The sequence below is a fragment of the Rhinatrema bivittatum genome, chromosome 11 (genome assembly GCF_901001135.1).
Source record: "Rhinatrema bivittatum chromosome 11, aRhiBiv1.1, whole genome shotgun sequence".
Taxonomy (NCBI): domain Eukaryota; kingdom Metazoa; phylum Chordata; class Amphibia; order Gymnophiona; family Rhinatrematidae; genus Rhinatrema; species Rhinatrema bivittatum.
In genome coordinates, this window is record NC_042625.1 from 76264710 (window position 1) to 76515956 (window position 251247).

Here is a 251247-nt window from a genome sequence, read left to right on the forward strand (position 1 = left end):
TTCAGGGACAGGGCTCCCATCGCCCGACGGCTGCTGGCCTCGACTCCTCTCACTGGGCCAGGCCATGCTGCAATTGTACAGCTTTCCATCTCATTTTCAGCTGCTAACACTTCCCTCCGCCGGGCAGAGCAGAAGAGGACAGTTGCCTGAAGGGAGCAGTGAATCACAGAATACAATGTGTTAGGAGAGTGATAAGGTGAGGACAGAGAAGCAAAAACTTAGGTCTGGCAGCCACTTAAAAACGGCAAGGCTCGGCTAAGTCCTTTGATGGGAGTTGTGAAGTGTCTGATCATTTTCACTGCAACCGTCGTCTGTGTCTGGATGGTCCGGAATTTCCCTTTCAGTCTCCTGAAGATAAGGTCGGTGATGGGGTGGTCTAGTCTGGTCCAGCCCAGGCTGAAAAATGCCTCCCCCGCGGTCTTGCATTGCTCTTTACAAGGTGCAGGTCGATAAAGGAAATCCAGCATCACCCCCGGGCCAGCCATCTGGGTGCTGATGATGGGGGAGGTAAACCAATGGCGGCGCAGCTACAGCATCAGGTCCCATCTCTATCTACCCCCTTAAAAGACACGAGGGTGTGTAGGCCAGTGCCAATCGAAGTGCCACTGGCCCATGAGCCCTTCCACATTTAAGGGGGCAGCCCCAGCAGTTAGCTGAAGGTGGGGAGACTAACTGGGGAGGAGGGGCTTCTCCCCTTGGCCACGATTTTGCCCCAGTCTACTCCTGCTGCTGTATGATCTTCTGTCTGTACAGTTTAAGTTTGGTTTGTAATGACTGTAGGCCTGTTTTCCCTAATGTAGCATCCCTCAGCCCATGTGCTACAGTGAACAATATACCTTTAGCCAGTGTTTCCTGCCCCTAACCACGCTGGTTTTTCAGGATAACCATAATGAATGCATGAAAGAAATGTGCCCATCTCATGCATATTCATTGTATCAAGCTAAAAACCCAACTGTTAAGGTTTGCCTCTAGCAGTCTGGGAAACACTGATATATAAATACGAGGGGCTACGCCCCTGCTCACCAACCCTACCTGTAGACTCTCTGCTGTAGACCCCACCGTCATGTCGAGGTGGGTAGGACAAGCCACTTTAATGAAAGGAAGGGTGGAGTTATAGAATTCTCCACCCCCCCCCCCCCCCAAACAAGAGGAAGCGCTAATTGCATGGCAACAGCAAAAGGCAGGATTTAGGGCTCCATCAGCCGAATGTGTACAGTATCAGTGTCTTGCATGTGTTCTGTTGGGGGCAGAGGAATGGGGGTTAGTGAGCGATTGAGGGAGGCTGGGTGCAGTGTCCTAGAGGGACTGGGTGTGTGGGGGTGGGAGGCTGGGTGCAGTGTCCAACCAGTGACTGGGTGTGTGGGGTAGGAGCTGTGCACTTTCCCCCCTCCTCCTCCTCTGTGGGCAGGGGTGCCTATGGGTTATGAGGCTGAAGTAGGGGGATGTGCATTGGGGGAGGGAGTGGTGTGGAGGGAGTTGAGTGGTGAAAAATACTCCCTTCCTCCATGATGTATGTATATATACACACGTGTGTGGGGGTGTGTATAAACATATAGAGGTTAAAGATGAAGGGTATGTGTGTGTGTGTGGAGGAGTTGGGGGCATGTCTGGGATCAGGAGGGGGGAAATGGTTGGGATTTTCATTCTTCTCCCCCCCTCACTCATCTATTACCCTCCTCCCCCACCTCAGCCTCTGAAGTGGGCTCCCATGGAGCCCCGCAGCAGTCATTCCCCTGCCCTTGCTCTTACACTGGCAGGACCCAGGAAACTTCTAGCAGCCCTTCTGGTGCCTGTGCTGCTGGGGCCTGGGAAGTCCCATCAGCCATTTTGGTGCTGGTGCTGCACGCAGTGGCCCCCATGATGCAGAGATCAGAGAGCCGTGCACCAGCTCAGAGTGAAGTCATCACATCACATCTGTGCAGAGATGATGCAATGCTTAGCCAGCACCCCTCATCTTTTTATAATAGAGATACTATATTAGAAGGGGAGCATGACAAGGATCCTCTTTCACCCACGGAAAGCTATTCAACATAAAGGGTGGGGGTCCTGTGAAAGATGCTAGGATAGTTTGCAGCCTGCTGGCGTACAGCAGTTTATGCCACTCACTGCTGCATGTCTAACTAGATTTTGGCTTAGGTTTGATAGCTGCTGGAAAGCTGGAATATTTAGTTTAGATAGCACATGGTCTCACAAAGGAAACCCTAAGCAGCTCAGCCAAATTAGAGATACAAAAATATCACATTCAAATCTCACATCATTTAAAAGTAAATTAACGCATCAAGTTACAAAATATTATCATCTTCACAGAGATACAGTAAATCATAATAAAACATTAAAGCAGCACCTACCCTTGAAAAACTTAAGCAAAAATGCATACGTTTTCCATTGCATTTGGCAGCAGAAATGATGCATGTTTTGCACATTTCAGTGTCCAAAGCTTTGTTCTCCGACTCCATCTGCTGGTAGGGATACACAACGCACTGGTCTGGAATGATCTGTTATGATTGTGCTCAGTTCTTCCAGCGTCAGGGTGTACAATGCAAGCAGGCGTACCACGACTCTGCTTTCCCTCTCCGTGCCCTACGTGGTTTAAGGGAAGATGCTATGCTGTCTTGCAGGAGATAATTTTAAGGCTCAAAACCTTTTTTGAAGGATTTAGATAGGCTGATAAGGAGCTGGTCCTTGGATGTTGGGGCAATGCATAAGTCACAATAGTGGGAGCCTGTCTGTATAAAACGGCCTTTTTTGTAGGCGGGAGGGTGGAAGCTGGAACAGTGAAGTTAACTGCAGCAGGCCGTTCCAGAGATCTAACTAGCTTGCCTAAAATTTTCCTTATACAAACCCATCGTGTGATCAGTGTCCATAGTGGGGACAACCTTGGGCACTCATACCATATGTGGAAATAGGTGCCTATGTGACTGCAATTTCACCAACAACGGTCCAAGCAAGGAGAAATGTTATGTAGGTTAACCGTGTCAAATGCCATGAGTGCAAAAGCTTGTAACACAGATTTTGCAAATTAGCAGAGAGCGAGCATTTTGCCACCCTATTGAAGACTATATCCCACTTCTCGTCACTTGGAGGTTCTCCCAAATCCCGATTCCACTCGCAGAGACAGCGGTGGGTCCCTTGAGGAGGGGCATTAAGAAGGCCATATATTTTTAAGATTATCCCCCACCACTTCTCCACCTGATCACAATAATTTTCAAAAAGAGACCTAGCCAAGGATATGGAATTAGACCGTAGGAGCATTTTTAGGACGTGGTTAGCTTGTGCAGATAAGGTATAGGTCCTGGGGACTACTTATCGCTCTATAGTATCTTTAAAGCTAAGGATATTCTCGCCTCCCACGAGGTTGCGCATACAAGTAACACCCGGTTTTTTCCACTGCACAAACATGTGTGAAGACATCCCTACAGAAAAGGTACAGTTATGGAATAAATATGAGGAGTGGAAATAGACAAAGTTACATTCTAGCTTAGATTTCCATTGAGCGTAGGGTATTTTAACATGCACTAGGCATATAGTGAAGAGAGCACCAGGTTGATTTGTTTTGCCATGGTAAAGCCTGAATAGGCAGAGGGCCTACTAGAGTTTGCTCCCATAAGACCCATTGCTCTGGTTTTGTTAATGGATTGATAGCGACTCGAGGCTTGAGTTGTGCAGCTGCAAAATACCCCTCCTCCTCCTCCTCTAGTGTTAGGGTGGAAGAACACTGCTCCAGCTACTCACGGTGGTCGTTTTCTCTAAAAACCAAAAATCCTAGCCTGCCCTTGATGCAATACCTAAATGGGAAGTGATGAAAAGAAATAAAGGGGGCGAGACAAGACATTCATTTTTACAATAGCGATAGAGGCGTCCCTGTTCCATCCATCGAGATCACGCCCAATGTTTTTCCATAGAGGGTCATACTTTAATTGAAACAAATCCAATATGAGCCCCCCCACCTACTTAAGAGCTTGTTTAGCCCATCTGAAAGAGTGCCAGCCTTGCATCTGGGATATTTCGGTTGCCAGCACCTTTTTAGTTTTCTTAGAAGCCGCTCATGAAGGATTTTGTCAAATGCCTTCTGAAAATCCAAATCCATTACATCTACCAATTCACCTTTGTTCACATTAATTGCCTCCTTTAAAAAAATTTAAAAAAGGCAGGAGATTTGTGAGGCAAGACTTCCCTTGCCTAAATCCATGCTGGCTGTGGCCCATTAAACCCTCTCTATCTTGTGATTTTATTCTATTATAATAGTTTCCACAATTTTTCCGGGTCCTGAGTCAAGGTTAACTGGTCTACATTTTCCTGCGCAGCTCTGGAACCCTTTTTAATTATCAGGGTTAGATTGGCTCCCTCCCTTCCAGGCTTCAGGTACAATGACTGAGTTTAAGGATAGGTTACAAAGTAACTTGTCATACATCTGAAATGTAATTTTTTGAGTTCTTGCAGAACCCTGGTGTGGATACCATCCCATCCAAGGGATTTGCCACTCTTCAGTTTGTCAAGCTGGCCTACCACATTGTCCAGGTGCACCGTGATTTGGTTCAGTTCATCTGCATAGTCACCCTTGAAAACTGTGTCCGAAACCCCCATCCTTTGCTGGTAAAAGACTGAAGCAAAGCATTAAGGCCATCCTGGAAAGACCAAATTATCTTCACTAAGGGCCCCTTTGCTACTGCTCCATCATCTAACGGTCCAACTGACTCCCACCCAGGCTTCCTGCTTCAGATATCTCACACATGACAAAGGGCAAGCCACCACCAGGCTCGGGGAATATTATGTAAGACTGGACCAGACTACCGCTGTAGTGACCTTAGAAGCAGGAGCCTAAAAGAAAGTAAGAACCACCCTGATCCATAAGACATTTACAGTGAAAATGATCACACTTCACACCTTACATAAAAAGGACTTATTACCAGAAATGATCCTACTGCTTCTGTCCCCTGCTTGTTTCTCAAACCAGTCCTATGACCCCCCCCCCCCCCAAATTGCTTCCCCAGCCATTTGAGTTTCAGGATATCCCTACTGAATATGCATGAGATGTATTACCTCGCTGTATGCAAATATTTTCATGCATATTCAGTAGGGATATCCTGAAAACCCGAGTGGCCAGAGGGACCCATAGGACCGGTTTGAGCACTCTTGCTCTAACACATCAAAGCCCTCCCCCCACGCACAGTTCCCATATAATCTGATCAATGCTCCACCTGCGTGTTCAGGCCACAACGGCAGGTGCTCTGGCCGCTGGAGGTGATAGCACTTGAAACCAGGCAAAAGACACTTACTGAAAGTTCACTTTGGAGGAAAAACAGCAATTTGCCTAGGTCGCAGCCCCTAGCTGAGTTTCCTCACAAAAAAACTCCCCCCCCCCCCCCCCCCCCCCCAAAAGTTAAGGCCCAGCATCACTAAAGCTCAAAGGGAATGTCCTGGCCAGCCCTCAGCTCCTACACCACTTACACAGTGTTACCGAGCTGAGAACAGGGCCTGGGGAAGAGCAGGGACCAGAATCCCACCCCCTCCCTTTCTCTGCTCTTCACAGGAAAAAGAAAAGCACAGCAGGCTGCTATCACCTCTGCTCCTGCTATCACACCACTGTGTCTCTCATTAAAAGAAATCTCTGCCGCTTCTCTCCCCGCCCAGGCTTCCAGTTCCTTCCGTGCTAAGGTGCCAGGAAGTTGAGGCTATGTAGGTTACCCCATTCCCCCGCACAGTCACAGCCTCCGGCCCAGTGACATTGGTCAGGCAGAGGGGGCCCAGCAGTGGTGTTATGCAGTGCCTACGCCACCCTGCCCCGACCGGGCTGCCTTCTAGAATCAAAGCTAGGTCTCCACGCCGCCAGGCTGGGGTGCCTGCTCCCTGTGCAGGAACTGTTTAAAATTAAAAAAAACAAAAAACCTTAAACTTGACACACAGGCAACTTGTCAAGGACCTGAGCCGTCACAGGCAGGTTGTACAGAAATAAAATTTATTCCGAGGGACCGGGGACTGCAGAACGTACAGCAATGCGAGGCAGAGGAGAGGGGGGATCTCTTCCAGAGCGATCGAATGGGAAGCTACAACCTAGAAAGAGAGCAAAGAAGAGTCAGAGGCAACTCCAACAAGCAGATGGCCAATCGGATCACTTGACGAATTGACTTGCTCTGCTCCAACTTAGAACTTAGAAAATAGCACGGCACCAGCTCTAGTGCGTTGGTATGACGGGCCGGAAACCAGGCTCATTTTACAATGAGGGGACAAGCAAGGGGAAGGTAGACCTAACCCCACCATCCTGTTATAACAAGTCTCAGCCACACAGATCCTGAACATATATATTTTTTTAATATCACGACGTTACATGTAGTGCTGACACAAACCTTAACTTCGTCAATGGTAAGCTCATCCTGGCCCTTACACATTCACCATTTAAAAAACTTACTCCAGTGTTTAAAAACTTTTCCACTTGGTATGGCACATGGGCATGCTGCCTGGTTGCTGGATAGCCATCAACAGGTTGCCCGGATATGCACTAGACTGGGCCCTGTGCCACTAAATATCCACAAAGAATGGGGGTGGAAATGTTTTGATTGCCCTGTGACTAAACTTATGTCAGGTGCCGGGCTACAGAGAGTGAGGGGGGGGCATAGCCATGGCCACAGCCCAAGAGAGCACGGATTCCAGGGAAGGGAGAGAGCGGGCAAAAACCTGAAGGGAAAAAGGGAAGAAGCTAGAGGAAGAGAAAATGACAGGCGGAAGGGAAGCAAAGAGGAATCAGATAAAAGCCCTCTCCCCCAAAAGAAAAGAGCCCGAGTTTGGCTGGCACCTACGTTTTCTAAACATTTTACCAGCCCGCCCTAATCGACTTGAGAAGCAGCAGTTGAAGGCCAGCACGAGCCCTTCATATCCTTAGTTGCGAAGTAGTGAGGGGGAAGGCCAGAGAACAAAAAAACAGGGATCTCTGGCACTGTAACATGCAATAAATAGGTGAGGCCCTTCCGCTCTCCCCAGTCGCTATATTCTCTGTTTCAGGATTTCCATGTTGCTGCTGTGTGCAGGACCCTGGTCACAGGTTCAATTCCCGGGCCCACCAGCTTGTGGAAACGTCACAGAGATGCAACCGACTGCCCTCCCCCCTCCCGAGAGGGAGTCCCTGCCATTAATAGTGACACCAACTAGCGAGAACTAGAGTGCACAGGTATGGGGTTCTGGAGGGAACTGTGATCTGTGGCTCCTGGCCAAAGCCTGTCAAGGCAATGATTGGGCTATTAAAACTAGAGCAATGACCCTGGCTAATCGTGCATGAGAAAGCTCATGGTGCTGCGTGAACAACCGAGGCCAGCTCTAATGGAGGTGGAAGTCTGCAAGAGCAGGGTGGAAACCTCCAGACTAAAATTAAATCAGCCTTGAAAAATAAGTTCTATTGCACTGAAATCACTATAATTAGGAATACCACACCAGAACGTGCCAGAGCAGGACTGCCCCCTCTGGTATGCCATACTATTGTCAGAGGAATACCAACCCAGAAAAGGTGAAGCTAGTACTGCAGGTAAGAGGTGGAAAGATTTTTTGAAACTCAAGATACTAGCCAACTTTTTAACAACCTGGGACAGAGAGGAAAATTGGTTCTTACCTGCTAATTTTCATTCCTGAAGTACCACAATCAGTCCAGACAAGTGGGTTTATGCATCCCTACCAGCAGATGGAGGCTGAGGTACTGCTACATATCTGAGAGTGCCACCCCAGTCCCTCGACCTGTACCCATGCCAAGAAGTCTACCTTAAACCCCAATAAACCTGGGGAGAACAGATAAAGGTTGGAACCCCCCTGAAAAAAAACAAAAAACTAGGCCGTCTAAATCTGACCGAACGCACATCTGAAACTATGTACACTTCTCATTATTCTGAATATATCCCATAACAGCTCAGCAACATCCAGAAGTGAAGTCTTTTGAAAAATGGGAATGGGTCTCTGAACTGATCTGTGGTACTTCAGGAATGAAAAGTAGAAGGTAAGAACCAATTTTCCTTTCCTGATGTGCCCTGGGATCAGTCCAGACAAGTGGGATGTACCCAAGCCCCTCTATTCTGGGCGGAAACTCAACACACAATAAAGCTCTGGAATTTGTTGCCAGAGGATGTGGTTAGTGTAGTTAGTGTAGCTGGGTTCAAAAAAGGTTTGGATAAGTTCTTGGAGGAGAAGTCCATTAACGGCTATTAATCAATTATACTTAGGGAATAGCCACTGCTATTAATTGCATCAGTGGCATGGGATCTTCTTAGTGTTTGGGTAATTGCCAGGTTCTTGTGGCCTGGTTTGGCCTCTGTTGGAAACAGGATGCTGGGCTTGAAGGACCCTTGGTCTGACCCAGCATGGCAATTTTTCTTATGTTCTTAAGAACTAAGTTCAGATTCCAAGCTGGACAAATCTTCCGAACAGGAGCATGCAAACATTTTGCCCCTTCGAGGAAAAGAACCACATCTGGGGGAGACGCCAACAGCCTTCCCTAAATCCTACCTCAAAGGGAACCTAAGGCTGCTATCTGAACCAGAAGGGAATTATAGGCCAAACCACTTTGCAAAAAAACACACAACACACAAAAAACCCAACCTAGAATCTGTGGAATGTCCACTTTCAAAGGCTGCACCTTGTTCTGTAAACACCAGGATTCAAAGACTCTCCACACTCTGACAGAAGCCAAAACCGTGGAAGACTGCCTTGCTTGAAGTAAAGTTGCATTCACAGGTTCCGAATAAAGTTTCAAGCAGAGCGGTTGCCTATCAGAAGCCAAGCCGCTAGACAGAAGTGATCCTCCGGTCACAAAATACGGGTCCCTGGCAACACAGCCCTGACAGATGGGCCCAACTGAATGGAACTATCCACAAACCACAGCTGGTGCGGCCATTCTGGAGCCACCCAAATCACCCTGCTCAGATGAAGCTCGATGTGCTGCCACACTCGACCTATGATAGGCCGCAGTGGAAACATACAGCACAGCTGTGTCGGCCACGAGAGCGTTGACGCCCTCTAATCAGATCTCCCTTCTGCAACTGGAAAACCAATCTGTCTTCACATTTCCTGAAATCGCCATGAGGCCCACCACTGGCCTGAGTCAAGGAGAAGGCCTCTGCCAACTCCCAGCCCCCTGGGACACAGACGAGGAAGTCCGCCTGCACGTCGTGCACTCCGACTACATGGGAAGCCGCTACTCTTGCCAGATGTTTCTCCACCCCAACAAAAAGCTCTTGCACCTCCAGAGCTACTAGACTCCTCTTCGTTCTGCCCTGGTGGTTGATATATGCCACTGACGTAGCACTGTCCTCACACCGTCTTGTCTTGAATGAGGGGGAGAAACTCCAGTAAGGCTCTGCACACTGCCCTGGTTTCCAGCTGTTTGATGGACCAGGTCGCCCCCTCTGAAGACCATTGCCCCGGGCCAATTTTTCTTGACACATCACCCTTCTGCACACTGTGCCATAAAGACTCCAAGGCGAAACCTTTACCAGTCTTTCCGAGCCTGGACATCTTTTAGAGCTGCCGCTCCGGCTACCGGAATGGATGTTTTCATAGCAACCGCCGCGACACGGCTGCATCCACCTTGGGAACTCTCCAGGACTCCAAGATCTGCTCCAGCCAGGGGTATAGCTTGGCCATAGCTCCCACTACTTCCAGGCCCGCCTTAGGAGATTCCCCCTCCAGATCTACCAGCTTCTTCACCGTCATCTGGAATGAGAAGGCCTTGGGGGGGGGGGGGGGGGGGGGGGTGTCTCCTTAATCTCCCCAGGACCGGGTCACCCCTTCATTATCCAAGTCCTCTCAGGTTTGTTCCGGCAAGGGATACAGCTCAGCCATGGTACTGGCTACCTTCAGGCCCGCTTTGGGAGGCTCCAACTCCCGATCCACTAACTTCTTCACCTTCTTGGGTAAAGGAAAAACCGCCCCTGCTGCTGAACACATCCCCGCCAGCGGCGCATCCCCGATGCTAAGCGAGCCCCCGGCCTGGCGATCAGGAGGTTTTTGCTGTCACTCACCTGGCCTCGTCTCCCAGCAGCGTGGCAGATCAGTACCCGAGCAGCTCCCTTCACAGCATCTTCAGCTTTTTTTTTTTTTTTTTTTAAAGGCACAGAAACCGAATAAAGGAAATAACCAAACAAGGAAAGCACAAAGAAAAGGGCTACTTTCCTGCTTCTATGCAGAGGGAACAGACTCTGGAGGTGAGGACTCACGAAGGAACCTAACACCCTGGGAAGCCTTTCAGGAATCTTCTGTCTTCCTTTTTTTTTTTTTAAAATATCAAACTCCAGACTGCAGATTTGTACCTCTCCCATCTGCTGGAGACGAAATACTGAGGGACTGTTCCTTCTCCCAAAACTATTTGACTGAGATTAGAAAGAAACATATTTTCAAGGTCCTGAACCTATAGGAGGAAGTATCATTAATGAAGTTTAGAAAGCGTTTAAAGGCACAATGGTTTTCTCAGGCTTTCACTGTTGCATAGCTATCGGAAGATCAAACTAAACAGCTGAAGATGTCTGGGGTTTAGTTTAATGTAATTGAGTAATCTGGATTGGCTGGTTTAATTTCTGGTTTTTTTTTATCATTTTAAGAATTTATTGATTATATTTTGTTTGTATGGTCTGTTGGGTTTATTATGAATGTGTTTATGTTAAACTGCATAGAAATTTTGATATGTGGTATAGAAATGTTTTTAAATAAAGAAAATGTAGCAGTGTCTCAAAGTTTTTATTCTCAGCCTCCATCTGCTGGTAGGGATGCATAAACCCGCTTGTCTGGACTCATCCGGGGTACAAACAGGAAAGAACATTCAAATCGATCCATACAGCCAGGACCAGAGAGTCAGGTGAGCTGGAATGACCCCGCAGGACCAGAAAGACAGTAAGAGGGAGCAGACTCACGTCACTTCCCGGAACGCTCTCTTCTCCGTATATTTCAGCTTGTGTCGCCGCTTGAACCTGAGTGGGTGGGGAGAGGAAAAGCAACCTCCGTTAATACCCTGTGTAGAGCCCGCTGTGCACGCACGAAAACCCTGCCCTCCCTCCTGCGTGACATAAGCCAGAGCAGGAACAGCCATGGGCAGTCTTCCAAGGAGGAAGCAGCTGCTGCACAGAAGGCATCAATGCAAGTCCTAGAGACCCCACAGTGCCACGGGTGGGGAGGGGCTGGCAGCCGAAAGGAGAGTTTAAACAATGCTCGGTGACATCACAAAGACGCTGTCTTCTACAAGGGCCAAACACCACAATGGACAAACTAATTAGGAACAATGCAAAATCCCGACTTGTGTCACACAGGAGTGGGCGTGACCAGCGGGAACCGGAAACCAAGGCTTGGCTTCCAATTTCTGCTGGTCACGCTGATACTTTCCCCCATAGGTTTACGGCAGCCCAGCAAGGGCCTGATCCAACTTTACACTGCTCACCAGTCAGCTTGGCTGGGCCCTGAGCCTACCCGTGTGCGGCCTATGCCTGGAACACAATAGGGAACAGGGAGGATAACTTCCTTCCCCACCGGGGTACTCTAGCCTGTAGTGAAATAATCAGTGGGATTTATTAGAAGCAAGCTGCTTAGCACAGACCACTGGCACTCACTTTGCTCTCTCTCTGGGCTCGATCAGGTTTCTCTTCTGAAAACTTTTGAAGCGATCCTTCAGGATGCTGCCTTCTGGCTGGAGGACAGAACAGGGGGAAGAAAGGCAAATTAGGAAGCACAATCCTTGCTCCATGCCCCGTAGAAAACTTTCAGCCTCCTGACCCCAAGTAAAGGATGCTGCAGTTCCATACGCCCGCACAGCGAGGGATGCAATGGCTGCCTTGGTTGGGGACTGGTGACCTCACACAAAGGCACTCCCAATTAGAACAAGATCTATCGGCACTGTGGCCTTACGACTGGGGCAGCCATGCTACAAAACCAGCAAAACCCCACAGAACAGGTGAAACCTTAAAGGAGAAGTCCAGAGTGCCTCGGACTGCCCCTAGCGCTGGCGTGACTGCTACACCTAGCACCGACCGCGCGCTTCCCCATAGTGCAGAAGGCACAAGTGAAGCAGTACGAAACAGCTTGCAGAACTCAGCGGGAGACGCGGTACTTTAATCGCATCACAGAGCGTGCACCCGCGCCTCCGGGGCTGCGTCTGACCTGCTCTGGATACACCCCTCGCTCGCCAGCAACTGCAAGCCGGGCAATTCCTAAAGTTCCTCTTCTCTCGTGATGCGTTTTACAGAGCCTTTCAAAGGAGTTTATAAGAAGTGGAAGCTGTAACTGGCCGACTGCAGTCTGTAGCACAAATCCAAGAGGGGGGGGGGAGGCGGCCAGGGAATTTAAAACCAGAGACTACCTTCCTGAGAAACTACAAACAAACGTGCACCGCTCCCCCCTCCTGAGCACGGCTGTCCTCAGTTCCCCGGCACGAGCCTGCTCGGCCCGGCCCGGGAAACCCCCCAGGGATCTGCACATTCCCAGCATCTGTGGCGGGGGAATGCTCGGAGCGCAAGGATGGATCTCCTCATTGGACAAAGCCGAGTAAAGCCCACAGAGGGCAGTGGGCCTCATTTTAAAGACAGCGCTCCCGGTAACCACCCCCCCACCCTTCTCTCCACCCCCTAGCACTTTACCTTTAAAGTCCTCAGGGATCCTGCCAGCTCCTCGCTCAGCTGCACCTCTGTATCAGGGGCTTCATATCTGAGAGACGGGGGGCAGAGACTGTGGTTACAGACCGAGCAAGGCACAGGTTGGAGCAAGGCAGGCGCTAGCACAGGCTAAGAAAAATTCTTACTTTAGTTTCCCCAGTCGCTTGGTCCTGGCTGCCTGGGCTTGGCGATTCTCCGCTCGTTTCTCTTTGCGCCGGAAGAGCTCCTCCTCCCGACGTCTCACCTCCGTCCTGATGGTGCGCAGCTGGTACAGCTCCTGCCGTTTTTGTTTCAGTGTCTTCTCTGCCAGCCGCTTCACCGTCTAAACGAGAAACTGAAAATGTTTACTGTGGACTTTGCCACTGCAAGACATCAGAGATGGGCAGCCACCTCTGGGGTGGATGGCAAGGCACATTCAAGCTCATGTCTCCAGAAGAGAGGGACAAAACAGCAGCAAATGCAGCCGTGCGGCAACAGAGAACATTAGCACCCGAGCGGGACACCATCATCAAATCAGTCCCTTAGTGGAGCCCACAGAGTGGAGGAGGGAGGATTTCGACCCATGAGCAGAGGAGATCCTGCAGGCGCAAGGCACGAGGTTACAGCAACGTTTGCAGAACCGCAGGGCCATCTGCGCTCACTCAGGCCCTTTAGGACTGTTAAGGCAAGGGTAACAAGCTGCAGAGACCTGATGGAAGGTGCCCAGTGCCTCGCTCCATCTCTGGGCAACACCTCACGCAGTCTTCCCAGGCCCCCAGCTTGTTCATCAGCACAAGGCAGATGGCTCCTCGCTGGGGCTGGCTCTGCGCTCAGCTGGAAAAGCAATTCAGCTCTGGCACCCCCCCCCCCCCCCCGGGGACCATCGGCCTGCTACAAGGTATTCTCCACAAGCCCTTCACAGTGGGCAACCCTTCAAGGGTATACTCCTCGGCATCGCAGGACTCCGGTGCTGGAGAGACTCCCCGTCCGTTAGTAAATACGTACAAAAGCATCCACAAATAGCTCAAAGGAAGGACGCAAGGAAAACGCAGATACCACTGACCAGAGCCCTGGCTTCCTTCTCTCTCTTCCTCTGCCGTTCAGTCTTTTTCTCGCCGTCTGCAACCTGGGGAGCTGCTGTTCCTCCGGCCATCTCTTCCTCCTCCTCCTTCCCTTCTGTCACACCCTCTTCCTCCTCGGACTCCTCCAGAAGCCCCTGGCAGAGCTCCTGAAAGGCGCTCTCCTGCAAAATACAAAAAAAATCAGAACCACAGGGAATGTTAGGCTGGGTGACTCCTGCAGCCTGGAACTGGAAAGACATTTACCGGCGAAAGGAGGGGTGAAGCAGTTCCAGGACAGCACTGGGCCAGGGGAAGGGAGACGACTCAATTACATTACTCTTGATTGCCCTGCTTAAAATGGTTTTGTTACTGCACAGAGAGAAAAAAAACATAACAGCAAAAAAACCGACCCATCCAGTCTGCCCATCCATACCACTTAGGCAGCTTTACCATCCCTACCACTCCTTCAGAGATCCTCTGTGTTTATCCCACATTTTCTTGAAATCAGATAATGTCATCGTCTCTTACCACCTCTATGGGGATGGCATTCCACGCATCTAGCACCCTCTCTGTAAAGAAATCTTTCCTTAGATTACTCCTGAATCATCCTCACCCCATGACCCCTCAATTCCAGAGCCTTCTTTCCTTTGAGAGAGCCTACCCTCCCCTCCTGTGCATGGAAACACTGGAGATATTTACTGCAAATGTCTACCACATCTCCCCTAACCCACCTTTCTCCTAGGGTAGACATGTTTAGATCTTTAATTCTGTCCCCATGTGCTTTAGAATGAAGACCACTGACCACTTTAGCAGCCGCCCGCTGGTCCGACTCCATCCTGTTTACGTCCTTTTGAAGGTTTGGTCTCCAGAACATTGCACAGGATTCCAAGAGAGGCCTCACCGGTGACTTATACAGAGGCAATATCCACCTCCCCTTTTTCTGCCGACTATTCCTCTCCCTATGCAGCCAAATATCTTTCTGGCTTTTGCTATCATCTTACCAACCTCATTGGCCACCTTAAGAGCATCAGATATGAAAGGATTGGGTTCTGGGGGTGATCATATTTAGAATGTCACCTCCAAAACCCTTAGGTTTTTGCATTCTAAACACATAATCTGCTTTCACTACCCTTTGTTGCCTCCCACTCAACCAGTTTCTAACCCAGTCAGCCACTCTAGGTTCCATACCAAGGTGTTCAATTTATTTATAAATCATCTGTGAGGAACCATATCAAAGGCCTTCCTGAAATCAGAGTACACTGTATCTAGTGCTCTCCCTGATCCAACTCTCTGGTCACCCAATCAGAGAAATTGATCAGATTCGTCCAACAAGATCTACCTGGAGTAAAACCCTGCTGCCTCGGATCTTGCGATCCATTGGATTCCAGAAACTGCACCGTCCTCTGTTTTAGCAGCGATTTCATTAATTTACTCACAACTATGGTCAGACTAACCAACCTGTAGTTCCCAGCCTCCTTTCTTCCACTTTTATGAATAGGAACCACATCCACCTGTTTACAGTCCTCCAGAACTACTCTGGACTCGCCCTTCCACAGTGAACATTGAACAGAAATATTTGTTAAGCAACTCTGCTTTCTCCTCATCAGCCTCTACAAAATACAAAAAAATTCAAAACTGTGTTTTTTGCCCAGGATCTGGTTAACACTGGCAGGACCCCATCCGGGCTCACCTTTGTGGGGGCCTTCTCCACTGTGGGGAAGCTCAATTGCCTCTCTAGCCTCTCCTCCTCCTTCAGCCTCCTCAGCTCGGCCTCATGAGCTTGCAGCAACAGCGCCTGCAGGAAGAGTTTCAAGCAGCGTTAGCCGTTCGCACGTAGAGGCTGCCAGCGTGCACTGTCCAGGTACGTACAGGGAACTGTGTGTTCCCCTCGGCGTGAGCAGAGCAGATGGAAGCGGGCAAGCATGTCAGCTGGGTTTACTTTTGCCCCGGCATTCTCCCTCCTGATAAAACAGGGAGCAAGCCTGCAATCTCTGCTCCGGGGAAGGCAATTTTCAGAAGCCCTTTTCCTGGGTGAATTAGCCCAGCTAAAAAAAAAAAAAAAAATGCATGAAGATCATAGCTCTGGGGCGGGGAGGGGGAGGAAACGAGTATAAAATTAGGTTTTCCAATCTAAATGCAATGTTTTGAACAGAAACTATCTTGAGGAAAAAGCAGGTATAAATCCCGGCGGGCACTTTCTCCCTGAGAAATTTTCAACAGGGAAAGCACTGCACGAACTCTCCCTTTGAATACGTGTGCAACGCCCATAGGCAGAAGCACCTGCGAACATCGCATCTACCTTTTGAAAACTGCTCCGGTAAATGTGCAAGTCACAGCCCAGGACGGAGTCGTCACATCCTCCGTAACAGAATGGGCCTTGTAGGAATCCCACACGCAAGCTCCGGAAAATGTTATCCGCCCCCTGCTTTTCAAATTCCCTAAGGAGCCGGCCCACGCGCTCTCTCTGCATTGCCGAGCCGCTGTCCACGTTTAGTTCCAATGATCCGAGGGGGGGGGCCTCCCCTTCGGCGCCAGCTGCTGTCGCATACGCACCTGATGAGACTGGAAGGCGGGGTTGTAGGATCCGCCGGGAGCAATCACCTCCACTGCCGGCAGCGGGGAGGGTTTTAGGTTCAGACGATCGGGGCGCTGCAAGGAAAAAGGACAGTGAGGAGGGGGGAAAGATGGTGGTGCTGCCCCTGCGGAGGGGACAAAGCAGCCATGAGCGTGTGACAAGCGACGCACAACGCACTGACAGCGCCACTGGTTCTCCAAGCTCCCTTTAACCTAATGGCAACTCACTCCCTAGAAGACCACCTGGGGGGTTACATTTTTACTGCCACAAGGCTAGCGACAGCAAGGCAATGGAAATCTCCACTCAGTCCGGGGCTCGCTGAAATGCAACACAATTTAGGGAAAATTTATTTATTGGCAGAGATCACAGCACAAACTGAAAACCATTGGGCGTTTCCGAAAGGTATGGCAGCCGTATACTGTTTGGTGGGCAAATTTGGTTTGACTGTCTTAGTTATTGCGCACACTTGCCTAGGCAGCAACCAAGCCATACTGGTAATTTTATTTTATTTATTTCATCTCATACGTGTTATATATGCTCTCCATTAATATTACTCAACCTTAGCAGGGTAACATAGGGACTAGGGTGGGGGCTTCATGGGGGCACACAATTAAATGACACAACTTGAGGATTTGCAATGGTTTATTAGTCCCTGTTTTCACCCCTCTGCTATGAGATTACATCAATTTCACTTCTGTAGAAAGGGATATTTTCTTTGTACTTCTATTTCATTATACCATTGTCTATTGTGTATATTATTCTGTTTGTAATTGTTGTCTCAATAAGACTTTAAATTACAAAAAACAAAACAAAACAAAACACCTGGGATGGCCCTTTTCTAACCCTGTAACAGGCACACAGGCGTGCGGTAGTGACCAAACTCCCCAAAACAAGCAGAATGGCTGAAACGAAAAGCATTTTTTTGGTTCACCGCCAGTTTCTGGATAATTCTCAGAGCCCTATAAAGAAGGTGAATTGCACCTGCTTTTATAGTTAAACACCCGCAGCACCTTGTACGTTTCTGGGGACAACCTGGAGAGCAGCAACAGCTTGCCATGGTTTGGGTAGCAGTTATTGCTGCTTGTGTGCTACAGCTCTCACTGGCCCGCTACTAAACTCAGTCTCTGAAACAGTGAAGGAGAAACCATGTCAGTAAAGTGCAGGAGAGCCAGTTCATCCTCACTCACCTTCAGAGCCCGCTTCCCCGTCTGCTCCAGGTACCAGTCGTCCTTTCCCACGAGTGAGCTATCCAGGGGACCTGCTCATGAGCGAGAGGAAATAGTCAAACTGCAGAGCCAGCTCAGAGCACACAGCGCAATAGGGTCTAAGCACTGTTCCCGCACAGTAAAACACACTGGTTTGTAGCACACAAATTTGAACTCTGTTTTATAAAAAAACTTGCACTAGAGCAAATTTTTGCACACATAGCTTTTCAAAGATTAGAAGTAGCATTGGTGCCAAGTGATTACCCGCCGAGAGAGGAAAACGGTTTTCCACTCAGTAGAAGCATCAAGGACCGTCACAGACTCTGAGGCTTCTCTAGTGTCTGACAGAGCAGCTGAACCGATTACGAGAGATGCCAAGATGGGCATTCATGCCGCACCTCAGGGCACTACAATGGATCCTTCAGCTCCTCAACAGTATCTTAGATTAATGCAGGTTTGGTATCCCCCAAGGGAGAGTGGCACCGGCCAACAGCGCCACCTGCTGCCCGGAGAACAGCAGAAACATGAAACAGGACAGAAGACGAGAGGGACCTTCCTCGCGCCTTACTTGCATCTCCCCAAATGTCATAGAAGTCCCTGTCAGGCTGGTTGTGGGTTAGGGCTTTGCTCTTTGCAACAGGTCTAAGTAGCTTGGCTTGGAGAAGTCGCTGCCTCCGAGGCAGGATGCCCTGTTTCTCCAGTTTTTCTTGTAGCGACCTCCTCTGCTTTAGCTTCTTGGCATTTGGGATCTGGTGAGCTAATATGCTGCAGACAACAAGGGTGACCCATTATCAAACCGAACAAGCAGTAAAAACGACATAAGTTAGAACAGACAATTTTCAGTTAAACACCCAAGGCTGGAGCTGAACAGTCAATCCTAATCTTTCAATTGTCGAGAATTGGGATTTAGATGAACATTTCTAACGCAACTAAGCCTCAGAAAGATAGCTGCAGACACTACCGGGGTAATGGTCTCGCCACTGCATGAATTTCAGCCTTCAATAACATTTCAATGAGCCAGTAGGGCAGACAGGAACCCCCTGGCACAGACTGAAGACGTACAGGGTGCCTCTCCCTATTGTACCACTTTCAGCTCCTCCTATTTTGAGTAAATATCCAGCAATGACCATTAAAACCATCAGCATGAGCTACAGTCATCTAAATAAAGGATTGTCGTCTTTTCAACAAGTGCCTTGCTCTAATTTTCCTCAGGGATTCCCCTTGGATCCATGGACTATGCAAGATGTACTGCTGACATTTGATATACATTCAAGTCAGATTGAGACTTGTTATTCATTCACGGACTGGAGATATTTGTTTTGCTGAAAGTTTTCTATTTTTAGTAAACTTTATGAAAAGTATTCCCTTGATGCAAGCGCTAGGCCAAAAAACATGGCCATGTCGGGTATTTATTAGGGGTATGCATTCGGTTCAGCAGTTTATGCGCAAACATTTTTAGACGCATAATATTCAAGTCTATGGGGCCAACGTAATAGGCTGAGCTCAACCTGCCGCAGGTTTCTGAATGGGTAATTTCATGCTGACCTTACGAGCGTACGTAATAACGTGTTTAGCATGGGAAAACCATGTACACAAACCCACACTAAAAACCATGGCAGGTTTTGCACAAGTGCATGCAAATGGCATGTAAAGGAGGCAATTATCCATTCACAGGCTATGGAGGGAAACATGCTGGCAGGGAGAACGGTTAGTGCGGGTCGTTTAAATCTGCCCTGACCCAGGTGCAGAGGGAAAGCAGCTGTCAGACAGACCATTTTTCTCATTGCTGGTATTGGTGCGGGTGCGTCTCCGTGCGTCTCTAGAGAAATCATGAATTATGGTCACTTTTTTCTGATGCTACAGTACATTTTTGCAGGTCAGGCAAACCGTGGCAGAAGCCCTACAATGTGGCACAAGGACAGAGAGAGAGCAGGCTGAGATAAGGCAGTTTTGACAAGGGACCACCTTTGTTCCCACTCCCAGAGCACTGGCTGTTTTGAAAGGGAAAGGCTTTTGCCCCAATAATCAATTGCCGGTCTCCATACACTGACAGGATTTTCCACACAGGGCCTTGAGTGCATGGTATTTGTTTCTGTGCGTATCTCATTAGCATACTCCTGTTATTACAACCTGTGCACCCTGAAAGATAGCACCGATTTTCAGCACAGGTCTTATTTCATTGGCCCCAATGTGTGCAAAATCGCATTTATGTGCACATACTACTGAAATGAAAAACAAAATTTAAAAAATGCACCAAAAAAAAGAAAGTCGAAACGAATAGGCAAACCAAACCAAACACTGTGTGCACATCCTTGGTTACTGGTTTTAATGTCTCACTGTGTTGCATATTTCTAATAAAATTATTAATCCTATGTCCTTGTCCAAGTGTTTTTTAGCTAATCATATGTCCATTATAAAATCGCTGGTGTGTTGGACTAGGGCTCTCACACCTGCCTTGACACTTACTTCTTAGGAGGAAGGATTTTGGAATCTGGTTGCAGTATCAGGTCTATCCTTAGCGGTTTATTCTTGCCCTTGTTTAGCTTCAGGTCTGAAGGACAAAATTCAAACATATTGAAATAAGCTAGCATTTAAGGAAAAATGTCTAATAAAGACCCCCTAAGACCCATCTAAGTCTACACTGTTTTATGCCTGGTGCAATGCCACAGACCCCAGCTGATCTGTGGCTTAAACAGTCACTTTTTTCACAATTCAAGATCTTGTGTTTTCTTGAATTCTTTTACAATTATTGGTGTCATCTCCCTGAGACTCCGTTCCATGCATCCACCACCTCGTCCATGAAGAAATATTTCCTGATTTTGTTTCCTTTGGAGTCTACCATATCCCACCTCTTCTCTACGATTTCATGCTTACAGGGTGCTGCAGACCCCATCCTGGTTTGGTAACCTCTCCACTCTGTCTCCATCCTTTTGGCGTTACAGCGTCCAGAACTGGACACAGTACTCCCAGAAGCGCCATGACCACTTCCTTTTGTCTGTTATGGTTTTAGCATTCTTCTGGCTTTGGCTACCACCTTAACAGTTATCACACTATTTTTCAATTTGAGATGTATACTCGTAAAATTTGATAAATTATCTTTCCCTCCGTGCATCAGGCAAGTGTACAATACAAAGGAAAATTGCTTCTTACCTGCTAATTTTCGTTCCTGTAGTACCACAGGTTGGTTGTTGATACCAGTACCACAGATCAGTCCAGAGTTTTGCCTCCCTTCCAGCAGATGGAGACAGAGAAAATTTTACTGACACTGTCACTTAGGCTGGTGTGCCACCTGCAGTCCGGCAGTATTGACCTGTACCCAAGCCAAGATGGAAATGTCTCTAAAAGCACAATACAACCATATACAATCCAGAATATACAACCATCTACTGAGCTACAATGCCAACAAAAACATCCTGAGCTTATATACAAGCAAACACACATCGAGCAGCCTCTCCAAACCCAGGCAGGACTCTGGACTGATCTGTGGTACTACAGGAACATAAATAAGTAGGCAAGAACCAAATTTTCCTTTCCCTATATGTACCCAGATCAGTTCAGACTCCTGGGATGTACCAAAGCTTCCCTAAACAGGCTGGGACTGCGAGAGCCCCACTCGAAGCACGCTTTCACAAAAGCTCCTAGACGCCAGCGCCAGTAATGTCTAGAGAAAGCGTGCAGTGACTTCCAAGTCACCGCCCTACAATTCCCTTGCAGCGACACTAACTGACATTCAGCCCAGGATGTCGATTGCGACAGAGTCGATTGAGTTCTCAGACCCCGAGGCACCGACTGGCCCTGATAAATGAACACCAAAGCTATGGCCTCCTACAACCACCGCGCTATTTTTATATATGGACATTTGATCTGAGATATCACATCGGTTTACATTCAGGTACTGTAGGTATTTTCCTATCCCCAGAGGGCTTACAATCTAAACTTTGTACCTGAGGCAATGGAGGGTAAAGTGACTTGCCCAAGGTCACAAGGAGCGACAGCAGGACTCGAACCCTGGTCTTCTGGTTTGTAGCCCACTGCTCTAACCACTAGGCTATTCCTCCTCCCTAATGTTGGTTCAACTGGAAACTAGCCCATGCCGAAGAGAAACCTCTGCTGACCTTCAGCTTGTCCTCTGGCAGCTTGTGCACTTTGGTTTCTCCGAGATGCTTCACAAGCTCCTCCAAGTCCTCTCCAAAAAGATTTCCCATAAAGGAAGCGACCCCAGCTGAGACAGACCAAACATCTGCCAACCAGTTCCTCAACCAAAGAAGCCTCCTAACAGAGACCGCACACATCATAGATGGAGAGGAAGTACGGATGAGATCATACAAAGTATCCGCACTGTAGGCCCCCACGGCTTCCAGCCTCTCGGCCTGCTTTACATCTTCCATAGATAGTGTCATATCTAATTGCAACTGCTGTACCCAGCGCAATCCGGTCCGGAGCATAAAAGTACTGCATAACAACTTCTCTTTGGCAGCTGCAGGCTCCGGCTGTCCATCACTAGGAGGGAGGAGAGGGAACTGGCCCCACCAGATATCTCCCCCTTCAGCGGGTCAAGGATCTGGACAAACCCAGATCCTTGACCTGCTGGAAACCCCTCCTCTCGTCCACTCCTCTACTTGAAAAGATGGCCCCACCAGGACCTACCAACCTTCTATGTTTTTATTTGAATTATTTTTTTTTCCCCTCAGGCTGCAGGTTTTGCACCACCTTCCATCTGCTGGAGACAGAAATACTGACGGACTGCAGGTGGCACACCAGGTTATGTGACAGTGTCATGAAACTTTCACTGTCTCCATCTGCTGGAAGGGAGGCAAAACCCAGGAGTCTGGACTGATCCGGGTATGTACAGGGAACAAAAATTCTAACTTTTCCCCAGTACACACATTTCTTTGCCAAACCCATCCCACACTCCATCAGACACAGGGACCCAAAAGTCTCTCACCTGTTTGGTATACATCAGGATCTTATCCTTCTTTTGATTTCTGCACCTCAAATGCATGAAGCAGCATTTTAGCAGCTAAACAACATACCATGCCTTGTACTTAGATCGCTCACTACCCCTGCACCAACCACAAACAGAAGATCCCAAAATGTTGTAACAGTTGAATCCCTTCATCAGCTCTGGCTATCTGCATCACACAATCTGGCTGAAAGAAAACCAATGGTCCAGCAAGCTGTTCTTCTAGATACCTACCAGGCCGATCACCACTTCTACACTTAAAACCCCAGTATATTTGACTTCAGATTAATATCTCAACATCAGAAACACACCTTTCTCCTCATTTCCTGTGTCCATAAAGAAAAGGCTGTCATTGGTCTTCTCTGCCACTAGTCCCCTGGGGAAGAGAACAGAACAAAGAACAAAAATCTTAGCCCCAGTGTACAAACGTAAGAAGTGCCCAGAATCCCATCTCCCAGTCAGAATCTGCTGGCTTCTTCCAAATGACCCAAATGGAATAGCCCATTACCTATTTCTTATTCCCAGGAGTCTCTCTGGCTAGCAATTGTTTATGGACCTGTTCTCCAGAAACTTATCCAAACTTTTTAAAACTCATCTATGCTACTGTCCTTGATCACATTCTCCAGCAATAAATTGCATAAGAACATAAGGCTTGCCATACTGGGTCAGACCAAAAGTCCATCAAGCCCAGTATCCTGTTTCCAACAGCAGCCAAGCCAGGTCATAAGTACCTAGCAGAATCCCAAGAGGTAGATAAATTCAAAAGCTGCTTTTTCCAAGAATAAGCAGTGGATTTTTGCAACTCTACCTTAATAATGGTTAATAGACATTTCCTCCAGGAAACTTTTTTTTTTTTTTTTTAATACAGCTACACTACTAATAGCTTTCACCACATCCTCTGGTTGTTGACTGAAAAAAAAAACTTTAAAATTTGACTTAAATCAGCTACTCATGTTTCTATTAATGCATAAGCTTTTAGGCCCTGTGCTTAGGGTGGCAACACTTGGGAAGGAGGCAGCAAATTTCCATCCCACAATCCTATACCAGAACTCTGAAGGCATCCCAACCCCCAAACTTGGTTCCAGCAGCAATCTTCATAGGTAAGTGAGCATAGGAACTCCCTCCCTAGGCTTCCATTGGGAGTAGGGTCTGTGAGCAGACTTAGTACCCATATTCTCTGACCTATGAGGATCGCCACTGATGCCCAGGTCCAGGATAGTTGGGGTGCAGTACCACAGTTTATGCCATGGCACTGAATCAGTGGCAAAGGGTGGCAGCAGACATTTGTCCTTGCCTCTAGTTGTAGTATTGTCTGATAAAGTAAGTACGTTTTCCTTATTAAACTTTTCAACACCATGCCTGATTCTATAAACGTCTATCATATCACCGCTCAATCGCCTTCTCCAAGATGAAGACTTACCATAACCTGTCAAGCCTTTCCTCGTAATGAGAGTGATTCCATGATCTTTATTATTTTTGTTGCTCTTCTCTAAACTTTCATTTTGTCTCATCATGACACAACTTGTGTTCTTTTTCTAGAGATGAGGCGACCAGAATTTTACACAATACTCCAGGTGAGATAGCACCATTGTTTAATAAAGGCATTATTAATGCCAGTGTTGTTTTCTATTCCTTTCCAATACATCAACTTAAGTCCTATTTTGTTCTATCTGCATCATACAACGATGGAACGTAATAATGACAAGAGGGCTGGCTTGTGCTCTCATCACACACTGTACCTAGAACAAGAACCATGAAATCTCTGATAGATTGTGTTGAACCAGGGTTTACTACATACCAACCCAGCACACCTGTGCGGCTGAGGAGCAGGAAAATGTACGAAGCCAGAATTTAAAAAATAAAGATAATAAGTTCAGGATGTTCTTTCCCTTTAGTGAAAGCTGGCATGGCCACGATTGCTCGACAGTGAGAGCTTATCAATGAGCAGGCTCCAGAATCCAGGTCTATCCTGTTTTTTAATCCTCTTCCAAGTGAATTATGGGATCTGCAGTCCCAGCTTCTTCCCTACAATTCCAGGAGTGGGTGGATGATACCCGACGACTCGGTCGCAGGGGAGAGGCAATCTCTCTACTCACCCAGTAGTGCGCTCCTGTAAGCGCACGTCCTCTAGGAAATCCTCCACGTCTTGAGCCGAGCAGTGCCGTTTCCAGCTCTTCTTCTTGTTCCTGTTCAGCCGCTTCCGATGGCTACCGACATTAGGGGGCCTCAACGCAGGCTCGAGGCCCAGGAAATCGGCCGAATCCGGCACAACTACACCGATCGCCGCCATCTTACAAAAGAAAAACCGCGAGCGTGCTAAAACGTGGTATCTATATTGCCATGTTAGTAAAGGAAAGAGGAGGGGCATAGACTGGAACTAGGCCCACCTCAATCGCCATCTTATTAAAGGAGAGGGTCCTGACCGGAAATAGGCCTACTTGAGTCGCCATCTTACTAAAGGAGGCGTTTCTTTCCTTTCTTTATTATCAGCTTTTATTTATTTTTTACATTGTTCTTTAGCTTCTGCCTTTTTATTTTATTGGGGATCAAAGGAGAATACTTTACAAAACTATATTGATATTTTGGCGTAATTAAAATAGAAACAATCATTTTGGAGCCATGCGTAATTGAGATTTTCGTGTTTGTATGTTACGATATGGCGTTATTTTATTTGTTAATAAAAATATATCAATAAGATATGTTAAATTATGTAAAAAGAGGCGGAGCTTCGTACCGGAAATCGGCGGTTTGCAATGCCGTCATACCAGAGGAAAGAGGGAGGGGCTTCCGACCGGAAACTATCCCATGGCGATGCCATCTTAGTACGAGAAGGAGGCAAACTCATGAGGATTTTGATTGCTTTCCATGGGGGAACTGCTATTCGATCCTCACAAGCAGCTGTTTCGTACAGGGCAGATGCTGTGGGGCATTTGGTAGTCGGGGCTGGGTAATCATGAGAAGGGACGGTGTGTGGGCAACACTCGCCTGGAGTGATGAAGACTCCAGTTAATCTTGGGCTCCCTTACCCACCACTTCTCCCTAATTGAAGATCTTTTTTACTTATCACAGGCTCTCTTGAATTGGGTTACTGAGCAGTTTTGTTGGCGATCAGATTAGATGGGCACTATGGTCTTTTCCTGCTGTCATGTTTCTATATTGTTTTTGTCCCTGCTTCCGACACCGGGAAGCCGTTCCTTGCGTCCACCTCATTCAGCTGTTACGGTTCAGAAATAATTACTTCTCATAACAGAAAACAAACCGATGGTAAAGCAAAAATCGCAAGGAAGGCGCTGGCCTTTGATAAGCTGTTCTGGATAAGGCCGGGAAGCAGAGAAATGACGGCAGAAAAGAACCAAATGGTCCATCCAGCAAGCCCACTGTAGCATCTACCGCACCGTGTAGGTTTCCCCCATGCTTAACAGACGGGGAAGTTTTGGAAAAAGATGGGACTTGAATTGTCATGGTGAGACCTGGCTGTTCACTGACAGGCCGATACAGTACAGTGTGCTAGCTTTACCCATTATTCAGTAAGGGGTATTCCCTGTACGTACCAGGATCAGTCCAGACACCTGGGTTGTGACTCCGCACCAGTAGATGGAGACAGACTAAAACTTGTGGGTGGAGCCATATATGCCCCTGTGCCAGTCACAGCCCCTCAGTCTTACTCTGTCTCCAGTAGATGGTGCAGGTCCAGTCACAGCCTCGGCTGCCCTGGGTACTGATAGTCAGTTAGGGGTAGTGTGTTTCTTCATTTTCAATTGTTAAGGGTCTGGTTTGTAAGTTCCAGGCGTTTTTATTTCTGTGTTTTCTTCTGGTCCGCCCTGCCTCCCAGGGGGGTTGGAAGGTTCTGAGGGGACCATCCCCCCCTGGTTGAGGCCGCTGCCAGGGCTGAGGGCCCGACTGGTCAAGTGGCAGCGTTGGGGGTGACACCGGGGAGCCCGGTTCACTCACCCCCACTGGAACAGGGCTCCAGGACCGTGGACAGCGGTGAGTACTTGTAAAAAAAAAAAAAAAAAAAAAAACAGGTTTACTTTTTCTGCAGGCCGGCTCTCCGTTTTCTTTGCGGCTGCGTTTTCTCTTCACAGGGGAGGGGGGCCGCTTGCCGTGGGGCGCTTTTCTTGGTTTGTTCGTTCTTTTTCGGGGGTTTTTCGCCGCGATCGCGCCTCATGCCACGCAGGTCGGTCTGCCGAGCATGTGGCTCGGCGCGCGCGCGCGCCTCTCCAGGGACGGCCTTTGCACGTCGTGTGTCCCGGGCGGGGAAGGACCGTCCGGGCCGCGTGGGGGGAGCCGTTCCTGGGCGAATCGCTCGCCGCCGAGTACAGCAGCAGCGTCGGGGGGGCCTGAGGAGCCTTTTCCGATTAGCGCGGGAGTGGCGGCCATTTTGAATTCGGCCCGCGAAATCGCGTGGATCCCGGTAGAAGATGGCGCCCTGCCTCCTCCGCTTTCCCCGAGACCGGGTCCGACGGGGGGGGCCGTCCCAGGGGGGGCAGTGGCCCCTGGGGACGCTAGTTCAGGGGAGGAGTCTTCAGCTTCCGGGTCCTCTTCTTTTTCTGCTGACTTTGCATTGTTGCTCCGCAAGGTCCTCAAGCACAAGCGCCACAGGCGCAGGCATGGGTCGGAGGCCGTTTCAGGGACTCACAGGTCGGGGCCCAAGCAAAAGAAAGTCAAGGGGTCCGCGGATACCAGGGTGAGAAGGAACCCACGGGGAGTCCCGCGGGGAGTTCCACAGACCTCAGATAGTGAGTCCTCCGTCTCAGATGAGGTGAGTGCCCACGAGGAGACCCTGCGGGGGACCGAGGAGACGCCAGGGGGCGGTTCCACCCCGCCCAGTGTGAGCACAGGCACGCAGGCCGTGGAGGGCAACGACCCGAAGGTGGTCCGCCTCTTCCGTAGGGAGGAACTAGCCCCGCTTATTCCAGCTATTCTGGCGGAGCTGGGCATTGCGGCTCTGACGGTGGTCGCCAGGCAGGACGCCAACATGGATCCGATGCTACTGGGGCTCACTGGCCCAGCTGTAGCTTTTCCCTTCCATTTCTCGTCGACGGATATTCTGTTTAAGGAATGGGATTCCCCGGAGTTAGGCCTTAAGGTGACAAAGGCCATGGACAAGCTTTATCCTCTGCCGGAGGACGCGTTGGAGCTGTTACGGATCCCGAAGGTAGACGCGGCGGTGTCAGCAGTGACAAAGAGGTCGACGATCCCTGTCACGGGCGCCACGGCACTCAGGGATATCCAGGATCGGAAGCTAGAGGTACAACTCAAGAAGATTTTTGAGGTATCAGCTTTAGGAGTCCGGGCCACCATTTGTACTTACTTCGCCATGAGAGCCAGTCTGCGATGGGCTCAGGTTCTCACAGGCGGATCGCCTAGAGGCGGCTATAGCATATGGGGCGGATGCTCTCCACGATCTCCTACGGACCTCTGCTAGATCCATGGTCGCGGTAGTTTCGGCGCGTCGTCTCCTTTGGCTTCGTAACTGGGTGGCGGATGGTTCCTCTAAGGCTCACCTCGGTTCTCTTCCATTTAAGGGTAAGCTGTTGTTCGGCAAGGAGTTAGATGATTTGATGCTTTCCCTGGGGGAGAACAGGGCTTTCAAATTGCCTGAGGACAGGGCTAGGTCCCGGCCCTCGTTGTCCAGTAGGCCCCGTTTTCGCGGAAGCAGAAGGTCGCGTCCTCAGAGATCCTCGGGTCCCGCATACCGGTCATATACCGCTCGTACCTCCCAGTGGTTGCAGTCCTTTCGTGGGAAAAGATCCGGGCGACAGGGGGGACCCCCATCGGGCGCCGGGTCCAAGGTCCCACAATGAGATGCGGCTGACCCATCCCTCACCTCGGCCCCAAGCCGTGGTTCCCAACGTCGGGGCGAGGTTAACGTTATTTCTCGAGGAATGGGTCAAGGTAACTTCGGATCACTGGGTCCTCGACGTGATAAGACACGGTTACGCTTTAGATTTTGCTCGCATCCCGTCAGACAAGTTCCTGGTGTCGCCCTGCAAGCGTCCGGAAAAGAGAGCGGCCGTGCTAGGGACCCTCGAACGTTTGGAAGGCCTGGGGGCCATTTCTCCCGTGCCGGCAGGTCAACAAGGCACGGGACGTTACTCAATTTACTTCATCGTTCCAAAGAAAGACGGCACGTCCAGACCAATCTTGGACCTGAAAGCGGTAAACAGGTGCCTTCGCGTCCCTCACTTCAAGATGGAGATGATTCGGACCGTAATTGCCTCGGTGCGGCCTGGCGAATACCTGGCCGCGCTAGATCTCACGGAAGCGTACCTCCATGTGGGTATCCACCCATCCTTTCAGCGGTTCCTCAGGTTCTGGAGGGGTTCTTGGTACACCCTTACCTGGACGACTGGTTGATCCGGGCCAAGTCCGAGAGCCAGTGTCGCTTGGCAGTGGACAGGGTCCTCCAGCTGCTGCAGTCCCTGGGCTGGGTCATCAACTTCCTCAAGAGTCATCTTGTTCCCACCCAGTCCTTGGAATATCTGGGGGCCGTCTTCGACACGAAACGGGGCCGGGTGTCCCTGTCCGCGGAGCGCGTATGGAAGCTGCAGTCTCAAGTCAAGCGGTTATTGTCTCTTCGGCTACTGCTGGTTTGCGACTACCTGATGGTTCTGGGATCTATGGCGTCAACGCTCGCGTTGGTCCCCTGGGCGTTCGCTCATCTGCGTCCATTACAATCATCCTTGCTATCCCGTTGGAAGCCGGTGTCAGAGGAATTCCACCTTCCGCTACCGCTAACGGATCAGGCGAGGGACAGCCTGCACTGGTGGCGAGTGTCGGAACACCTGACGGGTGGTGTGTCCCTGTTGGTTCCCGACTGGACAGTAGTGACCACGGACGCCAGCCTTTCCGGTTGGGGCGCGGTTTGCCTAGGCAAGTCGGTGCAGGGCCGGTGGTCCGAGACTCAAGCGCAGTGGTCCATCAATCGGCTGGAGACCAGAGCGGCTCGCCTGGCACTGCAGTCCTTCCTGCCGTTGATACGGGGAAGGGCGGTGCGGATCTTGTCGGACAATGCGACCACCGTGGCCTACATCAGCCGTCAAGGCGGGACATGGAGTCCGCTTGTAGCGGTGGAGGCGCAGCTCCTGATCAGCTGGGCGGAGCAACATCTCAGCAATATCGCAGCGTCCCACATTGCCGGAGTCGACAATGTGCAGGCGGATTATCTCAGTCGTCATCACCTGGATCCAGGGGAATGGGAGCTGGCGGAGGACGCCTTCCTTCTCATCTGCAGGACGTGGGGGGTGCCCCACATGGATCTCATGGCCACGTGGCAAAACACAAAGGCTCCACGGTTTTACAGCCGACGCCGAGAGAGAGGGGCCGAGGGAGTCGACGCACTGGCTCTTCCCTGGCCGACAGACGTCCTGTTGTACGTGGTTCCTCCGTGGCCAATGATAGGAAAGATCCTGCGACGTATAGAGCTGCACCCGTCCAAAGTGATCCTTGTGGCGCCGGAGTGGCCACATCGTCCGTGGTTTGCCGATCTCATTCAGTTGTCGGTGGTCGCCCCCCTTCGTCTCCAGGGGTTCCCGGGGCTTCTTCGTCAGGGCCCCGTCTGTTTGGAGGATGCGGATCACTTCTGTCTCGCGGCATGGCTTTTGAAAGGCATCGCTTGAAAAGCAAAGGTTACTTGGATTCGGTGGTGGCCACGCTATTGCGTTCCAGGAAGCAGTCTACGTCCCTAGCGTATGTCCGAGTCTGGGTGATTTTTGAAGATTGGTGTCTGCAGCGCAGGGTGGTTCCCACTTCGGCCTCCATCGCCGATATACTAGCTTTCTCCAGGCTGGTCTCGCCAAAGGGTTGGCGTGCAGTTCCCTGCGAGTACAGGTGGCAGCGCTTGGTTGCTTGCGAGGTAAGGTTCAGGGGTTTCCCCTGGCCCTGCACCCAGATATTTCCCGGTTTCTTCGGGGAGCAAAGCACCTCCGTCCACCATTGCGTCATCCCTGTCCGTCCTGGAACCTCAATTGGGTTCTGTCTTCCTTATGTTCGGCACCGTTTGAGCCCTTAAAGCGGTCAACGGTCAAAGATCTCACGTTGAAAACGGTATTCCTGGTGGCGATTGCTTCGGCAAGACGTGTTTCTGAGTTGCAGGCGTTATCCTGTAGGGAACCGTTTTTGCGTATTTCCGACTCAGGAGTCTCTTTGCGGACGGTTCCTTCCTTTTTGCCTAAGGTCGTGTCGGCATTTCATTTGATCAGTCCATTGAGCTCCCCGCTTTCGGGATAGGGGTGTCTTCGGACCCAAAATTGAGAGACTTACGGAAGCTAGATGTCCGGAGGTCTCTCCTTCGCTATTTGGAGGTCACTAATTCCTTTCGGGTGACGGTTCATCTTTTCGTCCTGTTTTCGGGTCCAAAGAAAGGTGCCGCTGCGTCCCGCACTACGATCGCCCGTTGGCTTAAAGAGGCCATTGGTTCAGCGTACGTGGTGCGGGGAAAGCCGGTCCCCGTGGGTCTCAGAGCTCATTCGACGCGGTCTCGCGCTGCGTCTTGGGCGGAATCTTCTCAGGTGTCGCCTCGAGAGATTGGCAGGGCGGCTACCTGGATGTCGTTACATACCTTCATTAAACACTATCGGTTGGATGGTCAGGCTGCTGATTCCGGGGGTTTTGGAGCGGGAGTACTCCGAGCGGGACTCTCTGCTTCCCACCCTCGGTAACTTAGCTCTGGTACATCCCAGGTGTCTGGACTGATCCTGGTACGTACAGGGAAAGGAAAATTAGTTTCTTACCTGATAATTTTCGTTCCTGTAGTACCAAGGATCAGTCCAGGATCCCGCCCGCAGTGCTGTTCTGCAGTAACGGAGAGTCCGCTCGTAGTCTCATTACCTAATCTGTTTCTGGTTTTACCCCCTCTGTTAGGGGAGTTCTGTTTCCAGTGGGAGTCTTGAGCTGCTCCCTGTTGTGGTTAGGTTATTTAGCTAGTTTATTGGTTTCCTGTTTTTCTACTTTGACATTTTGTAAGACTGAGGGGCTGTGACTGGCACAGGGGCATATATGGCTCCACCCACAAGTTTTAGTCTGTCTCCATCTACTGGTGCGGAGTCACAACCCAGGTGTCTGGACTGATCCTTGGTACTACAGGAACGAAAATTATCAGGTAAGAAACTAATTTTCCTTTACCACGTCGAAAACGCGCGTCCAACCCCCCTCACCTGAAACTAATAGCGCCCACAACATGCAAATGCATGTTGATGGCCCTATTAGTTATTCCCGCGCGATTCAGAAAGTAAAATGTGCAGCCAAGCCGCACATTTTACTTTCAGAAATTAGCACCTACCCAAATGTAGATGTTAATTTCTCTCTGCACTGGGAAAGTGTACAGAAAAGCAGTAAAAACTGCTTTTCTGTACACCCTCCAACTTAATATCATGGCGATATTAAGTCGGAGGTCCCAAAAGTAAAAAATAGTTAAAAATAAAAAAATGTAAAATCAGCCTGCAGCTCACGAGTTGAAAACCGGACGCTCAATTTTGCCGGCGTCCGGTTTCCGAATCCGTGGCTGTCAGTGGGTCCAAGAACCAACACCAGCAAAATTGAGCGTTGGCTGTCAAACCTGCTGAGAGCCACCGCTCCTGTCAAAAAGGAGGCGCTAGGGACGCACTAGTGTCCCTAGCGCCTCCCTATGCTTCGGGCCCTAATTAGCATAATTGTATTTACTGTATCAAGCGCATAGGGCACTGGCCTGTGCGCGTGCCGGGAGAGCGGGCGCTCGCCTGCTCTCCCGCGTTTCTTTCTGTATCGGCCTGTGATCGCGGCATGGTTGGGACTTAGGAAAGTTTGAGTGTATTGAATCAGCCAGGGGGGAGAGGCTGTGACTTGCCAGCAGAGAGTTACTGCTTTGTGATAGCACTAGAGAGATCAGTGGGAGACAGCTCCACCTACCCCAGAGTGAAGTTCTTTCCTGTTATGGTATGCACAAACCAGCATAATAAGTGAGAGCAGATTAAGACCAAAATGGCTTATGCAGTTGAGATTTGTCCACTCTGGATAGATGGGCATAAACATTTCCATATCCAACCTGACACCATCTCCTCCTTCCCCCATATCTTTTTACCTGTCCTCTCAACACTTTCCCTACAGCTGCCCTCTATATCTGGCCCAAGCATACGCTGCTCTCTATATCTGGCCCAAGCATACCCAAAATCTGTTACAGTTGTGGCCTTCACCTCATCTGCTGGTGGGTTGTTTCAGGCCTTGACAATCAACTTTGCTTCTTACAAGACTGATACTTAAGCCAACGTCCCCTTCTCAGTCTTATTACCACAGCCACCGAGATTAGTGAAACAGTTGTGAAAGTCCAGCCTCCCCATGCTCATTGAAGTTTGGGTTTCAACCATTGTCCCTCCATGCAGATCACTTGAGCCTTCTTGGAAGCTGGGTACTGTTTAGGGTGTAAAAGCTGCTCCATGCAGTTTACTTGGTGCTTTCATGGAAGTATCAATTCCACTGCTGTTTTGGGTAAATATTGTTCTGTGCAGATTGCCAGTGCTTCATTACCATCCTTTTGCCTCTCTATGTGTGTCCTACTTGTTTAAATTGGGGTTTTTTTAATGCATTGTTTTTGTCTCCACCCTGTTATCTGAAGGGGCATTCTAGGCATCCACTACCTTGTCTGTGAAAAAAAACATTTCCTGATTGCACCGCCATGGAGCCCTAGTTCCACAGCTTCCGTTCCATTGAAAAATGTTTGGTACTTGTTCAAGTATTTGAATGGCCCTATTATATCCTCTCCTTTTGTCCTCTCTTCTAGGGTATTGTGACAGCACTATATGTGTGTATGAGTATATATATATATATATATATATATATTGTATATTATAGGGTATATGTCCTTAAGACTCCTACGGCTTTTGGTGCAGACTCCTGAGAGATTCTGTCACAGGTGAACATTGCTGTGATGTCTCTAGAGGGATCAGGCAGGAGGATACAACTATGACTATTCAGTGGATAATGTTGGTGACACAGAGTACTGTGGTGCCACTAAGGATCAGGCAGGATGAGAAGGCTCTGATTGTAGAGGAGAGAGATTGTTCTTAACATATCCTGGCTTCAGAGTGAGCTTCATTTCCTGTTGTATGCATAAAACAAAACCATTTAGAGACACCGAGCTGAGAGAGTTTCTGATCCACACACTGTACTATGACGAGGGACTGGGCAGAAGGAGAAGGCTGTGATTAGGAAAGCATTTATCTCCAAATTATCTCAAGTTAGCTTGTCAATGTAATAAAACAACTAGGAAAGCTAACACCTTGCTTAGTTTCATAAGTAAAATGATTGTCTCTTTCATAGGCCACTTCTAAGACCCACCTTCACCATAATCGGAGGCCTTTATCTTCATAGTTACATTGAGAGTATGGACATGGTTCAGAGAAGGGTTACTAAAATGATACAAGATCTGCAACACATACTACACAGAGAGGCTTAAGATGCCTAAAATGTACTCGCTGGATAAAAGAAGGGATGAGGAGCATTATATTGCAAATAAAATATGGGCAGATGAAAATTTGTGTGCTCATCTACCCCAATCGGAAAGAGTCTCAACCTGGGCAAACAAAATAATCCAGTTGGTCTTTATCTGCCATTATTTACTATAGGATTGATATTTAAAAATACAAAACCTGCTGAGTAAGATAACGGAGTACATGCACCCAGATACTTTACATGGATGTTCAACTGCACCTACCCGGCTAGGCGTGTGGATGAATATCCAGTGACATCAGATCGAATGCTTGTAGGACTGCTTTTTTTATGGCCGAGGTCACCCAGCTGAATATTGCACTAGCCGCTAAATTTGAAAGCCTTCCCCAGGAACGCTTCCAACCTTTTTACCCCAACTAAATGTATGTTGCTTGTGATTTTTAACCAGTTAAAGGGGCCATAGATTTCCTGAGCTAAAGCCTGATTTTAGCCAGGTACTTAATGTTGCTAGGCTCTGTCACACACATTGCACTGTGACAGCACGAGACGGATCAGGCAGGCTGAGATTGTACAAGCGAGCACTAAATGGATCATGCGGGGGAGGGGGGAGTCTATTCTAAACCAAAAAGTTTGAAACCATGCAGGGCGGTGAGATGAAATGTGACTGCAATGTCTTTTTAAACATGACTAATCTATCCAAGCCCTCCTTTTCAGTAACTCCCATCTCCATTTTAAACAAGTCAGCCCTGGACCGTTCGCGCTGCTCCCCTTATTCTTAGGTCGACAGGAATAACATGATAAATGAGGCCTAGTGGTGGACGGGAGAGAGGAAATGAGAATTTCAAGTGTGAAACTGGAGGCCATGCGAGTTATAAAAGCTTCAGCTTGCTTCCTGCCCCTGATTGGAAGGGCATTGTTTAACTCTCCGGCCAAAGTCTTCCATGCCAGGGGGCCCAAGCCATGAGAGAAACGGCCCCTCCGGATGTTTAGCTTCTGACTTCAGCAGCTCGTACCAGCCACTTCCCCGAGGGCCCTCCACCCTCCTTCCCTTTTATTGCAGTGCCCTTGCCGATCACTGCAGATGGGATTTAGATAGGTAGGGGGGTAAGTGTGGAGGGCTGTACCGAGCCGGAGGCAGTTTGTCCCCTCTCCCTGCCACGCTGACAGTTGCAGCTGGCAGGAGTCCTTCATAATTTGATGTTTCTGTGGCTTTTCTTCTGGAATGTTTCTGCTCTCCCCACCCCCCCTTCGGAAAAAAATCTGTTCTTAAGCCGCTGGCTGGAGTTCAGGCTTGAGTCATAGAAAGGAATGACTCACTTTATCCTACAAATTTATACACACAAAGAGGAGAGAGAGAGAGGTCGAAAGCTGAAGGGAGTGTTTTCCAGAACTTTTTGAACTAGGAGCACATTTTTTCCAGCGAGTGCCCGAGCAGAACTCGGCTCTGCACTGCTGCATTAAGGAGTTTTAGCACCCAAGTCAACCATGTACCGTTTCATCTTTGCCCTCTTTTTTATAATAGGGATGGAGTTTGTCAGTTCTGGCAAGTTTTTAAAGCTTTGTGATGTTTACCCTTTACCATCGGAGCACAGATGTGATGTTTCCCCTCTCGTTGGCCCTATGGTCTGGTACAATAGCCCAGAAGGATTTTCCTGGAATTGGTCTGCAACAAGGAAATACAATTTAGAGGGTACAAACAAACATGCATCGGTGGTTCTTAAATGCATATTGTCTTTATTGTAGGACAGTGCTATAAACACAGGAAGATACAGAGCACTCTGCTTTCTGCTCAGGCTAAATAAACGCTATGGGGAACCTGCTGTTTCCAGCTAACACGGCCATGATATTTTTAGCCTTAAAACAAGCGACATAACAGAAAAAAATTGGCCAGGTCAGAATTAGGGGATGAAGTGTAAGGTGAGTGATCTTACCTAACAAGGAAATCTTCATTCCTAGGGTTCTGGCACCTGGCATCCTGCTTTAGCTCTAACCTAACTCCATTCCATAAATAATCCAGTCTTTGTTTTCTATTTCTTATCCAGTCATCTAGTTCTTCCAAAGCAGGACCTACCAGGGCCAGAATGCATCAGATTGGGGATGAAGCAGAAAAGTTCCCGGGTCTGCAGCACCTTACAGTAACAGGGCTGCATGGTCTTTGGCTCCATATTTGAGCTCCAGCACTGTATCCAGCTCCTCGATGCTGCGTCTTGCACAAGACTGGCTGAGACTTACTGTCTTTCTGTGTAAAGCTGTCTTGATGTGTCCCACTGGGGCAGAATGTTACTCCAGCCAGGGAGCCTTTCATCCAGCCAAGAAAAATAATTGAAGCTGGACTCTCCCAGGTCCTCCCAAAGGAGATGAGAGGCCAGATCTCAGCTTTTATGGTAATTTATGTACAGGGTTCTCAGTTGTGTAATACTGAATAGAAGCTGCAAGGTTGACAGAGCCTGCGCAAGCGTACACCTTGGCCTGACTCCTGCCATGTCTGTGCCTCTGGTGTTGCGGAGCACGTGTCTCTCACTGCTTCACTGACCCACCCCGGCTGGCGCATAGCTAACCGCCGGAAGCCAGGCTGCCCGCAGAGATGCACATATTGAGCGGCTGATTCAGGATGTGCCCCTGCGTGCACTGAGGTTACTGTCCTGAGTCAGCCACTCTGCTGTGCATGGGGGGCAGGGAAAGTATGCACTCTGTGCAGCCACCGAGACAGACAAGACATCACCTGCACACAAACTGCCTTTTGTATCTGGGCGGCCAAAAGCTGCAACTGTGATTCAGCCTGAGAACCTGAAGATTTCTGAGGCCAAAGTGATAGAAACCTGAGGTTCCGGGGTACCTTCTGCCCTGACTTTCCATCCCTGTCAGAAAATCTTTTCTTGTTAGCGTCCAGCTAGAAAGGCAAAAAAAAAAAAAAAAAGAAGAGACTTTCACTCATTGCTGGAGACCAGAGCTCTCTGTTCTGGAGTGTGAGAATTCTCCCCTTTATAAATTCAAAACCTGCCACTTAACTGCCTCAAAACATTGGCCTAGATTAGGTCTCCTTTTAGTTTTAACATTCGGTCATCCACTCCGTGTTATTCTACCCCATTCTGACCATATCCGTAGTGTAACAGAGTCATTTCGTGTGCCTCGAAGAGGCATGTGGGGCCACCTATAGCAAGATTCCCCCGCCCCCATAGGTAATTAGTGATACTGTCATAAACCAAGAAATAGAAAACAAACAAACAGCATTTTTCATGGTAAGGCAGAAAACTAAAATGGACTACACCAGCTAGAATATGCACGTTAGCAGCTGAGTGTGCCAAGGCTATGGATGCAGAGTGCTTGCTGTGGTAAAGCGTGCAGCAAAGTGTTAAAATATAGGGGGAGAAAATCAACTCAAATCAAGATATATATATATATATATATGTACAAAGTGCTCTACGGAATGATACATCTCTGTCCAGCATGTACGGTTGCAGAGCAGTGCATTCTGATACTTATAGTCCTGTGCTATAGGAAGGAAGCAGCAGGAATACAACTACAAGAGTGCGGTGGGCAGGAGGCGTTTTATCTCTGTTGCTCCAAGTTTACACAGCACCACGCAAGATGGATTCAGCGTTGACCTTTGGGGATCTGACACCTTGGGCTAACAGAGGATATATCTTGGATGCAGAAGACGGCCTCCAGCATCTCCATTATTGATGAGTGTTGCCCTGGAGGAGGCCTTTGGCCCATGCTGGGAGTCTGCCTTGAGAAAGGGATTGAAGCAGGATGAATGGGGTTGTCATCCTTGCCCTCTACCCAAGACACCCAAATGGATAATGCATTGAGGGCCACAGCATAAAACCAAAATCTAAATGTGAAGGCCAACAGCAGTGGCAAAACCCTGCCTTTCAGTGATATCAGCCTTCATGTTCCGTGTGGGGGCAGACTCGGGCATCATTTTAACTATGTTTGATGCAGGGACGTTCAATATTCACCTGACCAGGATGAGCAAAGGGCTTGAGGTTGCAGTCAATCCCCACTTCTAGGTCCCCTCCTGGTGACATGCTTTAAAACCTCTGGTCCCTATGCGGGTCCCTGGACACGGATGGCCATTTCCCTGCTAAGTGGGATTACTTGGGGATTTCCCTGCACCATCTTCACTAGCATTCCTAGTGCACTGATAAACCAGGGCACATGGCGGAAAGCTACCACTGCCATGACAGAGTGAGAAAGGAAGAGCTCTACAGCACCTTGCTTAATATTTTCCTGATTATATTTAAATTCACATCTCTCTTAACCTGCCGAGTGGCTAATCAGAGAAATCTCAACCCCCTATATTTGTTATGAGATATGTATGAGGAGTATGCTGATATAGTGACGTGGGTAAGGGTGGCTGTGTTAAAATGACCAGGGGAGGAGGGACCCTCCTCCCTGTGAGGGTAATGGCAGATGTTTGAAGTAATTTCTAGTGTGACCTCCTATATTTTGAGGTATTTAGGTTAACAGTTTCATTCTTTGCACCTTCTGGCCTTCATCAGAATCTATGGAAGACAACATGGTTGTCATTGGCTCAGATCTAATAAAACCAAGCTTGATTAGATCACAGCCAAATGAAAGGGTGCATTCTTATTGGCTGCAACTTATATGCGCTTGGTACTGTTCTCATCTCTCAGCAGAACGATTAACAGAAATACAGGGCATATCTTTTAGTTGTTATGAAAGCTGTAAGTATGCAAAGCCAACTTGGCATGCAATGACGTGTACATTTGGATGGCCTAAACATTGCTTTAAAGTAAGGAATATTTTAGGTCTTTTTACAGACTTTGGGGGGTTGCTTTATGATTTTTCTTTTGCTCAGCAAGAAGAGCCAGTGGAAATGGTTATTAAAACAATACATCACTACTGAGTTCTCACTCCGCTGAGCCCTTCTGTCGTCTCTTGGATGGTGGGACGAGGTGCCTAGGCAGCTCGTTGGGAAGGCCATGACCCTCCAACTTGACTTCAATTAAGTGACTGGCCAGGGCAAACTCTTCGTCATCCAGCATGCCATCCCTGTCCACATCTGAGAGCTTCCAGATTTTCCCTAGCACCGAGTTGGGAAGCTTGGTGGTGACCATCCAAATCTTAGCCTTGGTACCACTGAGTTTGCCATCCATGGGGGAGAGGTTGTAGAAAATCTCATCATACTTTGGCTTATCCTTAGTTACCACCCAATCCTCATCTTCCATGCCTTCAAACACCCCTTCAGTGATGCCCTCCACAAAGGGGCCGTTGTGAGTGCCGTCAAAAGCCCCTCCTTGGACCATGTGGTCAGAAGTATCCATGTCCTCTTGGCGCAGAAGGGGCATCAGCTTGGCAATGTCGGTTGTCAGCATCTCGTCCAGGACCTCTATCATCCTGGGCTTCAGGGAGTGGAACTTGTTGAAGTCATGAACCATGAGCTGCTCCTGTTGGAAGGTTCAAAGAGAAGTAAAGAACCACAACAGAGACTATTGGATGGCAACTTTCAGGAGCAATCTAGAATTGCCCAGTAGCCATCACTTTTGAGAAACACTTCAATTACTTTCACACAAGAAGTGCCATCCCGCCCCTAGTAAGCCTGACAATCAGGAACCAAATGGAGGCCCTTAGGTGAACAGCTCACGGCTGAAAGGGGTGTGGCCGGACTTCACCCCTCCCCTTGCCCCTGGAGCTCCAAACTCCTCACTCACCTGCATTTTGAAGCAGTCAGGAAAGTCTCCAGGCGAGATATGGTGCTCCAGCTGGATTTTGGCAAAGATGACTGGCAGCTTGGAGATGAGTTGCTTCTTCTTATTGTCCTTCCCAAACACAGAGGGCATCTCCCTCTTCAGGTGACTGATGATGTGCGCATGGACCTGTGTGAGAGACATGATATAAGTTTGTGGAGCCTCTGAGGCTTTCCTTTGCTTTGTCTCCCTTTGTAAGTCTTTTGTTCTCTCTGCCTCTTTCTCCCTCTCTTGGCCTTCCCTCCTCTGTTTCCCTTTGTATCTCTCTCCCCCCTCTTGTGGATGGTTCCTGTAGAAAGGGAAAATGTCATCCAGTAAGAAAGAGGAATGAAAAGTGAAAACACTGGCAAATTTGTGTTTTCGGAAAGCTGACAAAAGTACACAGCCCTGTACATATTGGGCCGGATTTTAATAGCTATGCGCGCATGTTATAAAATCCGGGGTCGGCGCGCCCAAGGGGGCGCACACTTGTGCACCTTGCGCGCGCCGAGCCCTAGGAGAGCCCCGATGGCTTTCCCCGTTCCCTCCGAGGAAGCTCCGTGGAGGGAACTTTCCTTTGGCCCCCCCCACCTTCCCCTCCCTTCCCATAATGAACCCACCCCCCAGCCCTGCCTAAATCCCCCCCCCCACCTTTATTTTATAAATTGCGCCTGCCTCTGGGCAGGCATAGGTTGCACACGCCGGCTGTCGCAATCCCGGGCACAGCAGCAAATGGCCGCTGTGCCTGGAGGCTCCGGCCATGCCCCCTCCCCTTTTTTTGAGCCCCGGGGAATACGCACGCCGCCGGGCCTGCCCCATTGTGAATAGACAAAGCAAGGCAAGGATGCCATGAAGAAGACCTACAGGGCGTGGAAGGAAGCTCGGTTCCTCCCCCCATGAGCTATTGGCAAGGTCCAAATGGCAGTTCTTATTGGAGCCCTGCCAGGACCAAGGTGGTCAGGATCCAGGCAAAACAGAAAATCAGATTCAACAAAATGTTAGTAAGCTTCTGAAAAGCGGTCAATGGGAGTTGATTTTAAGGGAAAGAGTGACTGCAAAGGATGGTGTGTGCACTGCAGGAGCAGCATGGGGATGATACTACGTCCAGCTCCCTGTCTCTCCTCTGTCAAACGTGGAGATGAAGCAGAGGGCCTGTGCACATCTTCCCTTTCTGGGACTCTGCCAGGCCCCTTCCCTGAAATGAGGAAGGTTTGCTAGTTGGATCAGCCGCCCCTGGCCACTCAGCCGTGGTCTGCACAAGCCAGCGGCGGAGTTATTGGAGAGATTTGGGTAGCCCAATATTTGTAAGTGAAGTTGAGAACACATTTTGGGCTTCACAGTGCAGCCCGTCATTCAGACAGGATCTCCCTGTCCCATCTCAGCACGGCTTACATTGTAGAAGTGTACACACACACATGCAGCCACTTTGGGTGCGTGGCCTGGCAGCACATTTCGGGTGCCCAGACTGTAGGAATATCAGTACATTACAGTGACATATCAATAGTTGTTTAGAAAACTTACATCTTTATTTTTTACAAAACACCAACTTATATAGACTTATGTATAAAATCTCATTTCTTTTACAAGACACACATAAGAAAAGCACAGGAACAATATATACCCCACATTATACATAAAAAACAAACACTCATACAACCATCCATACAATTTAAAAAAACACAACTTTCTTTTCTTTTCCTTCCTCTCTTCTACAAAACTCCCGACATGTTTCGCTATCAAAGCTTCTTCGGGGGAGCTCGCATCTGATCACATAATTAATCTTCCTGCTCATTGGAAGGGAAAGCGTTCTCACGCCGCTTCATCTTCAAACATGTAGTTCTTCTAATTACAGATCATGCACGTGTATCTCCTCGTATTTATCTATATACAAAAATGTTTTTAACTAACCCAATCTACAAAAACAAATTTTTACAATGAACAAAAATATATATAATAGCAAACCTCAGATCCCGATCCTGTGGATTCAAATGTATCCACAGAAGAAAAGCTCCAAATCTGCAATAATTAAATTTTAACCCAACAAAACGCTTTCCCTTCGAATGAGCAGGAACATTAATTATGTGATCAGATGCGAGCTCCCCCGAAGAAGCTTTGATAGCGAAACATGTCGGGAGTTTTGTAGAAGAGAGGAAGGAAAAGAAAAGAAAGTTGTGTTTTTTTTAAATTGTATGGATGGTTGTATGAGCGTTTGTTTTTTTATGTATAATGTGGGGTATATATTGTTCCTGTGCTTTTCTTATGTGTATCTTGTAAAAGAAATGAGATTTTATACATAAGTCTATATAAGTTGGTGTTTTGTAAAAAAAAAAAAAATAAAGATGTAAGTTTTCTAAACAACTACTGCTATGTCGCTATAATATACTGATATTTTAGCTGGTGTGATATATATAAAATTGTCATATTATTTTGCAGATTGTAGGAATGGCATAAGGGAGAAAAAAACAATATTAGCCGCCAAATTACAGCTGGGTGAAGCGAGGCATGGGGAGCGTAAAGTGGCTCACACACAGGCCGATGCAATACCATGTGCTGCAGATAGTGCACGGCTCAACATGCGACTGGATGCATGTTTTGGATGGGGCATCCATAACCCCCAATGCAATACAGGGATTAGTGCATCCAAAAACATGTCCAAACCACTGGGTAGCTAATAGCGCTCGCCACATATAAATTCCACGTAGATGAGGCTATTAGCTAATACCTGTGACTCCAAACATTTCCCATGCAGTCAACGCACCCGTTGCAACGTGGCACATTTTTACGCCAGCCCAAAGGCTCATTGATAAAAACAAAAAATCCTGCTTTCTGTGATTCCTCCTCTTAGTATCGTCGCGATACTAAGTAGGAACAGATTCAGGTTAAAAAAAAAAAAGTCTTGGGGGGGGGGGGGAAATATTTCCGGGGCTCTAATACAGACGCGAAAGATAAACCGGTCCAGGCTGTGTATCTTGTGCGTTTATATGGTGCCGGTAGCGGGAGAAAACAGACGCTCGTAATCGCACTGACAGCCGACCTCTCCCGGGCGTCCGATGCTGAGGAGGCGCTAGGGACGCACGGTTTCCTCCCAGCCCCTCCTTTTTAGCGCGACCCCCCCTCATTTAACTATTGCATTGCGCGCCCAGGAGAGGCGGCTGGGCGCGCGTTAGGAGAGCGGGCGCTCAATAGTGAGCGCCCGTTTTCTACGCACATCGGGCCGACAGAGAGTCGAGGGAAGAGCCGGGGATTGGAAGTGAGGTGCAGGGACATAGGGAGAATAATTTTCAGCAGCTTCTACCTGTGTTAATAATGATTAGCCCCGGAGAACTGCCCATCTCTCTCCCCCCCCCCCCCCCCCCAAACCCACAAGGCAGCCCACAGTACACGTTTCTCTCAGCGCATGCACGTCAGCCGCATCACAGAAGGGGGTGGGGCAGGAAAGTACTTTCCCACACCTACAGGTGCCCCCGGCCCAAAATTTCCAAAGGAAAAAAAACTCTGTGAGGTGTTTCCTTGGAAAATTGAGCTTGCAGGTCCACGGGTACAAAGGGCTGGTGGGGCTTTGAAGCTTTCCAGGCAGTTTCAAAATTGCCCCAAAGTGAATGACTTGGAGGTCACGGAGAGAGAGCCAGTGACAGATCCGGGGATTAGACCCGAGGGGGCAGGGCGACAGTGACTCACCCCAAGGTCACACCCAGAGAGGTGGGATACAGAATGTACCTTCTTTCCCCTGTGAAATCCTGTTCAGTGGTGTTTCCCCTTTCCTAGGCCCAGGTTTTAATGGTGCCCCCCCCCCCCCCCCCACCCTTCACCCCCTCACCCCAGTATCGTTCTCCCCCTCCCTTGGAGACCGGGGCTGGCTCAGGGTTTCCCCAGGACCCTGTCCTGCTCGGGTCAATGGCAGCACAGCCCTGCATCCTGTTTTCCTGCTTTACGCTGGACCTGCAGGTCGGCCGAATCTCCGATGGCTTTCCTGGCCAGCAACTCTGACTGCACCTTTCCACCCAGCCCTAAATTATCCTCTGGAGACAGGAACCTCACGGAACACGGAAACATCCGTGCTTGGAAAACCTTCAGGAGGGCTGCAGATAAATCTCTGCTTTTGGGATCGGTGCCTGAGGCGTGTAACATGCCTTATAGGCCAGAGGGCAATAAATCAGGATCTATTCACATATTTCATCTGAGGAAGCGCAATCTGAAGATCTCTGCTGTGATTCTGCTTTTGTTTAAATAATTTCTTCAGCTAAGCAAATGTATAACATTAGCTCCCGACGCACACAGACGGACGGACCCCCTTCCCACATACACGCATTCCCGAGTCATCCTCCCTGCCCCACCCCTCAAAACACCCCCCCCCCATTCTTCCTACTAAATCCTGTACATTGCCTGAGTGTAAGACATGTTTGAAGCCTCTGAAAGCCCAGCAGCGCTATCACCGATGCCATCACCCAAGCAGGGGGTTGCTGTGCTCTTCATCATCGCAAATCCGGGCCCCCTTTTTTTTTTTTAACATTCTTCAGCAAGCTCCAGCTCCAGCTTTGTCTGCCATCAGCTGAAGAGGCAGCGACAGAGCCGGGGAGGTAAAGTGAGGCCTGCCAAGCTCACAGGCGGCAAGCAGTGACAGGACCGATGTCCCAGGACTTCTCTGGCCTTACGCGATGCTCTGTTTGGGTGGACACCCCCCCTTCTTAACCCCTTTCCCTGCCCTCCTATCACCACCATCGCTGCAGCTGGGCGCCTTGTCTCTACGTCTAGTCTGCGATCCAGCTTTGGCGGCTGGGCATTTGCTGTTTACTGCGGGCTGCAGATTTTACAACCTGTGCCTGCACCCTCCCGCCTCCGTGTCTGGTCCCATGGGGGGGGGGGGGGGGGGGGTACTTCATACCCATGTACCTTGTGCGGGCTCGTCAGAGGGAAAGGGTGCATGTGCTTTGCCTTTAAAAATGGAGGCGGCCACGGCTTTTTGCACCTTCTCTTTCTGTGTGGGTAACCCCTCCATCCCCCCCCCCCCCCCCCAGACGCAGCTAAAAGGGCTCATGTTGCCAATGAGCGGGCATTTGTTTAGCCGCTGGGGAGTGGGGACGGGTTTCGAAGCGGGCATGCTGCCCAGGGAGAATAGGATTTGACCTGCCTAATGGGCCGATACAGCACAGTGCGCTCCGGTGGAGCGCACTGTTAACCCGCGGTTGGATGCGCATTTTCGATGCGCTAGCTTTACCCCTTATTCAGTAAGGGGTAATAGCACGTCAAAAACACGCGGCCAACCCCCCCGAAACTAAAAGTGCCTGCAACATGCAAATGCATGTTGATGGCCCTATTAGTTATTCCCGTGCGCACATTTTACTTTAAAGAATTAACGCCTGGCCAAAGGCTGGCGTTAATTTCGGCCGGCACCGGGGAAATGTACAGAAAAGCAGAAAAATAACTGCTTTTCTGTACATCCTCCGACTTAATATCTTAGCGATATTGTCGGAGGCCCCAAAAGTAAAAAAAAAAGTAAAAATTAAAAAAAAAAATTAAAAAATATGGCCGTGGCTCGCAGGTCGGAAGACAGATGCTCAATTATGCCGGTGTCCGTTTTCCGAACCTGTAGCTGTCAGAGGGCTCGAGAACCCACGCTGGAAAAATTGAGCGTCGGCTGTCAAACCCGCTGACGGCCGCCGCTCCTTTTACCGCGGGCCCTAACTTGCATAGGGCCGCCCTCCTGAATCGCCCACCCGGGAGAGCGGCCTGTGCGCTCGCCGGCTCTCCCGCGCGTTTTTCTGTATCGGCCCGTGAGTGCCTGGTCTCCTTTTCCGTCCCCCTGCAGGAGAGCAGTCTATCAGCAGAGCCTGAGAATGTTATTTCCACCGCTAATAAAAATATTGGAGCTGTGAAGAAGGTTTCCTCCCCTCCTTTTCCAGGGTCCCAGGGGGCCGATGGCTGGAAAAGATACTGTATACATCTGTAGCTATATAAACTGCTCTCCCTCCCGCCCACACATCCTCCCCTTGGAGAACCCCCGAGGAAACTGGCGCACGCAAGCCGGTGAGAACACAAAGGCGCGAGTGGCCAGGAGGGGCAGGTGGCAGGAAGAGATAAGCAGCCCAGGGGCTGCCTTCTCTGGAAAATGAGCACCGCTCTGTCCCGAAGGAAAGGAGGCGAACAGCCGTAGGAGGGAAAGATGGAGGGAAATGGAGAGGGAGAGGTGGAGAGAGAAGGCGGCGTGGAGAGAAGTGAGGGGAAAAAAGGTGGAAGGAGGGGGGGAGAAGTGAGAGCTAGGATGAGGGGGGAAGGACTAGAGAAGCAGAGAGAAGATGGGAGGGCAGTGAGAAGGGAAAGGGGATGTGGATCGCAGGCATCCGAGGCCTCTGTCAGAGAGCGCCAAAGCAAGTCTCCTCTCTTTAAACAGGAAAGGACAAGCATAATATTTACCCTTCAAAGAGTAGCAGTACCAGAGAGTCCCTTCTTATGACAAAGTTTATAAAGCAATTTTTAATTCCTGAATTACAGCTGGTAAAAAATGCCGTTACCTGCCCAAGCGCACACAGAGAGGCAAAGGCAGAGCCAGGATTATAAATGAGGTACAAGATGAAGTGACTCCTGAGGCCAAAGAGTCAGTGGCAGAGCTGAGGTACAGAGACATAAAGTGACTCCTGAGGTCAGACACAGATTCAGTGGCAGAGCTGGAGATTAGAGCTGAGGTAAGAGAGATAAAGTGACTCCTGATGCCAAACACAGAGAGTCAGTGGCAGAGCTGGGGATTAGAGCTGAGGTACAGAGAGATAAAGTGACTCCTGAGGCCAAACACAGAGAGTCAGTGGCAGAGCTGGGGATTAGAGCTGAGGTACAGGGAGATAAAGTGACTCCTGAGGTCAGATACAGAGTCAGTGGCAGAGCTGAGGTAAGTTCGATAAGACTGAAATAATCATATTGGACAGAAAGAACAACACTCCTCATCTACCACCTCTCAACCTAATGAACCAAAAAGTAGCTATCTCTCCGGTCACTCATGCCTGCAATCTTGGAGTAATAATTGACAAGGAACTTTCTTTCAAAAAACCACATCACAACAAAAATCAAAGACGGATATCATAAACTTCTAACACTACGTCAATTAAAACCATTCCTATCCACCAATGACTTCAGATCAGTCCTTCATCTACTCATCTTCTCCAACCTGGACTACAGTAACTCCCTCCTATTCAACTTACCTCTGAACACCATCCGACCACTCCAAATCCTACAAAAACGCAGCAGCAAGAATCCTCACTAGAGCTAAAAAATATGATCACATTACTCCTACATTTATATCACGGCACTGGCTCCCAATAAAATTCAGGATAGACTACAAAATACTATCCATACTACACAAAATTATATACGAAAAACAAACAAACTGGCTAAGTACATACATAAAATTGCACGCGCCAAACAGAAACCTGAGATCAGCAAATAAAGGACTATTAAAGACTCTACCTGCTCGATCTAAACAACTCTCCTCAACTCAAAAGACAGCAATTTCTCTTGGCAGCTCTAAACTCTGGAACACCCTCCATATCGAACTCAGAACACAAGAAAACTTAAAAACTTTCAAAAAAGAACTAAAAACATGGATGTTCACCAAAGCCTACCAACTCACCCAATAAAGAAAAAAAAACAAACACCAACCACTCCCTAGGAAATCTGGAGAACTCCATACTAGATGATATTAAAACAAAAAATCGAAACATGTAAAGACTAGCCAACAAAATAAGTGTATACATTGATTTCTTCTGTGATAACAACCATAGGAATCTTTTTTTTGAAACCTTGTTAATAATCATAACTTTGTAAACTGTTGTGATGGCGAAACCGAACGACGGTATATAAAACACGATAAATAAATAAATAATAAATAAGGTACAGAGAGATAAAGTGACTCCTGAGGCTAAACACAGAGAGTCAGTGGCAGAGCTGGGGATTACAGCTGAGGTAAATAGAGATAAAGTGACTCCTGAGGTCAGATAAAGAGTCAGTGGCAGAGCCGGGGATTAGAGCTGAGGTACAGAGAGATAAAGTGATTCCTGAGGTCAGATAAAGAGTCAGTGGCAGAGCCGGGGATTAGAACTGAAGTACAGAGAGATAAAGTGACTCCTGAGTCCAAACACAGAGAGTCAGTGGCAGAGCTGGGGATTACAGCTGAGGTAAATAGAGATAAAGTGACTCCTGAGGCCAAACACAGAGAGTCAGTGGCAGAGCTGGGGATTACAGCTGAGGTAAATAGAGATAAAGTGACTCTTGAGGCCAAACACAGAGAGTCAGTGGCAGAGCTGGAATTAGAGCTGAGGTACAGAGACATAAAGTGACTCCTGAGGTCAGATAAAGAGTCAGTGGCAGAGCCGGGGATTAGAGCTGAGGTACAGGGAGAAAAAGTGATTCCTGAGGTCAGAAACAGAGTCAGTGGCAGAGTCGGGGATTAGAGCTGAAGTACAGAGAGATAAAGTGACTCCTGAGTCCAAACACAGAGAGTCAGTGGCAGAGCTGGAATTAGAGCTGAGGTAGAGACATAAAGTGACTCCTGAGGTCAGACATTGAGAGTCAGTGAAATTTTCTCTGGAAGTCCTGGGGCGGGGCAGGGCCAGAGGGAGGTTAGTTGAAGATGCTGCTGTCCCTGTGCTGAGCAGTGGAAAGGGTGAAGAATCAGTGCACAAGCAGGGCCCAGAGCAATCTGCTGTGAGTTTTGACTACGGGCCCTCTCACTGCCCAGCATTTCCCAAACAGAAATCATCTTTCTGTGTCTGTGGAAAGCCTGTGAGATTAAACAGGGGCAGGATATGATAGGAAGGAAGAGGGACCATGGAGAAAGGGGAGAGGGGGGTGGAGGACGGGTGGTCTGCAGGGAAACAATGAGAAGTTGCCCACTGGGAGAGGGTTATTGTTTGGCCGGGGGTGGGGGTTAACAGTGTATGTTCTTGAGAGCCCTGGCCAGTCGTCCTGCAATGATCTGAGCTGCAAGGGATGAGGAGCCCGGGAGGAAAGACTAGCGGAGAGGAGGGGGAAACTCAGAGTGAAATGAACCAAGAAATCAGTCCAAACCCTCCCAGCCACTGGAACATACCCCGTAAAGGGGGAGGGGGGGGTCACATGTACGCACCTACAAATATAAGATGCTAAGCTCCGTAGCGGGGAACCTACGGGATGTGCAGGATGTGTCTTGAGGAAGCCCTGGCCTGCTAATGCCTTACTTTTGATGTACACTATAACACCCATATGCCTTGAGCACCCCCCCTCCCCCCCCCACAGACGGCTGTGACCAGGGCCGCTTCCTTCATCTCGCAGCTGTGCAGTGCCCCCCCCCCCCCCCCCCCGCTGCAGGGAACTGGCTCCCGTGTGCATCCTGGTGCAACCCCCCTGCTCTGTCTCCTCGCTGCCCTGCCCCTCTCCACCTCACAGGAGGCCTCTTCCCTTCATGGAAATCTCCCCCCCCTGGCTGGCTCTGTTTTCCTTTCTCCGATGAAGCTGTTGGGCTAAATAAAAGCCCTTGGAACGTGCTGGGTGTGCTGGCTGGCTTTAGTACGACACAGGGCAGAGCTCTCAGCGCTGCTGCCAAGGCCTCAGATGAGAAACAGGAGGCCTGGAAGGCTGTATCCAGCTGCAGCGCTGGGGAGCGGGGGGGAGGCAACAGTGGAAGGGTCCCAGAGGAATCCTCCACTCAGAGATACGAGACGATCCTCCGGTGACTCTTCCCTATGAATAAGCACTGAGAAGTGAGGAGATGTAATATTTTATACAGACATGACTGCACTATGGAGGGGTCCATCTTAAGAGTACAATGGGCAGCACTGCCAGCTCTTAGCTGCGGGTCGTTCATGACACTGTCCAGCCCGCGTAGAAATCCGCATCTCTGACTGTTCGGATACATCCGTCCTCGGTGGTACTAAGTGTGAATTAAAACAGAGTTAAACAAGGGCATCGTGTGGAACTATCCTCTTCCCACGAAACCCAGGACAGTGACGAGGCCTTGGAGCTATGGGAGGAAAATCAAAAGGGACGATACCTATATCTCTGCTTCTGTAAGGCTGCTGACTGATCTGACATGATAAAAAAGAAACTAGAGGCGTACAGTCTAGGCCCTGTGAATTGGCTGCATGCCTGGATGGACAGACCGAGTGGTACGTCACGCGGGCCTCCACAGGAGTGGGAAACCTGGTGGTCTCTTACCCTCACAAGACGCGCTCTCTTCACCAGGTCGTTGAGCTTCCTCAGTGCTGAGTTGCGGGGCAGGTTCTGGATGTCCTGGAACAGGTCCTGCTCCTCCAGTTCAAAGAGGTGCCGGTTATCAGAAATAAGGAGTGGCTCAGACCAGAAAGAGCCAATGTAGACCCTGAGCACCTCGGGGGTATTGAACACCTTCCCCAAGGACCACATCAGGGCCCCGTAGACTCTCATGAGCTGCTGGGTCTCCACCATGTCCGCCTTGTTCAGCACCACCCGGATCTTGTCCTCATTACCCTTCAGGGCCCGGATGGCCTCTGAGAATTCATCCGAAATCTCCAGTTTGTGGGCATCAAAGAGTAGAATGATCCGGTCGACGCGCTCCGCAAACCACTGCAGCACTGCTGGGAAGTCGTAGCCTGCAAGGAGCAATAAAGCAGCAGTTAAGAGTCTATGAGAGCTTCCTGTGCCTAGCCCTGCCTCTGAGCCTATGAGATCCCCCTGCACCAGGCTCTGAATCTATAGGATCTCCCTCACGCCCCCAAATCTGAACCTGTCCTGAGTCTGGGGGATCTCCCACAGCTGGTCCTGAGTCTGTGGAATCACTACACAGTGTCCTGAGTCTATGAGATCCCTCTGCTCCCGGGCCTCAGGCTGACAGATCCCCCTCCACCAGGCCCTGAATCTGTAGGATCTCCCTCATATGGCCCTGAGTCTGAGGGATCCCCTTGCACCAGGCCCTGAATCTGTAGGATCTCTCTCATATGGCCCTGAGTTGGAGGGATCCCACTGCACCAGGCCCTGAATCTGTAGGATCTCATTCATATGGCCCTGAGTTGGAGGGATCCCACTGCACCAGGCCCTGAATCTGTAGGATCTCATTCATATGGCCCTGAGTTGGAGGGATCCCACTGCACCAGGCCCTGAATCTGTAGGATCTCCCTCATATGGCCTTGAATCTGAAGGATACCACTGCACCAGGCCCTGAATGTAGGACCTCCCTCATATGGCCCTGAGTTGGAGGGATCCCACTACACCAGGCTCTGAATCTGTAGAAGCTCCCTCAAATTGCCCTGAGTATGACGGGTCCCACTACACCAGGCCCTGAATCTATAGGATCTCCCTCATATGGCCCTGAGTCTGAAGGGTCCCACTACACCTGGCCTTGAATCTAAGGGATCGCTTGAAACCTAGCTTTGAGTCTGTGGAATCTCCCAACCCCAGCCATGAGTCTGGGGATTCCCCCTACACCTAGCTCTGAATCTGTAGGATCCCTGCACAGGATCCTGAGTCTGTGAGATCTGTACGCCCAGCCAGAGTCTGTAGATTGATCACATCTGGTCCTGTGGGATCTCCTGGACCCTACCCTCTGTCTGTGGGATCCCTGCATTGGGACCTGAGTCTGCTAGAAGCCCAACACTATAGACCTGCTGTACAGTGCAGGTGCTGGGGGTCTCCTGGGATATCCCTCCCGGACCCGTCCGCCAGTAACAGCCTTGCCAGGAGGGTTCTGCCTTTCCTGACTGCATAGGTTATGCATTAATGTAGATGCAGAATGTACACTGCTTCACAGAGGCACTGGGGCATTAATCAAAGCATTTATGTGGGCCTGAAGAGAGCGGTCCATGGCCAGCGCTCTGTGGCTCCTCCACCCATTGCACTGCTTTTTAATCCTGACAAGCTCCGTTGGACGCCAGCCAGCACTCTCACCCCTCCTCTAATTCTTCTTCAGCCAGCCAAAAGCTTTCAGCCAAAGTACCAAAAATGGAAACAAAACCGTTCGAGGAAAATCCAAGAGACCCAAGTTTGACATTGTTCTGTAGAATTTAAAAATAAATAAATAAATGAAGTAAAGGTCAGCTATAAAGGCAGGAGCCTCTCCCGTCACGAAGCTGAGTCCCCTAGGCAGAAAAAGGAAGCGCGAGCAATCTAAGCCTGAAGCACACTCTTGTAAAAAGGCAACTTTTCTTCAGCACAAAGGGCACAAATCTACACACACACACAGACACACATACAACACACACACACAGAGCCCCTCCACACATCCCCACATATCTCATGCTCTGCACGCATACCCCTGCCTTGTATACCCACACAGCCTCTCCACACACACTTCCAGATTACACACACACACACACACACACACACAGAGCCCCTCCACACATTCCTACATATCCCACACTCTGAACACACCCCCCCAAATCACACACACACACACACACACACACTTGGCTCTTAGTACACTCCCTGATTTTTCTATCTGCCACAACAAATCCTTGCAGCTGAAAAGAGCTTGGAGCTGCTCTCTCTCTCTTTCACAAACTTGTTCTGGTGACCCTACATCAGTTGGGTTTACAGGATATACACAATGAATATGCATGAGATATTCTCTCATTGCATACATTGGTGTCCTAGTATATGCAAATTTCGCATGCGTATTCCTGAAAACCCAGCTGGCTATGGGGGTCCCCCAGGACAGGTTTGGGAAGCCCTGGTCCATCAGCCCTAGCAAATGGAACAACAAAATCCTCCTCCTGAACCCCACACTGCCCCCTGCACAATTCCCCTGAACCTCTGAGTTCTCTGAGGTCGAAGTGTATGTGGGTTTTTGAGCCCAATGCTAGTTTATTGCCGAACTTTAACAAGGACAAAACGTGGCCCAATCCCATCCTCAAAGGACTCACCATTGGACCCTGCAGGAAGGAGTAAGCAGGGACCCCCCTCTTATCCACATACCTAGCACTGTGCGGGACCAGCGAGCTCCCAGCCAGACGCATCTGGAGACCACAGTAAAGTGAGAGTGGCGAGTCTATGTGAGCGTCTCCGGATCATTTTCTGTTTCAAAACAAACCCAATCCCCCCAGCATCCCATTTCTCTGGCGGCCTTTTCCCCGAGTACGGATGGAAGAAGGCCGTGTTGGTGCAGAATCCCTGCCTCGGGTCCTGCTTTCATCCCCAAGGACGTCGCCCCCCATCCCTTTCTCAAGCGACAGGGAAGTAACTGATCGGGCCTGCAGGGCCACCTGCTCCAGCGAGGGCAGGATTACGGGACGAGCGTGAGTTTGAAAGGCCGTCTCTCGGGTGCGGTTGGACAGGGCACTGAGATCTTGGGTTGTGCCAGTGCCCCCCTCCTGATGCGGCTGCTGGGCCAAAGAAGAGCTGTGGTCTTCTCTTCCGATATGGGGTCTGCATGGTGAAGAACAGCCGCTGCTCCTTCCTCCACGGCCCATGGGGCTCAACCCTGCTAAAAAGGAGAGCAGCGCTGGGGGGGTGGGGGTGGGGCTGACGCTTGGGACCTGAGGCTTCTGAATGCCGCTACCCTACCTGCCCCCGGCGCCTCTATCTTCTGCACGGAGCGTGGTTTGAACCACGTGGGAGAGAGGCGCCGGGGGGCAGGAGGCAGCGTTCATAAGTGCCGAGCTCCCAGCACTGCTCTCTTGGGGTGGGCCGGGGCCGGGTCAGGGATGGAAGGCGAGGAGGGACGTATGGAAGGAGGGGAGTCAGGGGCAGAAGGTAAGAGCAAGGAGGATGGGGGGGGGGGGGAAAGGAAGAAGAGGTGGAAGCAGGGATGGAACGTGAGGGGGGAGGCAGGAATGGGAATTCACAGCAAGGAAGATGGAAGTTAAAGAGTGAAGGCTGCAGGCAAGAAGCGGAGGGAGAAGGTGCCCATTTCAGTTTTTGCACAGGGAACGGACAATCCTGGAGCTAGCCCGGTGTGTGTGTGTGTGTGTGTGTGTGTCCCTGCACAGGAGTCGGCAGAAAAGTTAGGGACCATAGCAGAGAGGCCAGAGCTGCTGAGAGAGGGGGGAAGGAGGGGAGCTCAGAGCGACAGCAGAGCACGGGGTGAGAGCGGCATGTGAGAGGGCGGGAACTGTACCAGGCAGCGAGAGGCCCCTGTAGACTTCTCTCTAACACATCCCATGCATCAGCACTAGCCCTGGTGCCTTCCCTGGAGCCAGGTTCCCCGACCTCGCTGCTTGTGCCCTGTTATTATCAGTCTTTGTCCAGAGCGGAAGAAATGTCCGGCCCTTAAAACCAAGGCCAGGTCAGCACAGGTCACAGCCTGTGGATGGATCCAGAGGGAGTCATGTCACAGAAATGACTTATGGACTGCTCCCGTCAGAATGCAAATGTCACCAGTGGCGGAGCCAGAACTGGTTTTGTGGGTGGGCCCAAGGTTAACATGGGTGGGCCATAGTCATACAGGTCTGAGCCCTACTAGCCGTATGCTTATCAATAAATAATGCCTTAGCATGCACCCTTTCATGAGTGAAACTTTAAAAAATATTTTAACTCAATTATTGCAAGCACTTACCAACATTAAAAATTCCTTATTAACCTGTATTAATTTATTTTGTATTTATTGCAGTATATAAATACACAAGAATATCATGTAACTATAAAAGTAAACAAAGAGCACATCAGAAAGATCAGATCCAATCAATCATAAACTAAAACAAATATCAATGTACTCTTCAGTGAATCCTCTTTCCAGAAAGGCAGAGATCATCATAACTACAACAAAAGAGCAATAATCATAAAAATCACAAGAATGGGTGCAGAGCAGAACTAGGACAGTTCACATTACAACCCAACATGAAAAATAAATATATTCAAATTCTGCTGTCAGCTCAGCAAAAATACTCCTTCCAACACTGCGAAACACTTTGGGCCTGATTTTGAGAAGCATTTCCATGCCTAAAATTGGGTTTTACACGTGTAAATGCATTTTACCCATGTAAGTGGGCTTTGAAAATTGCTACAATATATGCTATTGAATTGCCCATAGGATTTACCCACGTAAGTGCACTTTACACTTGTAATTGGCTTTTGAAAATTGCTACAATAGCAGTTACATTCACATGCGTAAATCCTTTTGAAAATTACCCTCTTAAGTGAATTAACACAAACCCCTGCAAAAAAAAAAAAGAGACACCTAGAACCTTGCCGTACCATGCGATCACAGCACTGACTCCTAGGACTCAAACAGCAGCGACCTTATTTATTAAAAAGCAGCAATGCAAATATGGCACCAGGCCCTAGAACATTAATACACCATCTACTGGGGCAACAGAGCAAGCCAGGCTGCTACAAATCCAGAAATCCTGCACCTCAGTCACACAGGCAGAACACAGACCAACCCCTACCTAATACAGAAATAAGCGGCTACAACCGAAATAGAAAGCCTGAGAAACCAGACTCTGAACAGTGGAATATTGATGAAAGAACAAAATACAAAAATCTAAGAAATACACGTTCCCAAAGATGGCAGATTCCAATCGCTAAAAACTCAAAATATTTGTTTTTGTTTAACCTTTGCTTGTTGTCTGTTCTTTTTATTTTTCTAATCAGTAGGCCCCAATATCTTTTTTCCACTTTCCCCTTGTTGCTCTTTTCCTAATTCCTTTCTCAGGGTCTCTCTTTATCTCATAGACTCCCTCCCATACACACGCTTTCATTCTCGCATGTTCTCAAACACACACACACACACACACAAACTCACTCCCACATATTCTCCTACACACAAGCCCTCACTCTCCCTGACACACACAGGCTCCCTTCCACCCACACAACACAAGCTCACATACACACAGGCTTCCACACCTACCCACGCAAAGGCTCCCATTCTCACACAACACACACACATAGGCTCCCATTCTCTGTCTCTCACACACACACCCAGGCTTCCATTCTCTCTCTCTACTCACACGCACTCCCAGGCTCCCATTCTTACAGAATACACACATATACACCAGGTTGCATCCCATTCTCACACAACACACACACCCAGGCTCCCATTCTCTCTCTCTCTCTCTCACACACATACACCCAGGCTCCCATTCTTACAGAACACACACATATACACCAGGTTTCCATTCTCACACACACATACCCCAAGCTCCCATTCTCATACCTTCACACATACCCAGACTCCCATTCTCACATATGCACACACATCCGGGTTTCCATTCTGTTTCCTTGTTTCTGTGCCATTGCCTGCCTCTTTGTAAATTAGGTGTTATCATCATTGTATTTTCGTTCTGATTTTTATGCATGTTTTTGTGTACTCCACCCTAAACTATAAGTAATAATAAATACATACACACCTAGGCTCCCATTCTCATACATACACCCCCCCAGGATCCCACTCTCATACACACACCCAGGCTCCCACTCTCATACACACACACACACTCTTCTGCAGCCACTGCCAGACCCCCCCTTCTTCCGCTGCTGTAGGATAAGTTCCGCAATAGCCTTGCTGCAGCAGGCCCTCTCCTTCTTCAGCCACCATGGGGATGGGATCCACAGCAGCCATTCTTCAGGCCTCTTCAGGTGTTGGGCAGCCCTGATTGGGTGGGCCACGCCCTACCCAGGCTCACCTGTGGCTACACCTCTGTATGTCACGAGCATGAATGTGAGAATGTGTGTGTGTGTGTGTGTGTGTGAATGAATGTGTATGTGAGTCAGAGACAGACAGAGAGAGAGAGAATCAGAACCCTGAAATTGTCTTTGTCATTTCTCTTCTATAAGTTTCAAAGCTGTGCTAATTCAGCCCCTCTTTGAATCTTCTGTTCTTTGTAGTTTGTGATTTTTTTCCCTTTTACCCCATTGTGTGTTACGTGTATATAAACTGTCAGGCCAGAAATGTTTCCATAATCAGAGAGAGAGATGGGAGGAGCATGAACGTGACAGCCCATCTAGTGCCAACCTCTGGAACTAACTTAATTCCAGATGTCTTCCTGTAAAATCTGCACAGCTTTTCTCTTTTGTTAATCAAATACAAAACAGCCCTGGCCCAGGCTCCCTGTATGTGTCCCAACTTGCTGTAGGAATTCAATTTCTGAAGTCCTGTCTTCAGCCTGCCCAGGAGAATGAAACAAGGTCTAATCCCCAGTGTGTCTCCAGCCTACCCAGGAATATGCCAAGAGGTCTAATCCTCAGTGTATATCCAGGCTGCCCAGGAATATGCCAAGAGGACTAATCCCCAGAGTGTCTCCAGCCTACCCAGGAATATGCCAAGAGGTCTATTCCTCTCTGACATGCTCCCTGTTCCATGCCCAGGACCCTAGAGGCAGACAGAGCTCCAGAGGCTCAATGTGTGGATGAGACAATAGTGCAAGGAAGAGGGGTTCAGTTTTGTAAGGAACCTGGGAACCTTTTGGGGAAGGGAGAGTCTTTTCCAAAGGGACCAGGGTGGAACCAGGCTGCTGGCGCTAACCTTTAAAAAGGAGATAGAGCAGCTTTTAAACTAGAACAAAGGGGAAAGCCGACAGTCGCTCAGTAGCGCAAGGTTTGGAGGGAGGTATCTTCAAAGAATACTGATGATGCATTAGAGTTAGGGCATCCCAACAGAGAAGTTCCAATAATAAGAAAAGTAGTCCAAGTGCCTATAATTAAAAACTCACCTGAGCTAAAAGATTCCAATTTATCCCTGTCAACTGAAAAGCAGAATGTACATACAAACAAAACACTTTGAAATGTTTGTATGCTAATGCCAGAAGTTTAAGAAGATAGATGGGAGAATTAGAGTGTATAGCAGTGAATGATGACATAGACTTAATTGGCATCTCAGAGACATGGTGGAAAGAGGATAACCAATGGGACAGTGCTATACTGGGGTACAAATTATATCGCAATGACAGAGAGGACCACCCGGGAGGAGGTGTGGCGCTTTATGTCTGGGATGGCATAGAGTCCAATAGGATAAAGATCCTGCATGAGACTAAATGCACAATCAAATCTTTATGGGTAGAAATCTCTTGTGTGTTGGGGAAGAAAATAGTGATAGGAGTATACTACTGTCCACCTGGTCAAAATGATGAGATGGACAGTGAAATGCTAAGAGAAATTATGGAAGCTAACCGCATTGGTAGTGCAGTAATAATGGGAGATTTCAATTACCCCAATATTGACTGGGTAAGTGAAACATCAGGACATGCTAGAAAGATAAAGTTCCTGGAATAAATGACAGTTTTATGGAGCAATTGGTTCAGGAACCCACGAGAGAGGAAGTAATTTTAGATCTAATTCTCAATGGAGCACAGGATTTGGTAAGAGAGGTAATGGTGGTGGGGCCGCTTGGCAATAGTGATCATAATATGATCAAATTTGAATTAATGACTGGAAGGGGGATAATATGTAAATCCACGGCTCTAGCGCTAAGCTTTCAAAAGGGAAACTTTGATAAAATGAGAAAAATAGTTAGAAAAAAACTGAAAGAAGCAGCTACTAAGGTAAAAAGTGTGCAACAGGTGTGGACATTGTTAAAAAATACCGTCCTAGAAGTACAGTCCAGATGTATTCCACGCATTAAGAAAGGTGGAAGGAAGGCAAAACGATTACTGGCATGGTTAAAAGGTGAGGTGCAAGAGGAAATTTTAGCCAAAAGATCTTCATTCAGAAATTGGAAGAAGGATCCATCAGAAGAAAATAGGATAAAGCATAAGCATTGGCAAATTAAATGTAAGACATTGATAAGACAGGCTAAGAGAAAATTTGAAAAGAAGTTGGGCATAGAAGCAAAAACTCACAATAAAAACTTAAAAAAATATATCCAAAGAAGAAAGCCTGCAAGGCTTAGAGAAGATAAAGCCATCGTGGAAAGATTAAATGATTTCTTTGCTTCAGTGTTTACTGAAGATGATATTGGAGAGAGACCCATTCCGGAGAAGGCTTTCATGGGTGATGATTCAGAAAATGTAATAGGCCTGATTGACAAACTGAAGAGTAATAAATCACCTGGACCGGATGGTATACACCCCAGGGTTCTGAAAGAACTAAAAAATGAAATTTCAGACCTATTAGTAAACAATTTGTAACCTACCATTAAATTCATCTGATGTACCTGAAGATTGGAAGATGGCCAATGTAACCCCTATATTTAAAAAGGGATTCAGGGGTGATCCGGGAAACTATAGACTGGTGAGCCTGACTTCAGTGCTGGGAAAATTCATGGAAACCGTTATAAAGAATAAAATCAGAGAAGATTATAGATAGACATGGTTTGATGGGAATTAGAGCCAGCATGGATTTACCCAAGGGAAGTCTTGCCTCACAGATCTCCTACATTTTTTTTTAATAAGCATGTGGACAAAGGTGAACCAGTAGATGTAATGTATTTGGATTTTCAGAAGCCGTTCGACAAAGTCCCGCATGAAAGGCTTCTAAGAAAACTAAAATGTCATGGGATAGGAAGTGATGTCCTTTTGTGGATTGCAAGTTGGTTAAAAGACAGGAAACAGAGAGTAGGATTAAATGGTCATTTTTCACAGTGGAAAAAGGTAAACAGTGGAGTGCTTCAGGGATTTCTATATGGACCGGTGCTTTTTAATATATTTATAAATGATCTGGAAAAGGGTACAACAAGTGAGGTGATCAAAATTGCGGATGACACAAAATTATTCAGACTAGTTAAATCACTAGCGGATTGTGATACATTACAGGAGGACCTTATAAGACTGGAAGATTGGACTTCCAAATGGAAAATGAAATTTAACGTGGACAAGTGCAAAGTGATGCATATAGGGAAAAATAACCCTTGCTGTAGTTACACGATGTTAGGTTCTATCTTAGGAGTTACCACCCAGGAAAGAGATCTAGGCATCATAGTGGATAATACTTTAAAACTGTCAGCCCAGTTTGCTATGGTGATCAGAAAAGCAAACAGAAGGTTAGGAATTATTAAGAAGAGAATGGAAAATAAAACAGAGGATTTCATAATGCCTCTGTAACACTCCATGGTGAGACCGCACCTTGAATACTGTGTGCACTTCTGGTCATCGCATCTCAAAAAGGATATAGCTTCATTGGAGAAAGTGCTGAGAAGAGCGACCAAAATGATAAGGGGCATGGAACGGCTGCCATATGAGGAATGGCTAAAGAAATTAGGGCTGTTCAGTTTGGAGAAGAGACGACTGAGGGGGAATATGATAGAAGTCTACAAAATCATGAAAGGACTTGAACAAGTTAATGTAAATTGGTTATTTACTCTCTCAGATAATACAAGGATCAGGGGGCACTCCATGAAGTTAGCAAGTAGCTCATTTAAAACAAATAGAAGAACATTCTTTTTCACTCAGCTCACTCAGTTAAGTTCTGGAATTCATTGCCAGAGGATGTGGTTACAGCAGTTAATGAAACTGGGTTTAAAAAAGGTTTGGATAAGTTCCTAGAGGTTAAATCCATAAACTGCTATTACGGTAATTAACAAGCAATAGTAGCTTGTGATCTATCTAATGTTTGGGTACTTGCAAGTACTTGTGACTTGGATTGGCCACTGAAGGAAACAGGATGCTGGGCTTAATGGACCCTTGGTCTGACCCAGTATGGCATATCTTATGTTCTTATGTTCCCCAGTGAGTCTCCAGGCTGCCCAGGAGCATGCCACAAGGTCTAATCCCCAGTGTGTCTCCAGGTTGCCCATGAGCTTGCCATGAGATCTAATCCCCAGTGATTTTTCATGCTGAACATGCCAGGAGATCTATTCCCCAATGTGTCCACTTGCTGTCTGGGAGCATGGCATGAGATCTGTCCCTGGTGCATCTCCTTGCTGCCCAGAAACATGCCATGAGGTCTAATCTCCAGCATGTCTTCAGGCTGCCCAGGAGACTGCTGTGAGCTCTAATCCCCATGGAATCCTATAAAGGGGAACATGTTAACGGGAGGACCAGAAGCTTATCTAGAGAGAGCCCAGAGGTCAGTGCTGATGCAGGGAGGTCAGGCACTGGCAGGGGTCATGGATAAGAAAGGGGAGCTTCAGGACCCATGCAGGTGCCCGCTGACTCTGTTACACCTATGGAGAAAGGATAAGGTCTCGGCTGGGATATCCACGAGTCCTGCTGCCACTCTCGTTACGAGGTGCTGCACAGTCAGAGAACAGATGGGATAATATCTTAGCGTATGCTGAGGAATGCACAGAATGTAAAGGACACAAATACACAGCGCAGGAGGGAAACACACCCAGCCTCTCTCTGAAGGCTGGGATCTCCTCCCTCTCCGGGCTTCTTCAATAGCTGCCTTTGTAAGAGAATTTGTTCTGGCCCTGAATTGGGTAGAGATTGCAGAGAATGCCTGTAACTCTGTAACTAGAGCGAAAGAAACCCTGAGAAAAATCAGCTGAAATAGTCCAAGATCCCAGAGCTCTATTCAGGGACTCCCAGCTCAGAAGGCAAACCCCAGGATTCCTAGCCTAGGCATCTAACCTCAGAATCCTCCCCAGCAGTCTAACCTCAGGGTCTTGCCCCTGCAGTCTAACCTCAGGGTCCCAGAATTCTGTAAACCGAGGTGATGTAGACCTTTACGTACCGCGGTATATAAAAATCTCCAAATAAATAAAATAAATAAATAAATAAATAACCTCAGGGTCCTGTCCCAGCAGTCTAACCTCGGGGTCCTCCCCAGCAGTCTAACCTCAGGGTCTTGTCCCAGCAGTCTAACCTCAGGGTCCTGCCCCAGCAGTCTAACCTCAGGGTCGTGTCCCAGCAGTCTAACCTCAGGGTCCTGCCCCAGCAGTCTAACCTCAGGGTCTTGTCCCAGCAGTCTAACCTCAGGGGTCCTCTTTCCTCAGACATTATAACTTCACACCCCTTGCTTGTTTGTTGACTCTTTCAGTCTAACTTCTATCAACTCTCTCATATAATTACAATATATATATATATATATATATATATATATATATATATATATATATATATATATATTTAAATAAAGGCTCTGTAGTGCAATGCTAGCCTAGGTGATTGATGGACAGTCTGTTTGAAGCTCCTTAGAAGCCATGATGAATCATCCTTCCCTCCTCTCCCACTGGCTCTCCGAGTGACACTGAACAAGCACCACCAGATAACCCAGAGAAGTGCCTGCAAAATCAAAGCAGGCTGGGGGGGACAGGTTTGCACAAGTCTTTCTGGAATCCAGGAGGCATTTCCCAGCTCACCCTGCAGAGGAGAAGAAAGAGCAAGGAGCAGGGCGGAAGAGACAGTCTGGAACAGGGAATTAAGCGGGCACCGTTTCTCCTGTGCCATCAGGAAAGCTGCATCCCTGCCAGGCCCCACCGATACTCCATAACAACAACCAGTACCCTCCTCAACTATGCGGCCACTGACACTGACTAGGAAGCCAAGAGACACAGAGCGAGCAGGAGAAAGACAGAGGCAGTGCGTGACAGAATTGAAAAAAATGCTAAAAACCATATCAGCAGCTGAAGAACAAACTTATCAGGCTGGGAAAAGAACGTTGTCCATCAAGTAATGGGCTCGTTCCCCATCTCCCACACACACACACACACACATCGCTGCCAAGGCACCCTCTGCTATAGCAGTACTGAGAGCCTGGCACTCTGCTCTGCTAATGCATCTCATTCCTGCCCTGTAGCACCCCCTGTTATTGAAGGACCGATACCCTCATACACAGCTCTGCTAATGCACCTTATTCCTGCCCTGTAGCACCTCCTGCTATTCCAGTACTGAGAACCTCACTACACAACTCTGCTAATGCATCTCATTCCTGCCCTGTAGCACCCCCTGTTATTGAAGCACTGACACCCTCACACACAGTTCCACTAATGCACCTCATTCCTGCCCTGTAGCACCCCCTGTTATTGAAGCACTGACACCCTCACACACAGTTCCACTAATGCACCTCATTCCTGCCCTGTAGCATTATCACTATTCCAAGAGAGAAAAAAAAGAAAGAGCAGTCTGGAGTCAGAAAGTCTGTAGCTCAAAGGAGCAGAAAGGGTTACAGGAAGAAGACATCCCCGGCAGGGAGAGGAACATATGTGTGTGTGTGTGTGTGTGTGTGTGGAGTGGGGTGTGTGTGAGGGGGGTGGGGATTGAGTGGTATGTGTGCTGGGAGTGGTGCTCCAGAGTGGGTTTATTGGAATGGAAACAATGAACTGACTGATTTGGAAAAGTGAAAAAAAAAAAAAAAGTAACTGGGATATTCCTGTGAGCCGGCGAGAGCTTCTCCAGGAGCGGGCTGATTGAGGGGCGAGGCCTTGGAAAATATGTCCCAGCTGCATGGAAATATTTGACCAGTGCCACAAAATGGCGAGCGTTCAAGCTGGAATCCCTCCCAGCGACGTGCAAAGCTCAGCAAGAGGGGGGGGAGGAGCGGGGGCTGAGGCGTATCTACAGAGGGCTCCATGCTGTGCTCAGGCTGTCCTGAGGTGCTTCAATAGGGGAAAAGGGGTTCCCCCAGGACCCCGCCTCATCTTTCCTATGTGGTGTCAGTTCTATGCTGCAGAAACCTGAGCTGACATGACAGGCATCTAAAATCAAGGTTGCAATGCGACCGGCCTTGCCTAATCGAGGCTGCAGGGCAACGCAAGGGTGAATTATCCTTCCTTATCATTTTTATGCGATTTGGTCAGCGTAGGGGAGGGAAGTGGCATGAACACGGCCTGAGTGTGGATCTGTAATTTCAGAGGCCTCTTCCCATCTCTCTATGCAGAAGCTTGCAAAGCTCCAAAAAACATTGTTCACTCTTAAGAACAAAATGAACCAAGGAGAGTAACGGAAGCTGGAGCCTGGTCACCCTTCTTCCACAGAGTCATCACGCCCATTAATAACCGAGATCCTGATGTAATAAGAAAATCGGTACTCACGTGCTAAAATAAAGTTAACTACTGATGCCATAAGCTAATGGTAAGCTAATGCATCAGGAGTTTAAAAAAAATAGTGCTAACCTGAAAACGTGTGCACAAAACATGATGTATGAGCAGAAATACCAAATACAGACTCCAGGTGCAGTCCCGGAGACTAACATTAGCCCCAGAAACTTTGCTCCACCTCTGATCAGGAGTTCAATTTCCAGTGTTAAGAAAACATGGGTTAAGCCTCTGCACCTCTCTGCGTTTGGGGATGATAGCTAATGCCTTGATTAACATGGGAGTGGCACGGCGGCATCCTAATTTGTGCACACAGGGGCAGATTTTAAAAGCCCTACGCGCGTAAATCCACCTGGATTTATGCGCATAAGGGGGTTACGCGCACCGAGCCTATTTTGCTTAGGCTCGGCGAGGTGCGCAAGCCCCAGGACGCGCGTATGTCCTGGGACTTTGTGAAAGGGGCGGGACCGAGGCCTCTGGCGCGCAACCTACGCCTGCTCAGAGGCAGGCGCAACTTCCAAAATAAAGTTCCCTCCGAGGCCACTCCGATTTCGGAGTGGCCTCGGAGGGAACAGGGAAAGCCATCAGGGCTCCCCTAGGGCTCGGCGCACACAAGGTGCACAAGTTGCATCCCCTTGCGCTCTCCGAGTCCGGATTTTATAACATGAGTGCGGCTGTGCGCGCATGTTATAAAATCAGGCGTAGATTTGTGCACGCCAGATGGCGCGCACAAATCTACGCCCGCACGTAGGTACTAAAAGCTGGCCCTCAGGGTTTTTTTGTGTTTGCTAAACTCCTTAGATCAGGAATAAAGCTGTGTGCACTGCCACGTGTGCCTTTTGATCTATCTAATGTTTGGGTACTTGCCAGGTATTTGTGACTTGGATTGGCCACTGTTGGAAACAGGATGCTGGGCTTGATGGACCCTTGGTCTGACCCAGTATGGCACTTTCTTATGTTCTTATGTTATGTAAATATCGGCCCATGTCCTACTGTAGAGAGGAATAGGGCAGTTTTATCTCCTTACATCTCTTCCCCCTTCTCCAGCGCTGCTGTCCCTGTTACCCAGTCCTGGTACCCATGCTCTCTTCTCACCCTAACCTCGTTGGCTTTGCTGAGCTTTTCGCCTCCTTACCTCGGCTCACGCGCTGCTTTGCACCAGACAGGATCCCCGGGGTATCAATGAGACTGATGCTCTCCAGCACTTTGTTGGGCAAGTGGGAACACATGAACCTGAAAAAGGGAGAATTCATCCAATTTATATTTTGCAATATATATTTACCGTGCAAATCCTTTTATATTGACTATCTATGCCAGTTATCCAGCTAGCCTGAGCAGTTCCCAAGCAATCAGCCAACCAGACTGAGCAACTACTGACAATGGCAAGCAGTCCCTCAATGAGAGTGAGCAGTCACCCAAGTAGAGTGTAGTTGCCCAACTAGAGTGAGCAGTCACTCAGTGAGTAAGCAGCCACTCAACCAGCCCCATCACTTGCCCAACTAGAGCAAGCAACTACCCAGTCTGTGCAAACGGTTACTCAACTTGAGTAAGCCATCACCCAGCCAGCTGTTTGTTAAGTGGCAGGGTAGGGTTGAGGGTGGGGCCTATAAAACCTTATTACCCATCTCCTTTCTCCTTCGTGTACCCCATTCATTGGGCAAGTTACTCCCTGTCTACCCATTCCCTTCCACCACAAGCTCCCGATTCTACACTTTCCACTTTGCTTATTGGTATAGACTTCCTGAGTCCATGCATCATGCTCCCTCTCTGGCCGTATTCACCTTTATGAGGTTGCTTTTAAATCCTAAACACTTCCCTATAATAAATACACTTCCCACAGACTCCTGTTTGTTATGCATGCTTGTCTTGGCTGGAGTGTAAGCTCCATGGATCAGGGACACTCTCTTGTGAATCTGTCTACTAGTGCTTTGGAAATGCTAGGTGGTAGAAGTAGTAGTACATAACCTGTTTTCCACAGCCCTTTCCTTTCTAATCCCCGAGGCCCACACCCAGATCCTGGGCGCTATAGAACTGTCCCATTTGCCAGGATTCCCAGCTGGGGTTTTCCGAGATCTAAAGTTAGTAGAGCCACAGATGGCCAAGTCATTTCTTTAACTTTCTATCCATGTACTTTGTGCAACATGAAAACATAGAGCATGATGGCAGATAAAGGCCATACGGCCCATCCATATCTCCTGCTTAGTTTTATAGCCAGTTCCTCCCCTCAGAGATCCTGCCTGCCATGCATTAATTGCTTGGAGGTCGCTATCATATCTCCCCTTTCCCTCCTTTCCTCCAAGGTATACCTGTTTAGATCCGTCCCCATATCCTGTATGATGAAGACCGTTGACCATTTTAGTAGCTGCCCTCTAGACCAACTCTGTTCGGTTTATATCCTTTTGAAGATGTGGTCTCCAGAACGGTACACCAGAGACTTATACAGAGACAACATCACCTCCTTGGTCTTGCTGGCTAGTCCTCTCCCTGTGACCCATGCATCCTTCTGGCTTTGGCCCCCTTCAGATCATGCCTGTATCCCACGCTTGTTTCATGCATAGATGAATTTCACCCCATCAGACTGTACTGTTCCCTTGGGTTTTGCAATCCAAATGCATGACTTTATATATTTTTAGCATTCACTTTCAGCTGCCAGACTCTAGACCATTCCTCAGGCTTCACTAGATCCCTCCTTGTGACTTCCTTTTGTTCCACTGTGTCTACCCTCTTGCAGATTTTGATATCATCTGTAAAAAGACAAACTTTTCACGATAGCCCTTCTAAATATTACTTAAGAAAATGTTGAAAAGCAGCGGTCCTGGGACTGATCCCTGTGGCACACTGCTAGTAACTTCCCTCTCCTTTGTCACCTCCCAGTCAACCAGTTTCTAATCCAGTCAGTTACTGCAGGGCCTGCATGATCCTTTGCAGCTCTATGAGGAAACAGAATTCTTTTTCTTGGCTAAGAATTTCCTCCAGCTCCTTGTGGGCCTGCACCTCAATCAGAACTGGCCTTTACTGCGGTATGGCACCATGAGGCTTCACTCAAAACTACCTGGGCCTTTTCCCCTGTTCTTTTATCTCTCTCCCAACTCAGCTCGGCCATCACTATGATAGTCCCTGGCCAGGGGCTACAAAACACAGCTCCCTCCATAGCCCAGCCAATGTGAACCCTAAGTCTGGGCACTAGGTGTCGCCACTGAGCAATGGCTGAGATTGCCTCCCCTCTCCCTCAACAGCATGCCCAGCACTGGTTGACTTGGGGAAACGAAGACTCGAGCTGGGACTCAAACCCAATGTCCCCCCACGTGGCTGTGCACAGAACAGCCACAGGGCAGCCCTAGGCACCAACCATATTGTGGTCCAGTGGGTCTGTTTCTAGCAGCACATGCCTTGATTCCTGAGAAAAAAAGAAGAATCTATGCTGATGCAAAGGTCAAAGACTAAGGGGAGGGGAGGGGGGAGATGAGAGGAAGAGGAAGGAGAGGGAAATTCTGGTAGAGGGATATGATAGGAACAGGGTTAAGAGGATGGGCAACAGAAATGGATGGGGGGGGGAGGGGAAGAGGAATGAGTGTTGATTTAAACATCAAAATGTATCTGCTCATCTACCCAAAGGGGAAGAGAACCAGAGAGGAAGACAACAGGGCAGACTGCATGGGCCAACTGGTCCTTGTCTCTCCTCATCTATAAATATATAAATATATATATATATATCAAAAAAAACCCCTTACATTAACAAATGTATGGGAAACAACTAGCACTTATGTGAATTCAAAAAATATTTCAAAATGATTTATTACTGATAAGGAATCATTACTTTATTTAATAATTACTTATTAATACTTATTACTTATTACTTATTTAATAATTACTTATTAAATAATAAGTAAATAATACTTATTAAATACTTATTAAATACAGTAATGATTCCTTATCAGTAATAAATCATTTTGAAATATTTTTTGAATTCACATAAGTGCTAGTTGTTTCCCATACATTTGTTAATGTAAGGGTTTTTTTTTGATATATATGTTTCTCATAGCACTGGTAGAGACGATATTGCCAATAGTTTTTTGATTAATATATATATATATATATCTCAAATCAAGCAGAAAAGGCAAAATGAGCCCCAAGTCCTCTGGGAAACCAGGCTGTGCCAGGGAAGCTGGGTGGAGACAGTGCACCAGGTCAGGAAGCAGGAGCCTTTGATTGCAGACTTCTTAAGTTTCTCTGCCCTTGAAGGGAGCAGCCTTTCCCGCCTGAATTCATGTGGGGCGATTTCCACAAGCACCCGCATGGATGCAAAATCCACGGCTCCTTCTTACCCACAGACCGCGCACCAGTTCTCAAAGGAGATGTACAAGCCTGCTTTCCCTTTTCAAAGCTACCCCGCAGATATCTATCCCTGCTTTATCTTCCGGTGCTTTAAAAAATGTGATGGATGTACGTTATTTCCCCCCCCCCCCCCCCCGGCACCATCTACTTTTTCCCCAGCTAAAAGCCTGCACGTTGTGGATCCCCCATGGGTATTTTAAGCTGGGGAAAGGCAGGGTCATTTAGACAGCCCAAATTACGTGGGGAAATAGTTTTTGGAATGTGCCCCGGGAAAGATTCCAGCAGGCTCCCTACCCTGGAATTCTTGTCTTTTTAAATCTAAGCCCAGGAAGAGTTACAGTTGGGTGCAGTTTATTTATTTTATTTATTTATTTAAGGTTTTTATATACCGGCAATCATGACAACATATCTTGCTGGTTTACATAAAACAGGGGTGCAGTATATACATCAAACTGGAACTGTGTGTCAGAAGGTGCAGTTACATATAACAGGGGTAGCAGAACTGGGAGAAGGAGGAAGAGAAAGGATAGAATAGTAGCGGGGCAGTTGGTAGGTCCCTGCCCCAGAAGGCTTACAGTACCTGCGGCAATGGAGGGTGAAGCTTCTAACCACTAAGCTTCTACTCCTCCACTCCTACCTAGATATCTTCCAGGAGACCTGGGAAAGAGAAAAGCAGACAGAGACAGCCGAGGAAGGGAGCAAGAGACAGGGGGAGAAGGCGGGAGAGAGTTTAAGGAGGACAGAATGTCTTCCAGATGCTTATGGGCCCCTTCAGCACACTCTTCTGAGATTAGTGCTGTGGATCCTGCCTGCAGATGGAGAGTGAGGAAGTAGAAATCCATTTTTCAACCTAAATCTTCCAGGATATCCTGAGCCAGCAATGGCTTTGAACTTATGACGATTTTTTTTTTCCCCAGCCAGAAGGTAGGCAGCTCCTGCAAGCAGGGCTGTGTCAGGGAGTCCTGGCACAGAGCACACCCTGCATTCCTCGGCAAATGCACAAGTATTCTCTCCCACACACCCCCTCTTTCCTAAAGACACCACCTCAGACAAGAAGAATGAAGAAGGGCTGAGGTTGGGTGGGGAACAACAGAAGAGGGCAAGGGAATGGTTATTATTGGGGATGCAGAGGACAGGAAGGAGGGGGCAGGGTGATGGTTATTACTGGGGGTGCAGAGGGCATGGGGTGAGGGATGAGAGGAGGGGGCAGGGTGATGGTTATTACTAGGGGTGCAGAGGGCATGGGGTGAGGGATGAGAGGAGGGGGGCAGGGTGAAGGTTATTACTAGGGGTGCAGGGGAAGGGGGTGAGGAATGAGAGGAGGGGGCAGAGTGATGGTTATTACTGGGGGTGTAGAGGGCATGGGGTGAGGAGTGATAGGAGGGGGGTAGAGTGATGGTTATTACTGGGGGTGCAGAGGGCATGGGGTGAGGGATGAGAGGAGGGGCAGGGTGATGGTTATTACTGGGGGTGCAGAGGGCATGGGGTGAGGGATGAGAGGAGGGGCAGGGTGATGGTTATTACTGGGGGTGTAGAGGGCATGGGGTGAGGAGTGATAGGAGGGGGGTAGAGTAATGGTTATTACTGGGGGTGCAGAGGGCATGGGGTGAGGAGTGATAGGAGGGGGGTAGAGTAATGGTTATTACTGGGGGTGTAGAGGACAAGGGGTGAGGAATGGTAGGAAGGGTGGGAATGGTTATTTTCTTCACATCACAAGTTTATATATAGTCATCAGCTTTTTTTACAACAACCTATGGGGAACAAAAAAATTTTTTTAACATATTTTTATAGCCCCCCACAATGTTTCCAGACGACAACTTTTTATAACGTTCTTCACATCACCAAATACAAAACATCTGGGAAGAGGTAAAGCGAACAAGAGGAGTAAGCAAAAGACCAAAATCATGAGTTCAAATCCCGGTCTGTCTGGGTGGTTTCAGAGCATGAAATGTTATCTCCCTGTGCCTCAGTTCTAATCCCCGGCTCTGTCACTGCCTTTGAATATGACCCGAGGGCAAGTCGTTTTATTTCCCTATCCCTCAGCTCACCCAACTGTAAACGGGCGATGATCGTGTAATTCCTCCCCACCCATCCCAGTTTCTGGAATATCTCGCCCCAGGGGTGACTACATGCACCTTAAGCTGTATTGCACCCTGTAGACTTGTGTGTGGATGAAAGGCGGGAAAGAGGTGAATTCTTATTCTTCTGGCTATCACGGGAGAGGGGAGGCGAGGCGGGGGAACCTACCGGTTCAGGAAGGTGTTGCCGAAGGGGTTGAGTTTCCGGAAGGGCTTCTTGGGGTCCACGATGAGCGCGTTGCCCGGGATGATGCCCTCCGTCTCCCCATGCATGACGGCGATGAAGGAGTCGGTGGTGGGCTCCGGCCCGATGCGGCTGCCCGGGATGTCCTGCTCCAGCAGGTACTTGATGAAGGTGGTCTTGCCCGTGGAGTACTGGCCCACCACCAGCACCATGGGCTTGTTGTCGAAGTCGGCGTCCTCCAGCGCTGGTGAGTGGAAGTCATGGAAGCGGTAGAACTCCTCCACGGGCAGGAGCTTCTTCTTGTACAGGTCCTTCAGGCCCTCCGTCACAGTGTGGATCACCTCGGGGCTCCTCTTGTTCTTCTCGTTCTTCCCCATCCAGCTGAACATGGTGGCGCCTTATTGCCTCCGGAGAGCTCCCCAACGTGGCAAAAAAAAAAATAAAATAAAAATCAAGATGCCCCCCTCCCTCCCCAACAACCCACCTCTCTGCACCCAAGAAACTTCTGGATCAACACCAGAGGCAGGGGAGGGAGCACAAGGCTAATAATCCTTAACGCTCACTGTAAAACTCTCAAAAAGGTTTTGGGGGTGGGGGGAGTGAAAAACAGCCACGCTGGGAAAGAGGGAAAAAAATGTTTCCAGCTGCTGCACAGCTGGGCTGGGGCTCTGAAGGGAGACAAGTCTGCTTCTCAAATAGGAGCTTGCAATTAAAAGAAAAAAAACAAACAATTTCTTGGTTTGCAGTAAACCTCCTACAAGCCTCCTCCTGTCTGTGCAGAGAGAGCTTCGTCTGGCACCGGAGAGGTGAGAGGGCTACAGAGCCATCCCTGCTGAACACATTAACATAAATTAAAAGTAGGAAGGGAAAGGGGCTGCCCGGAGCTCCCAAGGAAGACACGCCAAGAAAAAAAAAAAAAAAGCATAAAAAATTGATTCCCCCATCCAAAAGAATGTTTCATTTAAAATCTAATCACTAGCCCCATCTAGTGCTCATAAAAAGTATTGTCCAAACTCAACATAGAAACAGAGAAATGACGGCAGAAAAGAACCAAATGGTTCATCCAGGCTGCCCAGCAAGCTTATGGTAGTATCCACTGTGCCGTGCAGGATACCCCCATGCTTATCAGTTTCCCAAACCGTAAAAGTCAGTGCCCTCGTTGGTTACTGTCTGAATCCAATTCCCTGTAACTCCTTGCCGTTGAAGCAGAAGTAGATGACAGCTAATATACACCATTTGGTGCATCCAATCTGTTCAATTGCCCCCGTCTAGTCTATTCTAGCTAAGGATATCTTCTAGTTTTAACTATGTAAGGAAATATCTTCTCCTCAGCTGGGAAGGGAAGCCAAGTCAGCCTGCAGCTCATGCTAGTAAATTGCTCTCTCTCTATATCTAATAATATATCAAAGTCTTGTTGACCTTTCATCTTGGTTGACCTTGCTTCCTCTTTTTTTTTTTTTTTTTTTTTGGGGGGGGGGGGGAGAGCTTGAGGAAGCCATGCTACTGCTCTATGCAGGTTTGGCTTGGTCTTCTCCCCTTTTTGGGCCTCTGTTGTTCCATGTGATTGAGCATATAGACTTCCAACCTTAGCCCAGTGTTAGTGGGGCAGCCCTCCGGCCGCTCCGGAAGCTCTTTCAAACTACAGGCGGTGATGTGGACCCCTGTGTGGTGAGGCAGCAAGAAGCACCACTGATGAGCCTGACCACAGAGGGAACTGGGGAGATTTCACTTATACCAACTATTGTTCCCTCAGATTGAGCCCTTGATGTGGATGGTCAGGAGGACTTAGCAGATCCTAAGGCACAATCAGGCACAGGCAGAAGCCAGGAGGCATTTCAGGGTCCAGGCAGGCAGTGGGCAAGCAGAATCCAGAATGGTCCAAGGTCAAGACAGGCAGCGAGCAGGTAGGAACAGCATCCAGAACCAGGTGCACAGCTAGCAAGGTAGGAACCAGGTTCAGGCCAAGGAACCTATTACCAAGGCAAGGAGTCTAGCTCCAGGCAGGCTAAGAAGTCTTGAATGTGTGACATCATCTTTGGGGCGACTACTTCCGCCAGAGTGCACAGAATTGTGCGCACAGATGCGCACGCTCACCCTATGCATCTCTTCACTAGGTCCTAGTAACACATGCATAAGAGTGTGCAATAGCGGCTCCCTACCATGCAGTGAGTGTCCAAAGCTGAGGAATCTGGGAAGGCAGCTGAATTCTAACAGCATCCCCTCTCCAAAGTCTCCTCCCCAATTTCCTGTGCCTGGTTTTGTTGGGTATTGGAGATGAAATTCACGGAGCAATTAGGGGGCGAGTAGATTAGAAGCCAGCTCCCACAAATTTTTCTCAGGTCCGTAACCCTTCCAAGCAACAAGGTAGAGAGGTGCACGTTCTTTGAGGGCCCATGCCAGGATTTGGCTCGATACAGTACTAGCTAGGGATGTGCAGCCTCAAAATGTTTGTTTTGGTTTGGTATTTTTTCATTTGGGGGACAGGGGAGAAGAAGGATTGATTTCATTTTTTTTCTTTTAATGGGGTTTTTTTGGTTTGTTTGCTGAAGTGGAAGAAAAATCGAACTGATTGAAACCAAATATGGGCCTTCCATGGCCCTGCAAACCCCTTCCCACCCTGCAAGACGTAAACCTGGTGCTTGGGCCTGCACTGGAGGAAGCTGCCAAAGTGACATCACTTTGGCACCGTCCTCCAGTTAGATCGACATCTTTAAAGTTCTTAGACCCAAATGGGAGTGAGTGGGCTTCGCTCCTCGCTTTAGGACTTGCCAGGACCCATGAAGGGGGTAAGTGGGGGCAGGGGTAGGAGCTCCCCGGCCCTGAAAGATTTAAATGGGGGCAGAGGGGCCTGGAAAGGTTCCAGTCCTGGGCTAGATTAGTTTTGTGGGCCAGGAGTAGGGATCAAAGGGGCCCAGAATTCACTTTTTACAGAGTGGGAAGACGTTTCCAGGGCCACGGGAGGCACAGTTTTTAAAAAATGCAACAAATACAAAGGAGGCCATTTTTGGTTCATTTCATTTGAAACAAAATGAAAATGACCTCATTTGTTGTATTTAATGCTTTTGTTTTAAATGAATGCACATCCCTAGTACTGGGAGCCCAGGGTAGAGATTTTAGGCTAGGCGTGATCCTTTTGAATTTACTCATTTTTACAAACATTCAGGCTGCAGCATTCTGAATGAGTTATAAGCGTTGATTTAAGGTTTTTTTTGGAATCCTTTGTCAAGCAAGTTGAAATAATCCAGGCGAGAAATCATGCAAGCTTGGATGTCTCTGGCAAAGGCACCATGTGTTGCTCCTACAGCTTAGTTCCTTGTGATTATTCTGTTGTTTTCCTTTTATTGTGCACATTTGAAGTTTGGGGCCTGCATAAGATGGAGAGATGTGGCATTTTTACACATAGAGTGATGCAAACTACCAGCATAGACCTCTCTAAAGAAGATGTACGCTATCATGACAGACCATATTCTGTACTGCCTGTGCCCGCACCTCTGTTTTCAGATCAAAAATGGAAGAGGTCGGTGTCAAAATACTGACTTGTAATTTTGCTGGGTAGATATAATTTTTGTTCTTGCTGTAACATGGATATATTCCTGGAAAGACTAGAATAAAAACTGAAAATGAAGGTCCCTGAGTACTGTGCTTGTCCACTGGATGCACGTTCTAGCAGTGCAGATTGCATCAGGAAAGGTATCCTAGCCTGGACTAGAAGCAGCAGCATCCTTTCAGTCTAGTATGGGAGTTCAATCACTCTCCAGCGAAACGATGAAAGCTTATTCCTCAACAGCAGTGGTGGGAGCTGCTGTAGACCCTTTTACTGTACCGCAGCCAGGCTGGATTGTCCCAGGTGCACAGTGAGAGCTGAGACCTGGTGAAAGATTAACCTGGTTATCTCGCTGTGGAAGGCAAAGATGCAGTCAGATAATTATCCTTCTAAGGCACAGAAAAGGGCTCTAACTTTCCTCTTTCCTTTTGGCAGATGTTGGGGATTTATCTTTGGCCAAGGATTGGGGTTTGCACTAGGCACCAGACTAAGGCCTGTGTCCAGGATCTGATCTTACAGATCACTCTATGGTATTAAAGAATTCTCTTCTCCATCAGAGATACTTGATTCATCGGTCATGCTCAGGGGTCTTATTTCCCAGGATCCCTGATAAGAAGGAAGAACGCAGACCAGCTTTATTCGGTTAGGTTAAATCTGAAGTAATGGAGACAAAAAAAATAAATAAATAAAAGAGGAGGGATTTGGGCAACAGACTGCAGATGCAAGACATAGGATTCCTGGAGGGCCTGGGTGCAGAGCCTTGGGTAACCCAGTTTCTGGTGGGAGGACTTTAGTCTGCAGGGTTCAAACGGAAGGAGCACGGGGCTACAAGGACCTTACATAAGCAATGCCATATTGGGTCAGACCAAAGGTCCATCAAGCCAATCCAGCTCACAAGTACCCAGCAGGATCCCAAAGAACAGATCCAAGCCTTCTTACTCCTTGCCAGGGCTTTCCCAGGTCTACATGGCTAACAAGAGTTTATGGAGCTTTCCTCTAGGATTTTGTGAAAACCAGTGGTTCCCAAACCTGTCCTGGAGGACCACCCAACCAGTCAGGTTTTCAGGAAATCCACAATGAATATGTATGAGGGAGATTTGTATGCAATGCCTGAATTGCGGATCCCTAAAGGCTAGAGAGGGTGGAAATGAAGAAAGAGCGCATGGGGGTAACTTGCTGGTGCGGCGGTTCCTACCCTTAACCCATAAGTCTTTACACTGTTGATGCAACTCCATTAGTGCTCTCTGCTTGTACGGCAGGGGGAAAAAAGGAATTAGATTCAGACAGCAACCAACAAGGTCACTAAATGTTAAGGTCTGGGAAAACAAATAGCAATGGGGGTAACTTGCTGATGCGGCTGTTACAAACGTAATCAATAAGCCTGATAACTCTGATGCTGTCATAAGCTTGCTGGGCAGACTGGATGGACCGTATGGTCCTTTTCTGCCGTCATTTCTATGTTTCTAGGTAAGGTAGGACTTCCCTTTGCTAAATCCAAGTTGGCTCTGCTCCATTAGCCTGTGTCTATCTAGATGTTTGTAATTTTGTTCTTCAGAATAGTTTCTACCATTTTGCCCAGCACTGACTTCAGGCTCATCGATCTGTAGTTTCCTGTAGAGCTGTCCTAAAGTTAGCTGGATAAACCTTAAGATTACAGGGTGTATTTAGTGACACGGCTGCACTAGTTAAGCCAGATAAGTTTGTCCGGCTAACTAGCAGAGCCACACACCAGCTGAAAATGGACCTGAGATTTTTATTTTAAAGATGGCAGGAGGATGAGATCACGCTTATAAATGTAAGAGGGTTTTGTACGAAATTACTAAAAAAAGAAAAAAGAATATTATTATGGAAATATGAGACTAGTTGCTGTTCTTTTTTAATTTCTCATGTTGTGACAGAGTTACATGGTTAGTCAGTCTGAAAGAAGGCCAAAGGTGCATGACTTTGCGTACAAGACTCTTATAAAAATAAAAGGACCGCTCACCTCTCATACATGGGGGATACTAGCATCTGATCAGCTTATTCCTGCATCATGATTAAGAGCAGAGAAGCATCTTAAATACTGGTAATGTAAACAGAAAGATCACGTCCCAATCCTCTCACATTAAAAGAGGAATTAGCTTGGAGGTGGTTGGCCGTTGATGCCCAAGAGTTTACTGGTTGACTAATTCATGCGCCCTAACACTGGTGGACATGATGTCTCTATATATACTGGATTAATGGGCTCCCATGTGTGATTGTTACTGTAAACCGGCCTTGTTTTTCTTGTTCAAATTCAATAAAAATCGTTTGACATTAAAAAAGGAATTAGCTTAAGCTATGCGGTAAGAACGTGATAAGAACTAATAAAATAGAAGTTATAAATTAACTGATATAGCAACAAATGAACTGCCCAGAGCTACCCTCACCTGAGCCCCTCCCAGCTCACCTGGAGATGTGGGTACCTGGCATATGTGCGGATCAGCACAGATCAGAATGGCTCAGTCAGGGATCACCATCCAGCTCCTGAGGGACACCAGCCTTACCTCCGTAAGGGGCACCCAGGTGATCCCATACCTCAACCAGCGCTATGTGGAACTCAAGCAGAAATGTCTACAGCAAGGGTGGCTCTTCAGAGACGAGTCATTTCCAGCTGGCACGGCCTCCCTGGGGTGCGAGTTGGCTTCCTGGTCTGAAGTAGCCCAGGGGGTGGAATGGAAAAGGCCTCAGGTAAGCGTGCAACCTCCCATGTAATTACCCAGAGCTCAAAGAATGGGAGACTCTGTTTCTTTTCCTTTTTATGGTGGGGGGAGAGGGGGTTTCTACCCCGAAATAGCATCATGCAGTGCTGTATATGCCATGCTTGCTCTTCCTCACATAAAACAGGCTTTGAAGGTCTGAGCTCTCCCCAAATACCTTGCTGGTTTTCGTGTAGCTCGTTTTAGTGAAGGTCGTCCGGATATTCTGCAAGGTTTCCTCCGGAATATGGATTTGCAGAAAATGCTCATAAACAGTGGCTCAATTTTTTTTTTTTTTTTATTGACCTAGCAGTTTCCTCCTGTTCCCATGGGCTTCCAGCTAAGTCGTAACCTGGGCCGGGATCCTTTACTTGCAACAAGCCAGAAACCTCCCCCTCTAATTCTATTTCCTTCACCACCCCACACACCTAGTCTGATCCCTTCAGCCAAGGAGCATGCAGGCGGATCCTTCCAGAACTCTGTCTCATCAAACCGGAAATCCCACCACCAGGTGTCACCCGTGAACGATGAGCACAAACTCCCTCTCCCTCCGCGCTGCCCCAGCCAACCCAGAAACAGCTGGCTCGGGACTGAACCAGGCATCTTCCACACGATGCCAAAGAACCTCCTAACCAGCCCACTTATCCAGTATTTTATAGATTAGTCAGCTTAAAAACGAAGTATTGGGCAATAAACGATATGTTGTTTGTTTCGCTAAGATAAGGCTGTTATCGGTGCAAATTATTAAGGGGGAAGGTAGGGCTGATATGGCCCTTGCAGTTTTACTTTCTATAGGCAGTGCACTGATTTTCATCTGAGTCTGAGCTTATGATTTTTCAAAATGTTTTACTTCCACCTCCCCCCTGCACCCACAAAGAGTTACAAAGAAACTGAAAATGTCCTCCTGTCCCCTTTGTTACAGGAAATCTGCAACTTCCCTCAGTTTATCTGCAAGGACATGAGCCGCACAGATATCCAGCAGGGGCAGTTAGGTAATGAAGTTTCCAATATCGACTGCTGCCTTTCTGGTGATCTAGGAGACCGAGAACATGAATCATCCGGTGGTGAGGCATGACGTTGCCATTGAACCGGCATTCAAATCAAAAAAATCTCCTCATCAGGAATGTGCTAAATATCACTCACACAAAAAAGACATTCATATGTGGCCTCCTGTACCAACCATGGTTGCGGTGTCAAATTTCTAATCATCAAAGCCACCTTCCCACCTTATTTTTTATTTTGCACATAAAAGATTATAACAAAAATTAAAAAAAAAAAAAACTTTTAGTGAAAAATATGTAAAAACCGCTTGTGTACATCTCATCTTAATAGTTCATTTCTGTAATGCTATGAAAAATGCCAAAAAAAATTTCCAGTTTATGAACTTATCTTTCCAACTTAGAACAGTTGTAATCAATATCCCAACGTGGCCCGTTTCAATCCAAATCTTCTTCAAGGGCGATTACTTGTACTCTTCTTATGCTGATGCTGAAGCACTCAATCGGCGGCAATAGCTTGGCAGCAAAAAACTGTTAATGAGTATATAGCATATTAATGTTAAAATCAAACTGCCTAATTTGTTCCTAACAATCAGGTTTAATTTACACACCTAGTTTATTATTTTACATTGTTACCGTACTATGATGGCACATGAGTAATTTGTAATCTATACCACCCATATTTCTCTTTATCGTGCCTTTCTGTAAACCGTTGTGATGGTATTTAACTTAACGACGGTATAGAAAATTTTTTAAATGAATAAAAAAAATAAATAAATAGGGCATCCTTATTCTGCTGACTGCTGAATGGCTTAAATACCGGGTTCCATAAATTTGAACGTTGGAACGAACCAATTGGAGTGCGGAGTTATGCTATCATTCTGGCCAATCAAATTAAAGCAAAAGAGAACATCCAAGGAGGAACGGACTAATCACAATGCTGAATTAGAAAACTAAATATTTATTCTGATGGTCAAAATAATTCAGCTCTCTGAGAGGTCCATCCCTCCTTAGATATTCTCTTTTGCTTTAATTTGATTGGCCGGAATGGTAGCATCGCTCCGCATTCCGATTGGTTCATTCCAGCATTCAACTTTATGGAACCCGGTATTTAAGCCATTCAGCGGTCAGCAGAGTAAAGATGCCCTATATACTCATTAACAGTTTTTTGCTGCCGAGCTATTGCCGCCGATTAAGTGCTTCAGCATCATCATAAGAAGAGTACGAGTAATCACCCTTGAAGAAGATTTTGATCAAAACGGCCCACGTCGGGATATTGATTACAACTGTTTTTTTCACTGTTTTTCATAGCATTACAGAAATGAACTATTAAGATGAGATGTACACAAGCATTTTTTACATATTTTTCACTGAAAGTTTTTCAAAAAAATGTTTGTTCTTATAGGTAATCTTTTATGTACAAAAGGAAAAATAAGGTGGGAAGGTGTCTTTGATGATTAGAAATATGGCACCGTAACCATGGTTGGTACAGGAGGCCACATATGAAGTAGCCATCTATACCTTTAAAAATGTTTTTATTTGCACAATGTTTTTGGGTCATCGCAGTGCCATGTTTTTGCCTCATAACAGGGAACTTTTTTTTGTGTGATTGAATTAACATCAACCTGACATGAGCAGTGAAGTTACCCTTGACATGACATTGGTGGCATGGCCTGACTTTTATCAGACATTTACAGGTGGCAGTAGTGAGAAGTCATGATAGTGTCAATGGGTTTGATGATGCAAGACTCATCCTCCTTCCTCCATTTATTTCCAGGTAACTGTTGGTTCCTTGCCGCCACTGCTTCGCTTAGTCTGTACCCTCAGCTGATGGCCAGGGTGGTTCCCTCGGGCCAGAGTTTTCAACAGGATTATGCTGGCATCTTCCATTTCCAAGTGAGCTTTCCTTCTAGTGTTGCCTAGTGTTCAGGAATAATAACGGACCTTGCCCTCCCCCACAGCAGTGAAAGTAATGATACACAGCAATTTAGTGATTCATTTTTTTTTTTGCCCCTCTCTTTCCCTCCTCTCCCAGTTTTGGCAATATGGGACTTGGGTGGATGTGGTAATTGATGACCATTTGCCAGTGAAAGACGGAAAATTACTCTTCGTGCACTCAGCCCAGCGGAACGAGTTCTGGGCCGCGCTGTTGGAGAAAGCTTATGCCAAGTGAGTCCGGCCTTTCTTTACATGTGAATGAAACACAGTGTTCTGCCACTCATATAGACCGCCCAGAGTGTTATAAGGAGGGAAGTGTTTTTTATTCTCAAAAACAAAGTCATGGGTTATAACTAGATATGCTCTGTGTTTTCTCTGCATTTAATTTACCTTAATTAAAAGCTTATCAGAAGAGCGGCAGTATCCACTCTAACACAAAACAGATTCTGAAATCAGCAAGACACATGAAAATTAAACACACAGAGATATGAATCTGACAACAGATAAGGACTGTAGGGCCCATCTAGTCTGCCCAAATGCTTCATATAACATATATATATAGTAACAGTAATGATGGCAGAAAAGGACCAAATGGCCCAGTCTGCCCAGCAAGCTTAAAGTAGTAACTGCCACTCTGTGCAGGGTACCCCCATGTTTCTCTTAACGGCAGTGACTGCCAAGCCGTGCAGTTATCCTCAACCCACAAAACATTTCTGCTAGCAACAGTTTTACTGGGAGATGAGCCTTCTTGAAAATTCAGACAGTGCTGCTTGACGTGCTTTGCTTATGGACTTGGCCATTCAAGTAGTCCTGTGCTTTTTTCCCTTCTGTCTGTGTATCAGTAACCCAGACCATAAAAGTCAAGGCCCATGTTCGTTGTGTCTGAATCCAATTCCCCTTCCCCCCACTGTTGAAGCAGAGAACAATATTGCAGTTGCATCAAAAAGCATCAAGGCTTATTGGTTAAGGGTAGTAATCTCCCTGCCTTCTGTTAAGGGTAGCAACTGCTGCACCAGCAAATTACCCCCATGCACCCTTTTCTTCAGCTCTGTCCTCCAGCCTTTAGGGATCCACGGTGTTTAACCCTATGCCTCTTTGAATTCCTTAACTGTTTTCGTCTTCACTACCTCCTCTGGAAGGGCATTCCAGGCATCCACTTCCTGTTGCACTGCCCTAGATCCCAGTTGGTCTCTGGCTTTCCTTCTTGTCTTTGTAGCTAGGAACTGTTGGTGCTTACTTCATTGTTCCTTAAATTCTGCTACTGAATACCAAACAAAGGAATGGAAATACAAGTGAGTTGATTTGAGCTGGGTTGGGTTGGGTTGGGTTGAACTGAATGCACTGACAAGAAATTGCTTTTGCTTCCCTTCTTCCAGGTTGAATGGCTCCTATGAAGCCCTGAATGATGGGTTCATGAATGAAGCATTTGTGGACTTCACTGGGGGGATTGATGAGCATATTGACCTCAAAGTACCTAATCCAGGCCTCTTTCGTATCATTCAGAGAGCTGTCCAGAAGAAGTCCCTTATGGGAGCTTCTATCGAGGTAATTTCATTTCACGTCTTGTTGCCTGAGGAGCTTGGAAGGGACGTTAGCTATATAAAGATTTTCTTTTGAGTAATTGTAACTCCTGGATCCTTGTTACCCAAAATGAATGCTGTGGGTCCTTTCCTTAAGGATGGCAGTGGAGGGTGGAGAGGGGTGTGAGAAGACAGTTTCCGAGTCCCTTTGGTGAATCGTAGACTCCTTAACCACTTTTTTACTTGCACGGTTGTGACGCTGCTTACCAGATATGTGGTTCCCAAAACCTGATGCCGTTTGCTCCACAGATAATCTCTGAAGACTTTACCCATAGAGGAAACCCGCACAGCTCACCCCTCTTCTTCTCCCTTTCTGTCCCAAGGCATCTCCCCTCCTTCACTGGATAAAGGCAAAGGCTGAACTTGCCTGTGCTAGGGCAAACTCTGGCTTCTCTAGGGCTTCTCCACCTTTTTCAAGAGATTTACAGAAGATTAGGGACCTTCATTTTTTTTTTTTTTTTTAATTTTTAAAGGAATTTCAGGGGTTATTATGACAAGACTAAAACCATGAGAAAATCAGTGGAAAAATGTGACTGTAAATACTACAGTTTATTTTGGTGGACAGAAGTAGCTTAGTGGTTAGAGGAGTGGAGGAGTAGCCTAGTGGTTAGAGCAGAGCTTTCCAAACTGTGTGTCGGGACACGTTAGTGTGTCGCCTGCAGTGTGCAGGTGTGTCGCGCAAGCCCGGTCAACTCTGATGTGAGTTTGGGCTTTTTTTTTTCTAGAGATTCACTTTTTTTTTTCAGTTTATGGGTTGCTTATTATTGGGTGATTTTTGCTGTCAATCGCGTTTTTTTGGGGGGCTTGGTGGGTGGAACGAGCCCAGCCATCCTTGCATTGGCTGCTGCTGCCGATGAGGCCTGGCCATGAGGAGTACTGACTGCAAGCAGCAGTGTCTGGTGATCATGGAAGGGAGTGAAGCACTTAACTGGCAACAATCAAAAAGACAAGGTACATGAGTGTGGGGGCCAGACATGTGCTGGGGGGGAGAGAGATGAGTGAGTGGGGGGCAAATGTGCTGGGGGGACAGACATGTGCTTGAGGGGGAGAGATATGAGTGTGTGGGGGCCAGACATGTGCTGGGGGGAGGAGAGAGATGAGTGTGTGGGGAACAGACAATTTGTTTTATTATTGTTTCTCATAAATTATAACAATAACATGAATCTTGGAATATATATTTTTAATATAAATTTAAGGTTTTCATGAGATAGGTTGTGTTGTGAAACATTTTATTTATGTATATATTTAAGGAAACATACATAAATTGTCGAAATATGTTTCGTTCGTTTAACCTTTAACCTCTGGTTTACTAGTAGACTGAATTACTGTGTCCCGAAATTATGTTTGTCTAAAAAGTGTGTCACCAACATGAAAAGTTTGGAAAGCTCTGGGTTAGAGGGCTATGAACCAGAAGACCTTGGGCAAGTCTCTTTACCCTCCATTGCCTCAGGTACAAACTTAGATTGTAAGTCCTCTGGGGATAGGGAAATACCTACAGTACCTGAATGTAATCCGCTTTGAAGAGCTGAAAAAGTGTGAAAAGCGGAATATAAAAATCTAAATAATAATAAAAAAAAAGAATATTAAGCAGATTCTTCCACTCATCCACTCAATAGCATCCATATCTCTACCCCCATCCCCTGCCTAGCCTGTCCCTTCATCCGCAATGAAAATCTCCCTCCTGCCCTGCCCTCCCATTGCAACCACCTTCCTCCTTACTAGTGGTGGCTCCAGGCTTCCGCTCTCCCTGGGCAGCAGCTTACTGAGCCTCTCACCCTCTGCACGTCTGCTTTTGTGCAGGGCCAGGGAGCCTGCTGGGAAGTGCTTCTGGTGGGCGTGGCCCACTCCAAATGCTGCATGGGGAGCACTAGAGGCGGGACCTGAAACAGCACATCAGCGGCACCGGTGGAGACGGAGGCTTTCGCTGGTGGGGAAACACTGCAGGTGTTTTGGCCCACGCTGGCTTCCAGCAGTTGCTGGAGGCCTTGAGATGCTGCATCTGCAGCTCTGGAGCTGCTCTTTAATCAGCCTAAAATTAGGGTGAAAATCACTTTAAACCAATTGTCACATTTGGAAAAATCTGGGAATTTATGGGTGAAAACTGGTTTAAACTGAAAATGAAGGGCCCTGCATAAGATGTAGTTCCTCACTTTGATTCCTGTTGGGTTAGGAGGCTAACGAACATCAATTTTGCAAGACAGCCTGATCCAAACCTTCTTTTTTTGCCTGCTACTTGCAAGGATTTGTAATTCCTGTGCGGAACTGCAAACAGGTTCACATTTCCACGCAGAGGTCATATTTTATTTTTAAAGTTTGATATTTTATTCTGTTTAATTTCATTTCAATTTTATGTATTTTATTAGTTTACATTATGTACGTTATTTTGTAAACCGTTTTAATCAAGTTTACTTTTGTAAAGGCGGTATATAAACAATTTTTAAATAAATAAATAAACACACATCTGGTGCAGGTTTTCAAACGGAGAGTTACAGTCAAGGTAAATACAATGCGTAGCTCTTAGGGTACTGGGCTAGTTAGGTACAGCATCGAGCTGCTTTCAGTAGTTACCACAAAACTGCTGATACTTTTTCCTTTCTATCGCTGCCACAGGGCAGAGGAGAGATGGTCCTTTTCCCATGGCCTCCTCCTAGGCCCGCCTCGGGCCTAGGAGGAGGCCATGGGAAAAGGACCTGGGCGAAGTGACCCCAGGGGAAAAATGCCCTGCACCCTCCGATTCACCCAGAGGGTAGTATTGGGAACCAAAGTCCTAAATCCAGACCTGACCGCATGCAATGGGGATGGAAATATGACTGGATTATAATGCTTAGCATTTTTATAGTGCTACTGGACATATTGCACCTGAATACTTATACCCATTGCGCAGCGCTACATACGTCCCTGCCTCAAAGAGCTTACAATAAGTGGGTGCTTGAGGCAATGGGAGATAACTGGACTTGCCCAAGGTCACAAAGACTGGCTTCCCTTTGCACTAACCCCTAGGCCACTCTTCCTTCCATTCCTGGATTTGTGTGGAGCCAGCTGGTGCTCCCCGATTCCTGTTCGCTCTCATGGACTTGTGCTCAAGTTTCTGTTCTCCCTCCTGCAGATTTCCATGAAGGAAGAGATGGAGAGCCAGACCCCGGAGGGGCTAATAAGAGGTCACGCTTACTCCGTGACGGGAGTGTCTCAGGTGAGCGGGTGCTGCTGGGGGAGATAATACCCTTTTGCTAATCCACAGCTGTCTCCCCCACCCTCACTAAGAACCACTGCTTCCCGTCCCCTCTGTTTCTCTTGCATCCGTGAGGTAATCAGTGAGCAGGGAAAGGGGGCTGGTCCCTAACACAAGCCGAGGCTGTAAGATCATTTATCCCTGGGCTGGCCGCACCAGGGGTCAGGCTAACAAGTCCCTCATCCTGTCAGGAAGTTGGCAAAGGCTGAGCACAAGTTGAAGTCTTGATGCCACTGTCCCTATCCGATTCCAGGAACAGTAAATTCTTTAAGCAGACGCTTACCTGTTGGTCAGGCCAAAGGAGCGAGTTCTTTCCTGTAGCAAAATAAAGGATCATCAGAGTCAGGACTTTGATGAATTCGAATCCTTGCTTTGCACATATTTCTCTGGGATTTGGGGAGAAATCACATTATACACCTGTTCCTTCTTTTACAGTTACACAAATTTGATTGGGGAATAATAAAGTTACTTAATTCTTTCCCCTTCTTTTGGTCTAGAGAAACAGTCAGCACATCTGGAATGCATGGCCCCTCCCCACTGTCCAGCAGTTCCACCTCTCTAAAGTCCTCTGGACCTCCGCTGGGGATGAATGAACTGGCTAGGAGTATAGCACTAAGGTTACCCTCTTTCTCAGCGGTTCCTGTTCTTTTCTCTGTAGGTTTTGTTGGGAGGCAGGAATGTGCAGTTACTGCGACTGAGGAACCCTTGGGGCCTGGTGGAATGGAAAGGCCGCTGGAGTGACTAGTGAGTGTGCCGCAATAACTAGCCCATGTACTTTACAGGCCCCAGCACATGTGCTAGTGTGACCAGCAAGTGTGCTGGAGTGAGTAGTGAGTGTGGGGTTAGAGAGTGTGCTGCAATGGCTAGCGAATATGGTGGTGTAATTAGCAAGTGTGCTGGAGCAATTAGCGAGGGTGGTGGCTACTAAGTCTACTGAATGGCTGGTGAGTGTGCTGTGTAGAGACAGTATGCACAGCAGTGGAGTCGGTTTCCAGCGTTTTGTGCTTTATACTCATGATTTCAGTTCTCTGACCTGTGCTGTCATCAGGGGAGCGCATCTTTTGCCAGCTGCTCACGATATACCTTTGCTTGTAGCTCCCCCTTGTGGTCAAATCTGGACCCCTTGCTCCGGGAAAGGCTGCACGTCAGGGCAGAAGATGGAGAATTCTGGTAAGAGGACAGTAGGCAGCTCCTGGGAGGAGGGAGTCACAACCGTCAATCAAGGGCGACACCTAGTGGCCACACTTGGGGTCCATATTACTGTAATCCTAAGGGAACTGTGGCTCGAGGCCGCTGGCCAAGGATTATTGCTGCAATGATTGGGCTAAGTGAATTGGGACTTGGGAGAGAAAATAAGAATAGGGGAAAACTCTCCAAGTAGCTACGAATGAAGGCTCATTGTGCTGGATCTCAGGTTCGGTTCTGATTCAGCTGGAAGTACAAAAGCACAGGAGGAAACTGCCGGGCTCAGAAAAAAGAAGGCTGGGGCGAAGCCAAGATAAAGCAGTGAAATGAGCCAGCTGTCACCCCTTTTTAGGTACCAATGTTCCACAAGTGGAACATTTTTAAGCCAGGTTTTAAGTTCTTGGTACCATTTAAGTGCTGTCAGGACAGATCTGATTTGTCATTTAAAGGATGTGTTCTCTAAGTGGATACTGTTTGCAGTAGCCCAGGCAGTGAAGGGGTTAATGTTTCTAAGATACTAGACAGCTCATGAAGGGTGCACAGCTGAGGCAGGGTCTTCAAGGGCTGTCAAACAGGCCCATGCAGAAACCTGGGCAGTAAAACACTGTGTGCTGGATTTCATTGCACAGTTTCAATGCTCAGATGAAACATTTTGTAAACTCCTAATGCAGCAAGCTAATGCTATGCTAAGGCATCGGGAGTTTAAAAAAAAAAGCATATTGACCTTAAAATGTATGTTCGGCGCAGGCTGAATGCACATTTTAACTCAAGAAAGCACCCAATATGGAGGAGAGTATTTAAGTGGCACTGGCAACACTTAGACGGATTAGTATGTACTTATCTGGCTGAAGTGTTCCTGACTTTTTTCTCTCTTTTTTTTACTTTTGGGGGGGGGGGGGGGGGTGGTGTTTGAAATGCCAACGCAGTAGCACTGGAAGCTTAACACGACCATATACCTCTCTGCTTTGGGGAGTGTGGCTTAATGCCCTCATTTACATGGGCACTAAGTAGTACTCCCATCTAGGAAACTCCTTGCTGCATTGGCAGTGGCAGCAAGTCTTGGGCACAGAAAATGTGAATTGAAGTGCAGGCAAAAAGATGCATTCAGCTGCATGCATTTTTCTGCATCGGCCTGAGCGTAAGCTGGTGGTAGTGGGGGTTGGGCAGTGAGAGGAGATTCCTAGGATTTTGCTGGAAATCCTGAAAAGTTAGATGAATTGCCAGGTGCTAGAAATATCAGAGGAGATTCCATCCAAATGCAGAGAAACAGTACATGACAGTAAATGAGGGCTGTAAGGCTCATTTAGTCTTCCTAAGTTTTTACCTAATGGGTTAGTTTGTTTGTTTAACATTTTCCAACTGATTGAAATTATAATGTTATCTTATGTATGTTAATAAGGCTGGATTATTTGTAAATCATATAATTTCTTGTAAATTGAGGCTAGAAGGCAGAAGCAAAACTCAGTGCTGACCTTTTAGATACTGGTTAGCCTTTAGCATTTCAGCAGCCTTGACTATTTCTACAAGTCTGATCAATCTCATTGTGCTGTGATTATGCTGTTATCATCTTTCTATTTCTTCATTGCCATCAAACTAGTTTAGCTTCATAGAAAACCCTCTTAAAGCACCCTTGTATGCTGATCCAGTCTTAGTTTTGCCCCCATTGCATGCATGGAAATGTAGTTCTGATAGTTTTAAGAGACATCAATGAGACAATCATAACTACAACTCCCTGCATGCAATGGGCCAAAACCAGGGCTGGATCAGTCTGCTCAGTTGTCTTAAGGGTGAGTTGGAAACCCTAATTATTATCAGAGATGTGCGTTTTCCTGCGGGTTGGGCTTTTTAAATTTATTTATTTAAAACTTTTATATACCGGCGTTAGTGGGGACATCACACCGGTTCACATATTAACAGCAGAGCAGGAAATTACATTATAACAGGGCAATGGAACTTGGGAGGGGCGAACGAGAGAGAAGCATAGAGGGATAAAGAACAAGCCGCAGGGGTATTAAACAAGAAGTTACAACATTTTACAGTATTAGTGGTATTATATACATGGAATTGTATACAGAATTAGTGGTATTATATATATATATATATATTATATATATATATATTAAATATATATATATATATATATATAAATATATATATATATTTTGGAGGGGGAACCCGAAATTTCGGGTCAGTGTGCGCTAACTTTTAAACGTTAGCGTGCACTAACTCCCATTAGTGCGCATTAACCTGAAAAACAAACGTAATTTTTCCGAAATTTCCTAATTTGTCCAAAACAAACGCACATCCCTATTTATTATGGGCATTTGCCATGGCCCCACACTGCCTGCTTACACATTGCTCTTCGGTCTGTTGCAGGATGCAGTTGGATGACTTCTTGAGGTTCTTTGACATGCTGGAGATCTGTAACCTGACCCCCGACTCGCTGCAAGACGACAGAGTGGAGAGATGGACTACCAGCTCCTATCAGGGGGCCTGGGTCAGAGGTTTCAATGCTGGGGGCTGCCTCAACAACATAGGTAGAAAAGTCTCAGAATGCAGTGCAGGGCTAATGGGGGAGGTGGGGAGAGATGAAAGCGTGCCCAGAACTTTCTGTCCGCCCTCACTCCCACTGCAGTGCCTGCTACGACCAGGAATGAGTAGTTCTGTCTGTCACACACTCACTGTTGTACACTTTGGGAGTACAGAGGTATCCACATCTGGAAGCCTTTTGGAAGTCCAAATAATAATAAGATCCCAAATAAAAAAAACAAACAAACAAAACTATTTTTTTTGGCAGCCTAACCCTTTACCTTACAATCCCTGGGATCATTAGGGCAGAACTACAGGCCAACTGAGGCCTTTCTTGAATGCGTAATTCAGTCACTTACCTATTTCTGTTTATGACCCCCACCCTCAGGAACTTTCTGGACTAACCCGCAGTTCCAAGTGATGCTACAGGAGAAAGATGACGATAAGGAGAGCTGCACCCTGCTGGTGTCGCTAATGCAGAGAAACCGTCGTCAGGAGAAAAGCTTGGGCAGGGATTTCCTCGCCATTGGCTTTGAAATCTTCAAGGTAGTGGGAAAGTTATTGTTCTATTTTGCACTCTATAAAGGTGACAAAAGCCCGTGCCTACCTTACGCCCGTCCTCCCTGTGTCCTGCAGAAGATGTCCCATCGGAAAGTGGTTCAGGGAGCACAGGTTTCATCCCAGGTTATGTGTGCTAGGTTCCAGCTTTTCTTTGGAAGACTGGGGATCCATTTCTGGTGTTCTGACCAAACCCCCTTGTCTGTAGCTCTGGCTGCAGCAGAGGAACCTCTTATCACAAACTGAGTGTCTTCGCACCAGCTAGAACATCTCATAGACTGAGCGTATGTCGCACTTACCGGGCTCCTCTTTTCTCTTGCAGGTCCACAGGGAGGTACGCTTCTTATCAAGGTGGTGGGATGTGATCCTGGAGTCCCTTTGCTTATGGTATCATTTTATAGCCTCAGGTTGATGTGAAAATTCTGTCATTTTGGTGACTTTGAGTCGCCTCGCATAAGTGTTAATGACTCACACTTTTCCAATTCTGATTGTACTCGGGTGGCTGAGTGGCACTCAGCCTCCCCTGTGATACCTCCCATGCTCCTCCTTCACAAGTGGCTTGACTTTAGTCTCCTCCCTACCTCATGCTGTAGCTGGAATGGTAGCTGAGGGACAGTCCTGGATGCTGCCCCAGGACAGATTAACTCTCCTTGCAAATGTCTCTGCACAATGAGACCTATAACTGGCTGAGACAGTCCCATCACTTGTAGCCAATTGAGGGGCTTGGTGCCATACTGTGTACAGTATAGAATTTCTGCACACTATATATATATATGTACTGTGCTATAGCACCTTTCAGGTATCACAGGGTAATGGTTATCAATGGCAAACAATGACCAGTCCCACATGGTGCAGGACATTGGTGCTGGCAGACTTTGAGGTGGAATATCCCAAGTGCTACAGCAGCCTGTTCATGGCCACGTCCTTTAGGCACCTTTGAATGGTATACCACTGATCTCTCCACAGTTTGCGGACACAAAGTTCACATCCCAGCGGAAGGCGCAAGTCCCCTTTCTCAAGCAAGTGAAAAACTCTCAATATGTATCCCTGAGGAACATCACAGCCCGGTACGAACTGGAACCCGGCCAGTACCTGATTGTTCCCACCACCTTCAGCCCCATGCAGGAATCCAAGTTTACCCTGCGGATCTTTACAGAGAAGCAGCAAACCTTCATGTGAGTTGGGCCACCCAAAGGCCATCCTGTTTCCGGTAGTGTCTCATTCGAAGCAGGTCAAGGTGATAAGGGGAGAGAGAGAGAGAGAATTGGATTATTGGTGACATTGGGAAGATGGTGGTGAGTGAAGCTGAAATGTTTCTGCTCTCTACTTTCAGGGAAGTCGATGATGAAATCAGTGCTGAGGCCATTGCTTTCCAGGTACAAATTTCTGGGAAAGGTACATGGTCTTTTGGTGGCCCCATTGAGCAGTGCTTCTTCTTAGCTTGAGAAAACCTGCCACATCTCACTGGGACTCTATTTCCTATTCACTTAGAAGGCGTCCTACTCAGTAACAGCAGGCTGGGGTCACTTGAAGACAACCTTGCTCTTTCCTCACATTCCAGCCTTGCACATGTGGCAGATTTATCCTTGGTGATTTCAGATTTTAACCAGAACTCTAAGTTCATTTGGGGCTACAAACATTATTACTGGTCTTTCATTATATGTTGTCACCTTGTTGGACCCTGTTCAGAGTTTGAGAGAGTAATATTACCACAGTCATGGTAGCAAATAGTTACTCCCTTCCCTCCAGAAGTAGGTACTACTAGCAGAATCTGAAGTCAGAGCGAGGCTGTTACCAGGTCTTTCTTCCTGCCCCCTTGCCTGCTAAGGAACACATAATGCCTCCTATTTTTTTTTCACCAGGAAGCACCCAGTGTGGAAATAGACAAGGAGTTTGAGCTGATTTTGACAAGGGCCATGGGAGAGGTGAGCAAATCTTGCATCAGACCTTGGCAAAGTAATGGGAATACCTGGTTACTGTTGTTCCAAGCACTGCGGCTCTGGCGACCTTGATAAACCTTAGGACAAGGCAATAGCTAAAGCCAGAAGAATGCTGGGCAGCATAGAGAGAGGAATAACCAGTAAGAAAAAGGAGGTGGTGATGCCCTTGTACAGGTCCTTGGTGAGGCCTCACCTGGAGTACTGCGTTCAGTTCTGGAGCCCGTACCTCAGAAAGGATAGAGACAGGATGGAAGAGGTCCAGAGACAGGTGACCAAATTGGTGAGGGGTCAGCATTGGAAGACTTATAAGGAGAGGCTAAAGGATCTGAATAGATATACCCTGGAAGAGAGAAGGTGCAGGGGAGATAGGATACAGACCTTCATATATCTGAAAGGTTTTAATGATGCACAACCATCAAACCATTTCCGTTGGAAAGAAATCAATAGAACTAGGGGTCATGAAATGAAACTCTGGGGAGAATGACTCAGGAAATATTTCTTCACAGAGAGGGTGGTGAATGCCTGGAATGCCCTTCCGGAGGAGGTGGTGAAGACAAAAACAGTGAAGGAATTCAAAGGGCCATGGGATAAACACTTTGGATCCCTAAAGGCTAGAGGATGGGAATGAGGAAAAGAACACATGGGGGTAACTGGCTGGTGTGGCTGTTACTACCTTTAACCAATAAGCCTTGATACTGTTAATACAACTCCATCATTGCTCTTTCTTCAATGGCAGTGAGAAAAGGGGAATTGGATTCAGATAGCAACCGACAAGGGCCCTGCTTTTTATGGTCTGGGAAACAAATAAACATCAGGGTAACTTGCTGATGTGGTTTTTACTACCTTTAATTATTAAGCCTGGTAATTTTGACACGGCTCCATCATTGTTCTCTGCTTCCACGGCAACAGTTAAGGGAAGATTGGATTCAGACAGCATCCAAAGACCCTGAGTTTTATGGTCTGGGAAACTGATAAGCATGGGGGTAACCTGCACAGTGCAGCAGATACTGGCATATGCTTGCGGGGCAGACTCGGTGCATCATTTGGTCCATCTCTGCCGTCATTTCTACATTTCTATGCTGCTTCAGAGTCAGGATAAACATGTGAGGCTGGATGAAGAGCTGGGTCGAGTAAATATATTTGCCATATTTCAAGCCTGCTCTTCTCTTTGTAGGACATGCAGCTCAGTCCCCTTGAGCTCCAGAAGATCATGAACAAAACGATGTCAAAATGTGAGTGTCCCATTTTGTATAAACATAGGGGAAGGGACCAAGTTTATGAAGAAATAGAATTAATTCATGTGCATGGATCAAGGAATGGGAATCACAGGAAATCACAAGCAAGTTCTGTGTGTCAAACCCTACCCATCAACTTGCTGGTGTTGACGGAGCACAAGGAGAATGGTTGCACTAAACAGGTTCAGGACCAGTAAAGGCCAATATGCAGCAAGGGTTCAGCATTTGGGCCTCTCTCATGCCACCCACCATGCACTTTTGTCGTGAAAGAGTGGAGACGAAGAAAATGGGTAAACTGGAAGGTATCTAAATTGTTTTAGGGAGATGAGCTTGGGATGTAGGTATTAGGAATGTGCATTCATTTCATCTGTTATGGGCAAACTTCACCAGCTTTATAGCACATGTGAAAAACAGATAGCATGCGTGTATTTTTAATGAGTTATGTGCATACTATTAATTTTTTTCACGTGAACTATCAAGTCGGCGAGGTGTGTGCATACAGCCGAAACGGATGAAATGAACGCGCATTCCTGGTAGATATAGGCTACAATTGTAGAATTAAACTGGCAGCAGGGTCTGTCTGGCAGACTGCGAGTGGATTAATAACTAGAAGCCCCAGTCACATAGATTGGTTTGTCTGGCCATGGCTTATGTTAGACACACTGGGGTCCAAGGCAGAAACCAAGGAGGGATACTGGCCAACGCTCAATGCCCTGAAGCTCTGCCTCAGTAACATCCTTCAGCTTGGCTAAGGGGGTCCCTTTGTGGTGCTGGACCCCAGGCAATTGCTCCTCCCCACCAAAACTGACCCTGTGTCTGGCAGACTATGCGGTGAACTTAGGAGACTGGATTTTTTGGCCAACAGCTTTGTAGCTTTGCATGAGTAGAGTGGGATATTTGGTGTTCACTAGATAGGGGATTGTGCATGCTCATCTACCCAAGAAAATGAAATGCCAAGGAGGAAGACAACAAAAACTGTCCTGGATAGGGAGTGATATCCTACAAGTGGTCACACTCTGTGGTTGGCAACTGGGATATATCCTTAATCGTGTGGACTGAGATAAGTGGGCAGACTAGATGGACTGGTTATGTTTTTTGCCATCTGGTGCGTTACTATGTAATCCTGAAAACTAGACTGAGCAAGAGGTACGCGAGGACCAGATTGAAAACTGCTGCTATAGGAAAACAGATCAGAGCACATTGTGATGTCATCATGCATTTTTAAAGCTGCGCTGACATTGGTTGAAGCTGAGCATTTTAAAAGCCATCTGCCCATAAATGCCTGTGGTCACCAATTGATTCCATTTCTTGCTTCATTTCCTTTCTAATATCTAAATATGTGCTTATTACACAGAATTTCATGTAACAAATGTTATAATCCTGTGCAAATGTCTGTTATCAAAGAAGGAAACCAGGTATTATGAAATGTTCACACATCGCCTTGTTATCCTGTGTCAATCCTCTGTGGTTGCAGATGTGTTTATGAAATCAGATGGCTTCTCTTTGGATTCCTGCCAGGAAATGGTCTGTGTCATGGATGTATCCTTGTGAAAGGGAATGAGATGGCCGCTGTAACCAGGGACTCAATACATAACTTCTGGGGACAATCATGCCTGGAAGGGAGAGGCTGGATGAGGCCTCAGTTATTGTATCCGGCAGGTTAACATGCCTGGGAGGGATAAGTTGGATGGGATCTGGGTCACTGTTACCTGTAGAGTAATATGCCTGGGAGGGACAGGTTGATTGGGGGGAGGGGAGGGGGTCATGGATTGCTACAGGTTTCCACGATGAATGTTTTTGCCTTTCTTCAGTGCACAAATTGTTTGCAACTTCTGTGCCTGACTTAAATATTTAGAACTCCACGTGCGACCTGTGTGTGTGTGGAGACGCTGCCCCCAGGTGTCCGGAATCCCACCAAGGTCTTTGCTAAACCATAAGCTCATGACTTTCTCACTGTCTAGCACTCGAGATTCTGTTTTCCTTCCATACTGAAAATCAACAGAGCAGGAATGGGAAGCTAGACCTGGAAACATTTAAGAAGCTATGGAACAAGATTAAACTCTGGGAGGTACGTTCTGAAGAAAGGGAGGCTCTTGGCTGGGAAGAGGAGAGATGGTCTTTGAGATCAGAGATACATATTAGGTGCAACACATAGGATTATAATCACATCTGAAGGAAGGTCTAGAAAACTCAGGTACTTTGTCATCTATGGGTATTTCTGATGGTCCAATAACAGGGATTGTGGCCCACAACCAATTCAGTTTTTTTCCAGGACCAATCTAGTTTTAATAAATGTTTGCTATGGGTGTGCAAAAGAATTCCTTAGATGAAGCCCCGGGGCTCTCATATGACTTGCAGACCTCTGCCACAAGGCATCCCACCTTCAAGCTGCACAATTCTTTGTAATACATGTGGATGCAGTTTGCTCTAGGCAAGAAAGCTGCTCATAACAGAGTGTGAGTTACAGAACGTTACTTTGTGTTAGGTGCTGAGACACAGCTCAAAACGCCCCAAAACAACCAACCCGAGCACCCGAACCTTTTCCTCAGTTGTTTCAGTAGCTGCAGTTTAAATGCACAATCTTGTGACTCCAGTCTATCCAACCATCTACCGTATATGCCCTGAAATACTGTAAGAACTGCCATACTGGGTCAGATCAAGGGTCCATCAAGTCCAGAATCCTGTTTTCAACAGTGACCAGTTCAGGCCACAAGTACCTGGCAGGATCCAGAATAGTAGATTCCATGCTGTTTATACCCAGGGATAAGCAGTGGCTTCCCCAAGTCTACCTGGTTAAGAACTGTCCATGCTCTAGGTGCGGTCACACCATGGACTGATACAGAGGCATTATCATAGCTGTTTTTACTCTCCATTCCTTTCCTAATAATTCCTGTTTTTTCCAATATCGCCATCTTCCTTTGCAGCACATTTTCATCACGTATGACCAGGACAGGAATGGAACGATGAGCACTTATGAACTGCGACTTGCTTTGGAGGGGGCAGGTAAAGGCAGGGGGGAGGTGGGTAATGTGCAAAGCAGTTTGATTTTTCTATCTCAAGGACATCAAATGTGGATAAACAGACTTTTCATAAACTTTAAGCAATAATGTCATTCTGGGAGTTTAAAGAACAACTATCAGTGTTGGGAGCTACTTTCTTTCCTTCAATTGCCATGTAAGTGATTAACTACTCATTTACATGGGAATTTAAGGAACATCCTAAGTGTTTTTCCTGCATGAAAAAAATATCCTGGAAGACCTTGCAGTAGCGACTTCTTCTTGTTTTGATTGTTTATGGCTACTCTGTTGCTCTGGCAATAGTTGAGTTTAAGGCGCTGTTAGTCCCCGTCTGTGACATCCTTCCCTACTGCGGGGCTGGAGCCCAAAGACATGATTCATTTCCAGTGTTTAATACTTTTCCTTCCCTAATTGGAATTGGTGTTTCTTTCATGTATGTTAAAGAATGTGTATATATGAAAATCTTTCAACAAAAAGAAAGGTGGTTTTTTTTAAAAAAGCAATTCCCCGCACCTGAAAAACACTGCCCAACTGCAAATAAATGGAAGCAGGTCCAAAAAATGCAGAGAGTATGGAAGAATTCTGATTATTTCCAGATGGGAGCTGATCTGAGGCTTGTGCTGGAGTGGAAACACTCATGTCCTGGGGCTTTCGTCTCCTGCCTGCAAGAGGGTTCCCTCCCCCCCCCCCCCCCCCCTCGTGTCTGCTGTGATTATGGGAAGCCAGGGGGCTAGCCTAGCCTTCCGAAGCCCAGCTCGTGGCTACCACCGTGCCGCGCCATGAAATTGGAAACCATGGTTATTTTCTCATCCACAGGATTCCACTTGAACAACAAGCTGATGAAGCAGATCATCCGCAAATATGGTGACAGGTGGCAGCAGGTTGCCTTTGACCGGTTCCTGTCCTGCTTGGCCTGGTTGGAAAACATTTTCAGTAAGCGGGCATTGGGTTGTCCTCCTCCTCCTGTATCCAGGATCACATAGGCTGAGCTCTGCCAGTTTTAAGAGGGGGAGAGAAATCAGGCAAGGTTGCCAACTTATGAAAGTGGTGATGGGGGTGGGTGTGTGTGGGGTGGGGAATTACTTATAGGGTGCCAGTAAAAAAAACCTGGCAGACTTAACTTTTCATTTACAGACGTTTTTACTGTCGCCATTCTCTGCAAAGCCAAACCCTGGCATAGGGAATTCAGCAGATTATGCTCCAAGCTGTAGTCATCAACCTATAAATAGAGCAGCCTCACAACGTCTGAGTCCATGGCACTGAAGACACAAGCCTTTCGCTCATGACATTTTTACTGACATAAAATTATTAATATTTCTGAAGTTATTTTATGTTAGGGACATCTTTTCTGTTTTGAGTGATAGTTGTTGGCAACCCTGAAGTCAGGACAAACTCCTACTGTGCCCTGGGGCAAAACAGGACAGGCTCAGCCTATCCTTTATGATCCGAAGTCAACTGGAACTCAAATGAGGTGCTAAGTCTCCTCCACTTTCTTTCCCCTTCTAAAATCTAGAAACTGTGTTGGCTGGTAGCAGCTGATTTGTCTCTTGGTGGCACGTGCATAAACTCCCAGATCGACCACACTATGTTCTTCTCAAGAGACGTGTTGACTTTTAACACACAAAACGTCATCCTGTTTTTATAGGAAAGTGTAAAACCTTGGACAGAAGCGGCAGTGGAGTGATAGGCCTGACCTATCACAAGGTGAGCACAGCTCTATACATTTCTTTCCCCATCCCAAATCTTCCTTACCACTTGAAGCTGGTCTGCACTGTGCTGATCGCAACAGCCACCAGTGAATTGCATTGGCCAAAGTCATACTGATCCCAGGTCCTTATTTTGTGCTCTTCTTTTGACAAATATGAGTCAGGATGAGATGTAAAATGGTTTCTCTCTTGCTTCTGTTCCAGTGGATGCAACTGGCAGCCTTCAGCTAATGGGCAGAGGTAGCTCCCGAAACATGGTGGTCACCTAAGAACAGAGCACCGGTGTTTCATCTGAACTTAAAAAATAAAAATCAGGTCCCTGAACACATCAGGGACTTTTTCCTGACTTGGTAAAGCAGTTTTTCCTTTTAAGAATGATGATTCCATTTATCTACCAACTGTGCATTTAGCTTCTGATTTTTATTGCGTTTCTGCCGAGGTATCAGGGTTTCAGGATTGTGGGCAGACATAGGGGGGCAATAGCATGTAGCAGTCAGTAGGACTAAGGAAACCACTTCATGCAAAGAAGGTGGCCGAGGATTAGAGAGAACAATCAACTAAAGATATCAAACAATCAAATATACAGTAAAGATAACCTGTTTACTGTAAACCAGCATGATGTCCACAACTAATGCCGGTATATAAAAATGTTTAAATAAAATAAATAAATAAATAAAGATATTTAAAAGATATGAAAGGCAACTGCAGCTCACAAATTACTTGGACACTGAAGATGGGTCCAATGTGATTCTGAAAGCTCCTTTGAAACTGGTCCATTACAATGAATCACATTTATCTGAGACACTACATAATAGGGTAGCAGTTCCAGTTGCCCCTGTGGAAGAGTGGGGTAGTGTAAAAAAAAAAAAAAATGTAGGGGATGCCTGTACCTTGAAGCTTTTCCTCAGTGATGGCACTAGTTTTTCCAAAAGGGCCACTTGTGGCACCAGGCAATTGTCCCCTTGCCCTTCCTGAAGGCAGCCCGGAGCAGACATGTCACACAACAGTCCTTGTTCATTAGGGGAGAAGAGACCTAGCCATTATTTTGTAATTTGGGGTTACTATCATTGCTTCTGACAAAAAATGCTTTGTCAAACATGTCAGAACTTTTGTGTAGACCAAGTCTGAGGATTAATACAGGTGGCAAAGATCCATTGTGAGATGAAATATCATCAAGGTTGACCTCTAAGGGTCTAAGCAATCTATGCCGAGACAATTATTTGGGGTTGCGAGTCCCCATGACTTTGAAAACTTTGATTTCTCTCCAGTCCTAGGTCCTCCTAAGACAGAATACTTTGACGTGAAACCACAGCTAGAGATCAGAAACATCAAGTCTTCTCTTGATCCTCAATAAGGGACTTCATCTTATAAGGGTTACCCTATAGAGGGCTTGAGTTGTGATCCCAGTGTCAAAAAATCCGCTGCTGGGGTCACAAGTGCCTCAAATGGCAGTACTCTTCAGGCATCAGCATTAGTAGGGGAAGTCAGTATGGGGCTTATGAGCCAGCATGCACTCACAGGTTGTGTAGTAGGGATGTGCATTTGTCACATCTATTTTGGCAAGTATGAAATTTAATATGAACAAGTACAAAGTGACGCTCTTAGTGAAGAGTAACCCAAATTATGGTTACACAATGCAAGGTTCCACATTAGAAGTCACCACTCAGGAAAAGGATCTTGGGGGTCATCACTGAAAATATGTTGAAATCTTCTGCTCAGTGTGCATCAGCCAAGAAAGCAAATATAATGCTAGGGATTATTAGGAAAGGAGAGGAGAATAAAACTGAGAATATCATAAAGCCTCTGTATCGCTCCATGGTGCAACCTCATCTTGTATATTGCGCGTTCAGTTCTGGTCACCACATCTCAAGAAAGATATAGCAGAATTAGAAAAGTTACAGAGAAGGGCGACCAAAATGATAAAGGGGATGGAACAATTCCCCTATTAAGAAAGGCTAAAGAGGTTAGGACTCTTCAGCTTAGAGAAGAGACGGTGAGGGGTGATATGACAGAAGTCTATAAAATAATGAGTAGAATGGAACATGTAAACGTTAATCAGTTGTTTACTCTTTCGAAAACTACAAAGACCAGAAGGGACACAATGAAGTTAGTAGATAATACATTTAAAACTAATAAGAGAAAATATTTTTTTACTCAATGCATAATTAAGCTCTGGAATTCGCTCACAGAGGATGTGGTGAAAGCTATTAGTGTAGCTGCATTTAAAACAGGTTTGGACAAGTTCTGGAAGGAAAAGTCCATTAACCATTATATCAAGGTAGAGCTGCAGAAATCCATTGCTTATTCTTGGGATAAGCAACTTGGAATCTATCTTCCCCTTGGGATCCTGCCAGGGACTTGTGACTTGGCTTGGCCACTGTTGGAAACAGGATACTGGGCTTGATGGACCTTTGGTCTGACCCAGTATGGAAAGTCATAGGTCTTATGACTTTCTAGTACATGCGAGGAAATGGAGAGTATGCATGTATTTTTAGTGAGATACACGCAAACTATCCATTTTCCCCGCATGTATTAGAAAGTTGGTCAGGTATGCGTATACCCAACAAAACAGAAGAAACGAATGCAGGAAGCCCTGCATGAGGAAGCACAGGGGTTCATTGCAGGTCCTGTGAATTTGCACTGGCTCATGGGCCCCACACCGACTTTTATTATTAATGCTGCTGCTGCTTGCGAATCACTGTCTGGCTCAGGTCCAGCCTGCATGGGTTAGTGATGCCACTGCTCCTCTCCCCTCACTCACCACTGAACCTACCCAAGAGAAAAAAATATTGCCCCGGTCATCAGCATGCTGTCTCTTCCTACCAGTTATCAACCGCTCTTAGACAGAGGCACAACAGAAAACACTGCCATTGACACTGGCCAGGGGCTGTCTGGAGGAGTGGCTTTTGGAAGGGAGGGATTTGAGGGTTGGATCAGCTGGCAGAAGGTTTTAGAAGGAGAATTAGCTGGAGGTGTGGGAGAATTGGCTAGGGAGGGGGAATGACAGAATATTGACTGGAGGATGAAAGAGAAGAGTTGGAGAAGGGAGGTAAGAGAAGGATGGGATGGCAAAGGATCAGCTGGAGGGATACAGAAAGGGCTAGAGGGGATGGGCTGGGAAGGGAAGAGACTGGAGATATAAGAGGGACTCAGCTAAAGGTGAAGAGGAGGTTCTCTGGAAGGGGTGCCTAGAGGAGGTGGAAGTTTAGGGAGGGGATCAGCTGTAGCACCAGGAGGGTGGGAGTGGAGTGATTGTTGAAGGGGAACTGTCCTCTGCTAATTCGTTTTGATTGTCATTCAGGGGACATGTGAGTTTTCAGGTGCTAAAATGGGATCACAAAGGCTCTAAGTTGGTGAAGTCCTGCCCTATAGGCTGGAGTTGTTTGGCTCAGGCTGTGCTAGCTCCAAGTTTTCCCAGTTTGCATGTATGGCACCAGTAACCTTGTGAAAGCGCATCACAAAGCATGAGCAAAACCAGGCCTGCTCTTCAGTTCCTGTTTTATACTGCATCCTACTCAAAACTCTCAGACCGACCTGGAACAAAGGTTAACCAACTTGGAGTTAGCGCTCATTCTAATCTATGGATAGGGAAGCCTAATTTTCTAAAGGTGAAATCAGACCTACATGTCCCTAAACATGTAATGAAAGCAGGATCAGTTCAGCCTGTCCCCTTGACCAGAAATCATTACGGGCTGTTTTACTTCACAGGCCACTTGCCAGTAGGTTCCAGGATTAAGGGACAGGCCAAGTCAGTCCTGGTTTTGTCCTCTCTGCCGTCAGTGGGGCTTCCCCTTTCTTAGAGAGAGTGGCGCTACAAGTCCACTGATGAACTTTGGGGTGGGGGGGGGGGGGTTGGTGGTGGAAAATAACCCATCACCTGAAAGCTCTAGAGCTCAGCAGCTATTCCACCCGCCAACTCTTCACTGATCAGCAGGCCGAGAACCATCCTGACATCATCACCTTCCGCTATGCCTGCTGCTACACCACGGAAGGGCCGCTCGCAAGCAACGCTGGTCGACTTAACAAACCCCCTTATATCTCACTACATATTACATATACCTAACTGCAAAAAAAAAAAAAAAAAAAAGTTAATTAGTCCCTTTCAGAAATTAACAAAGCCAGTAATTCACTCCCAGTCATGTTTTGAAACTGTATATTTAAAAGGGTTGGGGTTTTTTTGGGTTTTTTTTTTTTTTTTTAAGAAAGAGGGAGGAAAAATGAACCCGATTCATTATACAGTTTTTAAAAAGAGAAGCAATTTAATTTACACAGAAGTACTAAATGTACATAATTCTTTTAAAAAAATCATTATACACAATAAATACAGTACAAAAATTATTGTAATAGTACTATATTTTGCTTAGGACTGTGATAGCATTCACTGGAACCGGCAGGGGAGGGGCAGGGAAAGTGAAACCCTTACTTTCTGTTTGGAGCTGTTAGCCAGGCCGAGGAGGGGGGCACCAGATCGGGGGGAGGCTGTAAAATTAACTGTTCAGAATATCGGAGCCATTTCCTGTAGTTCCTTCCGGACAGACAGAAAGGTTTTTGGGATGGGGATGCCTTTGGCGGAGAGAGGGGAGGGGGCAGGGGGGTGATAGCGGTGAATGATGGGGAAGAAAAAGAAATATCCCAAAATCATTTGCATGAACCTCTATCAAGTTAACCAGATTTTTTTCTGTGAGGGGAGGGATGAGAAGAAGAGGAAGATGATGTGCAAAAGGCTTGTTAAAATAATAATAATAATAATAATAAAAAAAAAAGTGTCTGAAGGTAATTTCCAAGCATTCACAATTTGTATTTTTTCAGTTAAGTTTCGCTATGGACAGCAGGCAGCTCACAAGGGAAGGGGGGGAAGCGCATGCTATGCTCAGCCCCAGTCCATTCACTTATAAAACGCAAGAGCCCTCTACGCATGCACAAACGTTTCCTCCTCCTCATAGGGGGTGTTCAGAAAAGGCCAACACTTTTTTTTTTTTTTTGGGAACCCTGGTAGACTAAGGCTCTCGTTATTGCTATTAAACTGTGACACAGCAGCCTATGGTCAAGGTGAGTGGCCAACTGCGTCTTTTATTTATTTATTTTCAGGGCAGTTTGATCCAACCTTGGTTTCACTCCACTGCATGAGTGATCTTTGTTTTGATGTCCTTAAGGGAAGGCAGGAACTGCGCTTCTATGTAATGCTGGGAGGTAAAACCAGGACTGGGTTAGCTGGTCCTGAAAAAGTAGAGCCAGCTGACAACCCCCTAGGAAGAGGGGCCCATTTGGACCCTCAAAATGAGTCCTGGTAGGCCTCATAGTCAATCGTAGACGACTTATGGGCAAGGCAGAAAAGAAACAGGGCAGAGAAGGGGGTGAAGATTTAGCAAGCTTCCAGCACTTTGCACACTAAAGACTGTAGCTTGGCATTTTCATCATTGCCTGTTTTGACTTGCTGAGGGGAAGAGACCCTGTCAGTACAGAGGGGATCTCGTTTATTTCATGAGGGGGGGGGGGTGTGGGGGGCAGGGGGGGGGGACGCTGGTAAACCCACTGGGGCTTTTCCAGAAGCCAGAGCCTTTTAATGTTGTTATGCTAACAAGAGAATGGGAGGGGAAAAAGGCAGCCAGGAGGTGAATGAAGTAGCAGCGTACCTGGGATAGGCAGAAATCGAACAGGGAGCAAGCAGAGCTTGTGGCACTGCCAGGGCTGTAATCTTTGGAGCTGCACACCTCCTGGGAAGGCTGGAAATGTCCCTCTTCAGCTCTCCCACACCTTCTATCAAGTAAAATGGTCACGATTTATTGATTTAACCTGCCTGTGGTGAGGTATGGAAAGGTTAGTAAAAGGACTATAAACAAATTATAACCACTGCAGTAATGAAATCTCTGGGCCTTCTGGGAAGCACAGAAGCACAATCAAAGAGTTTATTGCCTGGTGACTGAATATAGTTGCAGCCTTTCACTACCTCTGCTCCACCGAGGACTGGACAACGCCCGACTGTCTCTTGTGTGTGGTGAAACCCCCAGGTTAAAATTCCTGTTAAAGGTTCTCTGTAAAAACTGAAAAAGGTGTGAATGTAACAGGTCAGGAAGCCCAGTGAGTGACCAGCAGAAGTCGCATCTCTAGAAATAGGCCTTTCAGCGGTTATGCACTGACCCTCGGAGTGTAAGCGACTAGGTGGATCCAGGAGCATCAGCACATTTGGTTTCAGCCTTGATTAATGCCCAGGATGTGCTGTGTCTGTGGGCTCATCCCGTGGATTAGAAAACTAGGACTGTAAGATCGGTCGTCGGGGGATGGTCAGATTAAATTGTCCGTGTGTGGACAGAACTTGTCGGGTTGCTGCGATCAAGACAGACAGACAGAGAGACAGACACACACACTAGCATTCTCTCACCCATTTAGCTGCCCAGCAAGGAATCCCCTTTAGGATTCACTCAGTTCCACTCAAATGTAAAAATCAAGCCCAGAATGATCTAATTGAAACAGGGGCTAAAGCACAAAACCCTGAAGGTCCAAGAGGGCTGATGATGGTAACAACTATCTGCAAAAAATTACTCTTTTTTTTTTTTCTCAGATGATATCTATCTTTGTCGATATCTGGCACTTTTGCTAGACAACCGTAAAACGTCTGGCAGTACCAGAAACCTCATCAATCTGTTCTGGATGCAGTCACAGAAAGGGCATTTGATTAATCTTTGTGATGGGGCAGGCACAGGAAGCCTACAGACATGCGACTCTGAGCAGGGTTTTCCCTTTACTTCTGTACGACTGGAGCTAGTAGAGTAATCGTAAATATACTGCCTGGCTGTATGGCACTTGCTAGCACTGACTGGAAGGAACTGCAGGTAATGTACCTGCTGCACTGCAACACAGGACTAGGAAGGAGGGCCGGCTCCAGCATCACCTGTGTCCTTCAGTGCTGCACCTGCCAGTCTGGGGCAGTTTCTGGACGCGTGGGCTGCTTCTGTCTAGCTTTCTCTGTTCTTGGGTGTTTTCATGCTCGGTGAACTGACACTGACTTGGTGTGCTGGGAGCAGGACGAGCCAGTCCTGGGTTTGTGCCTCAGAGCACCTGCACACCCGTAGAGTCCGCATTTCTTCGGAAAATTGGGCATGTGCAGGCTGCAGCATTCAGTGAGGGGTAAAACCAGGTCTGGTTCAGCCAGCTCTAAGGGATAAGGAAAAAAGAATAGGAAGGCTGTGCCTAAAGAACACAGGGAGAAAGACACACTTAAGAGCTGATCAGCCAACGTACTCTGCCCCCCCCCCCACCCCACCCAAATTATAAAAAACAAAAACAGGTACAGCCACAGATAGAGAAAGATGGATGAAATAGGGGAAAAATCCAAAATAAATAAGAGTCCATGCCTCCATCTCAACTCTCTGCAATGTCTTGTGCAAAAAAAAAAAAAAAAAAAAGAATTACATTATACACGACATGTTACTCAGTGACTTATTGGCTGTTTCTGTTTCATCGGTGCACCCCAGGCTAAGCCAGAGCGGAAGGCCCAAGCCACTGCAGACAGAGGAAGAAGCGCAATGCAGCCCCCTCACCCACAGATACGTAAAGCACCAAGGTGTCATGGGCCTATTACTCAATACCAGTTTTGATTCCCCCCCCCCCCCCCCCATAAAATGTGCTCCCTGTAATCCCCCCTTCTTCTCCCACCTGGTACAACCACTCCCGGGCCCAGTCCCTTCCTCTTTTCTCAGTTCCAGCGGACGTTCCCTAAAGCGCATTCTGCAGAGACGCTCTTAGCTGTCAGGCTGTTAACAAGTAAACATATTATCTGGTAATTTCCACGCCATAAATTTCGCTCTCTCGCTCTCTCTCTCTTTTTCTGTCTTTGCTTTTCCCTAGGTACATCCCAGACTCGTTGCTTGAATAACTTATACTTAAAAAAAAATAATTATAATAATAAAATAACACTACATTTGTTTTTAATTTCGACTTCCCTCCCCACTGTGCTGTAGGGTCCTTCAGGTGCCTACCCCCCCTGCTGGAATGACGTGTCAGTCAATGTAAAACATGAGGGGGGGGGGGGGGTGTTGGGGAATCCATCATTAATCTCTCACAGAATCTACACTATCTATGGACCATCCACAAACACTTGGGATGCTTTTCTCCTCCATTTATATTGTTTCTTTTATTGGTGGGGAGGGGGAATGTGACAAGCGCTGTACAAGACACAGGTGAGGCCTGATCCCCCTCCCTCACCCACCTTCCACAGCACTGCACCCTGAGGAACAGGCTCTGGCGTGGCTGCATGTGCACCACAGCTGGTGCCCAAGCGTTTGGCTGATAAGCACTTGGTTCTTGGGTCCATGGGGTTCCCCCACCACCTTTACTAAGCAGCTATTTCCTGCTGCCACTTTGCAGTGTGTCCCTGTTATCTGTTTACCGTCCTGGTGCCGAGGCCACCATTGTGACTGGGGGCGAGGTAACTGTCTGTGCGGTGGACAGGTGAGGAGAAAGGGGGAGAGGAGGAGGAGTTGTATGAGGAGGAAGGTGTCCGGGTATTTGGGCCCCCAGTCTGTGGCTGCTGCAGGTTCAGGATGCTCTCGATGGCACTCTGGAGGTGCTCATTTAGGGAGTCATCCTGAGGGCTGTCACTGGAGAAGCTGGCATTGTCGACGTCACGTGACTCTGACTTCCTGCGCTTGGGGGGAAGGGGCACCTCCCAGGCTGCAGCACTACTGTCAGGGGGCTCTGTTTTGATGATGCGGTGATAAAACTCATCCTCTGCCTCGGCAAGTTCCTTCATAAGGCCACTGGTGGAGTCTTCAATCTTGGGTGCTGGGCTGCCCTGCATCACCAAGGAGCGTGCGTCACCCCGACTGAAAAACAACACCTTGGAGCTCTCATCTGGCCTATTTTTGTCCGCCAGCATGGAGGGGCTCCCATGGGTTTTATGGGAGGTGATTACGCTCCTGGAGCCATCCCCTTGATTAAGGGGCAGGGTGGGGGCTCTCTCAGTCTTTGGGATGACCGCCTTGGAGCAGGAATCTGTTGCCTTTTCTGCCACAAAAGCGTCCACATTCGCCCGGTAAGTCTTGCGAAGTGGGAGTCGGCAGTAGGTCACAATGGGTTTTTTCTCAGCGGGTGCTGGACTGGCATGGTCCAGAGTGCCATTCATCTGTCCGGCTGTGGCAGAGGCCACTGATGGCTGTTCAGTTTTGATGACTGTGCACCCGGGTGGCGGGGGTGGCTGGTGAATAGGATCCAGGGCGGTGTTATGGACCACCTTGCTGAGGCCCGCCTCTTGCTTAATCTTCAGCTTCAACCCAATCCGACTCCGGGCCTCATATGTTTTGATCGGGGGCTTGCTTCGTGATGGCAGTGCATCCTCATCCCCATCCAGTATTGGCGACGCTTTGGCCCATGTAACAGAAGGGGAGCCACCACTGTGTTTGATGACAAGTTTGGTTGGGTTGATCTGTGTGGCAGTCTGCAATGGAGGTGGTCTTAAACTCTCACTAGATGGAGCTAGGCTGGATGCTGAAGCAGGGGCCAGGGAGGAGGTGAAGCTTTGAGACCGGGAAGAGGAGGAAACATACTCATCTGTGGAGAAAAACAGCAGCAGTTAACAGGTCAAAAATATTGCAAGAAGCATTAAATATCACTGCGACCATGGTTAAGACTTAGAGGTCTTTGCCTTCTGCATTCAACTTTTGTGCGATTAACTTATTTTCTGCCTTGACCTCATCACATAAAATCTGATCATCACATTACACCTCCACTTAATTCCTTCCCAACCATCCAACTTGGTTATAGTTTCCCCAACTGTATATCTACAGTTTTTATTGTTCGTATTTTTTGGCTTTAGAGCAAAACAAACTAATTTTCAGCTTTAGAAACTGAAATTTCTTGGGAGTGAACTGTGTCACTACTGGTCATAGGACATACTTTGCATTCTCACCTCGCATCCCAGGAATCAAGTATCTTTCGCACAATCACAACTGAAGCCTGAAGTAAACGTGTTCCAGTCAGTTCTGCTCTTGAGCCAAACGCTACCCAAATACTACTAGATGTCACATAATATGCCATATCCTGAGTTGGCTTGACTATCATCCCAATATTTTTACCCAACATTTTGAGGCCAGGCGAAATGTGAAGAAAAATGTTATGAGAAAATTAGCAACAAACCTGGCTTCTCCTTGGCCAGCTGCTTGTCCAAGGACAGTGCAGTTTTCTCTTCTTGAATAAACATTCTGTCAATCATCACCATCTCGGCAGATGGACTCACCCTCTGCACATTGAAAAATTAAATCAGATGTAATTGTCAAGAAAACATGTGACATATGACAATCTGGTTCAGCAACCCTTGAGGTGTCTTGGCTCTGTGCTGGGGCAAGTAGCCTAGTGATTACATTACAAAGCTGTGAAACTTGTGAACTCTATAAACTTCACACTAACATATATATATGAATCTCCAGAACTAATGTGCAACCTTCAGCAAGTCTCTTAATCTCCTCCTCAACCATAGCGAGAGTTGAACAAGGTAGTGCTTTAAGAGGGACTCCCTTCACAATAAAAGGTATATTATAACCTGCACTATGGACCAAACCTCATTTCATATAGGCTAAGGAACGTCTGGTAGATAGTAATGACTTGAACTGTAGTCCTCAAGTTTCCCAAGGAGAACAAATCTTCTGAATGTTAAGGCTTTCCTCTGAGTCCGCTTGCTACACCTTACCCTTGACTCCTCTAAAAGTAGCAGTCGATACTTGTTCAGCATGGCCTGGGTACGTTTCAACAGCTGTGTAGAAACTGCTTCAAATTCTTCATCCACTGTGTAGTGAGGTAGGGAGGAAAGAAGAGAGAAAGAGCAATGTATTTAATTACATTTATATTAGGGATATGCATTCACTAGTCAATTCATTTCATTTGTTTTGGTGGTTCATGCATATCAGGAATGGATAGTACATGTGCAAAATAGAGTGCATGCATATGTAGTTCAGCAGTAGACGTTCGTGCACATCCATTTTGCGCACGTACTATCCATTCATGAGATGTGTGTACCGCCAAAACAAATGAAACAAATGAACACATCCATGACTTATATACTGCAGTTTTCAATTTTCATTGTTCAAGGTGGATTTACAATAAAAGTCACACATCACATACAATATAACTGTTAAAACATGCACTTTGCTAGCACTAACAAACAAAAGCTTGTTTAAAAAAGTAAGACCCCCTCCTGAATTTTAGATAATCATTTTCACTGCATAATTCATACAGGATAGAATTCCATAAACTTGGTCCTGGTTACAATTAAAGCCTTCTTTCTTGTTTCCTATAATTTACATTTTTTTAAAGATGGAATTTCAACAAATTCTGTTGACGATCATAATGCACGAGTTGGTACATATCTCCAGAATTACTGCAAAACATTGCAACTTTTTATGTTATGCATCATGATTCGTACTTTAAAATCTATCCTTTACTGTACAGGCAACCAGTGTAACCTCTGCAAGTGAGGGTAAATTTGCTCAGTATGAGATACTCCTAATACTGTTCTGACTGGCATTTTATACCAGTTGCAAAACTCTTAGTAATGTTTTAGGTACGTCAAGATAAAGAGAATTATAGTAGTCTATACAGCTCAGCACAGACACTTGTACCACCATTTGCATTGACCAATCCATAATAAAATATATATATTTTTTTTTAATGTTCACTGCCTACCTATTGTTAGTTATTCATCCACTTACTCTTGACAGATAGATATTCAAAACTAACATTAACTGCTTGTTTTGTGGTACATTATTGGCATACATATAATAACTAATTGCTAGAGATGCTAACAACTTTGCCAGCAGTAATAAATATATATTAAACAAAATGGCCAATAGTGCTGCCACTTGTAGCATACCATCCTCCATTAATTTCCATGAAGAAAAATCCCTTCCTTTTCTCACCTGCTGTTTCTGATTACTCAGATACGAAGCAAACCATTTCAAACCAGTTGATGTTATCCCTATATCTTTCAGCCTTGATAACAAAATCGCATGATCCACTGTATCAAAGGCTGCAGAGATGTCTAACTGAAGTAAAATTAGGGCTGATCCAATTGAGTTCTTTTTTTTTTTTTTTAATGAGGGTGAGGTGGGCAAGGGATCCATACAAGGTAATGTGTTTTATATCAAAGGAACCAAGCTGGATAATGATATGCCCCAGTGGAATTCACTCCCAGGCCTCGAGGGCCGCAAAGGTTTTTAGGATATCCCTAACAAACATGCATCAGATAATTTGCATACAATGGAAGCAGGGCATATTTATTAGGGGCATCCTGAAAACTTTATCTGTTTGTGGACCCCGAGGGCTGGGAGTGAATTCCTCTGGGGTATGTCATTACCCAGCTGAAACTTATCCAAATCAAACAAGAGGCATTCCAGAGGTGAGGCGTAGATTTAGCTGATGTTCAGAGCTTGTCAGGTCAGGTTTGACCAGAGAAGAGCCCTAGAGTTAGCTGAGTATTTTCAGCAGGAGCCGCACCAATTTAAGTCCTGCTAAATATCCCGGCTAACTTGCTGCTGCCTGCACCTCAGAGTCTAGTAACATCCCAAGGCTACATACAGTACCTTGTCATTAAGTTTAAGGGTTATCCTTCCAGTTAGAGTAATTTATTTGGTTAGATTGGGTTTTTTCTCTACCCAGAGAACCTCCATTTTTGTTGAGTTCATTTTTTAGCTTCTTCGATTTTAATCAACGGATCAACCCACCCATACAGCATTCAACATTAGTCTGCCTGATCCAAAGAGATGTTGTCAATATGCATCTGCATCAGACTCCAAACTTCCTTATCTTGAAATATTACGAAAGGCAGAATAAATAAAAGTCACATTATGTCTCCTGGGGGAAAAAGAAAAGGAGACAGAATGGACCCCTGGAGCCATCTCAAGTAAAGAAAAATAGGAGGAAAAATCCCAGCTGAACAAATTGAGTTTGCCCAGTTAGATATCATTTAAACCATTGTAAAACCTTCTCTGCTAGATCCAGTGCACTGGACAAAATCAGAAGTCAACAGAACCAGAACTGAACCTTTCCCAGCATCTATCAGATTGGTTAACTGGTTGCATCAAGCTTTAGAGGAATGAGGAAGAATAAAGCAAAAGATGACTGTCTAGATTGTAAAGTTTTCTTGCACGATTTGGAGCCATTATGTTAAATTTGAGAAGTAACCGCTCTTAACGTCTCTGGTGACCTTATTACAACGCAAGTGATTTTTATAGCTTGATTTATCAGTCTTGAAGCAGGACTTACACCAACTATACTCTACTTGATGCTCTGTATTTTCTTTTAATGTCCCTTAATATTTCTGAGAACCAGGGAGCATATCTAGCAAATAGCCTTATCTTTAACAGGGGCAACTAGGTCAAAAGCTTTCCTTATGTCAAGGTCCCTGGGTAACCACCAGCTCTTCAGTGAATCCTGCAAGACACTTCCCATGTTTGTAAGAAGGTGACAGAAAAAACTTGAACCCCCTTTTTCTGAACTATAAACCGCTTATTCTTACCAATCTTAAAACCTCCAACTGAAAATGAGACAGTAAAGTGCTCACACCATGGGCCCGGCATCGCTAAAATCTACAAGCCTAAACTCAGATTCGGCATTCCACTCAAAGAAAGATAGGTCTAAAATATGAAGCAACTTTATATGCAGGCTCCTTCATTACTTGGAAGACACCTAAAGTCTCCAGTATGGTCATTAAATCAGCTGAAGATCCTGCCACCACTCCTGCATTAGGGAGCACACTTACCTTTTCTGTAATCCAGGGCAGAGGGCAGCATCCCCTGGTAGACGTGATAGGGAAGGAGCCTCTGCAGGGCATCTTCGAAGGAGCGGAATGATGTCTTGTAATCAGGACGCAACACTGCCCCCTGGTGTTTATGAAGCTGCTCCAGAAAACTAGAGAAAGGGCACAAACAAGCTGAGCACGCAGTTCACGAGGCCGGTGAACTCTGCTGAGCTCGCAATCAGCCTGAGAATAAAACTATTTGTGAGACACGGAGGCTGCTTAAACGAGGCGATGCAGAAATAGCACCATGGGCTCCACAAGACAGCACTTAGCAAGCGATACATCATCACTAAAAATGCCACAAAATCAATGAAGGCTAGGTGACACTCCCACAGTCAAAAATGAATCTTGGGTGACACTGCCACAGTCAAGAGAAAGGTGCTAAAATCTCTTACCAGGCTTCCTTGCTGGGCTGCAGGGCTGGAGTCTTTTTCAGGCTCCCAAGTTTACTGTCATACTGATGGGGTTAAAAAAAAGGCAGAAGGAGCACTGGTCAATTAACTTTTTATGCAGTACAGAGATGTCCCACTTAAAAAAAAAAAACCAAACAAACCAAAAAACCAACACAAAAATCCCTAAAAAAAAACCCAACAAAAACCCCCCCAAAACACTCCACAAGATGTAAATGAAAGGCTTAAATTGCTCCTTCCAAAAATAATCCCACTCCTAGCCAATTCTTTAGATCTTCCCAATCACTCAAAGCTCTGTTTGTCTTGATTACATTATAAACTCCAAGGAGTAGGGAATATATATTATGTGTATCTGTACAGTACTGTGTACATCTGGCAGCACTTTACAAATAATAATAATAATAATAATAATAATAATAATGTATGCATAAATGCTGTGCTAATTAATACTCCCTCTGCTGGACATGCTGTATTTCTGCCATGCATCCTGGCTAAATAAATTAGCTTTAAGCAATCATTGGAGACGAAGCAATAAATCAGCGCGGAAAACGGGTGCTCAGTGTTGAGCGCCTGCTTTCCTAACGCACGCCCAGCCACCTCTCCTGGGCCCGAGACCGAATATTTAAATGAGGGGTCACACTGCCAAGAAGGCACTAGGGACAAATGTGCACCCCTAGCACCTCCGTGGCAGCGGGTGCCCAGGAGAGGTGGCTGTCAGGTGGCTGTCAGTGGATTAGGAAAACGCATGCTCAGTTTTACGAGTGACCTTTTCCTAACCTGTGCACAGCCACGAGCTAGGAAAACGGACGCTTGTTAATGGAGCATCCCTTTTCCTAGCCTGACTGCCAGCACACTTTTTAAAAAATATTTTTTATTATTTTATAAACCTTTTGGTTCCTCCGACTTAATATTGCTACGATATTAAGTTGGAGGATGTACAGAAAAGCAGTATTTTCTGCTTTTCTGTACACCTTTTTGGGCTGCTCAGGTACACATTTTATTTTTGGATGTGGGGAGAATAGCTAATAGCCTCATCAACTTGCATTTGCATGTGATAATCGCTATTAGTTTCGTGCGGGGGGGGGGGGGGGGGGTTGGACGAGCGTTTTGGACGCGCTAATTCCCTTACAGCATGAGGAGTTGTGGATGCGCATCCAACCACGGGTTAAACAGTGCGCTTTGTGCATCCGCCCCATTGTGTGGTTAATATGTTGTGAAACAGTAGAAGCAGCTCCAATATTCGGAACAAGCTATGAACCGGCCAGAATTACTACTCTCCTTACAGCAGAGAGATGAGGATTGCTTTTTCCTGCCAAGATGACCTGCCATTGCTCGAGTGACCTCGTGCCACTGCCTGGATCAATGTGGACATGGAAGAGCATTACCCAGCTGGGGGCTCCTCTCAGAGGCTACCACATGCACATTGTTTTAATGCGAGAGATGAGAACAGAGCAACCCTCCATCCCTCCCCCTCCTTGCTGAACTACGGGCTCACCTGCTGCTGGGACTGGACTGGTGCCACCTGCATGAGCTGGGGGGATCCCTTCCCCAGCACCTGGATCTGTAGAGGACCCTTGATGAGGCTGAGGCCCGCCACCGAACTGATCACGCCAGGCTTTCCCTGAACAAGGAGACAAGCCTCTGTCACTTAACACGTCTACGGCCACAAGACTTGCACAGGAAAAGAACCAAAAGGGTCTTAAGCTTTGATACCGAAGTATTACTGTGGATCTGGAGACGGGGCACAAGATTATTTTATTTTTGCAGTGAACTTCTATAAAGGCTTCTAAAGCACACAACTCAGGGAAATACACAAAAATAAAAAGCCACTAAATTTTGGAGCGTGTGTATGCTTTCACTCTACCACCACCACCGAACATCCTTTTCTCCAACAGGAATATAAGGAAATAAAATTAAACAAACAAAAATAAATAAGCCCTTTTTATTGGACTAACTTAATACATTATTTGATTAACCTTCGGGAGTTTACACTCCCTTCCTCAGGTCCAAACAGAATGAGCAAAAAGATGACATTGATAGAAAATGTATTTATATATTTATATGGACTGTATTCTCCACTTTATCACTAAGTGCCTCAAACTGGATTACAGTCAAATGATATCACATAATATTATAAACAAACATTACAATATCATCAATAGAAAACCAGCCCTGGACGCATCCTTTCCTTCTTGCTGTCTACCCCATCGCAATATCCAATGCCCCTTGTCCCTTCACACTGTCATTGGAAAGCACCTAATGAGTCACTCGTTTTCCAGCAATGTTGAGGCCCATATCTGGCTAACTCTGGAGCTACGTTCAAAAGTGCAGCTGCACTACTGAAAATAGTTGTCTATCTTAAACTTAGCCGACTAACTTCAGGACAGCTCTTTGGCCTGACCAGATCTAGCTGGATAAGTTAGCCGGCTAATACAACTCCTTCCCGAAATGCCCCCAGAATGCCCCTAAATTATTAGGATAAATTTTAGCCGGCTAATAAAAATTTCCAGCTAACATTTAGCCGGCTAAGAGCCCAAATATTCACTTAGCCACATAACTTTTGAATTATCTTTCTAAATGCTTCTAAATATGGGCCTCATCTTTTGCTTGTTGTTTGGACCTGAGGAAGGGAGTGTCATGTCCTGAAAGCAAATCAAGCAATGTATTTAGGGCAATGAAAAGGTATCACCTCATATATTTAACTTTCATTTCCGTTCATTCAAGTGGACTAACACGGCAGCCACACTTTTTTTTTTTACCCACAGGAGCATTGACAACAGTTCCCAGATTGTGTCTGTTACAGAGGACAAGGATTTCATAATGCAGGAGATCCAATCACTACTAAACCACTACCTATGGCACAGTGTTAGCTTCATATACTAAACATATATGCATACAATTTATATTAAGTTTGTCACACTACATTATGATTGTTAATTTTATTGTTTATTTTATGAATTTTAACGAGTTTGTATATGAATTTATGACCTGTTTGTTAATATGTATTACTACTTGTGTATGTGCAAATATGTAAACCGCCTAGACGGATAGCCCCCTACCCATTGTGCGGTATACAAGAATTTTAAATAAAATAAAATAAATAAATATATTAGGAGCTAGAAACTTAGGGCTGGAGGGCCTTTGGTTAGAAACACTATAGAAATTATAAATCAAGCAAAGTTGCTTACCTGTAACAGATGTTCCATGAAGACAAGCAGTTCACCATAGTCTCACACACATCTATATTGAACTCCCTAGCTAACAGCTGTCTTAAAACAAAAAAAGATTAGATTTTTGCTCTCTGTGGCTGCGCGTGTGTTCCCGCGCAGGAAAGTAACAGATTCTCCTCAGTCTGTGATTAAGCTGTAGTGTAGTCGAAGAGACGGTGACTGCCAGGGAGGAGGGTGGGTCAGCATGGCTAATTCATCCTGCTATCTACGGAAACACTGTTTACGGTAAGCAAACTTGCTTTTTCCCCGTCGATAGCAGGGCTGAATTAGCCATGCTGTCATGGGAGTCCCAAGCTCCCGATCACGTCGTTTATGATATATATATGTTTGGACGTGATCATTAACAGTATGGCAGTGCCCGTGAACAAGAGGATAGAGATTGAAGGATTGCTTGCCCTATCTTCGCATCAGTGGCTGCTTGCTGATCAAGGCAGTAGTGAGATGTGAAGGTATGGAGCGATGACCATGTAGCTGCCTTACAAATGTCTATGGGTTGTACATTTTTAAATTGTGCCAAGGAGGCCGCCACTGCTCTGACTTGGTGAGCGTTAGGAACAGAATGTAACTGTAGTTTCTGCTTGTCGTAGCAGAACATAATGCATTGTGCTATCCAGCTGGAGGTGATGCGTTTAGCCACTGGTAGTCCAGGTGCTTTCGGGTCAAAAGAGAAAAAGAGTTGAGAAACCCGGGAGTCCGAGTTTGTTCTCTCTTTGTAGTATGCCAAGGCTCTTTTGCAATCTAGTGTATGCAGTAATTTTTCCCTATCATTTGCATGAGGTTTAGGGAAAAATATGGGTAGTTCTATGATTTGATTGAGATGAAACTGAGAAACCACTTTTGGTAAGAAGGACGGGTGAGTTCAGAGAACCACCTTTTGGTGATGAAATTGTAAATATGGAAAGTAATGGACCAAGGCTTGTAATTCACTGACTCGTCGTGCTGATGTTACTGCAACCAGGAATACCACCTTCCATGGGAGGTATTTAATGTGTGCCGAGTCCATGGGTTCAAACGGGAAAAGCATGAGCTGTTCCAGAACTATGTTGAGGTTCCACGGAACTGGAGGCTTAGAGATCGGAGGACGAAGGTGAGTGAGCCCCTTAATGAAACGAGATAGTAAGGGATGATTGGATATAGGAATATTGTTAACTGGTCTATGATATGCGCCTATGGCGCTGAGATGAACTCTAATGGATGATGTTGCGAGACCAGCTGCGTATAGTGTATGAAGATAGTCTATAAGTAGCTCAGGCGAGCAGTCCAATGGTGGTACGCCTTTGGAAATGCACCAGGTAGAATAGCGTCTCCATTTATAGCTATAATTTTTCCTGGTTGAGAGTTTCCTGGATTCTAACAAGATGAACTGTGCCGAAGTGGAAACTCCCTGCTCTGTTAGAAGGAGCCTCTCAATCTCCATGCTGTCAAACGGAGAGATGAGTGGAGTGGATGTAGGAGCGTCCCCTGATCTTGGCAGAGAAGGTCTGGACGATTCAGTAATCGAATTGGGTCCGTGATGGATAGTCGAAGAAGGAAACTGTACCACGGTTGCCTCGGCCAAGCCGGGGCTATGAGTATTAGTTGAGCTTTGTCCGTTATGCACTTCTGAATTGTCCTTGTTATCAGTGGTATGGGAGGAAAGGCATACAGGATGCCTGTCGTCTACGGAATGAGGAAGGCGTCCTGAGCGATCCTGAATTGGCTTGGTCTTATCGAGCAGAATTCGGGAACTTAAGCATTGATTTCCATTGCAAAGAGATCTATCGCAGGCGTCCCCCACTGCATGAAGATGTAATGGGCGACTTCCGAATTGAGTGCCCATTCGTGAGGATGAAAGATGCGGTTTAGCCTGTCCGCTCTTGTGTTTGCCACTCCTGGTAGATAAGTTGCTTGCAGGTGTATGCAATTCTGGTGAGCATGTTCGAAGATTGTCAGGGTCTCCTTGCAAAGGGACCATGAACCAGACCCTCCTTGTTTGTTGATGTAAAACATTGCGACTTGATTGTCCATGTAGATCATGACCCTGCAACCTTTCAGATGGTCCTGAAACACTTGTAATGCATTTCGAATCGCTCTGAGTTCTAATAAAAATATCTGCAGAGTATGCTCTGAGATTGTCCATAACTCTTGCATTTCGTAAATCTCGAGATGTGCTCCCCATCCCTTGAGAGCCGCATCTGTGGTTAAGACTGCGTTGTGCGGAGGGGAACTGAATAATGCTCCCTTGGACAGGGTGGAGTCTAGAAGCCACCATGTTATGTCCCGTCTCATCTCGGAAGTCAATGATAACTTTTGTATCAACGGTTGTGAGTGTTGTTTCCATTGACGTTTTAGTCCCCATTGCAGGCGTCTCATGTGTAGCCTGGTGTTGGGAACCGTGAAAATAGCCGCTGCAATGTGGCCTAGGACTACTAAAATTTGTCTCGCCAAAGGTGTCTGAGTATGTTTCAGCACATGGAGAAGTTGACGTATTTGTGTTACTCTCTCGGTTGGGAGGTATGCCCGGTTGCAAGTGGTGTCCAGGCATGCTCCTATGAATTGTAGTTGTTGTGTTGGTTGTAGGTGTGATTTCTGAAAGTTGATCACTAGTCCTAATTCCTGTAAGCAGTCTATCACCTGATGGAGGTGATCGATTAAGATGCTCGGAGCTGAGGCGATTATCAGCCAATCGTCCAGATACGGAAATATAATTATTCCTTGTTGTCTGAGATGAGCCACCACCACAACCAATCATTTGGTGAAAACCCTGGGTGCAGCCGACAGTCCAAATGGGAAGAACTTTGTATTGATAGTGATGATGCTTGTAGCAGAAGCACAGGTATCGCCAAGAGGATGGATGGATTGGAATATGTGTGTAAGCATCCTTTAGATCGATGGAACACATCCAGTCGTTGGGTTGAATCAGAGGTAGGATCAACTTCAACGATACCATCTTGAATTTTTCTTTGGTCAGGAATTTGTTCAATTCCCGTAGATCTAATACGGGGCGAAGGCCACCCGACATTTTGGGTATGAGGAAGTATGGGGAATAAAACCCCACCTGTTGGGTTTTCGGGAAAATCTGTCGAATAGCCTTTTGTTTGCGAAGCAAAGCAATTTCCTCCCCCAGTTTTGGTTGGAAGCTTTGACTCTTTAGAGTGGAAAGGTGAGGTAGTATGGGTTTTGTGGTGAATTGGAGTTGATAGCCGTGTTGTACTATATCTAAAACCCATTACTCAGTTGTTATTCTCTCCCAGGTTGCAAGGCAAGAATGAATTCTGCCAGTTGGTGCTTGTTGTAGTGGTGGTGGCTGGGTTACTAAAAAGATGGCGTTGATTTTACTGCAGCAGCTGGTTGTTGTGTCTGCTGTCTTTGGTTATGTGGTTTACCCCTATGTTGAGTTGAGTTGTGTTGTTTCGGCAGAGGACGCTGGTAAGATGGATACGTCTATGTACGAAAAGATTGATAAGACCACTTGATTCGATACTTGTATTGAGAATGTCGGTATATAAAAATCCGAAATAAATAAATAAATAAATAAGACCAGTAAGGCCTACGAGCGTAGGATTGTCTACGAGTAGGTCCTACATAACAATGCGTGGTCGAGTAGTGAGGTTGTGATGTTTAGGATTGGACTGCTAGAGCTTCCTCTTTTAATTTGACAACTGTGTCTTGAAACCGTTCTCCGAACAGGTTGTCTCCTGTACACGGGAGGTTCATTAGTTTCTCGTGTAAATCTTCTTGTATCGTACTAGAACATAACCATGCCATCCCACGGGCTGCAATGGATGTTGCCGATGCTCTAGAAGATGTTTCAAACCCCTCATATATCGACAGCAGAAGGTGTCGAGAACACTCCTCCATGTCATGAAGAGGCGGTGGTATCTGATCTTCCGTCGAGGAAAGCATACCTTTTGTGGCTTGTATGCACTCATAGGAGGTATTGTACCATGTAGAATTGATGGTGCAAAATGCGGGCACTCAACATTGAGTTGTGGTACATCTCTGCCCAACTCATCCAAATATTGGTTGTCTTTGCCTGGCGGACATGAGGCATGTAACTTTGCCTTTTTGAATCTTTGCATTGCAGACTCTACCACAATTGACGCATGTGGTAGTTGTGTCATAGAGTAAGGCGACGTTTTGCGCATGCAAAACTTTATATCCGTTTTCTTTGAAACCGCTGACAGGGAATAAGGTGTTTCCCAAGATTTCTGTAAGACGGTGTGTAATAGTTCTTGTGGTGGGAGAGATGTTGGTTTTCCCGGAGTATCGAAAATTTTCAGGAGACCAAAGGTTTCTGATCTAGGGTCGGTCTCCTTTTGTACCTCCAGATGTAACATCGTTCCCAATTTTTCTAAACATTTTGGGTATGTCAGGTCCTCTGGAGGGGAAAACGGTTCGTGCGGTTGTTCCTGTGGATCCGATGGAAATCCGGTAGATGAGGATGGGGATGTTTGCGGAGACAGAGAATCGATAGATGTATCTTGCTGTTGAATTGGTGACATTGGACATTTTGTTATTGGGGATGCCGGAGGCTCCACCGACAGTTCTCTAGAGGTATGTAGTCTGTGTTCCGGGGAACTAACAGATATTTCGTTAGACATTTTAAAAGATGATTGAAGTGTTTCATAAAAACCTGCTAACGACTGGGATAATTGAAAAAATGCCTCTTTTGTTTGAGGAGGCATTGTTGAATGACCAAATTGTTTTGGTAACTCACATGGTTTAGGTGGCATTGTAGGAATTTGAGGGGAAGCACTTGGCACATCATACTTGCTCCTCATTTTGCCCTCTGTGGTCTTAACAGAATTATCTGAGGATGTAGATGCAGCAGAGGAAGTGATTTGTATGATGTCTCTACGAGATAAGGTGCCTGCACTTCGTGTATGGGATGACCTAGAAATAGAAGGACTCATTTCCCAGGTGTCCCTTGGCTTCCTTTCCTTTTGATGCGAGTGACGTGATCGCCTATGGTGATGGCGATATTTGTGGGTTCCTCTTTCCAACGGTGATCGTCTTATACATTTTAATTTCACCTCTGTAGAGTTGGAATCTGAAGAGGTGGAAAGCAGTATCTCAGGAGACTGATGTCTTCTTTTTAACCGCTGTGGTATTGAATGTTTCAGCGTCTTGTGCGCCGATGTTTCTTGTAGATTGTGCGCATATGTCGACTTGTGCGCATAATTCTTCGGCGCCTTGCGCGCAGACGTCTTGTGCGCCAAAGTCGTTTTGGGTGCAGAAGACTTATGCGCCAACGGTGATTTGGGCGCAGAAGGTACTTTGGGCGCGTAAGTTGTAGGCGCCATTATTTCCTGTGCCGATCGCTGAGGCTCTTTTGGTCCTTTCGGATCCGGTGGCCTATCTTGTCTCGGCAAGTCCTTACCTCCAAGCCTGGAGGGTTGAGGATCCCACGACAATGCTCGTTTTTGTGAGGGAGCCGTGTCTTTCAAAACGACCAGCATCTCAGTGAATACAGGAAGTGACCCTTCTTTTATAGTTAAACATACAGTATTGCCGAAACTTCTAGAATTACGTGACTGCCCAAAGACTCATTTTCAGAGACGCTGTCGAGGGGCCAGGCGAAGAATGAGCCTCCGATGGCTCTGAAAAACTGAAAAGTTCCCGTATCCTGTAATCGTGCTGTTTTTGGGCTCTTGGGGACATTCGGGAACAAAACTCACAATCTTTTAAGTTGTACTCTGGCCCCAGGCATCGGTAACGTCGGTCATGGCCATCCGTGACCGACATTACCTTGCCACAAGTACAGGGTTTAAAACCTGACGTTTTTGACATGATAAGAAAACAAACGCTGTGGAGAATTCAGCCCCGCATGTGATCCCGCTCGCGGAAAAAACAGACTGAGGAGAATCTGTTACTTTCCTGCGCGGGAACACATGCGCAGCCGCAGAGAGCAAAAATCTAATCTCTGCTTTGACAAGCTCTGCCTCCCGGGTCTGATTGACACATCCCATGACATTCATGGCTAATTCAGCCCTGCTAACAACGAGAAAATTTAGTGACTGAAAAAGCAAGTTTGCTTACCTCTACACAGGATTCTCCATCGGCAGCAGGATGATTAGCCATCAGGCATGGATGACATCATGTTCTTCAAGCCAAACAGATTGAGAATGGCAGTTGCCAGATGAACTCTGTCCAATTAGCTAGTGGATTCTATAGTGCACTGTTACTTGCTGGCTGGCATACAGATGACACATACTGTCAAAGCTCATCAAGTGAGGGCCATGCAACTTCACCGGCTCATCTCAGGGCCACTTCTATGTAGACATTTGCAAAGCTGCTACTTTGTCATCTGATCACACTTTCACATCCCACTACTGTCTGGACAGCATGCCCTGAGGTGAAAGTAACTTTGGACAAGCAGTTCTGCACAGCCTATGCACCCAGTAGTCCCATGGAGCTACAGGGCTGTCTAAGTGAGTGCTTTCACCTCAGCCTGGGATTTCCTCCCTGTAATAGCTAATTCATGCCTGCTTGTCAACACAGAAAGCAATTTTGCTTACCTATAAACAGAGTTCTCTGTAAGCCAGCAGGATGAATCAGCTGTACTCAATAATTGCACGCCTCCATGGAGAATAGACTGCTTCAATAAAGCTTAAGATCTGGTCAAGACTTAGCAATGTGCATGTGTGGGTAACTCCCATGCATGCTCAGTGAGACTTTTTACTGAACACTGGGTTGGTGTAGTCGGATGACATTACCCACACGTAATGGCTGATTCATGCTCGCTTGTCAATGCAAAACAAGAAGGTGTATGCACTCTTGAGCAGACACATAATGAAAGAATGTTTAAACCTTTTCAACAACAAACAAAAGTATGATATCGCTGACAGAACCCACAAAGCAGAAAAGCTTGCATGCACATTGCACACGCAGACTTCACCAAGTATTTTCAAAGCCAATGTATATGCATAGGTTGGCTTTGAAAATCCTCGAGTAACTGGCTAAATTACCTCGCAGAAAGTTACACGCGCGTGGGATAACTTGCACGCATACATTTTAAAATAAAAAAAAGTGTGCACACAAGCTGCAACTCTGCCCGCTGGAATGCTCCTCCGGGTTCCACACGTACTTTTATGTGCTGCGAGCCCAAGTCGATTTCAGAATAGCCATTTATGTGAATAAATATTTACAAAAGCAAAATGCATTAATTGCGATTATGGGGGAAGCAGTGGATAGGGTCTGAAGCATAGGCAAGTGGTCTGCATGACTCTCTCTGAATGTGAGTTGCTGAGAGGATGGCATGAATCCGTTAGCTTGGCACTGGTCACGGTCGCATGACCCATGTGTGTGTGACTATAGTGAACTGTATCTCTTCAGAGAAACAAATACAAAATATTTAAGTTTGTGTCGCATCATCATTTGGGATTTAAAACTTATTATGAAATGACACCAATAACTATGAAAGAGCCATGTGATGAGGCACGTAACAAGGACGACAAATTTGGTTTCCTGAGGAGGCGGAGCCGTAACAATACTAAGTAGGTTGCAGTGCCGCCAGCAGCCTGCGTGTCAGGCATGGGGGTGCTACTCACTTGTCCTGGTTGCTGCATGGGGAGTGGGGCTCCGGGGCCAGCTTTCACCTGCATGGTGCTCACTTTGCTCTGCACAGCCGCAAGGGCCATGCCAGAAAACGCTTTAGCATCGGGGGGAACGGGAGCAGGGTTACCTAGGGAACATGACAAAAGCAATGGGGAGTGAGTCAACGAGTTCACCAGTATGGGTCACTAAAGGCTCATCCTGCCTTCCCCAGGCACAACAGACTCCAGTGCTTTGGGGGGAGGTGGGGGTAACGAGATGACCTCTGCAAGGTATTTCCTGGAGAAGCAGCACCCCCACCTGCTCTAACGTACTCCCCAAGCACATTTATTTCCTAGGCCGTACCCAACCCCACCATGAGTCCAGAGTGCCTGATCACAAGAGAAAACTATGAAGGCAACATTCAACTTCCTTGGTAACGCCGCCAAGCGCACACCAGATCCCTGCGTCATGCAGGTGAAAATAACTGGCAAGCAGGTGGCTGAAGGGAAGACCATCCCGTCCCCCCGTCCCCTCCCGAGACACCTTCCCCTCCAGGAGCACAGGGCTCTAGCAGTTTACATGTGGATGTGCTTTTCACCAGCATGGACGGCTGCTGCGGCAGTGTTGCCTGCCCCCCTCCCTCCTCGACCCTTTCCCCTCTCAATCGAACCTGCAGGAGATGGCTGGGCTGGGATCTGGCCGGACGTGTGCCCATGGAGTGGAGATGGCGTCGTCCCTGTGACCTGCTGCCCCTGGGTGCTGACGAGGACGGAGGGTGGCTGGCTGCTGAACTGACTCATCACTGGCGAGGCCTGGCTGTTGGGAAGTGGCTGTTTGGTTTGGAGGATAATGCCGTGCTGCGCCTGTTTCGAGAGAAGGAGAGATCTGTGAGGCGTCGGCACCGCATCCCCCCTGCTGTGCCCTCAATCACGTTTTATCTTGTTATTAGGGCTGTGCACTGAAAAACTTTTTTTTTTCATTTTGTTTCATTTATCCTAAATGGAAAAAAATCCAAACAAAAATTAAATAAATAAAAGGAAAAATGCCCCATTCTCCTTCCTACAGAACCCATGAAAACAAAGGCCTCCTCCTGACCCTTTTTTTTTTTTTTACTCGTTTGCCAGTCTTCCAGGGGCAGGCATGCACGCGTTGCTCCTGCCCCGCGACGCTAGCTTCTCAAATTGGCCACTGATCTACCCAAGGCTTGTGCCATACAACATAAAGCTGCCAGCCTCAGGTTGCCATTTTGAAAACTTAAAGATGCAGGGCAGGAGTAACTGGGGATTGCTCTTACCCCTGAAGGACTAGTGTGGACAGGATAGAAAAGGAGGTGCCTCGGGTGCCTTTATTTTCATGGGATTTGTGGGTGGGGGAGACCCCCCCCAGACAGGGACGCTAGCTTTGTTTTTTTGTTTTAAAGATGGCAGCAGCAGCTTCTTCAAAATGGAAAACAGAAACAGAAAAACAGTAAGTAAAACTGCTAGCATGGCGCAAAGTGTGCCAGCTGAACTGTGATGACCTGGTTTGGGATGGATTTATCTAAATGGATATGTTTAATTTCTTGGATCGGCTTTTCTCAAACACTAATTTACTGGCTGTTGGATAAAGTAATGCCTAGATTGAGGGGACTTTCATCACTAGCTAACACCTAGCATGCAAATCCTACACATTACGTCTTATTACAGGTGCTGCAAATCACTCCAAACACACTAGAGAGCAATAATTCTTTCTGATGAACAAAAATGGTGGGTATTAATGGTCTGGGATATTCGCACTACTGCTAAGAAACCTGGTTTTCCCACAAACGTTCTCAGCCTCCCAAATCTTCTCAGAAACATTTGATTTCACCTCTGTCTGCAGCAGACACTTCCTGGAGTTAGCAATCTCACAAAAAGATCTTGGTGGACCATAAAACATAATTGCTTAAATTTGTTGAGCTCCTGAAAGATTATTAATTCTCCGTGGACAAGCATCACAATTCAGCATTGGGTAACATCATCTGATGGTGCTGAGATGGGCTCCTTCTCTCTCATGGCTCAGAAAATTTTAGTTTCATTTTCGGAGCATCTGTGGAATGTCCTGTGCTAGCGTCACTGCGCTATTATTTATTTATTTATTTAAGAGTTTTTATATACCGTCATTAAGTTATTCACCATCATAACGGTTTACAATAGGGCACCAGTAAAAATATATTGGTCGTACATTACATAGGTGGAGCCAGTAGTATTCGGTAACAATAAGGCGTTTATTAGGGGGGGTTAAGTGTTTCATAGCAATATGTACTGAAGGTTGCCTACAGTTAAAAAAATGTTGAAATAATTCAGTAAGGATTTATAAAATTAGGCATTTAGTGCTTTATTCCGCTATCTCTTCTGTCTGTTTTTGTCCATTTCGAAAACAGCTGGACATTCTCTCTCTCTTCCCAATGCGTCACCAAAATACTCAAAACCTTCGACATTAAAAGATGGGAAAGAAGAAAATAAGCCATTTTGAGGCATGCAGAAAATGCAGGCACAATGTCAGTTTTAGATCTATATGATATTTGCCCAAGGTGTCTTGAACCAGACCATGTTATGGCAAATTACAGCCCTTATGGTAAATTGTCCCTGTGGGCCTTAGCTTTTTGAGATCTGAAGCCAAAATATGAGCTATCCAGCTCATCAAATCACACTGGAGAAAGAAAAGTGATCACCACCACCAGAGTCTTCCTTGAAAAACACCAATCTAACTCATCAATGCAAAAAATCACAGAATAAGATTCTATAGCACCAGAACCATCAGAAAACCAATGCCGAAAGACTATACGTTGGCGCCAAAGAAAAATCACAAAACTGTTGAATCGATGCTACAGAAATATCAGGCAGCACCAATGACTTAGTGCTGAAACATCATGGCACTGATGCATCATCATGACCCCAATTCAAAAGAATCAAACCACAATCAAGCCTCCAGGCTCTAGAAGCCAAGGAACATTAAGATGCCAATGCCTTGGCACCAAGTCAGTCTGCAGACAAAAAATCAACAAGAAGACAATCATCAAGAGGCAACTTGGGTACAGAAGGAAGACAAAAATGTTCTTCAGTACTGGAAGCAGAGGTACAACCTCACAGTGCTGCCTGTACCTTTATATCCATTATATCCAAAAATTATGGACAGATTCTGTGACCATTTATATGAAAGAAAAGCCAAAGCATAAATCTGGGCAACAGCTTCCAATTCTAGAGAAGCTGGAGGAGCACTTAAGATCAAAACTTCCATCAACATGTTTTGATATTTCCAAGGAAGAAACAAAAGCTGAACCTACTGATACCATTGAAATACTATCAGACAAAACTCAAAGTTTGTATGCTTCACATAATTCCAAAACTTTCTCAATAGATCCACCCTCTGACTCACCTCCAGAGCCATCAGGAAGCTCTATACACCGGAAGATATCACATACCCGACTTTTATACAAAAAATGTCAGAGACGATATCCTTCAAACTTGAAATGGAAAGTGAAACATGAGTTCTACAAGTCATTCAACCAATAAAGCAAGTCAAAGAAGTACCAATGCATGCCATTTTATTAAATGTACAGACTAAAATATGGAAAACACCATATTTCATCAAACTAGTGGCAAAGAAGATTGATATCAAATATAGAGTATAATTCTGTCCAAGGTATACAAACGTTCAGCTCCCACATGAATCTCTAATAGTGGAGTCTGCAATAAGGCAAAAAAAAAAACAACCCAAAAAAACAAAGCCATACTCAAATACCCCTCCGGGGAAAGATTCTAGAACTATAGATACTGTAAGCAAAAGAGTTGTCCAAGGAGCAACACTACAAGCAAGAATATAACACATCAGCTACAGATGGTCCAAATCCAATATAATAATTTACAGAAGTTTAAACAACTTTCAGAAAAGTTGACAGAAGATTTAAAACTCTTCCATGAAGTGATGGCAGACACTGAGATTTGCCCAAAATATAATGTTTGGCTATTTGCCAGGTACTTGTAACCTGGATTGGCCACTATCCAGGATGCTATGCTTGATGGACCCTTGGTCTGACCCAGTATGGTAACTTATGATCCATTCCATTTCAGACTCATTTGATACAGCTTCACAAATTTCAGCCTCTGCAATAACAGCACAACTAGCTTCTAGGCTAAGAGAAAATGTACATGAACATGACAAAACAGCAGATAAACCATGTACAGGCAATAGTCTATTTGGAGACAAAGTCAAAAAACTGTGGAGGCAATCAAGAATTAAAATACAGCACTCCAATCTCTTTTAACATCGCAGATGATGCAATGTCGCAGAGAAGATACAAAAATGAGCCTTACAAACAAAGGCGCAACCCATACCCTTACAAAAGGCAACAACCTATATATAATACTTCAACAGATGCAGCAGCTGAGTCAACCAGTACAGCAACAACAAACAAGGCCAAGAAAGAGAGAAAAAGGAAAACATTACAGCCTCCTCAGAGGCCAGCTTTGGGATTTTGATCTCTTCTCATGCCTTTTGGTAGGGGAAGATGTATTTCAGACATCAGTGGAGTACCATCACTACCGACAAATGGGTACTGAGCATAATTCGCTAAGGATATTACATGAACTCCAAATTAATCCCATAAGATAATCCTCCGCATTATCAACACCATTTGGATCCACAGCTACACATTCTCAAAGAGGAAGTACAAAACCTTTGAGATTCAAGAGTCATCCAACCTGTGCCGCAAAGTCAAAAAGGAAGGGGATTCTACTCCAGATACTTCCTAATACTCCAAAAGATGCATCCCATAATAAATCTCAGAGAAGTAAACATACATTTCAAATGAAAAAAATTTCAAAATGAACTCTTTAGTAATAATTCTCCCACTATTACAGGAAAGGAGACTGGCTCACTTCACTGGATCCAAAGAATGCTTATGCTCATATCACAATCAAGAAAAAAAGAGAGAAAGTATTTAAGGTTTATTCTAGGAGAAGAGCACTGTCATTCAGACTAGCAGCAGCACCCAGAGTGTTCACAAAACGCTTATCAGCTCAGAAATCCAAACTTGTTAATATCGAGCATATCTTATGAGAACATTCTCAGAGACACAAATCTTGTGATACAAAGCAATACCCTGGATTGCAATCTAGTCCTAAAACAGCAGCTAGAATTCATAGGGGAATGCTTAGATATGAAAAAGGAAACGGCATATTCTCCCCCGCCCACCTCCCCAAAAAAAGAGCTATGAAATTACAGAATTTAGCAAAATCATTATTTGCAAAACAATGGATAAGAGCGTGCAAGTTTATGAAACTGCAGGATATATAGCCTCAATAATGTACTTCGTTCCATTAGCAAAGCTAAAAGGTGAGACAAATACAATGGCATCTAAGGACAAATTGGAATCAACATACACAGTCTCTAAAGCACAATATTTCTACCACTGGAGATCAGATACCCTCAGTAGAATGGTGACAGAAAACTTTCTATGCGGACAGCAAAAAGATCATAACAGATGCATCAATCCAGGGAGGAGGAGCTAATGTTGACAAAATCTGCACCTAAAGCAATTGGACAAAACAAGAGTCGATAATACATATCAATCTACTAGAACTGAAGGCAATTTTCAATGATCTCCGAGTATTTGAAAGATTACTCAAAAACAAGTAATTACAAGTTCAGACAGACAAGCAACATTCTACATAAACAAATAAGGAGGAACAGGTTCCTACCAACTTTGCCAAGAAGCTCTTGCCATTGTAACTGGGCAATAACAAGAAGAATACAAATCTCGGCAGTCTGCCTTCCAGGAAAAGACAATCTCCTAGCAGATAGGCTAAGTTGCCAGCTACTGCCTCGCGAATGGTCACTCAGCAACCAAGTTGTGGAAAACATGTTCAGACTCTGGAGACAACCTGTACTGAACTGAACCTTTCTGTATCACCACACAATCACAAACTTCCACAGTTCTGCTCAAGACCATCCTAGAATGCAGAAGCAAGAGATGCATTCCTCATTCCAGGGGGCAGAGGCCTCACACATGCCTTTTCACCAACTCCACAGACTGCAAAAACAATCCTAAAACTTAGGAACGATGATTATAATAGCACCAAACCTGGTTCCTATGGCTACCCAGATTAGCCCAAGCACCATCAAGCAAATGACTGATTATTCCAGAGCTCTTTACTCGATACAAAGGGACAGTCCTTCATCCAAATCTTAAGAAATTAGCATTAATGGTGTGGATATTGAAAGTCGAATAATACAAACCCTACAGTTTCCACAAGAAGTAAGAGATATTCTTTTAGCAGTATGGAAACTGGCTATAAGAAAATAATACAACTGCAAATGGAAGAGATTTTTAAACCGGTGCCAATAAGAAACAGATCCCTTCTCATGTTATGTTCCATCAAATCTTCAGTATTTAATGTATATAGTCAATTCCAGATGGAAATCAAATTCCATAAGAGTTCATTTAAGTGCCATTGCTGCATATCACCATCACATAAAACAGAAGCCTATATCTCAAGAACCTTCAATAGCAAAGTTCATGAAAGGCCTTTATAACCTAAAACCTCCAATAAATACCACAGCACAACAATGTCTTACAACAGTTAATGGGAAAACCCTTTTAGCCTATGGCTATGGTAGACATTACATTTGTCACAAGGAAAACAATATTTTTAATTGCCATAACTTCCATATGTAGAGTAAGTGAATTGCAAGCTTTTGTCACATAAACTCCGTACACCCAAATATTCCAAAATAAAGTAATACTAAGGACTCATCTAAAGTTCTTACTAAAGGCTGTATCGCAATTCCATCTAAACCAGACCATATCCTTACCAACATTATTTTCCAAGACGACATCCCACACAAACAGAGCAAATATTTCATATACTCAATTGCAGAAGAGCCCTCCTATTTCACCTGGACAGAACCAAGCAAAAACAACAGTATACCAATATCTTCGTGAGCGACATCGCGGACGGAATAGAAGGTAAGGTTTGTCTATTTGCGGATGATACTAAGATCTGCAACAGTGGAGAGAATGAGACGGGATTTAAGGAAGCTGGAAGACTGGTCGAAGATATGGCAGCTGAGATTCAATGCAAAGAAGTGCAGAGTCATGCATATGGGGTGTGGAGATCCAAAAGAAATGTATTTGATGGGGGGTGAAGGGCTGATGTACACGGAGCAGGAGAGAGACCTTGGGGTGATAGTGTCTAACGATCTGAAGTCGGCAAAACAATGTGACAAGGCGATAGCTAAAGCCAGAAGAATGCTGGGCTTCAAAGAGAGAGGAATATCGAGTAAGAAAAGGGAAGTCCTTGGTGAGGCCTCATCCGAAGTACTGTGCTCAGTTCTGGAGACCGTGTCTCCGAAGGGACAGAGACAGGATGGAGGCGGACCAGAGAAGGGCGACCAAAAAGGTGTATGGTCTTCATCGCATGCCTTATGAGGAGAGATTGAAGAATCTAAATATGTATACCCTGGAGGAAAGGAGGAGCAGGGGTGATATGATACAGACCTTCAGATAATTGAAAGATTTTAATGATCCAAAGTCAACGACAAACCTTTTCCATTACAAATAAAATCAGCAGAACCAGAGGTCACGATTTAAAACTCCAGGGAGAAAGACTCAGAACCAATGTCAGGAAGTATTTCTTCACGGAGAGGGTGGTGGATGCCTGGAATGCCCTTCCGGAGGAAGTGGTGAAGACTAAAACTGTGAAGGATTTCAAAGGGGCGTGGGATAAACACTGTGAATCCATAAAGTCTCGAGGATGTGAATGAAGAGAAGAGGCATGGGGGTGGCTTGCGGGAATGATGGCTACTTCCTGGTGATTAATACCCTTATTCAATAAACATACACATGGTTAATACGACTCCAACATTGCTCTATGCTTCAACGGCAAGAGGAAATGTGGGACAAGGGATTTGCATTCACAAATAAGCGTGGGAGTAGCTTGCTTGTTGCGGCGGTTACTACCCCGAACCAATACTTCACTTTGAATACATATACAGCGCAGCTCACGGCTTCAACGGCAGGGGGGTGAAGAAAACAGGATTTATATTAAGACAACCAACAAGGACTAAATTGCACAGGCTGGGTAAACAAATAAGCGTGGGAGTAGCTTGCTTATTGCGGCGGTTACTACCCCTAACCAATTAGGCTTGATATTTCACTTTTATGCAGCTCCAGCACTGCTCTCTACATCAATGGCAGGGGTGGATGGAAAATTAGAACCAAAAAGTTACCAATAAGGGCCCTGACCTCAGCGGTCAGAGTAAGTGATAAGTATGAGAAAAATAACTGTGAAAGCTTGCTGGGCAGACTGGATGGGCCGTATGGTCTTCTACTGCCATCACTTCTATGTTTCTATAACAACTCCTTATTTCTTAACAACATAAATTAGAAGGATAAATCCCTTATTATCAATCAGTAGGCTGCAGTATTGAGCAACCAATAAAGGCTCACCACATACGAAAAGTTGCCACCACGTTAGCAAACCTAACCTCAACATCAAACCAAGATATCTGTAAAGCAACAACGTAATCAACAAGCCACACCTTCACACAACATTACTGTCTGGACCAAGAAATGTGTATGGACAGTGTATTCAACTAATCTCTAATAAGAAGCATATTCATGCAAATAGTTACATCTTTCCACAAACTAATATGGGTTGCAAGAAACAAAATCGAAACACAGCAGGATGCAACCCTTAGCTAGGCAGTCCCATACTGTGTGTGGTTGAATTGTGATGCTTGTCCAAGGAAAGAGCAAAGTTGCTTACCTGTAACAGGTACTGTCCGTGTTCAGCAGAACAATCAGCCACACAACCGCACAGCTATGGAACAGATCGAGGAGAGAACACGTGGCGACACTAGCACGAGAGGTTCCGTGCATGCTCAGAAATTGACAAAGTTGCTCACTGTAACAAATATTCTCCTTGGACAGCAGTACAACCAGCCACACAGTATGGGGTGAAATCAACCAATAGGGCCGAGCTGGGCGCCTCTCTCACAGTTCAGAAAGGTTTAGTTTTACTTTCTGAGCATGCACGGAACCTCTCGTGCTAGTGTCGCCACGTGTTCGCTCCTCGATCTGTTCCATAGCTGTGCGGTTGTGTGGCTGATTGTTCTGCTGAACTCGGACAGTACCTGTTGTTGGCTGAACATTCAGCATATACAGTCGAACAGCTCTTCAACGATGAGCAAAGTCATGGCCAACAGAGAGCTTGTCACATTACCCTGAACACACACAGGTGCTGCACACATCAATCCCAAAGTGGTTCATGCTTTCGTAGGTAACCAGAGAGAGGCCCGCTGCAACCCCTTGGGGAAATATTGGCACCTAAGCTTATGCCTGCCAAGAGCAGGTTTTTTGAGCAGCAGCAGAAGCTTGGAAACAGCGATAACTTAACAAATCTCTTTGGTGTCCACCACTGGCTCACCAGTTCAGGTATATCAAATAGGGCATCTTCTCTTGCACATTTCTCCTAGCTTAAGATTATTTATAAGAACATGTTGATGGAGACAGCTACCATAAGAAGATTTATAATGGTTATGGCAGACACTTACTTATTCACTGATTCAGGTGCAACACAAACCATTAAGGAGTAATAACTGGAGCACACAATGCTTCATTTGCAAGTCATGGGACATGAGAGCCCCAGTGAATGCTGCACAACGGTAAGGAAATCATTTTTACGCAAAAGTGTAATTGAATACTAGATGATTTGAGTATGGCCTTAGCTAACATGTAAATCTGCTTTACAAGTGCCTTAGGTGGTTCAACAGTGGGCAGCCTTAACCCTGAAGTTAAAGATGGTCTTAGCTGATGTGTTTTAATTCCAGTTAAACATAGGAAGTTTCTGAGGACTTCCAATAGGTGGACTTAACATCCAGGTACAAGCTCATCTCCTTAAGTAACAGCTGCTTCTGGTTCTCATCTGGATGCTATTCCTAACTCTTTCTTTGCTTATTTACCTGCTGGAACCTCTCCAGGAGCTGCTTCTGTTGAGGAGCAGGATTGGAAATGGCAGAGAGAGCCTGGAATTGATTTGGCGTCATCTGAAAGCTTTTCTGTTGCTCAGGTGTGAGGTGGAGGGTCTGGGGTGGTAGATGGGGTTTGAGTTGAGTCTGTGCAGGAAACTGGAGCTGGAATGTGTGCTGCTGGGCCTCTGCCGGGACTGGGATCTGGGCCTCGGCCTGGGATTGGATTTGAGCGGCAAGCTGGATGTGAAGCTGCATGTGCGGCGGCGACGCCAGCTGAGGCTGTGCGTCCGTGGCCTGCAGCTGTGGCGGGTGTGGCTGAAATGGGGGCTGTACCTGAGGCTGCGGGGAGGGGCGCAAAGGGTGCTGGGCAGAGCCATGAGGGGATGAGGCCATCTGATTCTGAATCACAAACAAGTTCTGCATTGGCATCTGCGGGGTGCAGGAGCGCGAGAGGGGCTCCGAGGGTGGCCGTGACAAGGTCTGAGGCTGGGAAGGGGGTCTGGAGTGAGGCTGGGAGGGTGGCCGGGAGAGAGGCTGGGGCTGGGAAGGGGGGCGAGACTGATGTGGTGACTGCATCTGCGACAGGTGAGCAGGCTGCAGCTGGGGGCTATCCCCCATTGGTGGATGAGGTAGTGAATGCGACGGAGAGGCTCCAGGAAGCTTCTGCTGTCCTGTAGGTATCTGAGCAAAAAGAAATTAAAAAAAAAAAGTTAAACAATTACGGCACAGGTATGTAATTATTCTCCAAGTATCCCCTGCTTATGACACATTGAAAGGGACAAGCTTTATTTAGTAATAAAGAAAGATGCAAGCACGCCTGTAGAGTCCCATATCCTCATTCTGGCCTACTTTCAGAGGGAAATTGCTTAATGGCTTTGTCACCAATTTCTCTGTGGATATTTGTCCACACTACACACACACTTTCATCTGGTACCAATAGTTGTCTCTGCCTTGAATGCTACCCTGCTGTCTTTTATCCAGGGCTTCCATGATTTTTCTCAAAATGACAGCATTCCTTGCTCTACTGCTATCTCAATATCTTTGATTATATACTGAACCTTCATACTGCTAGTAAATACATTTATACTAACAATGCAGCTTCGTTCCCATAACCCTTACCTTAACCTACAATGCATATTTAATACCTGTGTAATGACCTCTAAGTGTTTCATAAATACCTATCCACAGATTAAGGAGAACGGACACAGAAAGAGAGGCAAGTCTTCCAACCAGCAACAGATCCAGAGTCAGAAACAAAGAGAAGAGCCATTCTTTGGAGGAAAGCACGGCTGCTACAGGGCAGGAAGTAGTGCACAACTGCAGAGGAGCACAGAAGAAAGGGGTGGAAGGCAGTGGTGGCAGCAGCAGCCCTCAGGGGGTTAGCAGGAACAGAGGCAGAGCCAGAGCAGGGAGGAGGAAATTCAAAGAAGGTACGAGAGACTTAAGTGCCACAGATAGCAGGGCTCTGTGCAGTGCTGCTGCATCCTGGGTCCAACACCCCCAGAGCCCCCCCTGGCATGGAAATCTAAAGCCCAGAGGATCTCAGCTTGGTGTGCAGAATGTGACCTGTGACATATCTAACCCATGGGCTTCTCCTGAGCTACGGGAGAATTAGAAAGTGTTAAGAAGTTTAAAAATATTTTACTTTAACAGATTACAACTAATCATTTTAGTTCAGGATCATTATTGCTCCTTTTTATGTGAACGTCTGAATTGCTGTACGGTAGCGCACGGATGGAATGTTCCTTTAAATAAACTCCTGCTACGTGTTGCGCGTTCTACTGCGGCAAATGACACCACACATGGATTATATCTGTTTGCGACTCTCTCGTACCAAAAATCGGTTCCCAGGAAACCATTAAAAGCTGGAGAAGAGATCAAGGAGCAAAACTTAAATGTTCTGCACCGATGAGTGTTCTCAGTTTTGGGAAATTTTGCTTAAGGGTGGTTTTTCCCTACTGTTTTTTCGATGTATTCCCCACTCTGGGTGCATGTTTTATCTAACAAACACGTACCGGGTTTGAGGAGGGCGATGCTATTTCAGATTTCTGTACTGTGAGATCCCATTCCCTTAGAGAAAAGCAAGCAAAGCACCACCCCCCCCCCCCCCACCCCAAAAGAGGAAGGGTCTGAATACATTAGTAGGATTCTTACAAAGAGAAGGTGGAAAAGAGAAGAGCCAAAGCAGCCTGGTGCAAAACCACAGTGGAAACGAGGGCTACCTGGCAAGCCGGAGCCTGCTGGGGCTGGCCGGCTGCGAACTGAGGTATCAGGCTGGGCCCTTTGGACTCCGTCACTGCCGCCAGGTTCTGGGGCAGCTCTTGGCCGGCGCTGCCGGCACTGCTGCTGACTATCACCGAAGCGGGCACACTGCTGGTGGTGCTCAGGGTCGTGGTGGTTATGCTGTAGATGGGAAGAGGCGATGGAGCCGAGGACTGGCTCAGGTTGCTCTCCTGTGCCATTTTCAGGGCGGCTGGGTAAAACTGTTGCTGCTGCTGCTGGCTTCGATCCTTCTGAAATTTCCAACAGATTTAGCAAAGACCACATTTAACCATTCTCTGGCTTATGTTCCAAGCCCTAAATCACCAAAGTCACCAAGACTTTCAGGGAAACCTACACATTCACAAAATAAATAAATAAATAAATAAATAAAATAAAAAAAACCCTACAACAAAAAAAAAAAAAAAAAAAAAGTAACTATTTCTCAACTAATGAAACCCCATGTATTCAAAGGAAATACAGCTGAAATGGGAAACCTGTGTAAAATGGTTTGGATTTGATTACTTGCCATTCCAAACCCGTGCTCAAGGTGAGTTGCTCAAGAGGGCTTACATATTAACTCTGTACCTGAGGCAATGGAGGGTAAAAATGACTTGCGCAAGATCAGCGGGAGAAGTGGGATTTGAGATCTGGCTTCCCTGGTTCTCAGCCCGCTGCTCTAACCACTAGACTACCCCATGAGTCAAACAGTCCCCTACTGTGCAGTAATAACATTGTTCTCTGGACATCAGCTGAAAACGTTTAAAAAAAAAAAAAGAAGATACCAGATTAAAAATACAGTGAGAATGTGAACAGCCATGGTACTGCGGTCTTCCATCTTAAACCAGATTAAATGCGCGCGCACACACACACATACACACACGTATTCCCCTAACCTGATCTGAGTTCTGCACGAAACGTTGGCCTCACCTGCTGCAGAAACATATGCACGGATTCGGGGCTGATGACGGCTCCAGGTGCTGCCTGGCTCAAGATGATCTTGTCCGGGCTGGGCGCCAGGTTTGGGCTCGGCTGCGAATTGACAGGTATCTGCGCCGATGGCTGAGGAGGTGGCGGTGGCGGCTGCTGCTGTACATTCAGCTGAAGCTGAGGGGGGGCCTGTGGCTGGGAGGCTGCTTGGACAGCAAGTATGGAGGGCTGCTCTGCGCCGGACAGTAGATTCGTGCCGGGGGCTATCAGTTGCTGCTGCTGCTGCTGCACGAGGCTCGGGCTCTGGCTGCTACCGGCTGTGGAGGCTTGGATGCTGACTGCTTGACTCAGGTTTTCAGTTGTATTCAGCATGGTTACCTGGCTAGGTAGCGTGACTCCTTGAATAACAGTCTGCCCAGCCTGGCTGAGGGCGCCGCTTGTCAACGAAGCTGCCGCGGAAGGTTGGCTCTGAGTGCTCAAACTATTTGCCAGAGACACGGGCATCTGGAACAAAGCCGGCTGCCCAACTTGGCTAGACTGCAGCTGTATAGGTGTGGAGAGAATGTGAGCTGTGCCATGAGCATTTTGTGATGTGAGGACCTGCCCCAGGTTGAGCTGGCTGGCAATGTTCTGGTTGGTGAGGATTTGGGCAGGCAGCGCTTGATTTATCAGCTGCCCACCTGGACCCTGGCTAGTAATAATGTGGGCCTGGCCACTAGGGTGCGAAGTTGCTAGGATCTGTCCCCCCATGTTGGTTTGCAAGGCAGAAAGCTGCTGGGGAATCTGCACAGCGGAGGCTCCCGCCAGCTGTCCTGGGAGGAGGAACTGGTTCTGCCCCTGCAACATGGCCTGGGGGACATGCTGCGCTGGGATGACAATGCTGCTCCCTTGGTTTAACAGGTGGAGACTCATAGCCTTGTTAAGGGCCTGCTGCTGAGGCGGTGGCTGCTTGAACATGTTTGCCGGGAGACCTGGTGGGAAGCCGGAGAGCACCACATTCTGGCTGCCTTTCCCTGCCATGAAAGTCAAGTTTTGCTGGGATTTCGGCTGCTGTAGGGTAGTCTCATTTTGGATGGTCAGGGTGGTATTATTGGGGCCAAAGGGTTTGGGGGTGATTTGGAAAAGCCTTGGTTGAAGGACCCCTGCTGGCTTAGGCTGGATGGGTGTTGGTGTTCGGTGAATGATGACATTCTGTGCCTGCACCAGAGGGTTATTTAAGTTGGAGGTGACCGTTAGAGACTGGGTACACTGTGCTGACGACACGTTTCCGAACATGGAGCTCCCGTTCAGAGCTGTGGTGGCCACAGTAGGCAGGTTCTTCTGGATGACCAGCCCGGCATTCTGCTGAGGCACTCCTGCGGATGCCAGAGTGACCTGTTGCTGGTCTGGAGCTGTCTGGGTTAGGTAGCTTCCCACCGGCATGGTGGCCACCTGACTCTGCTGGACCTGTTTGGCAATGAGCTGCTGAGTTGATTGGTTGATAGCCATCACCTGCTGCCCAACCACCTGAATCTGCCCAATTCCCAAAGCGCCACCTGGGCTCCCATTCGGAAGCCCCTGGAGACCAGATATGGGCTGGATGGTGACATTCCCCAGACCGACTGGTTGGAGGAAAGGCTGCACGCTGATGGCCTTGTTCACAACGTCCGTGCCCACTGATTGCTGCACCAGAGCCTGGTGGGTCAGCACAGCTGGCTGCTGCAGCCCAATCAGATCTGCCCCACTGGAGAAGATCTGTGGTGTGCCATCGGATGTGGCCTGCACCACGGGCTGCAGCGTGGGCAGTTGGAAGGAGCCCAAGTCCAGCTCTGCCTCGGCCTCCAGCGTCTGCTCTGTAATGTTGGCTTCCTGCAGGCTCTGCTGGAGAATGTCGCAGGGCTGGTCTGTGCTCGTAAGGTTGGCCCCGCCCCCCGAGGGTGACCCAAGAATGTCATCTTCTAAGAAGTCAAGGTCCACACTTGCCGTGGGCTGGTTTTGTTCGGTGTTTAAGTGGTTGCCAGAAGGTTCTTGTACATGCAGCTGCAACAATAAAAAAAGGTTATATTATAGCCATGAACATGTTCAGTATAAACAAAGACAGGCAGACTGAGCAGTTCATGTGAAAGAGAACAGAGCTGCAAAACAAATAAAATGTTCTTATCCCACTGCTGCCACCATTCTCACCATGTGACCTTCAGCAGGGTCATGTATCTTTTTGAGCTCAAACACATCGTAAACCTTTGAAAGTCTTTAAAAGCAACTAATGGATCTCACACCTGATGAAGTGGACTCTTGTCCTCCAAATCTTATGTTTCAATAAATCTATTAATCTACAAGATATCACCAGCCTATATTGTTTTTGATAGTTCGACTAACATGGCTGCCCCTCTGGAGCTTTAAAACCATGTGATTTTCACAATATAGCCCCCCTATGCATAATCATCACCATAAAAACAATCAGCAGGGATGGAAATATATTTGGAAAACTTAGGAGCAGAGAATATTTTTCCTTACTTTTTTTTTTTTTTTAAATTGTTTCTATACTGCTCGTTATTTTGCTTGGCTTTTTGTTCCTATTTTGCTCTTTTTCAGTTTAGTTTTGTATTTTTTGCTTTTCTGAATTTTAGGTACCAGGTGACCTAGCTCCTGGTAGTTTTCCAGCCCTGACTATATGTATTAGTATTTATTTTTCTTGATTTACCACTATTCTATGGTCCCATCCAAGTGGTTTAAAAATTATTGGCTGAAGTTTATAAAACAATCAATTATTAAAACTGTTATAAATTTCCAAATATAATACAATGCAAGAATGAAAAAAAATCCACAATATATAATCAAGTTTTAAAAACAAAACAACATTATAGCCGATAAAATTAACTGTCCATATATATGTAAATATTAATTAAACTATGTGAGAAATCTAGATAGGAGTTCTCTTGCACATTTAGAGGGTAATTTTATAACGGCCTCAGCAGGGCTGAAGTCCGCATGTAGAAAGTACCCGCAGGTTTCAGCTCTATTTTCCAAAGCGAACTTACCCTTGATGCCTGCTTGGAAACAAGGTATAAATGTATATTTATGCACATATTTTCCAAAATAAAAAATACGCGCCTAAACAATTTCCCTGCCCCAACGCTGCCTCTTCAAGGTCACAAGTACTTTTTTCACATAACCCCCCCCCCCCCCCCCCCGGAGTAATTTTCAAAAACCATGTTTTTGACACAGAAATGCTTTTGAAAATCACCCCCTTAGAGAGCAATTTTCAAAAGTAATTTGAATAAGTGGTATTTGCCTGGCATAAATCGGCTGTCAAAAAATTGGCCTCCCTCCGTGGAGTCTTTTAGAGGCAGCCAGTTCACCCAGTGAATTGGTATTTCCCCCTGCCCAGGGCTTTGGAAATTGCCGTCGTACAGAACTGCATGCTCCATTGTTTGCCACAGTTAGGACAGGGGGAATTGGAAGTTGAGTGGTGCCTGGCATAAATAGATTTAAAAAAAAAACAAACCCCAGAGTCAAAAGAACGCAGGAGCCCATGCTGATTTTCTTGTGGAATGGTTGTGACTTTTTTTTCCTTTATTTCGTTTATGACTGTCTTTCCCCTAATTTTGATGGACTGAAATGGTAGATGGATTAATTAAGTGGGTTTCTTTGGCATCTGTTTTCTTTTTTTGATTTCTGTATTGGTATTTTTTTGGTTCTGTCACTTTTCTTGACAAGATGTAATTTCTTGCTATTTAACTGCATGCCAATAAAGTTAAAAAAAAAAAAAAGTGGTACAAGCTTTTGGGTGGGAGTGTAGAAATAAATGTCATTGTGGTGATATACCTGTGCCAGAAGCCTCAAAAGAAAAGGGAAGGTCAAGCATCACTCACCGACAGCAGTGTTTGGATACATTCTCAGATATAGCGTGGGGTGGGGTGGGGGTGAGGTACGTTTCCTAGCCTGGGGCTGATATCGCTGCACTTCCCCAGCTAAGGCCACAAAAGCGGCAATCTTCCTGCAGGGGGGGTCAAGCTTCTACTGCTGACATCATGGAGACCCTTAGGCTAGAGCAGGGTAAGCAGGCCAAGCCAGCAGGGTCTTCATCCGCGGACTTAATCTGTGTTATGGGGGGGGGGGGGGGGGGAACCCCAGAGACTTACCCCAGCACCCACGAAGAATGCACTCGCTGCATCTCCTGTGTTATCCAGGAGCTCGTCACTGTCAATCTGCAATGATAAACAGATTAATGTAACTGTACAGAAAAAGCAGGAAAGAGGGAGGAGGCAGTGGCAGGAAGAGAAAGGATGGACAGAAAAAGAAAAAAAAAAGGAGAGAGGAATTCAGACAATAATGATTTTCCAGTTCAACCCTCAGGTAAAAAGATTGTAACATAAGTGTAAGATGGGTGGAATACGTCCTCTGCTGATGACAGATGAATGAAGGTTGATTAGTTAATTACTCTAATGAACAGTAAGAGAGCAGTTGAATTTAAGCTAAATGCACACATACAAAGGATATTTGGGATGCAACTTTGACATCAGAATATCCAAGTGCTGCACCATCACATGCGATGTCAACTTACCTTGTCAGATCCATGTAAAAAATCATTCAGTGCCTGAGGATCGCTGTCAAAAAATAAAAATGAAATATAATAATAAAATAAAGTGTGTGAGAGCATCTCCAGGGAGAGGAAGGTTTTGCTTTGCTAGAGAACTGTGAAACACAAGCTCTGTGCTTAATTATTTAGTCTTGCAACACAATTACAACTAGAAAGTGCCTTACAATATAAATATCCGATAGTGACCAAACATCCTGCCTCATGCTCTAAAAAGTGTTGCCATGGTCTTGCATTACAACCTGGCCATGAGAAATCTGCCCCCTTCTCTCCGTCCCACCATCTACACCTCCACAGCCTATTTCCCCATAGCTATCCATCCCCTACCTCCACAGCCTTCTCTATCCTCAACCACCCACTCCCTATTCCCAAATCCTTCTCTCCCTCTCACACATCCAACCTATTGGCACCCTCCCGCCATCGTCCTCTCTCTTCACCCACCTCTCTTCTGCCTGCTCTACCTCCACCCATACAGCTTTCTCTCCCCAACCCATCCATTTACCTCCAATCTTCTGTTCCCCCATGCCCCAACCCTCCATACCTTTCTCTATCCCTCCCAGTCACCCATACCCCCTCAACCTTCTGTTCTCCACCCACCCCTACCTCTCTGCAACTTTCTCTCCATCTACTGTTGCACTGGCCCCTCTCAGGGCTGCACCTCCCCCACTGGCTGTTTTGGCCCTGCTCTTCCTGCCAGCCCCACCACACTCTTCCATACTGCCACACACTTGCTTCTAGGTGGCATGGTGACCTAGCCCTGCTTATGGCTAGGATACAGCCTATGGAAAAGACAGGCCCTCCTAGACAGAAATGATGCCCCTCCCCCCTGCACCCCAAAGGCATGCAGTGCTAAAATAATCCATTGCATAATGCTATTTCAACATTATTTGAAGTTTCAGAAGTTGGGCAAAACATTGCTCTTTAACACTTTAGGCAAGTGGCAATTGAGGAGGTGAAGATGGTGAGTAGGAACAATTTGTCTAATTTTCATCTGCTTATATATTGCTGTATTTTAGTATTGTCCCTTGCTCTGATGCTATAAGATTAAGCGTGCGTAATCAAGTGCAGTCAATAAACAAATAGACCACCTATTTTCTGCTTTGGGATGTGTGGCTTTATACTAAATATGGAACGGGCAGAGTGGAGCGAGCAGGTCCATTTCATTGTCAATGTTTATGACTACAGGCTCCTCTCTACATGATGCAGGGCATCCATTTTTGTGAGGAATCTGCTGTCTTGTTAGGGACACAAGGGCATATTAATGCCTGAAATCCACAGGAAGCTACTTTGAGCGCATCAATACCAAGCCCCTGACCCTATAGCCCTCTTCAGCCTGGTGGCTACACGGCCTTCAATGGAGGCTATCTTGCAACTTGACTGGCCTAGGAAGTCCTGCATGAGCTTGGTGGTGGTACAGTCATTGATGAAAACCAAGGGGCAACAGGTGTCCTCTGTTTGCTGCCTGGCGGACTGCCCTTTCCTTCCATAATCACAGGCCCAGGCCTGGAACCCACAGTAACTTTTCTCCAATTTGATTTGATTTGTTTATACCTTGCCTTTCCAGTGCATATTGGGAAGGATGGAAACTGGGCTCCTGAACCAGACTAGCTGGGTATACTGGGATGGAATCTTAGTTACTGTGCAAGGGCAATAGCTAGCAGTCAGATTGAGGGCCCGTGACTGCAGGGCTCCAGAGGGACTCCTGGCCAAGAATTGTCGCTGCAATGACCGGAGGATATAAAATAGAAGAAAAAACCCCAAGGTAACGGCAAATGAAGGCTTATGGTGCAGTAGCCCAGGTTAGGCTAGTTTCACTTCAAATGTTTTCCCCCCCCAAGGGAAAAAAATCCTGGAAGAAAACTTTTTTTTTTTTTTTTTTTTTTTAATTAACCTACAATACCTGAATGAAATCTGCTTTGAAGTGCCAAAAAGCAGATTATAAATCAAATAAATAAATAGTAGGTGGAAACTGTTGAGTCGGGGGAAAAAAAAGGTCATAGTAATGGACAAAGCAATACTATGCTCTCTTCTATTCAAACCAAAAAATTAGATTTTCTTACCCTTCCCCCAATTTCTATGAGTAACCACATAGGCCTTATTGTTTTTCATCACAAATTCCTCCAGGGCTCACCAGAAGAATCATAAGAATCTGCTTACGGCCGTGCTAATCACTTTGACAATACATGTGCTGCCGTTACCAGCCCGGTCCCTGAGAGCTCCAGCTGTCCTCAGCTCACCTCGGGGATTCTAACAAAAGTGCAAAGTTTTTCTCTCCCGGCCTACGCTCTGCTTTCTCTCTCGCTGGGACTAATGAGCATATTTATTACATGCAGGGGGCCTTCCCAGCTTAAAGGAGAGACGTGGAGAGGACGCAGCTCAGCGCACCAGCTCCAGCTTCTCTTCTATCTTAGACGTGCACAGAGCTTTCTATTAACGTGGATAAACAAATGGTAACGGACCGCTCCTCTGTTAAAGCTCTTCGCAAGGACCGTTTGTGAAACCCGTGCTACTTACCAAATTACATCTAGCAAGCACCGACCATCTTCATCATCCATGTCAACTGGAGAGAAACAGAAAAAGGACAGAAACCACATGAGATGCAGAGAAGTGCAACGCTGTCAACTCCCACAGCAAACCGGGGACAACACCAGCCTCACCATCTCGTGTCTCGGGGGTTATCAGTGAGTAGCCAATCACCACCACCTCATCAGGTCCCCTTCATGCAATTAGGGTCACTGCTTAGTATAACCAGGTCATATCCCTTTGTGCCTCAGGACTATTAGTGGATAACACACGCCCAATCACAACACTAATCCGTCTCGTACAACGTTATCATGATATCTAATAGCGTTCCATTTCTCAGGATTGCCACACAATATATTCTGTTGCCCAATCTAGTCTCCTCCTGTGTTTCATGAGTACCAGGCAGTGCACCCGGTCTCTACTGATCTAGTCCCCCCTTCTGGTATTTAGAATTGCCAGGCAGCACACTGAATTACTGCCCGATCCTGCGCCTTCTCAAGTGCCTGGTATACCTGGCGGCCTGCCCCAAACCCCATCCCTTTTCCTGTCTCAGGATGCACGGTTCTTTGGGTAGTATCGGTAATAGCCAGCACACCCCAGCACCGCCCAATAGGCTCACCCCCGCTCTGCATCTCTCTGCCTCAGATACAGTAGCCCTCCCCACTCCCATTCAACACAAGTAAACCCTGCAGGAACAGCTTAAAAATTAGTTCCACGTCATTAGCTATTTTTCTTACGATGGTTTTAGTGCGACTCATGTTATGATCATTGCTCCCTGCTACATAAAAGCATTGATCTCCTTCTGAGGTTCACAAACCTTGCAGACTGTCAACATCTCAACTATGTACCGTATTGTGTGAGAAGGTAGAAAGTTAAGGATACAATTTTAACATTAGAATTGAATGAATTTCTCTCACTCTCCCAGGATATTTATTTTTAAATATTTTTGAGAGTTATTTTTGATTTATCTGAGAAAAGAAAAAGCAAGCCTGCGAGCGCGAAGAAGAGGTGAGAGAAGGATGAGTAAAAAAACAATGAAGGGTAAGGAGGGGGGAAATCGCACAGACCTCATAAGAGAACTACACATTTAATCTGTGGATTTTAACTTTGTTTTCTGACCAACTGCTCTTCTGTTCTGGACCTTCTTTGTCTGTAGAGTTGAGCCTTGCAGCTTTTTGTGCCTGTGAACACTAAACTGACCCCACACAAGCAACAAGCCCAGACAGCTTGGGAGGGAGGCCATCGTTCTGGGAATCCTGCTGGGAAGCTGGGCCTCCCCGGGCTTAACCGACAATTGCTTCTTCTTTATCTCCCAGAGTCCCAGAAAAGGGAGCGGGGAGAGACCCTTGTGACATCACCCAGAGTTGAGAAGAGTGGCTCACAGCCAGAAAACACATTTAAACGTCTTGCACTCCTAGGACGGAAGTGGGGGCAGAGAGCCTGTGCCGTGCGTCAGTGCCAACAAGCATCCCTGGCCCCTAGCAGTGCGCTCCTTGGCGCCAGCAAACAAAATATCACGTTTCAAAACACTGCTCCTTTCTCTTGGGTCCCTAACAAGCATCTCTGTCAACCTGCCCTACCCACCCCGCTCGAGGGGATGGTTTTCAACTGTATAAGCCTTAAGATCTTGGGCACTGCTAATTACTGAGGAACTCTCAGCCTGGGTCAGGCTCCTTCTCTGCAGACATGCAGTCCCCTTGCAAAGGCTAAGCCTGCCTGCACATGGACCTCGTGAGCTCTGCCGCTCAGGACTGCCCACGCTGCCCAGGCTACCGTCGCTCACTGTCTCTCGTTTGTAGCCACTTAACGAGCAACACCAGGTCACTTCTGAACTTCTGGCACAAGTGCGATGGAGCTTTTTTTTTTTTTTGGAAAGGTGAATGATGAATTTGCTCTGAAAACCGGGGGATCTGGCACGGGGCCACCGCTCTCCAGCCAGGAGTATCGGTTATCAAGGCAGGAAATGGAGAGCGGTTCTGGCTGAGTCCGACGCTGCAGCTGTGAGCCAGGAAAGGCTTCGTATTTATGTTTATTTGTGCAGCTCTCAAAAATAAATTGTCAAGAACATACTGAGACAGAAACGGGAGTATGTGCAGTAAAAATAAAACTAGATAATTAAAGGGGGAAAAAAAAAAAAAAAAAAGATCACATAAGCATAAACAAATTCATATAGTCCACAAAAAATGGGGGGGGGGGGGGGGGCGAGATCCAGGGGAATTAAGAAAAGGAAATTAGAAAAGATAAAGCAAATCAGGGCTTATTTATACAAACAGAGTAAATCTCTCAAACCCCTAATTTTAGGTTAAAAACCAACTTCTTGTGACAAGTCCAAACCGTGCTGAGGGTTCTTATCTCTCTAACGCCAGCACCAGATGATACTTCAGAATTAAGAAAAATGCCTCGGCTGATTGGGCTCGCTGAAGACGCATCTTTATTCAAATGTAAGTAAATGTTTACACAGACACCAAACAAACATTTCAGCGCTAAGAAAGTCAACCTCCTGGCCATCTTGTGCTAGTCTATAAAAATCAGGGAAATCCCAAATTCTACGGGTCGTGAAAGAGAGAGGCAAAATTCAGCTTCGGTCTTGCTAAAAAAAAAATAAAAGAAACCAACAGAACAGCCTTCGTGATGCCATCCCCAACCACCTCCATCCCCAGTCCACTCCCCACAACCACCCGGGAAGATCCAAATTGCCCATGGGAAGATCCAAATTGCCCACGGAAAGATGGCCTCCTCCATGTACTGCCCCATGCTGGTAAATACTGCAGCAGATTTTATTGATAGGATAGTCAGCTTCTATGTAGGCACTTTCAAGACCTCCAAGAGGTGCTCTTTAAACATATCTGCTGCAGATAAGATGGAAGGTTTGGAGAAATTCAAAAAGCGCAGGTTTAGGTACCTGACTTGATCTAGCAGCTCCAATGTGTGATATCCTGAATTAGGGCTCTACTGGAAACCTGCAAAACCCTAAGGTCTGCTGCCCCAGATCCAGCAGCTTTCCTGAATACTCTGGATTTGCGGCCTATATGCTAGAGGACAATCTGCTATTGCTCGAAAACAGTGGAACCCCAGTCATTCTAAAGTAATCACAGCAGATCAGATGGACACCAGTGTAATAACTTCTGACTTAAGAATGTTCTACTAGGACAGGCCTGGGTGAAGACAGGAAAACAAGCAAACCTAACCTACACACAACCTTCTCCCTAGTATCCTCCATTCACAGTAAAATATTAAATGACACCAGAAAAAGACACAAATGATCCATCGTGTCAGCCCAGCAGGGCTTTAACTGCTGCTCTGGGCAGGTTATTCCCATGCCTTCTGTTTAGGTTTGTAACTGCCTCTCGGTGCATATCACCCCAGTGCTTCACTAACTATGCTAGGGATTCTTTATATGTTTATCCCATACCTTCTTGAATTCTGGTACCATTTTTTTCCTCCACCACCTCTACTGGGAGGGCAATCCAGGTATCCACCATTCTTTCTGTGAAAAAATATTTTCTGATGTTGGTCCTGAGTCTAACTCCTTGGAGCTTCATATCATATCCCCTAGTTCCAGTACTTACTTTCCACACCCCAGAGATGCATGCAAGAAAGACTGACTCATTGCAATTCCAGAACACATCAGGTTCCCCAAGTTTCTCCCCAGCTCAGACATCAGCAGGGAAGACAGGAGAACCTGAGAAGCATCTCTTGCAGCAGCCAAGCCAACCACCACAGTTCCAGGCAACACTGGTGCTCTAGACACTACTCCTCCTCAATCTTGACTGGGTGCAGGAGGATGAGCTTCTTATGTTCTTATGATGTCAGGGTGCGTGGGCTGCTCCCACACCTTCTCTGGAAATGGAGACTCTACTTCATTTCAGCCCCAGTAGCACAGACAACAAATTGATCTATGACAGATTGTGCAGGGAGTAAGGGAGGTGAAGATTGTGAGGGATCCACACCATTGCCTTACAATTAAGGATCTTCGCAAAGACTGTTAAGCAAAAGTTCAGCAAAGTTCCAGGTACAGCTTATTTTATTTAAAAACAATAAGGAAGGCAAAGGCACGGTTTGAAAGAAGCTTGCTGTGGAAGTAAAAACTCATAATAAAAACTTTTTCAGGTACATTCAAAGCAAAAAGCCTGCAAAGGAGTCAGCTGGACCATTGGATGATAGAGGGGTAGAAGTGGCACTAAGGGAGGACAAGGCCATAGCAGAGAGATTAAATATACTGGGCCTGGTGAGATGCTCTCACCAGGCCCAGTATTCTTCATATGTATTTAATTTATAGTTTTTTTTTCCACTGTCTTTCTACTTCCTGGCTACCCTAGCCCCCCAAGTTCTATCTCCTTGTTATATGTAACTTTGCTTGCTTTGACCTACTTGTTATTTGATTACCTAATTATATAATTATTATTCGGTTATTTATTACATACTTAGACCCCTAGTTCCATGTAAACCGGTTTGATATGAATCCTTTTCATGAAGATCGGTATAGAAAAATGTTAAATAAATAAATAAATAAATTATTTGATTCAGTCTTTAATGAGGAAGATGTAAGACAGATACCCGTGCCAGAAGTGATATTCGAAGGTGTTGATTCAGAGGAACTGAAACAAATCTCAGAGAACCAGGAAGACGAATGGGCAAATTGACAAACTAAAGAGTGGCAAATCACTTGGACCAGATGGTATACATCCCAGAATGCTGAAAGAACTGAAATTGTAGACCTACTATTAGTAATCTGTAAACTATCATTAAAATCAGCTACAGTACATGAAGATTGGAGAGTGGCCAATGTAAGCCCAGTTTTTAAAAAGGGTTCAGAGGTGATACAGGTAACTACAGACCAGTGAGCCTGATGTCAGTGCTGGGAAAAATGGATGAAACTATTATAAAGAACAAAATGACTAAATATATAGATAGTCATAGTTTAATAAGACAAAACCAACATGGATTCAGCCCAAGGAAGGCTTGACTCATCTATCTGCTACATTTTTTTTGAAGGCGTGAATAAACATGTGGATAAAGGTGAGCCAGTTGATATAGTATATCTAGATTTTCAGAAAGCATTTGACAAAGTAACTCATGAGGAAGTTAAAAAGTCATGGGATACGAGGCAATGTTCTATTATGGACTGAGAACTCTGGTTAAAAGACAGAAAAGAGAGAATAGAGTTAAATGGACAATTTTCTCAATGGAGAAGGGTGAATAGTGAAGTGCCCCAGGGATCTGTACTAGGACTATTGTTTTCTTACATATTCATAAATGACCTAGAGATAGGAACAACAAGTGAGGTGATCAAATTTGCTGATGAAACAAAATTATTCAAAGCTGTTAAATCGCAAGAGGATTGTGAGAAACTGCAGGAGGACCTTGTGAGATTGGGCATCCAAATGGCATTTGCATTTAATGTGGACAAGTGCAAAGTGATGTACTTAGTGAGCCGCAACCCAAATTATAGCTACACAATGCAAGGTTCCACATTGGGCATCATCTCCCAGGAAAAGGATCTAGGCGTCACTGAGGATAATACGTTGAAGTCTTCTGCTCGGTGTGCAGCAGCGGCCAAGAAAGCAAATAGAATGCTAGAAATTATTATGAAAGGAATGAGAATAAAACAGAGAATATCATAATGCCTCTGTATCACTCCATGTTGAGACTGCACCTTGAGTATTGTGTGCAATTCTGATCACCGCAGCTCAAAGAAGATATAGCAGAATTAGAAAATGATACAGGAAATGGAACGATTCCCCTAGGAGGAAAGGCTAAAGAGATTAGGGCTCTTCAGCTTGCAGAAGAGACTAAAGGGAGAAATGATAGAGGTCTATAAAATAATAAGTGGATTGGAATGAGTAAATACAAATCAGTTGTTTATTCTTTCAAAATGTACAAAAGCTAGGGGACATACAATTAAATTACTAGATAAAACATTTAAGACAAAATAGGAGAAAATCTATATTTACATAAAAACAACAGACAAAAGAACATAAAATAAGACATAAAAGAAAACAACACTCTAGTTAAGGCACTGGAGGAAGTTAATCAAACCCATTGGTGAAGGTGTCTGCAATTAATTTTTCTCTCAGCAACACAATCGTGATACATCAACTTTTAAAATACAAATCATCTCTGAAGTAGTAGAATGATTTTCTTTTTCATAAAGTCTACATTAATGATTATTTATTTCAACAATCTAATTTCAACCAAGACTACCAACCAGACTCATGCAAAAGAGAGAATGAAATATCATCTGGCATCAACCATTATAATAGCAATATGAACCTACAATTAACAACACTAGAAGACCATCCCGAAGATGATTAAATACCAATACTGTTACCATAATCCTTTTCCCTTCATTTCCTTATGCTCCCTTTTTCACCACCAACCTCTCCTCGATCCCTTCTTCTCTCCCACTATTAATTTATGCAACTATGTTTTAATTGTTTATTCTCTGTTTGATTTTTGTAAACCGTTATGATGGCTGCACCGAATGACGGTATATAAAACTGAACAAATAAATAAATAGTTAAGAGTCCTGTGTCAGTGCATGAGGCCATAGATCAAGCTGAATAACATTATCTCGTTAAATGCAAGCGTGAATAAATGAGCTTTTAACTGTTTTCTAAACTGAGACAGGGATGATTCAGATTCAAGAACCTCTGGTAAAGAGTTCTAGAGGACTGGGCCAGCCATCCCATGATATCTATCCAGGGATTCAGCTGGTCTGATAAGTTTAGGAGATGAAGCATCAAGCAGATTACGAGTTGATGACCACACAGCATGGGGGAGACAAAATAATTTTAGAGCAGAGGGAAAACATTGAGGGGCAAGGCCGTTAATGGCTTTGAGAATCAATGGGATGATTTTAAATTCAATCCTCCAAGAAACTTGGAGCTTGGCACTCTCTACCGGCACTGCTTTCATGTTGCTGTTATTTTGGATCCTCACTACTGGGGAGAATTTTAAAGACATATAGGGTCTCTTGCTGCTGTTGAGGTGAATATAATTCATTGCTGAAGCATTCACAGCCACTAAGGGGAGCAGGAGTGAATTGTCACTCAGATATGGCACCAAGTCCCATGACTGCAGGATTCCAGAAGCCGCCCTGATGCATGGCCGCGGACCGAAGGACTTTTGCTGCAATGACCAGACTAAGAACGTGAGATATAAAATGGACTGGGGGGGAGGGGGGTGCAAAATCTCTTGGTATTTGTGAATGAAGGCTTATGGTGTCAACATCCCAGCACAGGTTACAACTGAACTGGAAGCCCAAAGGAGCAAAAGGGAACTGCCAGGTCACACTCCTCTCCCACCCCCACCAAATCATTGCAAAGCCAAGTTGCTATCAAAAGGCGCTTGGCTCCTCTTGGCCGTCACAATGGAAGGCGGCACTTCCACACAATCTGTCTGCAGCCAAATATGCAAGATCATGGGCAAGATAGCACAAATCATGTTGTGTTATTCCACAGACCAATTTTCTACATCTTCCGGCTCTTTAAAATGGGTTCCCATCTTTGACAGAGGAAGCAGGGCAGCATTGAGTAGTGTCCCATCTATTTCTGGCAAGTGAGCATACTCCCTGAAATCATGTTGTCGGTGCATGCTTGTATGCACATAAATATATATGTTAGGTATACTTGTGTTGGTATAGGACCATCAATAATCTGCTGTGAGTATTCATCAATAATATGCATCACCAGGCCTGCTTTCCACAAATGGGCTACAGCAAACTCCAAGATGTCATCAGTTAGCCAGAAAGCACAAGTCTGACCCAGACTAACACAGAACAATTGCCTACTAGCAGAAATGGCAGTAACCAAAGCCATAAGCACAATAGAGGAGCAAGGAACTGCACTCCAACTATTTAATCCAATCGTCCAAGGGAATGCAGTAATATTAAATCAGTCCCACACTTCAAATTCCATAGAGTCAAATCTTTATTTTGTCACGGCGGCATACTCCATTGTTTAGAGCAGCACATTTTCAACAAGAGGGGTCCCCCGACACGGACCCGTGTTTCACCAAACGCGGCTGCGTCGGGAAGGACAATAATTTTTTGCGGTATTCACATGCTATAAAACAAAAGAATTTAGATCAAATAAGAACAGGGACTGATACAAAAAATGGATCGAATATATATCTAACATAAATTTAAATATAACAAATGTTTACAGAGCTCAATACTTAAATATAATTTTCAAACAAGGAGAAGCGCAAGCAGTGCTGTCAGACCTCAGCGTTTAAATGGACAAACACATTTTGGCGCCAAAGAACTTAACCAGTCAAAGTGCTCTAGAATTTAGTCCGATCAGAATTAAAACCGAAAATCATACACAGAGATACAGTACAGATAAACATAAACAATGGGATCTGCTATTAAAGGAAAAACTTTCACTCTGTTTCAAAGTTAAGCCCATGAGGTGCTAAGCTAATTAATTTAAAAAGCTATTATCCCCAGTTGGGTGCACATCAAAACACGATATTAAACACAGAACGTACTTCTGGACCTCAATACTTTGGTGTAATTCCAGCGCGAGGAGGCAGTACAGGTAAACATAAACAATGTAGTCTGTTATTGAGGGAAAAAACTCACAATATGTTTCAAAGTTAAGCCAGTGAGGTGCTGAGCTATTTAATGTAAAAACCTGCTATTCTCCCCGGTTGGGTGTACGTCAAAACAGGATATGAAATGCAGAACATGCCTTCAAAACTCAATGTCTTGGTGTAATTTCAGCGCAAGGAGAGCGCGTAGTGCCGACACAAACCGGCATTTAAAGGAACAACAAAATTTGGCGCCTAAAAACCTCAGCCAATCAAAACGCACCACTACTCAAGATTTTTGGTCAATCAAAAACCAGACCAGGAGTACAGCACAGTTAACGATGGTAGTATGAATATGACATTAGAGGAAAAACTGCCACTCTGTATCATTGTTAAGCCCTTGGGGTGCAAGGCTATTCAATTTAAAAATCCATTTTTGTTCCCGACTTGTTAGTATATCCGATATTACTGAATTCCCTTGGACGATTGGAGTAACCAAAGCCATGACATGATTCAAGCATGTCTGGAACAGGTACAGAGGGCAGGGGCAAGGGAAGTTAAGAGGAGCAGGTAGGTAATGAAAAGGGGAAGTAGTGGGTAGTTGGCTTTGACTTTTAGTAGACATGTCAGCTCATCCACCTGGGATAGTAACGGGTCAAAAAGGGGAGTCAACAAAGCCTCTCTGCACAGCAACATGGCTACCCAGGATTTGTCCATCCCCCGATTAGGACTACAACTTATGGGAAAGGCAGATTTCCTAGACAGAAATGATGCCCCTCTCCCCAAGGTATGCAGTGCTAAAAGGAAGGAGAAATTTGTAAAGATGGGAGACAAGGAAAGAGTGGAAGAAAAGGGGGAAATGCTGGGGAGAGGGGGAAGGGATTGCCTGAAGAATCATTCGTGGGGGGTGAGGGGTCATATAGGGGGGCTGGGGAGGAATGGGATAATGGGAGGGCTAAATATGATCTGTCCTAGTTTCAATGCATCAAAATAAACAGATATAAACCTGAAAAAAACAAAGCATATTTTTTTCCACTGATTTTCTCACATTTTTGTCATAATAAACCCTGATAAATTCCAGTGGGAATATCATCATCCCCCCCCCCCGAAACAAAACAAAGGTCCCTACACATTAGCAAGCCTTTCCTGAATACCTTCAAGGTCAGAAGTTCAGAGTCATAAGAATTTGTAAGTGTCTATGGACGATGCAGGAACTTTGATGTCATCTTGAAAAGATCATAGCTTGTCCAAATGAGACGTTTCTCACATTCTTTGCCTCTCGCCATAAAATGTGTGAAATTTATTTTGCTTCCCTTAAGGGAAATAGTGAATGAATTCTTCAGCATCTTCCAAAATGGCATGTAACTATTTAACCATGTATAGCTGGTACGTAGCTATGGGGATCTATAGCATAGTATTCTGATAACTGTACCTCCCAGTAAGGTCCAAGGGGCATCAATGCATGGATCTTGGTGCTTGGGATCCTTTAGAGGGTTGATCTGAAAAATCACACTATAGTGGGACAGCTGGGGCCTGTTGAATCCTGCATCTGTCTGGATGTGGCACTTTGTGTTTGCCTTCTTTCCTATCAGTACATTATATGGGGTTTCCCACATCCTTTTATGCACATCCTGGAAAAAAAGGTGGATGAACATGGTTGTCAATTCTTTTGGAACATCAAGGAATTTCAGGAGAGCAAGTAATGGTGATATGGATTCTCTCATAATCTAAAAATCAAGAGGGATGGCTTTAGCCATCTTTTGAATGAAACTAGGAAGGAAAGGTCCTCTGGATGGGAATGTATCAAGAGTCATAACCAACAGGAAAAAGGAGATAATATTGCCCTTGTTCAGGTCATTGGTGAAGTACTGGAGTACTATGTTCAGTTTTGGAGATCATATCTTGAAAAAGATAAGAGACAGGATCGAAGAGGTCCAAACAAAGGCAACCAAAATGGTTGGGGGTCTGCATCAAAAGCCATATGAGACGAGACTGAAGGATCTAAATATGTATACCTTGGAGGAGGGAAGGGGCAGTAGGAATATAATACAGACATTTAAATACTTGAATGATATAAATGATACATGTGAATCGAGTCTTTTCCAATGGAAGGAAAGTTGTACAATTAGGAGTCATAGTAATAGACTCAGGAACAAAGTTGGGAAATATTTCTTCACAGAAAGGGTGGTGGATGCATGGGATGCCCACTCAGTAGAGGTAGTTATGGAATTCGAAAGAGCTAGTGAAACCTAGTGGCTGAAGGATGGAAATGAATATAAGGGGTAACCTGAATGGAGCGGCAGTTACTACCCTTAACAGAAGGCATGGGGGTAATTTGCACAAAGCAGCAGTTACTACATTAACAGAATAAAAATAAATACATTAAAAGAATAAATAAATAAAGCTTGCTGGGCAGACTGGATGGACCACTAGGGTCTTTTTCTGCTCTCATTTACTATGTTACTATCCTCTTGTGGAGAGGTCTCCAAATGGAGATCTGGAAAATTGTCCCCTTTAGTACTATCAACAGAGAAAATTATGATTCCAAGATTCCTCAGATTCTTAGTCCTCTATGTACTGAAGAGTTAAGGAGTTTCTAGATAGCATCAACTCAGAAGCCAGTGGAACCAATAGGCTTGATTTCGTGTTAGATCTTCCAGCACCGAGGTCAGAGAAGAAACAAATTCAGTTGCTGGACCTATGTCACTACCCTGAATTTCTGGGTGACCAATTTAGAACAAGCTTAGGGAATGAAGTCATGCCAACACCAGACCATATGTTAGTAATGGAGATACATGAGCGGTTGGATTGCTTGACACACCTATTGCAGTCGAGGGACTAGATACTCAAACTCTGGTACAGATAGTTTATTAAGCAAATATCATAAAAACTCTCCTCTCCAGTTCTGCATCAATGATGCAAATGATGATAGGGCATGCCTATAGGAGAATTTTCATCCATGATGTTCTTTTCGACAACTCAAGGGCTTTAGGATGGCTCAGAGGAATTCAGTGTGGCGTGACCTTCTTACAGGAGGCTGCACAAATCTCAAGTTGTACCTGCTTTGGACCATGCAAAAGAACCCTGGTCACATCTGGGCTCTCAGAGCCTTATGCCAAGTAGCTGCACTGATCTCTCTTCTCAAGACTGAATGCTTGCTGTCTATGGCTCTTGGCACGAGTCCTTGCTCAGACCTGACTCAACTCTGGTGCCTATCCTTTGAGAGAGGCACTGAAGAGGCCTGGTCACAACTCTGGGTCAAGCTTTTGAGGTCTGCTTTTTGGAGTTGGGTTCACCAGCAGAGGGGAGACAGAGACTATCCTTGCAAGACCAAACTGCTCTGGGAGATATCCTACAGCAGATTTTATAGCCATCAGTTCCATTGTCCTTGCCATGCCAGATGTAGCACATTTTGTGATGGTCATTAATGGATATCTTTCTTGTACTCTTAAGATAGAACTAGAAGTCACTGGCCTTCTTCTCTAAGAAAAACTACCTGTGAGAGAAAAAACATCCGGAGGTATGCATGACATTCTGTTTCCTAATAAAAAAAACAAAAAAAAACTGGGGATCGAAGGAGTTCTCATGATTTGGCAGAACAAAGAAGGAACTGAAGAGCTGTAAAGGCCTGATGAGGGAACTAAGAAGATAAAACACTAGAGTTTCTCGAAAAGGCTGGAGGAAAATTAGTATGGACACTTAAACCATATAGTCTGTTGAACAGGTCAGACAAGGACAGTGGAAAAAAGAAACAGAGCAACTGTGGGACCACCACAGCTAATGATACCCAGCACATACACAGTAAAGATTTAATGGCATTTAGCCAGATAACATCTGAATTTTCTGGCTAAATACTGACTTCTGAATATTTCTGCCACTTATCCAGCTAAATTTTAGTCAGGTAATGTAGGAATGCTCTGGGACAGAGTTAACTGGATAACTTATCCAGCTAACTGGTCATGCCATAGGGTAGTCCTAAAGTTATCTGGATAAAGTCATCTGGCTACAGTCAGCAGTGCTGTCATACCACTGAAGATCCCGACAAAGTTAGTCAAATAAGTTTATCTGGCTAATTTTGTAAGCTGGCCAGTGACTGAATCTTGTCCCCTTAGTATTTACCAGAAAGCTCTGGATATTTTCCACGTGACGCAAGACCCACTTTCGACATGGTATATTTATCTACTTGTCTTGAGAGAACAAACTTTTGTGCACATCTCAGTTTTACCCAAGATCTCAACACACAGTATACAAATGCTTCATATGTCAATAATGGACATGATATGTTGGCTATGTGGTCCTTGCCATGCCAGTTCACAGCAAAATACCACTTTTTTTTTTTTTTAATTTCCTTATGACCAAATCACTTTCCTGCTACAAAATCCAATAAGCATCATCTCTTTCTCTCTCTCTCTCTCTCTCTATATATATATATATAAACATAAATAAAAGGCTTGTGTCATATCTGTCAGTCTGTCACATTGTCATATCTGCATTTGGCCATCAGGTGGTGCCCGGAACAGTAGAATGTGCATGGTACAAAGATAACCTTGAAAACAGTTTGAATACAGCTTAATAACTTGATTAAAAACTGGTGACCGTAACTGTACTCAACCACATATAAGCGCTGAATCCCAGCAATATTATAGACGCCCTAATCTAGAGATAGGACGATGGCTTACCCGTAACCTCTTGGAATCGAGATTCACCTCATGGGTGATTCTTTGGCACCATTCATGGGCAGCCGAAGGTGGGATGTTGAGTCCATCTGTCTACACTAAGGAAAACAAAATTATCAGGTAAGTAATTTCTCCATTTCCTAGCGTGTAGCCAGATGGACTCAGGACCAATGGGATGTACAAAAGCTGCTCCCGAACAGAGCAGGAGGCTGCCCGCGGTGCGGTTAACACCACCCTTGCAAAGGTTGTGTCCTCTTGAGCCTGGAGGTTCAGGTGATAGAACCTGGAAAAGGTGTGCAAAACCACGTTGCTGCTCGACAAATGTCGACGGGAGACAGTAGCTTAGCTTCCGCCCAGGATACTGCCTGGGCCCTAGTGGAATGAGCTTTCACCTGAAGGGGTAAAGGCTTCCTGGCCTCTACATAAGCTCCCGGGATCACTTCCTTGATCCAGCAAGCTATGGTAGCTCACGAAGCTGCTTCGCCTTGTTTCCTTCCACCGTGGAGAATAAACAAGAGGTCAATCTTGCGCACCGGTTCCAAATGTTCCAGATACCATACAAAAACCTACTGACGTTTAAAGTAGTATAGGAGGCGGTAGTCTTCCGTGACTTTGCGTCTATCTAGGGATGGTAAGGAAATGAACTGGTTCAGGTGAAACTCCGAGACTACCTTTGGCAAGAAGGAAGGAACAATGTGAAGCTGTAACGTTCCTGGAGTCAACCGGAGGAACGGCTCCCAACATGACAGCAGATGTAGTTCAGAAATGCGACGAATCGAGCATATCACCACCAAGAATACAGTCTTCAGCATTAACAGGCATAGGGACAGACTGCACAGTGGCCAAAAGGAAGGCCCTGCTAAAAAGTCCACTACTAGATTGAGGTTCAATAGGGGGACCGGCCATTTTAAGGGTGGTCGGAGGTGTTTAACCCCTTTTAGGAAATGGGCCAAATCCGATGTGTCGACAGGCGGGCTCCGTTCACATCGCCTCTTGAAACAGGAGAGAGCCGCCACCTCAAGGAGTTGAGGAACAGTCCTTTGTTCAGGCAGTCCTGTAAAAATTCCAGAATCATGGGGATCTTGGTCATCTGAGGGGGCACCCTGCGTTCCTCATACCAGGCCTCAAATATTCTCCAGATCCGTATGTATGCCAAGGATGTCGAGAACTTCTGTGCGCGGGGCAAGGTGGCGATTACTGCCACCAAATATCCACTCTTCATCAGGCAAGCCCTCTCAAGGGCCAGACCATAAGACAAAACTGGGTTGGGTCCCTGAACGGAGGGAGTCATAGGGAGCTCTCCACCAGAAGCCTCTGCATGTCTGCATAACATGGGCGTCTGGGCCAATCCAGGGCCACTGTTTCCAGCAGTGGCCAATCGAAGTCACAACAGATAATACAAAAACTGTAATATCACCTGTCACCCATACATGAAACCTAGGAATCACCATTGACAAGGAACTTTCATTCAAAACCCACATAACCAACAAGATCAAAGAAGGATACCACAAATTACTGACTCTCAGACGTCGTAAACCATTCCTCACACAAGATGATTTCAGAACAGTCCTTCAACTACTCATATTCTCTAACCTAGGCTACTGCAATGCCCTACTCCTAGGACTACCGCTAACTTCTTTACATCCTCGCCAAATCCTACAGAACACAGCCGCCAGAATTTTGACAGGATCAAAAAAAAAAACATGAACATATCACTCCAATACTAATCTCGTTACACTGGCTCCCAATAAAATACAGAATAGAATACAAAGTTCTGACAACCCTGCATAAAATAATCACAGGACAACAAAGCAACTGGCTAAGCAAATAGATAGTAACACACAATCCAAAACGGAACTTACGATCTAGGAATAAAGGCCTCCTCAAACTCCCTCATGCAAGAATCACTCGACTAAACACAACACGTGAGAGAGCAATATCCATCGCCAGCCCCAAACTTTGGAATTCTATACCAAGTGAAATAAGAACTCAACCAAGCATGAAAATATTAAAAAGACTTAAAAACCTGGCTTTTCATGAGAGCCTATTCGAACTCACTAAATCAACAAGCATACAAAGCTAACACGCAACCCAACAACATAAAAAGGATAAATCCCCAGCTAAGTAACAACAGTATGTTGAAAATATCTTAGCAGGAGGACAGAACTTAAAATAATGTCATGGCACGAGGACAGAATTTTGCAGTATGTAACACTTTGCAATACGTAACAATTTGCAGTTTATAATAATGTGCAATATGTAATAACCTTTTAGGTAACTTTGTGCAATATTTAAAACGTGCAGTATGTAAAAACTTTGTATGTAAACACTTTGTAGTATGTAATAATTTGATGCGCAAGTAATAACTAATAGAAGTAACTAACCTACACTACATGTTAAGATTATGTGATGATGATGTTACAATCTGATGCATGTTTCTGTAAACCGTTATGATGGCAAAACCAAATGACAATATACAAAACATTAAATAAATAAAATAAATAAATAAACAAGTACCCGGCAAGTACCCAAACATTAGACAGAACACAAGCTACTATTGCTTATTAATTACCGTAATACGGTAGCAGTTTATGGATTTAACCTCTAGGAACTTATCCAAACCTTTTTTAAACCCAGTAATACTAACTGCAGAAACCACATCCTCTGACAATGAATTCCAGAGTTTAACTACTGTATGAGCTGAGTGAAAAAGAATTTTCTTAGATTTGTATTAAATGTGCTACTTGCTAACTTCACGGAGTGGCCCCTGGTCCTTCTATTATCTTGAGAGAGTAAATAACTGATTTACATTTAAACTTGTTCAAGACCTTTCATGATTTTGTGGACTTCTATCATATCCACCCCCCTCAGCCATCTCTTCTCCAAACAAAATTGTGTCCAAAACTTGAAATGCAACAAATAACCCACTCAGTATTGTTAAAACAACCCATGGTAACTAAACAGGCACCCCTGTAATGTTTCTGCTTAGTGAAAGGTTATTAATTGCTGTTCCGTGCAGCATGCTGGCAGTCAGCCACAGCATGGGCTTTATTTAAGGCGTGGAGACCCGGCTCTGGAATAAAAGCAAGCACAAACGTTTCTTATTCCCCTCAAATATCGCTATCATGCAGATTTCTCCTCCTCTGATTCGCTGGCTTGTCTCTTTCCAAGGACTGTGAAAGCCACCAGCCAGCGCAAATCACAAATCCACAGAGGTTGTTAAAAAGCTGCGATGCATCACCACACACTAACGCAACACCACCGCACCCCGCTGGCCGGCCTCCCGTCTCACTTGTTTTTGTCCGGCTGTCGTCAGAGAGTCATCAAGCACAGTTTCCTATTCAGCTCTCACCTGGATCTCCAGATTTTTGCTTCGGTGTCAGACAGCCAAGAATCCCAATTTATCCTCTCGTGGCCGAGAACAGTATGGCACTTTCAGGGCTAGTCCTTATGCCGCCCTTTCTGACCGTCCTTTAGGGCTGCAGGAAACGGAGCTGGGAAGGGCTCAGTGGCATGGGATATGAACCACAGGGACCATCAAGCTGACTCCTAACACAAGTTTTCCATCCAAATTTTAAATTAAAAAAAAAAAAAAAAAGTGTGGCTGCTGTGTAAATTCACTTGGATATGCAGGAATAAAGGTCAGACAAGCTCTAGATGATACCTTTTTATTGGATTAACTTCTTACGCTTGTGAGTAGCTTTCCAGAGTTTTGCCTCCTGCATCAGGTCAGCGCAGAAGGAGCTAAGAATTGTAACTAGAAGGTTGGGGCTGCGGGGAAGGGGGCAGAGGAAAGATTTGTTCGTAGAGGGGTGAGAAAACTGAAGTTGACAAACAGCAGAATCTGCAGCTAGAGGAGGATGATTACTGGTAACAGGTGACAAAACTAATGTCCTTATCAAGCTTCCTTTGCGCTGGCTGCTCAGTTTCATCCACAGCTTGCGCCACACACACACGAAGAAAGGAGCATCAGCTCTCGAAAGCTAGTCACAAATACATTAAAGCCCGGATTTTAAAAGGTCTACGGGCGTGAACTTCGCCGTTTACAAGCCTGGCCGGGCCTTGCGCACGGCCGCATGCATTTTACAACAGGCCCGGCCAGGCGCGTAAACCCCGGTACGCGCAGAAGTGCAGGGCCCAAGGAAAAAAAAAAGAGGAGGGCCGGGACAGCGTGCGCTGGCAGCCGGCCGGTGCGCGGAGTCTACTGCCGCTCCGAAGGAGAAGTAAGGTAAAAACTTAAAAAAAAAAAAATCTAATAGGTAGGGAGTAGGAGGTCGGGGAGGAGAGGGGAAAAGGTAGAAAGGTTAGAAAGGGGTATAGGGCAGTTCCCTCCCAGGCCGCTCCTTAATTGCAGCGGACTGGGAGGGAACTGGGGAAGCCTTACTCACGTCGCCGCGCGTTGCTTTGTAAAATCATCCCCCCTCCCCCAACCCCTGCACGCGAGTGTTATAAAATTGGCACGGGTCTTAAAACAGACCCCCCCCTGAGTTGGCGTGATAAAAAGGTCATCACCTTACAACTTGCTTGACGACTTATTTTTACACCCACAAACTTTTAAATATCTATTTCGAAAAAGTTAGAAACTGTCAGCATACAATGGATCCCTTTTCAGTGGAGATGGCGGAGACAAAAACGAGCAACAGAGTTCAAGAAAGCCTAAGTAAAGAGGACCCTTAGGTGTGTGGTAAAGTCTGAGATCACTAGCTGTGAAGGATTGGGGGAGAAAGCGGGAGATCGACGAGAGTTTAAGGAACTGCACCGGGAGGGTAACCGGGCAGAGTAGGACGGGCCTTCAGCCCTTACCTAGCAGCATGTTCTACGTTTAACGCAGGGGCTAAAGAGGTCGGCTTCCCTTTTTTTTTTTAAGATCAGGAACGCAGGCACCAGGCAAAAAAAAAAAAAAAAAACATCAGGCAAAAAAAACAAAAAAAAAAACAAAACCCCAACAACTGCTCGCAGGAGTTCTCCTTTTGATGTAGTCACCAGATAAATATCCCACAGAACAAGAGCTGAAAAACTTGCTCTGATTGGGGCCACATGTTAATTATTTAGAGCATTTTTCCTCTGTGTGAAATCATCCTTTTGGGATTACATTCCTTATGCAGCGCTGTTTTGATCACAAAAGAGTACCTCCCCTCCCCCCCCCTTCTGACTTTGATTTTTGAAATTTATTCTGGCTTCTTCTCAGCTAATTTTAGCGTAAAAGGAATTGAAAAGAAAAAATTAAGGAAAGAAAAGAGACTGAAAGAATAAGAAAAGCAGGTTTGGGGTTTCCTTTGCTTAGCCTGTGCTTCCAAAATTAGCAGGAATCTTGTTTGAGCATCCCCCATTTTTATTTTTCACTGAAACACCTTTTACTTTTCTACAAAGGCTCTGCTTTCTCAAAACAAAGGGTCAGGGCTCAAACTTTGGGGGCCAGATCCAAGCCAAGTCAGTGACACAGAGAGAGAGAGAGATGCTCACTCCAGAAGTTATAAACATAATCCATTTATTACTGCCCTGAAAAGACTGGGGAAAGCCAAGATGCTCACTGAGTGGCGTATGTATTCTGGACATCAAATCTCCCCACTCTTTATACCCGCACTTGCTTAAAAGCAGCATTTCAAATCAATAGACAGCAATGCTGAAACATGTAAAACTGCCTAGAGTTAGTGCGAAGTACTATACACAGAGGTGGAAATATAATTAGAAAACCTGTGCACCAGGAGCCAGGGCAATATTTTTTTTCCCTCTTATAACTTGCCAGGGCAATATTTTTTTTCCCTCTTATAACTTTTGCATGTTTTCTTGCTTTGTTTATTTTGGCTTAAAAAAAATGTTTTTTTGTTCTATTATTTTTTGATTTTGTCTATTTGTATTTTTTTCTTTTATTGCTTATTGTTTGTTTTGTTTTAATATATTTCCTTTTCCTCTCGAGCCTCTCTCTTCTGTATGGCAAAGAGCAGATGCAAGTCATGGAGTGCTCCTGAGTCTGGACCCACTGCAGCAGTGGCAGAGGCTCTTTTCAGACCAGGCCCAGCTGTAGGTGCCAGTTTTTAGGTGCCCAGGCAGCGGGAATTTTCTACCCCTGGCTATACATCTGTCTAAGAAAAAACAAATTAGTTCTTACTTAATATATTGGTAATTTTTAGCTGAATATGGGGAGGTTGCAGAAGAACAGTACCGTCAACTGATCTCTAACCCTTTTCTGGGCACAATCTAGGGCACATTAGGCAGGGATAAAACAGCTTCTAGTAGAGCAATCTAAAAAGATAGCAAGTTTGCTTACCATAAACAGTGTTTTCTATAGATAGCAGGATGAATTAGCTATAACATGTGGGCAGCATCATCTGGTGGCACCAAATGGACTTGTCTCTCATAGTAGAGATTTTGCTCTACTAAGCATTTGTCGGAATTCTTGCTCAAGTGTTGCTTTATGAACTCCCTCTGTTGATTTTTAAAGGTAAATCTAGCCAGGTAATCGATTCTCCAGGGAGGCGGGCAGATATTTAGCATTTCTCCTGTCATCTATGGAAAACACAGTTTTACGGTAAGCAAACTTGCTTTTTCCATCAGTAAGCAGGCTGAATTAGCCATAACATGTGGGGTGTCTCAAGTTGAGGGCTGCAGCAGAACATTTACTGAATAAGCAACCTGGACCCCGCCATGGAGAGTAGACTACCGGGTGAACAAGTTATGTAAAACTGCTTGTTCAAACTTACTGTCACTCTTTGAAAGATTGTCCAGTCAGTAATGGGACGTGAAGATGTGTACTGATGACTGTGTTGCAGCTTTGCATGATGCAGTCATGGCTCTAACTTGATGAGCCTTAATAGCGTATTCTTAATTTGAAGGCCTGTTAGTCTACAGCAGTATACGATACAGTCTGATAGCCTTTTGGACAATGTATGTTTAGCCATGGCTATGCCCAATCAACCGGGATCGTAAGAGGCACATAGTTGAGATGTTTGGTGATGAGGCTAAGTTCTTGTCTTGTAGTCCAAGGTGTGAAGACTTCTTTCACCTTCATGTGCATGATGTTTCGGGAAGAACACAGGTAGCATAATGACTTGATTAATATGGAATGCTGATATCATTTTTAACAGAAATTTCAGGTGAGTACAAAGGTCTACCCTACTGTGAAAAAGGTTTCAGTACATATAAGGCAGATAACTAAATCCTGAAGTTCTCTCACTCTTCTGGTTGAGGTTACAGCTCCCAGGAATATTACTTTCCATATTAGAAATTTGAGCAAGGCCATCTCCAATGGTTCAAAGAATGGCTTCATCAGTTGTGCCAGGATCATGTTTAGATCCCACAGAATGGGAGGTTTCACAACTGATGGTTTAATATGCCACAAACCTTTCATGAATTTTGACACTAATACATGAATGGAAATAGGCTTACCCTCAGTTTGAACATAAGCTGAGATGTACTCTTACTGATGAGATGGTAAGGCCTGATTAAAAAAGTAAAAACAAATAATTTAGTAACTTTTGGTTCAAATATGAACAGATTCAAATTATTGTGTTGACACCATGCAGAAAACCTTTTGAAACTGTAAGCTCTTCTAGTTGACATTTTTCTGGCGGACACTAATATGCCCTCCACTGCTGTAGGTAAGGACAAGGTTTTTTTTTTTTTATCATTGAGCATTCAACATCCAAGTTGGCAAGTTGAAAGAGGGAAGATCGGATGAAACAGACATCCCTCTTTTTGACTTAACAAGTAAGGATCTCATCTGAGAGGTTGACTAGAGAACTGTACTAGATAAGTGGACCAAACTTCTCTGGGCCATGCTGGAGCTTTGAGAATCAGACGAGCTTGGTCCTTCACTACTTTCTGTACCATTCTGGCTATTAGCAGAATCAGTGGAAAAGCCTACATGAGATTTGCATTCCATCCTCACGTAGGGTTCTGGCTCTCAACCAGGCCATGCGGCGAGCTGCAATGGAGTTTGACAAGGTGCATGAAGTGGTATTGAATGCTTCGTGGACAGATCAAAAAAGATGGTGTATGCACTCTTCTACATCCAATAGTGGCCGAGGGTATACGAGATTCTGCCCTCATTGGGTGAAAGAAATGGATTCAGTTTTTGTATACAGTCGTGTAAGTACCGAGCCATATAAAATTCAAAAGTAGTGATTGATGCGTTACGCATAGAGATTAGAAACATCTTTTTGACAAAATCATCCACTAGCCTGGCTAACTGGCTAAACTGGCTAAAAGACAGGAAACAGAGTAGGATTAAATGGACAATTTTCTCAGTGGAAGGGAGTGGGCAGTGGAGTGCCTCAGGGATCTGTATTGGGACCCGTACTTTTCAATATATTTATAAATGATCTGGAAAGAAATACGACGAGTGAGATAATCAGATTTGCAGATGATACAAAATTGTTCAGAGTAGTTAAATCACAAGCAGATTGTGATAAATTGCAGGAAGACCTTGTAAGATTGGAAAATTGGGCATCAAAATGACAGATGAAATTTAATGTGGATAAGTGCAAGGTGATGCATATAGGGAAAAATAACCCATGCTATAATTACACAATGTTGGGTTCCATATTAGAAGCTACAACCCAAGAAAGAGATCTAGGCGTCATAGTGGATAACACATTGAAATCGTCGGTTCAGTGTGCTGCGGCAGTCAAAGAAGCAAACAGAATGTTGGGAATTATTAGAAAGGGAATGGTGAATAAAATGGAAAATGTCATAATGCCTCTGTATTGCTCCATGGTGAGACCGCACCTTGAATACTGTGTACAATTCTGGTCGCCGCATCTCAAAAAAGATATAATTGCAATGGAGAAGGTACGGAGAAGGGCGACCGAAATGATAAAGGGAATGGAACAGCTCCCCTATGAGGAAAGACTAAAGAGGTTAGGACTTTTCAGCTTGGAGAAGAGACGGCTGAGGGGGGATATGATAGAGATGTTTAAAATCATGAGAGGTCTAGATGTGAATCGGTTATTTACACTTTTGGATAAAAGGAGGACAAGGAGGCACTCCATGAAGTTAACATGTAGCACATTTAAAACTAATCAGAGAAAGTTCTTTTTCACTCAATGCACAATTAAACTCTGGAATTTGTTGCCAGGGGACGTGGTTAGTGCAGTTAGTGTAGCTGGGTTTAAAAAAGGATTGGATAAGTTCTTGGATGAGAAGTCTATTACCTGCTATTAAGTTGACTTAGAAAATAGCCACTGTTATTACCAGCATCAGTAGCATGGGATAGACTTAGTTTTTGGGTACTTGCCAGGTTCTTATGGCCTGGATTGGCCACTGTTTGAAACAGGATGCTGGGCTTGATGGACTCTTGGTCTGACCCAGTATGACATGTTCTTCTATTCTTAGCGCTTAAACGTGCTGTTTGTGAAAGCTGATGAGGCAGCAAGGCAACTTCAAAGGTAAAGTTTTGAAATTTCTATAAGAAAAAAAATGGAGAGAAGGGGTACAAGTGCTAGTGCTCAGATGGGAAAAGAATGAGGGGACTTACGAGCAGGAATTCCCGCACATACTCAGTAGAGCAAAAGCTCTACTAGCTATGAGAAAGAGGTCCATTTGGTGCCGCTGGATGACATCACCCATATGTTATAGCTAATTCAGCCTGCTTATCGAGGGAAAAATAACAAACCCTTAAGGAAATTAATAATCACTTCTTGCATTTTTAAATACTTTTGAATGAGCATCTAACAGATGGTGGTCACAGACCTCTAAGCTTACTAAATTTGGAAGAAAGTACTTTTCTACATAAATACATTTTAAAAAATAATTATTATTTTAAAACTTACTGTCTCTTTTTTTACATTTCTAGATGTAAGATGATTTTCTTATCCATCCAACCTACTCATGGATGAGTAACAAGCAATTAAACAAGAACACAAAATAAATACAGATTGTGAACATAAGAACATAAGAAAATGCCATACTGGGTCAGACCAAGGGTCCATCAAGCCCAGCATCCTGTTTCCAACAGAGGCAAACCAGGCCATAAGAACCTGGCAAGCTGATGTGACAAACTTGTAAACTGCTTTAATCAGCACAAGATGAACAGCCTTAAAATGATTTGAATTTGAAGCAGTACTTGTCCAAACCAGCACACTGATGAGTATTACAGATACTTCATTTCTAGACATATTCCAGCTTGGTCAAGTCGCATGTCCCCTGGATTCACAATGCTATACATCCTCGAAGAGAGGAGCAAACTCTTTCATAATGTGGACTCATATCTTATAATTGTGGCAGCCAAACCAGTCCTTGGAAGCACCCTAACTGATCCAGTTGTCTCAGTATCCATAATATATGAGACATATTTACATACACAGGAAGAGTTTTTAGCCTCAATGCATGCAAGTACATATTTGTTATGGATGACCTAGAAAGCCAGGATAGGTTGCTTCAGAGAACTCTGTTGACCACCACTGCTCCCATCCACCCTCTCCAACCTTCCTAACCCCCTGCTTCCTTTATCAGATGGCTGCAGTGGGAGCACCCAGCACTGGACAGATTCAGCCGATTAGCTGTGCAAGAGTGTGTGCCAAGCCATGAGTTAGCTTCATGGCCCCTCTGAAGCCCACCTTTCATTTTCCTTGTACTCCCTGGGCTTTCCAATTCCCTGATTGCTAAGCAGTCTGGATGGACCACCTGGGCTTTTTTCTGCCTACATTACTGTTTTGTTCTACCTCATACTCTCTCCCTGTACCTTTATAATCCCTGATTTTGGTTTTCATGAGATGATCCCAGTTGGCCATTTGATAGCAGAAAAAGACCAAATGGTCCATCAAATCTGCCCAACAATCTGTTTATGGTAGTAACTGCTGCTCCATGCAGGTTACCTCCATGTTTCTGTTAAGGGTACTAACTGCCATTCTGTGCAGGATACCCCCAAGTCTTATGTTAAGGACAGTAACTTTTATGTTTAAATCTTATTATGACTTTTTAAACAGACAGCACAGCACATAGTTGACTCTGCCATGCATCATGCCTAATAATGCTGTAATCTAATCCTCACCCACCGTAATCCGCCTCATCAATTAACCAAACATTTTGCTGGTTGTATACCTAGTGATGTTAATAATCATTCAATATCTTATGCCTTGTTCTAGGAGGTAATGATTGCAAATACATATCCCAAACAGTAAGAAAAGTCTTTTTTCCCTTAAACAATCCCATTTCCCCCATATATTTTCCCATAATACATAGATGAAGAGCATTCCTTCATTGTGTCAATGAAGGGGGTTCCTCTAAGCCAAATTTTGTAATGTGGAACACCTTCTGTGCCCATTTCTTAGTGAATTTCTCTCTCAGTGGGAGAACTCCTCCCTCATCAAAAAGTGTTACAGTTGCCTTCAGTTACACCTTGAATATGATGCAATGTTATCCTCCAGAACACAAGAACATCACCACATCTCCAAATAAGATGTCCTAGTGTTCCTATTTCTTATTGACACTTAAAGATCTCCCAGATAGATACATATATCATAAAAGCGCATTTTTATGAAAGGTAAAATCTTATTGAGAATTTATTTTGGGTTTTGCTTAAGGAGACATTATTTGTGATAAACTCTATGGGGGTCCATTTTCAGCTGCTGTGCGGCTCAGCTAGCTAGCCAGACAAACATTTCCGGCTAACTGGCAGAACACGTTCAGTAGCGCGTTCATGCCACTGAATATATCCCGCTATCTTAAAGTTAGGCCTATAGCCCAACTGGAGTTAGCCGCATATGTTAAGTGGCTAACTCCGAATACTGGAATTACACGTTTAGCATACGCGGCTAACTCCGCTCCTCCTTGAATTGCCTCTTGTCCGACAAAGGATCACCCCCTCCCCTATCAGGCTAACTAGTTACAACGCCATCCGTTACAAGATGTTCGAGAGACTGCGACAAGTTTATTTCTTCACTAACTGGATCCCCTGAGGAAGGACTAGCTCTGAAATATGGCCATTTTGGGATATCAAGATAAGTAGTTTTTCATGAAACTTACCAACACAAAGTCAGTTTGACATTTCACGACTTGGGATTGCTATCAAGTGGAATATATTGGGCCAGATTAATATATATATATTTATTTATTTTTCTATACCGACATTCGATTCAGAATATCACATTGGTTTACATATAACAGTAAAGTGTCAAGGCAAGCTTTTTAAAGACAAAGTACAGTTCAACAGTTTTAACAAAATTAATTATAAGTAACTATAAGATCAATAACAAACAATTTATAAAAACTTTTTAACAGTAAAAATATAGAAATTTGATTTGCTACATTTCAACTGGAGGAAGGAGATTGTAGTGTGATATAGTAAAGGGGGAAGAGAAAAAAAAGGGGGGGGGGGAGGAAGGGAATGATAGAGGTAATTAATTTTCTGAGGGGAATGCTTTCAACAAAAGCCAAGTTTTAAGGTTCTTTCTGAAAGATGAAATAGAAGGGTCAGTTCTAAGTGGAGTTGGGAGAGAGTTCCAGATATGAGGACCCATTATTGGTGCAGCATGAACTCTTGTGGAAACTCTGTGAACTTCTTTAATGGAAGGAGATGTAAGCAAACCAGTGTCTGATGAACAGAGGTTTCTTGTTGAGATACATGGATACAGTGGTTTTTGCAACCATGTGTTATTGTCATTATATATTGCTTTGTGGATCAGCATGATGATCTTATATTGAGATCTGAATGATATGGGAAGTCAGTGTAGTTGTTCGAGAACAGGTGTAATGTGATCTGATTTTCTGCATTTTGATAAAGATCTTGCTGCTGCATTTTATTGGAGCTGGAGGGGTTTGATGGTGGCAGCGGGCAGGCCTATTAGGAGGGAATTGCAGTAATCTATTTTGGAGAAGACGAGGGATTGTAAAACTGTCTGGTAGTCTGGAGGATGTAGAAGAGGTTTGAGTTTCCTGAGAATTTGCAGTTTATAAAAGCCTTCTTTTATTAGTGAGTTAATATGAATTTTAAAGTTCAGTTCCTTATCAAGGGTGATTCCAAGGTCTCTGATTGATGTGGATATTTTGTATTTAATCGGAACTGTAGGATCAGTGGGAGTCGTTGATACTTTACTGGAAAGAAGAAGAATTTCCGTTTTGTTCTGATTGAGTGTAAGTGCCATTTGTGAGAGGATGTCGTTTATATCAGTAAGATATAATTCCCATTGAATAAGTGTATTGTTGATGTTATCTTTGATGGGAAGTAAGATTCTCTTTGGTGTGGAATGGCGATGAAGAAATTTAATTATTTTGATAACTAATTTTTATGTGCAACAAAAATTCTTCTTGAAAATGTTTTTTCTAAAACCATGTTTTTGTGGAACTGCGATTTTTAAATTTAGGTGGTCGGTGGTCAGTTAATCATTACATCTAAGACAAGAGTAACTGGGATGGTACCTTAAGATGTCTGAGTATGAAACAATCACTGTTCACTGTGACATACTGAATGATAATGCAGTAAGCAGTTTATCCACAATAACATTGCCTTTTTGAGAATTATAGTAGGTGATTCTTTTTCTATTTATAAAGGGAGGGTTGGTACGAAACATTGGTACAGTGTTGGGGCCAGCCCTGAAGAGATGAACTCTCATTCTTCTTTTTGAGATAAGTTTTTACTGACATTATTTCATAAAAAAGTAAAAAAAAAAAAAAAATCCTACATACATGTGGCTGACCCATGCTTATAACCTGATCCTCAGACTCCAGTCGCTCTCCTGTGGCGTGCAGGTAGCATCTCAGGAGCTAGAAATAACATGGAGGATGTCTCCCCTATTTAATATGTGCAAGGCCATGGAAGAGAGTTTTCTTTGGTGAACTCTCTTTGCATTTATTTGTCTGCACCCAGTGGGTTTGTTATTAGCACATGCTGCTACTACCTACAGCCCCCCGCCCCCTAAAAAAGGACCACCACACACACGGTACAATAAATGTGATTCTATACCACCTTTCCTCAGGATCAGATAACAAACATTCTCACAAGCACAATGTCCTTGTATCAAGAATTACTCCCTTCCTTTTCCTTGGAACGAGTGCCCATGGTCCAGGTCTCTGTGCTGGCAAACAGCTGCTCACGGGTTAGCAGGATTCGTCCTTGTAGGGAACAACTTGTCTTTCCTCCTTAACCTTCCAGCGCAGGACCCTATGCGATGTTACTTCATGCCCTCCCTTCCTGGGGTATCCTGTATTGTAGCATCACTGCCCCATCCCATAAAAAGATGTACTTATAGGCAGTAGCAGAGATCCGGCCTCGAAAGCCTAAATTTAAAGGCAGGGTGATCTAGGGTAGAGAGAAAGCATTCTTAGGAAACGACACCCTATGGATTTCTGGTCCTCTAGAAATTTGTTTTTAATTTGCATTGTTCTACACCACGCGCATTGTGTCTTGCCAATCTGTTCATTCCCAGGCTGGCCAATGATGGATGCCCCTTGGCAAGGCAGCTTTCCCCACAGGCAGAGCTGGTACCTGGCACAGTACGGGCAGCTCCCTTGTTACACAAGATCTCCTCCGTTTGCTTGCTTGAGCTTCACAGCCTTGGCTCGGTGGCAAGAGCTCTCCGTCACGAGGGTGTAGAGCACTGACTGGCATGACAGCCACTGCACTGCTAAAGCACAGCGCCTGATTTACATAGAGTCATCATAAGGAAGGCGCTAATGGGTTGTTTTACCATTTACCGATGCCATAAGACAAATTATTAAAAAAAAAAAGACAAAACAAAACTTTGATCATTATACAGAAGCCAGCAACAGTGCGGCCATGTCATCAGGAGATTTAAGTCCAGTACTACTTTTGGTACCTCGTGTTCAACGCATTCTGGTTCTTCTTGAGCTGCTAGCAAAGACAGGAATGTCATAACCAGGGCAATTAAAAACCAGGAAGCCAGAAACTTCCCAATGACATGAACTAACACTGTCATATTTACATCAGCCTGCATTTAATCTATCTCCGATACTTCTTCTACCTTTAATTTCTAAAAACGACTGCAAAAAAATAAGAGGTTGATTATTTGTCAGAATCTGTACACCTGATACCTTCCATAGAAAACCTGCAACTTGTAGGCTAGGTCCACAGGGATGTCGGAATTCAAGAAAGGAGCTGTAGGCTAACATCATAAACCTGAAAAGGGCTCTTACTCTGTTGCTACAGTCTCACAAACTGGGTTTTCACCCTTCCCCTGCCACTCAACTTTCACCCTAAGCTTACAGGGACAGGAACCGTATAACTGGACAGCAGTGATTCTCAATCTGTGTTTCCAGAGCCACACATATTCCTTCAACACTCTGCAAAACTCTTTTAAAATGCAGCAGAATAAAAACTGAGCAAATGCTTAAACTGGAAGATTAAAATTAGGAAAGCATTTAAACTTTGTGGTCCTGAAACTCTCTCTCTGTAAGAATATCACATTTAATTGCTGGACAAAAGCACGAAAAGTGACAGGTAAATATTACAAGTTGTTTTTATGAAAGAAAAAGAAACATGTATGTTATAGGTATGCAGATAAACATAAAACCCTATAGCCCAGTGGTTTTCAACCCTGTACCTAGCCAGTCGGGTTTTCAGGATATCCACAATGAATATGCATGAGAGAAAATTTGCATACACTGCCTCCATAACATGCAAATTTTCTCTCATTCATATTCATTGTGGATATCCTGAAAACCCGAATGGCTGGGGGTTCCCCAGGACAGGGTTGAGAACCACTGCTTAGCCATTAGTGAAAGGGAAGTGAACAGTGCAGACAGCTGTTCTGTGCAGGTTACATGATTACTAGAAAGGCTGGCCTTTTGAATGTGAATGATTCAGAAACCAGCTCCAGCCCTTAAGTTTCCAAAACACCAAGGCCTCGGAGCAGTGGCGGTAACTACATGGCAGGTAGGATGCTGAGTAAGCTGTTTACTGGTTAGACTGCATACCAGAGCAGGATGTACCCTGCAGCAAGAACAGAATGAGAGGAAGGATAGGGCCTCACTCATTCCAAATGAGGAAGTAGTTCCGGTAAACAGAAACCCCATTATCCTTCCCCCCCCCTTTATTTTTTGGGCATGCATATATCTACACCCTGCTACAAGAGGTTCACCAATTTTTCCCTGCATAAAACTAGATAATCATCTTCCTGCATCTTTTTTCTTAATTCCTTGTTTTTATTTATTAAGTTTTTCTGCCCTCACTGTGTTTGTCTTGGCTTCTTGTTTGCTACGACCCCCTGAGGTGCAGACTCAGACTCTGCTGGGACGGTAAAAGGCATCCCTACACTTTGAGCCTGATAAACTCGGGCTCACCCCCCCCCCATTTTCTGTCTATGGAGAAAAAAAAAGCTCATTAAATGAGACTAATATTCATATTCAGAAAATAAGGAGTTCAACCAGTACTCTCAGTTCCTCCTGCATCCATATCCTCGTAGACCCAGCCAGCCTCAGAAAAGCAGAGTGGTCCAAAGGATCAGCACGAGACCTGAAAATGACAGCAACCAACTTAGCTGATGTTCTGCTAACGTGAAAACTATTTATGGGCCTTCAAAATATTGTAGAAATTACTTACCTGATAATTTCATTTTCCTTAGTGTAGACAGATGGACTCAGGACCAATGGGTATAGTGTGCTCCTGATAGCAGTTGGAGACTGAGTCAGATTTCAATCTGACGTCAGCACTACATATACCCATGCATGAGGCTTTGCTCTCCAGTTTTCTCCTCGAAAAGCAATTATGGATATATGTGTGTTTGGATAATTTGGTTAACTTGATTAACTTGATTACTCTGATTGGTTGACGTGGTTTCTATCTGGAGACCACAAGGGCACTCAACCGAGAAGCGCCGACACCTGGTAATATGGGTGACTGAACTAGAGATAAGGGTTGGGTTACCCATGCTTGTGTTGCACTCGGGGGGAGGTTCCCCCGAGGATTCTTGATTGTGAGGCAACCATGGGCGGGGTGCTGAGTCCATTTGTCTACACTAAGGAAAATGAAATTATCAGGTAATTTCTACATTTCCCAGCGTGTAGCTACTCCCGAACCGGGTGGGAGGCTGCCTGTGGCTCATTTAGTACTGCCCTTGCGAATGCTGTGTCCTCCTTGACCTGAACATCCAGGCGATAGAATCTTGAGAAGGTGTGGATGGAGCACCACGTTGCCGCCCGACAGATCTCTGCGAGTGACAGCATCTTGGTTTCTTCCCAGGACACTGCCTGGGCCCTTATGGAATGGGCCTTGACTTGTAGAGGTGGAGGCTTGCCTGCCTCTATGTAGGCCACCTTGATTACTTCTTTGATCCAGCGGGCAATGGTTGCCCGCGAGGCTGCTTCCCTTTGCTTCTTTCCGCTGTACGAAAGATGGTCCGTCTTTCATACAGGTTTCGATCTTTCCAGGTATCAGATTAGGAGTCTGCCAACATTCAGGAGGTGAAGAAGGCGCGAGTCTTCAGAGTCCTTATGCTCATCTGGAAGTGGCAGCGAGATGGTTTGGTTTAGATGGAAGTGAGAAACCACCTTTGGCAGGAAGGAGGGTACAGTGTGCAGCTGTATGGACCCCGGCGTGAATCTGAGGAACGGCTCCCAGCATGACTTAGTTTTGGGGTACTTGCCAGGTTCATATGGCCTGGATTGGCCACTGTTGGAAACAGGATGCTGGGCTTGATGGACCCTTGGTCTGACCCAGTATGGCATGTTTTTATATTCTTATGACATCAGAAACACAGGGGTGCAAATTCAAACTCAAATGAATTTCAATGACTTACCAAAGGTTTTAAAGGTTTTGTGACTTAAAAGATTAGAGCTGTCTGTGTAAATCTGTCATGAAAATAAACACTATGTAGTTAATTAAACTAAATATAGTATAGTAAATATAAACTCCAAAATTGTATCTAAGAGATCCAGAACACCCAGCTTACCATATCACAAGAGCAAAATGACCAAGTCTATGGCATACCCTTATCAGATATGGCAGTTTGGGGATGGGCCAGTATAGACGTGCTGAAAATTCATAGCAATGGGTCCTTGTGGCAATAAGTAAGGTTGAACGAGCTACCAGAACTGCTGGAACATATTAAGCCTGTATTATCAATTGCCGATAGAAGGAATGTGTGGTGGAAGACTTGCGAGATGGTGATGCAGCTCCAATATTACTGCATTGCTTACCAGGATCTTTTAAAGCTTTCCTACCTGTACTAGACTAGACTAGGAATGTGAACTAACCATACCTGACTTAGCCTGCAGAAATGAATAACTGAAGCAATGAGAAAATTAACCACAAAGTAGCCCCGCTGCCACTGAAGCTGTGCTATCACCACAAGGAGATGGGGCACTTGAGGAAGAAATATATCCCTGGCAACAATTGGGGCTGTAACTTGTGTAATATAAAGTGAACTTGGCAGATGGCAAATTCATTGTGTGACATGGAAAGGACAGCTTGTAAGAGCTCCCACTGCTGAAGGCCATTCCAGAATATTCAATACAGGATGTTCTATATGCACCCCACTCCGAACAGGTAGCATACTATCTGCTAAACACCTGACCAGCAAGATCTATTTAATGTTTGCGTACTTGCTAGGTACTTGGAACCTGGATTGGCCACTGTTGGAAACAGGATGCTGGGCTTGATGGACCCTTGGTATGACCCAGTATGGCAACTTCTTCTTATGAAGTTTGGAGATTCGATGGGCTGAGCAGATTGCCACGAGGAATGCAGTCTTCAAGGTTAGGAGCCTTAGGGACAGACTGTGAGTTGGTTTGAATGAAGCTCCTGCTAGGAAGTCTAACACTAGATTGAGATTCCATAGGGGTATCGGCCACTTTAGAGGTGGCCGAATGTGCTTGACCCCTTTTAAGAAGCGGGAGACGTCTGGGTGGGTCGCTAGGCTGGTGCCATCCACCCTGGGTCTGAAGCTGGCCAGGGCGGCCAGTTGCACCTTGATGGAGTTGAGGGATAACTCTTTGTTCATGCCGTCCTGCAGAAATTCCAGGATCATGGGGATTTTGACTGTCTGTGGAAGGATGTTGCAGTCCTCACATCAGGCTTTGAATAGTCTCCACACTCGTATATATGTTAAGGAAGTGGAGAACTTGCACGCTCGGAGCAGTGTGTCAATCACTGGTCCTGAGTATCCACTCTTTTTCAAGCGAGACCTCTCAATGGCCAGACCGTAAGAGAGAATCTCATTGGGTCTTCGTGGAGGATCGGTCTTTGCTGGAGTAGATCCCTGTGTGGAGGTAGGCGTAGAGGGTTTCCCGCCAGAAGTCATCGCATGTCCGCCTACCACGGTCTTTTTGGCCAGTCCAGGGCCACTAGAAGTACCAGCCCTCTGTGGTGTTCTATCTTGCGGATGATTCTGCCCAGTAGTGGCCATGGAGGGAAGGAGTACAGTAGGTCCTCCTGAGGCCAGGTCTGGACGAGGGTGTCGATTCCCTGGGACAGCGGTTTCCATCTTCGGCTGAAGAACTTGGGAACCCGAGTGTTGGATCCGGTTGCCAGAAGATCCATGGCTGGGGTTCCCCAGTGGTTTACTATCCACTGGAAGGTTGCTGAAGACAGTGTCCATTCCCCTGGATCTCGACTCTTTCTGCTGAGGTAGTCTGCAGTGACGTCGTCTTTTCCCACGATGTGGGTGGCTGATATCCCTTGTAGGTTTGATTCTGCCCACATCATTAGGGACTCTATTTCCAGACACACCTGCTGGCTTCTGGTTCCCCCTGGCGGTTGATGTAGGCCACTGTTGTGGCATTGTCCAACATGACTCTGATTTGCCCCGGAGTCTGTGACTGAACCGTAGGCAGGCTAGTCTGACTGCTCAGGCTTCCAGTCAGTTTATGTTCCATGCTGACTCTTCTTTGTCCCATTGCCCTTGAGCCGTTAGCTCCTGGCAGTGGGCTCCCCATCCCCGCAGGCTCACATCCGTGGTGAGCAAGGTCCATTCTGGTGGGGATAGGCTTGTTCCCTCGCTCAGATGGTCTTCTTGTAGCCACCATTGTAGTTGGGTCCAAACCTTCGCCAGTAGCCGGAGGGGGGCGGAGTAGTTTTGAGACATCAGATTCCACCGTGACAGTAAGGAATGTTATAGGGGCTGCATGTGGGCCCTTGCCCATGGGATGACTTGTATGGTTGACGCCATGAGTCCGAAGACTTGGAGACAGTCCCATGCCGTGGGGAGAGTGGAATTCAACAATGCTCGTAGTTGTTCCATCAATCTCCTTCTCCTTGTAGGGGGAAGGGTGACTTTGTTCCATTTGGTGTCAATCCGGACTCCCAGGCACTCTAGGGATTATGAGGGCTGCTGGTGGCTCTTGGGTGTGTTGACGACCCACCCGAGGTTCTGCAGTAGTTCCTTGACTCTGGTGATTGCTTGATGGCTTTCCTCTGGCGATTTCGCTCTGATCAGCCAATCGTCTATGAATGGATGCACGAGGATTCCTTCTTTCCTCAGTGTCGCCACTACTACCACCATGATCTTGGTGAACGTTCGGGGAGCTGTAGCTAGCCCGAACAGTAGGGCTTGGAACTGGTAGTGATGGCCCAATATCGCGAAGTGTAGGAAATGCTGATGGATGCGATGGATCGGTATGTAGAGATAGGCTTTTGACAGATCCAGGTAGGTCAGGAATTCTCCCAGTTGTACCGCCTTTATGACCAAACGCAGGGTTTCCATGCAGAATTGGGGTATCTTTAGGTAGCGATTGATGGTCTTGAGGTCCAGTATGGGCCGGAATGTTCCCTCTTTCTTGGGCACGATGAAGTAGATGGAATAGTGCCCAGAATTTTGTTGGTGCGAGGGCACCGGTGTTATTGCCTTAGGGCGAGTAGTTTTGATAGTATGGTTTCCACTGCCTTCCTCTTGGAGGGGTCGTGGCATGGAGAAATCACAACTTGTCCGGGGGGATGCTGTGGAAGTCCAGGTAGTATCTCTCTCGGATGATGGATAGGACCCAATTGTCTGACGATATTTCGACCCATCTTTGGTACAATAGGGCAAGCCTGCCTCCTATGATCTCTTCCTGTACATGGGTCTGCTGATTCTTATTGTGTGTTGCGGCTGGGGCCTGGTCCCGAGCCGGCTCCTCTTTTGTTGTGTCTGTTCCTAAAGGACTGCCTCTTGCCAGCGGGGCGGGGAGCTTGGTAAGTGTTTTTGTTTGGTCTATAACGCTGGGATCCTCTGCCCTTGGGTGTCCAGGGGGAGGGGCATTGGTTCCTCTTGTTCCTGTCCTCCGGTAGATGGAGTACTGGGGACTCGCCCCATTTGTCGGCTAATTTGTCCAGGTCGCTTCCGAATAGGAGTGTTTCTCTAAAGGGCATTCTCGTGAGCCTCGTCTTAGAGGTTGCATCGGCTGACCAGCTTCGGAGCCAGAGCTGTCTTCTGGCTGCCACTATGGACAAGAGGCTCGTGGCTGAGGTGCGTACCAGGTCTGAGGTCGCTTCCGTGAGGAATGATATTGCTGGGTCTAATGCCTCGATCAGCGTAGTTGCGTCCCTGGCCATAGCCAGGCAGGCACGTGATACCACGGCGCAGCAAGCAGCGATCTGTAAGGTCATAGCTGATACATTGTAAGACTGCTTGAGGATGGATTCCTGCCGTCTGCCATTGGCATCCTTGAGTGAAGCTCCTCCCTCGACTGGTATGGTAATGCGCTTTGCGGTGGTGCAGACCAGGGCGTCTACTTTGGGAAACCTCAGGAGTTCCTTCGTTTCGGGGTCCAAGGAGTAGAGAGCTTCTAGGGCTCGACCTCCCTTAAAGGTGGCCTCTGGAGCGTCCCATTCCAGGTCGATCAGTTGTTGTACGGCCTGTAGCGTAGAGAAATGGAGTGAGGTCTGGCGGAGCCCGGCCAGGAAGGGGCTTGCCTTGGACTCTGCTGTGTTGCATGTGTCCGGGATGGCCATTGCCTTCATACTCGTGGCTACGAGATCTGATAATTTATCTTTTGGGAAGAAACACATCATGGTGCGATAGGGTTCCATTCCTGGAGGGAGTTCCCCTTCTACCAGGGGTTCCGATTCCTCCTCTGAATCATCTGTGTCCCCTAAGGGGAGGTAGGTATTTGTCCAGGGGAGGTTTATCTGGTGGAGGCCGGGAGGGGCCTGGGAGGTTCTGGACCACTGGCGGGGGTTGTGGTTGTGCTGCTGGTGGCCCTGTCTGTGCGTGGATGTAGGATTGCAGCTCAGCGAAGAATCCTGCCCAGGTGAGGTTGCCTGGGACCGCATTAGGTCCGACGGCGCTCCCCGAGGACCCACACTGTGAAGGGGCCGAGTCGGGAATAGAGAGGTCCGAGGTAGTCTCGCTGGTGGATCCGGAGTCCTCTACAGGCTAGTCTGAGGGGGACCTTGTCTCGGCTCCCCCCGAGCTTCTTCGCAGAGCAGGCACAGGGCGGAGGTCACCTCAGGCTGCGCCGCTCCCAAGTGGCATGCCGGGCAGAGGACTGGACCTTTAGCTGTCTTGGACGGCGGTGCCATGATTTGCACGTGTATCCTGTACAGGTGCGCGTGCCAGGAGGCCTGGTTATGCGTTCCGGGTGCGCCTATGTTGTGCGCGTAGGAAAGGAAGATGCGCACGTGGCTGTGCGCGCGGGCCTAGTTGTGCGCTTGGCACCCCTGAACGTGCCACTGTGCGCCCGGCCCCGATGCGCACGACGTAGATGCGCGTGCCGCTATGTGCACAAGTACTTTGTGCGCCCAGCTGGCCGCTGTGAACACGGCTCGGTTGTGCTGACGATGCGGCGACCAGAGGGCGGGGGAAGGCGCCAGCGACCACGCGGTAAGATGGTGGCTCCTCCAGGGGGTCTCCACGTGGGAGGACCCTCTTGCCAGATTGGGGTCTAGCCCGAACAGGGCTGCTCAACCCGAATGTACAGACGCCGGAGGGACGATCTGTGCAGCTGTCCGAGCCTCGGAGACCGGAGGCTTAGAAAAGGTTTTCTACCTTATCTTGTCTCGGCGCTTCCCGGTTCTCTGCCGGGCGGTCTCCAGCTGCAGGGGGAGAGGGAATTACCTTCACCGCCGTGCTTGGTTCTGCACCCGCTGCTTCTCAGCCGCTCCCTTTCCCGGGGGCTAAGTCCACGCTGGGACCGAGGCTTACTTCTGAGGGATCTCGGAAATCACCTCAGGAAATCTCGACTGGTGGGAGGGACCCTTAGGTATCACCGCAGGAGAACGGGGCTCGTTTTGGAGGTAAGTTTTTCTTTGTTTCTTCTTTAAATTTGGAGTTTGGTTTTCTAACGCTGTGCAAGCGTGTGCGAAGTCCCGAACTGCTGTGGAGACGGAAAAAACTGGAGAGCAAAGCCTCGTGCACGGGTATATGTAGTGCTGACGTCAGACTGAAATCTGACTCCGTCTCCAGCTGCTATCAGGAGCACACTATACCCATTGGTCCTGCTACACGCCAGGAAATTAACATTTACAGTTGGACCACATTTTCACGTTTCCCTGAATATGCATCATATCTTTTCAGAGGGACAAAAGTGCCAAAACAGTGAATGACGCCTGAGCAATGCATGTCACTAACAAATATCTTTACATCTATCCTGCAGCCTGATTCTAAATAAGAATACGGCTATAATCCTGACTGTAGAACCTACACGCTGCAGACTCCGACATGAGAAACACAGGACCACCGAGAGCATCAGAATCACTAGAAGAAAGATTTTTAGAAAGCCAGGGCTCCGGCAATAATACGTAGGCCCGGAATGGGGGGAATTCTTTACAGCATTTTTGGAGGGCTTTTTACTCTTGTTTATTTTTTTACTCTTTTTTTTTTTTGTTGCTTACTTTTCCTTATTTCTATTTTACATTCCACCTTTTTCAGGTACAACCTGGGCAAAGCGGAGCACAGCCACTAAATACAGTCAAATTACATCATAAATAGAGAGCTTCGTTTTCAGTTTTTATTTTGCATAAGAATTTCAATGTTATAACAACAACAACAAAAAAAAAGTCAATGGACAAATGACTTTGATACAACACATAGGAGAAAAATCAGTGGAAGACTTCTGACTTTTTTTTTTTTATTCTAGCATTGAAACTCCCAGGTAAAATAAAATAAAAACTGAAAACAAAAGTCCCTAATCATAAACTAATAAAATTTACAAAATTAGCTATACCACACTCTTACCCATTTAAAACAGAATATCCCTCCCATCTGAAAAAAGCACTCAAAGATTTATCATCCCCTAACCTCTGCTATCCCATGTACTTCCAGTTTCCACATTATTCAATTTATCTGACCAAACAACCGTATTTCTAAGATGTTTTTGAAAAGGCAAAGATTCCTCCGTTTTTTGTAACCACAAAGGCAGAATCCCAAACAGTCTGAGCCACACCAGTAAAGGCTGCGCATTCAGTTTTAACCTTTAACATTTCTTTAGGTCGCAGAACTTGAAGCCTTGTCCCTTGATTTTGCCTGTTTTCACTGTCTTTTTTACAGTCTCCCTCCCAGGGCACTAACATCTGCGGCCTCAGCCTAGCCACATCAGTAGCCCTTCCACCCAGCTCTGATTCCCAGTCCGGCGGCACTTTTTCCACCTGTGCCCGGTGGCAGACACCTGGCCTCAATGTTTAGGCACCTTGGTGCTTGCGGTTTCTTCCAGCCCTGATCATAACCACCTGTATATCACTGCTGTCAAGTAGAGATTAATTAAAAGCATTAAAAATGTCCTAAATGAAGCCATAGAATCACAGTAAAGACTGACACTAAGTCACTTAGGGAAATCCGGTGTGGCTGAGTATTTAAAGCACAGAATTACAAGTCAGGGAGTCTGGAGGTCTGATGCACACCTCATCACTAACCTGTGTGTGTGTGTGACCTTGGAGGAACTTGCTTCTCTGTGCTCCAGTGCTACTCCCAGCTATGCCACTGACGCTGTGTGAGTCACCTCTGACACCTAGAGTTCTGCTCGACAGAGAGTGAGTTACAAATTGCTTTCTCTCTCTGTACATTAGCTCTAACCCCAAATGCGTGAGACACTTTGTGGGGGCTGGGGGATGGGATGGTACAATTCGCTATCAGCTCATGCCACAGAATCATCAGAGAATCTCTTTTCATTTAAAATCTATTGTGGTAATTGAAGAAACCAGTACAACTTAATGCAGAACAATTCCAAAGAGCAAACCACAAAAATGATTTATACATTCATACTATCAAACTACCGTTCCCAACCAACCCCTCCCAAGGCACTATATGTAGCAATCACGGAACATACAGAAAGAGATCCCCAGGGCCCCCTGAGACTCAGAAAAATAGAACAGACATACGTAATATAAATCAGACCAAATAAAAGCACAAGGAATAAGTAAATAATGGGAACAGGAACACAATATAGCATACACCCCAACTAAAGGCCGGTCTGAAGATCCCCAGATATCCCCTATACCTCCCCCTGCCTTCTAACAATTACATCCCCTTTAATTGCCAGCAAACATAGTAGTGCCACTTTTCTTCAAATTTGTCCACCCATTTATGTCGAAACGCAGTTAACTTGTTCAAATAATAAACTCTACTCAACCTTTGAATCACCCTCTGTAAAGGTGGAATTGTGGTCTCCTTCCAAGCGTAAGCAATTTCTCCCCTTGCAGGGAAGATTATTTGCTGTGCTAAGAATACAACAGCAGTAACCGGTTCTGTGTATTTAAAGGAAAAAATAGCGGGTCCTTGGGTATTTGCTCTCCCAGCACCTCTCTTATCAACCGTACCACCAAGTCCCAAAAGAGAACGCTCTCTGGGCATTCCCACCACATGGGGAAAAAGGTCCCCCACCATACCACACCCGGGCCAGCATGAATCTCCCAGTCCAGGAAAGAATTTAGATGCCCTAGCCAATGTAAAATTCCACCTATAAAAGCAATTTATAGCCGCTTTCCACTATAGTAGCTGAACATAAATCCCATTTCCTTTCCCATCTTTCTCCCAACCCACAATATGCGAAGGCGGTTCTTTAAAGTTATAAATTCTGGAGATCTGCTTAGTCACCCATTGAGCCTTGGCACAAAGCCCCTCAAACAGGGATTTACCCCAATTAAGACCTTCCCGAACCTCTCTCTCTAAGAAATGAAGATAAAAATAATCTGAAGGGAGCAAATGAAATGTGCGCATTACATCTCCTGAAAAGATTTTAAACGCTTACCATCCCAAACACGTTCCAACTCCCACACCCTTTTGCTTCCAAGAGTTTAGCCAATGCTAAAGAACAACCAGGAATAAATTCATGAGTCAAAAAGATAGGAGACCTATAAAAATATTTCCCATCACCCACCAGCCACCTATCCCAGACTCTGAATGTAAGAGCAATGGTTGGAGGGATTACGCCCAGCAATTTATGAGCTGAGACCAATTTGGCTGGTGAAACCTCCTCAGAAGGGATTGTTCTAAGACAACCACCCTCCCCACTTCGACAGATGCCAGTCAATCACTGCTTTAAGTTGGGCAGCCACATAATATCACTCAGGCCGATACAGTACAGTGCGTACCGGCGGAGCGCACTGTACTGTATGTTTCGGGGGGAGCTTGGCCGCGCGTCAAAAACGCGCAGCCAAGCTCCCCCCGAAACTAATAGCGCCCGCAACATGTAAATGCATGTTGATGGCCCTATTAGTTATTCCCGCACGATACAGAAAGTAAAATGTGCAGCCAAGCCGCATATTTTACTTTCAGAAATTAACGCCTGCTCAAAGGCTGGCGTTAATTTCGGCCGGCACCGGGGAAATGTACAGAAAAGCAGAAAAAACTCCTTTTCTGTACACCCTCCGACTTAATATCATGGCGATATTAAGTCGGAGGCCCCAAAAGTAAAAATCGGCATGCGGGTCAGAAGACAGATGCTCAATTATGCTGGTGTCTGTTTTCTGAACCCGTGGCTGTCAGCGGGTTTGAGAACCGACGCCAGAAAAATTGAGCGTCGGCTGTCAAACCCGCTGACAGCCGCCGCTCCTTTTACTGCGGTCCTAATTTGCATAGGCCACCCTCCTGAATCGTGTGCCCAGGAGAGTGGCATGTGCTGGGAGAGTGGGCGCTTGCCAGCTCTCCCGCGCGTTTTTCTGTATCGGCCTGACAGTAAGCAGGGAACACCAATCCCACCCTTATCTTTAGGCAGAAGCATATCCTTACTACTCACTCTAGGAGACCTTTTCTTCCAGATGAAATGAAACAACTTACATTGCCATAAATTAATGCACTTTTCTGGGACAAACACTGGCAAAGTCTGAAACAGATAACTAAGCCTAGGTAGGATATTCATTTTTACAATCAAAATTCTACCAAACCAAGAGAAAGGTGCCCGCTCCCACCTCTGAAGGTCCACTAGGACCTTATGCCACACTCCATCATAATTTATAGCAAAAAGGCTATCCAATTTTGAGCCAATCTTCACCCCCAAATATTTTACCCCCATAGTCACAATTTTAAAGGGGAATTTCCACTTAATTACAGCAACCTGCTCTGGCGAAATAGTTATACTCAGAAATTCAGACTTATCTGCATTTAACTAATACCCAGAGACCCTACCAAATCTCACCAGCTCTTCCATAAGAAAAGACAGGGACTTATCAGGAGAAGCAACCGTAAACAGGACATTGTCCATGATCATGGAGAGTTTATATTCATGCGACCCCACTAGTAAACCTTGTATTTCCTTAACACTGTGGATCTCAGCAGCTAAGGGCTCCAAATATAAAGCTAAAAGTAGTGGAGAAAGTGAACATCCCTGCCTCGTACCTCTACCTATCAAGAACGCTTCCGAATATCCCCCAATAACCTTTATGTTAGCACTAGGGTTGCTATACAACTTCCGGATCCAAGTAGAAAAATTCCCCCCTAAACCAAATTTCTCTAATACCGAAAACAAGTAAACCCAATGGACAAGATCAAACGTCTTTTCAGCATCTACCATTACCAAAAGCCAACGGGGTCTGCGTCTCCCGAGCCCACCATATGAGACCTATCACCCTCTGCACGTTATCTGCTGCCAGTCTATCCGGAACAAATCTGGTTTGATCTGGATGTATCAGGGAACCCGCTACCCCACCAAGACGCTTAGCCAAAAGTTTTAGATCTAGATTTATAAGGGAAAAGGGCCTGTAGGACCCACATAGAATCACATCCTCCCCGGCTTTGCCAACACCATAATGCCGGCCCTATCGGCACCAGCTGCAATGCTTCCACTTGTTAATAGGTCTTTAAAAGCCACCGCCAAAGGCCTAACTACCACCGAAGCCAACTGTTTATAAAACCCCGACGAAAATAGTCTTGGGGATTTGCCCATTTTCAACTCCTTAATCACCTGAGCAACTTTCGATTCAGAAATGTCTTTATTTAGCCTTTCCTGTTATATGATGTTCGCTCTAGGCACAACTATATCCCCTAAATATTCATCTATAGTTGGCTTGCAAATATCTATACGTGAAAGGTACATCTCCTTATAAAACTGTGAAAACCTGGCCCTAATACTCACATTATCAGATACCATCTTATCCGCCCTGTCTTTGATTTTTAAAATCTGGTTTTGTGTTACCCTAGCCTTAAGCTTCCTTACTAATAATCTGCTGGCTTTATTACTCCCTTCAAAAAAGGGAATATGCTTCACTATATCCAACTGAAATGCAATCTCCCAGTCATCTAGATCCCGTAATTTAGCTCTCAGCTGCCCCAGCTTCTTCCATATCACATCCTGTGAGGGATTTCAAAGTGGCGTGGGATAAATGCTGTGGATCCATAAAGTCTTGAGGATGTGAATGAAGAGAAGAGGCATGGGGGTGACTTGCGGGAATGACCGCTACTACCTGGAGATTAATATCCTTATTCAATAAACATACACACAGTTAATGCGACTCCAACATTGCTCTATGCTTCAACGGCAAAAGGAAATGTGGGACAAAGGATTTGCATTCACAAATAAGCGAGGGAGTAGCTTGCTTGTTGCAGCTGTTACTACCCCAAAACAATTAAGCCTGATATTTCACTTTGAATACATATAGCGCAGCTCACTGCTTCAATGGCAGGGGGGATGAAGATAAGAGGATTTACATTCAGACAACTACCAACAAGGACTGAATTGCATAGTCTGGGTAAACAAATAAGCGTGGGAGTAGCTTGCTTGTTGCGACGGTTACTACCCCGAGCCAATTAAGCCTGATACTTCACTTTGAATATATATACAGCGCAGCTCACTGCTTCAATGGCAGGGGGATGAAGAAAAGAGGATTTCTATTAAGACAACCAACAAGGACTAAATTGCACAGGCTGGGTAAACAAATAAGCATGGGAGTAGCTTGCTTATTGCGGCAGCTACTACCCCTAACCAATTAGGCTTGATACTTCACTTTTATGTAGCTCCAGCACTGCTCTCTACCTCAATGGCAGGGGTGGAAGGAAATTAGAACCAAAAAGTTACCAATAAGGGCCCTGACCTCAGTGGTCAGAGTTAACAGATAAGTATGAGAAAAATAACTGTGAAAGCTTGCTGGGCAGACTGGATGGGCCGTTTGGTCTTCTTCTGCCATCATTTCTATGTTTCTATCCACACATCTTTATGACGCACCTCCATTTAACCTATCTAGCTTAACAGCCACACTCGTTCTTTTCATGCTCTCTCTTTAAAAAGGAAGCCCTAGCAATCAATTTACCTCTGGCGACTGCCTTAAAACAGTCCTAAAGTGTCCCAGCTGACACTTCCCTATTCTCATTCTCAGAGAGGTCCATGCTCATCTCATCTCTCAAAACCTCACTGAAATCCTTATCATCCAATAAACTCTCATCCAGCCACCAGCATCTATCTCCTGACCGTCCCCCCAGCCTCTGCAGGGTCAACTACACAGCTGCATGGATCAGACCATTTTATAGAATCAATCTCACATTTCCTTATCCTATTCACCAAGGACTTATCTACTAAGAAAGTCAATCCGAGAATAAATCTTATGGACCAGTGAGAAAAAAGTATAGTTCTGCTCAGAGGGATACAAGAGACACCAAATATCCATAAACTCCCATTCACCCATTAATACCTTTAAATCTTTCTGCTTCACTCTTGAGGCCCCCCCATTATTATCCAAAAATGGGTATCTAGTAATGTTAAAATCCCCTCCTATGACCTTTCCCCTGACCAGAATTAGGGTCACATACATTCCCTAAGGTATAAATGACATTCCCCAACCTAAATTTGATTATAAGGTACTTCCCTTCCACATCCTTCAAAACAGAGAGCACATCTACCACCACATTCTGGCGAACAGAATACCCACCCCGCAATATTTATTAGATTTTGTAGCTGAGGTAAAAAATTGGGAGTGGAAAATGGTGTGAAGCCATCAGCCTTTCAAGCCTTTTCCGTAAATGAGTTTCTTGACATAGCAATACATCCACCTTCATATTAATAGCATCATTCAAAAGCTGCTTCCTCTTGATGTAAGTATTTAACCCTTTAACGTTCCATGACAAAATCTTTAATCCCCCATTTACGAGTTTGTGTATAACACTCCAAACCTATCCTCAGCCCTTGGGCATTATAGCAAACACCCCACCCCACCCCCAAAAACTAATTGGATACTTTATACAAACTCTTCTGCCCACCCCCAGACTGCCATCTCATCTCCACCTATATCCTTTTCTCAGTATATCCCCCCCTTTCCTCCCCCCTGCACCCTCCTACTTGAGGAATGACAATACTTTAGCCTCCCTAGTCCACTCTTTAACCTGCCCGACCGACCCAACGCAAAAGGTAGCTTAAAATATACCCTTCCCCATAACAGCCTTGCAAAAGCAATCCAATGAAGCCATCAAATAGAGAACCTTAATAAAACCTTAATAAAACCGATCATCAGACCCTAGAGTCTGCCAGGATAGCTGACTTGTTCTGCTCCATCCCAAGTCTGCACTCAGGTTTCTGCCTCTCTAAAAGATGATCCACCGGAATGTCTCCTCAGGCACGTTCCTCTGGATTGTACCCTCTGCCAACAAGGATTGTTCTCTCTACCAGCCGAAGCAGAAGTACTCTTGATGTGATCCACAGACTTCACTAAACCAGATGCTTGAAGTACTTTCCTCGCTTCGCCCACTGATTTAACTTGGGAGGTTACCCCCATTAATTAATTAATTAATTTATTTTTAGTTTTTATATACCGATGTTCCTGTATACAATACATATCGCACCGGTTTACATGGAACTGAACAGTCGCCTCAGGGGCGGAATACATTGGAACAGGTTGACAAAGAACTTACAGGGAGACAATCATAAACATGATTAACTGCAACCAAAGTACAAACTCAAAAACATATGTACAGTGGGATAGATACCGTCTATCGCTTCATCAGGTCTTAGCTCTCAGGGAAGGCTTGGGTGAATAGCCAAGTCTTTAGCTTCTTTTTGAATGTCAAAAGGCAAGGTTCTTGGCGGAGGTCCGGTGGGAGCGAGTTCCAAAGAGAGGGACCTGCAGTGGACAGAGCTCGTTTCCTCAGTGAGGTTTTAGCTGGCTGGGTGTGAAGCATGTTCTGGTATGCACTTCTGATCGGACTCTTAGCAATGTGCTGCTGCAGTTGAAAAGATAGGTTGAGGGGGGAGATGTTGTGTAGAGCCTTGTGAATCATCATAAGGGCTTTAAAGTGTATCCTGAATTTAATAGGCAGCCAGTGAAGGTTCTGGAGGATAGGGGTGATGTGTTCCCTTTTTTTGGTGTTAGTGAGGATTCTGGCCGTCGCATTCTGGACCATCTGAAGTGGTTTGATGGTGCTAGTGGGCAGGCCCAGAAGAGGAGTGAGTTGCAATAATCCAGTTTCGGGAGGATGATAGATTGTAGTTCCAGGCGGAAATCTCGGAAGTGTAGAAGTGGTTTTAATTTTTTTAATACTTGCAATTTGAAGAGGCATTCTTTGGTGGTGTTGTTTACGAACTTGCTGAAGTTGAGTTGGTTGTCTAGTAGCACACCAAGGTCTCTTACTTGCGGAGTGTGGTCGATCGATGTAAGGGAGAGTTGGGAAGAAATAGGAGGGTTGAGCGGGGTGCAGTTGTCTGGCGCTATTATGAGGATTTCGGTTTTGTTGGTGTTTAGAACGAGGTTGAGGCTGGTGAGCAGGTTGTTGATTGCTGTGAGGCAGCTGTTCCAATAAGACCACGTTTTGTGGAGAGAGTCAGCTATCGGGATGAGGATCTGTATGTCATCCGCGTATAGGAAGTGTGTTAGTTTGAGGCTGGTTAGTAGATGGCAGAGTGGAAGGAGATAAATATTGAATAGTGTAGGTGAAAGGGATGATCCTTGGGGTACCCCCAGCTTAGAACTGATAGGGTGTGACTCTTTGTTGTTAATCTTAACCTTGTAGTACCTATTATCAAGGAAAGATTTGAACCAGTTGAGCGCCGATCCTGTGATGCCGATATCTGCTAGACGCTGAAGGAAATAAAATAAAAAGGAAATAAGCACTTGTATCGATGATTCCCAGTCCGTAAGGCCTGCAGCACATCCCAGAAGTCTCACCTTTTCTGAATTGTGAGAGGAGATAGATCTTAAAATTACTTCCACTTTATGCCCATGTCATTGGATATCTTTCATCTTCCTCGTTTGGACCATCACCTTTCTCTTTCACAACATAGTCATGGAAGCACAGCACAATATCCCTGGGCACATTCCCTCAAAAGGCGAGCCAAAGACTTGTGCGCTCCATCAAGCACCATTTTAGGGATCTCCTCCCTCCCCTTGATGTCATGCAGAATCAGGTCACTGATAACAGAAACCACCTTGACACAGTCAGAATAAGCAGTTTCCTCAGGGATACCCCTTCGTGACCTATTCTCTAGGTCTTCCACCCAAGTCTTTTGAGAAGACACTGTCTTCCTGTAATTGCTTCACCTCCCGCTGGATGTGCTCACAGGCCTCCGCCTGATCCTCAACCCAGTGCTCAACTGCATCAACCCTGTCTCCCAGCTCTCCCACAATTGATTTAGTATCTCGTTTCAAAGAACTCTTATCAGCTCACCAAACCACAGCTGAAATCATCTCTGGAGAGAGGCAGATCAATCTGCTGTTGAAGAATTGCCGATGCTGCATTTCCCTCCGTGGGTCCCCGACTCACAGCCGCCATTGTCCTCCTTCCTCCTCCATTGCCGGGTCCTCCAACTTTTTTTTTTTTGCTGCCACTGCTTTGTAGGAGAAGGGTTTTAGGTCGACCGATTTTTTCCTCCCAGACATCACCGAAACTGCCTGACATGCACAGTACGTTCACAGCTGTTCTTTGCAGCCTGATGGCAGCGTCTCAGGGAAGATTATAAAATCGGGGTCAGCAGCGCGGTCTCTAAGCGGCCACTTGGCAGCGTGACGTCACTTCCCCCCCAGAATCATCAGAGAATCTCAGCAGCAGCACCGCAGAATTTATTTTTTTTTTAGCTGGCAGTTTTCCTGCTGCTGCTTTGTACTTGCAACTCAGTTGGAACCAAGTGCCTTTATTCTTAAATTACCAGGGTATTTTCCCCCCTATTTTATATCCCCTCCCAACTTACATTTAGTCCAGTTACTGCAGCGACGATTCTGGGCCAGAAGCCATGCACCAGGGCTCCTCCCAGAACCCTGCATATGGGCCCTAAATCTGGCTACCGGGTATCACACCGAAGGAATGAGCAGGACTCCCACCATCCCCTGGCAGGAGATGAGACCTGGGACCTCCTCACAAACCACCTGAGCCATCGGGCCAGCCCCTGCAGAACAATGTAAACTTGCAACCCTGAATCCATCCAGGAGCTGCTGCAGGAAACCAGGAGGAACAGCGCCAAGCTTGTCACGCAGCATGTTAACAATGAACTCGAACACCCCAGAAGTAGCTGCAAGTGTGTTTCTTACAGCTCCTAAATGCAGCGGGCGCCACTCTACACAGAAAGCACAGTGTGAACTGTATCAACGACTGCTGCCATCATTACTGGAATAGCTTGGAATAAGAATGAGATATGAGAGAAGTTCTTGTGCCTGAGCCTCTCTTTTCCCATTAGAAACTTTTTACAGGCAGGAGTGGGCAGCTGGGATTTCCTGGTGGTGGTACGCTTGTTCTGCACGAGAGGTGTGCACACAATACTCCGAGGACCTTGGTAATTAGGGCCTAGCTACACGTGGCATACAACAAAATCAAAGAGTTATAGACATGTCTCACTTGCATACATTCTCAATTATTCCAAAGCATGGCCGACCTAGAATGGCATTTACAAGGAATGTAACAAGCATCTTGTGCAACTCATTAATTCAACTACAGAGAACCTCAGCAGCCTTGGAGAGACTGAATTTAAAGTGGCATTTTGTTTACATTCAGAATTTAAAAAATTTGCAAATTTGATACCACAAATACAGGAAATTGATAACTATGCCCGCTACAGTTAAGATGCTCGTTAAATTCTGCACACCCCAAGCTTAAAATGTGCAGATCAACAGTACACATGTAAAATCAGAAAAAATAAACCAAGCAACAGCGCAAGAGAAAGTAAATAAAGACAAAAAATGAATAATCAGAGACTGTCTCTCTGCAAAAAGACTTAGAAAATCAAAATCCACATTGAGATCAAGACCAATAAGGGCCCCAGATCACAGTTCTCCAATCTGTCCTTAAGCACATGAAGTAATTCTATTTCTGCCTTCTTTTTTCTCCAATGATCAAGCTATGGTGATGCAACAAAATCAGTCCCATCTTCCTAAGAGACATAATTGAGCCAAAAGGCTAAAGGATTGCCCTGCGATTGTCTATGATCTTATTTGAATGTATCTTTTTTTTTTCTTGAATGTGCGATGCATTATTTATTTTATCTGATTTCATGATTTTATTTTGAACATATTGTTTTTTGTGTTTATATGTTGGTTTTTTTTTATTATGAATGTTCATTTCTTCATCGCCTAGACCTTTTAAGTGTTAGGTGATTCATAAATTTTAACAAATGTAAAATGTAAATATAAATATATGTTCCCCTGGATCTCCAACCAGAAACTGTCCACGTTAATACTATCTCACCACACGTGGAACTATGAAGCTTCCAGTCCACAGCCCCTCATAACGCCCCCCCCCCCAGATGCTTTCTGTAAATAATTCACCTGTATATAATGTCCTCATTGTATATATCTATCCATATTATGTCGCTTGTTAATTTGTACAGTTTACCCTTGTTTTCTTCCCCCCACCTTCCCTGATACCCAGTTCGCCTATCAGTTCATTGTAAAGCCCAGTTGGCTACCTTATGTTACATGGAAACCGATGTGATGTTCCCCGAACGAATGTCGGTATACAAAAATTGCAAATAAATAAATTAAATAAATAAATAAATTTAGCAAAGTATAATGGATATCAATATATCCTATGAAAAAGTCTTTATATTAAATTTTAACTTTTGCTGCAGACTGAAAGCATCCGCCTCATCATCTTTTTATTTATGACATGTTTTACAGCTGGAGAGTTCAAAGCATGTTATAGACAATGCTGTTTGTGCAGTACAATGTAATAGGTCACGCTAGCTATTATAGTGGGAGAAATAGAGAGAGAAGGTAATGAGTTAAAAATGGGCATGTATTAACAGAAAGCTAGTTGAGTTGTACAGAGGTTGATATGAATGCAGTTCCATTTAGTCATTAGGAAGATTAGGAGGAGATAAATACAGTGCAAGGTTACTAGGTCATCGATATCCTTAAAGAAGGGCATGGGAGTATGTTGGAAAATATACAGTGTACAAACGAGAGGATAATGCGTAGGTAATTGTGAAGTACTAAGCGGTACCCATTGATGATAGCACACTTGATGCACCAAAGGGCGAGTCACTGGAAGGCAGGATGATATTCTTTTAGCAGACTGAATGAATAGCGCGCCTGGATCTCAATTCAGAGGACTGGCAGGCCATTTTCCATTCTATTCACTTACTGCTCAAACTAGCCTAATTACGCAACACTCTACTAAACAGCCATTTATCACAGCCCAGCATTAATATTAACTCGGATATAAAAGAGAGTATAAATACAGACAGGGTCATGGGCACTCAGATACACATATGCAGCCACTTCCAGGGAGAATAAATTATCATGTCTTTTATTATAAGATGCTACATGTCAGCCTCGGAAGTAATGGGAAGGAATAGTATTGGAGAAATCGAGACGCAGTCAGGAGAAGAAAGCATCCTTCCTGACCCATAAGGTTCAGAGAGATTAACTTTAGGATGCCTGTGCCCCAGCTATTGCTCTTCCCAAGATATAAACCAGCAGTGGAATAAACTCTGAAAAGCCCATCCGTTGGTTATGCCATAATCCCTTCCTGGACCACAGATGAAATGATGGGACAAACACCGGTATTTTTTTTTTATATATATATTTATTAACAAATTTTTCCAACACTGTATAACAAAGATTCATATAATCCACCAAATTTCAGTACCACACATTTCACCCCATTACACTGCAGCTTAACACCTCCCTTAAAGATAGGCTTATCTTATTCTAACAGACAGCAACCATCTCCCTCCCTCCCATCCCCCTCAACAACCAGCTGACTCCGTTTATCCCATTCCTTTGAAATGCAGCTAATCTAGTATGCCGAATAGCCAGCAATCTTTCCAGGAATCCCCCCTTTCACTTTTCAGCACTGCCGTCCTGACTAAAAAACCCTCAGAAATGCATTTTCCTAGAACGCAGCTCTGGACGGCAAGCTCCTGAATGAAAAAGGTAATTTCCCAGCAGTCTGTAGGCCGATTGGGAGACTGGGGTTCTTCTCAAATCATAGGAGACTCCTTCGCGTATTTGAGGTTTCAGAGGCTGCAGCATGGCAATAGCATCAGTGCCCCTCCCAGCCAGAGGGCAGCAGTTCGAATTACGAGAATTCCTCCTGGATGAAACAGTTTTGGCAACATGAAGACAAAACTCTAATATTGACTTTTTCTTTCATTTCAGCTTGGTCTTTGTGGAAGGGCGACAGGATAGAAGAGATGAGGTGGTGGTGGTAGTGGCAGGGCCCCTGCCCTCACGACTCCTCTCTCTCTCTGTTTGTTGCTGGCCAATTGGCCAAGATCCATGTGCAGAGTCTGATCTGAGTGCAGTCTCTTCTTGACATTTCAGCTAAGATTGAAAGCCTGTACGGTAGGAGGTGAACAACTCGCCACCCGACTCCGTGGGCGACACAATGATGTAATGACCATCACTAAAGCAGAAGAACTAAACCTGCTGTTAAAAAAAAATAATCTAAAATAGCTAACAAACTAGGAATTGTTTAATACGAAGGTATTACCAGCATTGTAAAGGAGCATCAAAAACAGTTTGAAGCTCCTGACCCCCATGTTTGAGATTAGTTGTCTAGGCAAAAGCACATCCTGGCAGTTAATGCTGCAAAGCTGATATGGTCTGAACACGGAGCTCCTGCGCAAACTTTCTGAACGTCACCTCGGAAGGTTGATAATGCACTGGATTAAGCTGCGCTGCTCCACTTTACTGTAGTACATGCCCGTTACATTTGTGATGTGTGAAGGATTCAGAAAAAGCGTAAACGTGTCAAAAAGCCTAGGAGCACCAGCTCACTCCCTTTCTAACTGGGATGATCTGGGGGGGGGGGGGGGACGACACAGCAAATCCTTCCCTGGAGCGGAAGCAGAGAAAAGGAAGCAGGGTTATAATAATTAGGAGGTAAACTTGCAGATGACAGCAGATTCCGGCCTCGCGCACAACGGAGGAGGAAGGACGAGCGCGGGCTACACACGGGTCTTGGTTTGTTTACATTTCATAATAAGCAGATTATAGCTGGCTTACGCAGTTCATGCCGGGCTAAGCAGTGCAATAAAGATCCACCACCTGAAGGCTGAGAGCTCACACGGAGTTTCCTCTGCCTCCTCCTGTGGTTAACGAGGAGTTGGAGGAGGAGCGACCCCTGTTGTTTAAATGAAGCTGATCCTCTTCAAATCTTTCAGAAAGGAGATTTTATTTTTCCAGAGTGGTTTTTTTTTTTAATGTGGATATTTAAAATGGATCAACGAGTTGAAGGAACTTCTCAGTATAATCACGGAAAAATTTGAGTTTTGGAGTGGGCATGGTCAAAAGCAGCTCCAAAGCTAAAAATTCAACTCCTCGTTTCCCTCAGATTTTATCAGCCATTTACTTTACAATAGACATGCTGGCTAGAAGACGTCCCAGGTTCTGCACATCGGATGGCATTAAACTTGCAGATGACACAAACATATTCAAAGTAGTTTAAAAAAAAAACCAAAAACCACACAGGCAGACTGTGAGGAACTGCAGAACAACCTGGGCATCTATAATGGCAGATGACACTTAATGTGGACAAGTGCAAAGTGATGCACGTGGGGAAAAAAAATCCCCCATCAGGGGTACACAATACAATGCTGGGTTCTGTACTAGAAATCAGCACCCAGGAAACGGATCTTTGTGTCATTGTGGACAATGCTTTGAAATCCTCAGCTCGGTGTGTGGCCAGCGATTAAAAAAGCAAATAGGAAATGAAGAACAAGATTGTGAATATCATAATGCTTCTATATAGATCTACAGTATAACTGCACCTTGAGCATTTTATTCAGTTCTGGTCATCCCATCTCAAAAACATTTTATAGCAGAAATGGAAAAGCTACAGAGAAGAGCAACAAAAATGATAAAGGGGATGGAATGGCTTCCTGATGAAGAAAGGCTGAATGGGTTAGGGCTGTCCAGCTTGGAGAAGAGATATGATACACATTTCTAAAATGATGAATGGGGTGGAACAGATGAATAGGAACAGTAATTTACCCATTCAGATAATACAAGGATTAAGGGGGCACTCCATGAAGCTAATGGGTTAGCAGATTTAAAAGCAATTGGAGAAAGTCATTTTTTCACTCCACGCACAGTTAAGCTGTGGAATGTTTTGCCAGAAGATGTGGTCAGGGCCATTCAGCATAGCCGAGTTTAAAAGGGATTTCCACAATTTCCTGGAAGAAAAGTGCCCATAAACAATTATCCAAGCAGACTCAGGGAAACCCACCCCTGAACTGGATCTACTCTTTTGGGAACTGATGAGCACTTCCTAGAGATCCAGATTAGTCACCATCTCAGACAGGATGCCGGGCTCCATTGAGCCCTGGTCTGACCCAGCCTGGCACTTCTTATGTTCTTATGGCCTAAGCAGCACAAGAGAATGGGTACAATTGTCTGGACTCTGGAGCATGACGTAACAGTCCATTTATCAATTACCAGCCTGGATTGGACAAATTCCATAGGAGTACTCTTCAAATTCCTATAGACACAGACACTGGTCTAAAGTGGATGATGGGAATTACAGATATTTTTCAACATAGTAAACAATGGCAGATAAAGACCCACATAGTCCATCCAGTCTGCACAGCAAGTTACCTGGTGCTCTGTGCAAGTTACACCACACCCCACTGCCCACCCCCAATGCCTTCTATTTAGGGTAGTAACTGCTGCTCCATCCAGGTTTCCCCCAGTCTAAAAGTTAGCAAAAGGTTACCCCTTTTCTTCATTTTCATCCTCTAGCTATTAAGCATCTTCTGCGTTTCTCCCATCCCCTTTTGAATTCCATTATCGTTCTTGAGTTCATCACCTATTCTGGGAGGGTATTCCATGCATCCAACAGTCTTTCCGTGAAGAAATATTTCCTGATGTTGTTCCAGAATCTACCCCCTTGGAGTTTCATATCATGACATCTAGCTCTACAGCTTCCTTTCCATCAGAAGGAGTTTGATGTTTGTGCATCCTTTATACCTTTAAAGTAATTAAAAGTTAATAGCCCCTGTTACTCCTCTCCTCCAGGGTATACATATTTAGGTCTTCGGTCCCACAGACACCACAGCATTTTGGTTGCCTTTCTCTGGACCGCCTCAGTCCTGGTCTCTATCCTTTTTGAGATACGGGCTCCAGAACTGCACACAGTATTCCAGGTGAAGCCTCACCAAAGACCTGTACAAGGACATTATCAACTTCCCTTTTCCTGCTGTTTATACTTCTCTCTATGCAGCCCAGCATCCTTCTGGCCTTAGCCATCGACTTGTCACATTGCTTTGTTTCTTTCAGACTGTTGGACATTATCACCTTGAGGTGTTCTCTTTCAGCCCGTGCACATCAGTCTCTCGCACAGCTCTTTTGGATTGCCGCCTCCCAGATGCATGACTCTGCACTTCTTGGCATTGATTCCCAGCTGCCATACCTTCGACTACTCTGAGCTTTCTTAGATTGCTTCTCATTCTCTCTACTCCTTCGGGGACGTCATCCACAAAAATGACGAACAGTACCTTCTTACTCCTCTGCAATAAATCGCTCACAAAAATGCTGTACTGAATAGGTCCCAGAACAAACCCTTGAAGCACCTCACTTATCACTGTTCTCTCTTCAGAGTAGGTTCCATTTACCATTACACACTGTCTGCCAAGTCAACCAGTTTGTAACCCATTCTACCACTTTCGGACCTACGCCCAGGATCTCATTTTATGCAAGAGCCTCCTATGCAGGACCGTATCAAAAGGTTTGCTAAAATACAAGTAAACCACATTGAGTGCTCTTCCTTGATCTAATTCTCTAGTCACCCAATCAAAACAATCAATCAGGTTCATTTGACAGGACCTTTCTGCAGTCAAACGAGCTAAGAAATTCCCTCACCACAACTACAAAGCGAATTTCCTACCGTCTACCAAGAGAAACACATGCCAGTTAGAAAACTTTATAACGACTGAAGAGGGAGCAGAGCAGAATGAAATGGTAACAGACTTTTAATAGCATGCAGCTCTCTGTTAACAATACAACATCTTGGGCAGTCTCCAAACCTCTGTCCGAGTTTCTATATCATCTGAATAACCAAAATGATCATAATTCTTGCACCATACATTGCTCTTGGGGGGACACCATGGACCTAAAACATGATAGCACAATATTCCTTTGGGAATGCACTAGGATCTGGCAAACTATAATGCCTAAGGACAGGATAGAAACACTTAAGGATATAAGAAGTGCCATGCTGGGTCAGACCAAGGTCCAACGAGCCCAGCGTCCTGAATCTGACAGTGGCCAGTCTGGGTCACAAATACCCCCGTAGTTCTCATATAGTTGGATCTATTTCACTCCCAGGGATAAGTGCTGGCTTTCCCAAGTTTACCTAGCTAATAACTGTTTAAGGACTTCTCAATCAAGAACTTGTCCAGCCTTAGCTGCCATGACCACACCCTCTGGCAACAGATTTCATAGCTTGATTGTGCGCCAATTGAAAAAATATTTCCTACGATTTGTATTAAATCTGCCGATTGCTAGTTTTATGGAGTGTCCCCCTAGTCCTCGTGATGTTTGAAAGGGTAAAAAGCAGTTCCCTGTTTACCGGTTACACCCCACTCATGATTTTATAATTCGTAATCATATCCTCTCTCTTCTCCAAGCTCAAGAGCCCTAATGTATTTAGCCTCTCCCCACAAAGGAGCTTTCCCATCCCATTTTATCATTTTTATTATCCTTCTCTGTACCTTTTATATGTCTGTTATGCCTTTTTTGAGATGGGGGTGACCAGAACTGCACACAATAGTCAAGGCTCTGTACAATGACATTATGATATTCTCAGTTTTGTTCTCTAATTCCCTTCCAAATATCTCCTAACAGCAGTAGCCAACATTTTTAGCAGTCAGGGGAAAAAAACATTTTTTATTGTGTTTTTTCACTCATTTGTTTCATTGGGGGTCCTTTGTCTAATTTTGCTTTATTTTTTTCACATCTCTCCCCTTCCCATCACACTCTCCTGTCTTCCATTACGAGCACCTTCGCTTCTGCAGCTCCTCTACCTGGGCCCCAACTACAGCTGACCCCCCTCCTCCACCTGGGTCTGAGCCAGCAAAAGGGCACCAAGGACAGAATTTTAGAAGCCCAGATTTTTTCCCAGCCCTGCCTATGGGAGTGCTCTGGATTTAGCATACTACAGTACAGCATCCCGTCAATCAGAGCCAGCCTTTGCCGAACAAAAGCGCCTTGATTTTCAACTACCCAGGGTACCTGCTCTATTGTTTTATCATCTTTCCTAGCCTGACTATTGCAGGGACCGTCCTTGGAGCCAGAGACCACAATTCCCTAGGGAACCTACTGCGTGCAGTACACCCTCGTTCCAGCCAGCAGACGTTACCGCCGAGTAACGGCTAGGATTCTCTCCCCGCAGGGACCGTGACTGCTGCCTCTGCAACCTCCTCAGGCCTAGATAACGAAACCCTGGGCATTCTGCATGGCAGCGTACAGCACTTACTGCTGAGCTGCCCCAACATGAAGGAAATTCTGAAACGGAGACTATAACAGTAGGTAAGGCTCATCTAGTCTGCCCACTTTACTTCCCATTACAGTGTCAGAGATCCCAGCTGATCTCTGGCTTACCCTTCACTTCTTTGAAATGAAGGACACAGAGTACCCATGCCTAGCTTCCAATTGGCTGCTTCGCCAGTCACTGTATGATTAAGGGTTAGCTCCTGTCTGTATTTCGGGGAGGGAAGAGAAAAAAAAAGCACCCTGGGAAATACAAGGGGTGGGGAGGGCAAAATGCCCTAGGTGGGAATGGACGTAAGAAAAACTTGACAAAAACATAGGGAAAATTCTATTCTGAGGTGGGAGCGGCGGCTTAAAAATTAAGCAGCAAACTTTTGTTTGCTTCAGCTGACTTTGCTTAGGAAGGTTTGCGCAACGTTAAATCTCTTTGTAATTGAGACAATTTTTTTTTTCTGTCACCAGATTGAAAAGGAAACAAACGCTCACTGCAATTTTTCTTTTACTCGCTTGAAAGACTGCTCTCTCTGCAGCTCGAGAGGCACTTCCGATGTGAGCGCTCGCTGCTGCAATTTGCGAGCCGCTCGCTTCGTTACTCCAAATTGGCCCAGGCACGAACCATGGTTACTCATACTTTGTAAATAACACCGTGAAAAAAAAATAAAAAATAAAATAAAGATGGACATCTGGCAAGCAGGCTGCACAGATTTTATGAAAAGCCCAAGAGCGTTTCCAGTACAAAAACTGGATTTGCTGACGACGTTATTCCTACGTTATCGCCACATTAAAAGATTCGTTGACACCGCAGGCAATACGGTAACCGGCGCTAATTCCAAACCCTTTTATAGCCATGCTAACATCAACGTAAGATTTCCTTTGCTAGTCAATCCTCCTTGAAAAAAGGAAACCAACCACTGAAGCTTCTCGCTGACCAGGGCCAGGCAGTGTGATAGCTGCTCTCTATAAAGTAACCTTTTCAGGATTAAATGTATTTATATTGGCAGCCCCGGAGAACAGCTGGATCAGCAGCGGCATCATGCATCACATACACATACTACCGGTAGTAGCACAGCGTCCTGTGCACTCCTGGGGTGGGATGCTGGTCACGATGTCACTAAAGATGTCGGCCAACAGAGCGCGTGCATGTTCGGCGTCCGGAATGGCGAGGGGTTTGTGCGGGTTACGGTTTTTTTTTAATTAAGTTGCCTCGCAAGCTACGTTATCAGGCTTTTCCTGCAGGTACAAAAGCAAGGCACAGTCCCACCAAAGCCTGTCTCATCACTAATCCTGCGAGCGTGCTGTTGCCGTCTTTGGAAGGAGCTGGGTGTCCATGCTGCTGCAGTTTTATCATCATCTTCAAAACGGTTTTGCCAGACCTTAGCACTCCGCACAGGAAAGCAGATGTTTCACCTTTTCAAGGCGCCGGGCCAAATGAGCAATTGCAAGGTTCACAAGATGAAAAACGGCCCATCATTTAACTCGCAATAGGCCGGATGCGCAAAGCATACTTCCCACAGAGAGAGAAAATTGGGGGGGGGGGGGCACGGACGGACCCCTAGGTGTCCCGCTCATTCCTTAAGCCTAACATTGTTTCTTTTTATCTGGGGAGGAGGAAGGGGCAAGAAGTGATGCCTGATGCCATTAGCCTTCATTTGCAACTACCCAGGGATATTTCCCCCTATTTTATACCCTCTCCCAATTCATCTTGCCCAGTCCTCGTAACGACAACCTCTAGCTGGGATCCTTAAACCAGGGCTCAATCTGGAGCCCTGCAAACATGAGGCCTGGGGGCCCTGCCTCCACAACTGGCCTGGGAAGTGAACCGCTTTTGTTACAATGCGAGTGCTCTGGCCCCCAGACCATCTGATATGTTGTCCCAATGGCTGAGTTCTGGCATCCATCAAACATACAAATAACTACAGGAATATTTTAACACTGGAAAGGCTAATTCGGTTTCAAGTGGGCATTTGTGATCTTAAACAGTGGCTTTAGCCCAGTTCAATTCTGCGGCGAGCCCTGCCCTAAGCTCTGGTCTGCCTTTGGCATGCAAAAGCAGTTTTAGGAAACAGGGAAAGGGCACAGAAAATAACCCAGGCAAGCACCTTCCAGCATAGCAGCACAGGGAACTGAATGGGCAGACAGGGCAGAAAACGAGATTCTTGGAAGTTACATCCAAACCTGACCTGAATGAGGAGGTTCCTGCACTCACTGGCCAAGATCTCTTCAGGGATAGCTTTCACAATGTTAAAGGCTTAATAGAAACGTGGCAGCAGAAAAAGACTGCATGGCCTATCTAGTCTGCCCAACCTCCCAACTAATTTAGCTTTACCATTCCCATCACTCTCTCAGAGATCTCCTGTGTTTATCCCATGCTTTATTTAATTAAGGTACCATTTTAGCCTCCACCATCTCCACCGGGAGGCCGTTCCATATATCCATCACCCTCTCTGTAAAGACATATTTCCTAAGAGTCTACCCCCTTTCACCCTCATCCCCTGATCCTTCTCCCTCCCCTCGTTCTAAAGCCATAAAGATGAAAGTGCATGGAAACCTTCGAGATATTTAAATGTCTCTATCATCTCTCTCCTATCTAGTCTTTCCTCTAGGGTAGACATGTTTAGATCTTTAAGTCTGTCCCCATATGCTTTTGAATGAAGATCATGGATCATTAGTAGCCACCCTCTGGACTGACTCCATCCTGTTTATATCCTTTTGAAGGTTTGGTCTCCAGAACTGTACACAGTATTCCAAGTGAGGTCTCACCTGGGACCTATACAGGGACAATATTTATTTAAAAATCTTATATTCCGCTAACTTCCATAAAACATTGTGTTTAGTGTAGTGTACAGATAACATATCACCTCCCTTTTTCTTCTGACCATTCCTCTTCCTATGTAGCACAGCCAAGCATCTTTCTGGCTTTGTCACTTTATGTATTTGTTTGGCCACCTCAAGATCATCAAGTACAATCACCCACAGGGCCCACTCTTCTTTCATGCTAAGAAGGATTTCACATCCAATACTGTCCCTCTCCAATGGGTTTTTGCAGCCTAAATGCATTACTCTACATTTTTTAGAATTAGATCTTAGCTGCCAGACCCTAGATCATTCTTCGAGCTTCACTAGATCCCCTCCTCCTGGCTGTCTACCCTGTTTCAGATTTTGATATCATCAGCAAAAAGACAAACTTTCCCACAATCCTTCCACTATGCTGCTCATGAAAATGTTGAAAAGAACTGGTCCAATGACCAATCACTGAAGCACACCGCTAGTAAGACCCCCCTCCTCCATTTACCACTACCCTCTGTCGCCTCTCAATCAGCCAGTTTTCTAACTCAGCCAACTTTAGGTCTCTCATACATAGGGCGCACAATTTATTTATAAGTTTCCTGTGCAGAACCATTTCACATGCCTTACTGAAATCCAAGTACATTATTGTCTAGTTCTCCTCCTTGATCCAACTTTCTGGTCATCCAATCAAAGAAATTGATCAGATTCATCTGATAAGATGCCTCGGATCTTGCAAACCATTAAATTCCAAAATCTGCAGCATCCTCTGTTTTAGCAGCGATCCCATTAATTTGCTCACCACAGAGGTCAGACTAACTGGCCTGTACTTCCCAGCCTCCTGCTTAATTCCACTTGTATGAATAGGAACCACTGTTACCCATCTCCAGTTCTCCAGAACTACTCCCAACTCGCTAGCACAGCTGCCAGGTCTTCTCTAAGTTCCCTCAGTACCCTTGGAATGTATCCATCCGGCCCAATCATCTTATCTACTTTCAGTTTAGTTAGCTCCTCACGAACACACTATTCTGAAAACTGATTGAGGTTTAGCTCACACCCAATCTTATTTGTGCTTGCTTTATGTGGTCCTGACCCAGCCTGTCCACAGAGTACACTGAACAGAAATATTTGTGAATCAATTCTGCTTTTTCCTCATCTTGTTCTACACGTTTCCTTCATCTCTGAGTCTCACAATGCCACTTTTGCACTTCCTTCTATCAATATGTAAAAAAAAGTTTTGTCCCCCTCATTTTACCATATTTGCTATTTTTTTCTTTCATTTGAATTTTTGCAATCCTGACTACTTTCCCAGCTTCTCTTAGTTTTTCCAGATATTGTTGCCTGTCTTCTACTTTCTGCGATCCCTTGTAGTTTATGAACGCTAACCTTTTCTCTCTTACCTTTTCAGCTTCTTCTTTAGAAAACCATAGTGGCCTCTTTTTCCTCTTTCCTTTCCGAACAAAGATTAGTTGCCCTTATATCTCCTTTTAGTTTTGACTTCTACTCGTCAACTTCTCCTAGATTTTCTCATCTGGCTAATGACTCCTTGAGGTACTCCCTAAAGTTCAAAACCCTCACCTTTGAATGAACCTTCATCTCCTGTGCTTTAATACTGAACCACACCATCCATTGATCACTGGATCCCAGATGATCATCCACTATAACATCAGAGCAGGCCCAGTATTGCCTCCTCTTGTGTGGGCTCCATTACCAGTTCTGACACGTCTGTCATTACTGTAGATTCTCCAAGATTTTTACCATTTATTTAAAGCTCACCAAAGGCCTAATTTACTAAGAGATTTTTCTCCCCACTCCCCATTCTGTGTTTATGGAGAGAAGATTAGAAAATCAGGCCCCAAACCTTTCCTAGTAAGCTTAGGAGACCACAAGAAAGCTTAGATCCCCCTTCCCTACAATCAAGACCTGTGCCTAAAAAGGTAAAATTCTGGGAGGTAGCAAAATGCTGCAGCAAAACTTGGTCACAGCATCCGGTCTGCCTCATTAGAAAATAGTTATATGCCCCAATGACAGGAGCAGAGGTTTGCAGCCCCAGTAGTTCACATAGAACAGGGATATAATCAGTCTGCCCACCACCTCTGTAGCTTTCACTATACAGCAGTGGCTGCAACACAAGGGCTAATTCACTGAAATACTAGCTGTCAGTCCTTGCATTGAGGTGTGATCTACTCTGCCTAGTAGGTGAACCCACTAGGGATATGCTGTCAGTAGGCGGACTCTATCGGGGACAAGATTTAGTCTTCACCTTTACCAGCCCCTTTTCCTGCAGGTTGAGCCCTCAGGTTTTGGGGGCTGGCAGGCAAGATCTCAAGGAGTGAAGATGGTCCAGAGACAGACCAAGGGTCAGGGCTGCCAGCATACAGGCAAGGTCGAATACCAGGCAGAAGTCAGGGCAGGCAGTGACCAGGTGTAGACAAATACCAGGCAGGAGTTGGGGCAGGTAGCATTCAGCCAGAGTCAGGTATCTGGCCAGGGTCAAACCCGAGAGATCAGTCCAAAGGGGCAAGGGAAGAAGCAGAAGACGACAGGTTGGAACTGAAAGCAGAAAGAATGCAGAAGCAGGACCTGGAAGCAATAACAGGAGCAGGAATAGCAACCTGCACTGCAGAGCAGGAGGACCTGTTGGAGCTTTCCCACTGTGGGCTCTTTAAGAATAGGCACAAGCTGGCCACGCATGCCTAAGGAGTCCCCAGGAAGAGGAGCATGGCAGCATCCATGAGTGGCACTGATGTGGTGTCGGGGCATGAGCTCCCAATGCTGGGGTAGGAAGGAGGAGGAGCAGTGGTACAATGGTGCCTAGTGGGTGGCAACGATGTAAATCCATCAATGCCTCCAACCAGGCCTGGATTTCTGAGTAGGTGTGCATTTAGGGGACAAAAATCTGGAGGCAGCATAAAGAACAAACAATTTGCTTCCCCCAACCCAGTCTTCATCCTGCTGCTCCTGCCAGACATGGCAGAGAAGACAAAAAGTGCCACTACCCAATCAAGCCCACCAGAGCCCCACATCTGATGCAGCTCATGGGGCTGAGGAAGAAAGCCCCACTCTGATACAGCATCTGAGGCAAAAGAAGGAAGCATCTGCCCTCTAATGTGGCCCACAGGGTTGACAAAAAAAAGGCAACTGATGCCACCATGCCTCTGATGTGGCTTGCCGAAGCGAGAGCTGTTCTGCCCAAATTCTCTCATATTCCCCCCCCCCCCCCCCAGCCCGTGGCCTGGCCAAGGCCAGCAGGAAAATGGTGCTCATGGCCAGCACTTCTAACCTACTCCTTCTGTTGCTGGTGTTTCTCCCTTCTACGTAGTTCAAACAGCTGTTCTATGAAATGTACAGTACAGGAGAGAGAGGTGTTACGTTAAAAGAGCCAGACAGTCAGTGGCATTCTCCTGGGGCCAAGCCACAAAGAGATGAGGAGCAGGTGGCAAGGAAGAAAGCACCCCCCCCCCCCAGAAGGATCAGTCTTGAAGCTCCAGTGTGGTGGTGGGGGAGCCCAAGGACTGGGGGATTTGGGAGATTAGGAACTCGTTGATTGGGAGCCAAAGAGGAAGCTTGGGGACTTGAAGACTTGGTGGGGGACCTGGGAAAGCAGGATCTGAACAACTAGGTTGTGGAGTATTAGTGGGGAGTGAGAGGTGGGGCTAAATGTCCGGGAAGAGTTAAGATAGTATGAAGGGCTTAGTGAGTTAGGAGAGGTGAGAAGCAAGGAAGAGAGCTAACGGAAGAGAAGAGGGGATGAGGCATAGGGAAGGAGCTTGGGCTTGTGACAGGATGAGAGGAAGAGGAAAGTAGATTATAGAAACATAGAAACAGAAAAATAAGGCAGAAAACAATAAAATGGTCCATCCGGTCTGCCCAGCAAGCTTATGGTAGTAACTGCTGGCCATACAAGCCACCTTTCTAATTATCAGTTTCCCAGACTGGCAAAGTCAGAGCCCTCGTTGGTTGCTGTTTGAGTCCAATTCCCTGTTACCTCTTGCCATTGAAGCAGAAAGCAATGTTGGAGTTGCATCAACAGCATAAAAACTTATTGGTTAAGGATAGTAACTGCCACCCAGCAAGTTACTCTCATGCTCTCTTTTCTTCATTCACATCTTCTAGCCTTTAGGGATCCACAGTATTTATCCCATGCCCCTTTGAATTTATTTACTGTTTTTGTCTTCACCACCTTCTCTGGAAGGGCATTCCAGGCATCTACTACCCTCCCCTCTCCATGAAGAAATATTTCCTGACATTGGTTCTGAGTTGTCCTCCTTGTAGTTTCATTTCTTGAGCCCTACGTCTACTGATTTATTTCTAAAGGAAAAGATTTGATGATTGTGCATCATTCAAACCTTTCAGATAAGGGCTAGAAAGGAGGTGCATGCAGAGGATGGAAATGGGGAATTAGAGAGTAGGTGGAGGAGCAGGGGAAAATAGAGAACTAAAACGGGAGAGAGGGGGTAGAATGGCAAGACATGAAAAGAGGGAGACTGAAGACTGGGAAGGACAATGAGGGTAAAAGACAGAGGTGATTTAAGCTGAGAGGAGAACTAAAACCAAAGATGGGCGCGGTAAAGGAGGAACATAAGAAATTGCCATACTGGGTCAGACAGAAGGTCCATCAAGCCCAGCATCCTGTTTCCAACAATGGCCAATACAGGTTACCAGTATCTGGCAAATACCCAAACATTAAGTAGATCTCAAACTACAAAAGCCAGTAATAGCAGAGGCTATTCCTGAAGTCAACTTGATTAATAGCAGTTAATGGACTTCTCCTCTAAAAACTTATCCAAACCTTTTTTAAAGCCAGCTACACTAATTGCACTAATCACATCCTCTGGCAACAAATTCCAGAGCTTAACTGTGCATTGAGTGAAAATAATTTTCTCCGATTAGTCTTAAATGTGCTACTTGCTAAATGTGCTACTTGCTAAATTCAAGTGTCCCCCTAGTCCTAGATCTCTATCATATCACCCCCTCAGCTATCTCTTCTCCAAGCTGAATAGCCCTAACCTCTTTAGCCTTTCCTCATAGGGGAGCTTTTCCATCCCCTTGTTCATTTTGGTTGCCCTTATCTGAACCATCTCCAGTGCAACTATATCTTTGAGATGCGGCGACCAAAACTGCACACAGTATTCAAGGAATGGTTTCACCATGGAGCGATTCAGAGGCATTATGACATTCTCCATTTTATTCACCATTCTTCTTAATTATTAGGAATTACTGTTTGCTTTTTTGACTGCTGTAGCACACAGAGACGATTTCAACGTATTATCCACTATGATGCCTAGATCTCTTTCCTGGTTGGTAGCTCCTAAGGAACCTAAAATCGTGTAACTACAAGAATGGGTTGTGTTTCCCTAGATGCATCACCTTGCACTTGCCCACATTAAATTTCATCTGCCATTTGGATGCCCAGTCTTCCAGTCTCGCAAGGTCCTCCTACAATTTATCACAATATGCTTGTGATTTAACTACTCTGAAAATGTTTGTGTCATCTGCAAATTTAATCATCTCACTTGTCATACTTCTTTCCAAATCATATATATATATATATATATATATATATATATATATATATATATTGAAAAGCACTGGTCCAAGTACAGATCCCTGAGGCACTCCACTGTTTACCCTTTTCCATTGAGAAAATTGACCATTTAATCCTCCTCTGTTTCCTGTCTTTTAACCAGTTTGTAATCCATGAAAGGACATCATTTCCTATCCCATGATTTTTTAGTTTCCTTAGAAACCTCTCATGAGGGACTTTTCAAACGGCTTCTGAAAATCCAAATATACTAAATCTACCGGTTCACCTTTAGCCACATGTTTATTAACTCCTTCAAACAAATGAAACAGATTTGTGAGGCAAGACTTCCCTTGGGTAAATCCATGCTGACTGTGTTCCATTAAATCATGGATATCTATCTTCTGTGATTTTATTCTTTTGAATAGTTTCCAAGACAATAACAGATGTGAAGAAAGGAGGAGGGATAGGTAAAGAGATAGATGGCGGAGGGATGGGAGACCATGAGGTGGGGTGACGGAGGGAAGGGGAGAACTTTGAAGGAGGTGAGAGAGAATGTGGAAGGTCGGAGAGAAAATCAATGTGAAGATGTTTTAAGGATGGGGAGAGTCCATAAAGAGAGGGCTGGGATGGAGGGGAAAAGGATAAGGGAGTCACCCAGTTGCTGGAGACTGGTAAGGGGAGCAAACTAGTGAGGAGTGAGTTGAGAAGAGGCAATAGAAGGGGGGAAGGAGGAATGAAATCTATAAGTAAAGAGAAAGAAAAGAGAAAAATGGTGAAAAATTAGATGAAAGGGAAAGATCAATGTCAGAGATAGGAGAAGTGAAGATAGATAAGAAAAAATGGAAAATGGAAAGGAAACCCTGGAAAAGGAGAAAACAGACAAGAGAAAAGCAGAAAAAAAGAGAGACCATGACTAATGTGATAAAAAAAAAAAAAAAAGGTAAAGTGACCAGACAACAAAAGGTAGAAAGAAAGCTTTTTATTTTCAGTTTAGTGACTGGAAGGTGTCAGCTTTTGGAATGTGACTCTGTCTTTGAATTTTGCACAATACAATAGGAAACGTGTTTATGTTTCTCCACTGTTGCACTACAAAGTCTGGTTTCATGGAATTTCCATTTCGATTTTCGTCTCCATGTTTCTCATTTCTAATTTGCGGTTACTTATTCTGTATTTGACAAGACTCTATCTGTGTTCTGCATAAATTGCAGGAGTGAGATTGTGCTATCTTGTAGTTTCTGGTAGGAATATAGAGCAGTACAATAAGTTTTGTTTTTGCGATAGGAGGGGTATTCGTGTTCTAGGACCTGATGTAATATTTACAATGCTGCCTTTTTACAGGCAGGGCTGTTGCTATTTGAGTACTAGAAATTAGTGCTCATACAATATGGAAGGTCTTAGGGTCTGTGTCTTTTTTTTTTTGTATTACCTAACAATATGCATGAAAGTGAAGGTGTTTCTGTTGCTGAATATTTCTTGTAGTATGCTAAGTAGTAAGAGTAAACCACTTAGTTCTGCTTTGCATCCATTCCTGGAGAAATTTCTGTAGACACAGTAGGCAGGATTTTAAAAGACCACGCGCGCAAAAACCAGAGTTTACGCGTAGGGGCTGGTCTTGCACTTGCTGCGTGCATTTTAAAACAGGCCCGACCACACGCGAAAACCCCGGTACGCACACAAGTGCCAGGCCTCTCCAAAAGGACGGGCCGGGACAGCACCATTCTATGCTGTCTCAGGGAAGCGTGCGCCGGCAGGCGCGCACAGATTACTTCTGCTCCAAGGAGCAGTAAGTAATAAAACAAACAAAAATTAGTAGATAGAAAGGGTTTAGGGGAAGAGGGAGGAAGTTTAGGTATGGGGTTAGGGAAGTTCCCTCCCAGTCCACTCCTTAAATGAAGGAGCCCTGGTTGCGTCGCCGGGAACCGCATGCACATGGACGCGCGTAAGCTCCTTCTGAAATCTACCCCAGTATGTTTATAGAACTGGAGGTGGAGGGTTTATAGTGGAGCTCATTCTTCTCCTGTAAAGACCCCAGACTTCACTGGCATCATCTGACCTACCAAAGGGGAAGGTTAGGGAGTGGGTGTCAGCCGCACCAAGGGGTGGCAACAACCTAATCCTTCACTGCCTCCAACTATCTTTTCTAGCCCCAATAACAATATTGGTCAACTTGACATATTTTATGTTACCACCAGAAAAAAATAAGTCACCATGGACAAGACACAGGTATATCACACATCTGTTCCTAAGCCCTTCATGTTATTTATCTTCAGTGTACGAGTTAAACTTGTATTACAATACATCAGAAAGCCAGCTTGAAAACTCTGCCTGTTCTATAACTCCTTCACATTACTTACTGCATACATCTCAATTCGATTAGCAGTGGCTGCTACTCAAAAAATGTGGCTTAAAAATGTTCCCATTCGCAGCTGGGGAATGGGAAAGTAACTATAACCTCAAGAAAAGGCAGCTGGGTCTTCCTTACCCAGAGTAACTCTGCAGTAGCCAGGACTAGCAATAAAAAGGAACAAGAGACATAGAGAAAACATTCATCCTATGATAATGGCCCCCAATTCAAATAAGTCTCTTACTTTTCAACATGTCCATGCAGTGCAGTAAGACGACTTTCTTAAGAGATACTGTGGACTACCATCTAAATTTTAATACAAACAGGACCTAAGGTGCAGTTTTGAAAAAAAAAAAAAAGGAAGTAAGCAAATGACAAACCCTAACACTACAGTTCAAGAAAAGTAATTCTAGTACTGCAGGAGAAAAAGAAGTGAAATGATCATGTTTCCTCCCATGGGTGCATCTCAGCAGCAGCTCAAAGAGCTTAACGCTGTCTGGCTGTTCCTGGAGGAATCCTCCACTGTAACCTCACTCCTGGCAAAGGAATAACTCCACTGAAGATCAAGCAAGGTCTGCAGCATTGCACAAGGTGGGGGAAATAGGCATTTTGGATGGGCCTGGCAACCTTTATTTGCTGTCACGGCTCTATGGTTCTATGTTACTGAGAACCTACTGTTTAAAAGGATTAAACTGTGGAATACTGGAGACTGTGCCAAATTCTTAAAAAAAGCATTGGTGGAGAAGAGAATGTTTTGTCAGCTATGCACCACTGGTCATGTGTCACAGATGAGCCAGTGACCTCATTTCTCATAGCGAGGGCCAGCCTGAGTCCAGATCAGGAATCCTACTTCTAACCATGTCATCACGTCCTATTGCATTTAATGGGCCTCCCACTCAAACTAATAAGGAACTGATCAGCCTATTTCTAGCAGAAGCACTGTCAATCACATTTGCAACCCAGAGAAAAACTTAAAAGACTCTTCTAACCAATTGTATAATAAAACGTGTGCTAAGTGCCTGTTATTGTCAAGGTATGTTGGTCTTCAAGAGCATCTTCCGAACTCCTGCAATCTACTGCTGGTGCCATCTACAGCACATGAGATGGATGAATTGCACTCCCGCCTCCAGGGTCTGTCCTCTACTAGCACGTTTCCTGCTCACTAAGGCAGTGTTATGATTAGTCTGACCATATAGCTCCATATTAAAGACTGGCTCAGCCAGTCCTGGTTTTGCCCTACTGCATACATAAAATGTAGATTTTTTTTTTCTTTCAGGGAAAATCAGAATGCGTCTCCATATATATGCGGTGAGATAAAACCAGGGCTGGCTCAGCCACTCCTTGCAGACGCGGAGACATTTGGTCACCCTGGTTATGGAACTACAGACAGTCTAGGTAGCTTTCTGACACACATTCCTGCAAAGTCACTTGAGATTTCTTGATGTCTTCCCACACCTAGGAGACTGGGGCGAGGGAAGGGTGTAATTTACATACGTTATTTCCACCTCGCCGTGCACCGTAAAACCTGACATGCACTGCTGGTATACAGCAACAAGCATGACAAATTTATCAGAGAATAAAATTTGGCAAGCGGGTCTCATGACGGCCAAGAAATAATGGAATCACAGAATGGAAAGCAAGTATAGCATGGCCATTAAAACATCTGGGCTGAGAGGGAGCCCTTGGCAGATCCTAGAATATCTAATGCACAGGGTGCTAGATACAGGATTACCCTCTCCCAACCTTCCCTTCTGGCGCAGATACCAGATGTGCTTAAAGAATTCCAGCCAGCGCACTTGCTATAAAATGACATATGTTTGAAAACAATGAGTGCTATACTTCATGACAGAAAATACCTCCCAAACGTTTTGGCAAAGAAATCTGAAAAAATAAATTAAGGACCAACAGCATTAAAAGAGGTTTCATGTCACAAATATTAATAAAGAGAAAGCTGCAGCATTCTCTTAAGAAACCTTTAAAATCTGTTAAAAATGTAATGGGAAGCAGGGTCTTAGGCCCCTTAGCCATAATAAACACATACTTTCCCACAAAGTGAAGGAAACCCCTTGGTATAGTTGACTCATGAGATTCTCTTTTCCTGACAGGAAATGCTCCTGGTGTTTCCTGCTAACTGGGCAGAGATTCTGATGACCCCTGACCTCAGGGCCAGGACCTCACTGGACTCTATGGATTGTACCCTAACTTGTCACAGCAGGACCTGGAGAAGAGGAGTCAGATTTCAAAATGGGCACTGCGCATGTGGAAAGAAGCCTTTAAAAAAACAAAAAAAAACTGCATAATTTCTGTAGATTTCTCTCATTAGCTTGCAAAAGTAGTGGCAAATTGAAAAGAAAGTTTACAGGCTTCTGCCATAAGGCACCCCTTGCTGTTCCAGTACTCAGGCATCAATGTACCTTAATCCTGTCCCCTCCTTCCAGTATTCCAGTTCCACTGCACCTCAATACAATTATTTCGATATTTTAGGAGGTATTTTAAATGAATTGTAAATGTTTACTGACTGCATGTCAAAATAGAACAAAAGCTAATAAAATGTTGCTATTCTACAGCTCTAATGGAACTCTGCTCTTATGACCTTTATAAGACAGTCTGTTGCTCCAAGGAAGGGGTGCTCAAACCAGTCCAATTGCCCTCCCCCTAGCCAGTTGGGTTTTCAGGATATCCCCAATGAATATGCATGAGATTTATTTTGCATGTACTACCTCCTGGGTATGCAAATGTTTCCCATGCATATTCATTAGGGATATCCTGAAACCCCGACTGGCTGGGGGGGGGGGGGGGGGCTGTAGGTTCTGTTTAAATACCCCTGCTCTAAGGGATGGCGCTGTAAAAAGTAGAAGAATTCAGCAACCTAGCAGCGTAATTATGTAACAGGTTATTGCATCAATACTGACCACAGGAGTGGTATCTGCCGGCACGCTACTCCTCACTCTACCACATACAGAAAAAAAAAAAAGATCGGACTAGTTTTATTACACTGCCCGGCCACGGATGGGGAGCAGGGTTTGTCTGCCACTATCACTAGGACCCCCACTGCATTTACTGTGAAGAAGACAGCAATTCTTATCCGTCAGGAGGTACCAGCAAGGCTGCTTTTCTAACAAGCTACTGAAAGAGAAACAGTTTGACGCTATGATGTCAACATTTCAAGCATGCTTGCCTCTTTTCTGCTGTCATCTTACTTATGTTCTACGGCCTGCTCCCCCAGAGAGTTTTAGCATATTTTTTTTTTTTTTTTAACAAGGGTGAACCATGGAAAATTCGGGCCGGCCAGAATTCTGGCAGATTCTGTCGTCTTCTGCTTTTATCTCAAGTTCTTCCTCAGACTGTGGAATAAGCTTCCAAATGCCGGAGAAGACCTGGCTATGGCTCACTCTCTGGGTCCCACTCCTGGATGCAAAAATATTTAGAAAACCTTAGGCGTATAACAAAAAAATTTTAGGAGCCAGGGAAATTTTTTTTTTTTTTTTTTTGCAGCTATTCTGCTCTTTGTCTATTTTAATTTTTTTAATTTTACTTCTTTTTTTTCTTTGCTCTCCTTCCAGACACCCCCTCCCCTTTCCCCTATTTCTGGGCAATCTCCCACCAACCTTAGCAAGAGGGTCCTGTTGCCAAGACGCCACCATGATGTGCCCAGGCCCCACAACTGGCCCCAGGTCTTCTTGTCCTAGGCCTAGCCACTGCAGCTCTCCATAGCCTGGGCCCAGGCCCTGCTGGTGGCAGACGGTTGCTGCAACTTTCCCCATCTGGATCATCGGGCCCTGAATTTTAGGCATCTGATAATTTTTCAGCCCTTGACTCACGTGTTCACAATTGAAAGCCATTGCTGCACTCTCCGACGTTGGTAATATTAGAGGGTACATAGAAAACATCTACCTTCAAGCAGCATTCAAACCATCAAAAGTACAGAAAACAGGGCAACTATTACAAACTGATGTATTATTTACTTAACAAACAATGGACATACTACGTGAAGTACATTAAAACTTCACAATATACGCTCACACATCCCATCTGTATTTTACAGGATACACTGGGTCCTAAGTCAGTGGGACCCAGAGATTCCCCAAACAAGTCTTTTTTCAGGGTAACCAAAATATGTAAATTACCCCAAATCTTAGACCAAATGCATGCAAATAGACTACTGCCTTAGGCTGTATCACACACAATTTAGGAACCTCTACCAAATTTGGCTAATACAGATTTGCCCTCTAAGAAAGCACATAAAATATATTTTTGAACTGAAAGGTTCTGTGGGATTTCACTCACATTCTCTCAATGGCCACCCCTGGCAAACAGGCCTTCACTTAAGCTCACCTCGGAGTTTACATCCAAAGTGTGCATAGAGAAACTGCTTTCAAAATTTCTTCCTTTCCATAAAAAAAAACCAAAACACTCTGCCGTCTTCCAAAACCAGCAGCATACTTCTAAATTTAAAAATATGGAATTTTTTTTGAGGTCCAAAATGTTAAATTTAATGGAGCTCCTGCTGTTAAGCCCAGCAATGCTGTTATTTTGCCAGTTTCTTCTAGGAAGGAGCGGGATATTTTGGGCGCTGAAGGTTTGTTAGAACAGCTGTGGTCATTTCCCTGCATGGCAGCTGAAGAATGCCTCATCTTTCGTCCAAAAAAGCTGCTCTTCGGTTCCCTTGTCCGTCTACCCTGTCTCACCTCTTGCTGTCTATGCTTGCTTGCTTGCCATCTTTCTTAGACCTGCATTCCTTGTTCAACAGGAGGAGGGAAGCAGTACTGGGGGGGGGGGGGGGGGAGGAGGGAGAATGCTGCTCTATTAGGATACACGTAACTGGAATTGTAGGGATCCGCTTCGGTCCCATCTGGGGGATCTACGGGACGGCTCTCCAGAAGCAGAGGGGGGGAGACCCCGGGTTGCTGTTGTAGCAGGCTGGCGATGCACAAGGCAATGCATTCCTTAGTCTGTTTCTGTTGTTCAGCTGGGTCTCCCATAATTTGAGAGAATGTATGTGTGGGGCAAATGATGCAATCAGTCGCCCCACATTCAAAATTCCAAACTGCACCCGGTGATTGGTAATCCAGCATGTCAGGGGCGGAGCTGTTGCCCGCAAACTTACAACTAAATATTTGTGTGCGGGGGAGGAAGAGGAAGAAGATGTGGAGAGAGGAGGGGGGAATTTAAATATTGAAAAACTGCAAAAAGTTTATAAAGATTTACAACAGAATTCATGTAACATAGGCAAGGTCCTGTAGCATGAAAAGCAATTAATGCTACCATTAGTGCCAGCAAACAGAAAATCTGTGTCTCAATGAATGAGCGGGTGTATGAGGAGAATGAAAAATGTACAGATGCTGGACACAGGAAAGGGGTTCAAGGTTTGTCCATTGGGAGGCCAGACTAAGTTCCTTGGAGCAGGGATTGCCTGTTATCTGCATGTGTACAGTGCTGTGTGTGTCTAGTAACGCTACAGAAATAAGCAGCAGCAGTGCAGCTTGTGATTCCACTGTGGAATACAACCTATTAACAAAATACAACTTTGCCCTCGGGGTGCGCCGGCCAAGCCCAGTGGGATCAGTAGCTGTGCATGCACTACCAAGCTCAGAAAGTCCCTGGTTCGAGTCGCCCACTCCCCAGGACAGCTGGGGATGCCATGGAGGCAGTGCTCACAAACTCCAGGGTGAGTCATGGTCATCACCCAAGGGTGACACCTAAGGGCCAGATGTCAGCCTTACGGACTGTCCTGGCAAAGACTAGACTACATATGTTGGGGGTGAGGAGAGTGAAAAACCCCAAGGTAGCTGTGAATGAAGACTCATGGATCCCAGCTTTCAGTCCAACTGAGCTGTAAAGGAGCAATAAGAAACCACTGGGTCAAAAAATTAAAAATAAAATAACACACACCTTTCCCTCAATGTTTACACCTGAGAATTTGAAAAGCACATAGGACAAGCTCCCCAGCAGTGAATTGCTGCTCGCCATCAGAATTTTCTGCTGTGCATTATCAGCTCTATTTTTTTTTTTTTTTAATGTTTACCTCCTTGGGGAGACAGAAGGGCAGCTTCAAAAGCACAGACCCATCACTGGTTTATAATACCTCGCTGGTCTCTGTTCAAGAGGGGATGTTTACCTTAATGCCTGACATTCTCCCATCCACAATCACAGGCTCAAGAAGCACAAGAGAAACAAGGGCATACAGCAAAGGGTGCTGGAATATGGAAACTGCTGGAGGTGGGAAAACGTAATGCTTCCTGTCTGGCATGAACGGGCGCCCACCAGGCACACGGTTATGCCTGTATTGTCTAAACCCCATCTAGCCCCTTTCCTCAAAATCTCCTTAGGTTTCTCAATTTATGCCTAAAAGGTTTCATCCATAGCTGCTTTCTCTCTCATTTCTCCCAACTGTGGGAAGTCTAAAGGCCATCTTTTTCTGCTAGAGGTTCAGCCTCAGCCAAAAAAAAATAATAAAAAAATGTTAATTTGAATGCAGCACCACAGGTTTAAACACCACACAAACATTTACAGTGCAGGAACAGCGCGCACACACACACACAAGGCACAAGAACATGAAGCTCCAGGCAATAAATCGTGAAATGGAACAGAGCAGGGTCAAGGCTGGAGTGGTAAACACAGGGTCACAGAGCGTCATGCAGACACACTAGAATGAGACGCTACAAGCATCCTCTCCCCCAAAGGGCTGTGAAATGTGATCCAGGCCTTACTACCATATCACCAAGATCAGGTTTAGCTGGAATCTCAGTGGCAAAGATGGCACTAGAGGCCAAGTAACTGTTCTTTCCAGCCGTGAGGTCTAACCTGCTGGCTCCGCACTGCCCATCACATGGAACAGCTTGAAAACTACCACAGCTCTCCAGTGCTCTGATAACACAACATCTGTGTATGCTTCTGTTTAAGTGTCTATTAGCTGAATAACCTGGATGCCAATTTATGAATGAAATGCCAACGTCCATGGCAAAGGAGACTTGAATTTGTTCCAGAGACGTTGCTGAAATAAATGTAGTGTTACAAGTCAAAACATTACCAGCAGTGATTTATAAACCTGCCTGTATATTTCACAGCTGCCAGCCCTGGAGGATTCCCATGCCAGATGCAAGTGGCCACCACTAGTGATCATGAATTATGGTTTATAAAGAATGAAATGCAGTAAGACAACCCCATCTCCACTCAGACCAGAGCAGACAAACAGCACACGCTCACTGAAAGAATCCTAACAGCGTAAATCGATAAATTCAACTGAGTTAAATTCCACCCTGGAGGATACATACCAGCAAGGAGCCAAGTAATAATTAATAATATTGATAATTATTATAATAAACTTGATTATTTAGTTTTCATCTCTGGTGTGAACGCCCTAATAACTTTAGGATCTGGCCTATAAGTCAGATTCTGAAGGAATGAGGGGGGAAAGGAGCAGTAATACATTATTACCCAATTATATCTGAGGAAAGTACAGCATAGGCAAGAAAAATAAATGGATATCACTGCTGAGGTCACACAGCCTCAGGAAGAGCTGGCACCAGGACCTCCAGCCTTCACAAGCTCTCCTGGCTCACAGTCCTATTAAGCCGAATTGCCTTTCACATTCCATAAGCAAACAAGAACTCATTTTTATGTAGAGTGTAATGTGGAATAATTAAAAAGAAATAGAAAAAGTCTTCCTAGGATGGAGACTTGCATGCCACTAGCGAGAGCGGTCCAACTGGATTCCTGGCAAATATAAAATCAGGCCTCTTCACACCCAGTGTATAAATCATGAGAGCCAAGCGTATAGAGACTCTTATTTTTCAAAATTAAACATGATTCAGATGTTATAAATTTCAGATTTGCATGGTAAACTCATCATTGCCCTTGAATGTCTCCTATTCTGCCCCAATGCAGTGGGCATGATCCCCCAGCCTCTGCCTACAGAGGAGACTCAAGAACATTGGCAGAATGTCGCCCATGTGCTGTGGGTTTCAGCCCAGCCAAGGCACCTTGCTACCAATGGGAAAACAGCCGAAGGAGGTGAGAAACTAATAAACACACATTTCTCCAGTTTCTAAATAATGTTATTTATTGAGCGTTCTTGGTGTACACAAAGCAGTAACAGATACATGAAATGGTTGCAGAGTCCTCGTCCCAAATGCCTTACAGTCAAAATCTCAGCACAAGGCAGTAAAGTGGCTTTCCTCAGGGAGTACGGAGAGAGTGGGGCAGGTGGGAGAAGAGCCAAAGCCTCCAGGTGTCAGATCCCTGTGCTTTCATCACAAGCCTATATTAGTTACATTATTTTAATTCATGAACGTTCCTTTAAAAATAATTGTGTGATAAACACATGGAAGCTTTTTGTTTTGCTTCATGGAACTTACTGCTTAAATACTAAAAAAGACCTTTAAGTCAATGTGCCCTGCACCCCTCCCCCCTCAACAGTAAGTGATCAACTCATCCTGAAAAGTAGAATATAAATCAAATAAATAAATCTAGGCAAATAACATATCCCCCCAAAAAAAACACAAAAATCTGTATATCTGTTTTTCTTAAACAATAACCATACAATTAGAAACACCTCTTCCAAAGCTGTATGCACAATACAACCAAAACAATTCATATCAACAGATCTACTCAGAACACAAATTTGTAAACTGATGGATATTACAGCAGCTCATTGGAGAAAGCCTCATATGAAAGGATTACTAAGAACTTAAGTTATTTGAATCAGCAAATATCAAAGTGATAAGATCATCTCTTGTGCAAAAATATACTAAAATAACCTACAGACAGATTCATGCACAATGGAAACTTAGTATCTTAGGGACAACACAGTTCCCCATGACTGATTATCCCTATTTTGATGAGGCTCGAGACAAGGAACAGCAGAGGTGCAGCTGACCGGGACGGAGGTCTGCAGAAGGTGTGGCAGGTTAGGTCTGAGGTGGTATCTGCAGCTATGTAGAGCTCAGTGTGGTTTTGGGGGGGGGGGGGGGGGCTGGAGATGAGAGAACTCCAATCATGATTGAGATGCAAGCACCTGAGCCGTTTGGAGACTCACTCCTGAACTGAGTTCACTGGCAGATGAAGTTTATGGGTCTTATTAATAGAACAGCTGGCAGTGCAACAGGGCGAGATTGAGGTGTATTGGTAGAGCTGGGAATGGTAAGGGGGTGGGCCTAGAACCAGAACAGCAGATGGTGGCTCAAGGCAGAACTGAAGTGCATAGACTGCACTGTGGAATCTGAGTAAAGGTAAAACAGGATGTACTGGCATCACTGTGTGTAGAGGTCTCGGTGTTGGAACAAGAGGTGCTGCAGAATGGAATGACGGTGCATTGAAAAAGTCTCGAGGCTGCACAGCACTGTACATAGGTGGCAACTCAGGGGATGCACTGGGGGTTTGAGGACACATAATATGGAGTGAACTCCTTCACCGAATCCAGGGAGTGGGTACATTTGTTGAATGAAACACCTCCAATCATTTTGCTAAGTTGGCTCTTGTGCTATTGAGGGACACTAGCCAGTACCCACTACCCTGTAGTGCAAACTTTCATAAAAACAAAAAACAAAAAAATCTCCTAAATCCAAACAAGCACCAAAATCTTACAACAGGAGCGTATTTCTAAGCTTAGATTTCTTTACAAACACCCTGCTCCATTTGTGATAACTAGATAGTCTAGCTTTTCAGGGAACTGAGCATTAATTTGTAATGTTAAAATCTCCAAACCCCCTTATCTTGTTCCAAACCTGAGAAGGGCCAATGCCACAGTCTGTATTTGAAATAATCTGCCAAATGGGTCATGCAATAAAGGAGACTAAAGCCAGGCAACCAGCATCAGGCTGCCTTGCTTCCTCACTGCACTTAAAACGACCTTTTCGCAGCCTTAAATAAAACTTGCACCTCCACGTCCAAAGTCTGCAGTCACCCATTTAACATCGACCCCCTCAAGTGTTAATTTTTATTCTGGCGAGGAGAGGCCACAACAGAAGGGTGGCAGAGAAAACGATAGCTTGCAACCGGGAAATCAAAACGCCAGCAATAGTGGAATGCCGCTTCTCTCCACCCCCTTCCCTTTATTTGATAGCCCCTCCTGGGCTTGGTGGTAGGGGGCTGTCGTCCCCCCTCCTCCTGAATTATTTTGGGTCCTTGTCCCTGCCCCCCGCCCCCCTCTCTGGAGGCACATAACGCGGTGTATCATTCTATAAAGCTACATTGTATTCTGTAGACGTGACCTGCAGACGCAGTACATGGAAGTGGAGGTAGAAGAAGGGGGGCTAAGGGGGGTGCTGGAGCGGCCTGGAAGGGACAGGAAGGCAGCCGCGGGGCAGCTAGTGCCCATCCTGCCCCCCAGCTCCTTCGCCCCGCCACAGCCAGGGTGCAGGTAGAGTTAAGAGATTTAAAGAGAAATCGCTACATTGTAACAAACTCACCGTGATGTGTTTGAGCAGCAGTCGGCGCGGGGTCTCCGAGACATCCCAGCACGGGCTGGGCGAAGCGAGGACCCAACTCGCATAGACGCTTAGAGGTCCAGCGCACTGCCTGATCACGGGGGCCATGCAGGAGACGAGGTCCGCGGCGAGAATAGGAAGCCGAATATTAAAAAATACACAGATTTAAGGCAGTTATTTATATTTTTTAAAATCTTCATTGAAAACCTTCGCGTTTGTTTTCTTTCACCTTTTTTTTTTTCTGCTTTGCATGCCCCACCCCCTTTCCTCCTTGTTTTCAAACAATACCAAGAAAGCCTTCTAGGTTTCTTTCACTGATACTGGCTGCTTAGGAAAAAGTTCCTCTTGTGTTGGTGGCATCCCGGTTTCTGAATCTGTATCAGATTGTAGCCAAAAGATCAATGTCTGTTGTATTCCAGATCACATTTCACATACACGTGTTGACAGTTACTCTGTAGCAATCTCGTCATACTTCATGCTTTCAGAGAACGATAAACCTGCGTTACAATAAATTTGGCAGAAGCTATTGTTTGATAGATTCTACAGTACACTACGACTAGCTTTTTTTGTAACAGACATTTCTTTCCTCAGGATTAGGACAAAACTAGTTAAACAATTTTAAAACGTTACAGCAAGATATATTATTGATAGTTAACTTTCAAAAAATTTAACACTCAAAGGATCATTAGGTATACTTAGCAGTTGCCACATTTTTTAAATACTATATTCATGTTACAACACGACTGTGTAAATTTTAGGTTGTCAAAAAGATTGTACTTTTTCTTGGCACAGAAGATGAAGGTTGACTACATGTAATCATGTATTTGTCATCAAAATATTGTTGTTGGGGTGGATGCATATGTATGTGGGAAATGTGGAAAGGGGTTGTACATCAGCCATGAATGAGTAAACTTATAAATGTGATCTCACCTGCTGATAGTTCAAGCACAGGGGCTTTGGTTAAGTGGCATGAAATTACTCAACAGTGAATTTAAAAAAAAAAAGTCAGTTAGATTCTTTGAGACAGGGATTGTCTCATTCATATTTCTTTGCCTGGGATAGGCAAGTCATAGTAACATTGTAAACGATGGCAGAAAAAGACCAAACGGTACATCCAGTCTGCCCAGCAAGTTGCCTTAGGTAGTAACTGTCACTCCTTGCATGATACCCCATGACTACTTTTAAGGGTAGTAACTGCAGCTCTGTAGAGGTTATCTCCTTGCTTTCTGCATAGAGAGGCAGTCACTACCACCTTTAACAGTTACCTTTGGCAGTTACTACCTAAAGCAACTTGCTGGGCAGACTGGATGTACCGTTTGGTCTTTTTCTGCCCTCATTTTTCCATTTCTATCCTCTAGCTTATAGGGATCTGCAGTGTTTATCCCATACCCTTTTGAATTCTATCACCTTTCTCTGAATTTTCATCTTTACCACCTCTTCTAGAAGGTCATTCCATGCATCCATCACCCTCTCTATGAAGAAATAATTCCTGATGTTGGTTCTGAGTCGTCCCCCTCCTGCAGTTTCATTTCCAGCAGAAAAGGTTTGATGTTTGTGCATCACTAATACCTTTCAGGTATTTGAAGGTCTGAATCCATACACGTAGGTCCTGCTCTATATTTAGAATTCTAGTACTCGCTTCATCCTATTCTGTTGTATAGTTTTAGGATCAACATTACCACACTGTGAGTTTATGATGCCCCCATTGCAAATGCTTATTTGTTTAATTATAACACTTAATATTCCATCTTTACCAAACCGGTCTCAGTGAGCATTAAAGCTAGAGTGTGAATAAAAGTGAATTAACAAAATTACTGGAAGGCAGGGCCAGATTTAAGATTTTGGCACCTCTTGAGAAAATGTCATGACAGCAGGGATATACTTGGTGTAAGGTGGGTGGTCAATGGGGGAGACTAACCCTTTGGAGCTCTGCCAGCACATGGCCCTAAAGCAGGCTCCTCTTTGGCCTGCACTTTTGGTGCCTTCAAAATTTGGCACCCCAGGCAATTTCTTATTTTGCCTTTGCCTAAATCCTGGCCTGCTGGAAGGTAGCCAGTTCTGTTTCTGAGTGGGACTTTGCCGACAGGGATGTGAAGGAAGAGATGTGGTGCACATCCTTTCCCCAAGGCCTGATACACAACACAATCTGCTTTTATCATTATTAATATTATTATTATAATCCTATATGCTGACAGGGCTCTACAAAGATACTGTCCATCGCTCAGACTACATTTAGAAAAGAGAAGTGACCTAAAGAAAGAAGTATTTTACTGCAACAATTGACTTGGAAGTGACAGCATTAGGATTTTCTCTAGACAACCTGGGACCAGGACAAGTGGGCAGAAAGTTTTATGAGTTCTTGCTGCATCATGCAACCTGGAAAGAGACAATAACAAACAGGATGAGAATTGTTGGTGCCAGTAACTTAAGAGTTACAGAGTTTTGAGCAGAGTCAGAAATCTTGGGTCATGAGCCCTAAAACAATCTCCTTCAGTGATGCTTTGTGACCTTGCAAAAGTCCCTTCAACACCTCCTTGCTTTCCCCTTTACTCAAATGGAATTGGGTAATGATATTCTCATTGCTCCTTTTTATTACTCTCTCTGGTTTAGAAGATTTAACACAATGCAGGCACCAGAAACATTAGGAAGCCAACTTCCACATTAGCGTATGCAGTTATGTAATGGTAAAACATACTGGTGTCCTGTTTGAATACAAAAACTCTATACAAATGTGCCTCCAAATGCCTAACTATAACTTAAAAGAACCAATGACAGAATATATGCCAATTATTTATTTGTATGCCGTCGTTTTGTAAACAATCATGGAGGTTTACAACAATTAAAGTGGTTTACAGAGTAGCAATATACTGAGAATTTATTGCACAAGTATTGTTGCCATACTTTCTCGCCTTTACCTGTTCATTCTGATTTAATCTGATGGAGTATAACTCCGAAAAGAGCAAAAGAAAGAAATATAAATGAAAGGACCGGAGCACACTTACTTAGGGAGAACAGGCTCAACGGGATAGTGGCCTGGAACGAAGACAGCAGCCCGCAGGTATTTAGAGACAATAATGCAGAGCCTGACATGCTGAATGTGATCATTTAATGCAAGCACCGAGGACACAACTTAAAGTAAGTTTTCAAGTAAACTTTCCCCATCACCCCATTTTCCTCAAATGAAGTGAAATCAAATTCGCCACAGAAAATGGACAAAAAGAAAAATAAAATCGCCTGTGAACCATACAGATTATTGTATCGGAAATCCACATTTATTATTCAATAGAAAATGGTGCTTAGATTTCACATTATTTCCATAAAACAGCGTGGTTATCATATTAATCCATGAAAATTACATCACCTTCAATTTGTTTGGTGATATATATTAATACTATAGCTCAGTAATGCTCTCTATAAAGAATAAAATACTAACTTTCTTAAGATTACAGCTACTGAAAGGAAAATTAGCCAGATAAATTAGTATATTAGGGCAAAATCTACAAATGCTGACGTCGCCATTAAATGTAAAGATACACATTTTTGACATACGCTACAAATGTTCAAGCTGACATTGACTCTGTTCAGGCAACCATGTGGACAACACAAGGAAGGGTCCTCGAAGAAGCAATTAAAAAAACACTAGTTCTTTGCCAGGGGAAGTAACGTCTCTCCCAATTGGCTGGAAAACGAGCAGCCCAGAGAGAAATGGGCATGGCCGCATACATCATCCTGCAGCCTGATTAGACGGGTTAAATGTGATTGACCAGTGTGTGTAATTATTAACCAAGGAGGCGGGGCCTCCTGGCTTGTTTATACCCCTTGATTGGCCAAATTTGAATTGCCTATATATTGTTTATGCCTAGGTGGGGAGGGTTTATTTTGGTAGGTTACATGATGAAAGTGCTGGGCAAGCTAAGAGAAGCAGTGGTGCTGTGACAGCTGCAGTACAGAGGAGCTCCCTGCTCATGCTACTGCCAGTAGCACTTCCTCCGGACAGTAGGAGGACAAGCTATCCAAGCATGGAGGTGACTGATGTGGACAAGTTCAGCAACACGGGATGCCTTCTGCTACTAGTCGCAGAACGTCCTCACTGCTTTCACTGACTAAACAGTTATAGAAAGGAACACGTTTACAGTTTGTAATGTGTAAAAATAAAAGGCAACCTCATTCTTTGCCTTTACCTGTTCATTCTGATTTAATCTGATGGAGTATAACTCTGAAAAGCTAATCAAGAAATGTATTAAGGCAGTCCAATAAAAAAAGTATCACCTAATATTCTTTCAATAGCCAGCAATGGCACCATACATTCTAATATAATTGTATTTAACTGGTAGAGCACAACAAAAAAAACTGGTTAAATTATATTTAAAAATCCCTAGCCTACCTTGAAATCTACTGCAGATGACTAAATATGTTTATAAATTATCATTGTTTATTGCACACTTTTCTGACTAAAGTGCTCAAAGCATATTACAAGTTAGAAACTATACCTGGTGTATATTAGACATATATCAGGGCAAAATCTGAATAGTGCACAATAAGGTAAGGCAATAGAACAATCAAGGATACAGAAATTAAAATGATTAAAAACTGTTTTGCTCCATATCAGTTTTTCTAGGTATCAGCTATATAAGTCACAGGAAAGTAAGGCATAAAAGAAAAATGCAGGAATAGAGAATTGAAATAGCGTAGATTTCAGCCATATACTAGCTTCGCTGACCTGATGAGAGGCTAGTTCTTGAAAACTTGTCACAGATGTGTTAAATTAGTCTAGTAAAAAGGTATCAGCTACAACTTCTTTGCTGACCTTAATTTCACATACACCACAAATATTTTAACTAGAAAAAGGGTCAACAAGTTGTAGGTGATATCTTCAGGGCTTGTGCAAGGGTATTAGGTGCCCTAGACAAACCTGCCTTGTGCCCGTCCCCACCCCCGGTTGCGCCGCCTCCTGTTACACCTGTCGGTTGCAGACGGCTGCGACCTCTCATGCTCACCTCTTTTTTCCCTGCGCCATCAAGTCTGGGAAAAATGGCGGCCCCTGCTAATCCCCGTCGACCTCTCCAGCGTTCTCGAGACTGTGGGTGCTGCTGACCGCCATCTTGGACCTAGAATTACTTAGACGCGCGCAATGGCCTCCTTTGAACACGTCATGGCGGGAACCTCGGGGGCGTCCTCTCCCGATGATGTCAAACAGCTAGTGTATTTAATCTGACCGGCCTTTGCCTTCTCCGAGTTAGCAAGGAGCTCCGTCTTGCTGAATCCACCTCACTCAAGGATTTCCTGTGCCTGACTTTGGTCTTGGCATCTAACGCTCTGAGTACCCGCTCCTCGGGGGCTTCCCTGCGTTCTCGGCTAGCCACTCCTCGGAGGACCTACCTGCCTGACTGCTACTAGACCTGCAGTCTCTCTCTCTCTCCAGGAACCATCTACTGTGAGTACCTCTACTGACTTCTACCATACGAACTGTATAAGGATTTCCTGCGGTGTACCCCGAACCTCGGGCCACTACCGCCTGTCTTCAGTAGAAGCTATTCAGCCTTCCTGCTCTGCAGAGTATCGACACACCAACTACGGGAGCCACTTCCGGGTTCCGGCATCTCTACTAGTTCTTCAACATCCACTGTACAGACATCCTCGGCATACTCCGCTCCGTGGGCCACTACTGGATCTGTATTCCAGAGGTGTCAGAGGGGATCCCCGGCGTACCCCGCTCTGCGGGTCACTACCGGATCTTCTCATCTGTGGCTTCGCTCTGGGTATTCCTCATTGCACAGGACTGTACTATACATCTACTCTGTGAACATTACTTTTTCCTTCCTTCATAATAAAGTCTCTACTTCTAGCTGTGTCCCACGCCACTGAGACTACGCCTGCTGACTGTGAGGTTCACAGGGCTCCTCCCTGTGGGTGGAGACACCTCTCATCTCAGCCCAGGGTTCACATTCTTATAAAAACATAACACCTCCCAGTCTCAGCCCTGCCTTCAACCTCATTTGTGCCCGCCGAGTGTGTGCTTCTCTGGGCCCCGAGCGAGCTGCCTGCCGAATCTCTATTCCTCTTTTCCGTGAGTAGGATAGGCTCCGCTCGTGCCCCATACAGCTGCTGTTCAGCACCCCCTAATGGTTGGCGCCATAGGTGACTGCCTAGTTCGCCTAATAGGACACGCCAGCCCTGGATACTTTTTTATTGGAATAACTTAATATATCCAGTACTATTGCCAGACAAAATGGTGCTACAGGCAGTCCAGGGGGCAATCCCCCATGAATGACTGCTGGCCAAGGAGGTGATAACATGCTTTCTCTTGAGATGATGCACTCATACCAACTGCATCAGAAGCTTACATTTGCCGCTCTTGCTTACCGAACCCCAGACAATGAATGATACTGCCTCAGGAGCTTATCTCTGCTATACTAGCCTGACAACAGAATGGTGTGCTAGCACCCCTGTGCCCTCTATCCCTCAGCCACCTGCTTGCCCACCTCTTCCAATGGCCCTGTGACTAGCTTTCCAGTACACCGGGCTGGAAAGCTAGTCACAGATGCATTAAGTTAGTCCAATAAAAAGTATTCACCTACAGCTTAGTGGTTGATCCTTATTTCCAATATTCAAGCAGGCTAATATATATTTATTTATTTAAAGTTTTTCTAGACCGACATTCATTGGAAACATCACATCGGTTTACATGGAACAGGAAATGCAGCAAAAATGCTTTACAAAGAACTGACCAACAACAAAATAAAAATGCTTTACAAAGAACTGTCCAACAAGAATATACATAACAAAGGCAGTAGGATTGGAAAGGGGAAAAACTGTACATAAAGGAGGGCATGTTATTTCAAGAACTGAAAAAGAACTATAAAAAACTGTAAAGTTAAATTAGAGGGGAAAATAAATTAACGGGGTATAAATAAAGGGAGAGATGTAAAGAGGGGCAAGTACTGAGCGAAAGGGGCAAAGCAATATATAAATTGCTAGGTGAGTAAGTATGTGGAGAACATTAGAAGTTGCAGAGGGGTGGGCAAGGGGGATGCCTAGAAAGGTGGGAAAAGTGGCAAGACGATGGCAATAGACGAGAAGGAAGCATGGCGGAGAGGAGAAGAAGTGGAGAGGCTAAGGCTGGAGGGGGAAAATGGCTCAGGTGTAAGTTTGTTTGAATAACCAAGTTTTTAGTTTTTGTTTGAATTTTTTTGGGCTGAGCTCTTGTCGCAGGTCAGTGGGCATAGTGTTCCAGATTGCAGGCCTTGCAATGGATAGAACACACTCATTGGTAGCAGTGAGATGTGTAAGCTTAGTGGGAGGTGTGTGTAAGATTGCCAAGTAAGGAGTTCTGGAGGGTCTATTGCTGGTGTGGAAGTGTAGGGAGTCATTGAGCCAGTGCATATTGTGGGTATGTAAGGTTTTGTGTATGATGGATAGTGTTTTGTAGCATATCCGGGAGGCAATAGGAAGCCAATGTAATTCTTTGAGAATGGGAGTGATATGCTCCATTTTGCAAGTGTTAGTGCGGCATTTTGCAGCATTTGGAGTGGGGAGTTAGTGTTTTTGGGAAGGCCTAGAAGGAGGATGTTGCAGTAGTCAATTTTTGAAAAGATCATGGACTGAAGAACTGTATGGAAATCACTGAAGTGGAGTAGGAGTCTTAGTTTTTTTAAGGTGTGGAGTTTGAAATAGCATTCTTTTATTGTGGTATTGATACATTTTTTTAGGCTAAGTTGATTGTCAATGATGACTCTTAAGTTTCATACGTGTTGCAATGAAGTGATAGAGGAGGGGAGGGTGATGGGTGGGAAAAGGGTGAGGTTATTGTGGAACTAGCCCTTTTCAAATCTGATCATCTTCAACTCGGCCTTATCTACGCACCTCCAGGAAAACGTGACTCGGACCCTTCTCCCGTGATCGAATTCATCGCCAAACATTTCAACACTGACAAACCAGCCATCCTGATGGGAGATTTCAACCTACATGTTGACGCTTCACCGCAATCCCCCAACTGTGAAATTCTACTCATCACACTCAGCCACATGGGACTTAGACAAATTGTCAACAGCCCCACGCACAAAGCAGGCCACACATTGGACCTCATTTTCATAAACAAGGGCATCTCCTCATTTACCAGTCCGACATGCGCCCCAGTCCCCTGGTCAGACCATCAGATCATCTCCACAGTGCTGCAAATCAAAGAACACCCCTCTCATCACTTCCCCAAAACCACAATCCAGTTCAGGAAACCCTGTTCCTCAGACCACCTCAGCACGCTGCTCTCCAAGAATCTAGCCCAACTCGATCTCACGGATGCCAATACTGCAACTACTTCCTGGTTCAATATTACAAGCAAAGTTGCAGAACAATCCTGCCCAACAATCACAAAAACACTACACTCATCGCAGGACAACAGAAAACCATGGTTCACCCCTGAACTAAAGGCCCTTAAGCAAGACTTATGAAGCAAAGAACACAGATGGCACAAGAACCCATCCACCTCGACTCTAGGTGCCTACAAATCCCTACTAAATGCCTATAGGAACACCATTCTCAGATCTAAGAAAGATTTCTTCTCTAAAAAAATCCATCATTTCATTTTCAACTCTAAAGCCTTATTTTCCTATATATCATCACTTACCAAACCATCCCCTCCCATCATAGCAGATGACCTAGCACTCGGCAAAGCCACAGAGCTGGCCATCTACTTCGAGAAAAAAATCGTCACCCTCATCAAGCCAATCACTGCCTCCCACCTGGGAGCCCCTCCTCTTCTCACAACATCTCCAAAACGAAACTCCATTCTAGAATCCTTCGAGTCCTCGTCATCTCTGGAAATTGAAAACATTCTTAAGAAGCTCAAACCCTCCTCATATCCGTCTGACCCAATACCATCCAATATTCTACTCTCCATTCCGAACATCATTTCAAAGCCTATAGCAGATATTATTAACTGCTTCTTGGCACAAGGGTGAGTACCAGACCAACTAAAACTCGCAATACTTAAACCCCTTCTAAAAATACCCAACCTTCCGCCTACTGACCCGGTAAACTTCCGACCCATAGCGAACTTGCCTCTGATCGCCAAAATTATGGAAAAAATAGTAAACAAACAACTCTCCGAATACCTGGAGGGGAACAATATCCTTTCCCCATTCCAGTTTGGATTCTGCAAAACGCTAAACACCGAATCCCTCCTAACCTCTCGGACACCATCCTCCTAAACCTGGAAAAAAACCAACTTTATCTCCTAGTGCTACTAGATCTATCTGTGGCATTTGACACTGTGAACCATTCCATCCTTTTAGAGCGTCTGTCAGACATTGGCATCAAGGGAGTGCTTTCAGCTGGTTCAAATCTTTCCTTGACAACAGATTCTACAAGGTCAGGATCAACAACAAGGAATCACACCCTATCAGATCCAACCTGGGAGTCCCCCAGGGATCATCCCTCTCACCCACCCTCTTCAACATCTACCTGCTCCCACTCTGCCAGTTACTCACTAATTTAAAATTAACGTATTACCTCTACGCCGACGATGTCCAGATCCTCCTCCCAATCCCAGACTCTCTTCAAAATACCTGGTCCCACTGGAATAGTTGCCTGCAATCAATCAACTGCCTTCTCTCCAGCCTAAACCTGATCCTCAATACCAATAAGACGGAGATCCTCATTATATCGCAGGATGAAAACAACGTCCTCTTCAACTCCCCTAGCTCCTCACAATTCGCAAAAACAGCTATCAAGCACTCACCTTCTGTTAGAGATCTAGGGGTTCTGCTTGACAACCAATTTAATCTTAAAATATTTGTCCAAAATACCACTAAAGAATGCTTCTTCAAATTGCAAGTTCTTAAAAAATTGAAACCTCTCCTTCACTTCCGAGACTTCCGCCTAGTGCTGCAATCATCCTCTCTAAAATTGACTATTGCAACTCCCTCCTTCTCGGTCTCCCTGCGATCACCATCAAACCACTCCAGATGGTTCAGAACGCTGCCGCCAGGATAATCACCAACTCAAACAAAAGAGATCACATCACTCCCATCCTTCAGTCACTTCACTGGTTACCCATCAAATTTAGGATTTCTTTCAAAGTTCTCATGATGATCCACAAGGACATCCATAACATCTCCCCTCTCAAGCTAAGCAGCCAATTTCATCCGCACACTTCAGACAGACCGGTCAGAAAAGCATACAAAGGCTCACTATATGCCCCCCCTGCTAAAACCTCCTTAAGAAAGCGAGCGTTATCAACAGCAGGTCCCACTCTATGGAATATGCTTCCAACGGACCTCCATCAAGAACTCTGCCCTCAGACTTTCAAGAAAAAACTTAAAACTTGGCTTTTCAGTCAAGCTTTTTCTGGAGACTTAAGCACTCACTGATGCCGCTCCACAGACAAGGACTAGGGCTCGCCGACAAGGGCACGCCTTTACTCTCAACCTCAGTCCTCCCAGGCCTTAGGTGGGGCCCTTTTTCCTTCAGTATTTCCGTCGTTCTTTATTTATTATTTATTTATTTTTTAACTTTTATATACCGACATTCCTGTATAAAATACAAATCACACCGGTTTACAATAAAACATAACTTCGCCTGTGAGCTTTACATAGAACAATCAACAAATTATACTAAAAAGCATACATTACCTTTGTCAGAAATGTAAAACAATTATAAAGAAGAAATTGTTAACAAGGGATAAAAGATAACAAGGGGAATATTTAAAACTAGGGGATGCACGAAGGGGTGCACAAAGGGAAATGCCCCTTTGTCACGCCCCTTTGGGGCGCGGCGCCTGCTGTCTTCGCGCTTTTAACGGATCAGTTCCGTGAGCGATGACGTCGGGGGAGGGGCGGGTCCCTCAGACCTTTTATTCTTTTAAAATTCATCATCTCTTCCCAGTTTCAGCACTGCTTTTTTTCTTTTTTCAATTTTTTTTGTCTTTTTTACCTCAGATGTAATCAGGTGTTTTCCAGATAGTGGCCCTCTCTTTCCCTTCCTATTTCTCCTGCCCCCCCCCCCCTTGCCCTGCCTCTCCCCTTTCAGTTTTCCATTAGTTTTCATCTTTGACCCACTGACCTAAGCATTAGCTTACCTAACCAAGTAACCTGTAATTTGCAATCAGTTTTTATCCCTATATATAGTAACAGGTAACCGGTATTCTCATCACTTTCTTATTTGGTTTCCAAGTGCTGTTCCCCCAACCAGCGCTTCATTGGAGGGAGTCCTCTGCATTTTCTCTCCAGCCCCCCTAGTTTCCCTGTCCTTATGGGAATGCACCCCTATTTCATATGTTATATGTTATTTATGCTGTATTGAAGTTTCTTTACTCTATGGGTTGTTAATGTACCTTGTTTTCAAATGTTCCTTGTATTGCTCCCACGCGAAGGTTATGTTGTACTGTAAACCGGTGTGATCTGTATACTATACAGGAATGTCGGTATATAAGAATTTAAAATAAATAAATACATTTCTGTTTTGGCAGTATTGAGAGCGAGATTGAGGTTAGTGAGGAGGAGTTGATGGTGGTGAGGGAGGTTTCCCAGGTTTTAATGGAGTTGTATACGGAATCGGTGATGGTGATGAGGATTTGTACATCATCCGCATATATGAAATGCATTAGACCTGGTTCCGAGAGGAGATGGCAGAGTGGGAGTAAGTAAATGTTGAAAAGTGTAGAGGATAAGGCCGAGCCTTGGGGAACGCCTTGTGCAAGGTCGATATATTGGGATTCCGAATTGCCTATTTTGACTTTGTATTGCCTGTTGCTAAGGTAGGATTCGAACCAGCGAAGTGATATACCTGAGATACTGATTTCCTTGAGGCGTTGGAGTAGAGTGTTGTGGCTTATGGTGTCGAATGCGGAGGAGATATCTAATAGAGCAAGGATGTATGAGTGGCTTTTATCCAATCCTTTGAGGATGGAATCGGTGAGCGAGATCAGGAGGGTTTCTGTGCTGAATTCAATATATTCGATGAGGGGGGATGATGACCAGGGGGAGTGTAGATTAAGCAGATTTGTAGTTGAGAGGATTTAATGTTATAGTTAGTGAGGTTTGGGTGGACCCTTGGACACTGTGGCAGCTGACCATGCCCACGGGGGGAAGTCCCGTGAGGGTCCACAGGTCAGGCTCAGCTCTGGACACACAACACAGATAGTTCTTTATTTAGACAGTTTGAGAAGCCACCAGAGGCGGCAGTAGTGAGTAGAAGATGTAGCCCGGCTGGGCTAGTATTCCCCAGGGCGCTGGAACAACGGTTCCTCTGGTAGCAGTGCTGTAGTGGAGAGAACTGAGAAAGTGAGTACAATAGAACATTCATAGAGTCCCAATTATGGAGAAGCCCCGGGATAGGGAGAGCTGGCCCTCAAAGAGCGAGAACCATATCCCAGGAGGTAGAGAGACTCGTTGGCAAGTACTCACACAGTGGATCCACGTAGGAGATGGCACTGGCGCTGGAACGGGGGCAGGCCCTCGAGGAGCGAGTACCTGGTTCCAGGGAGACAGCTCTGAGGAGTGGATGGTAGTAGTACTCACTGATAGTATCTGTAGTGAATTCTTCCAAGTAGAAGAGGAGATAGATGCAGGCAGCGGGTAGGGAACATGGGCCCTCGAGGAGCAAGTACCGGTTACCTGATAGTGACCTGAAAGAAGCAGAGAGGCCCCCGAGGAGCGGGTACCCCGTTAGCAGAAAGAGTCCAATGGAAGTTGGAAGGCAGAGTAGCTGGGTATGGAGAGCAAATCCCATCCGTAAGAACACCCTTGCTAACTCAACGGCTAGCAATAAACAGTAGGCTTAAATATCTGGGCAGTGTATTTGAGCATCTCTGATGCTCAAATACACGTCATGGCGAGATCCTCGGAGGCGGCTCCATCGCATGACATCAGTACCTCCGGGTATAACTAGCCTCCGCTTCTGCTACCAATTTGAGTTAGCAAAGACTTCGCTTCGCTACTCTGCCTTTTCTAAGCTGCTAGCTTAGACGCCTCCTTTCGCTAAGGGCCTCGCTCAAGCAGAAGCTCTAGACACCCACTCCTCGGGGGTCTCTCGCTTCCAACTTCCCTTCGGGGTCCTCACCAACCTAGACAACCACACCTCGGGGGTCTTTTCTCTTATTCATTTCCAGGATATTGGCCATTGGGTATTCGCTCCTTGATGGCCTATCATCTTCATATCCTGCACCACGGACCTTCAGTCCCACCATTCTACCATCAGGAAGACGCCTTCACTCTGTGAGTACCTCTACGAACCGGCGCTCCAACTCCACCCTCCAGCCGCGGTGTAACCCGCACTGCGGGATCCTATCATGAACATCTGGTTGAGACTATAATTCTCAGCCTGTTGAGTGTATTGGCACCTCGTGGATCAGTGCCTTACCTTCCTGCTTTACCATCTATTTACAGCAGTACAATAAAGATTCTATCCATTCTGTGTCTGCTAACTGTGTCAGCCTATCGCAGTGATTCCCCACGGGGCTCCTCACCAAGGGCAGAGTCATCACAATTGCGACCAAGGGTCCACAATGCCTCAAACACAACAAAAGACTTATCTGGCTAACATTTCGGGGCTGATTTTAAAAGCCCTATGTGCGTAGAGGGTGTTACGCGTGCTGGGCCTATTTTAGAAAGGGGTGGTCTGGGGGCGGTGCCAGAGGCCTCCGACAGCATCCATTGCCGCTGTGTTGGAGGATCGCGTGCTGGCAGGCTGCCAGTGTGCGCAACTTGTGCCTGCCTGGAGGCAGGCGCAAAAGGTAAGATAAAGGACAGGGAGGAGTTAGAGTAGGGCTAAGGGGGGGGGGGGGGGGGGGGGAAGGTCAGGCTAGGGGGAGGGAATGGGGGAAGGCAGTGCCCGTGCGCTCCTTTTTAAAATCTACCCCTTTGTGAATTATCTGTCTAAATGGCTTGGAATATTGTCTTCTCTATTTATAAATTAACAGAATCCAATTAATTTTTTTAAAAATGCTTTTAGCTACTCACTCATGTTGGAAAAGGTTAAATGATACTTATCCATGAGGCTTGACAGGATATCACAAATGGACACTTCTAATTTGTGTTCATTAAAGTGGCAAGATGGCTTTTGCAAGACATAGCTAATATGTTCTTCAAGCACAGGGAACTCATCTGTCCAAATTTCATATATGATGCTACACAAAATAGAAAGGATTACTTAAGTTTCATTTTTCTGCTTATGTACTTTTTTCTGACTGCCCCCTCTCTTCTTTTTATAGAAGTCCCATATGATTTCAAATGCTCATATTCTACAGTCGCTTTGTTTTTAGTGTTGATCCAAATAAAAACATCACAGTCTTCAAAGAATTTGTCCTGTCTGTATTCAGCAAATTTTTCTTCAGCTATGATAGACAGATAATCTCTACTGATTCAAGCCACTGATGCCTCCTTTTTGAAGAACCAAGTTATCTCTGCCTATCTATTCAGTGTATCTACCCTGTTACACTATGTTCTTTGTTCATATCTCTTCTTTTGGTGCCATCTTCCACTATTGTTAAATTTAAAGTTTAAAATCTTTCAATGTAACAAGTTGTTCTATATGTAAACCGGAGTGAAGGCAACTATGCTATACCTCGGTATATAAAAAAATGCTAAATAAATAAAATAAATATTCTCACGTTTTCTCTGCTGTGTTGGTGCTGGCACAATGCTTGGAAATATGAATGTGTGGGTATTGTGGTAGATAGAGAGCACCAGCAGATTCAGTAAGAACTTGTACTCATGTGTGTGACACACCAGGGAGTGCAACCATGCTGAAATAACCATCCTTCTTGGGCAACTGAAAATTGCAGTATGAACATGCACCCTGTTGTGTTTTACTGCTTACTTGCACACCAGACCTACATTTTCTTCGTAACCTTTCAAAGGAGTTGTCCATCTGTACAGGCAACAGTGCATCTGTTTCCTTGGCACTGAAATCACTTGTTTCTAATAGAACAATACTTAATATACTCACATATCTATCTATCTAACCAGCAAAAAAAATGTTGCTGGCACTTCCCTAATTTTTAGTTATATATAGAAAATACTACCAAAATATACGAAATATACTCAATCACCCTACTACCAGACTTTTACATAAATCATTTGCTTTTTACATAAATTTTTTAGTTTACTTTTATGTAAAAGTCTGGTAGTAGGGTGATTAGGTATATTACATATATTATAAATATTTATATATAGTCCAACAAGAAAGGGCAGAAAAGATATTTAGATAAATAGCTCCCACCCACTGCAAAATATATTCCTATTAATGAGGGGAACAAAGAATAATAAAATTCTATTGTAGAAGAAAATAATTTTTAATTTTATTATAGCAAATAACACAAGGTTAATATCAATATCCACTTGTTAAAAACTCTATACAGGGAATCTTTTCATACAAAAACTATTACCAAATAAATGTCCATATAAATCATGTAAAATATCACCATAAAAATGTCTTTTACATAAAGCAATAGAGAAAAGTACTTCCATGTGTTCTTAGCGACAAATAATGCTCTCATCTGAATCGTTATTGATTGAAGGATCGTGATTAATTTCCATATGGTAAATATGATGGTATCAAAAGAAACTTTCAAAGCAATCTATCGCCAATTAATCTTAAATAGCAGTGAACCTCAGAATCCATCTTCTACCCCGACACAAAGGCCTTGATGTTTCGCCGCATAGCAGCTTCATCAGGGGGAGAGTAACATCGGTTCATTTGCTAGTATAAAACAAAAAATATCAATGATATAGTAACAAATATATATTAAATTTTATAAACATCTCAAAAATTGAACTACTAATAAGCATCACAAAGACTGAAGTACTTACAATATAGTTCGATCATTGGTCGCTCATTAATTCATTCTAATTTATATTATCTGTTTCAAAATTTAAGACAATTCACAAATCTAAAATTATATATATATGAAATGCCATAAGTATCAAAATACATATCTTTAAAATTTCTCAAATACTCAGCATAAAGGACTATATCCACACAGAACTTACCCAAGCCTTCCTTATTCTTGAACACCGAAAAAGAACTGAAATGGAGCGGAACGCCGTCACTGCGCATTAAAGCTTAAATACCCGATGGAACATCCGGGTTAGTCACTTGCGATTGCGCAATCACCCGAAAGGCTAACCTCTTGTTATTTCCAGGCTTATTTCCAATCGATTGCGCAATTGTACAGGACACACGATCCTGTTGTACCAAGAGTATACAACTGAGTGGCAAAGGAACTCTTTGTAGAGATTTTCCAAGTGGCACTAAAAAGCGATGGAGGAGAGGAGCTCATCTCAATTAAGTTAAAAATATGTAAACAAAACAATGTTTTAAATAAAAAAATTCTTTAGAAAAAAGCATCTCACTCAATAATTGTATTTAAGCCATATGGATGAATTGTGCGCCAATTATAGATGAGTTCTTGTTCCTTGCATCGGAGCACTAGAGAAATATCACAACCCTGGGGTAAATTAATACGCTGAATAATAAAAAAGCGTATATCATCAACTGTGTGCCTGATTATGACCTGCTTGTCTATGGAGAAAGCAAAGTTGCTTACTTGTAACATCTCCCAGAGCCCACTCCCAACAACAATCTCTGATTCCCCAGGAGGAAAAGACTTATTAAATAGGAAGGATGTACAAATCCAAAACTGTTTTTCCCCTACCAATTTCTTTCTAAACTTTCGCCACGTTGCTAACGTTTAATGGGTAAAAGGGGAAACCTTCTGCATTCTACTCTTATTCTCATCACCTGTCCAAACTAGAATTTCCATGGAAGGAATACTCATCAACTCTTGTCTACATTTTATGACTGACAATATAATGCCATTCTAATAATGCCCTTAAATGAGAGGCAACAAAGTAAAGAGTAAGATTTAGAACACCATGCCCCCTTGGCATTTTGGATAGTAAAGGACCTCCACTGCCACCCTTGGGGGTCTCCTCCTCCAGATATAGCGGAGAAGCCTCTTTTGCCAATCTCTTAAAATCCCTTTGGGTATAGAAATTGGGAGCGTTTGAAAAAAATAACAAAATCTAGGTAATACATTCATCTTAATAGCATGAATTCTACCCAGCCATGACGACTATAGATGGTCCCATTTTTCCATATCCTTGAATATTTCTTTCACTAAGGGATCATAATTTAGATCAAATAATTTCCCCAAATTTGCCACTATATGGACTCCAAGATATCTCACACTCTCCTTAGCCCACTTGAAAGGCAGACATATCTTCGAATTATTCATCACATCTTCTGATTTATCCTCATTAACTGCACCATAACTTCTCATTTCGTCTAGTAGGGTGTGTAGAGAGGTCTCCGGATCCATGAGAGTAAACAACAAATCGTCAACAAACAATGTCATTTTATATTACTTCCCACCCAGCCCAAGAAGGTATTAGAGAGTGAAGTCAGGTATTCCCCCTTGTTCATGTTTGGGGCATATACTTTTACTAATGTGAATAATTCCCCATTTATCATCACTTTCAGTATCAGAAATTGGCGCATGCTATCCCTGAAACACTCCTTTTACATCAACAATCAGCTCATACACAACAGAATCCCCACACCCCCACATTTACCTTGTTTTGTGGCTGCAGCAAAATACTGAGTGGGAAATTTTTTTAGAGTACATTAATTTAGCATATCTTGGTTTTAGGTGGGTTACTTGACAAAATATTACATTCTCTTCTAGCTCTACTGCTTCTTAATACCCCTAACTAAATTAAGCTATTTCACTTAGATGCAGGTCCAACACTGCTCTCTACATTAATGGCGGGGGTGGAAGGGAAATAGAATAAAAAAAGGTTACTAAGAGCCAAGAGAAACAGATAAGTATGTGAGAGAAAAAAAGTGAGAAAGCTTGCTGGGCAGACTGGATGGGGCGTTTGGTCTTCTTCTGCCGTCATTTCTGTTTCTGTTTCACCAGAAATTTCTGCTTCATTGGTGAGTTCAGACCCTTCACATTTAGGTATACTAGAATTATTACCAACATCTTGTAACCAGTTGACTTAGTACCTTGCAACCGCCATATCCATCCATCCTTCCTACCTTATCCACACACACTTCCAATAGCACACTCTGCCCCATTACACAATACCTTAATTTATATCCCACACCACTCTTACACCCTCCATCCCTACACCCCCTCAACTCCCTCCCCCTCCCTCGACCACACCATTTCTCCATATGGTGCATAAACTCCCTCTGGAGGAATGTCCTCTTCCAAAATAGGCAGCTCCCAAACCCCCTCTACCCCCCCCCAAAAAAAAAAAAACCCATTGCAACCAGCATCAACACCCTGCCCCTTCCTATTCCATAGCATGCCTTTAGAAAAACTAGGCTGTCACTCTCAAAACTCACAGAAACATAGAAATGACAGCAGAAAAGGACCAAATGATCCACCCAGACTGCCCAGCAAGATTATGCCAGTATCTGTTGCACTGTGCAGGTTACCCTATGATTATCAGTTTCCCAGATCTATCAACAATCACATTAAGAAAACATAGTCCTTTCAGTCCAATCCTCACACATTCGCCGTTCCCAGTGACGAGGGATTTCCAGATTGTCTCGAAAGTCTTCTCCCTGCTCCTGGTACTCTCTACCATCTGGGCTGATCCTCCTTCCTCCTAAGTAATGGTCCAGGATTGATGTGTTGCTCCCCTGCAGGCAATGTTACCCCAGCACTACACAGAAAGACCCTAGCCACAGCCACCATCTTCACTTTAGTTGATGTGCTCTGGATTGAGAACTGAAGGCCAAATGGAAAAAGTCACCGATATTTAAGAACATAAGAAATTGCCATGCTGGGTCATACCAAGAGTCCATCAAGCCTAGCATCCTGTTTCCAACAGAGGCCAAACCAGGCCACAAGAACCTGGCAAGTACCCAAACACCAAGAAAATCCCATGCTACTGATGCAATTAATAGCAGTGGCTATTCCCTAAGGGGCGGATTTTCAGACTCCGCGAATAGGCCTACTTTTGTTTGCGCTCCAGGCGCAAACAAAAGTACGCTGGATTTTAGTAGATACGCGCGGAGCCGCGCGTATCTGCTAAAAACCTGGATTGGTGCGCGCAAGGCTATCGATTTTGTATAGCCGGCGCGCGCCGAGCCGCGCAGCCTACCCCCGTTCCCTCCAAGGCCGCTCCGAAATCGGAGCGGCCTTGGAGGGAATCCTCTAACGCCCTCCCCTCACCTTCCCCTCCTCTACCTAACCCACCCGCCCGGCCCTGTCTACACCCCCCCTTACCTTTCTCCGGGGATTTACGCCTCCCGGAGGGAGGCGTAAATCCCCGCACGTCAGCGGGCCTCCTGCGCGCCGGGCCGCGACCTGGGGGCGGGTACAGAGGGTGCGGCCACGCCCCCGGACCGCCCCGGTCCGTAGCCACGCCCCCGTACCCGCCCCCACAACGCTGCCGACATGCCCCGAAAACGCCGCGACGACCGGGACCGCCCCCGACACGCCCCCCTCGGAGAACCCCGGGACTTACGCGAGTCCCGGGGCTCTGCGCGCGCCGGTAGGCCTATGTAAAATAGGCGCACCGGCGCGCAGGGCCCTGCTCGCGTAAATCCGGGCGGATTTACGCGAGCAGGGCTCTTAAAATCCGCCCCTAAGTCAACTTGATTAATAGCAGTTAATGGACTTCTCCTCCAAGAACTTATCCAAACCTTTTTTGAACCCAGCTACACTAAGGGCTGGATTTTAAAAGGTTTCGCGCGTAAATCTGGAGGTCTGGTCTTACACGCGCCGGGCCTATTTTAAAAAGGCCCGGCGATGCGTGTAAAGCCCCGGGATGCGTGTATGTCCATGGACTTTACTAAAAGGGTGGTCCGGGGGCGGGGCCAGAGGCCTGCAACACAGCGGCCATTGCCACTATATCAAAGGATCTGCTGGCGCGCGCAACTTTCGCCTGCCCAGAGGCAGGCGCAAAAGGTAAAATAAAAATTTGGGGGGGGGGGGGGTTTAGAGTAGAGCTAGGGGGAGGAAAGGTTAGGGGAAGGGGTGGGAAAGTCAGGTTAGGGGGTAGGGGACCGGGGGAAGGCAGCGTGGCTCGGCGCACGCAAGGTGCACAATTGGGCACCCCCTTGCGCGTGCCGACCCCTGATTTTATAACTTGCATGTGCAAGTTATAAAATCGGGTATACATGTGCATGCGCCAGGTAGCACGCGCACATATCCGCCCACACGCACCTTTTTAAAATCTACCCCTTACTGCACTAACCACATCCTCTGGCAACAAATTCCAGAGCTTAATTGTGCGTTGAGTGAAAAAGAATTTTCTCCGATTAGCTACTTGCTAACTTCATGGAATGCCCCTTAGTCCTTCTATTATCCGAAAGTGTAAATAACCGATTCATATCTACTCATTTAAGACCTCTCATGATTTTAAAGACCTCTATCATATCCCCCCTGAGCCGTCTCTTCTCCAAGCAGAACAGCCCTAACCTCTTCAGCCTTTCCTCATAGGGGAGCTGTTCCACCCCCTTTATCATTTTGGTTGCCCTTCTGTGTATCTTCTCAATCATAACTATATCTTTTTTGGGATGCGGGGACCAGAATTGTACACAGTATTCAAGATGGGGTCTCACCATGGAGCGATAGAGGCATTTTATTCCTTTTCTAATAATTCCTAACATTCTGTTTGCTTTTTTGACTGCTGCAGCACACTGAGCTGACAAGTTCAAAGTATTATCCACTATGATGCCTAGATCTTTTTCCTGTGTGGTAGCTCCTAATATGGAACCTAACATCGTGTAACTACAGCAAGGGTTATTTTTCCCTATATGCAACACCTTGCACTTGTCCACATTAAATTTCATTTTCCATTTGGATGCCTAGTCTTCCAGTCTGCAAGGTCCTCCTGTAATGTATCACAATCCGCTTGTGATTTAACGAATAATTTTGTATCATGCACAAATTTCGTAACCTCACTCATTGTATCCTTTCCAAATCATTTATAAATATATTGAAAAGCGCCGGTCCAAATACAGATTCCTGAGACACTCCAGTGTTTACCCTTTTCCACTGAGAAAATTGACCATTTAATCCTACTCTCTGTTTCTTGTCTTTTAACCAGTTTGTAATCCATGAAAGGACATCGCCTCCTATCCCATGACTTTTTAGTTTTCTTAGAAGCTTCTCATGAAGGACTTTGTGAAATGCCTTCTGAAAATCCAAATTTACTACATCTACTGGTTCACCTTTATCCACATGTTTATTAACCCCTTCAAAAAAATGAAGCTGATTTGTAGGCAAGACTTCCCTTGGGTAAATCCATGTTGACTGTGTTCCATTAAACCATGTCTTTCTATGTGCTCTACGATTTTGATCTTTAGAATAGTTTCCACTATTTTCCCAGTACTGAAGACAGGCTAACTGGTCTATAGTTTCCTGGATCGCCCCGGGAGCCCTTTTTAAATATTGGGGTTACATTGGCCACCCTCCAGTTTTCAGGTACAATGGATGATTTTAATGATAGGTTACAAATTTTAACTAACAGATCAGAAATTTCATTTTTTAGTTCTTTCAGTACCCTAGGATGCATACCATCTGGTCCAGGTGATTTGCTACTCTTTAGTTTGTCAATCTGGCCTACTACATCTTCCAGGTTCACAGTGATTTGGTTCAGTTCATCTGACTCATCACCCTTGAAAACCATCTCCGGAACTGGTATCTCACCCAACATCCTCAGTAGTAAACTCGGGAGCAAAGAATTAATTTAGTCTTTCTGCAATGGCCTTATCTTCCCTAAGAGCCCCTTTAACCCCTCAGTCATCTAATAGTCCAACCGACTCCCTCACAGGTTTCTTGCTTCAGATATATTTTTAAAAGTTTTTAATGTGAGTTTTTGCCTCTACAGCCAACTTCATTTCAAATTCTCTCTTTGCCTGTCTTATCAATTTTTTATACTTAACTTGACAGTGCTTATGCTTTATCTTATTTTCTTCAGATGGATCCTTCCAATTTTTGAAGGATTTTTTTTGGCTAAAATAGCCTCTTTTACCTCACCTTTTAACCATCGTTTTGCCTTCCTTCCACCTTTCTTACATGCCGATACAGTACATTGCGCTCCGATGGAGCGCACTGTTAGCCGGTATTTGGACGTGCATTTTCGACGCGTTAGCTTTACCCCTTATTCAGTAAGGGGTAATAGCACGTCCAAAACGCGCATCCAACCCCCCGAACCTAATAGCGCCCGCAACATGAAAATGCATGTTGATGGCCCTATTAGGTATTCCCGCGCGATTCAGTAAGTAAAATGTGCAGCCAAGCCCCACATTTTACTTTCAGAAATTTGCGCTTACCCAAAGGTAGGTGTTAATTGCTCCGGGCACCGGGAAAGTGCACAGAAAAGCAGTAAAAACTGCTTTTCTGTGCACCCTTCGACTTAATATCATGGCGATATTAAGTTGGAGGTCCTGAAAGTTACAAAAAGTTTAAAAAATAAAAATTTGAAATCGGCCCGTGGCTCAATTTTGCCGGCGTCCCATTTCCGAGCCCGTGCTGTCAGCTGGCTCGAGAACCGACGCCGGCAAAATTGAGCGTCGGCTGCCAAACCCGCTGACAGCCGCCGCTCCTGTCCAAAAAGAGGTGCTAGGGACGCGCTAGTGTCCCTAGCGCCTCTTTTTGCCGCAGGCCCTAATTTAAATAAATTAATTGAGTGAATCGCGCACACAGGAGAGCAGGCATTCGCCCGCTCTCCCGCGACTTTTACCGTATCGGCCCATTAATGCATGGAATACATCTGGACTGTGCATCTAGGATTGTATTTCTAAACAATGTCCATGCCTGTTGAACACTTTTAACCTTTGCAGCTGCACCTTTCAGTTTTTTTCTATTTTCCTCATTTTATAAAAGTTTCCCTTTTGAAAATTTAGCATTAGAACTGTAGATTTACTTATTGTCACCCTTCCAGTTATTAGTTTATGATCATTATTGCCAAGTGGTCCCACCACCGTTACCTCTCTCACTAAATCCTGCATTCCACTAAGAATTAAATCTAAAATAGCTCCCTCTCTCATTGGCTCCTGAACCAATTGCTCCATGAAGCAGTCATTTATTACATCCAGGAACTTATATCTCTAGCAAGTCCTGATGTTACATTTACCCCGGTCAATATTGGGGTAATTGAAATCTCCCATTATTATTGCACTGCCAAATTGGTTAGCTTCCCTGATTTCCCTTAGCATTTCATCATCTGTCTGACCATTTTGTCCAGGTGGACGGTAGTATACTCCTACTACTATACTCTTACCCAACACACATGGGATTTCTACCCATATAGATTCTACTAAGCATTTAGTCTCTTGTATGATCTTTATCCTGTTGGACTCTATACCCTCCCGGACATAAAGTGCCACACCTCCACCAAACTGATCGTCCATATCATTGCGATATAATTTGTATCCTGATATAGCACTGTCCCATTGTTTATCCTCCTTCTACCAGGTCTCTGTCATGTCAATTATGTCAATCTCATCATCCTCACTATGGCAATTACACCCCTGAAATCTTTATGTGGCGCTGTTAGCCAAGCCCAGAATGGCAGTACAAATGCTAGCTACCGTTTGGAAGCAGTCCGCAAACTCAGGTAGCTCCTGCACTCCCCTGAAACGAAGGTTAGACTGGCGAGACGTATTTTCAAGATTCTCGAGCCTTTCCTGTAGCTCCTGTGCCAACTTTGCCACACATGCCACCTCATCATGACAAGCCTTTAGCTCCACAGCCTGCTCCTCTTGGCGTGCCTCAACCTCTTCCACGCAATGACCCAAGGCAGCGACATCTCCCTGAAGCTCTGATACCATTGCTCCGAACTCTGATTTAATCTGCACCATATCCTGATGCAGTTCAGCGAACCACCGCCAAAACTCACCTCAAGTGTTGCGCTTGGCAGATTGCGGGACAGGCCCACGGCCCGTCACCCTTTCCTTCTGTCCAGGCCCGCCTATCCTGTGCTCCGATGCTGCAGGCGGCCTTCCTGGCAAGGTCTGGTCGGCTACCACACCTACATCTGGGCTCCCGCTGGGCTTCCCCTTCGGATCACCTGTCTTGGAGGTGGCGATAGGCTGCACCATGATGTTCCTTCCGGTGCGACTGGACGCCACTGAGACCATAGGTCCCTGCCTCCCCTAGGGCGCGTGCTTGCCAACTGCATCAAGTTTAAAGGGCAGGGGCAGGAAGACCATGGAGGTGCACCCTGATGACATCAACATCTCAGTCCTATAAAGAGCTGAGGCTGAGGTCCTTCCAATAGCCTTGGCAACAGGTTGACTCCTCCGAAGTGCTTTGTCTCCATTCCCGATTCCTGCTTCTTGGTATCTGCTCTGTGTTGTTCCTGTGTTCTGTTCGTGGTTCCCTGGCAGTCTGGTCATCTCCTGAGTTTATGTCTTCATGGTCAGTTTCTCCCTCTTCTGTCTTCAGCATCTTAACTTGCCCTGGTGTTTCTTTGTTCTCCTTCCTCCTCCTCCTCCTGGTTCCTCATCTCCTTGGATTGGACTTCTGGCTTGACCTTGGACCAGATCTTTGGCATTGATTGGATTGGACTTCTGGCTTGACCTTGGATTGGACCTTGATGCTGCTTGACCTCTGCCTACCCCAACCACTGCCTGTTCTCACTTCTGACCGAACACTGCCTGCCAAGACCACTTCCTGTTCTCACTTCTATCCAAATGCTGCCTGCCCAGATCTGCCTGAACGCCACTGCAAGAATGTTGCCTTCCCCAGACCACAGCCTGCATTTATTTATTTATTTAATCATTTTTATATACCAATTTTTCATGCAAGCGTATCAAATCGGTTTACAAATATTAATTTAAAAATATTTACATCTCATCCTGCTGTCCACGGCTTGTTCTTGTTGCTTCTTCCTACATGCTGGCCTACAACAAAATCCTCCTAACGGATCTTTATCTCCACAGAGGCCCGCACCTAAGACCAACCAGCCCTGGCACCTGAGGGCTCAACCTAAGAGGAACGTGGGCTGGTATTGATGAAACTCCAGATGGGCCTCTGCTCCCGCCTGCTCTGCCTACCAACAGTATGGACCTGCAGGGCTCCTCCCCGCAGTTAGCGCCAACTCCCCCTTGGTCTAACGGTCCACATCTGCAACATGAGTAGGCTGACTTGAGCTTTCTCCCTCACATTCGTCACAGTCCGATTTGCAGCACTGCATCCGAGGCCACGCAATCATCCTCCTCACTTACTTCTAGGCTAGCTGTATGCATGATGTCCCTGCTTGTGAACAAGAACTGTTTCAGGTCAGTTTTTCTTTTCATCTGCGCCATCGGCAGGCTCTTCTTTCTCCCTTGGTCACATTTATTATTTCAAGGGAGGGACTGACTTTGCGATAGCTTAAGAAAGCAATCAGTGCACTCACTCAATGCACAATTAAACTTTGGAATTTGTTGTCAGAGGATGTGGCTAGTGCAATTAGTGTAGATGGGTTTAAAAATGGTTTGGATAAGTTATTGAAGGAGAAGTCCATTAACTGCTATTAATCAAGCTAACTTAGAGAATAGCCACTGCTATTACTGGCATCAGTAGCATGGGATCAACCTAGTGTTTGAGTACTTGCCAGGTACTTGTTGTCTGGATTGGCCACTGTTAGAAACAGGATGCTGGGCTTGATGGACCCTTGGTCTGACCCAGTATGGCAATTTCTTATGTTGTTCTAACCTGCAGGGTGGAGCCCTGCAGGTTCCCATCATTGGCAGGCAGACCCGGATGAGGCAGAGGCACATCTGGATCTTCTTCTATTCCAGCTCGCATTCCCCTTAGGTTGAGCCTTTGGGTGCCAGGGCCGGCAGGTGAGGGCCTCTGCTGGTGACAGAAGTGGTTGTCCTAGGGTGGCTGGGTTGAAACAGATGGAGGTCACATGAAGCCAAGGTCCAAGCGATGGTCAGGGGCAGGCAGCGGTCACCCGTATCCGGTGGCAGGCAGTGGTCAGTGGCTGGCAGCGGTCAAAGATATCTGGTGGCAGGCAATGATCAATGGCAGGCAGCAGTCAAGCATACCTTAGATCAGGCTGAGGTCAAACCAAGTATCCATCCGAAAGGGAAAAAGAGACAGATAAGCAGAGTAGGTCAAGCAAGGAGAAGTACAGGCAGGCAAGGAGAAGTGAAGACAAAGCTGATACTGAAGACAAGACGCTGGAACTGAAGATAAGATGCTGGCGCAACATGCTCTACTACAGGAGTAGGGGGAAAAGAAGGCAAAACGATTACCGGCATGGTTAAAAGGAGAGGTGAAAGAAGCTATTTTAGCCAAAAGATTTTCATTCAAAAATTGGAAGAAGGATCCAACAGAAGAAAATAGGATAAAGCATAAACGTTGGCAAGTTAAATGTAAGACATTGATAAGACAGGCTAAGAGAGAATTTGAAAAGAAGTTGGCTGTAGAGGCAAAAACTCAATGTAAAAACTTTTTAAAATGTATCCAAAGCAGAAAGCCTGTGAGGGAGTCAGTTGGACCGTTAGATGATCGAGGGGTTAAAGGGGCACTTAGAGAAGATAAGGCCATCGCAGAAAGATTAAATGATCTCTTTGCTTCGGTGTTTACTGAAGAGGATGTTGGGGAGGTACCCGTAATGGAGAAGGTTTTCATGGGTAATGATTCAGATGGACTGAATCAAATCACGGTGAACCTAGAAGATGTGGTAGGCCTGATTGACAAACTGAAGAGCAGTAAATCACCTGGACCGGATGGTATACACCCCAGAGTTCTGAAGGAACTAAAAAATGAAATTTCAGACCTATTAGTAAAAATTTGTAACCTATCATTAAAATCATCCATTGTACCTGAAGACTGGAGGATAGCAAATGTAACCCCAATATTTAAAAAGGGCTCCAGGGGCGATCCGGGAAACTACAGACCGGTTAGCCTGACTTCAGTGCCAGGAAAAATAGTGGAAAGTGTTCTAAACATTAAAATCACAGAACATATAGAAAGACATGGTTTAATGGAACAAAGTCAGCATTGCTTTACCCAGGGCAAGTCTTTTCACTTAGAGAATAGTTTTTGGGTACTTGCCAGGTTCTTATGGCCTGGATTGGCCACTGTTGGAAACAGGATGCTGGGCTTGATAGACCCTTGGTCTGACCCAGTATGGCATTTTCTTATGTTCTTATGACCTGTGGCTGAGGCGATAAGGGCAAGTGAACCCTTTATAGACCTTTAATAGTGACATCATCATCCAGTGCCATCAGGCCTTTCCTGCCACTTGTCTTTTAAATTAATACAGGTTGGGTACACTTGCACCTAGGGAGAAGTGCATCAGCTGGGGCCAGCGTGAGGAGTTGGTCGCATCTTGCCACATCAGAACACAGCAAGCTGCCGCATGAAGCCTGGGCAGCACATCGGGAGCAGGCAGAAGCCCAGCCAGGGAGGTGAGTGCAGCGGTCCATGGGAGTATCCTGTGGACCACCAAACGTAACAGTACCCCTTCTCTCAAATACCCTCCCTGAGGCTTTGGGTTTCTGGGGGTACTGATGATGGAAGTCTCTCAAGAGATTGGGGTCCAAGATAATGGAGGCTGGCTCCCATGAATTTTCTTCTGGGCCTTAGTTCTTCCTTTCAATTAGATATTCCACCCTCTTGCCTCTAAGATGGGAGTTCAAGGCCTCTTCGACCTCGTATACAGCATTTCCACTGATGACCACATTCTGCGGTTCAGGTGGCACTTTAGAGGGCCATGAGAGTACTAGTAGTAGCTTGAGTAAAGACATATGGAATACACTGTGAAACTTCAATGTAGGTGGTAACCTTAATTGGTATGTGTCAGGGCCCAGTTGCTGGAGTACAGAAAAAAGTCCAATGTAATGTGGAGCTAGATACATGGATGGAAGTCGCAAGTGCAAATGCCTGGTACTCAGCCCCACTTTCTCTCTGATCTTAAACTGGGGAGCAGAACTCCTATGGGCATCTGCAATCGTCTTTTCTCTGACAGCGGATTTTTCAATCAGGTGACTGGTCTGTTCCCATAGTTCATGCAATTTCTGGGCGAAGAGTTGAGCTGCTGGTGAAGGCACTGTCACAGGAAGAGGCAGCAGAGGCAGTGGTTATTTCCCATAGACCAGCTGAAAGGGGGAAGATCCAGTGGCTGCGTGGATATGCGTGTAATGAAAGAATTCGGCCCAAAGTAGAAGAGTGGCCAATTGTCCTGGTGCTCACTGACGTATCAGCGAAGGAAGGTCTTGAGAGTGCGATTGGTGTGCTCTGCTTGTCCATTACTTTGTGGGTGATAGGCTGTGGTGTAATCAAGTGTAATGCTGAACTTCCTGCAGAGCGAGCGCCAATATCGTGCAGTGCCCAGCTGAGCCTTGGAGGAAATATCCGCCGACCAGTTTCTTAACCACAGGAGCCAACGAGTCGAGACTGCCGACACCATGGATCTGGCCAAAGTCCGTAACAGGTCATAAAGTGCATCCGCACTATAAGCGATCGAAGCTTCCAGATGCCCTGCTTGCTGTGCTTCTGCATCGGAAAGTTCAGCATTAGCCTGTAACTGCTGAACCCAGCGAAGGCCCGCTCGTAAGGCAAAATTGCTACACATAGCTGCCCGCACTCCCAGTGCCGAGACTTCAAAAATGTTCTTGAGCTGCAGCTCCAACTTTCTTTTCTGCAGGTCCTTCAGGGCTGTAGCACCCGTGACCGGGATTATGGTCTTTTTGGTGACTGCGGACACCACTTCGTCCACCTTGGGCACCCCCAGTATGTCAATTACTTCCTCCGGAAGAGGATATAGCTTATCCATAGCCTTGCTATCTTTCAATCCCAGATCCGGGGTATCCCATTCTCTATATAGCAAGTCCGTGGCAGAAAAATGAAAAGGAAAGGAAGTAGCCGGGCCCCTTAGTCCCAACAACACTGGGTCTATGGCCCCTAGCCTGGACTCCTCTGGCGGCCCATCTATGCCTAGCTCTCCGAGTATGGCAGGGATAAGCCGAGCCAACTCCGCCCTCCTAAACAGATGGACCACCTTAGGGTCATCTCCTTCCACAATGTGAGAGCCTCGTGCTGGATCCTGTGGATGTTGATCAGGGTCTGTATCCACCCCCATCGGAGGCTTGCCCTGCGAGTCCTGGTCCCCTGGGCCCGTATCCTAGCCCGTGGAATCAGTATCAGTCTGATGAGCCCCTGTACGCAAAGGGCGCTTAGCTTTGGAGGACCCAGAGACTCCCTTAGACTTAGACCGCTTTCGAGAAAGAGACTTAAGACCACTATAGGAAGTTTTACCCCCAGCCTGCAGTATCCCTTCCCTCCTGGCTTTAAAAGCCTTATGGAGAAATAAAATAAACTCCGAGGAGAAGGAGGAAGAGGAGGAGGAATCAGAAGCCCCCTCGGGGCTATCCTCCGTTGCAGGTGAGAGAGGCTGTAAAGGTTTGCTCTCTCCAGGAAACCCTGGCTGAGGAGAGAGAGGAGGCGGGAGAATCCCCTCCCCCATAGCTGCACGAGTCACTGATCTAAAAGACTCCAACGGATCTGCCTCAGCTGATCTCGGTGCAGCTAACACTGAAGGAGCTCAGGCAGCCTTGTCTTTAACCATTTTTGCGGCCCCGGAGGATCCCTCCCCCCTGGGAAGACACGCCGAGCACAGCCCCTCCCGAGAAAGACACGCGCGGGCCAAGGCACACAGACGAGCGCAGCATCGGGCAGCAGGCCTGAGAAAGCTAAAATTCAATTCTGAAAAAATAATCGCGGTCCACCCAAGCGCTGAGTCAGGGAGGGAAGAGAGAGCCGCAGCGCCGGTGACACTGACAGAAAATGAAAGAAAATCAAAACTATTTTTTTTAAAGACTTGCCCAGCAGTGGTCCATGGTCCTGATCTGAAGGAGTGGAGTGAACTGGGCTCTCCGGTGTCGCACCCAGAGCTGCTAGCTTGGAACAAGAGGGCCCTTGACCCTGTAATGCAGCTACCTCAACAACCAGTGGGGGATGGTCCCCTCAGGACCTTACAAACCCCCTGGGAGGCTCAGGACAGAAACTGCTCCTTCTTTTTTTTTTTTTTAAATCAAAGTAAAAAGGTTTTACAGAACGAAAACTCTCTAAAACTCACAGAACTCACTACTCTAACTAACTCCACTAAGCAATCAGCACAGACTGTAGGCCTTGCACCTCCACCATCTGCTGGAGACAGAGAAATACTGCCGGAATGTAGGTGGCACCATCCTATATAAGGTGGAGTTTTGTTTTGAAAACTTCTCTGTCTCCATCTGCTAGAGGGGTTGCAAAACCCAGGAGTCTGGACTGATCCGGGTGCGTACAGGGAATGGGATATGAAGTCCAAGGGAGCGCCATGCAAGGGTCATAGCAGACAACGTAGCTCATAGTCAATGTCCAGGCAGAGGTCATGGCAGGCGGTATAGCTCGTAGTCAGTGTCCTGGCAGGGGTTGTGGCAGGCAGCGTAGCTCGTAGTCAATGTCCAGGCAGGGGTCGTGGCAGGCGGTGTAGCTCATAGTTGGTGTCTAGGCAGGGGTTGTGGCAGGTAGCATAGCTCATAGTCAATGTCCAGTCCAAAGTCAACGCCAAGTCAACCAGGAGGCAAGGAAGAAGGCAGAAGGATGAAGTCGGACTCAGGAACTGGAAAGCCAAACAATGAGGGCAAGAAGGCCTGTTGCCAAGGCAAAGGCTGGAAGCAGGATCTGGCTTTATATAGTGTCCCTGGGGTGATGTCATCTGGAAGGGCCGGCAGCATTTTCCCGCCACAGGCCTTTTAAATGGCACAGGAAGGCACATGTGTGTACCTAGAGAGAGGTCCCATGCTGGAGGAAGTCGGCGGCATCCCAGTCGTGGAGCGAGAAGAGCCAACAGCGTCGGTGAAGCTTGCAAAGTTGGGCTGGTGGCCCGAGGCCGAGGGCAGCACTGTGTGTCGGCAAAGGCTCCCCACCATTGCTAGGGAATCTGGGCCTGATCCTACTGCGGAGCGGTATCAGGTAAAGGAAGCCAGCCGTAGAGTTCTGTGGCTGGAAAGCGCAACAGTAATCCCAAGATAATGGGATGAATGACCCTGGAGATCACATGCAAACTGAGTTTTACCTGATGTAGGAGACTGGTGAGTAAGGTCACGGGTACTGTAGACAGAGTAGCTTGGCCCGGAAGAGGGTCTCTGTAGATGGAAGAGATTATTAATGATGAGTTCATCCAGTCTGTGAGAATTAACAGTTGCTCGACGAGTTCCTTCAAAATAAACTTCCTTCCAGAGCCAGAATACACAAAAGCCTGTGTACTGAAGCGTATGGAATAAGTAGTTGTGGAGCTGGAACGGTGAAGCCTAGGGTCATTGGACCAAAAGGTGGTCCCGACCAGCACAATATAGGCAAAGGCCCTGCTGCTTGTGGCAAAGTCTCTCCTCTGGGGCTAAGTGCAAATGCTCTAGTTGCATGGGCTCTTCGGGAAGGGGAGAGGACAAAGGAGCAGCAGCCCTAATTAGGGCTATGAGGAAGGTCTCAGGCAGCGAGCTTATCTTTAATCTTAGGCAAGAGGCCTTTGAGGAATATTGTGGTCAAGCTGTCTTCTAGACAGTTTAGCTCAGTAGCCAGGGTTTGAAAGTCTATGAAATACTCTGCAGGGTTCTGGAGCCTTGATGGAAGTGGAGCAGGTCAGATGCCATGGCAGCTGTGTGACCAAGCTCCTCGAAGACTATTCTGAACTGCTCAGTAAACTGTTATAGGCTGAGCAGGAGGGGTTCTCCTCATTCCCAGAGGGAATATGCCCAGGCTAAGGCTGAAAGTCCAATAGAGATAGTAAATACTTGGTTTTTGTCTGGTTATCTTGGAATAGTGGTGCTTGCAGTTGAAAGCGCATGAGGTACTGATTAAGAAATCTCCGACATTGCTTGTGGTCCCCAACATACCAGGGTGGAGCTAGTAACTGTGGTATTGGACGAGAAGTGGGTACAATAGGTGTTGGTATTAGTGAAGGTGAGGGTGGCACCACAGGATTGATCAAAGCATTCAGGTGGGTAGATAGCCAATCCATGGATGTGGCCAATCCATGGATGCAGCCTGTGAGCGAGACTAGGAATGGCCTGCATGGAAGTCAAGTCCACCAGATCCATGGCCTCAGCAACATGTTGCATTAGTGGTCCCTTGGCCCGAGGCAGGATTGGCGCAACTTGTAGGGAGGAACCCTGCCACTGTTGGCAGACGGACCTGGACGAGGCAGAGGCCCAGCAGGAGCTTTGCCTATACCAGCCCTCGTTCTCCTCAGGTTGAGCTTTTGGGTCCTGAGGCTGGCAGGTGGGAGCCTCTGCTGATGGAGGTGATCGTCCTAGGGTGGCTGGGTTGAAGCAGACATAGGTCAGATGAATCCAAGGTTCAGGCAATGGTCAGGGGCAGATGGCAGTCAGGCGTATCCAGTGGCAGGCAGTGGTCAATGGCAGGCAACGGTCAAGCATATCTGAGGTCAAGCTGAGGGAAGAAGACAGGGTAGGTCAGACAAGAAAAAGCACAGGCAGGCAAGGAGAACTGAAGACAAAGCTGATACTAAAGACAAGATGCTGCAACAACATGCTGTACTACAGGAGTAGGGGAACTTGTTGCTGAGGCAATAAGGGCAGGGACGAGTGAGCCCTGTATAGGGCTTTAGTAATGATATCATCATCGAGTGCCATGGGGCCTTTCCCGCCAATGGCCCTTTAAATTGAGAGATTGGGCGCACGCCTAGGGAGGGGTGCATCAGCTGGAGCTGGTGGTGTCGGGCTGCGTGAGGAGTTGGCGGCGTCTTGCCACATGGGAGCCTGGGCAGCACATCGGAGCAGGCAGAAGAAGCCCAGCCTGGGAGGTGACTGCAGCAGTCTGTGGGAGTAGCCTGTGGACCACCAAAGAGCAATTGAAGGAAAAATCAAAATTTGCCAAAAATAATGAAAAAATGGAAATAACATAAACTCTATAACTAACAGACTCATCCCCTAGATAGGAATCCAACTGGAGTTCTAAAAAAGTAGAACAAATGTCTATATCCTGACTTAAGCAACAGAAACATTTTCCTAGTTTCCTGAGTAGATCTAGAGAAATCAGGATAAACGTTCACTCTCTGGCCAAAGAATAATGTGGCCTTATTTTGAAAATACAATTTTAAGACTAAATCTCGATCTATATCTAATGCAAAGCCCCTCTTGAAATGATTCTAGGAGACCTGTAACTTACAAACTATCCACTGAAACCAAGAGTTCAGTGTCACCCTCCCTATCCATGGGTACTCTCTTAGCAGTGGGTATACTCTGCTCACAGGTGAGGTGGAAGCTGCTGTGCAGTTATTTTAAAATTCTCCACAAAATACTTGAGATGTGAAGGAGTAAAGCTGTAAGAGAGTACCAGACAACAATTCTTCCACTCGGGCCAAGAAGGCTGCAATGTTTTCCATAGTCATTGATTTAGCTGCCATCTTGGTTTGAGGTAATACTACGCTAGGGAGCTGGATTGATGCCAGAACACCACTTCTTAAAGGGACTTTACAAATGTTTTGCAGCACTACATGTTTTTCCTGCACCAAATCCGACTCAATTGGAGCTGGCAACTTGCATGCTCCCAGAAGAGT

The 251247-nt window shown here is 45.6% G+C and overlaps 4 protein-coding genes across 4 annotated transcripts; 1 reads left to right on the forward strand and 3 right to left on the reverse strand.

Annotated features, from left to right (window-relative positions):
* Positions 1–5939: 5939 nt before the first annotated feature.
* On the reverse strand, positions 5940–24743 carry NOP53 (NOP53 ribosome biogenesis factor). The gene is made up of 13 exons (XM_029570936.1): positions 24488–24743; positions 22703–22767; positions 19895–19979; positions 17997–18193; positions 17411–17481; positions 16202–16297; positions 15339–15443; positions 13651–13830; positions 12755–12930; positions 12594–12660; positions 11571–11647; positions 10881–10937; positions 5940–6051 (listed from the first exon to the last, which is right to left on the reverse strand). The coding sequence occupies exons 1-13, from the start codon at positions 24679–24681 to the stop codon at positions 6045–6047; spliced, it is 1377 nt and encodes a 458-aa protein (XP_029426796.1). The 5' UTR covers positions 24682–24743; the 3' UTR covers positions 5940–6044.
* Positions 24744–35526: 10783 nt separating this feature from the next.
* EHD2 (EH domain containing 2) lies at positions 35527–70706 on the reverse strand. The gene is made up of 5 exons (XM_029619995.1): positions 69873–70706; positions 64426–64523; positions 49688–50100; positions 39494–39658; positions 35527–39229 (listed from the first exon to the last, which is right to left on the reverse strand). The coding sequence occupies exons 1-5, from the start codon at positions 70274–70276 to the stop codon at positions 38693–38695; spliced, it is 1617 nt and encodes a 538-aa protein (XP_029475855.1). The 5' UTR covers positions 70277–70706; the 3' UTR covers positions 35527–38692.
* Positions 70707–75906: 5200 nt separating this feature from the next.
* Positions 75907–96648, forward strand: LOC115100949 (calpain-1 catalytic subunit-like). Its single transcript, XM_029620068.1, has 21 exons — positions 75907–76140; positions 77071–77140; positions 78924–79042; positions 79182–79315; positions 80461–80629; positions 83771–83854; positions 84552–84637; positions 84989–85063; positions 87455–87615; positions 87996–88153; positions 88488–88499; positions 89132–89340; positions 89499–89541; positions 90028–90090; positions 91280–91337; positions 92815–92879; positions 93343–93408; positions 94265–94343; positions 95174–95290; positions 96003–96061; positions 96268–96648. The coding sequence occupies exons 1-21, from the start codon at positions 75907–75909 to the stop codon at positions 96292–96294; spliced, it is 2088 nt and encodes a 695-aa protein (XP_029475928.1). The 3' UTR covers positions 96295–96648.
* Positions 96649–100299: 3651 nt separating this feature from the next.
* BICRA (BRD4 interacting chromatin remodeling complex associated protein) lies at positions 100300–217786 on the reverse strand. Its single transcript, XM_029620045.1, has 15 exons — positions 217703–217786; positions 141280–141325; positions 138733–138775; positions 138311–138376; positions 134190–136208; positions 133223–133513; positions 130992–131681; positions 121678–121870; positions 121022–121155; positions 111755–111880; positions 110245–110306; positions 109811–109959; positions 106745–106839; positions 106195–106297; positions 100300–105609 (listed from the first exon to the last, which is right to left on the reverse strand). The coding sequence occupies exons 2-15, from the start codon at positions 141318–141320 to the stop codon at positions 104438–104440; spliced, it is 5184 nt and encodes a 1727-aa protein (XP_029475905.1). The 5' UTR covers positions 141321–141325; positions 217703–217786; the 3' UTR covers positions 100300–104437.
* Positions 217787–251247: the final 33461 nt, after the last annotated feature.

Bases quoted from the DNA above. Each gene is read 5' to 3' on its own strand.
- NOP53 (XM_029570936.1), bottom strand. From the start codon at position 24,681: ATGGCGGCGATCGGTGTAGTTGTGCCGGATTCGGCCGATTTCCTGGGC. The intron at 12,931-13,650 runs GTCAGTGGTATC...TTTCTCGTTTAG, and splicing joins AGAAGGAAGCCAGGGCTCTG to ACGGTGAAGCGGCTGGCAGA. The intron at 11,648-12,593 runs GTAAAGTGCTAG...TCTGTCCTCCAG, and splicing joins GATCCCTGAGGACTTTAAAG to CCAGAAGGCAGCATCCTGAA.
- EHD2 (XM_029619995.1), bottom strand. From the start codon at position 70,276: ATGTTCAGCTGGATGGGGAAGAACGAGAAGAACAAGAGGAGCCCCGAG. The intron at 64,524-69,872 runs GTAGGTTCCCCC...TCCCTTTTTCAG, and splicing joins GGCAACACCTTCCTGAACCG to GTTCATGTGTTCCCACTTGC. The intron at 39,659-49,687 runs GTAAGAGACCAC...TCTCTCACACAG, and splicing joins AGAGAGCGCGTCTTGTGAGG to GTCCATGCGCACATCATCAG.
- LOC115100949 (XM_029620068.1), top strand. From the start codon at position 75,907: ATGGCTCAGTCAGGGATCACCATCCAGCTCCTGAGGGACACCAGCCTT. The intron at 79,316-80,460 runs GTGAGTCCGGCC...CCCTTCTTCCAG, and splicing joins TTGGAGAAAGCTTATGCCAA to GTTGAATGGCTCCTATGAAG. The intron at 89,341-89,498 runs GTGAGTTGGGCC...CTCTACTTTCAG, and splicing joins GAGAAGCAGCAAACCTTCAT to GGAAGTCGATGATGAAATCA.
- BICRA (XM_029620045.1), bottom strand. From the start codon at position 141,320: ATGGATGATGAAGATGGTCGGTGCTTGCTAGATGTAATTTG. The intron at 136,209-138,310 runs GTAAGTCTCTGG...TTATTGTTGCAG, and splicing joins CATTCTTCGTGGGTGCTGGG to CTGCATGTACAAGAACCTTC. The intron at 109,960-110,244 runs GTAAGAGATTTT...CCCTTTCTCTAG, and splicing joins CAGCCCAGCAAGGAAGCCTG to TTTTCTGGAGCAGCTTCATA.